Raw genomic sequence first — 288,358 nt, forward strand, 5'->3', positions numbered from 1 at the left:
AGTCAGCATGTCATCAGAGTTCAGCACTGTGAGCATCTGAACAACAACGTTAAAGGTTTTACCTTTTCTTTGGCTTTTTAAAAATATATATATATATATATTTTTTTTTTTTTGTGATGCCACAGAAAGACGAAAAGTTACAACCATAGAACCGTAACTGGAACACCCTGCGGCATACTGCTTAGACCAATATGACCCATACAGTTATTTTAATATCAAATAGACACACACATTCATTTTACCAAGCAGATGCTTAAATACACTTCTTATACAATACACACCAAGTGAAATCCAGCAGTACCAGTAAACAATGTTAATGACAGTATCACTCAATAAACACCTATCCTCGCAACTATTTATTGGGCGTCTTCAAAGAATGAGTATTTTTACTTTATTTTAGTTGTATTTAGTTTTATTACACTGTGATTAAGTTCTCTCTATATGAGTATTATAGTTGACAATGTTAGATATTACTCAAAATGCCATAAGGGTTTTAATTCACTTTATTTCCTGTGAAAATATTTTTTAAACAACTTGGAAGTCATTAATTGCCCATTTTCATGTATATATATATATATATATATTACAGTTTTAGTTAATTGCATGGCATTTTGTATTACATTTTAGGGGAAATAAAAGCAAACAACATATAAAAGATGATTGCAACATTAACACAAGGGAAGAGGAAGAACATTCTCACTACAGTATTTGAGATATTGTTATTTCAATTTGACAAAACAAGCAGGAGTTTGTGTATTTGGACACAGGGTATAAAAGGGAAATACATTTTGTACACTTCTACTGTACACTTCATCAGAACTCCAGGAAGTTGGTCACAATAGCAGCATTGTAGATCAGGTCTGAGATGTAGCCCATCGAGGTCGGTGGTGCCATTTGTGTGTGATGATGATGGTGGTGGTGGTGGTGAGGTCCTTGGCCCTGAGTTACTTCCCAGTATGTCGACTGAGAGTGAGAAGGAACGACTTGGTCGACAGAAATGTGGCCTCCGGCGCCGCCCCCGTAGATAGCCTGATGAGCCCCAGCCTGAGCCAGGCTCTGGGATTTGAAGTTCCTGAGGGACTGGTAGGAGTGATTAGACGCAGCACGGTGAGGTTGTCTGGTGATGGGATTTGAAAAAGAACCAGGAAGGAGAGACGGGACGGTTGATCCCATTTGCTGCCGCTGATGCCGCTCCTCTTCCCACAGTCGAGACTCTGAACACTTCGGGGAGCCAATGGTGGGCTGCTGGTGGATCGATGTGGAAGTGGATGGTGTAGTTTGGTTGCTGTAGAGCTGGATCCACTCAGAGTACAACGGTGGGATGTCGTCACAGGGCTGGTTTTGCTCCGGTCTGAATATGTCTGCCAAGGTGGTTTGGGCAGGAAAAGCTGAGGTCACCAGCCCAGACATAGGTTCTGAAAGTCCCCTATCTCCAAGAACATGTTTCATGGACTTGGGCATTCTCCCAGTCTTGATACTTCTGGCTCTTCGGTTTTGAAACCACACCTGTACAAACTTTTTAATGTCAGTCTCAATTGAATTACACTTCAACTCAATTTTATAACAACAATTGTGTGGGCCAGTCTGTTTGTTTTGTTTGGTTTCAGGAGAATCTCCAGGAAAGATTGCTCAACAAGCTCCTGTTATGTGGCTCACTTCCCAGGACAAATCGTGCGTAAGTTCTTTGGAAAACTTGCCACTCCGACTCCCTTGTCACAGCAGGCACTTTATTTTTTACAAATTATTGAAGCGTTGAAAATGGCCTGCTCTCTTTGATGAGGAGATGTTAATGGCTCAACGAACGTGCAGTTTTTTTGGTTTTCTTGAAAAGTTATGGTTTTGGAGATGCAAGGATTCTGCCTGACGCCAGCAATACATCGCCACTCGACGGACACTTCATCTTCACAATCCAATGAGATCCAATATAAGAACTATCAATGTTTTGCTTGAACAGATATAAAAATCTGAATTAGAACAGAGTTCGGCTTCTTTTAATTTAACTGTATGTTTGGTATTTCCACTTCCTCACCCTATATAAAACTGAAGTCTATATAAAGCTGAGGAAATGATGTTGGACATCATATTATTTCTTCCATCCATCCATCAATTTTCTATACCACTTGTCCTCATTAGGATCATGGGTGAGCTGGAGCCTATCCCAGTTGTGTTTGAGCGAGAGGTGGGGTACAGCCAGGTTTGGTTAGGCAAGCAACATTATGAACTCACATTCACACTTCTGGCCATACTATGGCTGCAAATAATCATTTTCATAATAGCTTAAACTGACTATTATTATTTTTTCCATAAATTGATTATCATTCAGTTACTGGTTTTGTCCGTAACATGTCAGAAATAGGGGGGAAAAAAATGGTGATCGATGTTTTCCAAAGTAAAAGCAGATGTTTGTGAATGTCCTGTTTTGATTAAACACAAACAATAATCAGTCTGCTTTCATGAAGGATTACAGAATTTTTACTGTTGAGAGGCTGCAATCAGAGGATTTGGACAATTTGATGTGAAACAATGCCGCTAAACGATTAAGCTATTATCAAAATAGATAGATGAATTTGATGATCGATGAGTTGTCGATTAATTGATTAATTATGACACATCTAATTGAAACAATATAAAATTTATAGCAATATTTTGTAAATTACTTAACTATTCACACATGCATGTTGTAATTAAAGAAAAAAATAATCGTCAAAACGCTGCCAATTTGAAATAATTAATTAGTAGCATGTTCATGTTAATTCAGCAGAAAAAGGATGTTTAATTTACCACTTAAAACTGTATTTTTTGTGAACTTAACATTTTTATACTGTTGAATATACATGGTGTTCTATAAGGGTGTTTCCATTTTTACCATATATTTTTACAGGAAAATTCTGGCAAGCCAGGTGCTAGATTATTTTTTTTTCCATATTATTTCAAAACTACGGAATGTATTTTTAGTGAACAGTATATTAAAAAAAATCATCTTTGCAGTGCCTGATCTAATATGAGCCAATACATGAGCTTAATCCCACTTAATTCCACCGTTACAAAGATAAAAATTCTGTTTTGATTGTATGATTTGGAGCTTTTAATGTTGCATTATGTAATTGTTATTGCAAGGTATTTCTAATAAAGTGCTCCTCTCATAGAAACTCGAACTGGATTTATCAGATTGTGCAGGTGTACCAAATACATGAAATGACGCTATATCGCCTATTTTGTGTACTCACAGACAGATTGTGCATAGATCATTTTTCATAGACTGTACATAATGCGAGGAGGGACCCCTGCTCAGCTCACCCACCTGTATCTTGCTCTCGGGCAGGTGTGTGTGCACGGCTAGCCTCTCTCTGAGGGTGATGTCTGGGTAGGGCGTCACAGCAAAGGCTTGCTCCAGCTCGGACAGCTGAGCTCGGCTAAAGATGGTCCGCTTCCTTTTTCTTGGACCCTCAGTGAGACAGGCTGCCCGGTCCGGCTCTGAGGAGGACAGGCCACTCTCATTGTGCACGTCTTTAGCGAAAGGGGAAAGAGGTTCATTAATCAATTGTAGTCATTTGTGAAAGTGGTATGAGATATGTAGGAATTTTGTTATTGTTGACAAGTGTAATTTTTAGGCGCTTTTACGAAATTGTAACGGAGGCTGATGGTCCCCTCCAATATTTATCATAACTTTCATATCAAACAATTTATTTACAGATGTTTTGGCTTACCTTTACAGTGTTCTTGTTCCCCAAATATCCCTTTCAAATCCACCACATCTGCCTGCTGGTTCTGCTTGACTAATGAGAAATCTGCATCCATGAACAAAGCCATTATCACCACACAAACACGCATTCACCCACTGATCCTTTGACAGTTGATGCATAGTTTGACAGAGTGAAGGGTAGACCACCTCTTATAGAGAGCACCCTCCCCCCACACAGGAAACTCAGGTATTAAAACGCCACCCACTTCAATCTCCAGTCACTGAGAGTCCAATCATGCTGTTTTGCAAGTCCCCTAATACAACCCCAATTCCAATGAAGTTGGGATGTTGTGTTAAACATAAATAAAAACAGAATACAATGATTTGCAAATCATGTTCAACCTATATTTAATTGAATACACTACAAAGACAAGATATTTAATGTTCAAACTGATAAACTTGATTGTTTTTAGCAAATAATCATTAACTTAGAATTTTATGGCTGCAACCCGTTCCAAAAAAGCTGGGACAGGTGGCAAAAAAGACTGAAATAGTCGAACAGTTTAAGGACAATGTTCCTTGTACAATTGCAAGGAATTTAGGGATTTCATCATCTACGGTCCATAATATCGTCAAAAGGTTCAGAGAATCTGGAGAAATCACTGCATGTAAGCGGCAAGGCCAAAACCAACATTGAATGCCCGTGACCTTCGATCCCTCAGGTGCCACTGCATCAAAAACCGACATCAATGCGTAAAGGATATCACCACAGGGGCTCAGGAACACTTCAGAAAACCAATGTCACTAAATACAGTTCGGCGCTACATCCGTAAGTGCAACTTGAAACTCTACTATGCAAAGCAAAAGCCATTTATCAACAACACCCAGAAACCCCGCCGGCTTCTCTGGGCTCGAGCTCATCTAAGATGGAGTGATGAAAAGTGGAAAAGTGTTCTGCGGTCCGACGAGTCCACATTTCAAATTGTTTTTGGAAATTGTGGACGTCGTGTCCTGCGGGCCAAAGAGGAAAAGAACCATCCGGACTGTTATGGACGCAAAGTTCAAATGCCAGCATCTGTGATGGTATGGGGCTGTGTTAGTGCCAATGGCATGGGTAACTTACAGATCTGTGAAGGCACCATTAATGCCGAAAGGTACATACAGGTTTTGGAGAAACATATGGAGAAACAAGCAACGTCTTTTTCATGGACGCCCCTGCTTATTTCAGCAAGACAATGCCAACGCACATTCTGCACGTGTTACAACAGCGTGGCTTCGTAGTAAAAGTCCAGACCTGTCTCAGTGGTAAACATGGCCCTGTCCCAGCTGTTTTGGAACGTGTTGTAGCCATAAAATCTTAAGTTAATGATTATTTGCTATAAACAATAAAGTGTACCAGTTTGAACATTAAATATCTTGTCTTTGTAGTGTCCATCCATCCATCCATTATCTGAGCCGCTTCTCCTCACTAGGGTCGCGGGCGTGCTGGAGCCTATCCCAGCTGTCATCGGGCAGGAGGCGGGGTACACCCTGAACTGGTTGCCAGCCAATCGCAGGGCACATAGAAACAAACAACCATTCGCACTCACAGTCATGCCTACGGGCAATTTAGAGTCTCCAATTAATGCATGTTTTTGGGATGTGGGAGGAAACCGGAGTGCCCGGAGAAAACCCACGCAGGCACGGGGAGAACATGCAAACTCCACACAGGCGGGGACGGGGATTGAACCCCGCACCTCAGAACTGTGAGGCTGACGCTCTAACCAGTCGGCCACCGTGCCGCGTCTTTGTAGTGTATTCAATTAAATATAGGTCTAACATAATTTGCAAATCAGTATTGTGTTTTTATTTACGTTTATCACAATGTTCCAACTTCATTGGAATTGGGGTTGTAGATGCACAACAGTCACTTCAGTCTTATTTACCATCATTCACCATACAACAATATGATTTTGGTGTAACATAATTGACATCGGAAGTTAAATTATGAAGATACATGTCAAAAAGATTGTTTGACTTAATAATAATAATCCCAACATTACACTGTTAAAGAAGTGTAATATCTTGTAACATCCATTTCTATACCACTTATCCTCATTGGGGTGCTGGAGCCTATATCCCAGCTGGCTTCAGGCAAGAGGGGGGGTACACCCTGGACAGGATGCCAGCCAATCACAGGGCACATACATTATAGACGAACAAGCATTCATTCTCCCATTCACACCTATGGACAATTTAGTTTTAACCTAACATACACGTTTTTGGAATGTGGGAGGAAACCAGAGTACCAAGAGAAAACCCAAGAAAGCGCAGGGAGAACATGCAAACGCCACACAAGGAAGGCCGGAGTCCAGATATGAACCCATGACCTCTGAACTGTGAGGTACACCGTTCCACCCTGTGATATTTTCAAATACTATTATTTTTTTGAACATTTTAACTTTTTCTAGTCACCTTTTGATGTGGGCCGTGTTTAATTTTTTTATTAGAATATACGGCAGGACGCAAATAGCCCCGGACTGGTTTTTGGACACCTCTGCCCTCCACCATCAGTGACAACTACTGTACGCACACACACCACACACACACATGCACCCACACACACACACACACACACACACGCACACAAACAGTCCTGGAACAATTATTAGACCACTCTTGTTTGTTCAATTTCATGTTCATTTTTAATGCCTGGTGTAACTAAAGGTACGTCTGTTTTGACAAATATAATGATGACAACAAAAATAGCTCCCAAAGTTTAATTTAAGAGCTGATATCAAGCCATTTCTCATCATTTTCTTGACAATAACCAAAATCACTCGGAATACATTTACGCTTAATCATGTCAAATAGGACATAAAGTACCTATATTATGGAATCAGCTTGTGTGTGTGTGTGTGTGTGTGTGTGTGTGTGCATGCATGCGTGCGTTTCAAATTGAATTCATTTCTTTTCAATTTTAGTGAACATGTTCACTACCTTTTCTGTGTGCTATCATGCGGCTGTAACAATTTCTACGTCTAATCTTAAATCTAATTTGTCACAGCTAATTTTTGGGAAAGTTGGACTTGATAAGAAGTAACATCTGAAAATGAAATTTAAGCATTTCTTACTATTCCAAAGACAGTTTTTTAAAAATTGATTACAACTCAATATCTCAGCATACAGTGTGAAAAAAATCTCATAATTCAGTCTCATTTTACAAAAATTCCATTTTGCATTCTCTATATCTTATTTGAATACATCTCATAATCAAGCATTCACAAATGATTGCCTACATTTCAGTTCTTCACCGATGCTGTGAATTGTATCTCCTCCGGTGCAGTGTTAAATGTTAACATACTCAACATGTGGGAATAATACAGGTTTTACAAGAAACAAATATGCTGCAAACCAAATATAATTCACAAACTTAAGAATGTGTTGTCGTCATTGAATTGAATGACTCGCATTGTCACTAACTAACCTGTATTATTTGTTAGCCGTCCAAAACGGGAAAGAATGTTCTCAAATTTACCACAAGAGGGCAGCACAGTCTCGAATTCTTTGACTTCTTTCCTCGACAGAGAGGAAATGCCTTAATGCTCAGTGGCAATGTGGCAGTGGAAAAGAGGGCTGGAAAAGGTCATGCCACCAATATGCGGTGAATATGGAGTGTCATTCAAACTTTCGCAGGTGGTTGTACAGGGACTGAACGTAGGTGAATACACACATTGGATCCGGTTTACGACCCATGATCATCATGTCGTCCACTTCAATGAGCCGGTCGCACCCAGCCTTCACTCTGGAGACAAATGCACAGAAATCCAGAGCATGAATAGGAGCTTTCTTTTGGTTAGGTGAAGGATAAAATAGATTATGATGTTGTGGTTGTTTCCTTCAAATTTACAAATTATTAACCTCAGTTGCGCCCATACTCATGTATGAGAAGACGCAAGATTGTTGTTGTTTTTTGTCTCAGTGTATTTCTTGAGGATATGACACTTGTTTGCTGAATGCCACTCACTCTGCAGTCCCAAAAGCCAGTTCAAAGTTGTGCTTTCGATTGACCGGTGACAACGATTCGTAGTCGAACTCGGTGGGAAAGAAGGAGTGGACCAAAGCGCAGAAAGCCATGCCATCGCTCCAACTGGATGAGAAGTTCTGGATGTCTATGTTCTACACAAAAAGGGAGATAAAGAAAGCTTGGTGAGGTTGTTGCGAGTATGTGCACATACGGGAAATAACTAAGAACTGAAAGCTTAAAAAGAGGTCAATGGAAGATAATAGAAGACAACAGTCATAAATGGTCAGAAAACTATCCCCACTTTCACATACATATGATGGATGTAACAGTTCTGCTGTACTTTAATCTTCATTTTTTTAATCGCTTTTCAAGCCTGCTGAACTTCAAAGTTGAAATTGTTTCTTCCTTTTTTTTTTTTGATGCCATTACAAAATGATACGAGGATACGAGATACGAGAGGAAACGTATGATACTACCAGAAGTGAAAATAATAACTGGCTGCTCTGTATGAACATTTACATTGGATGGATGAACTTATTTTTACTTAACTTAATTTAACTTTTTTTTTTTTTTTTTTTTTTAATGATGACAGTTTGAGCCTTCACCTATTTAATTCATTACACTATTTCTTATGGGAAAATTTGTTTTGAAATTTGGAAGCCAAGCACAGTCACACAATGAATTGTTAAATTTGTTATATTATAAAAATGTATTATAGAGTATTATATTTATTTCAGAGGTCATATATTATGACTGTTGGACTCACCTATTTAAGAAAGACCACATTTCAGCAATGATAAAGGAAAACCCCTTTCGTGTGTTAAAGTTCAACGAACAGTGCGCGTGACTTTTCACAGCGAATGTTCACTGGTTGCAGACATACTGTATCTCAAGTGTACATGATGTCTATGCGTGAGTGAAATGGAACATGTCAGGTCATCACATGAACAATAGAGAGTTTCCTCTTAGCCAGTAAGAGCCGTGGCGATGTCAAATTTCACTGTAACTAAAGGCACATGGAGCTGCTGGGTAGCAGTGCTCCAATGTGTCAAAACACTTAGCCATGACCTAATATGCCTCAAACTCCGTACACCCAGAAACACACGGATGCAAAAACAACACACATCCATCCAGAAGCACTTTTACTTCTATACAAGACAAGTTAATTTAGCACATTAACACCATGTTTATTGCGTTGCTGAACAGTTAAAACTCATACAGAAGATGGCCAGAGGTCATACTTACTGTATATAAACATTACAATTTTGCTTCTCATCTACAGTGCTAAAAATTGGATTTTGCTTGTTTCAAAGAAATTTGCAGATTTTGATTTTGGATTTTTTTTTACACATTAAAACATGAGACAAAGATAATGACATTCACACAAATATTTATATATTTTTTAAAATGTTGTAAAGTTTTACAAGTATGAAATCGTATTTCATATAATAGTAAAGTATTGCAAACCAGTCAAATGTCCTGCCTGTAATTCATATCTTGATTGTTGTAAGCGTTGAGGGACCCAAAAAGTTATTTTAGTCATTCATATATTTTGTAAACTACTTGGCCAATTAATCAGTTATCTGGAACTGTCATCAACCTCAAAAGATCCATATTTGTCGATACATAGTACCCTGGCAGCCAGTCCAGGGTATACCCTACCTCTCGCCTGAAATTATGATACCTATTGACAGTATATTACCTGGTAGCCTACGGTCTTAGAGCGACACCACTCAAGAAGGATTTGTTTGATGCTGCTTGCACTGGAAACGCCAAAACTTTGGGAGCGCTTCAGTTTGGGTTTGGACTCCACTAGTTTGGGGCAACTGTACAGGTAACAAGCCAACATTTGTGAGTACGCTTCCATCATTTTCATACAGCTTAATAGCTAAACACTATACAGGTAGATTACCTGTTACTGATGTCTGTGTCCAACTTCTCAAAGACTGGACGCCGAGCCTGAGCTCCAATGTTTCTTGGTAAAGTCTGTGACCTCACCAGCTCTCGCTTCCTTTCTCCTCCATACCCAAAGGATCTCTCTTTGCTTTCATCAGTGTCATGTCTGCAGGGGACACACAGTTTTACACTAACCAAACCTAAGCTTTAAATTAAAATGTTACCCCCATTCGAACAAACCTGTTGTGTTGTCTGTTATGTTGAGGTAACCCTGCATAAGTTACAGTTTTAGCAGAGGCCGAACCTGTCTTCTCTGCAAAGACAATCACATTCATTCAAAATCATTTGTGACTCTGGTCTCAGCGTGAATGTCTGTCTGCCTACAAAGCTCACCTTGAAGGCGTGATGTTCCCAGAGCTCTAATGGGTGTGGGGGTCCACGTCTTCACAGAAGATACTTGACAGCAAACCAAATGTTTAGTCTGGAGATTTAAAAAGTAGATACTTGGCTATGGTTGTCAGGGTTACCTGGTTGAAGTGGGGACTCTGCGCTTGGTTGCGGCTGGATGGTGCTGGCAGTTGACTGGCTGGGAGGGTAGGCCTCTGAGACCGGAGAGGAAGGAGAAGAAGTGGGGCTACTGGGAGAGTCTGGAGAAGTCTTGATTTCTGCTGTCTTGGTGGTTGCTGTGATGGGGAAGTGGGCCATCCGCATGGCAACTGAGGCTGTGTGCTCATGTGGGAAGTCCTTGGGAGGAGACATCTTTCCATGTATCAGCAAAGAATGTTCTGATTGGGGTGAAATAAACAGATCACTTAAAAAAAAATAATTATATATATATATCTGTATATATGTATACACAGATAGAAAGATTCTGGCAGCTTGTCCATGTATAGACACTTTCCAAAAAATTGGAATATCATGGAAAAGTTCATTTCTTTCCATTATTTCATTCAAAAAGTTAAACTTTAAAAGATCATAGATTCAGGGCCCACAATTTAAACAATTTCAAGTCTTTATTTGTTTATTTTTACATAATTTGGGCTTTCAGCTCATAAAACCAACAAAATCAGGAATTCCAAAAATTGGAATACTGTGAATACTCAGTTTTTGTCACAAAAAGAAAAAAGAAATTAGTGTCACATTAAATCAATCAAAATATGGTACTTTCAAAACAATATGTTAATCTTCAATTCATGGTTGGGAATACCTTTGCTTTAATCACTCCCTCGATGCGCCGTGGCATTGAGGCAATCAGCCTGTGGCATTGCCTGGGAGTTATGGAAGCCCAGATTTCCAAGATGCTTGCTGTCAGTTGTTCTTTGTTTTTGGGTCTGGTGCCCCTCATTTTCCTCTTGATAATACACCATAGATTCTCAGTGGGGTTTAGATCCGACGAGTTGGATGGCCAGTCGAGCACTGTGATGGCATGGGCATCAAATCGCGTTTTGGTGCTTCTGGGGGTACGGGCAGGGGCCAGGTCCTGCCGGAAGATGAAATCTTCTCCACATCTCCATACAGATCCCCAGCTTTTTTGGAACGTGTTGCAGCCATAAAATTCTACGTTAATGATTATTTGCTAAAAACAATCAAGTTCATCAGTTTGAACATTAAATATCTTGTCTTTGTAGTGTATTCAATTAAATATAGGTTGAACATGATTTGCAAATCATTGTATTCTGTTTTTATTTGTTTAACACAACGTCCCAACATCATTGGAATTGGGGTTGTACTTAAAATTGTTTAAATTGTGCACCCTGAATCTATAATCTATCAAAGTTTAACTTTTCAAATGGAATTATGGAAATAAATAAACTTTTCCATGATATTCTAATTTTTTGGAAAGGGTCTGTATTTAATTGAAAAAACATTGCTCAGACTAGTGACCAACTATTGACCTAGTTGAAAGGCGATCACTTGCACATTGTAAGGATGCAATGCTATGGCCTTCGATAGACTGAGTATATTATACAGTACATTTTAATGTTTAAAAGGAACTCTAGGCCCAGCCGAGGCGTAGAGGGGATCCAGTCTGGTGGACTCAGTATTGTATCTCTGCTTTTTGCAGATGGCTTCATCAAGCCGTGATCTCCAACTCTCACTGGAACGGTTCGGAGCCAAGTGTGAAGCAGCTGAGATGAGAATCCGCACCTCCAAATCTGAGACCATGATCCTCAGTCGGAAAAGGGTGGCCTTCCGTCTCCAGGTTGGGGATGAGATCCTGCCCCAAGTGGAGGAGTTCAAGTATCTTGGGGTCTTGTTCACTAGTGAGGGAAGAATGGAACGGGAGATCGACAGGCGGATTGGTGCAGCGTCTGCAGTGATGCGGACTTCGTGTCGGTCCGTTGTGGTAAAGAAGAAGCCAAAAGGCGAAGTTCTCAATTTTCCGGTCGATCTACGTTCCTACCCTCACCTATGGTCACGAGCTGTGGGTCGAGACCGAAAGAACAAGATCCCGGATACAAGCGGCCGAAATGAGTTTCCTCCGCAGGGTGTCCGGGCTCTCCCTTAGAGATAGGGTGAGAAGCTCGGTCATCCGGGAGGGGACCAGAGTCGTGCCGCTGCTCCTCCATATTGAGAGGAGCCAGATGAAGTGGCTGGGGCATCTGATTCGGATGCCTCCCGGACGCCTCCCTGGTGAGGTGTTCCGGGCACGTCCCATCAGAAGGAGACCCCGGAGACGACCCAGGACATGCTGGAGAGACTACTTTTCTCGGCTGGCCTAGGAACGCCTCTGGATCCCCCCGGAAGAGCTGGATGAAGTGGCTGGGGAGAGGGAAGTCTGAGTTTCCCTGCTAAAGCTAATGCACCCGCGATCCTACCTCAGATAAGCAGAAGATGGATGGATGGAAGGATTTCTTTGATTTCCAGCGGATTTGGAGGCATTGAAGTCGACTGACCCCTACGTACGTAACTATCACTTCTCATTTCATTTCTAATGAGTGGGAATTTGTTTCAAATGTTTTGCAGACGAGAGCCCCCTCCACAGAAGCCACACAGGGAGGGAGCAATTTCGCCAACTTGTTGACATGCAATAAATGAATGGCGTTTGATGAAGAAAGTACCGGTACTGGCTTGTCTCACAATGCCGCAAGCATGCTACTTCCTTTGGTAGTACTTGAACACCCTGCAAATAATAATAGTAACACCAATAAGTAAAAAAAAAAAATTTTTTAAGTATACATGCAGTTTACTTTTCAATACAGAGCTGTCATCATGTTTTAACTTTTGTACTCCATATGAATAAAAGTTATTGTGCATTTTTTATGACAATTTCTAAGAATAAATAAACTTAATTTAATTTTACTGGTACGTTACTTTTTCAGTGATTATACACAACTGCCATATTTTTTACTTTTACTTTACTCATAAATACAGATAAGTTACATGCAAATTTTTTATTTCAGATGTTTTATTGAAAATGTGAGGTCGTCGCCCCTCTCTCCCTCGGATAGGGTGGGACTGTTATAACGTTACATGTGCTCAAATATCTAGACTGTCTAACTATTGTTCTGCTGTGGTTTGCACCCCTATTCCCCTTGCCCACTCTGTCCCTCTGTCTGTCCCCTAAAGCCCTTTTCTGTCCAACTGCATTTTCAATAAACATCAGAATAATAATAAATAAATAAATAAGCAGAGGGAGCATTTTAAACTCTCCCGTTGCACAGCAAAACTGATCCAGCACAAAAGGCATACAGATCAACCATTCTGCAAGGCCACGCAGCTGAACAAGACAGGTTAAAAAAGAAAATAAATAAATGTGATGTGACATACGACATATTTTTACATGGCATAAAAAATAAACGCTTCCAAATGTACTCTGAATTATTTGTGTAATTTTACTGAATCGATATCAGAACGTTTTTTTAAATGAATATCAAATCGAATCGAATTGCAACCCTGAAGAGTTGATATTGAATCGAATCGCAACCTAAACAATTGAAATCGAATCAAATTGTGAGGTTTTTAACAACGCCCAGCCCTATCAAGGCCACTCATGTTCTTTCACACCAAACTCATCCAAACAAGTGCATGGGGCCACAGTCACGCTGAAACAGAAAATGGCCTTCCCCAAACGGTTCCCAGGAAGCACAGAATCGTCCAAAATGTAGGATGAAGAACTGAGATCCAAGGTGAAAAGGGGCACTATCCAATTAACTGTTGAGAGGATGTATCCATATCATACAGTATACCACAAAACCTTTAGATTACATCACTTTACCAGTCTAGTTCGTGCAATTGAACTGAAATAATCCCTGTAAAATAAGAAAATGAAAAAGAAAAAAAACAATTTTAACAGGAACAAAGTTGGTTGCCAAATTCGACAATATTTAGACCGATATTTCATCCATCCAATTTCCGTATCACTGATACTGATCAGGATTGCAGGGAGCCGCAGCCTATCCCGGGTGAAAGGCCAACTACAGCCTGGACTGGTCGCCAGTCAATCACAGGACACATACTGAATGGCGACAGACAAGCATTCATGTTTACACTGTCACTCAGTGGGAACTGAATTCATTTTGCCTGCATAGCAGTAAGCCAAATAGTGCTACACCATCAACGAATGAGACAGATATTTAGAAAAAGAAAATACTGTATCGCTCCCAAAGGTTTGTGGCGCTGATTTCTGTATTCTGAAAGCAGATAACATTTCCAAATATTTCATCATTATGAACCAATTATGAACCAGTAACAGTTTTTTTTTTTTTTTTTTTTTTTTTTTTAGCCTTTCTGGATGTAACCAAACATAGCAGAGAACTGACAGTGATGACATCACCGTGAAATCGTCTGGGATTCATCTGCCAGACTTGACAAATCTCCCCCAGAACCGCAGAAAACATTACTCAACTATTTTAACAGGCTAGCACTCAACATCCCCTCGTAAAGTGATACTTTGGAGTAAAATCAGGCCTTTTTTTTTTTAAAGAAAAAGCCTCTTTCACTTAACTGGCTTGACGTCACTTTTGTGTTTGAGCTTTGAGTTTGAGAACATGTTGTACTGGCGTGATGAGAAACACTTGTGGGTACCTGTTGACGCAGTGTGTCCGTTCTCTAGGCCCGCGTGAGTCGGAGCTGGGTCCACTTCTATTGGCTCCTCTCGCTCAATACTCTGAAACACACATGCAGTATAATACAGTTAACATGTTGTTTTTAAGGGAGTGTGGCATCATCTATGACTTTCATTGCAAACAAGGGACTGATGCCATTTGGACAGTCAGTAGTCCCTACATGTTGTCTAGCCTCCAGTCTGCCAGCGATATAATTGATGGATGAAATGTGGTGTGAATGGTGTGTGCATCATATTTGGATCATAAAAGTGTGTTACTACATTCACAGAAATAACGAAAAACACATCTCTTAATGAATTAATTATTCAATGCACTGTATTAGCCAGGCTCCTCGTTGGTAAGTGTCTATGTTTCAACCCAGGTGCGATAAAACGCTCTGTAATAAACACGCAACTTATAAACTGCCATAATACATCCAACCAAGGATGACTGATTTGTCAAACATGATTCTCTTTCAAATAAATACCATATCGAACAGCTAGGAGCTTTAGAGCACGTACCTCTACGTCAAAACTGTCACATGATTGTAAACTGCTTTGGCACTGTGGGGGTCAATGGAGAAACTGATAGCTGTGCACGTTTTTGCAAGGTTACACCATGTCAAAAATGATACAAGTGCAAAAGCCCTCCTAAAACGGTTTTCTCCAGGTACTCCGGTTTCCTCCCACATCCCGAAAACATGCATGGTGGGTTAATTGAAGACTCTGAATTGCCCCTAGGTGTGCATGTGAGTGGGGTGGGGGGCATCAGAGCGCAGTTCCTGTTGCTGACGGCCCCCTATGATGGCGCTTCTTCACTCCACTCTGTCCTCAGCCATGTCTCAATAGCTATGTTATCTATTTAATCATCTTTTTTATTGTAACAACTTACAGTATATTCACAGGTGCTGGGTGTCGCAGGGGCTCAGAGACTGCGGGTGGGTGGGAGTTTTGTGCTCGTGAAGCACTTTGTTGCTTTTTTTTTTTTTTTACATATGAAAGGTGCTTTACAAATAAAGGTTTGCTTGCTTGCTTGATTGATTGATTGCTAGTGGTACATGTGTTTTGTATGTTTGTGTGATGGCAGCTATGAGATGATACACCTGGAGTGACACAAGGGGTGAAAAAACAAGTACTCCTGAACAATTATGATTGTTTGAAAAGTTGCAGGGGACAGGATTATGCATTTTGTGTATTGCATGATGGGAAAATAGACACAGGCACATGGCTGTGAAGTGGAAACAGCTGACTATCAAGCAGGAGGAGGAAGACAAATTGTTGAATGTCTGTGCTGTGGGAAGGGGAGCTTCCCTAAAATCCAGTGTGGGTCAGAGGGGGGAAACATGATAGCTGTACTGCTCCAGTTCCTGTAAACTCTCTCCATTATCTCTACTGCTGATTTGCTGGCAGAACACTCTGCAACTCTTCACGTGGCACACACGACTGACAGGACACCTACAGTCATGCCACACCCATCACATTTATGCCAATATACTGCTCTCATGAGTACGGGAATTTTCGTGATTATATTACTAGATTTAGTATAAGTAATCTATTGGAGAAAAGGCAAACGCTATAAATAAACATTTATTCCTGTGGATGGTGTCCAACTTTAATTTCTCCCAAAATTACACATTAAAAGGTTTCGGAAAGAGTCTTTGTAGACCCTATCAATGAGTAATTGCTCATGTCAAGAAGTATGTTACAGGTTCCTCCAGAACTGCAGCCAATTGTTTGTCACTTTTGATTCTTTTCAGTCCTGCATTCAGATAATATTTGATCGTTTGAAATGACTTTATAATTCATCATCAAGTTTTTTTTTCTACCCATCATTCATTTTGCTCTTGGGACGACTGAAAAAGTTCTCAAATTACTAGATGATTGAATCTCTTTTGATTGACACGTAATACCCAACATTGGTTTGGTAATAGTTTAGGTTCACACGCAAAGGAAAATATTATTTTTTGATTTCAACTAGGCAAATTTAAAAAGCTCTCTTTTTCCGGCTGAATAATCATTCCCTTCTTTAGAGAAGAAAAAATAATAATGTAATAATAGCTCAAGAATAATAACATGTTAATAACAAATACTGAAGATGTCCACAATGTCAGCTAGACCACTGTTCGGCTATGTTTTGTTTCTTATTAGTTTAGCTGAATAATTACAGTTTTCTTATTATGCATGCTTTACAAATAATGGATCACTTGTCCTCTGTGTTGCTTATTTCAATTCATGAGGAACTTCCTTGAGTTTTGTTAACAATCCAAGTCTGCTTTGAGTAGGAATTGAATGACCAGTCATGTACCTCTTTACTGACACATGCAAGACTTTGGGAGTGTCTGCTTTCTGTTGATATGTAAGTGGCTAAAAGTAGAACCCCTCACATCAAGAAGGAACCAAAATAGACCAACGAAAGTTCTCTCCATGACCAACACTAACCCTACTGACAAGACATTTTAATGTTTTTGGTAGTCGGTTAGTAGATTGAAATGTATCCATAAAGGTAGGCTATATGAAATTGGCTATATGAAATTGGTATTTACCAGGTTTATGGCAATAAAGAATGTTCTACAACAGGAATTTTTTTTTTACTAGAAATGTACTTATGGTTTAAAAAGCCTCCAAGGATTTTAGTCAATATTCATATTGGACTCAGTGGAAACTAATGGCTTGTCACTTGTATTATCCTAATTCTGATCAGATAAAGATTTGTAAATTCTGATGTTTTCAACTACAGCTTTTTTAAACAACAATGAGTAAGTCTTGATACTAAACATATAATTCCCAGTATGTAATATACTGTATTCTGCAGACACTTTTAGTCCCAGTGTTCGCATGTATCAAACATAGGTATAGTGTTCTGTATTTAACTAGATTTATCCTTTTTAGAGTATCTCCAGTTTAGACAAAACATTTAGCAGACTGTTTGCAAAAGTCACAGTAGTGGCTGTTGCTACGGGATCACTTGCACTGGGAAGCCCTTCTGTTTAAACAGGCAGTATGAGGGTGGCTGGTGAGTGCCGCATCCTGTTTAGTCAGAGGATATTGTTTAGCTGTCACAGGTATCGCCATGGAGGCATGGGGGCCGGCAGTAGATGGGACAATGGGGGGCTGTTTGATGAGCAAAGCTACTTGTTGAAGGAAATATATAAATCAGAACTACAGATACATCAGTGGTAATCAACGTGTCATCCAACAAGGGTAATTCATCCATTCATTTTCTGTAGCGCTTGTCCTCATTAGGGATGTGGATGAGCTGAAACCTATGCCAGGTGACTTTGACTTTGGGGCGAGTGGCGGTTTTCACTCCTGGACTGGTTTCCAGCCAATTGCAGGGCAGATATAATAACAACTATTCGCACATTCACACATAAGGGAAATTTAGCATCTTAAATGAACATAGAGTGGAACCTCAATTTGACGGACCCCGATTTAACGGATATTGGAAGGAACGGATCGTCCGGACAGTACATGTATCTAAAATAGTTTCCAGTTGTCACTTAAACCGGCGTTGACAAAGTCTGTTACTTCCAGAATTGGTCACTCTTGTTTACTGGCGCTGTGGCGCTGTGGCGCACTATAGGCAGAGAATGGGACATACAGTACGTATTTCCGGGTCACTGATATATGACTAGATCCAACCAGATGTTCGTCCCGTGCCTATATGGCCATGTTTAATCTATTGTCGCATAGAGCTCTGCACAGAGAGAGCGCATGTGGCGGCGGTGTTTAAGCGGGATATGACACACAAGTATCTGGAGTCTGGAACATGCTACTTTTGGTACAGTACTTTAAATTTTTTTGGGTCAAGCTGTCCGTCTATGGCAATGGATTTGGAACTAGGAAGCACACTAATTCCTTGTGGCTCATAAAAAGCGACCTGCCTTGACTTGCTTATGAGTACATCAACAATGTCACCCACAGGCACACCAGCGTGGTAAGTTTGGATAAAATTCAAAACTTTTCAAACATTTTCAAGCTTTTTTATTTATTGACAATCACTTTGTACTGTACTGGCCGTTTTAGGCCGCAAAAAGTATAAAACAATAATTTTGTACTGAGCGTAAAATGGGTGCAGATGCCCACCAAAAAAAAAAAACTTTCAATATAACAGACAATCGGCAACAACAGAGTTTGTTGAATGTATGTTATTTAACATTCATGCCTATTTCACATTAATGGTTGATTTATGGCAATCTGTCATGATCAAACTGTGAGTGTAGAGTGTGTGTAATAAAGTGACCTCCCAGTCAATTCAACTGCATCGTCAGCTAAGCTCGAGAGGGCATTGCTTGTTAATAGTAAGTAACACCTGTACACACTTGCGCGCCGGCCGTCAGTGATCAACATGGGACATGTTATGCATGAGACGTTATTTCGGTAGTTTTATTTCGGTGTTCGGTCTAAAACCCCAGTGCATCACTGGAGAAAACCCACGCAAGGACGGTGAAAGCAGGCTCCTCAGAGGTAGGCCAATGCTGAGATTTGAAACCAGAACCTCAGAACTGTGAGGCAGTTGTACTTTACTAACAACTAGACCACTGTTCATGATTTTTCTTCTTCTTACGTTAGTATGTATGGAGGGATCCAACACTTTCAAACCACCTTTTTTAAAAAAATAAAAATAAATACATTAACACAACCTGCAATTTCTCATTCATGCAATTTCTCTCAAAAATCACTAGCAACACTGAGATGGAAAATATGCCCTAGATATATAAACTTGGAGCATAGCACACGGTGTATCTTGCCTGTAGATGTTTGTGTTGGTAATGGAGAAGCCCTCTTGCTGTGCACTCAAGAATTATCATTAGTGGTATTTCATATGTACTCTCGTACAGAATGTATTTTGATAGACTGTGGAGGATCATCCGGTGAGCATCAACTACCTGTCTCTTCATATTTAATAACAGACTTTAAGCTTCCTTTGTGATAGCGCTCATAGTTAGGACCGGCTCAGGCTTGTCGTGAATCATCTTTAAACTATGCTGGCATAGGTTTAGGCTGATGAGGGAATCCCCATGACGTAACAAGCTCTTCTTTCCTCCTGCCGTAACTATAGGTTCACATCAATATGCTGTTTATGAATGTTACCAACTTGTTTTGTGGGAGTCGCTCCTGCTTCGTGTTTTACATTGGCTTTATAAAGATAAGAATCAGAAACAGAATCAGAATCAGAATCATCTTTATTTGCCAAGTTATGTCCAAAAAACACACAAGGAATTTGTCTCCGGTAGTTGGAGCCACTCTAGTACGACAAGAGACAGTCAATTGACAGAGAACACTTTTGAGACATAAAGACATAAAGGTTTGCTAGTTATCTGGTAACGCCGGTACAAATTATTATTATTATTTTTTAACAATTGTGCAAAAAGATGCAGAGTCCTCTAGCACTTAGAGCAGTTCGAATGACTAATCTCGCAATAGTCCGGTGCAATGACCATTGTGCAAAGGGCGCCGAGACTTCAAGGAGTGTATGCGGTTTAAAGTGACGAGTAGTGCGATAATCTGGGACAATGTTGATTGTGCAAATGTTGCAGATACTCCTCAGTCCGTGTGCAAATGGAGCAGATGCTACTCTGGCATGAGTGGCCAGTATTGGTCAACAACAGATATGCAAATAGTGCAGCGTGGCGAGACTACTACAGTGAGTGCACGAGTAATATATAATTGGCCCCACAGAAATGTGACAACAAACTCAGACAAACAAATTGGCAGCATGTTGCAATGGGATTGTAGGTTAGGCAGCTGGACAGCGTGAGGGGCAGCTGTGGGGAAGGATCCCTCCTGAAGTCCACGATCATCTCTATAGTTTTGAGCGTGTTGAGCTCCAGGTTGTGTCGGTCGCACCACAGCTCCAGCCGCTCCGCTTCCTGTCGATATGCAGACTCGTCACCGTCCTTGATGAGGCCGATGACAGTGATGTCATCTGCAAACTTCAGGAGTTTGACAGCCGGGTGCGTTGAGGTGCAGTCGTTCGTGTAGAGAGAGAAGAGCAGCGGAGAGAGGACACAACCTTGGGGTGCCCCAGTGCTGATGCTGCGTGTGGATGAGGTGGTCTAAGGAAAGTGTTAGTAATGCAGTACTATAGTAGTACTGGCAATACCACTATCATACCACTGTTACTAGCAACATTCTCAGGATTAACCGCTGAAGATGGTCTGCCGCTCGTTTGCTTGCCATGGAGGTCACTCAATACAGGCTTTTGTTCTTCGCCTTTGATCCTGGACACCCACTTCTTAACTGTGCTGTAGCCCATTGTTGCGTGGCCATACACATTTTGCAACCTTTTGAAAATGTTTAGTGGTGGTACCCCTTCCAAACCTAGAAATTCAATCACAGCACTTTGCTTCTGACGGGCATCCAACAATGATGTAATTTCCACATTGCTGACAGAAAGAGGACAGGCTTAAACAAAACGGTTTTAAAATAAAGCTTCAAACATGTATTTAAACTACAAACCGTGAACATTTATCAAAACATTTTCAAATATTAGTAGGTTAAATTAAATTGGGCTCATTACATTTTGTCTGCAGCTTGTACTTTTATCATTATTATTATTATTTGTAGCAGGAATGTAAACTAAAAGACAGTATATCACTATTATGTCCTGATGCTACTTTTACCAATATCGGCTAGGGTGCATTTTCCTCACCACATCGTTTTTTGAGGAAGGTCGCTTTGCACTGAACGGTTCTGTTCAGAGTTTTATTTATCAGAGTTTAACCACACATCTGTCATCGAAGTGTTTGCATCTGTTTGAAGCGCCATCGTGCAGCCTTTCTTTTGTAAATTGGTGCTTCATGAATATAATGATGTGTAATTTAATGCTCTGAAAAACTGAAATTCTCCAAACAGTTCTTTATGGTGGTGAAACCGCTAGAAACCGCTTGTATTAACTTACCAATTGTTTGCTGTAGGCCAGTTGATGACATGTACAGAGCAAATTGTTCTGTCTTCTCAACTCCAGCGAACACGAAGAGTCCAACTTGCTGCGTTCATTTTCCACTTCAGTTCTCTTCACTAGTACACTGTATCGCCAACATATGGCAACAATAGAGCGTAACTCCCCTATCTAGGCTATCTTGGCAGTCCGCCTCCCTCCTTCCAGGCTCCACTCCTGTGATTCTAGGTTCCTGGCAGTGATGCAGAAGGCTAAGGGGGAGTCTGACATGCTAGGTGAGAGGTCAGGAAAGTATGACAAACGTGGACCCTTCTGAAAACGGGAAAATAAGGAGTGGCCTGCTTCAGTCATCTAGAAGCATTATCAAACACATAAAAAGCTTGTTTAGTTTTGTCGGGGTTGCCTCCAGGCATTATGAATGCCTTTGTTTTGTTTGAATGATGTCATTTTCCTATCCTCGTTGGCTTGATCACTTTTTCAATGCTTTTAGCCTGGCTTTTGACAATTATGTGTTTTTAATTTCGGGCAGCTATGGCCTAAAATGTACTAAGATGGTGGTTTCATAAATGTGTTAAGCACTGCACTTTCAAGAGATCCAAATCCTTTGTCTCTGTGTTTACATTTACATCTGGAACAACCCAAGTCAAAATCCAGGTAGGCAACTATACACACTGGCATGGGCACCATATGTGGGTTACGGGTGGAAAGTGATGATGATTCTAATCACCCATGACTGGCATGGGCCTTAAAAAAATGTGTATTTTCAATTTGTGGCATTGACGCAGAGGGCCTGCAAAGTGATTTCCACCCAACACCCTTACCCCACCACTGCCCCGACCCCCCACCCCACGGGATCCCACCCCACCACTCCCCCGACCCCCCACCCCACGGGATCCCAAACTCATGGTTACAGTACTACCTTGCAATGAATGACTGTGTGTATCTGTTGACTTACAGTGCAGAGATTCTTATCCACATTTGTGCACATGGCCTTGTTGACATCTGAGACTTTGTGTCGCGCTTGTCTGTCCTCATTAGCGTTGCAAATTAGCTGAAGCATCCTGAAATTGGCTTGCAACCAGTCTAGGGTAGGCTGGGACAGGCTCCTCTTCAGTCTTAATGAGGACAAGCTGTGTGTTTAAAATGGATGGATAGATGTGAGCTAAAGCGGATCTCAGCTGGCTTTGGGGGAGAGGACTGACTGCCAGTCAATCGCAGGGCATATATAGACAAACAATCATTCAGACTCCTATTCTATATAATATATAGTCTGATATCGACATTTGTGTGAAGATATTAAACAAAGTGAGGAAATCCATCCATCCATTTTCTGAGCCGCTTCTCCTCACTAGGGTCGCGGGCGTGCTGGAGCCTATCCCAGCTGTCATCGGGCAGGAGGCGGGGTACACCCTGAACTGGTTGCCAGCCAATCGCAGGGCACATATAAACAACAACCATTCACACTCACATTCACACCTACGGGCAATTTAGAGTTGTCAATTAACATGTTTTTGGGATGTGGGAGGAAACGGGGAGAACATGCAAACTCCACACAGACGGGGCCGGGGATTGAACCCGGGTCCTCAGAACTGTGAGGCTGACGCTCTAACCAGTCGGCCTCCGTGCCGCCCCATGGATTCTAATTGGCTCTTTAATCACATCAAGCAACTATCATGTAACAAGTGATTGTTTCCATTTTGCATAATTTCTGTGAGATCAAACTGCAGTACAGGACAATATTACACTGAGAAAGTATGCATGGAACATGAATGAACACGTTATTTACTCTATGTTTCCCTGAGAAGAGTTAAATGTCACATTCAGTTCCCAAGGACCCCAAAAAGTCCCTAACACAACAAAGTACAACCTTGCTTAGGTACCTATTCATTTTCAGCAGAGTTTATGCTCTTTTCCACAACATGTTTTTCGAAATCTTCATGCTTGCCAAAAAAAAACCACAGCAGGTTAAGATCAGTAATCAACACCTCTTGGAATTGTTTTCATGCTCGCTTTAAGTATACCGCCCCACCACAAAAACTGGGTCCTAATGGGGTGCCACGTGACTGAGATTAACTTCAGTCATTTTTTTCATGCACTCAGCTGCAGGGGACATTGTCGTTAGGACCACTGAGTATGCCGACATCACTGCCTGTATCACGTCACCCCTTAAGGCCAAACACATCAAAGTTGGACAAGTCACAAGGCTTATCAAATTCAATCATCAAAAATCAAAAATCTTTTTTTTCTTCCAGATATTTAGCACTAATGGATTGATTTTGGTTCGCACAGCAGTATGTTAGCAGCTTACTAACATGCAGGACTGAACTTAAAATCAGGAAGGGGGTGTGCAACATACGCTGCCTCTTGCCCAAAGTCAGCTGGGATAGGCTCCCGTGCACCTGAGACCCTAATTAGGACGAGCGGTTTAGAAAAGGGATGGATTATTTTTTTTATTTCCACTGATTATATTCAAATACTGTAAATGCACACATTGTTGCGTCAGTTTTCTCACAGTCATTGCCAGCTGACAGATTGACAGATGGAGTCCCTACTCTAGTCCTGCTCTCAAATAAGGTGAACGTTCATGTGGGTCAGCCTTCTGTTGAAACTTGTTGAAAAGGTCAGCCCCAGTCCCCCACCCCCACCCACCAATAGTGCTCACGCCAATAATTCAAAAGTGCACCACTCAGCAGAAAAAGAGTGAAATACACTCACCAGCCAAAATATTAGGTACACCTGTAAAATGAAAAAAGGACTGAGGAAAATCCGGCCTTTACATTCACACTGAGAAGCGCGCAGACCTCCGCGAAGGCTGAACAATCCTAACTAGGCTTGTCTGACTTGTTGCAGGGCGAAATACTGTTTCTTCGCAGACCTTGGCATGTTCGGCAGATTTATTCACGCAGGGGTATTATTAAACTTTAACAGAAGTTCTTTTTTTACAATTCTCCTTTCTTTACCTGAATGGGATTTAGGATATTGCTAAATGAATGACCTTTTTGTAAAGGCAGAATATCTGACAACCTAAGGCTGTGTCCAGCGAGTCAATAAGATGGAAATATTATTTCCTGATGCAGCTGACCACCTCGATATTGGATGTTCTCGAGCAGTAGTAGCACCAGAGGGCATTCAAGGTGTCCCACCAGCGGGTCGGTTATTAACTTGTTTCCACAGCGATGATGACGGGAACACAGTCTATTGTCTGGAAGTCATTAAGAGAGCCAAGGGTAGCCAGGGAGTAGCCGCATACCTCTGTTAAACCCCCCTGCATACACGTGCACATGCATGGACACGCACACACACACATCCACACTAGTCTCAGCTGTGCACTTCTTTCAATTTGATTCTAACTTTTCCCAATATCCATCCTCGTGTTCTTCTTATTGGTGTAATTTGATATGAATGGACAATCAAAATTGGCTGTATGTTTTTTTTCCCAGTCAAACACATTGGTGCATATATAGCTGCAAAAGAGAGTGAAGTTTGGATGCAGCGAATGCCAGAAAGAAGGGGGGAGGAGAGGCCTCAGAGACAGGATGGATGAGTTTTGGCCCAGGTCAGCAGTTACAGTATATGGGGAGTCTCCACACACAGTGTGTAAATGTCAGATCTCTTCTTTTATATATTGACCGCTCACTCTCTCCTCAGCAGTGGAACTCTTCCATGACTAAAACGCCCAGCGAGTGTTGATTCATTCAAAAAAAGTGACCTGTGGGATATAGTCTCCTGTAAGTCACCCAAAGCTGTTTGTTCTGATGGTAAAATACCTGACAGATGAGCAGAAAGAAGTTCATCCACAAAACCTATAGCATGATTGAACTGCAAGATGATCACACCTTGCTCGATAACATCCCTCCATCCATTATCCATTCTCCAAACCACTTGTCCTCATTATGGTCGCAGGTCGTTGCCTATCATTTGGTATGGTTAAATGAGAGACATGATTAAGGTATGTTGTTTTTACCCCACTTCCAGAGCAAGACACCTCAACACCTCAGCTCTGTACTATATGAATTTCCTTTTACAAGAAACAACCCACTGCGACCAATCCATGGTGTACCCCCCGTCATCTAAAATCCACTGGGATAGACTCCATCTTACCGGAGATCTCAATGACGACAAGGGTTAAAGAAAATGGATGGCTGGATCGAAGAAAGAACCCGACTTATCAAAATAAAAGACAAATTGTGTATTTGCAGCATCCATTTAATCTTTTCTTCGAAACGGCTGATTGGAATTGCAAAGGGTTTATCAACCATCGGAAGTGAGCCGTGAAAGCCATTCATCCATTTTCTTATCTGTTTGGGGTCACAGGTGAGCTGGAGCCTCGCCCGGCTGACTTTGGGTAAATGGCAGACGACACCCTGGACTGGTCATCCGTCAATCAAAACACACATATCCGACAAACAACTGTTTACATTCACACCTACAGTCACCGAACGGGAATTGATCACAAACTGGCAGCATGAAAGTTTGCCTTGTGAACCACTACACCAGTAATGAAATACTGTATATTTAAATTCAAATTCATTTAGAAATTAAATGTTTGACAAACAAATGATGTATATTAAATGATATATAGTGCTGATATATAGGCTACCATCTAATTGTTTTCTTTGTGCATGTTTGTGTGTCTTCAGAACAGAACATATTCAAAGCCTTGGTTTGATCAGATACTAACCGATCTGTATTGTCAAAAAAGGTGGGAGCACCTGGCATAGCCTACTGATTTATTTAAAATGCCTTTGTTTCCATTATTAAGTCCAAAGACCATGAACTGGTGACTCTGTGTCTGTACACATGTGCCAGAACCAAGTACAGAGTAATTCTCTTTCTACTGGGATCAGTACATTAAAGTTCAACGAACAAAATCAATCCATCTTCTTGACTGGATAAATACCAAACGAGTGTGTGCTGCATGCTTGTAGATAAGCATCAGGGGTAAGAGTTGTGTAATATTAGTGGAGCTAATGGTTAAGGGATGGTTCAAAACTGCCCCAAGCTCAACTTTTCCTTCTCCGCGTATCAGCTCTTATATAATATATATAATATATGTAATGCAGGTCTTGTACTGAGCCATAAATCAAGAGCATCTAAACACTATTCTGATTGAGACCAGTAGATAACCCTCTGACCTGGTGGGGAGGCTAATCTTGATTTTCCATCAGTTGGTTGATGTTCTGCTAAGGAAACCCTGTCCATTACATACACATATCCATCCATTATGTATAGCTTATCATTTGAAGGGTTACGAAGGGCTGCAGTCTATCCCAGCTGACATAACACGTGAAGGGGTGGGACATTATTAGCCGGAGTACCGTATACTACCCAAGTGCTGGACCACTACTGCATGAGAAAAGCTATTGATATACATCAATTCATCCATCCATCCATTTTCCGTCACACTTATCCTCACTAGGGTGGCAGGTATGCTGGAGTCTATCCCAGTTAACTGCAGGCGGGAGGCGGGGTACGCCCTGACACAGTTCGACAAATTCCATTTCAAATTAGCTGTGACAGACATCCGGGAACTGTAAGGAATAGCAATCGATCGGCGATACACAGATCTCGTCTTCGGCCAATCAGCGCCTTCGTTTTTTTACCATGTGACATAGGGACTCTCCGAAAAGTAAAATCTTCTAACCGGCGACAGTATTTTAATATACTGTAGCTGGTTACAAGATTTTACTTTTACTTTACTTTACTTTACTTTTCAAATTCAAATAGAAATGATTCAAATTCAGTTCCTGCTGGCACATATTGCAGCCCATAATGTGGGAGGTAACCGGAGTACCCGGAGAAAACCCACGCAGGCACGGAGAGAACATGCAAACTCCACACATTTGAACCCGGGTCCTCAGAACTGTGAGGCAGATGTGCTAATACACTATAATCAAAATCATATGATAACAGTGCTAAAAAATGTGAAGAGAACATTTGCGAAAGGATTTGGGCCAAATTTTAAAAGGATCGATCGTGCCATGACAACTATCGTGTACAGACTATTAACTTTTGTTGAAAATGTTACAACAGAACCAATCCATTTTATTAACCGGATAAAGAAAATATTCTAAATTGATTCATAGTGTTTTGGAAAAGAGCTTTTCGCAGACAGTTTATCTAATAATCTAATAGTTATTATGGGTGTAGCAACTCAAATATGTACTCAGCACATCATAAAAATTACAATATACACCGGTAAGAACTGAAAATATTGAATTGGTGCTCCCTTTGCAGCTACCAGTCTTCCAGGAAGACTTTCTACAGGATTCTGGCGTTTCGGTAGAAATGTTTGTTCATTGATCCCAAAACAACTTTTGTGAGGTCAGACAGCCTAAAAGAGGGTCAGATGGTTCAAAATATGTGTTCCACTTCATCCCAAAGGTATTTGATGAGGTTGAGGTCAGGTTTCTCTAGCTAGAGGGCTCAGGGGATCCCAAGGGTGACACCTACCCTACTGCATTAATAATTTAGAGATGTGTCTCCATACTTGTCCCTATGGGGTTGGTTGTTGATCAAATCTTTAACCTTCACAGACAGAAGTCAGACACATCGACAAACAGGCCTGTGCACATCACTTTGGCACAAAGACATTCACCTTGGATTGAAGATAAAGAATGCCTGCAGTCTGTGTGTAAAACTGTCAGTGTTTCAAGCCGAACAGACCTGTCTGAACAGCCATGTGAATTGCATGCACGTCATCCACAACACTGTCTTCCAGAAAGCAAGAGCGAGAGTGGCAATCATGTTGAGTTTTGACAAGGTGAATGAGAAAACCCCCAATAAAATGAATCATTCCAACGAGAGCAGTGAAGCACACTCCCATTGCAACTTTTGACCGACAGCAGGGGATCTCCTGCAGAGTCATGGAAACAAAGGTGGCCTTGTCTTGTTATGCTACGGCCACATGATTTCGCAGCAGATAAAATTCCTCTGATGTAGCCGACAAAGGCTACAGTCAGGCGTCAGTCAGGTAAAATTGAAATGAAATTTGCTTTTGCACCTACTTAACATGATAAATGACAACAATGAAATGTTGAGCATGTTTGTACTGGAAGTAGACAAATTGTGTAGTCTTTTGTTGGATCATTTTGGAAGATGTAGCTAAAACTGTGATGGCAAAACAGTTACACTCCATACAAAAAGATGATCAAAAAGGGCAAGGTGAATGATGAAACTAGAAAAGAAGACCATTGATACAAATAGTGACCTTTAGCTATAACTCCTGTATTAATAAAAATACTCACTTTATCCCAGGCAATATGGGTTATTCTCTACTGTCGCCAGACACACAATAGAGGACAGCACTTAGAACTATTAAATAAAACATCATGATCATCATGTTGCATTAAGCAGTGCTTCTCGTTTTTGTAATTTCAGACTCCTGAAATCAAAAATCCAAGTGAATTTCACAGCATCATCCTCTTTTTAAAATGTCTCGTCCTCAAATCTCTTCCTTTCAACTGTACTCAGTTTTCAATTCTACGTCCAGAGATTTCAGGATAGATTGGAGGTTTTGAAGTGCAAAATTCCAAATGATACACAATCCTGTTCTCTCTGAAAATGTCCCGCTTCGAGCCTTAGTTAATAAGTGTAAATAAGGAAGGACGATATATCAGCTTTCACAATAAACAGAGCAGACCTGAAATATATACTGTAGAACGTTCGTGGAAGGAAAAGAGGGGAAAGTCAGAAATACAATTGGTTCTGATTAGACTGTGATTGAAGCTGAGCAGATGAGATGAGTTTTGAGTTGAGATTTGAGTCTTGTAAGTAAAGTAAACAGAACAAGTAAAAAAAAATAAATAAAAAAAGTAAATGTGCTAACACATGAGACTTCCTGTTAGTGAATGAGCGAGTGTGCACCGTGATAACAGAGTTAGACGGAAGCTGTAAAGATAGAACTGTTTGGGAAAGGCAGACAAACGCAACATGACAATGAACCAGAAAACCACTAAAGACATTCTACAATTAAGTGTTCCTGAGTTGGAATCTGATCATGCCTACTGCCTTTAAGAAGGAAAAACAAGAGTCACACATTACTACCCACACAGACCACAGCAACAATACTTTCCAATAGTATCGCATACAGTATTTGACTCGAGATTGAAAAAGCACACGTCCATCTTAACCATAGCTCCCAGGAGCATGCATTGTCCCAAGATACAGTAGCCGTGAACGTCAAAGCATTGGAGCGCTGCTGTCCAACCTCATTGTAATTACTGGATTAGTGTAGCCGAGGGGGTATTGCTTGTTAAATTGTCATCCATATCTCATAGACCTGATTGTGTTCAAAAATGGCATGGCGCAATAACGCAATGGTTGCCACAGAGGGGCAATTCATACTCCTTGGAGATGGACGTGGAAGAATGTTGAGAAGCTAAACTAAAACAAAATGAAATCCAATTAAACTGCAGAAATCCAATTAAACTGCAGACATCCCAGAAGTCTCTGAACACATCATGTGGAGAAGAAGCTGCTCTAAAATTGACAAAAGTCTAGTTGTATTGTAAAGTGAGAAAAATATCATGAACGAGCCACGACTTTTTAAATGAACAAACTGGCAAAGCACTGGTGATAAATGTTGCAGAAGGAGGTCATGATAACTGCTCTTATCAAAATACTTAAACCATCTTTAAAAAGGCGGCACGGTGAACGACTGGTTAGCACATCTGCCTCACAGTTCTGAGGACCGGGGTTCAAATCCCGGCCCCGCCTGTGTGGAGTTTGCATGTTCTCCCCATGCCTGCGTGGGTTTTCTCCGGGCACTCCGGTTTCCCCCCACATCCCAAAAACATGCGTGGTAGGTTGATTGAGGACTCTAAATTGCCCTTCGGTGTGAATGTGGGTGCGAATGGTTGTTTGTTTCTATGTGTCCTGCGATTGGCTGGCGACCGGTTCAGAGTGTACCCCGCCTCCCGCCCGAAGATAGCTGGGACAGGCTCCAGCGGCCCGCGACCCTAGTGAGGATAAGCGGTAAAGAAAATGGATGGATGGATGGATCTTTAAAAGGTATTTAGAAAGTTAGGTATACTCAATTGTAAAGAGGTTGCTTGGGCATGCTGTACTCCCAAAGTCTGCTTCGTTTGACTCGTGTGAGCACTCCATAATGCACACAACGGTACACTTCCCAAGAGCTGGGCTTCAGCACGACATGAGAACATGCAGGCAGACACAACCTGAACATCTTGTATGAACAATGCGATCGTTTCTTCCAACAGTTGTTAATTATCAGCACCTTGCATCTCTGTATAGAACGAAACAGAACTGTGGTGAAGCATAATACGATACCAATGGGCCCGTGATATTACGCCCAAAATATGGTTCATATCCACCAATGTAATTTTCAGGTAGGGAAGTGCTCATTGCAACATATTTGATGGTTTTGACAGGAAGGTCTGGGGTGTTTGCCAGATAAAGTGTTAAAAGACGGACGACTGTTTGGTCACTTACATTGGTTTTGCTGGACACTGCAAATGTGGCTCGGCTGGAGAAGCGCCCAGTGGAGGGGCTGCTGCTCGACATGGGACCTGTCACGATGGCAGATACTCTTGAAGGGACCGGAGGACTACTGGAGTTGGGGGAAGAGGAGAACGTCGCAGGGCTGGATGCAGCGTTGACGGGAACGCTGTGGGCACTGTAGGTCTGTGTCTGGCTCCCAGGGGTGCAGGTCTGGATGACACTCTGAGTGAGAGCCTCAGCCTTCCCGTAGATCACCTCCTTGAGCTCCGAGTGATTGGTTTGGATGCCATTGAGGTGGTTCTTGCCGTTATGACTGCTCATCCCACTTAGAAGTTCCACTTGTTGGCTTAGAGCTTGCAGCTGAGTTCTGAGCTCTTGGTTCTCCTGCTGGAGTTGAGTCATGGCTCGTCCAAGAGTCCCGCTCAGGCTGGCTGCATCCTCCAGGCGATGTTCCATGCCTAACTTAAAGGCACTGATATCCATGTGGATCTCCCTGATGGCCTCCCTCAGAGTGCTCTCATGACGGGCCAGAGCCTCACACACCGTCTCCCCCTCTGGGCTGGAGGTGCGAGCACGACACAGGTCTCCCATATCGGCCAGGGTTGTTCCTTCCATTAGGTCAGCTGTCGCTTCTGGTGAGGATCTTTCAGTCTGGAGGTTAATGTGTATCTTCAATTTTTCAAGGGATTGGCTGGAGGGGAGGGGGCTGACGGACAGAAGGTGCAAGGTGAGGGATAGGGCCTAAGGTCTGATCTGGTTAATGTCTCCAACGGTGCTGCCCTGAGCTTCCTCTTTTCCAGAGAACTCTGTTCTTCAGGTGTGGATGAGTCTTCTGGAAGAGAACAAGAAATAAACAAGAAGATTTGACCTTTGACAAACAGTTCCAGCAGATTTAAGAAGCATGAGTAAGATTTGCATTATGGTCTTCCTTTCAAAGTATCATTAACTTACGACACAAAACCCCAACACACCATAGCGAACACGTTTCTTAGGGAGTCACATAAACCCTTCTTATGTTTCATAACTCCCATAAAACACACCGATGAGGTAATCCTCACTAACAGCTGCAGTGAACTTACCTCAGCCTCATTCTGTGTTACACATCACAGCTGTATGACAGTGTGTGTGTTTGAGTGTGTGCAAGCTCTGTACTGCCGGCTCTGGTTTGTTTAAACTCTCAGGCTGAGCGCTGCTTTTGTCTGGAGGAGGGAGCAGAAGGGGAGGGAAAAAGGAGGAGGAGGGTGGCGTCGGCGTGAGGAGACATGGAGGGTAGTAAATTTAGGGGAGTGGAGTGGGGCAGGCTGGTGGGGGGACTTTTATTGGCCTTGTATAAACTATCAGAAAGACTTTCCTCCATTACTCTGCACCTCTTTTTTCTTGTCATTGTCATATTCTTTTTTTGCATCTCCTCCTTTTATTTCACCGTCTTTAATGTGGAAAAGAAACCTGTCGCAGCTTTGTTGAGGTTTATAAAAAATAAAAAAAACTGACTCAGGATATGAATTAAGTTGTGTGTAATAATGTGAAATGATACAGGGAAAAAGCATTGAACATATGAAGAAAGGGAGGTGCAAAAAAGGCATGGGAAGTCAAGACAACACCTAAAATAAATCAATAATCAAATAGCAATCCAGCCCCTTGTCAGTGCAAATGAATATCAGCTGGTTCAGTCCTAATTGATGGCCTACTAAAAGGTCTCATTGCCAAGGTGTGAGTCAAGACACATACCATGATGGGTAAGAGCCCACGGAACCTTCAAGATTTGAAGACTGCTTGTGTGGATTAATGAGCCAAAATCACACCAGAGCGATGCATGCGACTAATTTCTCCATACAGGAGGCGTCTTGAAACTGTCATTGCAAACAAAGGCTTTTGTACAAAGTATTAAATAAATACCAGTTGGCATGTTCAATACTTTTTCCCTGTGTCATTTCACATTATTACACATAACTTAATTTCTGATCTTATTTGTTCTACTGGTGACGTGTTAAATACTTATTTCAGCCGCTGTGTGTGTGTGTGTGTGTGTATATATATATATATATATATATATGTTATATCATGATTCAGTATTTTTTTTATAAAGCTCAATATATATGGAATACACACACACACGCACACACACAGTATGTAGACAGTATATCGTCTCACAGGTGGGAAATTTGGCTCAGGCTCTTTACCCCTGGAACAGCCTTACAAAAGAAAAAAACAACATTATAAAAAAATAAATGAACAAAATGTAGAAAATTTAAATTACTACATGAAGTGATTACAAATGAGCTGCTCAAATATTTTCGCGCCAAAGTGGAAATTCTTGAACTAAGTGACTTTATTTCAAGATATCGGGTACTCGTGAAGGCTGTCAATACTACCCACTGATACTTAAGGCAAAAAAATAAATCTGACATCGAATAATTCCTTTTAGCCATGAGTTGGCGCTACACTATGGCGGTTTGGCACATGGGCGAATCATCATGTGCGTTGGGGTCGTTAAAACAATTCCTTAAATATGTCATTATATTGATTACTGTAATTCGACAATAACTGCATTTAAAGGGAAGTCCATGTGACTTTATATACGAATATATACACATCCATTTTCCGTGCGAATTTCAACCGCCATCCGTATCAGTTTATTTTAGTTAAATGGTCAGGACAAACTCCTTGCCCCTGCTGCTTGTATGTCTGCTTTCTGTCTGCTGTTCTGCCATCATTATCTATCCATCCACTTGCCCTAACAGTGTTTTGTTCAGATAAATAGTCCAACGAGAGTCAAGTGAGAAAAGCTTTTAGGGCAATGACAGTAAATGTATTACGGTGGGGTTAAGTGTTTGCTTAAAAGTACATTTACCTCACATTTCTATTTCATTACCTGTTCTTTTTCATGATAGTGTTTGATGTCAGGATGAGATAGATGGCCAGAGACCCGCCTCCTTGTAACTGGACCCCAACAAGGCCAACATTCCACACACCAGATAGCCATTGTGTGAGTGTGTGTGTGTGTATTTAAAGGAGTGTGTCTGAAACAGTAAGAGAGTTTTTGAGATGAGGAAAGAGTCTGGCAAACAGATTTACTGGAATATTCAACCCCCCTCCACTCTCTCCCTCTCTGAGCATGCAAGGCGGGGAGTGTGAGATACAAACAGCAACGAACCGGAGGAGTTCAGAGGTCTTCAAGTATTTGCTTCTTCAGTCATCAGGGGTTCTTTTTCCTACATGTGAGTCTCACACTTGACATACACTTGGAGTTTTACAACAATACTTAACTATATTAAAATGTACATGTGAATAAAAAAGCAAAGCCTGTGGCCAAAATGTACACGGGTGGTATACGTACATACGTTAGTGCCCCTCGCCAGCCGTTCAAACAGCCAAGCATCTTTTCAAATACTGTATCACTCCCACGTGCTGATTCTGTAGCAACTCACTTCTTCCAACTATTAATCTATCTTTTTAATAAATGTGATAAAGTTCAACATACTGTTTGTGCAGCATCAAACGTGTGTCCACATATGCAATGGCTCAATGTGCGGCGGGGGTGGCGGGCGGGGTCGCTTCGCGGACATGGAAGACGTTTTTCATCCTGCTCTTCTACCTCTTCTCCCATCTTGATCAAGCTTTTGGTGTGACGTCTCCGTACCTCAGCTGTATGTCACCGCCAAGCAGTGTCGGTAGAGAGATTCAGGTAGTTCCACACACATTGCCTTTTACTTCATAGGTTTTGATATTGATACTGGTCAAATGTTCATTTTAGTCTATACTGTGGTCTGCTAAGAAAATGGATGATCATACTTTGGACACCTTTTATTTAAATCATGCAAAGTTTTTTGACTCAGCCGCCTAAAAGAATCGGAATCAAGAATCGTGTGGAACCGGAATCGAAATGAGGAACCGGAATCGCTCAAATTCAAATGATGCCCAACCCTAATTGTCAAACATTTACAGAGCAGCAGTATGCCCACCCCCCAACTCAAGACTTTTTGAATGCAAATAATATTCTATGGTGGAGAAAACCGGCGAAAACCCACGCAGGCATGGGGAGAACATGCAAACTCCACACAGGCAAGGCCGAGATTTGAACCCCGGTCCTCAGAACTGAGAGGAAGATGCCCAAAGCCAGTCGTCCACCCTGCCGCCACGTCACTTGTAATGTACATGTGAAAAGTTGGATATAGGGATTAAACTGGAATTGCACCCTTGACCTGGAGTGTAAATCCAGCCTGACTGCAACATGAACCAAAAACAAGCACCTTCTGAATGTGACTGTGCACTGTACCACTAATGTGCACTCGAGTGACTAACAAGAATCTCCATAACAATCCTTGTTATCTATCACCATCTATCCACATTTTATTAAATCACAGCAATTCACCTTCTCTCAAACATTTGTCCGACCGCTTGTGTCATTGTAGTGCAGTTTTAGTTAGACTTCACACTCCTTGTGAGTGATGCTATGTCACAATTTAGTCATGTAGCATGTAGACCTAAACAACAATGATGTGAAACTGCGGGTTTGGTTGCATGCACCAAAACGCCCCCACAGTGACCTAATGTAAATTGCAAAGTATGTGACATTAAATTCAGCGTATCTTTATAAGAAACTACTTATACATCTACTAATTTAAAAAACGTGTTTCATTAAATACAATATGTACAGTAAGAGTTTTTGTTTCAAATGCATGAAAGTCATGCAAAGATGACCTGATACTCTTAAAGCACACTTCTGTGACTCATGCTGAGACTCCATTATGACTCACTGAGCTATCAAAATGAGTTTGAGTTTATTTGTAAAATGAAACTACACCTATCCCTTGAGGCGTTTAGATGAGGACTACTGAGGGCCCACTCTGAGAAGCCCTTCTTTCCAGTAACAGCGAGTCAGCAGGTACTATGAACGACCTGCATGAATCAGCATGGGATGAAATCATATCCCAGGCTGTCATCCCAAAAATGTCTCTTCCTGTCCAGTTAGAATTGTTGACTGTTTTGATAGAGCCTGAATATGATTCACTTGTCTTACAAAAACTCACTTTATGTTTTTTCTAACAGAATTACTGTAACTACAAAGAGAAGAGGTTAACTTTTAGTTCTCATTAAATTTTCAACCTCTAAAGGTGTGTGCTGACAATGCAGAAAATAACCTTGGCCTCTATTTTCGTGACTCGTGCAAGTCCAGCACCTGCGCTTGCGTAACTCTCCGAGGAGGCGGATTAGACCAGGTGTTTGTGATTGAGGAATGCTCAAAAAACAGGAACATCTTACAGGTTAACTGGAAACAGGTGAGTGTCACGATTGGGTATAAAAGCAGCATCCCCGAAAGGCTGAATTGTTAACAAGCAGTGATGGGACGAGGTTCATCATTTTGTGAACAACTGCATAAGCAAATAGTCTTAACAGTTTAAGAACAACGGTTCTCAGCGTACAATTGCAAGGAGTTGAGGGATTTCATCATCTACAGTCCATAATATCATCAAAAGATTCTGAGAATCCGGAGAAATCTCTGCATATAAGCGGCCAGACCAAAAACCAACATTGAATGCCCGTGACCTTCGATGCCTCAAGCGGCACTGCATTAAAAACCGGTATCATTGTGTAAAGAAATGCCACGTTGGTTCAGGAAGACTTCACAAAACCATTGTCAGGTGACACAGTTTGTTACTATATCTACAGATGTGTTTACGTTTTTAGACAATGTCCCAGCTTCTTTGGAATTGGAGTTTGTCTGTTTGTATGTTGTATGACTGAGTGAATCTCCTGTATCTGACTTGCATTGCATTCATGGAGAGGGTTAAAACACATGTCAGCTGCTGCTGTTTCCAAAAGGAAAACTACAGAATTCTTTTACCCCACATGACATCGCCAACCCATTCAACAGATGTGCTGACAATGTCATGGATTGGAACAACCAGTCTTATTTAGGATTTTATGTTTGCATTATGCACTGTTTACGTTGTTCGGTAGGAGTTAGCTGACATTTTTTCTAGACTTTACACGATGAGGATTTTTGGGGCTGAGTTTAAAAAAAAATGATAACCGATCACCGATCCGATCACAAGATGGAGCAATGTGTCTATTTAAATGACTTGTTCATTTACTGTATATACTTGGGTACTGTATACTGCGTATCTTCAAAAATATCTTGTCAGGTCATGTATTCTAATCAGTCAGGTCAAACCAACAGTACAACAATACAATAATGGGTGTTAATTTACTGGAATTAAATTACTTTATTGTAATGAAATGACTTCACACGCGCCGAAATTTTAAAGCATGATTCGACAGAACGCCGGTACAGCCGTTAGTGCTAGTATTAGCTTGCTAGGCTACGTTAGGTTTTGTTGCCTGCTTGCGAGCCGTATCGTATTAAAAGTATGTGAACATACCTCAAGTAATCCTTGAATGAAAGTCCTCTCCCGAGCACCGGTGACCACCAGCACACTTTTTTCCCCCATTTTGTTCTTATAATTCACATGACAGTGAGTAATGTACTCCGCCGCCATGGCCTGTATGCACGATCACCACGCAAGACCCCATTGCTGGAAAAAAAAACAACTTTTAAGCTCGTTTAAAGTTTGCTGCGCAACATTTGGACAAGCCAGTTAAATACTGGGAGAATATAGTCTGGACGGATGAGAGCTAAATTTAACTGTTTGCATGCCATAATGCACACCACGTTTGGAGGGAAAATGGCACTTCACATCACCCTAAAAACACCATACCAACAGTGAAGTTCGGAGGTGACAACATGATAGTGTTGGGGCTGCTTTTCAGAATCAGAATCATCTTTATTTGCCAAGTATGTCCAAAACACACAAGGAATTTGTCTCCGGTAGTTGGAGCCGCTCTAGTACAACAGACAGTCAATTTACAGAACACTTTGGAGACATAAAGACATTGACAAAAAACAACAACAAACAACAATTGTGCAAAAAGATGCAGAGTCCTCAGTTCGAATGGCTAATATCGCAATAGTCCGGTGCAATGACCATTGTGCAAAGGGCACTGAGACTTCAAGGAGTGTATGCGGTTTAAAGTGACGAGTACTGCGATAATCTGGGACAATGGTTGTGCAAATGTTACAGATACTCCTCAATCAGTGTGCAAATGGAGCAGATGCTACTCTGGCATGAGTGGCCACTATATGCAAATAGTGCAGCACGGCGAGACAGCTACAGTGAGTGCACGAGTAATACATAATACAGAAATGTGACAACGAACTCAAGTCAAAAAATTGCCAGCTTGTTGTAATGGAATTGTAAGTTAGCTGTTCAAGAAGTTGATTGCAAGAGGGAAGAAGCTGTTGGAATGTCTACTAGTTCTAGTTTGCATTGATCGGTAGCGCCTACCTGAGGGAAGGAGCTGGAAGAGCTGGTGACCAGGGTGGGGAGGGTCCGCAAATGGTACTGGTAAACTTCACATTACTGAAGGAAGGATGAATGGGCAAATGTACCGAGACATTCTTGACAAAAATCTGCTGCCATCTACGAGGATGATGAAAATGAAACGAGGATGAACTTTTCGTCAGGATAATAATCCAAAACATACTGCCAAGAAAACTCCCAATTGTTTTCAAAGACAAAAAAGTAACGCTGCTTCAATGGCCCAGCCAATCACCTGACCCAATCAAAAATCTATGGCAAGAACTGAAACTCAAGGTCAATAAAAGAAGCTCATGCAACCTTCAAGATTTGAAGACTGTTTGTGTGGAAGAATGGGCCAAAATCACACCAGAGCAATGCATGCGACCAGTTTCTCCATACAGGAGACATCTTAAAGCTGTCATTGCAAAAAAGGCTTTTGTACATTTCATTATAATAAATAATAATAATAAGGCCAAATAAAGGCCCGATTGGTTCAGCTGGACTTCAAGGGATGTGAAGCGAAAATGCGAGTGGAAGGACACTATTGCATATTGAAAAATGCCCACACACCGCCTCAACTCTTCTAAGGCTAAGCCATATGTTGAATTTACCCATTGCCTGCCGTGGCATACCTGCTTTATCATGTTTAATGTTGCGCCCATCATGGCAAACCTGTTTTATAAGGCTTAATATTGTGTGGCGTCACGGTGGATGACTGGTAAGAGCGTCTGCCTCACAGTCTGCTTACAGACCATAAACATTAAAAGGGGCTTGTCCCGCAGAGAAGAATGTACGTCATCACAATTAAACAGAGTGCAAGTATTTTTGTTCCTTCTATAAACACATGTAAACACACATGGATACACACTTACGACAAAAATTAAATGTCACGGGCAGATCTGTACAAGAGAAATAGTCTAAATACTGTTTGACAGCGGATCATGTCCGTTTTAATGATAGGGAAGAAAAAATACCCACTATTTCTTTTGTACAAGTTGTCTTCCATCCACACTTGACTGATTAGACACCTCTGTGTCATTCAGGGGTCACTGATTATGTATTTCTTAGATAATACACACTGAACAAAAAACAAAACATCCCTAGGTGTAAGCAACGAATGTGCCCCTCATCACAACCGAAAAGTGAGCCTGACACCAGAGTGATTGTTTATACCGCCGAAACTGAAACCAACTGCTGAATGACCTGTCATCTCAATGTATATCCATCCCAAGTACCACCTCCTCCAAAGTCAGTTGCGGTTTCCCCTTAAGTAGTAGTTTAACATCTGCTTTAAAATTACAGTGTACATAAAGGGGCTGAGCGTTCACCTTCAGTGTGTAGTTTTATTTCCAATGTGAGAAGTGCTGAGTGCACCTTGGAGAGATCAGAATATTTACTAAGAAGTCGTTAAAAATGTTTTGAGATGGAGTATTGGACCCTCATGATGGAGCTGGCAGGCATATCGTATGTAGCCTGCAATGGAGAAGTAAACCAAACTACAACCTCCACACACTACTAGAACAAAAATGAGAGCACAAATATACATAACAAATAGATGTACGTTACCTACCAGTTATTGGTTAGAAAAACTATTACAACTCTAGTGCAAGAGGAACACACTAAGGGTGTGAGGACTGTGGCGCGGCTCCACTGACATTGTGGAGGATCAGATTGCATATGTTGATGGTTAACACATAAGTTGTCACTGTGTCATTCACAACACTTCACAAAGTAGAATGTTGTAACCATGGATTCACTTCATACGCAGGACTTATTGCTTTTTCCTTCAGTGGATGCCAGCTCCTTGCAATTGAAGCCATGACACTTGCAAAGCCAATGTGTGTGTGTGTGCACCCATCTGTGTGTGATCTTGCCTTGCAGGGGAATGGCACTCGCTGGAGACATTTAAAACGGGACTGAGAAGTGTATACAAGAGAGAGAGTAAAAAGGCGCAAACACAAACAAGTACCATCAGTTTCCATGTAAACACAAGGAGAGCAATGTAGCTTGCAATGTCCATCCATTTTCAACACCACTTATCCTGGTTAGGGTCGAAAGGCGGACTGCACCCTGAACGGGTCGCCAGTCAGTCGCAGGGCACATATAGACACGGACAACCATTCGCACTCACATTCACACCGGCACTGAGTGGGAACTGAACCCACGCTACCCGCACCAAAATCAGGCGAGTGTACCACTACACCATCAGTGACTAGCTTGCAATGTGTTTTAATTAATTACAATAAGAGACGCCTACTTGGTCCAACTTTGACACAAAATGTTGTCCAGCATGTCAATCCATGTTACACATACAGGTACATAAATACATTGAAATATGGTGGAAAGATCCATTCATTTCAGTAATCATACATCATATAGATTCTTTAAACACTTTGGAAAACACTTTTCAGAGGGCAAATTCTTGCTTAACTTTCATTCATTCATTCATCTTCCGTTCCACTTATCCTCGCTAGGGCGGCGGGCGTGCTGGAGCCTATCCCAGCTATCTTCGGGCGAGAGGTGGGGTACACCCTGAATTGGTCGCCAGCCAATCGCAGGTCCCAATATAAACAAACAACCATTTGCACTCACATTCACACCTATAGGCAATTTAGAGTCTTCAATTAAACCTACCCTGCATTTTCTTGGGATGTGGGAGGAAACCGGAGTGCCCGGAGAAAACCCACGCAGGCACGGGGAGAACATGCACACTCCACACTGGCGGGGGCGGGATTTGAACCCCGGTCCTCAGAACTGTGAGGCGGATGTGCTAACCAGTCGGCATCGTGCTGCCTTCTTCCAAAATCATTTCCACTGTTTCTTGATTGTTTGTTAAGTAATATTCTAGTTTCAAGAGGTGGCAAATTTGGCTTTTTCGTTTCCTGGAAGCTATGTTCATATATTAAAAAGGAAAATCATTAAATATTTCACTCTGTGTGTGTCGTGCAGTGTTTCTCAAGCAGTTGTCCGTGGACTCCTAGTGGTCCTTGGTGCAATTGCAAGGGGTCAGTGAAAATCAAATATATTTTTAAAAAGATCCCATGACATTTATAGAAATAGGATTATTTCATTCAAATGTGACTAAGACCTTTATCTACCTAAACTACAGCGGGGACTTTAGTATATATTTATTGAGAGTTCATACTTGTTTGTTTTTGTTGTTTGGTTACACATGTCGAGAGGCTACTGCATGAAAATTCTGTTTTCTTACATATTTCTGACATCTATTACAAAAAAATGATGTTCTGTTACATATTTCTGAAATCTACTACATAAAAAAGTCTGTTTTGTTCAATAATATTCGGAAGATGCTGCATAACAATTCCATTCTGTTATATAGTTCTGAAAACTACGTCATAAAATAAATATAATGCTGTTGTGTTATGCCAAGAAACTACTGCATAAGTATGCTGTTTTGTTTTCAAAGTTACAAGTGATATTTGCATCAAAGAGTAATTAAAGGTCATAATACAATTTAAAATCCAGTTTCAGATGTTTCTATCAAATTGCACCCCTACCCCTCAGATCGGGGGAGGGTGGCATCATGGTCGATCAAAAATGCTTTAAGATGCTCACTGAGCTAAATTCTTGCAAGATTTTCTGATGTCACACATGCATGACATGCAAGATTCAAAATTGTCTTTTTCTTTCCCAGAGTGGTACATCGTGCGGTTCCACTGCAGCATTCTATGGAACAACCACAATGATTTAAATGGTACTATGTTGTGTTTGCAGCAATGACTGTCTGACCTCAGCTTACCAATGAACAGCTAAGCTGTTCCCATGTAAATATAACTACATGCAACATTTTCATCATGAGCTACTGCATTGCTATGCAATGACACAGCTCTGACACAAGTTTAACGGTCAGACTTAAATGTGTTGATTTGAAATAAATAAATCATATTTCTTTTTGACTCATTTTTTAGCTTAAAAACCCATCCAGAGGTGCTGGTTTGAATGAACTTATTGTCAGTCACGCCAGAAACTGTATGAGCTTTTTTGTGTGTCTTTTTTCAACATGAGCTCATTGTTGCTGTTTTTTTTCTTACTTTTTATTACTTGGAGAGATTTGCAACTTGACCTCACCAGAGAAATTGGCAGGAACACAAAGTGCGTAGGTTGAGGCCCGCCTGACAGCGCAGAACATGGATGGCAATTAGCTGCTTGGCTTTGCCAAACAAGCTTTTCTTCGGAATAACACCGGTGTTATTACAAATCTGTCACAACAGCTAAGAGAGGAGAGACAGACAAGTGAAGCGGTATCCTTAAAAGAGTGTTGGTTATTTAAAGATTTAAAGAGATGTGTTCTTCATGCCATTCAGACTCACAATCACATCTGGGGGCAATTTAGCGTCTTTGATTAACCTAGCAGACATGTTTTTGAAATGTGGGAGGAAGCTTGTCCAAATAACAGTACTTAATGTACAGTACAGTATGTAGCACTACTACAGTACTCACGGATACTCTTCCATTTTAAAAATTACCTAAACATACACTAAAGTCAATCAGCATATTGTAACTGGTACATTGTGTTAACTGTTTAGTACATCACCTATTAACTTACCAAACCGACTGGGTGGATATTTTGGCTGAATACAGATGAGGATTAGTTTTGAAGACCATACCAGACAGGCACAGTAAGCAGATGGAGGCAAAGCAGAGGAACATTAGTGGGGCTTAAAGTTCATTTCAACGTTAGCCCACCATCCTTCAACTAGAAACATTTTCATCATCAAAATTGTATCGCATACTCTCTGTATGACTGTTCCCTCTGTTTTTGACATAGACGTTTCTCAAGGGAAACAATGCCTTTGAGAATAATTACAACGCAGATAATTAGGCCCACTCTCAGATCCAACATCAGTGACCTCTAACCTAATGAATTTTCTTCTCTAAATGTAGAGGAATTCCCACAGGCACACTCCAGAACAGTGGAAGCATTTATTGCCAGAAAGAGAAGACCAACTCCATATTCTCTTCTATTTTCAATATTGTAGGAGTGGTTGGGTGTCCCAATAATAAATTACTAATACTAAACTTTTGAATGCACCTGTCAGCTCCTTGATAGAGAACAGCAAGTTGTGCATAAGTATTGAAACACTGAACAGCTGGATGTGCATTCAATGACTGTCTTCAGTCATATATAATTCTTCAGCACAAACAAACCACCTTCACAAGAAAACAACAAAAAATCCATTTAATAGTCACATACTGTCCATGATGACTACATATAAACAGATTTGGCCATGATCTGCAACGTCTATGCAGTTTCTTGGAAAAGCAAAAGCTGTTTGTCTTGGTGTTGCTTGTATGCCTTTACAAGTTGATCGATTAGTCGTTGCATCATTTGATATTTTCTTTCCCACTCTGCTCTGCCTTGTTTGTCTTTTCTGAACACTTGAGATCCCGCATGGGCTGCACACATTGTCCCCCAGCCCTGCATGGAGGCACTTGGTGCTGGCAACAGGCTAACACAAACATCTGCAACTGCTCATACTTACTCTTGTTTATTGCTGTGCTAAGGCTCACACCAGAAGGCAGTCAAGATGTTCTTATTTCCTGCTCCAAATCTGGTGTACGTTTTCTTAATTGTTGTTCTTTTTTCTGGAGCTCACCCCGTTAATCGTATCCCTCACAAATTAATACTTCTCGACTGGGACAGATGTGATTACTTTTTTTAATATTGCATTTTGCCACGGTGATACAATTTTTGTTCACACTTCTGACCTTTGTCTTGATATTGATCTTTTTTGTACTTAGTTATACAAAGGAAACATGTTTTTTAATTGGGAGCTTCACATTTTATATTGATTGATTGATTGATTGTATTTGTTTCACCTTGGGGATCATATACAGCCCCGTGGTCAGTTTTATTTTATTTTTTCTTTAGCCAATGGGGCAGTACTGATTAAGCCCTATGAACTCTGCCTATCTGATGTCTTTTGACTGGGAAAACAAACCAAAATAATTGTTTTCTCAAGTGAAAAAAAAACACATTGAAACCATATACCTTGAGTAAAGCAATAGTTTTGATTTAGAGCCATTGACACTCATGTTAAGTGACACTGGAATGGCTATTGCCAACCCCCTTCCTTGACAGCAACTATTAGGACACTCTATGAGAAAGTCATGTGTGGAAGCTTTTATTCATTATACAGCCTTGTGTTACTCTCCATTTCTATGACAGTATGTATTCCAAAGAGAGACCTGTCTACGACAGTATATTGCTTGTAGAAGGTATCCACAGTGCCGTGAAAGTTTTTGCCCCCTTCTCAAATTTTTTTTTTTTTTCACTCGTTTAATTTTAGTTTTTGCACATATAATCAAGATAATCAAACGAATGTAAATACCAGACAAAGATAACCCAAGTAAAGAATGAAATTCAGTTTTTAAATGGTGATTTTATTTATTAAGGGGGGAAAAAAACTATTCCAAGCTACCTGGCTCTGTGTGAAAAAGTAATGCCCCCCTAAACCTAATAACTGGTTGGACCACCCTAAGCAGCAATAACTGAAATCAAGCGTTTTCTTTAACTGGCAATGAGTCTTTCACATCTATCCAGCGATACAGTATGTCGGGCCACTCTTCCTTGCAGAATTATTTTAATTCAGCAAGACTGAAGAGTTTTTGAGCATGGACAGCCTTTTTAAGGTCATGCCACTGCATTTCAATCAGATTCAAGTCCGGACTTTGACTACTTTTTTTTTTTTTTAAACCATTCAGAAGTTGACTTGCTGGTGTATTTTGGATTGTTGTCCTGCTGTAGAACACAAGTGAGCTTCAGCTTGTGGTCACGAACTGATGGCCGAACCATCTCCTTCTGGATTGTCTGGTAAAGAGCAGAAGTCACGGTAACATCAATCACAGCAAGTTGTCCAGGTCCTAAGTAGGAGAGCAACCCCAGACCTTCATACTACCACCACCATGTTTGACTGTTGGTATGATGTTCTTTTTCTGAAATGTTGTGTAACATTTACACCAGATGTAACGAGACAAATCTTCCAAAAAGTGTAACGTTCATCTAGTCAGTCCTTAAAATATTCTCCCAAAAAGACTTGGGAATCATTCAAATGTTGTTGTTGTTTTTTTGCAAACGCAAGATGACCCTTTATGTTCTCTATACTGCAGTCAGCAATGGCTTTCGCCTTGGAACTCTGCCATGAACGCTGACCTTAACGGTGGCAAGGGAGGCCTGCAGTTCTTTAGATGTTGTCCTGGGTTCCTTTGTGACCGCCTGCATGAGTCGTCGCTGTGCACTCATTTTTGTAGGCCGGCCACTCCTGGGAAGGTTCACCACTGTAGCGTGTTTTCTCCATTTGCGGATAATGGCTTTCCCCGTGGTTTGCAGCAGTCCAAAAGCTTTAGAAATTGCTGTGTAACGCTTTGCAGACTAATAGATGTCAAATTTATTTATTTTTATTTTTGTATTTATCATCAACTTCTTTTGATCATAGCATTTTGCAGTCCAAAAGCTTTAGAAATTGCTGTGTAACGCTTTGCAGACTAATAGATGTCAAATTTATTTATTTTTATTTTTGTATTTATCATCAACTTCTTTTGATCATAGCATTTTGTTCCAGCTTTTTGAGAACTTTTGGCTGACTACATTTTGTCAGACATGTTTTTATTTTTTATTTCAGTGATTTCTTGATTTCACAGGTCTGGAGGTAATCAGGCTTGGGTGTGTTCAGTGAAAAATGAATTCAGCTTTCCAAAAAAAATTTGATTAGCCACAGTTAATTCATGATTTAAGAAGGGGTGGCAATTTTACTTTTTCCACACAGGGCCAGGTACTTTTGAATAGTTTTTTCCCCCCTTAATAAATAAAATCACAATTTGTTTTAAACACTGCATTTTATCTTTACTTGGGTTATTTTTGTCTGATATTTACATTTGTTTGATGATCTTGTACATTAAAGTGGGGAAACTATGCAAAAAGTACGAATTTGAGAGAATACTTTTTCATAGCACTGTAGATAATCACTGGAGGACAAATTATGTCGTGACAACGCTGATGTTTTATGAACACATCCAGCTAGGATGTGTGGACCCAATGGATTTTGTGCACTTGTCCGATAGTGGCACATGGCAGACTTGGTGTGTTTATTCAAACAAGTTAGAATTTTTTATGTTCCATTGGTATTACAACACACCAGTGACGTGCGGTGAGGTTCATGATTGGTGAGGCACTGACTACGTCATGTGACTGACAGTCACGTGACATCTGGAGCTCTATGAAGCTCAACTCAACACTGCCACATGCTGGTTGTAGCACCGTACATAACAGACTCCACTGTGCACTTTTAGTGGCTTTTCTGGTCGATAAGAAAGACTAAATGTCACACACTTTCATGAAATATATTAGACAGTCTGTTAAACGTCAGTAAGTGCAGTACATGTGTGATAAAACGTATATTATTGGCGATTTAATGAGGAAACACCAATGTCTCTTATTTGGACAAGCCACAGGCCAATCACAGCCTGCCTGAATGGATATGTGTGTGGTCTCTTGAAGCATCATGCGAGCGATGACTCAACGTGACTCGTAACTGCGCTTCCTTTGCATTTGAACAGGAAATATGAAAATTCAGCTATTTTGAAATCATTGAAATTATTGGATTGAAAAAGAAAATCACCGTAAAGCATTGACCATAGAACTAAAATTTAACAATTTAATGTAATCATAAGGTTTTTTTTTACTATTCACATGCAGTGGAAAGGAAAGACCAGCAGGGAGCAGTGAGGCTCTGCCTCACTTGCCTACCCTGACCGCACGTCACTGCAACACACCAACATAAAACATTCACATGGAAGAAAGCCAAAAGCTCTTAATCTAATAAAACGTACCCTTTCTGAACCATCATTATTGGGTATCAAGCTAATCAATCAAAACTGCCAGGGAGATATTTAGACCAAAAACATGCATTAATTGGAGACTCTAAATTGCCCATAGGTGTGAATGTGAGTGCGGATGGTTGTTTGTTTGTATGTGCCTTGCGATTGGCTGGCAACCAGTTCAGGGTGTACCCCGTCGCCTGCCCGATGACAGCTGGGATAGGCTCCAGCACGCCCTAGTGAGGAGAAGCGGCTCAGAAAATGGATGAATGGACTAAGGCCTACTAAACTATTGTATTTTGACTGATCTAAACTAAAGGATTAACTCCACAAGTTTGCGTTTCCTTTTTTTGTAGCCATAATCTCCCTCTGCAGCAACTTTTTTTTTTTTTTTTTTAATTACAATTGTAAAATGAGGGGAAAAAGATTTGCCTGCTTCTGGGTGTTCTTCTCGGTCCATGAGGTACAATCAGTATGGCTTTTTCTGCACAGACACGCAAACATAGACTGACATTAAAACAGTGTTTCTATTATTTTCACTTTATAACTCAGAATTATATTCAAAATCTAGGCTTACCTGCAATGAATACTTTCTAGCTGTGGAGGAAAAAAACATGAGTCCTTCAATATCTTTGAGCCCGCATACAGTGACTTAAGTTGATGTACCAGACAAGAAAATACTCACCTTGGTGAAGATATCTTAGCATAAAATACAGGACAGACAGCAGTATGACCACAATGCTGCAAACAGTGAGTGTGAACCAGCTGGTAGGTTCTAAGGGACAAAACAGATGCAAAACGATGTTCTTCTGCTGCCACTTTGTGGTAGCTAATTGAAGTGTAGTAGTACAAATTACAGTATGTGACTCACCTTCAACTATCAGAATGAAACTCTTCTTGATGGGCATTCGCAGAGACTGATGGGAGACCTTGCACGTAAACTGACGCCCTGATTGTCTGAGCGAAGCCTGGAGATAGAAGAAACCCGATAGCGAGAAGGTCTTGTCCATGTTGTTTTTGTGACTGGAGAGCAGGATATTGTCGAGCGCCTTCGGGAGAGGAGTGCCAACTCTCTGGCCGGAGGTTGCCGGGTCCTGCTCATACCATACTATGTGCACGTCCAGAGGGTAGTAGTTTTCTGCCTCACAAACCACCTTCTTCATCTCACCTTCTTGCAATGTAAGAGTGGGAGCAACATTGAGGGACACCTGGGGGGACTCTGAAAAAATACAACAGGAGTTAAATTATAATTATGCATAGATCTGAGTTCCTGCTTCTTCTTCTTTTCCTTTCGGCTTGTCCCTTTAGGGGTCGCCACAGCGCGTCATCCTTTTCCATGTAAGGCTATCTCCTGCATCTTCTTCTCGAACACCAACTGCCCTCATGTCTTCCCTCACGACATCCATCAACCTTCTCTTTGGTCTTCGTCTAGCTCTCTTGCCTGGCAGCTCCATCCTCATCATCCTTCTACCAATATACTCACTATTTCTCCTCTGGATGTGTCCGAACCATCGAAGTCTGCTCTCTCTAACTTTGTCTCCAAAACATGGAACCTTGGCTGTCCCTCTGATGAGCTCATTTCTAATTTTATCCAACCTGGTCACTCCGAGAGCGAACCTCAACATCTTCATTTCCGCCACCTCCAGCTCTACTTCCTGTTGTCTCTTCAGTGCCACTGTCTCTAATCCATACATCATGGCTGGCCTCACCACTGTTTTATAAACTTTGCCCTTCATCCTAGCAGAGACTATTCTGTCACATAACACACCTGACACCTTCCTCCACCCGTTCCAACCTGCTTGGACACATTTCTTCACTTCCTGACCACAGTCACCATTGCTCTGGACGGTTGACCCCTCCACCCTTGCTATCACTTTTCCCTGTAGCCTCACTCTTCCCCATCCACCCCTCTCATTCATGCACATATATTCTGTCTTACTTCGGCTAATCTTCATTCCTCTGCTTTCCGGTGCATGCCTCCATCTTTCTCACTGTTCCTCCACCTCCTCCCTGATTTCACTGCAGATCACAATGTCATCTGCAAACATCATGGTCCACGGGGATTCCAGTCTAACCTCATCTGTCAACCTATCCATCACCACTGCAAACAGGAAGGGGCTCAGGGCGGATCCCTGATGCAGTCCCACCTCCACCTTAAATTCGTCTGTCACACCTACAGCACACCTCACCGCTGTTCTGCTGCCGTCGTACATGTCCTGTATTATTCTAACATACTTCTCTGCCACTCCAGACTTGTGCATGCAGTGCCACAGTTCCTCTCCGGGTCATAGGCTTTCTCTAGATTTACAAAGACACAATGTAGCTCATTCTGACCTTCTCTGTACTTTTCCATCAACATCCTCAAGGCAAAATACCCGTTTCTTCACTTCCTGACCACACTCACCATTCCTCTGGACGGTTGACCCCAAGTATTTAAAGTCCTCCACCCTTGCTATCTCTTCTCCCTGTAGCCTCACTCTTCCCCCTCCACCCCTCTCATTCATGCACATATATTCTGTCTTACTTCGGCTAATCTTGGTCATGGTCCACGGGGATTCCAGTCTAACCTCATCTGTCAGCCTATCCATCACCACTGCAAACAGGAAGGGGCTCAGGGCTGATCCGTGATGCACTCCCACCTCCACCTTAAATTCGTCTGTCACACCTACAACACACCTCACCGCTGTTCTGCTGGCCTCTTACATGTCCTGTATTATTCTAACATACATCTCTGCCACTCCAGACCTCTGCATGCAGTACCACAGTTCCTCTCCGGGTCATAGGGTTTCTCTAGATTTACAAAGACACAATGTAGCTCATTCTGACCTTCTCTGTACTTTTCCATCAACATCCTCAAGGCAAATAATGCATCTGTGGTACTCTTTCTTGGCATGAAACCATACTGTTGCTCGCAAATTCTCACATCTGTCCTGATTCTAGCCTCCACTACTCTTTCCCATAACTTCATTGTGTGGCTCATCAACTTTATTCCTCTATAGTTCTCACAGCTCTGCACATCACCCTTGTTCTTAAAAATGGGCACCAGCACACTTTTCCTCCATTTCTCAGGCATCTTCTCACGCGCTAGAATTCTATTGAACAAGCTGGTCAAAACCTCCACAGCCACCTCTCCTAGATGCTTCCATACCTCCACAGGAATGTCATCAGGACCAACTGCCTTTCCATTTTTCATCCTCTTTAATGCCTTTCTAACTTCCCCCTTACTAATCATTGCCACTTCCTGGTCCACCACACTTGCCTCTTCTACTCTCCCTTTGCTCTCATTTTCCTCATTCATCAACTCCTTGAAGTATTTTTTCCATCTATCTAGCACACTACCGGCACCAGTCAACATATTTCCATCTCTATCCTTAATCACCCTAACCTGCTGCACATCCTTCCCATCTCTATCCCTCTGTCTGGCCAACCTGTATAGATCATTTTCTCCTTCTTTAGTGTCCAACCTGACATACGTCATCATATGCTTCTTGTTTGGCCTTTGCCACCTCTACCTTTGCCCTATGTCACATCTCAATGTATTCCTTTCGCCTCTCCTCGGTCCTCTCAGTGTCCCACTTCTTCTTTGCTAAGCTTTTACCTTGTATGATTTCCTGTATTGTGAGGTCCCATCACCAAGTCTCCTTCTCTCCTTTCCTGCCAGAAGATACACCAAGTACTCTCCTGCCTCTCGTGTCTCTCTGTTCACCTTGACTGTAGTGGTCCAGTCTTCTGGAAGCTCCTCCCATCCACCGAGAGCCTGTCTCACCTCTTCCCGTAAAGCTGCACAACACTCGTCCTGTCTCGCCTTCCACCACATGGTTCTCTGCTCTGCCTTTGTCTTCCTAATCTTCCTCCCCACCACCAGAGTCATCTTACACACCAGCATCCTATGCTGTCTAGCCACACACTCCCCTACGCAACCTTACAGTCGTTAACCTCCTTCAGATTACATTGTCTGCACAAGATGTAATCCACCTGCGTGCTTCTAGCTCCGCTCTTGTAGGTCACCCTATGTTCCTGCCTCTTCTAGAAAAAAGTGTTCACTACAGCCATTTGCATCCTTTTTACAAAGTCTACCACCATCTGTCCCTCCAAGTTCCTTTCCTGGATGCTGTACTTACCCATCACTTCTTCATCACCCCTATTTCCTTCACCAACATGTCCATTACAATCTGCACCAATCACAACTCTCTCTCTGTCTGGGATGCTCAGAACAACTTCGTCTAACTCCTTCCTGAATTTCTCTTTCACCGCTACGTCACATCCTACCTGTGGGGCATAGCCACTAATCACATTATATATAATACCCTCAATTTCAAGTTACAGCCTGATCACTCGATCTGATACTCTTTTCACCCCCAAGACATTCTTAGCCAACTCTTCTTTTAAAATAACCCCGACTCCATTTCTCTTCCCATCGACACCATGGTAAAATAATTTAAACCCTGCCCCTAAACTTCTAGCCTTACTGCCTTTCCACCTGGTCTCCTGGACACACAATATATCAACCTTTCTCCTAATCATCATGTCAACCAACTCCAGAGATTTTCCTGTCATAGTCCCAACATTCAAAGTCCCCACATTCAGTTCTGGGCTCTGTGCTTTCCTCTTCTGTTCCTGCCGAAGAACCCGCTTTCAGATCTGAGTTCCTGCTGAGGGTTACAAAACATTTATGACACAATTGTATTTTAAAACCATAAGATAGAATACATTTTCACACGGCACAAGAAGCAGAGTTAGCTGCCATACGTAGTGTTTCATTGGATTGTTATATACTGTATCTATGGCCTAGAAGTGTTTTTCGTACAAATAGTGACTGAAATTATGAATTTACTACTGCATAGTCATTGTATTTCATCAAACAAAGATGCATTATGGATCAAAACTATTCCAAATAATTGATACTGCATACTAAAACGATTTGAGAGTCCAAAAAACTGAATGCAGTCATTGGTATTTGATTGGTCCTCACCTTGAATTTGTAGCCTGATATCAAGGCTGGAAGACAGCGGAAATACCGCCACGAAGCACACGTATGTCCCTGCATGCTTGACTTCAGTGAAGGGGAGGATGTAAGAAAGGTCACCACCTGCTAGATTCCTCAGTTCAACTCCCCTTCCCTCACTTTTCCGAGAGTGGCTGGCATGACTGAAGAGATTGCGTCGTTCTCCATGGTACTGCTGGTACCACTGCACGCTCACGTTTGGTCTCTTGTGGTCAACAGCAAACTGGCAGTGGAGCTTTTTTTGGAAGCCCAGTCCTGATGTCATTGTTGGAGTTTGTGTTTTCATGATCACTGCAACTGTAAACGCAAATGTGACAAGACAAATGTAAGAGCACAGACTCCAACCAGACCAAAAGCTAGAAAGATAGATATTGGTCTTACTTCTTATAATTAATCAGAATCAGAATCCTCTTTATTTGCTAAGTAAGTCAAAAACACACAAGGAATGTCTCCGGTAGTTGGAGCCGCTCTTGTAGGACAATTGAGAATAAATACTTTTGAGACATAAAACTACGGAGAGTCACTTATCCTTTAGCAATTTAATGGCAAGAGGGAAAAAGATGTTGTAATGTCTGTAATGAGGCGCAGTCGTTCGTGTAGAGAGAGTAGAGCAGCGGAAAGAGGACACGTCTTTGGGGCGCCCCGGTGCTGCTGGTGCGTGTGAATGAGGTGGTGTCCCCCAGCTTCACCTGCTGTGTCCTGCCCATCAGGAAGCTGTAAATCCATTGGCGGATTGTGATTGTGGTTCATTGTGTTCCACTCCAGTTCTGCGATAATGAACACCCCAATGTAATCCACCACCATAGCAATCCCTAAGAGGAACCTCCACCCAAGACTATGAACGAGCTCCACCCAGAGGCTCTCACCTCCCACGTGATGAGAGCCATGGAGAGGATCGTTAAACAGCACATTCTCTCTCAGGCCAGTTCACAGCTTGATCTCCTTCAGTTTGCAAACCAGGCAGGCAGAGGTATCAACGGCATCAAATAAACATCATCCATAAAAACCTTCCCAACACCTTGGCCAGGCTTCTGTTTTCAGACTTTTCTGGATTCAACATACTGCAGCCCCACATTCTGGCAAAGTGGCTCCACCAGAACTTCACCCTGGAAGACCAGTTCATTCTATGGATCCTGGACTTCCTCACTCACAGCACGCAGAGGGCCCTATTTTCATGAACGGGGTAAATCCAGTGCGGCAGTCGGCACAACTGTGCGGTCGAGGTGGGTTAGACCACTGTTGGTAATTTTTTGGTTGAGCGTAGCCTGATGGATCTGCGGGTGGTCAGGTTGCGCCACTGTAGGAGTGTTTACAGCCGACTTAAGTCGCCGCCAGTCAAAGCGGATCCTCTCATTCCCTTTAAATGAGTCAGTCAGACACAGAGTCTCACATGGAGGATGACGAGCAATTACAGCGATCCGTGCATGAGTGGAACATTGTCAGTGCTCTAGCCATGGTGTTGCAAAAGACAATGTGAGTGGGTATACAGAATGAGTTGGTAATAACTGCTGGCGAACTAAATATGTCTGCTGAGCTCAGAATCTCTCTGCTTGTGTGTCCCGATCATATTCCCCAAAATCACTTTAGACCACTGGTTATACCTTGCGTCAGTATTTCGAACTGGTCAGAGGAGGCATAAATTTAGATCAACTTTCTGCCACCAAATTGGCACTCTGCCAAGTGCATCTCCAAGGACACAGCCTTGCTCCACTTGAACTCTCAGCTTGGTGCAGACTGGTCTGCCAAATTGGCAAACAAGCCTTGCATTTGCACAAAAATCAGGACCAACAAAAACCTGTCTGACCTCCTCACCACCTCTACAATGCCCCCACAGGGCTGTCTCCTCTCACCACTGCTCTTCTTCCTCTCAATCCTTAAAATCGAACTGTCACCTGGTTTGCTGACACCATTCTCCTGTCCCTCCTATTGCTCCTAGCGGAGCAAATCGGGCAGCCGTGGCCCAATGGTTAAGATCATCGCCTGCCGCCATGGGGGACCTAGGTTCAAGACCCCGACTGGACCATCCACCAACATCCCCCGGACTCACGGCTGTGGTGTCCTTGAGCAAGACACTGCTCCCCAGGCGCTTCAACTGCCCCCTGCTCCAGTGTGTTCCACTAACAAGTTTGTGTGTTCACTGTGATGGGTAAAATGCATGCATGTTCATGACAATAAAGGTGATTCTTCTTCTTCTTAGCAACATGATCCTGCACTGCAACAGTTTGTTGAATGGTGTTACAGTATCCGGCTTGCAGAAGGTGGAGATCCACTTTTGTCCCCTAGGCCACTCTCCTTAATTTTCAAATCGCTGACCTCAAGTCATACTGACTTCTATTTCCACCCTTCCTTATTTATTTGTGTATTTATGTTATGGCTCATGAGTATAAAAAAGTTTTCTTAATTTGGATTATGACAAATACAAAAATCTAAAATAAAATACATCATACTCACCAGAGATGTTGAGTAAAAAATTTATTAATGTGTGCAGAACACTACAGGTGTTTTGGTAGTCAAAGAGTTTTGCTTTAATCAACCAGTTTTGTTTTCCATAACCAGTCAGAGCACAGAAAAATATGGCTACAGAAACGGCTCACGAAGAGAATACACTGTTGGTTGTAATTTAGGCTGTAAATGTAGAAATCATGCTTGCCCTGACCATCCATAACTGCATTTAAACAAATAAATAAGTTGACACGGCAATTTTCCACCGTAACAGAGGTGGGAGGCCGCCTGTGTGCTAATGTATTCTGGGTTTAACACCTGAAATTGATTTGTCACCCTGTTGTGTTAACAGAAAATGTTGCTATCCAAACAAGGGCGGACTTTTTTTTTCAGTGGAGTGGCCTAAAATTCTGTAGCAGTGAAAATCAATCATCAACAAAGGTGGTGGGGTGATCAAACTTTTAGCACCTTGAAGAATGAAAACTGATGGTCAACGGGGAGGTGGGGGGTGGGGTGCTGAGCAAAATTTGAACAGAAATGTTTCGCAGAGGGGCGGCCACCCTTCAGTCTATGGCCACCCTGGCTCCGTCCCTGTATCCAATAAGTATTTTATAGGCTGCCAACGACATCGTCACGCATCAAATTATCTGACTGTGTGAAAGCGCAAACTGTTTCACTATCTATACAGAGTCTGTGTAAAGGGCAATAGCGGAAAAATGCTGGATCATTGTTTACAGCTATGATGTGTCAATTTTGCAGGGATTTTAAGTAAAATGATGTAGACTGTTACCTGAAGTAATGAGCATCTGTCCATCCTCAATCGCAGGCCAATTGCGAACGTCCTGCCGTCCGGAGGGTGGGGGCTCACATGGGTGTCTGAGGATTCCAGAGACAGTGAACAGATCTTTGGTGTGTGTCAGGGTGATGCTGAACCAAGAGTTGTACTCATGAGACTTCTGGCCCGGCCAGTTCACGTGGACGCCCTCTGTGTCGGATCTCTGAATGCGACAATCCACCTGATCCGCTTCCATGTCCTTCAAATAGCTCCACACGTTTGGTTTGGATTCTTGACAGAGACGACAATCACTGAGTCAAATATTTCTTCCGTGTGCATTACCTACATGCTAATTAAGGCCTTACCAATGACAAGGAAAGTGACGGCGTGAGGGTTAACAGGACTATCTCCCTGCTGACCAAATTGCAGAATGTCAGATCTTTGAAGGAGTTGAATGTCACGCGCACCTTCACTATTTACGTGCACAATATAGTCACTGAATGTACAGGGCAGCCATGACAGAGGGTTAGCATACTGGACACCTGCAAAAAAACAAACAAAAAAAACATCACAACATTCATCAGTTGGTGGAATATCATTTCAAAGGAAACAGCTTCAGCGCACTAGTAGAACAACTGTGTCTCTCTAGTAATGTTTTTTTGTACTTCTGTATGACATTTCTGTACACGAGTTGGACAACTACATGTTACTAGCGAGGCAAAACTGTATCTTGTTGATCTCTGCCTGATACTATTAGTACTACCAGTGAGGTGCTAGATGTTAAACTAGTGTAATTTTATAATTCACTAGTAGCATGCAGTTGTCCACTAGTGCACAATTCTCCCCTACAATGAACATGTAGTTGTCCCATTAGTATGCTGGAATTGTCCTACTAGTGAGGACAAAGAGAGCACTAGTACATGGACCTGAAGCTTCCCATAAAGCAGTTTTAACATGTATTCACAGCGCACTAGATATCGAATTCATGATCAAATGGCTTGAAACACAGTTCTGGTTCACTAGTAATGTAGTTTTCCTACGAGTATACCGTGGTGGAAGGCGCTAAGGAAGTAGGGGGGGGGACCCTTACTATAAGACTGCAGTTGTTGCTCTCACTGGTCCTCACTCGTACGACAACTTTGCAACAATTGCAGTGTGGCAAAACTGTGTACTAGTTGACGACTTCATGCTACTAGTATTACGAGTGACATTATAAAATTACACAAGTTAACATCTAGCGCTTCACTGGTAGTAATAGTAGCACACAGATTTTGCCTCACTAGTACAACATAGTAGAATGCACTTGAATGCCAGTTGTCCTACTAGTCTGCATGCACACGTCAAGAACTTGACACGGCAGTTGATATTAATACTATTACTAATACTAATAAGACAGTTGTTTTACTAGTAAATTGCCTTACAAGAGCATACTAGAGTATATGGACCTTAAAGTGGATATCAAGGATATCGTATAAATCGTGCATAAACGGCTTGCCATTGTAGTCGAGTGTAATTAGAAGACGTGACAGTCTTGTCTTGTAGCCTAGTCCTGTACATTTACTCACGAATTAGCAGGAAAATCTCTCGATATCGAGAAAAACTGTAAATGCTGACTGACTTACCGGCACATATTAATAAAAAGAAAGTTAATATCTTTAGCAAACACATGACTACACGAGACGTCTCTGACTTGCTTTCCCAGCACTAGGTATCGGTTTACTTTCACTTTCATTTTCAGGAGAAAAAAAACAACATCCAACGAAATCTACATGGTGGCTTTTTTTAAGTACATTCATTTGTGTGTAATATTCGATGGACATTAAAACCAAAATGGTACTAGTGCACGTTTCGTTTAGTATGAAAACATTGGGAGTGATCGCAAAATTGACTGAATCTGTTCTTCCGGGTATGTTGTCGTCTTGTAGTACTCAGAGAAGACGTAAAGTGGCGCTGTAGGAAAGTACCAGCACCTGGAATCGACTCTTGTCTGGATTCGTTGACCAGGGGCACGCTTGACATGTTGACCATCTGCGAGCTCTCTTCCAGTCTTCATATCCTGTTTGTTTGATGCTAAATAAACCAAAGTCAGTCCTGTTTTGACACGTTGTGGCTCCAGATTAAATACTGACCGAAGCCCTTTTTACATGACCATGGATAAAGGTAAAGTTGACGCCATTTAATCAATTGAAAAACAATACAAGAGCTTCATCTACACCCCTTCGACATCCTTTCATTGTGTTCACTGAATAATAGCCATAGGTGGTATAAGAACTCACAGTGTGCTTTAGTAGAAGTTCATATACTTGTGTAAAAAGGACTGGTAAAAGTCCTGATTCAACGCCTTAAAGGTTTAATAATTTGGGAAAAAATGAAGAAGAAACAACTTCTGCACAGAAAGTAGTTTCCCTCTTTTCTGAAGTCAGAGTATAGTGCTCGTACTGTCTGTCTGATATAATATTAACTGATATTAAAAAGCATTACCCTAGTGAGGATAAGAGGTTCAGAGAATGGATAGATTATGTATGAAGCATGATTACTTTGGAAATGTTGGTTTCAACGGGTTACCCTGTTGAAAATGTAAATGAATGAAAATAGAAGTATAACTATTTCAATTACGGCCTCAACGTAATATAACTAATAACGTTTGAGTGCATTTTGATTGCTTTTCTTAATGTTGAATTAATGCATCAACATGACCCTTAGATGTTTCCTCTTTAAAAAAAGTGGATTCAAACCAGGTAAACGTTTTAAAAATGTCAAACTAAAAGATTGCGCCACAAGGTTGAGGTGATATTTGGAAATATGTCACGTTTGAGACTACAGCAAAATGGCACATGACCAGAGGGAGCCAATCACATGTCACCTACTATAATTTAATCACACATTTTCTCCCAGTAATGTAATGGGTTAAAATTACATACATTTTGTAATTCAATTATGTAATCTCGTTAGATGTAATTCGTTACTCCCCGACACTGTATGTATTTGAAGACATTGATTTATCATTCATTTAAAAAATGAGCAGTTCATGTAAGAATCTGGGGAGTCTTTGAGTAGAGGGCTACTGATACTTGAATTATTGTCATTTTTTGCTTCAGACTGGGCCATTCTTCAAGGATCTTTCCTCCTGGCTGATAAGTTATGTCTGCCGTCCTCGCTGAGCTCACTTCAGAAATGTGACTGGGACAAGGTGGGCAAGCCAGTCTTGGCCACAGTGAGGGAAATCTGTGGCGAGGAGGATGTCGGTGGTCATCTCAAGAGCAAGGCCGCCTCCTGGAGGAAAAAGTTAGTTTGTGTTGTGTGGTTGAAGTTGTTGAGCAGGGAGAATAGAGAGGATGTGGAGGAGGTGTGGAGGGAGAGCACCTTTTTCCCTCTCCAGAGCCCCCTCCCAGAAGTCAATCACACCGTCCTGATGGAATTGCTCAAATCCTTGTCAGCTGCAGACATATTTGCTCATTTTCTACTGTGTCTTCCTCCGCGTCAGATGTGTTCTGAGCTGGAACGGTTGACGGAGCATGTGAAAAGCAACCCTGTGGGTGAGGATGATGTCCATTTCTTTCTTGAGTTATGGTGGCAACTGTGGAAAGGCAGATATGAGCAGTTTGGAGAGCAGCAAAACCTTGAAGTGTTGTTTGCTAACCAGGTTGCTCATCTTACTTCTCAGCCTGCTAGTTTGACTCATCAGGCTGCCAAGAGGCTGAAACTGGACTCATCAGCATTACCACACAACACGGGTGTCCTAGACATTCTCCTCCACACGCTCACAGATATGAAGGATGTCATATCCAAACCAGAGCACGGCTTATATGCGCTCTCTAATTGTCTCGATGCTCTTTACACAACTTTCCTCATCGATCATTCAGTCATCCTTCCAATCAAAGACAAGATTGTGTTCCTGTCCAAAGCCATGAGTGTCAGCGAGAACAGTGACAAGCTGAGTTCACAGCTAATACAGGAGGTTCAGCGAGACCTCCGTGCCTCTTTAACCCCATCCCAGTTTCAGCCTAGCAGATTGAGCCTTTATGAAGCCTTGAGGAGTGTGGCAGAGCTCACCCATTTCTGGCAAAGTCACGGCTTGCTGAAAGTGTGTAGCGGCCCTCCTTCCAGTTACACAGCTTTCAGACTACAGCAAAGTGTCCACAGAATGCTGGCGGCTCTGGAAGAAGCCGACATGACCGGAGAAGAAGAGTCTGAGAAGAATAACCTCCGAGGTTTACTTGCATCGCTGGCTTTCCCCACTGTAGAGAGCTCCTCAGAGTTGAGTATGAGGGTTGCCATGACCATCGTAAGTCACCGGCTGGAGGACTATCGCGACGTCACTGTGTTGTTTGCCAGCGAGAAGAGCTGGTCGGCCCATGAGGAGCGGTGGCTGGACTGCCTTGAAGAGAACAAAACGGCCTTCCAGCACTGTGACACGCTAATCCAACTGGCCTCCACCCTCACGAGTCAACTCCACAGCGAGAGCTTTGGCGTGAGCCAGGCCAGGAGGCTGCTCAAAGTTGTCACGGCCGTGTTCACTGCGCTCGCCTTGGAAGACAAGAATAAAGCTTTGGCTGCCATTCTGAGAATATCCAGTAAGGGCTTCTGTGGATGCTCGGGCTCCTCCGCTCTGATCGCCGGCTTTGAGCAAGAGCTCAACATGGCTTTCAACTGCATCATCCAGGGAGGAGGCAAAGCTCCAACGGCGGAGGGCAACCTCAGCACAGCAGTGTCTTTAGTCGCCAGAGTGGCCTTCCAGAACCCAGAGGCTACTTTGAGATCCTGCTGTCATTCTGCCATCTTTAATAAAGGGGCGTTCGCTCTCATGAGTAAGATCCTGCAGCAGTTGCCCGGCCTGGGAGGTGTTACAGAAAGCAAAAGCGACGGGAGAAGAAATCCAACACGTCTACTCTGCAGGTGTCTGCAGGAAATAATAAGCGTCAGATCACTCTCAGACAATGAAAAGGAACAGTTCCTTAAGTTTGTGGAGCTGATGATGGTGCCAGTCGCAACAGTTGAAGGGGAAAGAGAGAGCCTCCTGTCACCTCAGGAGCTTGTCAACACTTTTGTCCTGCCTAACCTAGCTCTCTCAGGTGAGTGTTGTCTGTCTATCCCTTTTCTATACCCTCATTTAGGGTCATGGCTTTGGGTGAATGGCGGGCGGGTGTACACCCTGGACTGGTTGCCAGCCAGTGGCAGGGCAGATATAGCCAAAACCCACACAAGCACAGGGAGAACATGCAAACTTTGTACAGGAAAGCCAGAGCCAAGAGTGTGTGTTCACTGTGGTGGGTAAAATACAGAGAACAAATTTTGTGTGCTTGCATGCATTGTTCATGACAATAAAGATGATGATTCTTCTAAGATTTGAACACTTAACCTCAGAACTGTGAGGCAGACACGCTAATCACAAATTCACCATGCTGCCTATGGGCTTATCTAATTCTGCCTATCAGTTCTTAATTTATAGTTCATTTAGAGTGCTCTAAAACACCTTTGTCAAACTTAATGTCTCGTCATATAATTTCATGTAGCCGGACAAAGCAAATTCATGTGCATCTACTTTGATTCTTGCTCAAACCAAGAGTACCAAAATTGTAAATTATCTACACTTTGAATAAAGTCAAGCTTTTGCAAGCATTCTTTCACGCAACCCCTTTTTTAAAATAAATTCAACAATAGTTGAACAAACTAATTTCCCTGGTGTCTGATTTCAAAACCAGTTATCCATCAATTTGTTTTGTGTATATATCGTAATATAATGAGGTGACTATACATTTGTTTGCATAGCCATATTCAATGCCTGTCATATATCGCTTTCTGACAACTTCTGAAGTCCTTTGCCACTTTCTTGTCGTTCCCAGTCAATTGATACCCCATCCACAAAAAATATTTCGAATTTTTAGCCCAGCTCATTTTGGGCTTACTGTAATATAATATACAAAATATGAAACCAAAATATGCTGGAGTCTATGGTTGCAGCAGCTTTCATTTTAAACTTCTACTTGTTTTATTTAATAATTATTAGTTTTTCCAGTTGTCCGATACTAAATGTCCAACTCTGCGTGTGTCTTTACATTCCCTCCAGGCAGCAACGTTGTTGATCTCAATCTAAGTCTGCAACTTCTCCACGCCGCCTTGTGTGTGGACGTCCAGCAAGAAGTAGCTTCCTCCTCAGCCCACTGGGTGCTGGAATGCTCTCCCTTTCCACTGCTCTACATCCTGGCTCAGTTTCATGACCAGGCCCTCAGGTTGAACACAAACAAAGACTGTAGTTTCAATTGAACATATTGACATTATGTACTGCACTGGGAGTCCTTGGTGTACGACTGAGTTCCGACATTATGGTGCAGACGTAAGCCAACTAAATGAAAAAAAGTAACATCAATACAAAAAGCATCTTAAAATACAGTACTGTACTTTGAGAGGTATAAATAGTAGATTAATAACATACAGGTGAGGGAGAAAAAAACCAAGTGATTAAATAAGTGCGCCAATTCCTACCTAATTTCTGTTTTAAAAAAAAAACATTTAAATTGAGTCTTATAAAATGGTCTATTTTTTGAGATAGTGAATTGTGGGGTTTTGTTAGCTATAAACTCTCATAATCAGAATGATTAAAAATATATATATATAGTTTAGTCTGTGTGTAGTGAATCTCTTTGAAATGAACTACCGAAATAATAAATCCACGATATTCTAATTTATTCTAATTCACCTATATAAATTTACATTTGAATACAATTCAAGAAAACATAGCAATAATAATATAAATAATAAAATACAGTTTTAAGTCAAATGCAGGAATTAACGAAAATGTATGCCTTTTATTATCTTATCAAGATTTAAAAAAAAAAAAAAAAAAAAAAGTTTTAGTTGCTTACCGACATGGACTGTCATGATTCAGTGACTGAAATCATGATCAGCTGACCTTTGTTTTATTTCTGCCCCATACTCTTGTCTTTTGCCAGGTGTTTGGAGCAACCACCCGAGGGTGCTGTACACCATTGGTCCATGGACACCAAAGAGCTGCTGGCATCGGTGCTGATCACACTGGCACAGGTGGTGGGCGTCCAGGTGGAAGCTGCCCCAAGTCGCTGGTCCAGAGCTCTCTTCTGGCTCCACGATAAGATGAAGGAACTGGACTGGACTGTTTACTTTCACCTGAAACCCGTGTGGGGTAGACACTTCAAAAACGAAGTTCCCACGTCTCTGTTGGCAGTGTGTCATCTTCCTGAGCAGGTGGGACTTCTTTTGGAAATTTCATGACAACGATGCTGTGTCAAGATAACACCCAATGAGCTGGGTTATTTCCTCTTCGGTTATACAGACAGCAATTTTCACCCCCCATTTTGCTTTAGTATTGGCTTTCATTCCACAAGCTTCTCACAATAGTTTGAATTTAATTGAATTTTGGCCCATTCCTGCTGACAAAACTGGCCAAGTTAGCCAAGTTTGACTTTCTTGCCTGCACATGCCTTTCCAGGTCTGCCCATAAATTTCAATAGGATTGAGATCAGTGCTTTGCGATGGCCACTCTAAAACTTTGACTTTGCCACCTTGTAACCAGTTTGGCAGTATGCTTCAGGTCATTGTCCATTTGGAAAACCCATTTGCGCCCAAACTTAAACTTCCTGACTGGTGTCTTGAGATTTTGCTTCAGCATTTCCACATAATGTTCTTTCCTCATGATGCCATCTATTTTGGAAAGTGCACCAGTCCCTCCTGTGCAAAAACAACCCCGCAATATCATGCTGCCATCCCCATATTTCAAAGCTGCGATGGTGTTCTCTGTTTTTTATACTTGCTTATAATTGTTTGAACAAATTAATGTGGCACCTTCAGGCATCTGGAAATTGAATCCAAGGATGAACCAGACTTGTGCCAGGCCACAATTTTCTTCCTGCAATCTTGGCTGATTTATTTTGAGTTTCCCAAGAATTACACAAAGAAGCAGTGGGTTTCAGGTGTATCTAGTTAAAATATAACATTAACTCAGATGTTGTCAATAAACCTAACAGAAGCTTCCAAATACATGACATCTGAGGTTTCCCATGAAGGCATAGTAATCTTAATGTACGTAAACTTCTGACTTTGAAGAAAGTAATGACAAATTGCCGAAAATAAATCCTTCTGCCATTTATCAAACAAATAATTTTAGTAATCCTAATTGACCTAAAACAGGAAAAGCTTAGTCTAATGGAACCTCACAGTACAGGGAATCATACAAGGAAAAAGGTTAGCTAAGAAGAAGTGATACACTGAGAGGACCTAGGAGAGGCGGAAGGAATACATTGAGATGCGAAATAGGGCAAAGGTAGAGGTGGGAAAGGCCAAACAAGAGGCATATGATGACATGTATGCCAGGTTGGACACTAAAGAAGGAGAAAAGGATCTATACGGGTTGGCCAGACAGAGGGATAGAGATGGGAAGGATGTGCAGCAGGTTAGGGTGATTAAGGATAGAGATGGAAATATGTTGACTGGTCCCAGTAGGGTGCTAGATAGATGGAAAGAATACTTCGAGGAGTTGATGAGTGAGGAAAATGAGAGAGAAGGGAGAGTAGAAGAGGCAAGTGTGGTGGACCATGAAGTGGCAATGATTAGTAAGGGAGAAGTTAGAAAGGCATTAAAGAGGATGAAAAATGGAAAGGCAGTTGGTCCTGATGACATTCCTGTGGAGGTATGGAAGCATCTAGGAGAGGTGGCTGTGGAGGTTTTGACCAGCTTGTTCAATAGAATTCTAGCGCGTGAGAAGATGCCTGAGAAATGGAGGGAAAGTGTGCTGGTGCCCATTTTTAAGAACAGGGGTGATGTGCAGAGCTGTGGGAACTATAGAACAATAAAGTTTATGAGCCACACAATGAAGTTATGGGAAAGAGTAGTGGAGACTAGACTCAGGACACAAGTGAGTATTTGTGAGCAACAGTATGGTTTCATGCCTAGAAAGAGTACCACAGATGCATTATTTGCCTTGAGGATGTTGATGGAAAAGTACAAAGAAGGTCAGAAGGAGCTACATTGTGTCTTTGTAGATCTAGAGAAAGCCTATGACCCAGAGAGGAACTGTTGTACTGCATCCGGAGGTCTGGAGTGGCAGAGAAGTATGTTAGAATAATACAGGGCAGCAGAACAGCGGTGAGGTGTGCTGTTGGTGTGACAGACGAATTTAAGGTGGAGGTGGGACTGCATTAGGGATCCGCCCTGAGCCCCTTCCTGTTTGCAGTGGTGATGGATAGGCTGACAGATGAGGTTAGACTAGAATCCCCGTGGACCATGATGTTTGCAGATGATATTGTGAGCTGCAGTGAAAGCAGGAAGCAGGTGGAGGAACACTTCGAAAGATGGAGGCATGCACTGGAAAGCAGAGGAATGAAGATTAGCCGAAGTAAGACACAATATATGTGCATGAATGAGAGGGGTGGAGGGGGAAGAGTGAGGCTACAGGGAGAAGTGATAGCAAGGGTGGAGGACTTTAAATACTTGGGGTCAACCGTCCAGAGCAATGGTGAGTGTGGTCAGGAAGTGAAGAAACGGGTCCAAGCAGGTTGGAACGGGTGGAGGAAGGTATCAGGTGTGTTATGTGACAGAAAAGTCTCTGCTAGGATGAAGGGCAAAGTTTATAAAACAGTTGTGAGGCCAGCCATGATGTACGGATTAGAGACAGGGGCACTGAAGAGACAACAGGAAGCAGAGCTGGAGGTGGCGGAAATGACCAGGTTGGATAAAATTAGAAATGAGCTCATCAGAGGGACAGCCACCGTTCGATGTTTTGGAAACAAAGTTAGAGAGAGCACACTTCGATGGTTTGGACACATCCAGAGGAGAAATAGTGAGTATATTGGTAGAAGGATGATGAGGATGGAGCTGCCAGGCAAGAGCGCTATAGGAAGACCAAAGAGAAGGTTGATGGATGTCGTGAGGGAAGACATGAGGGCAGTTGGTGTTTCGAGAGGAGGATGCAGGAGATAGGCTTACATGGAAAGGATGACGCGCTGTGGCGACCCCTAAAGGGATAAGCCGAAAGGAAAAGAAGATGATGATGCTACACTATTTCTTCTAAATGATCTTTGTCTCATGTGTTTGTCTTTACATCATCTTTAGGAATGGTCGGGTCTTAACCTTCCCCAGTACGGACCCGGCACAGGTCTTTTGGCGTGGATGGAGTGCTGCGCACTGTCAGAATCCCTCCAGTCTATCATGTTGTCTTGTCTGGCTCTGGACCAGCGTCAGTCTGAACACGTCAGCATGTTCAGTAAAGGCCTGCTGGTGGCGCTAACCCAGACCATGCCCTGGTGTTCCGTCCCCCAATGGAGCAGATTACTTGGAGCCTTGAAGGAGCTGATTACCTCAGGTCGCCTCCATGTGCCTTTCTCGCTGGAGTACGTGGAATTCCTGCCCCTCCTAGATCTGAGAAGGTTTTCCTATGAACTCTGCCTCTCAGTCCTCATGCTCAGAGTCCTGCAGCTGCTCTGTGGATCCAGCTGTTCTCACTGGTTGACAGGAGATGGCTGTGCCCACCTTGCAAGATTATATGCTCACACGGTGAGGGAGGTGATGAACTCGCTAAGAGCCAAGTTAGCCCTGCCCGCATCTGGCACTCTTACAGTCTCGCCCAATGTACATCCTGCACCACCAAAAGTTTCCGATGTATCTTGCAACTCATTTAAAGTTTCTAAAATGTCCCAAGACTCTTTGAAAGATCTTAAAGAAGGTGCACAAACTGTCGAGCAGGTTCCGAGTCAGGAGGTCCTTTTCGTTCTCAGTCAGATCTTCTGTCATGTTCAACACATCCAGGTAAGAAGCGTCAATGTCTTACTGTGATGTAACAAAATACTCAGATTTGATTATAAGGACAATAGATGACGAAATCCTAAATTTCTTGCAATCCTACATTGAGAAACATTCTTAAACTGTTGGGACTTGTTTGCTCCCGCAGTTGTTCACAAAGTGGTGAACCTCGCCACATCCTTGATTTGTGAACAACTGAGCCTTTTGGGGATGCTCGTCTTATAACCAATCATGAAACTCACCTGTTTCCAATTAACCTGTGAAATGTTCCAAACAGGCGATTTTTGAACATTCCTCAACTTTCCCAGTCTTTTGTTCCCCTGTCCCGGAATGTGTTTTTTTGGAACGTGTTGTAGGCATCAAATTCAGAATTTGAGAATATTTGAAAGAAAAAGAAAAATCTATGTCCATCAGTTTGAACAGATACAAATATCTTGTGTTTGTAGTGTATTCAATTGAATATAGGTGGAAAGGGATTTGCAAATCATTATTGTTTTTATTTACGTTCTACACAATGTCCCAACTTCATTTGAATTGGGGTTTGTAGAGTCACTACACACAATCACAATTGTAATGATTAAAGTGAAAACCCAAAATTCACTATCTCAAGAAATGTAAACATTATGTAAAACACCATAATTATTTGTAAGTTGAAATTTGCTAGGAATTTGCCTTCAGAAAAGTACTTTCCTGTTTTGTTAATGAATCTACATGAGTTTGAACTGAAATGAGCAGCACAAGTAGTTAAGCATGTCTGTCTCACAGTTCTGAAGGTTTAAATCTCAGCTCTGCTCTTCACATGTGGAGTTGCCCTGTTCTCCCTGTCCTTGCATGGGTTTTTCTAACATATAGAACATTTTACACTGCAGGGGTGTCAAACTCAAATTCACGGTGGGCCAAAATAAAAAAAATTGGGACAACGTCGCAGGCCAAACTCAATATTTAATGAAAAATCACTGCGATGTGCATGTTTCCCTTTTCTGCAGAAATGTAGCGTTAAAGTTTATCATATGACAACAAACTTAAATTGTGCTTAAACACTGAATCTGAAATAAACAAACTTAAATATTATAAACACGAGAAATAAAATTTGCAATAAAAGACGTCAGTGGTATGTTTGTTGTTCTTGACACCAAGATAATACCAAAGCAATATTCTTATATTAGACATGGTTTTGGACTTGGACTGAGCAAAAAGAAGAAAAAAAAGTTTCTTTTTTTTTTTTTTTTTTTTTTCCAGCGAAGGAAAGCCGCTAACAGCTGAATTTGTGAATGTTGACCGCTAATATACGGGAGTTCACTGTTCTTTACTGCGGCGATTTCCATGGTTTCTTGGTGAATTTTCCATGAACTGCGATAATAGTTTCATTTTGTTCTAAGGTGATGATGCCTGGAGGCCAGAGTGAACCTCTCTTCCTGTCCAGCCTGGAGATCCTCAGTCACTACCAGACCATCATGTCCGCTTTCCCCAAGAGCAGCACCCCCCTGGAGAATGAAAACACCAAGCACTTCTTCTACACCATTACAGACAACCTGGAGAACCAAGAGATGAAGTCTGTTCTACAGCAGAAGATAGCGCAACTCGTATTATCTCCTGCATGATGCCCTTGCCATTTTGATGTGAGTTTTGGGTGGCTTTCACATCGGGTGTTTTTTCGGTGTTTCATTGGGATGTATGAGCTAATTTAAGATGAAAGGGTGGGGAAAAAAAAAAGTATAACAAAAAATTCAAAACAAAGAATCCCATCACAATTGCATTCATTTTTATGAGTCATTTAGTGTAGTGCTTCCCAACCTTTAATAAGCCAAGTCACCCATTTGGCATTACCAAAATCTCATGGCACACCACCCAACAAAAATGTCACAAAAACTATGATTATTGAAATAATGCTGAAATGTGGGCCTGTTCAATTGAATACAAAGCTGATATACACGAAGGAAACCATGTCTGATTCTGTTGTATAAATGAAAACAGGTGGAACCAGTTTCTTTGTACAATTTGCCATCTAAAGGAAGAAAGTTTAAAGACCCTGTAAATTCAGGGATTTATTTCTAAATACATTATACATTTGAAGATAATTGCTGAAAATGTGTGCGTGTATGAGGTACTCTGTTATGGAGACATTGCGAGACACACACCTTCCCAGAAGCTCAACTTTTATCTCATCCATCCATATAATATTCTCCCAAAAATCTTGGGAATCATTGAGATGTGTTTTTGCAAAAGTAAGACGAACCTTTGTTCTTTTTGGTCAGCAGTGGTTTTCGCCTTTGAAGTCTGCCGTGGATGCCATTTTTGCCCAGTCGCTTCCTTATTGTTGTGTCATGAACACTGACCTCAACTGAGGCAAGGGAGGCCTGCAGTCCTTTGCAAGTTTTCCAGAGTTCCTTTGTGGCATCCTGGATGAGTCATTGCTGTTCTCTTGGGGTAATTTTTGTAAGCCGGACGCTCTTTGGGAAGGTTCACAACTGTTCCATAATTTCTACATTTGAGGTTAATGGCTCTCCCTCTGGCTCGCTGGAATCCTAAAGCTTCAGAAATGGCTTTGTAACCTTTCCAGACTGATAGATGTCAGTTACTTTATTTCTTGACTGTTCTTGAATTTGTTTGGATCGTGTCATTTTGTTGCAGCTGTTTTAGAGCTATTGTTCGACTTGATTTGTCAAACAGGTTCTGTGTAAGTAATTTGATTGAACAGGTCTGGAGGTAATCAGTGAAACTTAACCAAAAGTGGCGATTAGCCACAATTATTTGTAAACTAACAATGGGAGTAACTACGTTTTCCACACAGGGCCAGGTAACTGAATAGTTTTTTTCCCACCCTTAATAAATGAAATCACCATTTAAAACAGCATTTTAAGTTCACTTGGGTGATGATATTAAAGTGGGGAAATTATGCAAAAAAATAATTTGAAATGGGGGCAAATACTTTTTCACAGCATGTATATATATAATATATGGTCAAAGGGTGTCGAACGCCCCAATTTTTCCAACTTTTTTTCTTAAATTGCAATGTTTGCATTTCGGTTTCTCATTTTACTCTGAAATGAAACCACAAAATAAATGATTCAAGTTATGAAAGAAATCATGGAATCAAGCTACAAACAAATATATCTTCTAAACCTTTTTATTTGTAATGAATGATTTTTGGATCATTTCCCAGTGCACCCCTGATGATCTCTCACGGAAAAGTAGTGTGCCACGGCACCCTGTTTGGTAATCACTAATATAGTATATATTGTGAAACAATAGCGTTAAGTTTCATGAAATATGCATCAAAGTTTATTATCACACTGGTTTAATTCAAATGTCCTAGGTGCGTTACACACAAAGATGAAGTTTGACACCCGTGATCGAGAGCCATCAGATAATCGAGTCCGCTGCTGATTTTCTTTAGAAGGGAGAAATTGGACTCAAAAATTATCAAATTACCTTCATACGTGTACACCTTTTAGTTTACTTGGATTGGCATTGCTGTGTGCGTTTACAGCTAAGCTACGCTGCTCACAAAAAGTTCGAGCTATTCCGCTTTTGGTTGAAATTTAAGGTTGAACCTACAACACGCTATAATCCTTGCAAGTTAACTCATTTTGACTTTTGAATGCACATGCATTTCAGATTCATCCTGAAATTTCCTCCAAACACCCAATATCCCTAACGTTTTCAAAGTATGCACGTACTGTGGGTTAGATTTCTTTCTTATGTCTGAACACTCGCTGGGCTTTCTTCAGCTGGAGGTAAAACCAGTAGAGCTGAGGCAAAAAAACAGCCACGTTGCCAACGTTACAGTGCCAAGGCAGATGGGAGGGCACTTTGTGCAGCGGAATGCCAAAGTCATGCCCATACTTCCAGTACATGTATGGGAAAATGAAGATCCGACACATGACGAATGTCCCCAGAACTAAGATGCTGTTGATTCTGTGCAGCCTGGTGTTCTCGAGGCCCACCTGCATGCAAGAGACAGGAGAGGAGGCGTGAGAAGGTATTTAAACAATGACGATTTTCATTGGTTAAAGACGGCGGCTCTGGAGACGGGATAATGGTTGTTTTCAAAAACTTCCACTTGGGGTTGTGTTCACAATCTGCCAAATCTATTTTCAGTTCAGTGTTGTAACCAGTCCCAGTGTTGTTGGTGAGTCGCGTACCTGGACAATGATCTTTGAAATAGAGGCAAAAGCGACACTGAGCTCTGTGATGAACAAGCAGCCGATGAAGAAATCACCCAATCCCCTCCTGTAAAACTGAAAGACATACGAGGACAAAAGTTTTCTGAATCTGAACACAGTACAGTAATCCCTCGCTATATCACAGTTCACTTATTGCGGCTTTAGTGCATCGCAGATTATTATTTTTTTTTTTTTTTTTTTTTACAGGTCAATGTAGTGCAGTTACTCACCTGCACATCTTTAATACAGTTAGCTTTATTGGCTATATGATTTAAATGTGGCAACAATGACTCACACAAGGTCAATTGGATTCTTATTCTTAACAGAAAAAGAAACCATACTCAGTAATCTCAACTCATACATTTGGTAAGTCACTAAATTGCTTAAATTGCTAAGAACATAACCGGAAAGTCACAGTTGAAAACACAAGCCACAGTGTCAGTTTTATGAAATAAATTCACAAATACCAACGCTAGCCCGACAAAAAGCTAATGCACACTCGTATAACAATATTGACAAGTACAAATGCAAGTAAAGAGCAATGTTTAGCTTGATTTTCTACATCTGCTTTCCTATAATGCTTTTTTGCTAACTACATTGCCAGTTCCGTTAGTGTGAGGAAAGGTGCCAATGCTAGCACACCTGCCTCTAATAGGCATGTGTAAAGTGTGTGGATTGTGACCTCAAGTGGACAAATAAAATACCTGCATCTCTCTAAAGTATCACGTATTGGCATTGAATTGCACATACGGAACGTATACATTTCTATAATAAATAACTGGTCGTTAATTCACGGATTTCATTAATTGTGGGGGTTTTCTGGAATGTAACCCCGGCAATAAACGAGGGTTTACTGTATATATATATAAAGTGGCATGAGTGTTCAAAACTGACAAACCAATCAATCTCATGTTTCAACACACACTAAAATCTTACCACACCAATGGGTAAGAGAATACCAAGCACTGCCAGGTGATGGAGGACTGTCAACCAGTATCTGGAGAGGAAAGCCTTCAGTGTCATCAGAGAGTGCTTGTTGTACATGCTGTTCCCTCTGAGCCTGTGAGTATGGAAGTGGCTCATATACGAGGCATAGAGGTCGATGGCCGAATAGGGATATCCAAACAACAGAAACTCGTTGAGCATCCAGTGACTGCGTATGGTGAGAAGAATTTGGTAGAGTGATTATGAACATTGTCGGCCACATTGCCATTGTGGAGTTACAAGGACCAAAGCCAGTGTAAAAATCACATGGCTTTACATTACCTGTCTTTCATGACATTTTTGCACGATGTCACGGTGATGACTCCGGTCGCAGAAGCCAAGGAAGCGTGGATAACATCTATGAGCCTGAAAACAGCAACAATCACCGCCACAACCCCTCATTTAGAAAAACAAATCAAATATAAAATGTACCTATTGACAACGTACTGATTCAATTTCTTAGGGTCAGATTAAAGATGGCATTTCGATTGGTCACGAAATATAACGATGGCCAGAAAGGAAGTACCCTGAAGCTTCCACTTGTCTTCTACCACTACAGTACTACTACTATTTCTTTTTCCTTTCTATCGTCATGTAGTATGGATGCCTTGTAGCATTATTATTAAGCTACTCAAAAGGTCAATTCAGATTAGTTAAGATGTTAAAAAAATGGGTGTACTGTATGTGTTGTGCCCAGCATAAGTGGCTTTAAAAATAGAATTGAAGCCCAATTATGCCTGGCCTCTCTCCCGAAACACTGCCTTTAAATTAAGAGTACAAAAAAAAAAAAAAGTTTTAAACTGGAAAATTGAACTAAAAAACAAAAGCACTGAGTTACATTTTATTTTCTATGTGTCAAAGCCTAACGTACAATGTTTTGGCTCTATAATAGTAATGCAGCATTTTATTATCATCAGTGGTAGCAGTGAAGTACACAAACTTTGTGACTGTACTTAAGTCAATTTTTCAGGTATCTGTACTTCAACCTTTTACTTCCTATAGACCCTTTCCCAAAAAAATTGAATATGGAAAAGTTGATTTATTTCCATAAATCCATTCAAAAAGTCAAACTTTCATAGATGATAGATTCAGGGCCCACAATTTAAACAATTTCAAGTCTTTATTTGTTTATTTTTACATAATTTGGGCTTCCAGCTCATAAAACCCACAAAATGTGAATACTATGAAGAAATCACCATTTACTTCTCAGTTTTTGTCAAAAAAAAAAGAAAAAAAAGAATTTAGTGTCACATTAAATCAATCAAAATATGGAACTTTCAAAAACAATATGTTAATCTTCAATACTTGGTTGGGAATCCCTTTGCTTTAATCACTCCCTCGATGCGCCGTGGCATTGCCTGGGAGTTATGGAAGCCTACATTTCCAAGATGCTTCCTGTCAGTTGTTCTTTGTTTTTGGGTCTGGTGCCCCACATTTTCCTCTTGATAATACACCATAGATTCTCAGTGGGGTTTAGATCCGGCGAGTTGGCTGGCCAGTCAAGCACTGTGATGGCATGGGCATCAAACCAGGTTTTGGTGCTTCCGGCGGTATAGGCAGGGTTTTGCTGCTGGAAGATGAAATCTGCAGCTCCAAACAGATCCTCAGCAGAAGGAATCATGAAGTCCTCTAAAACATTCTGGTAGACTGCTGCGGTGACCTTAGATTTAAGAAAGCAGAGTTTACCAACACCTGCACTGGATATTGCACCCCAAATCATGACTGTCTGCAGATATTTCGCACTGGACCTCAAGCAACTTGGGTTCTGTTCTCCAAACCCTTGGACCTTGATTCCCAAATGAAAGGCACACATTACTCTCATCGGAAAATAGGAACATGGACCACTGGCCAACAGTCCAGTCCTTCTTCTCCTTGGCCCAGTTGAGACACTTCCTATGTTGGCTCAGGCTCAGACCCGAGGAACCCGACAGTTGTAGCCCATCTCCCGGATGAAGTCTGAATGTGGTGGGTTTTTTTTAAGCTGTGACTCCTGCCTCCTTCCACTCTTTCTGGATCTCTGCTAGATTCTTGAATCTTCTCTGTTTGATAATCCGCTGAAGCCCACGGTCATCTCTTTTCCTGGTGCATCTTCTGCTACATTTTGTCCTTCCACGAGACTTTCCATTGCTATGCTTGGACACAGCACTCTGTGAACAGCCAGCTGCCTTAGCTATGAACCTTTGTGGCTTACCCATCCTATGGAGGCTATCAATGATGGTCTTATGGCCAGTTGTCTAGCCTGCAGTCTTCCCCATATTGAACCCAACTGAGACAATTTAATGACACCTGGGGAAACCTGTGCAGGTGCTTTGAGTTTCGGAGATGATTAGTGTGTGACACTCAGATTAAAACATTAATGGGCTGCAAAATTTGGGCACATTTCTTCACAGTATTAAATTTTTTTGAATTCCCGATTTCGTGGATTTTATAAAATTGATGCTCAAATTATGTCTAAATATACAAATAAATACTTGAATACTTTTTGAATGGAATTATGGAAATAAACTTTTCCATGACATTAAAATTTTTGGGAAAGGGTCTGTATATGTAAAACCGAACGCAGTTCTTTTTTTTTACGTTAAGCATTTTTGTTACTCAATTCACAATGTTAGCCAAGCAGTGGGAACACATTGTTTTGATAAATGTCAAGCAGAGTTTTTATTTTATTTTTTTAAAACATACATTTAAAGTGATTTTTGTGCTTGTCAGTGTGAGCACTATGTAAGAGTAATGTTAGTTAATTAAAGGGAAAGTATTTTGTGTGCAGGTTTTTTTTTTTCCTGTTGCGCCAAGTATCACAATAGGTGTTGTTTTGACAACTGACAATAAAAATTTATTTTTACTTTTGTAGGTATGTTAATAAATCCAAAAACACTCGCTATTTTCTTTCCATTTCGCTGTGCCGGATTTCGGATACTTTAATTTAGCGACGGTCCACCAAAATTGAGTTTTCTCATTGTTTCGCGCAAGGTAATAAATGTTCTTTTTTGATTTCATTGTTGGGAAATCCCTTTACTCCTCGTTTTTGAAATGTTCATTTCGGTTGAGATTTTCCTCGATTTTGGTGTCGAAAATCACACGTTCATAGGATTTGAACATGATAGAAAACTTTATGGTTACGATTCACTATTATTATTGTTTTCTGTGAATTTTGAAGTAAATCTGACGATTCGCTTGCTCCAAGTTTGACCCGGAAAATGAGATAGCTCGAGCAGAAGCCATTTAAAAATCTGAAAATAGCCCGCTTAAACATCACATTTCAACTAATAAGACTAACATAAGAGTATTTTTCTACCAAAGAGTCAAGCTTTCGGTCACACATTTCCTCATGGTTTAGGTCATATATGTCAAACTCAGGCCCGGGGGCCAAATTTGGCCCACAATGTAATTATATTTAGCCCGCAAGACCATATCAAATGTGTATTAGAGCTGGCCCGCCAGCATATAGCACACTAATATTACAAATCCCAGAATGCTTTGCCCCTTCCCTTTCTGTTGTAGTCGTTAGCAACTATGCTACCAGTCTCCTTGAGCAAATTTACACTTGCCCTTCCCAAAAATGGCCAAAAGAAAGATGGAAAACGCTTCACTTCCAAGACAGGTGGGAGGCAGATTGTCTGTTCACTAAAGTAAAAGACAGACCTGTTTGTCGTGTGCGGAGCAAAGTGGCTGTAACAAAGAATATAACATAATTGAATTGTTTTTTTTAAGGCCCTTTATCAACTCTTAGGTCGGGACTGTTAATAGTTTGAAGTTTGGATTTTTATTGAAGGACATTCTTATTTTTTTTGGGTTGTTGGCCTTTGAAAAAAAGATCTACATCAAAAAGAAAGGCAGTTGGAGATATATAAATAGAAGATGGAGAGACATAAGAATTAATGTTATCTATTTAAATACAAAACAACAAATACCACTGTCTTTTATCGCAAATTTGATTTCTCGTGTTTATAATATTAAAGTGTGTTTATTCCAAATTCAGTGTTTAAGCAAAATGTAAGTTTGTCGTCATATGATAAACTTTAACGCTACATTTCTGCAGAGAAGGGAAACGTGCACATCGCAAACTCACAAACTAGGGCTCATTATTTCCTTCTAGCCAATGTTACCGTCTATTTTCATATACAGGCATTCTGAATATTGTTGGAACATAGCTAACCTTTGTTAGATAAATTTGACTTTTTTTATTGTCTTTTTTTTTACATATACTGAAGTAAAGACGTTGAATCAAAACGTTTACCACAGTTATTATTATTTTTTTAAATACAAAGTATCAGTACTTCTACTTAAGTACATTTTCCACCTCTGTTTATTGCAGGCAAGAAAGAAGCAATACCGTAACTGTGTCCTCGTTGAAGGTGGCGGGTGAGACAAATGAACTTGAAGTGACCAACCTTTCGCTGACAATCAATACGTCCGCGTCGCTCCAGCGTGTGAAAGTCCACCTGAGAACTTTGCGGAAGCCGAAGTAAAGTCCAACAAATGTCACGGTTCCACAAGCAAACGTTTTAAGCATGATGATCGTTGGCGTCGCCCTTAAAGCACAATAATGTATCACTCTAACAACAATAAACCTTACTATTGTACAACAGTACCGTTAAAGATGAACAGAGCGACGCACCGGATATGACGCACAGGAAAGGCGGGGGCAGGAATTTCTATCTATGTCGTGCTTTCACAATAAAGGTTGTCACAATAACATTAATACATACATATATAATCATATATATATACACATAAATAATAAGAAAATGCCGCAGCTAAGAAGCTGTGGCGCAAGCATCTAAAGCACTTGTTTACCATGAGTAAAGTAAAAAAAAGAATTTAAAAAAATGTCAGCGAGAGAAGGTTGCCCGGATGTTTGAGATTCGTTCACACGCTGGTGCGCGGCCTCATAACTACATTTTCGACTATATCACATGTGTAATATGTAGACAATTACGAAAAGTGTCTGTAAAAAAAACTCGCGGCTGGATTTGTTGTCACTACAAATGTATACGCAATAACAGCAATAATGGCGATAACGAGCCTACATTTCGCTTACCGTCGGTGTTAGTGACCATCTACAAATTACACATTCCAGGGTGAAAAATGTGTAACAAATCACCATATAGCAAATATATATATATTCCCCCCCCCCCCCCCCCCCATTCTGTTTAGTGTAGTAGTTGGCAATGGGCGTGCACTACTTACTACAAGTCAAACTTTGCTGATATCTTGCGTTATAGAGAAACTAGATGCAATTCATTGGCAAAAATATTCACCAAAATTCAACAAGTCAAAATATTCACTAAATCAATAAAAACTAATTTTTCCTCAGTCTGATTGCTGTGGTAGTGGAAACGGGAGTCCACTACTTACTACAGGTCCAACTTTTCTGATATCTTACATTTTGGTTAAACTGTGTGCAATTTATCATCCAAAATATTTACTAAAAATCAATAAAAAAGCGTTTTCTCATTCTGATTGGTGTAAGTAGTTGGCAAGGGGAGTCCACTACTTATTAAAAGGTCAAACTTTGCTGACGTCTTGCATTATAGAGAAACTGTGTGCAATTAATTGGCCAAAAAAATATTCACAAAAAAAAAAAAGCAATAAAAAGCCTCATTTGAGAAACTTCACATGCATTTCAAAGGAAAGCCAAGTTTCGCATATTTTTTCTTTAGAAGTTCAGATCTACTAGTTAGTACTATTCAGATTGGACTTCGGGTGAAGTACAAGCAAATATTTCACATCAAATGTCTTTTGCATTTCCTTAGGGTTGGCTTCACTTTCAAGATGTTCTTCATTAGGATGCGTTTCCTAAGACAGTGAGCCAATTTGATTTATTTTTAATTTTTGTTTTTGTTTACACAGAATCACAGCAATCATATATACTGCACATGCATTTTTATTCAACTCATTATAAAATTCTTACATTCCTTTTTTAGAAAAGTGCACTATGCTGGCTGTAACAGAAAGGCAAACTAACTGTGCCCAGGAAGATTTACAGTGATGTAATTTAGTTAATGTCTGAGTTGTAAACAGTATTTTCTTTTTAGAATAGCTGCACTGACATGGCAGTACCTTGTGCGTCTCAAACAACTCTGCGTTAAAACAGGTGATCTGTTTTGAGTTAATTTTCTTTCCCATGTCTATTGTACAGTCGCTTGGCTTTCTTCAGCAGGAGGTAAAACCAGTAGACCTGGGGCGTGAAGATAGTCAGGTTGCCCGCATTGCAGTGCCAAGGCAGATGGAAAGGTACGTTGCGCAGTGGAATGCCAACGTGCCGCCCGTACATCCAGTACATGAAGGGAAAAATCAAGATCCGACATGTGAAGAACGTCAAGAGGACTAATATGCCATTGATGCTGTGCAGCCTGGTGTTGTTAAGGCCCAGCTGGATCCAAGACAGGAGAAGAGGAGTCAGACAGGATATAAACAAAATTCAGTCATCTCACATAATAGTGTCATCAGCACAGGAAGCCTGTCGTAATTTAGTACATTGGCCATAAGATTAAACATTGAAGATGGAATTAAAACACTAAAAGTAAGAGATTAAAATAAGTAACAAAGAATGCACTTGGGATTTTTCGGGAGAGCCCAGACACCCAGCAGAAAAACTCGCTTGCATCTGTGATCTTGTTCTTTTGGTCACTACCCACACCTCCTGACCATAGGTGAGGGCGGGAAAAATTGCATTATTGGTGAACGAAGCCCAATGGTGGTGGTGTGTTGTGTACCTGGATGAGGATCTTTCCAACAGAGAGAAAAGGTGTGCTGAGTTCTGTGATGAAAAAGCAGCCGAAGAAGAAATCGCCCAGTCCTCTTCTGAAAAACTGGAAGAGACATACAATATGTAAAAAGTAGGATGTGTGTTACAAACAGACCAATTCTGTTTCACATGCCAAATTCTTACCAAAGCGATGGGCAGGAAAAACAGAACCAGTGCCAAGTGATGAAAGACAAGCAACCAGTCCTTGGAGAGGAAAGCCTTAATTGTTTTCCGAGAGTGGCTGTTGTACAGGCTGCTCTGACTTCTGAGCCTCTGAATATGGTAGTGGCTCAAGTACATGGCAAACAGGTCAGTGGTCATATAGGAAGCTCCAAACAATATAAACTCACTGACCAGCCAGTGACTGTGTGGGGAGAGAAGAATTTGTTAACAGTAGAATACAATAAACTATTGATAGACATCATTACAAGTGCAAAGTTACATATGAATATACTACAAATAAACGATATTTAATGTTCAAACAGATAAACATGTTTTTTTTTGCAAATATACACTCATTTTGAATTTTATGCTTACAACCCATTCCCCAAAAAACTGTTGACGGGCATGTTTACCATTGTGTTACATCACCTTTGCTTTTACTGACACTCAATAAGCATTTGGGAACTGAGGACACTAATTGTTGAAGCTTTGTCGGTGGAATTTTTTCCCATTCTTGCTTGATGTACAACGTCAGTTGCTCAACAGTCTGGGGTCTCAGTTGTCGTATTTTGCGCATCATAATGCCCCGCACATTTTCAATGGGTGACAGGTCTGGACCGCTGGCAGGCAAGTCTCCGACTCGCACTCTTTTACTACAAAGCCACGCTGTCGTAACACGTGAAGAATGTGGCTTGGTGTTGTCTTGCTGGAATAAGCAGTGACATACCTGAAAAAGGCATTGCTTGGATGGCAGCATATATTGCTCCAAAACCTGTAAATACCTTTCAGCATTAATGGTGCCTTCACAGATATGCAAATTAGCCATGTCAGAGGCAGTAACACACCGCCATACATATACACAGATGCTGGCTTTTGAACTTTGCACTGATAACAATCCGGATGGTCCTTTTCCTCTTTGGCCGAGAGGACAGGATGTCCATGATTTCCAAAAACAATTTAAAATGTGGACTTGTCAAACAACAGCACACTTTTCGTCAATCCATCTCAGATGAGCTCGGGCCCAGAGAAGCCGGTGGTGTTTCTGGGTGTTATTGATATATGGCTTTCGCTTTGCATAGTATAGTTTTAACTTGCATTTGTAGATGTAGTGAGAAACTGTGTAAACTGACAATGGTTTTCTGAAGTATTCTTCAGCCCATGTGGAGATATCATTTACACAATGATGACGGTTTTTAATGCAGTACTGCCCGAGGGATCGAAAGTCATCGGCATTCAATGTTGGTTTTCGGCCTTGCCGCGTAAAATGCAGAGATTTTTCCGGATTCTCTGAATTTTTGGATTATATTATGGACCGTAGATGATGAAATCGCTAAATTCCTTCCAATTGTACGTTGAGAAATGTTGTTCTTAAACTGTTGGACACGCAGTTGTTCACAAAGTGGTAAATGTCGGTCACCCCATCCTTGCTTGTGAACAAGTGAGCCTTTCGGGAATGCACCTTTTATACCCAAACATCAGATTCGCCTGCTTACAATTAACTTGTTCACCTGTGGAACGTTCCAACTGGGTGTTTTTGGAGTATTCCTCAACTTTCCCAGTCTTTTGTTGCCCCTGTCCCAGCTTTTTTGTAACGTGTTACAGGCATCAAATTCAAAATGAGAGAATATTTTCAAAAAAACAATAACTTTCATCAGTTTGGCCGTTAAATATCTTGCCTTTGTTGTACATTCAATTGAATATAGGTTGAAAAGGATTTGCAAATTATTGCATTCCGTTTTTATTTAGCCAATCTGCCTCATCGTTATGGGGTTCATTTGAATCTTATCTTTGCTCTTCCTGTGTGTTCACTCACATTCACACCTATGGGCAATTTAGTCCTGAATTAACCTAACTGGCATATTTGTGAAATGTTAGAAATATGCAAGCATGGGGAGAACATGTAAACCCAACACCGGAAGACTCAGAGCTGTGATTCAAATGTAAAACCTCAGTAGTGTAAAGCAGAGCTGCTAACCAGTAGATGTTGCCCACCGACCAGTTTATATTTTTGGAAAATCTGAAATAAAATGAAAATATTTTGGAACGTTACAGAAGTCAACACATCCTTTTTTGAATAATGAGTGCACTACTTTCTAAACCACAGAAGCAGGTTCAACCAGAACTTGTTTAACTTGAATACAAGGGAGGTTGTACCACTTTTTCGTTACATAGTATTCAGTAGAATCTGACTTTGTCATTTACTAAACTTGAATGCATTTGAAATTTAACATTGCATTTGTTTATATTTATAACCAATATATCCCTATTCTCTTTCTTATTGGAATCTTCACTTGCATTGTTCAATACCCAGGTACTATTAATTTCACATAGTCACACTATTTTTTACATCAACAGAAAATGTTTGGTTGAACTTCAAATTTGACTTTGGAGGTTCCACTGTTCCACTTATCTTATGACCTTAAATTACCTGTCAGTCATGACATTCTTGCAAGATGAAACCACTATTATTCCAGTTACGGTAGAAATGGTACCGTGAATGGCAGAAACAATCCTGGGAAGAAAACACAAACACACACACGTGGAAATGTAAATTATTATTATAAAAAAAAAAATGACAAGCCATTTTGACCTATGTCGATAACCGTCGCTCTCATAATCAATGAATCGATTTGAACTGTTAGTGTTACTGCTTGAACCTGACCCAGACAATAAGACGTCAAGTGGCACCTGCTTCAATGAAGTTGAAACAACGACCGACCTTTCACTGACGGTCACTACGTCTGCGTCGTCCCAGTGTGGAAATGTAAACTTGAGTATTTTCCCGAGCCCGTAGAAAAGGCCAGGAAACACCACGGCGCCACTCGCCAAGGCAGTAAACATGATGTTGTGCGCCCGCCGTGTCGCCCTACAGCACTTTACATGCCTGACGCGCAGGTACAAGGGAGGCTTCGGATCCAACCTTGAGCGGGTTTGGCCGTTGCGCCATTACGTCGGGGTCCGCCATATTGAATGTGGCAAATCCGCCCCCGTGAACGACAGTAACACAACTCCATGGAGCAAACTTCGTAAGGTGACAACCTTCAAACTGCACAGAGTCAATGCCTCTCGTTAACCTATTCACACAAGCACTATTATATTTGGGAAACCTCAAACAACATGTTTAATTTTTAATCTGATTATTTGAAATGTTAATTTAAATTTTTTATTTTTTTTTCCAATTACAGCGTTAAATATACTGGTACCTGTAAACACACAAGCAAACATTAGAAGAATATGAATTGTTTTTGTGCTTACCTACTGTATAGCCTAAACATATAAAGAGTAAATGTTTAAAATAATCAGATTAAATAATAATTTTTATTTATTTTATAAACGACATGTTTGTGTGTGTGTGTGTGCTGTTTCCCCAAATATAAATACACACACATAACGTATTTTGGAAACAGCTAAGCACAAAAAACAATGTATCCTATTTCACTTTTAATCTGATGATTGTAAATGTTTGCTCCCTATATGTAAATCCAAAACCAGTGTATGCTTTTTTTTTTTCTCTTTTCATGAGTTCTTAAAGTTACATGTATATGTGAGGGTTTCTGTGAGGATAAATATCGAAATATTAATATTAAATATTTAATCGGTGTCTATAATAAACTTATCCTGAAATGTAGAGCACAAATATTTGCATTTAACTGATTTTGAAGAATCATTATTTTATTTGGTCAGAAAACAAACAAACATATTTTTACATAGAAGATTCATTCATTTTCCATACCGCTTATCCTCACAAGGGTCGGGGGCATGCTGGAGCCTATCCCAGCTATCTTCGGGAGAGAGGCGGGGTACACCCTGAACTGGTCGGCAGCCAATCTCAGGGCACATATAAACAAACAACCATTTGCACTCACATTCACACCTACGGACAATTTAGAGTGCTAAATTAACCTACCATGCATGTTTTTGGAATGCGGGACACTTATTAATACGTCAAGTATAACTTTTGTTTCATGGAATGTAAATTGCATTCATTCACAGGCAAAGAGAATTAAGATGATGGATAATATCACAAAATTAAAAACGGATCTCTTCTTCATACAAGAAAGCCATTTGTGAAAATGTGAAGAAAAGTACCGACCCGCCTTAAATTTCAGTCAGTCCTTTTCAGCCAGCTATAACAGCAGACAAGGAGTCTCAATATTAACTCATAATAGACTACTTTTTACACTAAATAGCACAATAATTGACCCAGAAGGCTGAAACATAATTGTTCATTCAACTATATTTTATAAATCATACACATTAGTTAATGTATACGCCCCCAATATTGATGGTGCAACTTTTATTCACACAGTTTTTCACATTGCTCAAAACAGCACTTCCAAAATACATCCAATAATAATTGGCAATCATGCTCCAATTTCTCTCTGCCTCTAACTTGAATCAAACAGGGGTTCCTTCTCCAACCTGGGGCTTTAATACTTCTCTACTGAAAGTTCCAGTTTGATATATTTGTAAGGAAGGAATTGGGGGATGGCGGGTTCGAATCCCGGCCCCGCCTGTGTGGAGTTTGCATGTTCTCCCCGTGCCTGGGTGGGCACTTCGGTTTCCTCCCACGTCCCAAAAACATCCATGGTAGGTTGATTGAAGATTCTAAATTGCCCTTAGGTGTGAATGTGAGTGTGAATGGTTGTTTGTTTATATGTGCTCTGCGATTGGGAGGCGTCCAGTTCGGGTGTACCCCGCCTCTCGCCCGAAGATGGCTGGGATAGACTCCAGCATGCCCCACGACCCTACTGAGGAGAAGTTGTTTTTTTTTAAGTCGTCTTGTGTGGTCTTTTGCTATTTTCATTGAGTTTGTTTAGATTCCTGTTGATAGTGACAAATAATAAGTGAATGGTTCAATAACTGATTCTGTTATAGTTTTTACACTCATCATATCTAAATTTTCATGGTTAGTTGAACTTTTGTTTCCACAGCTTTTTACAATATTTATTTCATCCTTTTCTACTTTGTCAAGAAAATGCTATTGATAGAATTACATTGTATTTAATTCAATGCTCTATTACTGCTTTATTGCTTACAAGACAAACTCACGTATACAAAGAATTCATTAAATTCGTTAACCTCTTTGACATCATATATAGCTTTATTTTCCTTTACAAAGTATTCTGTCAGTGATGTATTTTTGCATTATTTTTAATTGCGCTATTTATTATTCCCCATGTAGCTTTTGTGTTGTCTTTATTCTTATTTAATAGTTCACTAGAATAATCGTTCTTTCGTTTTCTGATTACTGTCACAATTTATTTTTGTAATTTTTATGTCTTCAGCTTTTTTAGTTTGCAATTTTATGAAACACCTGTACAATTGATTTTTCTTTGCACAGGCATTTTTTTATTCCCTTAGTTATCAATGGTTTCTTTACGCTTTTATTTGTTTTTGTTTTTAATTTGCAGTGTTTATTATAGGATTTCATCAGTATTTTCATGAATGAATCATATGCCAAATTGACATCACATACTGTCTCCCAACAACTAAAAATGGCAATCACTGGAGACTGACTACCAGAAAAGCTGTTTCCCCACTGCTTTCTCAGACCTTTATTTTTTTTTAAACCTACTTAGTATCATGAGAAATGTTAACACCAATCAGAGTATCTTAAATCGGAATTAGACTTCTTTGTCTGGAGGCTGAGTTCCACGTGGGAATTCACAATAGCCTATTTACAAATATTCCATTGTACTCCATAGTAGCCACAGTCAATCAATCCCATCGGCCAAAAAAAAAAAAAAAAAAAAAAAAAACTCTCCAAGTCGATCGCTCCTCTGTGCCACATCCAAGATGGGAGGTGAGGTTGACGCACGAACCAACGCGCAAGGCCAGATCCATCTATTTAATATCTACGCGCTTTTTAAACGCGTTGCAATACTGAACTTCCGTGTTTCAATTTCTCGGCTCTTCTACTTCTCGTTATTGCGGTTTGCCATAGAAACGGAGTTGTGCATTACCGCCACCTCGTGAAATGCAATGTGGATTATTATTATCCTACATTGTGTTACTTTCAGCAGCTGCCAAGTAGCAGGAATATCACTTATCCACAGTACAAAAAAACAACATTATCTTAACCGAACCCATTACTTGGTAATATACGCCACACAAGTTACAGAATGATGTCATCAACATGAATCAATAGTTCAATATTATTCAAGTATTCAATAAACTTCAATATTAGTGTAGTTGAAGCCAGATTAAACGAGCAATTTAGTGCAGACTTGACATGCCAAACACTAAGTACAGAAACATGTAAACAAGCACACCTTTCTCAGTACACTTCTCTAAAGGCGCTTAACTGATAGATGGATGGATAACCCATTGTGGTCCATGAAGGCAACACCTGTGTGTGCGTGCGTGTATATTACTTTATTGGGCGCGCACACATACCATCGTAATTTTGACGCGAAGAGCGAGAAAAGGTGACAAGTTCACACGACTGTTCAAACTAGCAAAAGCTGCCGTTGAGGGCGGGGGTCACGAAGTTCTCACTTTTTATTGGAAATATCGAAGCTAAGTATTGTTAAATCATTCAGTGAGTCAGCCCTTATCGTATGACGATTTATTACCGCGCACTTCGGTATAATTAACCCACAATGCACCGCGCGCTTCACACGCCAGTAAAAAAAACAATCAAATGCACGTTTTACTAAGGAAAATAAAAATTAAGTGGCGTGAGTGAAATTGCACATTTCTTTGCACTTTTATGGTTCTTTACTGTCACGTGCGGCTGGTCACCAGGCATAAATTAGCACTTAGCGAGAAATACATATGGCTCCAGAGTAACTATTGCTGTTATGAAGAACTGGTCTGACTACTTGCGTGGGAAAAGTAACACGTTACTTTGCTCGTTACTCACAATGGCGGCATTTTGGAGTAACGCGTTACTTTGTAACTTCGTTATGCGGGTCGCATTACCGGCATCACTGCTGGCGAACCTTCAGAGTGACGTGGTCACGGGCCTTAAGAGTGTGTGCCATCTGGGTTAGATCCATTGTGATTTGACAGCAGTGCTAAATTTCATGTATGGCTGAAACATTCATTCATTCATGTTCCATACCTCTGATCCTCACTAGGGTCGTGGGCGTGCTGGAGCCTATCGCAGCGATCTTCGGGCATGAGGCGGGGGTACACCCTGAACTGGTCGCCAGCCAATCGCAGGGCACATACAAACAAACAACCATTTGCACTCACATTCACACCTACGGGCAATTTATAGTCTTCAATTAACCTAGCATGCATGCATTTTGGGATGTGGGAGGAAGAAAATCCACGCAGCCACTGGGAGAACATGCAAACTCCACACAGGAGGATTTGAACCCGGGTCCTCAGAACTGTGAAGCAGATGTGCTCACCAGTCGTACACCGTGTCGCCTGGATGAAACAGATTCAATAAAATGCTGAAAGCAATACTGTTTTGTGGAATTTTATTCATATATCCATAGACCATATTTACTCATTTTCTTTAATGCGACTGTCAAAAAGTGACTCATTACAATAACTTTTAGGCATAAATATCTCTCTCTCTTGAAATCTGGTAAATAAACCAAATGAAAAGTTATGGGTCAGCGTCAGCACCAATGAATAGTACATTCTTTATATTGCATCAGGATATAAAAATACATCGTTTTTTTTTTTTTTTGTCTTCTTTAAAAACATTCTTTCCTTGTTGTTCAACGGCATGAAACAGGAGAGGAAGCCTCATGACGACTGATGAGGACTTAACTGTTACTTTTATAAATATTAATGAATCCTTATCAGATGCAAGCCCATTCACTCATTCACAACGCGGAAACCATCGGTAGCAACAATGTAAGGGGTTAAAAAAAAAAAAACTCAATTAGCCATACAATGCTCACAGTGCCTTCGGCCTCACAGCCATGTTTAGAGGAAAAAAAGTGGCGATGATGCTGACAAAGACAAAAGAGCGTTTTGGTGCAGTAGAAGTGGCCGGTGGGCTGCGAGCGGCTCGTAATCGTGACCAGTCCTGTTACAATTACGCAATGATGACGGTTCTGCTGATGTCTAAAATGGCAGTCAAGACGATTAGACTAAGGTGATTTACCAACCTCAAATAACAAAAATGACAACAAAAATATTGAAAAGCAGAAAGGAGTCAAAAATCCTGCAAATCTTTTGAACGGTGTGAGGCAACCAAGAAAAAGTGAAGGCGCAGTCAGGAGTCGAGCTTGTGGTGCATAGAGACTTGGGAGATGGAGGTGCATGGGTTCCTCGGGTGAATGGGATTATTGCCCTGTGTCTGTCTAACACACAAATATACGCACACGCACACACACACACACACGCACACACACAGACACACACCTCTACCCTGCATGAAAATGTCAGCGAGAGTACAGACAAGGACGACGAAAGCTGGGCTGGTGACCACATTCTTGCGGATCCCTTTTCCCACCCTCTCTGCTGAGAGAAGCAGCCTCCATCCTGGCGGAGGCAAGCCTTCGTGCGCGTGTTGTCACACATTTTCCATCCGACCGTCTGTCGAGAGCAGTGCTGCCGTCGTCTGCGAGGCTTCACATGCGCGAGGAGGAAGCCAGCTCGTAGAACAAGACGTAGCCGTCGCTGCTGCGCACTTGGCTGGAGGACATTGGCGTTACTCTGGAGAGGGACAAGTATCACCGTTTATTGTGGCGTGGAGACTTAGATTATTGCAAATAGCTAACCTTGATCCAGATACAGACCCTTTCCAAAAGAATTGAATCACGGAAAAGTTTATTTTCATAATTCCATTCAAAAAGTTAAAATTTCATAGATTATAGCTTCAGGGCCCACAATTTTAAAAAATGCAAGTATTTATTTGTTTATTTTTACATAATTTGGGCTCCCACCTCATAAAACCCACAAAATCAGGAATTCAAAAAATTTGAATACTGTGAAGAAATGTGCCCAAATTTTGCAGGCCATAAATGTTTTAAACTGCGTGTCACACACTAATCAGCTACTAAACTCAAAGCACCTGCACAGGTTTCCCCAGGTGTCATTAAATTGTTTCAGTTTGGTTCAATTGTCTCAGTTGGGTTCAATATGGAGAAGACTGCAGATGAGACAACTAGCCAGAAGACCATCATTGATACCCTCCATTGGATGGGTAAGCCACAAAAGTTCATAGCTAAGGAGGCTGGCTGTTCACAGAGTGCTGTGTCCAAGCATATCAATGGAAAGTCTAGTGGAAGGACAAAATATAGCAGGAGAAGATGCACCAGGAAAAGAGCTAACCGTGGGCTTCAGCGGATTATCAACCAATACATTTATTCTACAACTGTCAGGTTCCTCGGGTCAAGCCACTTCTGAGTCTGAGCCAACGTAGCAAGCGTCTCAACTGGGCCAAGGAGTAGAAGGACTGGACTGTTGGTCAGTGGTCCAAGGTCCTCTTTTCCGATGAAAGTAGAGTGTGCCTTTCATTCGGGAATCAAGGTAAGGTTTTGGAGGAAGAACAGAACCCAAGCTGCTTGAGATCCAGTGCGAAACATCCACAGTCTGTCATGATTTGGGGTGCAATGTCCAGTGCGGGTGTTGGTAAACTTTGCTTTCTTAAATCCAAGGTCACCGCAACAGTCTACCAGAATCTTTTAGAGGACTTCATGATTCCTTTTGCTGAGGATCTGTTTGGAGATGCAGATTTCATCTTCCACCAGCAAAACCTGGTTTGATGCCCATGCCATCACAGTGTTTGACTGGCCAACCAACTCGCCAGATCTTAACCCCATTGAGAATCTGAAGGGTATCAGCAAGCGGAAATTGAGGGGCACCAGACTCAAAAACAAAGAAGAACTGACAGCAAGCAATCTGGGCTTCCATAACTCCCAGGCAATGTTTCATGAAGGGCTCTCTTTTAGTCCAAGGTCACTGTTCAAACGTACCTAGAGTCGTTGAAGGTGTACCACTCCCCAGATGTGGGGTTGCGACAGTAGGCTGTGTAGTGACCCCCCATTGTGGTGCCTGAGTGGTTGGACACAGCATACAGGTTGTACACTGCATTTACTAAAAGAGTACAAGAGTAAAAGGGTTAAAACAACAGCAGCAGCATTATGAGACAAAACAATGAAACATTATCATCCTTGAAATATTAGCTTCAAAGGATGTACACCTGTACAGTAGATATGTAGGGTATTTTGTTTGCAAACTTACTGCTGTTTTCGGAGGCAAACTCTCGCAAGTCAAGATCCTTCAGAGGGAAGTTGACAAAGGTTGACAGTTTGCTGGTTCTTCTTGCTTCCGAGAAGCGTTTGAGGTCTGCACAGCAAAGCGTCAAGGAGCAGGTTTTCTCTCTTTACCTTTTTAGAACACTTGTTTGCAACACCAATGCAAAACATTATCCAACTATAGATTGATCAGTCGTGGTGGCACTGGTGCTGAGTGATTAGATTTTAACATTTGATTGGAGTCCAATACACAGACATAAAATCGAAAAGTTCCTTTTTTAGTTACAGAAAAACTATGACTTGGCTTTCAACTGACTAACACATTTCAGCACATCATCCTGTCCTGTAGGTGTCCCTGTGGGTTTAAGTTCTCTGTAGAAGTTGGAAAATTTTGTCAAGGAGCAGTTATTGCTCGTGGTAGCAGAATAAACATTAAGTCACCAAGGACCTGGAAATCAGTCAGATGGAATTAGTGCTTGATATTTGCAGAATCCTTTGAAATAATCCAAATGAATTGTGTATGTATGCACTTGAATGTAGTAGCATCATAAGCTGCATTCCGCTTGGCCAGCCGGTACCCATCAGCTGCCTCAGGAGTCCCACAGGCAAAAAAGGCCCGAGAGGACTCCTCCTTCAGCTTGACGGCATCCCTCATTGTTGGTGTCCACCAACGGGTTCGGGGATTGCCGCCACGACAGGCACCAACTACCTTACGGCTACAGCTCCGGTCGGCCGCCTCAGCAATGGAGGTGGGGAACATGGTCTATGTCCCCCGCCGCCTCCGGAACATGACCCTTATGCTTGAACATGGTGTTCGTCATGGACAATCCGTGACCCCTACAGCCCCTCCCACAAGGGGTGAGTCCATGGGAAGGGGGAGCCATGGGTGCAGGCCCGGCCACCAGGCACTCGCCTACGAGCCCCACCTCCAGGCTGGCTCCAGAGGGGGGCCCCGGTGACTCGCGTCCGGGTAAGGGAAACCTCGATCCACTTATATTTTTCATCAAAGGAGTCTTTGAGACGTGCCTTGTCTGGTCCCTCACCTAGGACCCGTTTGCCATGGGTGACCCTACGAGGGGCGTGAAACCCCAGACAACTTAGCTCCTAGGATCATTGGGACACACAAACCCCTTCACCACGATAAGGTGACGGCTTCAGGAGGGGAACATTTAAGTTGTAAGTGTAATAAATGACAATTGCCAATTGACACTACTCAATAGACAAAGTCAGCATTGCACTCTTAAAAGCCTGAAGGTCTAATCAAAAAGTGTTAAAAGCAGAAAAGATACGCAGCACTAAGATCTTGGGGAACTTCTGTATTGTGAACTTCTTGGTGCATCTTCTTCTAGCTTTGCACTTGTAGCACGTCTGCGGAGAAAACCAAACAATGTAACCGAGTATTGGCATAGAAGGAATATTCATGAACGTGTTAGATGCTGTATACTGAAACATACTGGCTTCTCATCTCCATCGAGGACATCTTCTTTGGTGAAGAGCCGCATGCAGTCCATGAGGCTCACCTCACCGTAGCCCTTCTGAGCACACACACAGACACACAGATTCAGAGAGGAAAAAGAGAGTTTGTGTTAAGATGCGTTTTCAGATCTCATACATATATTACTTTCAAATTCAAACATCTCTTCTCCCATCACTTGTCTGGGGGGACCAGTCATCAAGTTTACTTTAGCCTGGAGGGTATATTGTTGGAGCTTTGGTGTCAAGCAGTAAAGTTATTCGGATGAGAAGTACCTTGCAAGCATTGTGAGATTATTAAGGTTAGCCATTCGATGATCAGGATGCGTTTATGGAGGAGGAAGGCGGGACACAAGATGGGAAAAAATATCCTTGCACTCATTCTGTGGTGTATTGAGTGTCCAAACCTTGGCAATAGGCAGGGACAGATCCCAGAAAGGGTCAAAGACAGTCGAGCAGAAACCACAGTGGCTACAAGTCAGAGAGCTCTTGAGCTGCCCAACAAACAAGTCTGAAAGACAAAACATTTTCAAACTCATCTGTTTTGGGACATTGGTGAATAAATCATTCTGTATTTAGTTCAACTCACCAACAATTTTACTGTCTTCTCTCTCCAGGTATTTACTCCACATCTTCTTCCTTTTCTCCTCATTCCTGATAATTGACAATGCAACGCAGTGTTACTGTCATACATACTGTAGAAGAAACACGCTGCAAGATTTTAACCCAACGGCAGTTAGTTTTATAAGTACAGTATTACATAATCATGCAGTCAAGTGCAATAGTTCTGTTACCTACAGTACACAACACAGGAAAATAAGTATTGGCCCTTTTTGTTTACATTTCCATTCCACTGAGTGACAATTCTGTGTTGATCAATCAATGAATATAATCCTGTTTATCTCCACCCTACACTAGCAAACCACATTGTACTACTGTGGCAGGCATCCTATAGAAAGGGTACTTAAAAGCTATTGATATTGTTGGGACCTTTACAACTTTTGACAATGCAAATGCATATATTGTACTGAATGCAGCATGAGGAAGTTGTTTTGATGACAGCAGAGGGAATTTACAGAGATTAACACTGACCCTTAAACAAGCAGTTAGATAACTTATAATAATATCCAGAAAGAATTGGGGCATTAATCTGATTTGAGCATTAACGCAGGCAGAGAAACTCACATAGTCTTAAATTACTGCTCTATGACATTTTTCGTCATCTCTTACAAATTCAAACATGTTTACATTTGACCTATTTTTTTTTTTTTTGATACAGCTATTTAGATTTTTTTATTATGGTTCTATGTTAATTTTATTCATTTCCTGATTGGTAGATACACATAGATAAAATGTGTTGAATATAATTGAATATAGGGGTGGGTAAAAATATATTCCTTAAATACCATGCAAACAATAATAGTAACCCTAAAAGGAAATGTCTAAGTATACGTGCATTTTACTTTTTCATTACAGAGCTTTCATCATGTTTTAACTCCATATGAAGAAATAAGGTACTACTGGGCATTTTTTTATTACAATTTCTAAGAGGAAATAAATCTAATTTAAGTTTACATATATTTTTTTCAGTTTATACACAACTGCCATATTTTTTTACTTTTGTACTCCATATACACAAATAATTTGCCGTATTTTCATGACCATAAGGTGCACCGTATTAAAAGGCGCAGTCTCAGTTACGGGGTCTACTTCTGTATTTAACACATACATAAGGCGCACCATATTATTGGGCACAGGCATGGTAAAACATACGCTAGCTTAAAACATACGGTAGCATGCATGTACGCTAAAAAAATGTTTTTAAAAAGGCAGCTGAGTTCGGTTGTATTTTATTGAAGTATTTAACAATGTACTCACGTTATCTTTTGATCAATCCTCATCCACAAATCCATCAAAGTCCTCATGTTCTGTATCCGAAATGAACAACTGGGCAAGTTCTCCAACAAACCCGCCGGGTTCCCCCTCGTCATTGTCAGAGTCAGTCTCGTTGCCGGGGGGGCTGTTCAGCAATGATGGCGGCTTTTGCGAAAGCTCGGACAAGTTCCTTCGTCAAGGATCCCGGAATGATGGCAAGCTCAGAGTTCATTTGCTGCACTTGGTTTTTCACAGCAGCTGTGAGATGAGCGCGCATGGAGTCACAGGTCAACAAGGACGGTGATGCGTGGAAAAAAACATCCGGTCTCTTTACGTACACCTCACTCAGCCACTCTATTCTCCATTTTCTCCTCGTCCATCCAGCCCTTTTGATTGGCCTTAACGATGACTTTGGCTGGAAACTTTTCTTTAGGCAGAGTCTTCCGCTTAAAAATCACCATATGTGGCAGTTTCTGTAACCATAACCATGGCAACCAAGCACAACAGTAAAAGCAGACTTCTCGTGCCTCGTTGTGCGTATCGCTACCGTGGTGGTCCCCCTTCTTCTATACAGTGTGGTTCACCGGTATGCCGAAAGTGAGCGGCACCTCGTCCATGTTGGTGATGTGGTTGGGCTGTATGTGTTTGTTGGCAATCTTTTTACTGCAGTAGGAGCGGGAGATGGCCAGCTTTTCCTTGTAATTGCTGCGCCACGTCAGTCCTTGCCCGGATGGACAGATGGCACCGTTTCATAAAACGAAAGCACCAAGAGGGACCTCCTTGAAAATGTTCGATTTTCATTTCTTCCGCAAGCGCTTTTCCTCTGCATGCAGCGTGTCGGCAGGAAATGCTCCCAGTCAGTCAAGCGGAGTGCTCATCACGCAACAATAGTTATATATATTTACTCGGTGCACATATAAGGCGCGCCGCATTATAAGGCGCCCCGTCCATTTGGGAGAAAATTTAAGACTTTTAAGTGCGCCTTATGGTCGTGAAAATACAGTAAGTAAATTCAAAGGACTCGTTTTATGTGCAAATTGCTATTTTTTTCGATGTTTTATTGATTTAAAAAAAATATGAAATATGAAATATTTTTACATGGCATGAAAAATATTTCAAACTTTAAAACAATGTACTCTTAATTATTTGTGTATTTTTAATTCTTACTGAATCGATATCAGAACATTTAAATCAATAACGAATTGAATTGAACTGCAAGCCTAAAGAATTGAAATCTAATCAAATCTGAAGGGTTGTAATTGAATATCATTTAACTTTTTTTTTTTAAAGCTCTTTAATAAGTCCTTTTTCCTGGTTGAGAGACAACATACAACATGCTTTACTCGCACAATACTTACGGCAGGTGATCAAAATCTTCGACAGTGCCTCTCGGCCTGACTGTGACTCTGTTGACCTCATTGTGCAGGCCGTCCAGCAGAAAGCGCAGAAACTCTTGAGCATCCTGTTGGCTGAGGAAGACAAGCTGATTCAATGCTATGACCCCTACTCACTGCTGGTATCAGTCAAACTAGCCTGCAGAAAAACAAAGGCAATAATTGGGGGGGGGAATAGAGGCTTACTTGTATCCCACAAATCTAGGAGCGTATCTCTGGATCTGTGTTTTGAATTCAGACGGACTGACAGCTTCACTGCTGGTTGACGACCACATGGTTTGTATCAGCTTGGCAAATTCTACCAACATAGACACAATAGTGAAATTTATTCTGCAATCTGTCATCAGTTACTTTGCAGAACGACGATGACACCAGAGATGCAAATCAAAGCCAGAGGTTAAGAGTGGAAACAAGTCAGGAGCTGTTTATGTTTGAGTTTATGTTCAGACAGTCTCTCACCTTCCATGAGGGCTGTGTTGGTACGGCTGTTGTTATTAAGGTCTCTGCGGTGCGAGTTGTGCAGGCAGTAGTCTCGCAGGCTGTGTGTGTTGCTGAGACACTGCAGGATACTATTCATGAAACACTACAAGGAAACCAAAACAAACGGTTGAATTTCCTTAATGTTGACCGATCCTGTGGTGATTTGCTTATACTGTAACTTCTTGTGCGTCAACCATGTTTTCAACAGCGTTTGTTTGTGTTCAATATTTTTTAATTTCTCTGAAATTTGTTTTTGGATTCTGATTTCCATGAAACTGGAGTGTGGTAGCGCATAGGTGAATTAGCAATGATGAGTCGCAAGATGGCGGCACGGTGGACGACTGGTTAGAGCGTCAGCCTCACAGTTCTGAGGATCGGGGTTCAATCCCCGGCCCCGCCTGTGTGGAGTTTGCATGTTCTACCCATGCCTGTGTGGGTTTTCTCCCGGCACTCCGGTTTCCTCCCACATCCCAAAAACATGAATTCATTGGAGAATCTAAATTGCCCGTAGGTGTAAATGTGAGCGCGAATGGTTGTTTGTTTGTATGTGCCCTGCGATTGGCTGGCAACCAGTTCGGGGTGTACCCTGCCTCCTGCCCGATGATAGCTGGGATAGGCTCCAGCACGCCCGCGACCCTAGAGAGGAGAAGCGGCTCAGAAAATGGATGGAGTCGCAAGATTTTTTTTTAAAGTTTACATGCTGAGTCCCCCCCCCCCCCCCCCCCCCGCAACTCCTCCACCCCCGGTTTATTTATTTATATATATATTTTTTAATTGACCTTATGCATAGAAACGCATTAAGTATTTCCAGCGGAAAGGTCAGATGGCCGAACAGTTTCGGTTGTCAATGTTACAAACTACTGGGACAACATCTGACTGAAAAATAACCTCTGTCATTAAATATGTCTTAACCAGCGTTGTGTAATAGGTAAAGTGCCGTGAAAAAGTATTGGCCAACCCTTCTTAAAGTCTTACATTTTTGCATAATTTCCACAATTTAACGTTTAAGATCATCAAACAAATTTAAATATCAGACATATATAACCCAAGCAAACTTAAAATGCTGCTTTTAAATGGTGATTTTATATATTCAAGAAAAAAAAAATTCGAAGCTACGCCTATGGCTATGGTAATGTCCCCCTAAACCTAATAACTGGTTGGGCCATCCTCAGCATCAACAACAGAAATAAAGCGTTTTCTATAACTGGCAATGAGTCTTTCACATCTCTGTTGAGATATTTTGGTCCACTCTTCCTTGCAGAATTGTTTGAATTCAGCCAAAATAGAGGCTTTTCGAGCATGAATGGCCTTTTTAAGGTCATCTCACTGCATTTCATTCGGATTTAAGTCTGGACTTTGACTAGGCCACTCCAAAACCTTCATTTTATTTTTTTTTAAGCCATTCAGAAGTTGACTTGCTGATGTGTTTTGGATCGTTATCGTGCTGCAGAACCCAAGTGCGGTTCAGCTTGAGGTCACAAACTGATGGCTGAACATTCTCCTTCAGGATTTTCTGTTTAAGAGCAGAATTCATGGTTCCATCAATCACAGCAAGTTTTCCAGGTACTGAAGGAGAGAAGCAGCCCAAGACCATCACATTCCCACCACCATGTTTGACTGTTGGTACGACGTTCTTCTGAAATGCTGTTCTACATTTACGCTAGATATAACGAGACACACACCTTCCAAAAAGCTCAACTTTCAACTCGTCAGTCCATATAATATTCTCCCGAAAGTCTTTGGAATCGTTCAGATGTTTTTTTTTTGTGAAAATAAGATGAGCCTTCATGTTCTTTTTGGTCAGCAGTGGGTTTTGCCTTGGAACTCTGCCATAGATGCCATTTTTGCCCAGTCTCTTCCTTATTGTTGTGTCATGAACACTGACCTTAACTGAGGCAAGGTGAGGTCTGCAGTTCTTCAGAAGTTGTCCTGACTCCCTTTGTGGCCTCCTGGATGAGTCATTGCTGTTCTCTTGGGGTAATCTTTATAGGCCGGCCACTCCTGGGATGGTTCACCACTGTTCATGTTTTCTCCATCTGAGGTTAATGGCTCTCCGGTTGGTTCGCTGGAATCCTAAAGCTTCAGAAAAGGCTTTTGTAATCCTTTCCAGACTGATCGAGGTCAATTATTTTATTCCGCGACTGATCTGGAATTTCTTTGGATCATGTCACTTTGTTGCAGCGTTGTTAGTTCTTTTGTCTAACTTGATTTTGTCGGGACAAATTCTGTTTAAGTGATTTCTTGATTGAACAGGTCTGGAGGTAATCAGACTTGGGTGTGAGCAGTGAAAATTAACCAAAAATTGTGATTAGCCACAGTTAATTCATGATTTAACTTAACCTCAACAAGTGAACTCACCACTTAAAAACAGCATTTTAAGTTCCTTTGAGTTATATTTGTCTGATATTTCTGTTTGATGATCTTAAAGTGGTGAAACTATGCAAAAATATAGAAATTTGAGAAGGGGTCCAGTATTTTTTCACGGCACTGTATAGTCAATTGTTTGGTGCTAGTACTTTGAGGTCTAACGTTTTTACTTGACAAAGATGAGGTGGTGGCTCCTCCAGCCAACACTGCGGTGTGTCGCTGTGTCCAGCGTCAACAACTTGGTTTTGAGTTTTAACACCTTTCCCATGTTGTCACTATATGTTTACATGCCGACCAGAAGTTAACATGCCACCTGACACTGAATACAGTTGTGCTGAATGCATAGACTCCATTTATTAATGCATAAATCTTAATGTTAAATAGTAGCTATATGCTAACGGACTGCATCTGTATTTCTGCGATTCCAAATAAGGAATGTTTGTAGAGGTCTGTGCGCTACTGGGTGTCATTCTAGTTTCTTTGTACAGTATTTACATTTTGCTCCATAAATTGGAGATTCACGAATTATGTGCACCAGCTGAAATTTACTCGTGAAGACAAAAGGGTTCCCAGGAAAATCTTGTAGTAGTCTACAGTGTACAACACTGCTGTAGACATGTACAAAGGAGATGTGCACTTTGGCAGGATCAAACCAGTATAAGAAAAAGAATGAGTGCTCCTTGGTCCAGAGTTCAGAAGGCTCTGATGAGCTAACGCCACACAAAGAGCAACACACAAATGGCATTTATTTTAAGAACTCTACCGAAGCCTGTTGCTTAGCAGGTACTCTTCCAGACCCCTCCCTCTGGGGTGGGCAGATCTCAACAAATATATAACATACTGTATAAAACACCAACTGCAAGTCTGTACAACTTTTCCCTTTACCATAGACAGATGCCAAATGATCTGAAAGTAGGAGCTGTACTCACAGTGTTTCCCAGGTTTTTCAGTCCCACCAGTCCCTGGGCACTTTTTGAGTTCTGGAAGACAAATGCAAATTACAATTTTATGAGCAAACCATTCAGGCAAATATAGGGGTTCAAAAAGTTTACGCGCATTGAAGTTTGTATTTTGGATAAACACTTAGGGAAAATAAATGTTTGAAAGATGACCCAGACATAGAGCTATGCGATTATTTTTTTCATATTATTGTGTGGTTCATATAAAATGTGTATTTTAGAAATAAATGGAGAAAACTGCCATTAATTTCATGTAATTTTAAGGAAAAATAGTGTATTGCGATATATATTTGGGATATAAAATTACCTGTATAGAGATATACATTTTTGTACATACTGCACAGCACATACATTATAGATTTGTTTTCAGTAATAATTTTGGGCACACAACATTGTATACAATTGGTAATTTTGATTCATGTTTGAAATGTTTTGAGTTTTGACAAAAAAAAGAAAACATTTTTTTTGCAATAGAACCATGAGTAAATATATATTCCATATCATAAGCAAGCAAATAAATTAACAAGGATGTGATAGTGAAATTTTGTATTTGACTAATGACGTGTCCTGTTATTGACTGGCGGCTAGTCCAAGGTGTGTAGACTGCCTTTCACCCAAAGCTGCAGGGATAGGATAAAGCTCCCCCCGACTGAACAGCATAAGTGGTATAGAAAATGGATTGCTGAATGTTGTGTTTGTCTAAGCAATGACAGACAAGTGAGTAACATGTTTGGAAAAGGGACTTGTTTTTATTTCAGAGCAGAGTTCCATTTTGTCGCTCAGATTGCAGAGCTCAGGTCAACAACTGAAGACAACATACAATCTCAATACCTTGAGAAACTTCTATCCAGTAACCTCAAATCATGCACATTTTCACATTGATTTAGGTTTCTTTTTAAGTGACCAAGCCACTGAGATGTGACAATTACCATGATTTCACAATGTTGACAGAATGCAAATTTTAAACTGTAGAGAATTTGTCACACTGCTGTTAAATTTCATTACGTAAGTACAATCGTTACATAATTGAAAAGCTAGAAGAGAATTAACACATAGTCAGGGGGTGGATAAGGAATGTACACTGTTCTAAGATGCAGAGCTAGTACTGTATTTTCACGACCATAAGGCGCACGTAAAAGTCTTAAATTTTCTCCAAAATGGACGCCCGGGGCGCCTTACAATGCAGCGCGCCTTATGTGTGCACAGAGTTCCAAAATCTATAAATCTTGTTGTGTGATGAGCGCTCCGCTTGACTGACTGGGAGCATTTCCTGCCGACACGCTGCATACAGAGGAAAAGCGGACGTGGCTGAGGACAGCATGCGGCCGTTAAAGGGGGAAGGGTGCGCGTGAAGGAGGACGCTAAAGGCACGCCCCCAGTAGGTATTTAGTGCCTGTATGTGCATTGTGCAAAGCAACATCGGTTTGTCTAAGGACCCCCGAATAGCCGAAAACACAGCTTTACTAAGACTAGGAGGCAGCGCCGGGCGAGTTACGCCACAATTTGTGAATGGATTGTGGATGCTTGTGATAACGTGTCTGCTTGCACTGTTGCTCGAGCTTTCGTAAAAGCCGGCATCATTTCTGAGGAGCCGCACGGCAAAGAGACTGACTCCAACAATGACGAGAGGGAACCTGGCGTGTTTGATGGAGAACTTGCCCAGCTGTTCATTTCGGATACAGAAGATGAGGACTTTGATGGATTTGTGAATGAGGATTGATCAAAAAAAATAATGTGAGTACATTGTTAAATACTTCAAGTACAACCGAACTCAGTTTTGCTCCCGCTGCCTTTTTAAAAACATTGTTGTATCGTGCATGCATGCTACCGTATGTTTTACCATGCTCGTGCCCAATAATACGGTGTGCCTTATGCATGTGTTAAGTACAGAAATAGACCCCGTAACTGAGACTGCGCCTTATGGTTGTGAAAATACGGTATATAAAAAAATTAAGCTTTGTATCCCTGGTCATCCCTTGAGTATAACAGTGCATGCGTTACTTTTCATTCAATCAGGTCTGTCTTTGGTTTGGTTCATCCTGTGTACTGTACATCCTGAATTATAACATCATTACTGTATCATAATAAACGTATAACAACCTGAAACAAAGACTGGCTCTCTCAAAACAATGTTTATCCCACCCACCAGGCCATTCGCAATATAAAACAATGTTCTTAAAGACACTACAATCAAGTAAGCATCAAGTTCTGAGCACAGATGTTTATGATGTATTTAAAGACTGATTGATGGCGTTAATAATGTTTTCATTAATACTGCTAGCTCATGCCTGATGTTGATGCATGAAGCATTTTCACCCAACATTTGTGTATCAAGCCTCATCAAAAGCGCTATCATGACAAGATGGATGGATGACTGACTCTCTGGATACCTCAAATTGTATTTCATAAGATGTAGTGCCCCATGCACGCACACACACACACACACCAAGAGTGATGCCATGGCTGGATTGTACCTCCTAGTCTACTTGCTATTGGCTGATCCTAAGCCTGGCTGACGTCACAGCTTTGAAAACAACATCCCAGCGCCGTATCTGTAGCAACGCTATTCTTATCTCTTCCTCCCCCCTCCAATAGGATGCAGCACTAGAGGACATTACAGTGAGAGTGCTGAGAGAGGAGTGAGCGTGTGTGTGTGACTGAGTGTATGTGATTTAAAAGCCCTCAATGAAAACAACTTCAAGCTTCATTGGCTTTAAACCAGGACTACAAAAATCAATATTTTCAGTTTGTGGTCACAACTTAAATTCTTATTTTGAGCAAGACATCAATTCTATTAACCTCAAATTTTAAGGACACCATTCAGAGTGTTTAAGTGGTATTTTATATTTCAACATCTCAGTGATGTACAGTGAGAAATACTGAAGCAGTTATATAAAGTTGTCATATGAACCGACTGTCACTGTTGTTTAAATTCTCCAGTTTTCACCACCCTAATTTAAGCAGCCTGTCAATTCATGTGATACGATATGACACAAAACAAAATGCAATTACACTTCAATATCCCTTTCCTAAGCACCGTGTCACAAAGGATTTGTACATGAATGTGAATTGCTGGCTCATGCTCTGATCCCAGCCAGTAGCATGACCATAATGACAGCTAATTCCGTTATGCAAATGCTGCTGTGATTCTCATACATAAGCAGTTTAAAGCAGCAATGGTGTTTGTGTGGGGGGTGGGGGGATTAAAGTGTGTGTGTGATGGATTAAAGTCAAGTATACACACTTTGGCAGGAGCAGTCAGCAGTCTTATCTCTGCTACAGTAGAGAATAAAAACATCCCCAGCATGCAAGTATGCAAATTTTTACTATTTGAAAATAATATGACCACTCAGCCAGCAGAGTGGACAACTGGTTAGCCCATCCGCCTCATTGTTCAAATCCCAGCCCCGCCTGTGTGGAGTTTTCATGTTCTCCCTGTGGCTGGGTGGGTTTTCTCCGGTTACTCCGTTTTCCTCCCACATCACACATCCCAAAAACGCGTGGTAGGTTGATTGAATTGACAATTGACTCTAAATTGCCCGTGGGTGTGAATGTATGTGTGAATTGACAATTGACTCTAAATTGCCCGTGGGTGTGAATGTATGTGTGAATGGTTGTTTGTGTCTGTGTGCCCTGCGATTGGCTGACGACCGGTTCAGGGTGCACCCCGCCTTCCGCCCGAAGATAGCTGGGATAGGCTCCAGCAGCCCGCGACCCTAGTGAGGATAAGCGGTCAAGAAAATGGATGGATGGATGACCACTCACATGATTAACATTTATTCTTACTGCTTGTGTGGGTTTACGCCAGGTGCTTGGGCTACCCATCACACATTCCCAAAACATGCTTCTTTCAACCGCTGTTTCGGTCACTCATTATGACTAATGTATCCTTACTGTACAATTAGTGATTGTGAGCATTGATGTTTTTTTTCATTAATCACTCATTCAATTTATGCATTCAGCAGGAGTATTTAACAATTTCAAGTGTAATATATATTCTATAGTCTCCTTGAAAGGAGGGACGCATGGACAGAAAAAGAAGGCAGAAATTAAGCAGTCACAAAAGGGATCATAAGACCTCACATTTCAGTAGTTCCATGTGAGCAGGCAGATATATACATAGTGTACACTAAAGAGGTGGCACAAAGGGAAACCTAGTATAAATGCTTCACTCATAAATGTCATAAAGCACCCTGGGGTACTGCTGAACGACTTTAGAAACACTGCTCCGTCTAGCCTAAAAGCACTGGTGACAGAAGGGCATTTCCAGGAATCAGGTTGAACTCCTTCCTTAAGCCTGAAATAAAGGACATACAAAATGCCCTTTTGCCAGGTACCCAACAAGGTAAGAATACAGAGTATCATCTGGCCAACCACTGTGCTCATTTAATTCAAGGATCAAGATCTTCTGGAGGGTCATTTTGGAGTGGGGGACATGAGTCAGAGCAAAGTCACAGCAAGCTGTTTTCACTCAGTCACATGCTTTTTACCGCCAAACTTTTTAATCAATTAATCTCTTCACGCTCCTGCTTGGCTAAAAATTCATTTTTTCATGCTTGTGCTAAACAAATAAAAACAGAATACAATGATTTGCAACTCATGTTCAACCTATATTTAATTGAATACACGACAGACGATATTTAACGATCAAACTGATCAACTTTATTTTTTTTCGCAAATAATCATTAACTTAGCATTTTATGGCTGCAACATGTTCCAAAAAACCTGGGACAGGGTCATGTTTACCACTGTGTTACATCACCTTTTCTTTTAACAATATTCAATAGACGTTTGGGAACTGAGGACACTAATTGTTGAAGCTTTGTAGGTGGAATTCTTTCCCATTCTTGCTTGATGTACAGCTTCAGCTGTTCAACAGTCCGGAGCCTCCGTTGTCGTATTTTACGCTTCATAATGCGCCACACATTTTCAATGGGAGACAGGACTGGACTGCAGGCAGGCCAGTCTAGTATCCGCACTCTTTTAACTACGAAGCCACGCTGTGGTAACGTGTGCAGAATGTGCTTTGGCATTGTCTTGCTGAAATAAGCAGGGGCGTCCATGAAAAGGACGTCGCTTGGATGGCAGCATGTTTCTCCAAAACCTGTATGTACCTTGCAGCATTAATGGTGCCTTCACAGATGTGTAAGTTACTCATGCCAGATGCTGGCTTTTGAACTTTGCATCCATAACTGTCCGGATGGTTCTTTTCCTCTTTGGCCCAGAGGACACGACGTCCACAATTTCAGAAAACAATTTGAAATGTGGACTCGTCGGACCACAGAACACTTTTCCACTTTGCATCAGTCCATCTTAGATGAGCTCGGGCCCAGAGAAGCCGGCGGCGTTTCTGGGTATTGTTGATGCAACTTGCAAATGGCTTTTGCTTTACATAGTAGAGTTTCAAGTTGCACTTACAGATGTAGCGCCGAACTGTATTTACTGACATTGGTTTTCTGAAGTGTTCCTGAACCCATGTGGTGATATCCTTTATACATTGATGTCGGTTTTTGATGCCGTGCCACCCGAGGGATCGAAGGTCACGGGCATTCAATGTTGGTTTTCGGCCTTGCCGCTTACATGCAGTGATTTCTCCAGATTCTCTAAACCTTTGATGATATTATGGACCGTAGATGATGAAGTCCCTAAATTCCTTGCAATTGTACGTTGAGGAACATTGTCCTGAAACTATTCGACTATTTTCTCACGCACTTGTTCACAAAGAGGTGAACCTCGGCCGAGCGTTGCTTGTGAATGACTGAGCAATTCAGGGAAGCTCCTTTTATACCCAAACATGGCACCCAACTGTTCCCAATTAGCCTGTTCACCTGTGGGATGTTCCAAACAGGTGTTTGATGAGCATTCCTCAACTTTCTCAGTCTTTTTTGCCAAATGTCCCAGCTTTTTTGGAACGTGTTGCAGCCATAAAATTCCAAGTTAATGATTACTTGCTAAAAAAAAGTTTATCAGTTTGAACATTAAATATATTGTCTTTGTAGTGTATTCAATTAAATATAGGTTGCACATGACTCTGTCCGTACAAAAGAGTGCAGATGTTAATAAGGTTGAACACAATTGTTGATAACATAAGTTATCCAGATACCTTATTTTTCGGACTATAAGTCGCAATTTTTTTAATCGTTTGGGGGTGCGACTTATACTCCGGAGCGATTTATATGTGAAATTATTAACATATTATTATATAATTTCACGTTATTTTCACAGTGACAACCGCAAGAGGGCGCTCTAGGCCTGCGTATCAGCACCTGCAACTGACAATGAGTCTGACGAAAGCGACGTAGGAGAGGACGCGGCGCATCGTCTGCCTCTGGAGTTGGCAGAGTTGTTTAGAAGGGACACTGAGGATGAAGATTTCATTGGATTTAGTGATTTGGAGTGACACTGATGGTTTGGTAAAGTTGTTAGCATGTTCTTTATGCTATAGTTATCTGAATAACTTAATATGTTACGTTAACATACCAGGCACGTACTCAGTTCGTTGTTTATGCGTCATGTAACGTTAGCAGCCCGTTGTTCTCCATTCTATTTTTATTTTAAATTGCCTTTCAAGATGAAATGTCTGTTCTTTGTGTTGGATTTTATCAAATACATTTCCCTCCAAAAATGTGACATATATGTGTCTTCCTTCTTTATTATGCATTTTTTGGCTGGTGCGACTTATAGTCCGGAAAATACGGTAATTAAACTATCCATCCATTTTCTAGAGGGGTTGTCTTCATAAGGATTGCAGGTTAGCTGGCGCCTATACAAACTGACTTAAGCAGAGGCAGGATACACCATTAACTGTTTGCCAGCCACACCCAGGCTAATTTAATCATCGTAATCTATTACTACTAATTAAATAATTCATGTATTTTGTGACATTGTTGAAAACCTCTGGAAATCACATCATACCATAAATCAGTTGTGCTAATTTAATAAAATAATTTAGCTAATACCAATTTCCTCTATAGGCAACAAAGTTTATCCTGATGCTGACAACTGTTCTCATAAAAGCATGATGACATGACAAAATAGAAACCTAGCCATTAGAGACCATTAACTTCCCTTGAAAAAGTTACAACAATAATAACTAATCGCTTGTTGCCAACTTGCAATATTGGCAAAACATTTGTAACCCAAAAGATTAAGGCACTGAAAGGTGACACATTCCCACCTCTCTGTTCTGTTTTTACATCTTGGCCTGTAAACTAAACTGCACGCTAACCGCAACAGAATGCCTCGGTCCACCTGGCAGTGCAGACCACCAATGGCAGGTTGGCCGGCAAACCAGCATGAGACAGAGCAACAGAACAGTCTGTTCTGACCTGCCTCTCTGTTTGGCATGGCATAATCAACAATCTCTCTCTTTCCCTCTGAGGCTGCTTATGTTGCTACTGTTAAGTCTCCGCTCCCATGTGCTTACAAGTAACAGTCACTGAATGTGCACGCGCGCGTGTGCAAGAGAAAGCAAGCGAATGCTTGCAAGAACTTTCGAGCACAGGTGTTATTTTTATTTTGCCCTCGAAAAACACAGAGAAATCAGTAATTATAATGTATTTGTTGTGCCAGTGTCGAAGAGTTCCAGCTCAGCTCACCGTCTCACACATTTACACTACATGCAAGCAAGTAGAGTAAGATCTTTTACCGAGAAGAATTCTGCCTCTCTTTATAGCCTCGGACGCTTGGAGTTGGTCCCCATTTCGTAGACTGCAGAAACACTCTTTTCTAGAATTCAATAACGTTCAGTTGACTCAACTGCGTTTAACCATTAAGAAATGCACTGGCTTCTCTTATTCTTGTGTTTTATGGTTGAAAAGATAACTATTTTAACATGCCTGTTAATTTTAACATTACTCTCCAGCCTGAATGAGTTTGCAATATACAGAATGTGTAAGCACAACATATGGTACTTTAACACATCATTAGTCTGGCATTGACATCCAAGAAACAAATAAAGTATATTCTTCTTGTGGAATGGCTCATCTTGTCACTCTAGGCTCACTGGCTTACAGTAAGTGTACATGGCAGTGTCATTATACATATGGACAAGCAGACCCCTTTGGAGTGACTGTACTGTAGTGCTGTACTAGAAAATAATTGATGCCCAGTAGAAACCGTATTTATTATAGAGTAGGCAGCCAGTTGTACATCCATATATATTATGGTGGATTGAAGAATATTACAATACTACATTACCATTAAAGCATATTTTCATGTAACTGTAATTAAGAGAGCACCTTGAGTATTAACAGAGATTATTCCACCGTGAGTCAGTCCTAATTAAAAGATAAACTACATGTGACATGACCTTCCAACGACAGGAAAGCCCTCCGGGGAAAGTCTAGGCTTTGAACTTCAGATGTTAGAATTTTACAGGGGTCAGTCAAAATATGAATTACACAACACCTTAAAATTAGTACATCTAGACAAACAACCATTCACACCCATGGACCATTTAGAATCTGTAATTAACCTAACGTGCAGGTTTTTAGAATGCGGGAGAAAGCTAGCTCACCCGGAGAAAACCCAGACAAGCACTGGGAGAACATGAAAACGCCCACACAGGAAGAAGAAAATCTAATTTAACTGAAAAATTGTCAAACACTCAAAAAGGGGTACATTTGAGTTTAACGAGTTTAATGCTTCAATAAGTCAAGCAAAACCTTGTTTAAATTCATCATCATGTGTTACATTATGTGATTTGCCAGCAAATTTCTCAACCCAGTGAGAATCTAAAGGAGGAACTCCACAAATGTATTTTGCTTTTCTTGTATTTTGTGATGCAAATGCAAATTAATTAAATATCAATTACATAGACAAGCAGTTGCTATCTTTAATCGCATTGCTGTGCAATCAGCTTCCTGTTCCCTCTCCATTACGTGTCTGCTCGGCGTCTTCAAAGGGTATGTTCTTTTATTATACAGAGGTAGACTTCTCTTTATACTTGTATGACAGTAAAGAATATTAAAATGTCACATAAAACATTGCCGGTACATTAAGTGTATATTTTATAATGGCGACAGTTGGAGCCTAGAATTAGGGACTTTAGGTTTTTGACATAGGAACAATTTGGAAGTCAACTAGAATGTTCACAGACTGTGTTTGACTGTGGAGGTTCCAATGTAAATTCAACCTCCCTGTTTTTCATGTACTGTTGGCAGGGGTACAGCCCCACACTACAAGTAAATGAATCCGAATTTTCAAGCCCAATGCTGTTTGAAGGATCCCTTGTCATGGTCTGTGTTTTGGTTTGGGTTGTGTTTAGTTTTGTTCCATGTTTTCCTGTGTTCCATGTTTGTCGTGTGCTTATTTAGTTATCGTGTCCACCTGCTCTCGTCCACCTTCTGCCTTGTGTCGACCAATTAGCTCTCGCCAGCCACTAGTGTCTTGTCTAGGTGTTCCTCGTTGTCTCGTCAACCTGTTTGTATTTAGTTCCCAGGTTTCTTTCAGTTCATTGCCATCGCAGTGCCACGTCTTAGTTACCAGTCATGTCTTGTTTCCAGTTTTAGGTTTGTTCAAGTGTTTCTTTGATTATCAGTTTTGGGACTTAGTTTAGTTTGCTTTTTCCATGTTCGCCCTTTTTTGGAGATTAAATATTATTATTTTTTTTCCTGCCTTCCCTCCCTGCACTTGGGTCCTCCACGTTTTTGCCTTGCCTTCCTCGCCTACGAAAACCCCAACCGTGACATCCCTTCCATTATTTCAACGTTTAATTCCAATCTCAAGTAATGCTTAGTTGTTGGATTAGATGAGTTTTTTTTTTTTTTAAACATATCAGTAGGTAAATATACAGAGATAAAACACAGAGTTAAATCTCAAGATTTTATCAATGTGTATCTAACACAGTACAATACAGTGTAGCGGTCTCCAGTGCTGGTGTCCCGTGAGGCTTGCTGCACATGTTCAGAGACAAACATACACTGTACACACCCTCATGTAGGTGCGTGCACACGTCTCAGATTGGCAACCTCACACACACGCCAGAGGGAGGACAGAGCACGTTTCCATGCCACGCTGGTTGTGGACAAGGTGAGGGAGGAGTGCAGGACATGAAGGCGTATGACAGGGTGGGGGGAGCAGGTAGACAGTGACAACAAAACATCAAGCATCCCAACCAAGCTGAAATTGCTGGCCAGCCCCAGAGTCCACTCTAATATGATCTCACATTACATAACGGAAGCTGGCACATGGCATTATCAACACAACGCTGCAGCTTGGGAACAGCAATTTTTCACCATTTGACAACACTGTTTTTAAATGGACCAACACATAGCTAACATTGCCCCACAAGGTACAATTTAATGCACCGCATAAGGTTAAATACAGTATTGGAGGTGAGGTGCTTGTAATTTTTCCACACACATAAACTCCCATAATCTTCAAGCCAAGGGTGCAAAAGAAATACCTTACTCTGGAAGTGACATATCACCGTGTCTCCAGACATATTAGTGTAGAATGACTACCACATAACATGACAAAACATGTCCCTGCCTCATCTCCTGAGAGTGCAATCCTTGGAGACCCAGTCACAAATATTTTCATGCAAATAGTTGTATGCCTATACAATATAACAATACACCACAGCATGAAAAACAAAAATCACTTTTTTGCTCGGTTTACTGTCTTTATGGCCAAAGCAAGGCAAGCAAAGAGCCCCACAGATAAGAGCAGCAGTAGTAGTGTAGCCTCTGATGAAGATTAAGCAGTTATGTAACCGGTGACCTGCTAGTGCGGGCCTGCTGCTTGTTCCTGGCAAAGTGGCGTCCGGCGGCTTAACAGGGCGGCTTACCTCTGCAAAGGATTCTCGCTTTAACCTTAATCTGAAACCATTCTCCAGAAAATACAGAACACCGTCCATTGCACACCAGCAATCTTTACAACGTGACATTTATGAATGACCAACGCCGTAAAGCACGTCTTGAATTGACCGCCACAAACACAACAGTGAAAGTGCGTGACTGCTCGTTAAGATCGTAAACCAGTCATTAACTAAGTGTCAAACATGGCACCTTGACACAACTACGGACATAAAACAAAAATTAAACGGTCGTATTTCAAATGGGGTTGAACTCCCGAGTGTTTCTCTTACCTTGGCTTGGTTAATGAGGAGCCCCACGAAAGCTGAGACCAGCACGGAGCCCGACATGCTGCCTTTTCTCCGCATCTCTTGCTTAAGAAAGGGGAACGCGGCTGCCGGTGGCTCCTCGGGAACGGTCACCGTGTACGTCTGCCTCATGCTCGGCATGCTGAGGGAAGAATGGAGTCGACGAGAACGCGCTCCCGCTCGTGAACTGTGCGGTGTGTCGTGACACGCTCTCTGTCATTCATTCGAACAGTAAAACACCGAATACCTACTAAACCCCCTCCTTACAATAATAGCACATAGTGAATTTAAACGGAGAAGGTGGGGGCGGGAGGAAACATACGTAATAGAAAATAATAATAATAATAATAATAATCCCGCTGTATCAGTGTCTATCTAAATGGAGTACTACATCTATGAATCTGAATCTCATTCCGTTTGACAGCACGCTCGGTCCAGCCCTTGAACCTCCACGAAACAAGGACTGCCCACGTCAGAGACCTGCTCCCTCCGCCCTCATACAAGGATTTGAGCTGGGGGGGGTCTTCCAAGAAGACCACGAGCCTGTCATGAATAATAATAATGGCAGACGCTTTGGCGATCAAATCGCACAAAAATGCTCTCGTAGTTGCCATTTAAATATGTATGAGAGCACTTCAGTTGTGTGTGTGAGAGGTAACAGTCATTCATGAACTTGAGGATCCCATTCATAGGCGTTCGAGCCCATTTTGGGGGCTGCACCCCTAAAATGAATCCTAGCAGGGGTGGACTGGCCACCCGGTGGGCCGATCCGGTCCGCTACGTTTAAAAAAAAATATGGATATTATGATTTTGATTCAATTCCTTTCAACTGGGCCTGCCAGCCACTCATCATTGGCTACAGAGAGCTGTAGCAGTGTCGCTAGCAGCCATCAACAAATATGTGTACTACTGGTCCATTGTTTGTCATTGTCAATAAATCATGAGCTGACAGGCTCAGATAGCCCTGACAGTGCTGTCAATCACTACATGGGCCAGGCTGGGACCGGACCTCACGGGCTTGACTTTGCTAACTAGCACCGGATACAACGATGGACAGAAAGACAAAACGCCTGTGTGGCGCAGATAAACAATGGACCAAAAAGCGCAAATCTCTTGAGGTTGAGGCTGCTAAGGCTTCAAAATTGACAGACCTATTTGGTGCAGCTACTGCTGCACTGGGAGACAACTGAGAAGACGGGGCCCGGGGGTCAGACTCGGCAGCCGGTGACAGGAGACGTGGCAAGTTAACGTTAGCCTGGGGCTGGTTATGCTACACATTTGAGACAGATCCAGAAACTAAGTAAAAATAAAACAAAAACATTGTTTTTACATTGGATGTGACATTAGCTGTAAAGTCAAACAGTAATTTTTTCATGCTATGCTTTGCAGTTACATACAATGGGGAAAAAATGAATTGTTTTGGATGTAAAGACTAAAGCATTAGTTTAGCCTGATGATTTCTATTTATTAAGGGTCTAATACCTGCAAAGTATAATGGCTGCACAGAAAAGGTTTATAAAGGTATCCATATTTTGATCTGTAGTAGAAGACAATGACTGTTAGGACAGAAGATAGATTGATTACTGTCAGAAAATATCCAATTTGAGACTTCAGTAAAAGTGCTCAGGATATTTTAAAGCTCTCAAAAATATGTTTTCTGTTAATTTGGTGCATTTATCCGATCCAAATTAAGTCTCATAATGGTTCATTCAAGTTGTTCTACAAGCGTGGCTCTTATCTTATATTCCACAGTCAGACATTGTAACATTGTGTTGTGTTCTGGCTATATACTGTATGGTGTTGATGGTTCATGAGATGGAAACTGCTTGATCATTGGTTAAACTAATACTCCACACATCTCCTTTCATTAGAGAAAATCAAGAGTCACCTGGGAAAAACCTCAAATGGAAAGGCTAATACACGTGTCAAACTCAAGTCCCAAGGCCCAGATCTGCAATAAATAATAACGTTGAGCTATGGTAAGCATGCTTTGCTACCAAAACCATTTTACTTGACCAATAGTTGAACAAACAATTATCCTTAACTTCTGATTTCAAAACTAGTAATCCATCAATTTGTTGTGTATATGTAATTAGGCTTTATACAATCAGGATTTTTGGGGCCAATCACAGAGTTTAAAAAAAAAGTTGGAGTAATGTGTCTATATAAATGACTTGTTCATTTACTGTATATACTTGTGTACTGTATATTGAGTATCTTCAAAAGTATTCTCTTGTCAGGTCATGTATTCTAATCAGTCAGATCAAACCAACATTACAACTTGCTGTAATTAAATTATTGTAATTAAATTACTTCACACACAACAAAACTTTAGAGCATGATTTGACAGAAAGTCGGCATCATGTTTTTCGTACAACTGTTAGTGCTTGCACTAGCTTGCTAGGCTACCTAACGTTATGTTGCCTGCTTGCGAGAGCTGTATCATCTTAAAAGAATGTGAACATACCTCAAGCAATCCTTGAATGAAAGTCCGCTCCCGAGCACCGGTTAACACCACGACACGTTTGTCCCCATTTTGTTCTTATAATACACACGGCGCGATCCATTGTTGCTGTTGTCGCCATGGTAACGAGTGTATCCGGTAGCGTTTGAGTTGACAAGATAAAGCCCAATGATCGTAAAAGACGGGATGCAGTGGTATCGGAATACAAGATTTTATTGCAGTATTCTGACATAGTCCTGTCGTGAAAGACCAAATTTGTCTTGTAGTCTGATCCATGCATAACGTGTGGTCTGTCCCACACCGCTGACATGTTAAAAAAAAAAAAAAAACTACGTCAAAGCTGCGTGACAAGGCTAAAAATAAACTAGCTTATTATATTATATTCTGTACACGATGGCAACGTGGAGTTTTTCAACTTTTGCGCAGCGTCATTGATCGGATCAGTGAATTATGACATTAAATCCGAACAGTCGAACAGCATAAAATCCTAATTATCAGCCGATACCGTCAAGCCGATCAGATCGGTGTAAAGTCTATATGCAAATATATGAGGAACCAATTAAACATTTATATTGTTTCAAAAATTAGTTTGACACCACTGGTCATGGATATATATAGAAATATGCTTGACATACAGTATTATGACAACTTGTTCAATCATTTTACATGTAAAGATTTATGCAATGAACTCAAGCCTAAATGTTGTGGGTGTGAGACTATTACTATTATATACTATGAAAACTATAACACATTGTTTCATAAGCAATTGATAATAGGAAACAGCAGAGAATTGAAAATAGTAATCATTTGCATGGATGTACCAAAGTTTTACAACTTCCATCCATCCATTTTCTGAGCCGCTTCTCCTCACTAGGGTCGCGGGCGCGCTGGAGCCAATCCCAGCTGTCATCAGGCAGGACGCGGGGTACACCCTGAACTGGTTGCCAGCCAATCGCAGGGCACACACAGACAAACAACCATTCGCACTCACATTCACACCTAAGGGCAATTTAGAGTCTCCAATTCATGCATGTTTTTGGGATGTGGGAGGAAACCGGAGTGCCCGGAGAAAACCCACGCAGCCACGGGGAGAACATGCAAACTCCACACAGGCGGGGCCGGGGATTGAACCCAGGTCCTCAGAACTGTAAGGCTGACGCTCTAACCAGTCGTCCACCGTGCCGCCAATTTTACAACTTCTTTAAAAAAAAAAATTGAAACTGCTTTTTTGGGGACACGACGTGAAGATTGAAGTAGTTTTGAGAATTTCAAATCTCACCTGAGAAATGTACTCAACCGGCTGAGAAAAACTCTAATTTCATGTTTTGTGCTGAAATAATGCATAACAGCTGCCCTGTACATGTTGAACACTGGCTATTTCTCTCAAATCTACCTAGAAATATGACTCTCCTTTGTAGTTTGCATGGACGGCATGGGTTAGCACATCTGCCTCACAGTTCTGAGGTTGTGGGTTCAAATCCGGGCTCGAGGCTTCCTGCCTACACTTTGCATGTTCTCCCCATGCCTGCGGGTGTTCTCTCTGGATACGCCAGTTTCCGCCCACATTCCCAAAACACGCATGCTAGGTTAAATAAGGACTCTGTAAGTACTGTGTGAAGGTGAGTGTGAATGGTTGTGTGTTTGTATGTGCCCTGTGATTGGCTGGGGACCAGTTCAGGGTGTCACCCCTAAACCTCTGATCCTTGAATCACCCCTGGTTTCCACCCAGTCTCAAAATGCAGACCTTTCACGTGTGAGGCAAATTTGATAACCACTACACGACGGAAACAATTTCATAGCTTCAGCCCTGTAACAGGTTTAGCAAATCACGTACAACAGCTTCCTGGTAAGCAAGACAGAGACGAAAAAGTTGTTTTGCGTGTTGTGTGAACATGATAACCACTACACCATGGAAACTGCTGTTACAGAGGTGTCCGTTACCAGGACCGGCAAAACATCTGGCCAGCTGGCAATGCAAATGCATTCAGAAGCAGTGACACCTGCTCCCCGTTTGGTCAAGCAGCAGGAGTGTATTCATTAGTATAGTGGATGGTATCTCCGCTTGTCACGCGGAAGACCGGCATTTGATTCCCTCACGGGGAGGCTTTTGTAAGCTTCACTGTTTGGTGGAGACGTTTTTCATGGCAAACAAAAAAACACAACAGGCATTTTTCCACCCAGGGATCTTGTGCGTGTGAGGCAAATCTGATAACCACGACACTATTGAAACTGATGCATCGCTTCAACCATTCAACGGGTCCGGCAAACCAGACAACAGCTCACTGAAAAGCAAGACGGAGCGAACCAGAGACCTGTGTGAGGCAAATGTGAAAACCACTACAATATGGAAATTGCTGTACAATTGTTTGTTACCAGGGCAAGCAAAACATCTGGCTCACTGGCATTTTCAATGCATTCACATAGACACCTGTAGCCTCATGTTCAAAGACTTGCGTGGATTTCCTTCTGAAACATGGCGTATGCTTAAATCCAGCAAATGTCGTACGCACAAAAATATCCAGATGTATGAATCTGTGCGTACGCATGAATCCAAGCACATTTCCTTCGTACATCCCAATCAACGTGGAAATGAGCGCACATGTTGGAGTAGCCGACTCCTGCCTGTCCATGCCCATATTTAAATATGCAAATCATATTTAAATGAACCCTGCACCTGAGATCCTGATCTCTGCATGATCAGAAAAAAAGGAATATGAGCAAGGTAATGAAGAAAAAAAATAAATTCTGAAAGTGAAGCTGCTCAATGAAGTGGAGGTGTGCAAGAAAATCCTCTTTGGCACGCTGTCCTCCGGCGTTAACAACACGTGAAAGAGGAACGAATGGGACAGCGTGTGTGCAATGCTGTGGGGTCAGAACCTGCGCGCACACACGCTGAACTAAAAAAAGTAGTGGTCAGACATTAAGGTGGACGTGAAGCGGAGGACAGCTGCCCACCGCCAAAGTGTGGACAAAACAGGCGGAAGAACCGGTGCGCAGGGCCTTCAGCCCGTTTGAGGACAGAGTCGCTGCGATCATGGGTGACGCTGCTCTCTCAGGGCTGGTGGCAGCACATGTGACTGACTCTGATCACCCCACAAGGTTAATACCATGTACAACCCCAATTCCAATGAAGTTGGGACGTTGTGTTAAACATAAATAACCGAATACAATGATTTGCAAATCATGTTCGACCTATATTTAATCGAATACACTACAAAGACAATATATTTAATGTTCAAACTGATTAACTTTATTGTTTTTAGCAAATAATCATTAACTTAGAATTTTATGGCTGCAACACGCTCCAAAAAAGCTGGGACAGGTGGCAAAAAAAACTGACAGTTGAGGAATGCTCTTCAAACACCTGTTTGGAACATCCCACAGGTGAACTGCCTAATTGGGAACAGGTGGGTGCCATGATTGGGTATAAAAGGAGCTTCCGTGAATTGCTCAGTCATTCACAAGCAAAGATGGGGCAAGGTTCACCTCTTTGTGAACAAGTGTGTGAGAAAATAGTCTAACAGTTTAAGGACAATGTTCTTCAATGTACAATTGCAAGGAATTTAGGGATTTCCTCATCTACGGACCATAATATCATCAAAAGGTTCAGAGAATCTGGAGAAATCACTGCATGTAAGCGGCAAGACCAAAAACCAACATTGAATGCCCGTGACCTTCGATCCCTCAGGCGGCACTGCATCAAAAACCGACATCAATGTGTAAAGGATATCACCACATGGGCTCAGGAACACTTCAGAAAACCAATGTCAGTGAATACAGTTCGGCGCTACATCGGTAAGTGCAACTTAAAACTCTACTATGCAAAGCAAAAGCCATTTATCAACCACACCCAGAAACGCCGCCGGCTTCTCTGGGCCCGAGCTCATCTAAGATGGACTGATGCAAAGTGGAAAAGTGTTCTGTGGTCCGATGAGTCCACATTTCAAATAGTTTTTGGAAATTGTGGACGTCGTGTCCTCTGGGCCAAAGAGGAAAAGAACCATCAGGACTGTTATGGACGCAAAGTTCAAAAGCCAGCGTCTGTGATGGTATGGGGCTGTGTTAGTGCCAATGGCATGGGTAACTTACACATCTGTGAAGGCATCATTAATGCTGAAAGGTGCATACAGGTTTTGGAGAAACACATGATGCCATCCAAGCAATGTCTTTTTCACGCCCCTGCTTATTTCAGCAAGACAATGCCAAACCACATTCTGCACGTATTACAACAGCGTGGCTTCGTAGTAAAAGAGTGCGGATACTAGACTGGCCTGCCTGCAGTCCAGACCTGTTTCCCATTGAAAATGTGTGGCGCATTATGAAGCGCAAAATACGACAACGGAGACCCTGGACTGTTGAACAGCTGAAGCTGTACATAAAGCAAGAATGGGAAATAATTCCACCTACAAAGCTTCAACAATTAGTGTCCTCAGTTCCCAAACGTTTATTGAATGTTCATCCATCCATCCATTTCAACACCGCTTATCCTGGTTAGGGTCGCGGGACGCTGGATCCTATCCCAGCTGACTTCGGGCGAAAGGCGGACTACACCCTGAACTGGTCGCCAGACAGTCGCAGGGCACATATAGACACGGACAACTATTCGCACTCACATTCACACCGTCACTGAGTGGGAACTGAACCCACGCTGCCTGCACCAAAGTCAGGCGAGTGTACCACTACACCATCAGTGACTTTATTGAATGTTGTTAAAAGAAAAGGTGATGTAACACAGTGGTAAACATGACCCTGTGCCAGCTGTTTTGGAACATGTTGCAGCCACAAAATTAAGTTAATGATTATTTGCTCAAAACAATAAAGTTTTTCAGTTTGAACATTGAATATCTTGTGTTTGTAGTGTATTCAATTAAATACAGGTTGAACATAATTTGCATATCATCGTATTCTGTTTTTATTTATGTTTAACACAACATCCAAACTTCATTGGAATTGGGGTTGTATTTTTATAAATCATAGCAAATGTGTTCATACAGTAACCTACACTCAGCCCTGTGAGATAAAGGTTCATGCGTAAATTTTGTATGTATGGTATTTCTAATAAATCTTTTGAAATCAAATAGAAGCACATCAGCATATCAAAGAAGATATAAAAAAAACTTTGACTCATTTTTGATTACTCAATCTATTATTTTAATACACAGAAGAGGACACGCACAGGAGAAGAGGGGTAAATTATGTAATTTTAACACATTTTACCTACTGGGGTCTTTAGCGCCCTCTGTCACGCGCACCCTTCCCCCTTTACGCCCGCATGCTGTCCTCAGTCACGTCCGCCTTCCTCTATATAGCGTGTCGGCAGGAAATGCTCCCAGTCAGTCAAGCGGAGCGCTCATTGAAGTCACACAACAAATTTACAGATTTTGGAACTCGGTCCACACATAAGGCGCGCCGCCTTATAAGGCGCCCCGCACCATTTTGGAGAAAATTTCAGACTTTTAAGTGTGTAAATACAGTACGTAAATTCAAAGGACTTTTTTTATCATTGCAGTCGCAGCCACGCGCTACATGTTCGGGGGATTCATCCACCGTTCCTGGCGTCTCCTCCGGCATCCCCAGGGTCTCCAATGCAATTACGCTCCAACAACCGGCTGCTGCTGTACCCGTGCAGACTGATAAAAAGAGTCCTTTGAATTTACCTAATTTGAACATGTACATTGGTTGCACGTGATTAAAATGTGTTAAAATGACATAATTTACCCCTCTTCTCCTAAAAAAAATACGTAATTTTAACACATTTTAATCATGTGTAACCAATGTACATGTTCAAATTAAGTAAATTCAAAAGACTCTTTATTTCAGTGCATGTGCTGGAGTCACAAGAAGCAATTATGAGGGCAATCGGTGGCATAAATGATCACCTTGATCAATTAATAGGTGTCCTCTCAAATATCAGCGATTCATTAAATACACTGGTTAAAAGGTGAATTCCGAGTCCTTGCATCTTTTACATTATTGAAATCAAATGTTGTCGGGCATTAATTGTTCATCAGTGCTAATTGTTCATGTGTCTCTGATGTGTAGATTTATTCTAGCAGTTTCTCAGCATCACCTCTAAGTCTCGCTAACGTGAGTACGCCAGCCATGAAGTTGGCGTGAGGCACCGCACATTTCCAGTCATTTCACTTTTGATACATCTGAAGTTTGCCGTAAAAAAGAACGTACGCCACGTTTTTGTGCGTATGCACCTTTTGTAGATGAGGCCCCTCCTCCCCAGTCGGTCATGGATCAAGGAAGTTGTCTTCTTTAGTATAGTGGACAGTATCTGGGGTTATGGGGTTTGATTTACCCGACAGAGAAGGCCCTATGGGGGGCACAAGTCAGTGCAAACTGTAGGCCGGTCCCAAGCCCGGATAAATGCAGAGGGTTGCGTCAGGAAGGGCATCCGGCTTAAAACCTTGCCAAACAAATATGAGCGTTCATCCAAAGAATTCCATACCGGATCGGTCGTGGCCCGGGTTAACAACGTCCGCCACCGGCGCCGTCAACCTGCAGGGCGCTGTTGGAAATTGAGCTACTGTGGGTCGAAGTCGAAGTCAAAGAAGAAGAGGTGGAAAGCGGGTTCTTCGGCAGAAAGAGAAGAGGAAAACACAGAGCCTAGAACTGAATGTGGGGACTTTGAATGTTGGGACTATGACAGGAAAATCCCGGGAGTTGGTTGACATGATGATTAGGAGAAAGGTTGATATATTGTGTGTCCAGGAGACCAGGTGGAAAGGCAGTAAGGCTAGAAGTTTAGGGGCAGGGTTTAAATTATTTTACCATGGTGTAGATGGGAAGAGAAATGGAGTCGGGGTTATTTTAAAAGAAGAGTTGGCTAAGAATGTCTTGGAGGTGAAAAGAGTATCAGATCGAGTGATGAGGCTGAAATTTGAAATTGAGGGTGTTATGTGTAATGTGATTAGTGGCTATGCCCCACAGGTAGGATGTGACCTAGAGGTGAAAGAGAAATTCTGGAAGGAGCTAGATGATGTAGTTCTGAGCATCCCAGACAGAGAGAGAGTCGTAATTGGTGCAGATTGTAATGGACATGTTGGTGAAGGTAATAAGGGTGATGAAGAAGTGATGGGTAAGTACGGTATCCAGGAAAGGAACTTGGAGGGACAGATGGTGGTAGACTTTGCAACAAGGATGCAAATGGCTGTAGTGAACACTTTTTTCCAGAAGAGGCACGAACATAGGGTGACCTACAAGAGCGGAGGTAGAAGCACACAGGTGGATTACATCTTGTGCAGACGATGTAATCTGAAGGAGGTTACCAACTGTAAGGTAGTGGTAGGGGAGAGTGTGGCTAGACAGCATAGGATGGTGGTGTGTAAGATGACTCTGGTGGTGGGGAGGAAAATTAGGAAGACAAAGGCAGAGAAGAGAACCATGTGGTGGAAGCTGAGACAGGACGAGTGTTGTGCAGCTTTTCGGGAAGAGGTGATACAGGCTCTCGGTGGACGGGAAGAGCTTCCAGAAGACTGGACCACTGCAGCCAAGGTGATCAGAGAAGCAGGCAGGAGAGTACTTGGTGTATCTTCTGGCAGGAAAGGAGAGAAGGAGACTTGGTGGTGGAACCTCACAGTACAGGAAATCATACAAGGAAAACGGTTAGCTAAGAAGAAGTGGGACACTGAGAGGACCGAGGAGAGGCGAAAGGAATACATTGAGATGCGACACAGGGCAAAGGTAGAGGTGGCAAAGGCAAAACAAGAGGCATATGATGACATGTATGGCAGGTTGGACACTAAAGAAGGAGAAAAGGATCTATACAGGCTGGCCAGACAGAGAGATAGAGATGGGAAGGATGTGCAGCAGGTTAGGGTGATTAAGGATAGAGATGGAAATATGTTGACTGGTGCCAGCAGTGTGCTAGGTAGATGGAAAGAATACTTCGAGGAGTTGATGAATGAGGAAAATGATAGAGAAGGGAGAGTAGAAGAGGCAAGTGTGGTGGACCAGGAAGTGGCAATGATTAGTAAGGGTTGGAAGTTAGAAAGGCATTAAAGAGAATGAAAAATGGAAAGGCAGTTGGTCCTGATGACATTCCTCTGGAGGTATGGAAGCATCTAGGAGAGGTGGCTGTGGAGTTTTTGACCAGCTTGTTCAATAGAATTCTAGTGCGTGAGAAGATGCCTGAGGAATGGAGGAAAAGTGTACTGGTGCCCATTTTTAAGAACAAAGGTGATGTGCAGAGCTGTGGCAACTATAGAGGAATAAAGTTGATGAGCCACACAATGAAGTTATGGGAAAGAGTAGTGGAGGCTAGACTACAGAGGCTAGAGAATGAGGGCCTCTTGACTGTGAGGCTGACATGCTAATCATTAGACCACTATGCTTCCCAGTGTGTAAGATAGTCAGGTCCTAGATATTGGGACATTGGCACAATACATCATTTTGGCTCTTAACACCACCACAATGCATTTGAAATTAAAGCAACAAGATATGCTTAAGACTGCAGGCTTTCAGCTTTAATTTGAGGGTATTTACATCCAAATCAAGTGAACAGTGTAGAAATGATGACAGTTTGTATATGTGCCTCCCACTTTTCATGTCAAAAGTAATGGGACAATTGGCTGCTAAGCTGTTCCATGGCCAGGTGCGCATGTATGGCTTCCAATGGAACTGGTTCCCTCATATTTATTGATAGTGTGATTGCTGACAAAGGCAGCAGGGTGAATTCTCAAGCATTTGGACCAACATTATCGACTCATAGTCAGCCAAATGCTTCAGAACTCAATGGACTGCGCTTCACAGCACAGACGGACGATGACCCGAAGCATAATGCGAAAGCAACAAAGGACTTTTTAAAGGCAAAAAAGTGGAATGGTATGCAATGGCAAAGTCAGTCACCTGACCCAAATCTGATTGAGCATGTATATCACTTGCTGAAGACAAAACAGAAGGCAAAGGAAAAAGGCTCCAAGAACAAGCAGGAACTGAAGACAGTTGCAGTGGAGGCCTGACAGAGCATCACCAGGGATGAAATCCAGTGTCTGGTGATGTCTATGCATTCTAGACTTCAGGCTATGACTGGAAAATAAATCAATATCAATATATATCGCAATAGACACGTGATATATACAGTATCAATAGAAGATACGTTTGTCAAAATGTTCGATAGAAAAAAAACAAAACGCATTCTGCCAGGCAACAAAGGGCTCATCCCATTTCTCTTTTTGTCATGTCGATGTCAGTATATGTAGAGATAGAAGCTAGGGAGAGAACTGAGATTTACCCTCAGCCTCTCGACCTATCACGGCCCAGCTAAGCATATTTGGTTACATCATGAAACTCACTCGCCCTTTACTAATGTAGAAATAACCTGTGGAGTAACTTCCACATTAGCGATTTAATGTTTCGCCATTGTGTCTACGAACTTCTTTAGAAACAAATAATAACACCGTGCACCGAAACGGGGAAGAAATGGGTGTGTGACAGTGCGAGAACAAATTGTTGACAAGAGAGGGAAGGCGGCACCGCGAAGCCCCACAAGCCGGTCGGCCCGGCGTTGCGAAGCGGAGATCCACTAGCGAGCGATCCTGGCCCGTGGGTCAGCGTTTGCTGGGGCGGAGAGCGGCGCGAACAACAAGACGCCTCTCGCCCAATCGATTGCGACACGACGCTCAGACCGGCATAGCGGCCACGCTGTAGCCTTGGGAGGGACTTGTTTCTGCATCTCTCCCAGCAGACGGATCATTAAGCCTTTTTTCTAACGGTACTTATTTGGAATAATTTTTAAAAAACAATCAATATTTATCAATAGACTGGTATGAAATACTTATATTGTGACACATCTTTCAGCCATATTACCCAGCCCTACTTCAGGCTTTAATTGACTGCTAAGGATTTGCAATCAAGTATTAAAAAGTGAAAGTTTGAGTTATGATTGTTAATTGGTCCTGTTACCTTTGGTCCCTTAAAAAGTGGGAGGCATATATACAAAGTGTTGTAATTCCTACACCGTTCATCTGATTTGCATTCACTGTAAATACCCTAAAAGCAGTTTTATGTCGCAGAAAAAAAGGGAAGAACATCAAGGTTAGGGTTAAGATTTGGGCTCGAATATCATTTTCTGTCTTCCAAAGGAGCCATTTTCAGGTACTCCAGCTTCCTCACGCAGTCCAAAAACATGTACAGTAAGTGAAGTTGATTAAGGAATTGTTGTCAGTCAGAAGATCCAGGTCGAATCTCGTTTGGATAACTGTGTGACGTTTCAATCTTGAGTGGGTTTGTGTGCATTCTGGGCATGACGATTTCCTCCAACATCCCAAAAAAAACATGGCTTCGGTTAATTGAAGACTCTAATTTGACCATAGTTGTGAATATACGCATGAACGGTTTGTCTATATGTGCCCTGCCATTAACTTGCAAACAGTCCATGAAGATGAGCGGTAAAGAAAATAGATGTTTGTCTGTCTTTGTGGCAGCCCTGAGATTGAGTGGTGATCAGTACATGCTGTACTTCACCTCTCACCTAAAGTCAGCTGGCATTGGCTCCAGCATCCTGTGACAGTGAACAGAACAAGCGGTATAAAAAGATTGTCACATGGGGGATCAGTCAGGAGTGTTACAATAAAACGGTCAGTGGTCAGTTCCCAGAATATGGTCTGAGAGATGCTCATGGTTTTCACAAGACCTGCTTGTTGTTAATATTTAAACAAATCTTTTACCAACCTCTAGAGCTGTTTGAAGGGGAAACATTATAGCCAGTAAAGAATACAGAAACACCTGATTACCCAATTCTGAAAAACAAAGCTTGAAACATGGTGGGTGAGCGAATTCCTATTACTTTGACATAACATTGTGACCGGGATTGCTCAAGATTACAAATATATTAGAAATTAAAATATTGGAGCATGCTGATTAGTTTAGTGTTTTATGGGTAATACAGATTTTGATTCAAGTTTTTAGTATAATTCTGTTTAGAAATATCCAGATTTGCAATCTGTTCTGAGACACTGGTTGGTCCAAATTTTCCATAGGGAATATTTTAAGTAAATTCATTTGTCCAGACTATAGAATAAAAATAAAAACAGAAACCAAGTTAAACTATTCACCGTTTCAAGGCTGTCAACATACACTAATGGTGAGGAAGCATGAAGGTGTTCACAGCGCAATACTCTCCCCTGGTGGCGTTTATAGGTATTGCTGGAATTGATCAATTGTGCTTTGTATCACAGTTCATTTCAAAGTATTATCTGCTTGTTGAAATTAATATGTGTGTGTACAGAGCAGGCAGACCCTTTTCTGTGTTGCACTTGCAGTAAATTCACTTTCCGGTTTTATGGATATCATTAAACTTGTTTTGCTTCCATATTTCTCCTGAAATTTGACTCCAAATTGCATCACTTTTGTGTGTTGACCCGTACTCGTATGTTTGTGAAAATAAACTAATGGTATTATTTACTCTCTCTCTCTCCCACTCTCCACCTCGGGGGGAAGTGGGTTGCCCTTGAAGAAGCTTGGGTCACAAATACAGAGCTTAAAGATGACGCCTACATACACAGCTCATCTGAGGTGAAATTTAGCTAATTGCATTGGGTCAGTAGAGGTCAGGTATCCATGGTTAAGAGGTCATTTGTCCCAATCCACTTACTGTATGTAGCCTCAAACAATAACTGCTGGTTTGGATACAATCAGATTGTTATAGGGAGGTCCACAATTCTCTTCGTGATAGCTTGGCTGATTTCTTTTGAGTTTCCCATGACGTTACAAAAAGAAACAGTGGGTTGCAGGTTTGCCTAGTTCCAATACATCCACAGGTGTGTCTCTAACGCAAATGTCGTTAATAAACTTATCAGAAGCATCTTGTTTAAAGGTGACATATTTTGCCAAACCAACTTTTTCTAGTATGTGGGATGTAACATTATCTCTATGGTCTCACAGTAAACCTGAAATATGAATTACAATCATCCACACAAAAATTGCCGGAAGAAATCATTGTCATTATTCTGGCATTTAGAAAATAAAAATAATTTTGGTAATCATAATTGACCGAAAACAGCACAGGTTTAGTCTGATTTCAGGTCAGACAGTGAGAAAGAAATAGCATAGGTGTCTTTTTATAGTGTATGTAAACATCTGGTTTGAACTATGGCTATGCAATATACAGTACACTGCACAGCTGTTGAGGCATAATATGTGAGTGCATCAGCATGAACAGTGGAGCATTTCAAGTCAGTGTGTGCAAGAACAGGGTGCTCTTACTGTAGAGTCCCTAGTGGGGGACATGGATACACCACTTGGCTCCCACGCGGACGAATTGTATGATCTGCTGCTGCCGCTGTTACAGATGCCCTCCTTGGTGGAGCTCCATGGGAGGGTCTCCTGAGTTGAGCTCCGTGCCAAGCCTGAGGAGTTAGTGCCATACGTGTTAGCCACCTCACTGGCCCGAGTGCGATAGCTCCTCTGGGCAGTGGAGGAGGAAGACGGGCTGGAGGAGGAGGAGGGGGAGATGTCATTGAGGCCCAGAGCAGCCAATTCCTTGGTTAAGTCACTCTGGGATGCTGATTTTCGTCGATTAAGCGACATTCTGGAGGCCACCGGTGAAGAGGAGAGGTAGCTGGACTGCACTGAGGGGGAAGAGTAGGAACTATATGTTGTGTAGGCTGACCCGCCACTAAGTCCAGAACCTGCATAGCTCTTGACAGGGGTTCGACTGAGGCTTTCACTGCGGCGGTTGCTGCTACTTCCAAGGATGTCCGTCCGTGGGATAACCCGGCCTCGGTCTGGGTCCAGGCAGGTGCTGTAGTTGCGGCTGCGCCCCGTGGTGCTGCTCAGATAGCTGGAAGAAGTGTAACCTGAGGAAGAGGTAGAAGAGGCAGGGGACTTGTAGGACAACCTGTTCCGCTCGCCGTAGGAGCTAAGGCTCGGGGTTAAGGGGGAGCTGTAGTGGCTGGTGTAGGACGGACCAGCATAGCGCTTGGCTGTGGAGGAGACGTGGGACATGCTGCTGGTGCTGCTGGGTTCTCAGCCACAGGAGAAGAGGGCCTGTGGAAAACTGCATTGACTGCAGCCACAGCAAAGAGACAAAACAAGCGTTAGTTCATCTGCTCCTCTTAAATACAAACACCACAGCAAATAAAATAACTAAATAACTACTACTACTTTAGCTTAACACATAATGGTGCAAATGTTTAAGAACAAAAAGTTGCCGAAATGACACTTACGCACATTGTTGTCATTGTAAAAAAGAACTGCCCACAGAAATGTCATTTCAACAGCACGTGGACGCTCGATCGGGGAGCCCGAGGGCGCCCCTCGCGTCACTGGTGTCGAACCCACCAAACGTGCACTACACCACTGACCGAGTCCGGCGCGGCTCCACACACATGCGACGACATGAGACCACAGCCGTCTCACCTTTTAAGACTTCATATTCCACAACTAAACTCGTCGTCCGTTTACTTACTACGGGCACCTTTAGTCATTCCGAATGCACAGTTACGGAAAAAAAAGAAGAAGAAAAAAAAGCCCAAGAATGGGCTGACGTAGTCATTTAGAGCAACAATACACCTACTTTGTCATTCGCGCAATGTAAAACTGTAATTTGGAGTAAAAGAGTCGCGTGCGGTGACGAGTGAAGGGCAATTTTCGGCTGGATGGAGACGAGTGTCCCAGACGCAAAGCAACTAAAGACAACGTTAAAACCATCATGGACGTGTTGATAATGGAAATAAAATAAGGTCACTGTCAACGGGACGAATTTTTACCCCACTAAAGATTCCGAGCGGTAATAAAAGCAAATTATTTTTTACCGGGCTTTCCCCGTTGCTCATTTAATCTTTTTTTGTCACTATAACGCCCATCCCATACTTAATCTTAATACAGTACCCCTGTACATCGTCCAGTTCTCAGTTTTTTTTTCAAATTTTTTTTTTTGGAAGTCGAGGTCCGGAATGTCAAGCATGAATTTATATTTCAGTTCCCAAAACGTCTCTATACAGTGTGCTTAAAAAAAAAATTAAACTGAAGATTCTACTGAGTAAGGCTCCACTATTTCTTGAAACTAGATTTGCCCAAATATAACCCATATAAAATTCGGAACTAATATGAATAACAAAACAACTTTAACCCTATTTCTCTTGATGCTTTCTTGTTTTAAAACACATGATTGACTCTGAACAAGTGAACATACTTGTACTTCTCACCGTATGGCTGCCTCATACACACAAATCCACTGCTGCACTCACAAACTTTCCCAAAATAAACGAATAAACGGCTTAGTCGTCATGTGGGAGGAGTTGCAAGGCATACGAGTGGTGTGTGGGTATATTCTGTGCGCATACATTTACGTCAGTAATGAAGACAATTTAATGTCAAGTAATAAAACAGTGGTGCCTTAAGATACAAGTCTAATTCATTCAGAGACCACGCTTGTAAGTCAAAACGCATCTCAAATCATCTTTCCCCGTTGAAATGAATGCAAATGCCACTGATCCACGCCAGCACCCCACCCAAAAACAGTCATATTTTGCGCTTCATAATGCACCACACATTTGCAATGGGAAACAAGTCTGGACTGATGGCAGGCCAGTCGACTACTCACTATATTTTACTACGAAGCCACACTGTTGGAACGTACAGAATGTAGCTTGGCATTCGTTTGCTGAAATAAGCATGGATGTTTGTCCCTGAAAAAGACTTTGCTTGGATGGCAGCATATGTTGCTCCAAAAACGGTATGTACCTTTCAGTAGTCATGGTGCCTTCACAGATGTGCAAGTTACCCAGACATACCATCACAGATGTTGGCTTTTGAACTATGCGCTGATAACAATACGGATGACATGATATCCATGATTTCCAAAAACAATTTTGAAATGTGGACTCGTCAGACCGCAGTTAACTTTTACACTTTGCATCTTTCCATATTTAGCATGTTATGGATTGGTATGTCCTCCCACAGCTTCCATGGTAGAGTCTGAAGTTTCTTAGAGGTGAGACCAGCTGAGCATGACTGTTGCAGTCCTGATCCAAGGAAGAGAGGCTCCATGTGCAGCAGTATTTGAATAAATTAAAGTGGTCTGGTGTTTCTGATGTGTGTTGCGTTCAGTGTGGGCGGCTCCTATTTCTTCTATATCTGCCTGTGCACGTCTTAGTGCTACATATCATTTTTTTGTGCTCTTGGCAGCCTGCCTACTCTCGGAGTACACCAACAGTACTTCTTTCCAGAGCAAGTCCCCCTTCTCATCAGTCTCCAGCTCTTTATCCCCCCCCCCCCCCCCCCCCCCCCCTCTTTGTTTGGCTTTCTCTTGGACCAAACGTTTATCAATAATTCAGAAATGGAGTTAGCAAGTAGGCGGCATTCTAGGGATAAGCCAACATTTACTGCTGGCGAAAAGGTCCAGGCAACAGTGGCCATTGTCTTGGGTACTGCTGAACAGGTTAATAACAACAGGAACTTGGCAACAGTGAACCAGTTTGCATTGAATTAGTGCGACGACCCAGTTTTCTGACAAGATTTTTGAAGGCAAACAAATTCAACATTCTTCAATGGTCAATATCTCAACCCAATAGAGAATGCTTTTCAGTTAAAGAAGACAAAAGTGAAGGCAGAATGACACACAAACAAGCAACCACTTAAGTTGTGCGGGTTTGGGTTGAGCATCTCCAAGGAGGAACCTCAAAATGTGGTGATGTTATAGACTCCACAATTCGGGCAGTCATTGAAAAGGAATTATATGTTATATTTGCAGTTGGGTCAAATGTCCAAATACTTTTGAGCCCCTTAAAATTGAAGTATTTTGCATAAAATGGTTGTAATTACTAAATGGCAAATCCTTTATTTTTGGCAAACTTGTGTACACTGTGGTGGTGGAGAAAAGGCTAAATCATAAAAGCATATATCATTGAGTTGTCATTATCCCAACATTTCAGAATCAGCTTTATTGGCCTAGACAAGAAATTTGTCTCCCGGAGTAGGAGCCGCTTGAGTACAAAAACAAACAGCCACTATGACAAAATACACATTTAAGACATAAAAAAAACAAGTATGGCAAGTCATTGAGCAATGAAAGTGTACCACTAGTGTGGTGTTGCAGATATAATGGCCTGTATAATCGAGCTAGAAACCAGCTGACTAAAGAAATTAACATTGCAAAGAGGATCTATACAGCAAAGTTGGAAAATAAGTTTAGCGCAAACGACTCTAAATCAGTCTGGCATGCATTCCAATCGCTGACTAATTACAAGCGACGATCCCCCCAAGCTGAGAACAATAGCACACTAGCCAACGACTCGAATATCTTCTACTGCAGATTTGAAAAGGACAGTTTCACACCACACACCCACCCGGCCGCACCCGCGACCACAATCACACCTCTGACCTCTGCGTTAACCATCCATGAACAGGATGTGAGACGCATCTTCAAACAACAAAAGATTAACAAAGCGGCAGGCCCGGACCACGTGTCCCCATCCTGCCTCAAAGTCTGCGCGGACCAGCTCGCTCCAGTCTTCACTCAGATCTTCAACAGATCTCTGGAAATGTGCGAAGTTCCATCCTGTTTCAAACGCTCCACCATCATTCCAGTCCCCAAGAAACCTGCAATCTCGGGTCTGAATGACTACAGGCCTGTCGCTTTGACATCTGTGGTCATGAAGTCCTTTGAACGTCTCGTGCTGGACCACCTCAAGAGTGTCACACGTCCCCTGCTGGACCCCCTGCAGTTTGCCTACCAAGCGAACAGATCTGCGGATGATGCAGTCAACATGGGACTGCACTTCATCCTAGAACACCTCGAGAGTGCAGGGACCTACGCGAGGATCCTGTTCGTGGACTTCAGGTCAGCGTTCAACACCATCATCCCTGAACTCCTTTCATCCAAGCTTCTCCAGCTCAGCGTCTCACCTGCCATCTGCCAGTGGATTTACAGCTTTCTGACGGGCAGGACACAGCAGGTCAGGCTGGGGGAGGCCACCTCATCCACACGCAGCATCAGCACTGGGGCGCCCCAAGGTTGTGTCCTCTCTCCGCTGCTCTTCTCTCTCTACACGAACGACTGCACCTCAGCGAACCCGACTGTCAAACTCCTGAAGTTTGCAGATGACACCACTGTCATCTGCCTCATCAAGGACGGTGACGAGTCCGCATATCGACAGGAAGCGAAGCGGCTGGAGCTGTGGTGCGGCCGACACAACCTGGAGCTGAACACGCTCAAGACTGTGGAGATGATCGTGGACTTCAGGAGGCATCCTTCGCCACAGCTGCCCCTCACGTTGTCCAGCTGCCTTGTGTCAACCGTCGAGACCTTCAAGTTCCTGGGAATTACAATCTCCCAGGACCTGAAGTGGGTGACCAACATCAACTCCGTCCTCAAAAAAGCCCAGCAGAGGATGTACTTCCTGCGGCTTCTGAGAAAGCAGGGCCTGCCACCGGAGCTGCTGAGACAGTTCTACACAGCGGTCATCGAATCAGTCCTGTGTTCTTCCATCACAGTCTGGTTTGGTGCTGCTACAAAAAAGGACAAACTCCGACTGCAACGGACAATCAAAACTGCTGAAAGGATTGTCGGTACCCCCTTACCCACCCTTGAGGACTTGCACGCTGCCAGAACTAAGACAAGGGCGTGCAAAATCCTCTCGGACCCTCCCCACCCCGGTCACCGGCTCTTCCAGCTCCTTCCCTCAGGTAGGCGCTACCGATCAATGCAAACTAGAACTAGTAGACATTCCAACAGCTTCTTCCCTCTTGCAATCAACTTCTTAAACACCTAACCTATAATTCCAGTACAACAAGCTGGCAATTTTTTGACTTGAGTTTGTTGTCACATTTCTGTGGGGCCAATTATGTATTACTCGTGCACTCGCTGTAGTTGTCTCGCCATGCTGCACTATTTGCATATACTGGCCACTCATGCCAGAGTAGCATCTGCCCCATTTGCACACTGATTGAGGAGTATCTGTAACATTTGCACAACCATTGTCCCAGATTATCGCACTACTCGTCACTTTAAACCGCATACACTACTTGAAGTCTCAGCGCCCTTTGCACAACGGTCATTGCACCGGACTATTGCGATATTAGTCATTCGAACTGCTCTAAGTGCTAGAGGACTCTGCATCTTTTTGCACAATTGTCAAGCGGCACGGTGGCCGACTGGTTAGAGCGTCAGCTTCACAGTTCTGATGCAGAGTCCTCAAGCAATTTAGAGCAATCCAAAGTGACTAATAGTGCAATGATCTGGTACTGTGACGATTGTGCAAATGGTGCAGAGTTCTCATTTGTATTTGTGGACCTAATCAAGGAGTTGACACTTTGATATTAAAATTAACTTGGTTTGTCCTGAAATGACAGAAAAATAGCATGTTAGTGAAAACAGCAACTTTCATGTTAATGTACATTGTGTTAGACAAAACGTCTGATCGTCTATATATGAAGACTACACTAATAGAGTATGTCCCCACACTCCTTGACTTCACCAACGTTACCTTTATCAGAACCTCAAAAGTTCAAGCAAAAATTGAAGTCAAATTGCTGAGAGTGAAGACAAAACAGAGAACACTATGGACACTATGGATTTCACTTTTGAAAGGAGATGTAGCCAAGGAAACGACAACAAACAGACACACTCTTTGGGTACTTTGGAATTGTCAGTCTCACCCTGACGTGGCACTAGTTGGTAGTTTCCATAACTACCATTGTATTTGTGTTTATGTTGACTTAAATGCAGTGTCAGGGCATATTACATTGCTAATTTACACCAACCCTGCTACTATTCAAGCTACAGTTTTGATACTCCCTGAAATGTTCAGGTTTTTTTCATGTTTAATCACAATGTTGCTGTAAATTACTATATTAATCGGCTAAAAATAAATGATGAAATGCAGTTCGAAATGTGGGCAAAAACTATAAATCCATTGTAAGAAAACTGTAAACCAACTGACAGCATTGGAGAAGGTTGTTTTGAGCAGGAGGCCACTGTGATTCCTTGGCAAAGAACAGAAGAGATGAGGTTTCATAGACTGAGAGGGCCTCTCAAAACCAGGAGCATTACTTTCACCACCACAAACTGAACAGCTTAAGAGTTGAGATGGTTAGCGCCAGTGCAGGGATGGGGCGTTTCTGTGTGGGAATAGCAAGTTCTCCATATGATTCTCTTCAGCTTCTCCCTCACAGATTTTATGTTAGTTGGGGAAGCTTATTTAATTTCCTATAGGTTTTGAGATATGTAAGGTAAGGATTTCAACATGACTTCAATATACTGTACCTGTATTACGACATACATGTATTGTGAAAAAAAAAAAACATATCAACAGTCACACTTCTCAAGTAAATTAATTTGGTCTTTTTGACTGCTAAAATAAGCATCTGTTGAATCAGACTTAGATGAGTAACATTGTCCTCCCAGATTTCCTGATGGCTCATACTGTACGTAAGCAGTAAATCTGTAGTACATGGGAAGATTGTTCACAACAAGTGACATACAAGGATACAAAAGGGAGCAACACCATAGAAGTAAACACCAATTACCAAATGAGGTTTACTTGGAGAAAATCTAAGGTTGTGGAAAGAGCTACTGTATTAGGCTGTGATAAAGAAAAGGTGGGGCAAGCCAATTAAATCAGGTGAAACTAATGACTAGACACCAAGACTCACATTGGAAAAATGTGAACATAAATCTAAACCAAGAAAAGTAGAACAATTTAACACAAAATCGCACTACAGTTGCTCTCACTGTAAGCCTCTTTTACAGGTACAGATCACATATCTGACCTATTACTGATAAAGCAGAACCGACAAAGTAAAATGCCCCAGTAGTCATATAATTTGGAATTCAAACATTAAGTTCAACCAACCAAGATGGGCATCTAAAGGACTCATTCCAAAAGTGTGTATTTCTGTATCTTTTTTTGTTTGTTTGTTTTGTGAGGACACTTGTGACCAGGGATGATGAGTGTGATGACAACTTTAGAACGGGAACTGGAATTTACTGCAACATAGGAAAGTATCTCGCTGCTCAGTACAATATGATCAATATAATCAATTAAATTACAATGCTTTATTAATTCCAGCAACACTGATACTGACAATCAGATGTCTTCAAAGGGTGAGCAGTATTACTATGGGCATTTATTTATTTATTTTACTATACAGTGGTTGCCTTGTCTTTTTACTTGTATTACAGGTACGAAAGTTCTAATGTTACTTAAAACTGCTTCATGATTCCGAGAGTTGAGCCTGCAACAATTCAAAAAAAAAAAAAAAAAAACAGACACAAATAAATACACACTTGCCAAGATAAATACATGATAAATAATATAATAATGATGAAAAAGCACATGGAGTTGATATGGGTTGAGTCTCTGAGCTGTGCGGGGTTCGGCTCTGACAAGCGTTTATATATACTCTGAAATGTGAGCAGATAGGACATTGCTGAGGCCACCCTGACGCCTCGCTTTGCCTGCTTTCAGTCATCAGCTGCAAACCGCTTCATTTTAATCTTGGCTTTGCTACTTGACAACTTGATCTCAAGAGCCACAGGTGGACCTGAACCAGCTATTCCCTGCAACAGTTTCAACACAATGCAGCATTTGTATTCAGCCCCACTCAAGTCTAGGATGTGCTGGTTATGAATTCAAGTACATCTAACTAAATGCAAACTAAGCGCCAATCCAAAGTCCATAAAAAAGGCCAACATGTTGATCAAACACTTATAAAAGCCTACTGCTTGTTGCATACATGAAGATATACCACCCATCCACCCATAATTGTATTCCATGCAGGGAACAGGAGCCTATGTCAACAAGATCCTCAGTCAATCACAGGGCTGACACTGACTATGTAGACACAACCACATAAGTTGAGTGAATTTCCATCGTTACGCTTCTCCATTTAATTAGAAATCTCTCCTTGCACCAATTTACATGTGTCAGCCCGACAAAGGAAAGTCGATCATGGTCTGTACCGCTTCATCCTCACAAGGGTCGCGGGCGTGCTGGAGCCTATCCAAGCTATCTTCAGGCGAAAGGCGGGGTACAACCCGAACTGGTCGCCACCCAATCGCAGGGCACATATAAACAAACAACCATTCGCGCACACATTCACACCTACGGGCAATTTATAGTCCTCAATCAACCTACCACGCATGTTTTTGGGATGTGGGAGGCAACCGAAGTCCCAGGAGAAAACCCACGCAGGCACGGGGAGAACATGCAAACTCCACACAGGCGGGGTCGGGATTTGAACTCCGGTCCTCAGAAATGTTAGGCAGATGTGCTAACCGTCCACCGTGCCGCCATAATTTGGAATTTACCAAATGTTTTCAGGGAAAATATGCCTCTCAAGTTGGACAACTTTGTATGGGATGCTCACCTCAGTGAACATCTAAGTAATAAATCTGTGCAAGTGTTGTGCTTTTTTTCTTTGGCATTTGCAGCATTTTCTGCAACACATCTTCCAAAAGAAAACATATCCTCAACAAGGGATGTAAAGAAAAAAGAATGTGAGATGAAAAGAGAAATAAAATACTGCAAATCATAGAGAAGTAAAAGGACAAATTCAAAGACTCACGTCACCTTATGTGGCGTGACTTCTAGTCAGAGTTAAGATAGAGTGCTCTATTCTCGTACACAGTGCAACTGCGGCGGAGTGCAAAAAATGCTGTATCTTGATTTCTGTGCAAGTGCAAAGCTCGCTGCGCGTGTTTGCCAATTTGGTTGTTTCAGCACAGGGCGGGTATGCCCTTGGAGATGTGACCGGAGGCGTGACAATTTGGTGGCAGAAAGTCCATCTAAACGTATGCCTGCTGATACCAGGTCGAACTCCTGGCGCAGCTGGTCTAATACGTTTTTAGTGAATTTGATTGCAGTACAGGCAGACAGAAAAAGGAGCTTGCGGACATGTATGGTGGATGTCAGATTCCATTCCATTTATAAATATGTGAACAGTGGGCATAAAACCATCTGATGTAGACATCAATCAATTAGACACGTTGTTATTATTATTATTATTATATTTTTAAATCATGCCACTGGCCGGCACGCAGCAATGAAGGAGGGGGATTGATACATGAGGTCCATGGACATATTTAAGTTGCTAGCGGTTATCACCAGGTCATTCTGTATTTAATAAGGCTACCCACTCACGTTGTCTGTTGCCACACCAGCCAAAAGTATTAACAATGGTCCAGTCACGCACGGACCATCCTCTTCCCAAGAGATGTCTCCATGTGAGACAGTCAATGCGCTGCATTTAAAGGGAATGAGAGGAACTTCTTTGACAGGCGGCGAATGAAGTTGATTGTGTACTTAAATATTCCGGTTTGCGTGAGTCTGCGAAATTATGAAAGCCCGGTCTAACCTGGCTCCACGCAGATTTACGACGCCCACCGCGCCGGATTCATGCATTTCACAAATGTTTTTTATTTTATTATTATTTTTACCAATACACTTACGGTTGAAACCAGATTTCTACATACAGTACACCATAGAAAACAAACTTTTTCCTCCCTGTCTGACATGAAATCAGATTAAAATGTTCCTCGTTTAGGTCTATTACCAAAATTATTTTGATTTTCCAAATGCCAGAATAATGAGAGAAGGATTTTTTACACAATTTGTCGTTACTTTCTTCAAAGTCAGAAGTCTACATGCTGTAAGATGATGTCATTTATTTGGAAGCTTCTGACACACCTGTGGATGCATTTGAAATTGGCCCACCTGAAACGCACCGTTTCTGTCATGATCTGTATTTTTGTGATTTACATGATATTTAGTTTAATGCAGCCCTATGGGGGGCACAAGCAGTGCAAACTGTAGGCCGGTCCCAAGCCTGTATAAATGCAGAGGGTTGCGTCAACAATGGCATCCGGCTAAAACCTTTCCAAACAAATATGAGTGTTCATCCATAGAATTCCATACTGGATCAGGCATGTACCGGGTTAACAGTATCCGCCACCGGCACCGTTAACCTGCAGGGCGTCGGTGGAAATTCAGCGACTGTGGATCGAAGATGAAGGAGGTGGAAAGCGGGTCCTTAGGCAGAAAGAGAAGAGGAAAGCACAGAGCCTAAAACTGAATGTGGGGACTCTGAATGTTGGGACTATGACAGGAAAATCTCAGGAGTTGGTTGACATGATGATTAGAAGAAAGGTTGATATATTGTGTGTCCAGGAGAGCAGGTGGAAAGGCAGTAAGGCTAGAAGTTTAGGGGCAGGGTTTAAATTATTTTACCATGGTGTAGATGGGAAGAGAAATGGAGTAGGGGTTATTTTAAAGGAAGAGTTAGCTAAGAATGTCTTGGAGATGAAAAGAGTATCAGATCAAGTGATGAGGCTGTTATGTACGGTGTGATTAGTGGCTATGCCCCACGGGTAGGATGTGACCTAGAGGTGAAAGAGAAATTCTGGCAGGAGCTAGATGAAGTAGTTCTGAGCATCCCAGACAGAGAGAGAGTCTTGATTGGTGCAGATTGCAATGGACATGTTGGTAAAGGAAACAGGGGTGATGAAGAAGTGATGGCTAAGTTTGGCATCCAGGAAAGGAACTTGGAGGGACAGATGGTGGTAGACTGCGCCAAAAGGATGGAAATGGCTGTAGTGAAGATTTTTTTCCCAGAAGAGGCAAGAACATAGGGTGACCTAGAAGAGTGGAGGTAGAAGCACGCAGGTGGATTACATCTTATGCAGACGATGTCGTCTGAAGGAGGTTACTGAGTGTAAGGTACTGGTAGGGGAGAGTGTGGCTAGACAGCATAGGATGCTGGTGTGTAAGATGACTCTGGTGGGGAGGAAGATTAAAAAGACAAAAGCAGAGCAGCGAACCATGTGGTGGAAGCTGAGAAAGGAAGAGTGTTGTGCGGCTTTTCGGGAAGAGGTGAGAGAGGCTCTCGGTGGACAGGAGGAGCTTCCAGAAGACAGGACCACTACAGCCAAGGTGATCAGAGAGACAGGCAGGAGAGTACTTGTTGTATCTTCTAGCAGGAAAGGGGAAAACGAGACTTGATGATGGAACCTCAAAGTACAGGAAATCATACAAGGAAAGAGGCTAGCTAAGAAGAAGTGGGACACTGAGAGGAGAGAGGAGAGGAGAAAATAATACATTGAGATGCAACGTAGGGCAAAGGTAGAGGTGGCAAAGGCCAAACAAGAGCCATATGATGACATGTATCATGGTTGGACACTAAAGAAGGAGAAAAAGATCTCTACAGGTTGCCCAGACAGAGGGATAGAGATGGGAAGGGTGTGCAGCAGGTTAGGAAGGATGTGCAGCAGGTTAGGGTGATTAAGGATAGAGATGGAAATGTGTTGACTGGTGCCAGAAGTGTGCTGGACAGATGGAAAGAATACTTTGAGGAGTTGATGAGTGAGGAAAATGAAAGAGAAGGAAAAAGGAGGCAAGTGTGGTGGACCAGGAAGTGACAATGATTAGTAAGGGGGAAGTTAGAAAGGCATTAAAGAGGATGAAAAATGGAAAGGCAGTTGGTCCTGATGACATTCCTGTGGAGGTATGGAAGCATCTAGGAGAGGTGGCTGAGGAGTTTTTGACCAGCTTGTTCAATAGAATTCTAGTGCGTGAGAAGATGCCTGAGGAATGGAGGAAAAGTGTGCAGAGCTGTGGGAACTACAGAGGAATAGAGGTGCCAATAAACATGCTGCCAATTTTGTCTGAGTTTGTTGTCACATTTCTGTGCCAATTATATACTACTCGTGCACTCACTGTAGTAGTCTCGCCACGCTGCACTATTTGCATATCTGTTGTTGACCAATACTGGCCACTCATGCCAGAGTAGCATCTGCCCCATTTCCACACTGACTGAGGAGTATCTGCAACATTTCCACAATCAACATTGTCCCAGATCGTCACTTTAAACTACATCCATTCCTTGAAGTCTCGGCACCCTTTGCACAATGGTCATTGCACCGGACTATTGCGAGATTAGTCATTCGAACTGCTCTATGTGCTATAGGACATCTTTTTGCACAATTGTAAAAAAATATATATAATAATTGTACCGGCATTACCAGATAACTAGCAACCCTTTATTGCTTAGTTATTGTTTTTCTCAATGTCTTTATGTCTCAAAAGTGTTCTCTGTCAATAGACTGTCTGTTGTCGTACTAGAGCGGCTCCAACTACCGGAGACAAATTCCTTGAGTGCTTTTTGGACATACTTGGCAAATAAAGATTATTCTGATTCTGGATAGGATTAGAAATGAGCTCATCAGAGGGACAGCCTAGGTGAGATGTTTTGGAGACAAAGTTAGAGAGAGCAGACTTCGATGGTTTGGACACGTCCACTCACATTCACAACTACGGGCAATTTCGAGTCTTCAATCAACCTACCATGCATGCTTTTGGGATGTGGGAAGAAACAGGAGTACCTGGAGAAAACCCACGCTGGCACTGGGAGAACATGTAAACTCCACACAGGCGGGGCTGGGATTTGAACCCCAGTCCTCAGAACTGTGAGGCAGCTGTGCTAACCAGTCGTACACGTGCCGCCTACTCCTGTACATAATTGTAAAAATTGATTACTCAGAAAATTATTACTTGTATCAGAATGCTTTAGTTAAAAATTCTGCAAAATCACACTGCCATGATATCTAATTTATTTTTGTTCTCTAATATAAGAATAGATAATAAAATATATATTGTTAATATAGTCAGGAATGCATAGTTGTCATTGTCCTTTCACCATCGTTCCTGTCACCCTGTGTTGCGTGTTTTTGTTTGCACATTAAGGACAAAAGTCCTGTTTTTGCTTTAATTCCTCATTTTGAAAAAGACCATTCAAGCAACACGTTTTCCCTCATGTTTTCGAGGTTGTAGGGTGAAAGCTGCAGCCGGCTACTGGTGTGGACTTAATGGGTGGCTACAATGGGAAAATGAAATAGGCAAATAGGCCGTCAGCAACATGAGGAAGAAAACGAAACAAAAACAAAAAAAAACCTATGAACTAGTTCACTTTTGGAATGGTGAATTTAGTTCAAAATTTTGAATAATGAATGAGTTCATTTTTGAAATGGTGAACTGAAGTTTGAACTAGTTGGCATAGAAAATGAACTTTCCCAACACTGGTGACAGTATATCAGTATTACATGTACTGTATCCAAGCATTCTATCCTAGTAAACTCAAACAACGAGTGTTAATGTTTAAAATTATGCATGTGACACAGTTACCTGCCGTAGCAGTTCCCATAGACTGCGAAGGCTCCTGGGGTACTTGCCCTGCTTTTGCTGACCCACAGTATCCACACTCACAAGCTGACACTGATCCCACCTGAGGAAACATAAGGACACATTGAATGTTGTACCATCCAACAAACAACAAGCCTGTGAGATAGCAACAGATCCAAAGTTTAGGCCAGGATTCCTCCCAGTGAACAAAACTACAGAACATACAGAATATTACACAGTGCCGTGAAAGTATTGGCCCCCTATATATTTGTATAGTTTCCCCACTTTTGCAATGCTCTACCAACTGTGGCTCAGTTTGTAGAACGGGTCGTCCAGTGACCAACGGGTCTGTCTGCATGTTGAAGTGTCTTTGGGCAAGACACTGAACCCGGATTTGCTCCCATTTGACCTGGCAGCGCCTTGCATGGCAGCAGCCACCCAATGGTGTGCGTGAATGTAAGCGCTAGATCAGTGCAGACCATTTACCATTTAAAGTATTAGATTATCAGACAAATATAACCCAAGGGCTCTTAAAATGCTGTTTTTAAATCATTTCATTCATTAGGGGAAAAAAATATTCAAAGTGATCTGCCCATGTGTGGAAAAAGTCATGGCTCCCTAAACCAATAACTGGTTGGGCCATCCTCAGCTGCAACAACTGAAATCAAGTGTTTTCTATAACTGGAAATGAGTCTTTCACATCTCTGTGGAGATATTTTGGCCCACTCTTCCTTGAAGAATTGTTTGAATTCAGCAAAAATGAGCATGAATGGCCTTTTTGAGGTCATGCCACTGCCTTTGAATCAGATTCAAGTCTGGACTTTGACTAAGCAACTTGAAAACCTTCATTTTTTTTTTTAAGCCATTCAGAAGTTGAAATGCTGGTGTTTTGGATCGTTATCCTGCTGCAGTATCCAAGTGCGCTTCAACTTGAGGTCACAATCTGATGGCTGAACATTCTCCTTCAGGATTTTCTGTTAAAGCGCAGAATTCATGGTTCCGTCAATAACAGCAAGTTGTCCAGGTCCTGGAGGAGAAAAGCAGCCCAAGACCATCATACTACCACCACCATGTTTCACTGTTGGTATGATGTACATTTACGCCAGATATAACAAGACACACACCTTCCAAAAAGCTCAACTTTCATCTTGTCAGATCATATAATATTCTTCCAAAAGTCTTGGGAATCATTCAGATGTTTTTTTTCCAAAAGTAAAATGAGCGTTTATGTTCTTTTTGGTCAGCAGTGATTTTCGCCTTGGAACTCTGCCATGGATGCCATTTTTGTCCAGTACCTTCTTTATTGTTGTGTCATGAACACTGACCTCAACTGAGGCAAGAGAGGCATGCAGTTCTTTAGAAGTTATCCTGAGTTCGTCTGTGGCCTCCTGGATGAGTCATCGCTGTTCTCTTGGGGTAATCTTTGTAGTCCGGCCACTCCTGGGAACGTTCATCACTATTCCATAATTTCTCCATTTTAGGTAAATTGCGCTCCCTTTGGTTCGCTGGAATCCTAAAGCTTTAGAAATGGCTTTTGTAACCCTTTCCAGACTGATAGATGTCGATTACATTATTTCTCGACTGTTTTGAAATTTCTATGGATTGTGTAATTTTGTTGCAGCTTTTTTAGATCTTTCATCCGACTTGATTTTGTCGGGACAGATTCTGTTTAAGTGATTTATTGATTGAACAGGTCGGGAGGTAATCAGGCTTGGGTGTGATCAGTGAACATTAACAAAAAATTGTGATTAGCCCCAATTAATTCATGATTTTAACAAGGGGGGTAATTACTTTTTCATAGAGGGCCAAGTAACTGAATATTTTTTTGGTCCTTATTAAATCAAATTACCATTTTAAAAAAGCATTATTTGTTTGATGATCTTAAACATTGAAGTGAGGAAACTATGCAAAAATATAAGAATTTGAGAAGGGGGCCAGTACTTTTTCATGGCACTGTAGATAAACTAATGACAAAGAACAAAAGAATTTCTTGCAGACAAAATTGATCAAAAAGCCAAGAAATTGTGGGCTAGCTTGATGATCCATATAATATCTTACAATAGCTTGTCTCTTAAGATTGACAAACCAAAAAAAAACAGATCCATCATTTTGGATCCCAACTCTAAGAAACCATCGTTTCAAACTTTAACAATTGAAAAGACACAAGGTTTCCATGTTTCTGTCGCTCATAACAGTCTCACGTGTATTTAGCTTGATGACGGACAATGTCCTTACGCCAAACTTGTATCATCGAACGATTATAGTGCTCAAGTAAAGATAACTATATTTGCACATATTTGCAGATTTAAATTTGATTTATAAAGTACTGCATGATTTGGCCCCAGCTCCTCTGGCTGAGTTCATCAGCCAAAGAAACAGCTCTGAGCGTGTCACTCGAGGCTCTGTCAGAGGTGACTGTCTCATTCCTCTGCGCAGGAGCACTTTCAGTAAGTCAGCCTGGTCAGTGAGGAGCGCTGGTGAGTGGAACTCAGTACCTAAGGAGGTTAAACTGCTTACAACATACAAGGCCTTCACACAAAAACTGAAAATGTGGCTAGTTAACACCTATAGCTGCCAACACTAAAAGACAAGTATGTTATGTTGTCTTTTTGTTATGATCAAAAAAATTATGGTTTTATTCTCTCTTAATAGTATAGTTTGATTATGTATCCTGTATTATATTGTCTTGTAGATGTATTTTACTGCTTTTTTACATCATGGCCAGGGGACTACAGATGAAAACTAGCCTTCTGGCTAATTCTGGCTTTTTTAACCATGTGTACCTCATGTGTTTTATGAAATTGCATTGTCCCCTTTCAAAAATAAACTGAACTGAACTCTGATTGGTTAACTCCATCTGGGAAAGCTTCATTATATTGCTACACATTATTTCAGGGGTTGCATTCCATCACTCCAACTAGAAATCATTTACTTTCACTATCCAGGAGCTGCATGAGCTGGCCCCTAGTTAGATGTTTCTAGTCAGGCTCGAAAAACCCCAAAACGTTTTGAAGATAATCTCTCAACATCTATCATTAGGAAGATGTAGCCAGCAGCTGAACAAAGCCGGCAGCTAAAACAATAACTATTTACATAACATAACATAACAAAACAAAAACATACAACAATCGTTAAGTTGCTTTATCCGGTCCTCACCCTTGTTGTTCTGAGCGGTCAGGCCAATGGACAGACAGTAAACGGTTGCTGCTTGGGAGGCAGTGGCCCCAGAGAGTGAGAGGATAGTATGAGCACAGCCACCCAGAATGCCACAGATCAAGTTACAGAGCTGGTAAATATAGCAGCCACCTATGACCTCCGCGGGTCACTCAACACTCAGAGGCATTCCAATTTGCTTTGAAAGAACCAGCATTACGCCTTGTACAAGTTATGCCATTCAAACTAATAAAGGTGCCCAGTCTGCAAAAACCAGCAGATTTTTCACAGTAGATAAAATTACATAAGAAAAAGCCAGCTCACATGGCAAGTCATCCCTGGATTGCGCCAGTAAATAATGCCATGGTACTGCAAATGGCGTAGCTACTGTATTTGCACTGGACTCAAACTTCACACCGCTAAGTAAAATGTTGATAACACAGACAAAACAGTGGACCCTCCAAAGTTGAGGACAATCTGTTCCGTGACTTCCAAGTCATTCTATTTAAAAAAAAAAACTGTTCGCGTTTGAAATAATCTCAAGTAAATCAATTTACCTCACGTGATGTTACGGGGTTAACGTGTCTGTCTGGCTGTCTATCCATCTACAGTATCTATGTAACAACAGAACAGAAGTCTACACACCCCTCTTCAAATACCAAGTTTTGAGATAAAAATAATAACTATTCCGAGATAAATTATTTAAAAAACCACCATTAATGTGACCTATATCCTGTACAACTGAAGCAAAACAAAAGAAATCTTGTAAAGATAAACAACTGATATAATGTGGTGTGTGCACACCCTCTTATAACTGGGATGTAGCGCTGTTCAGAATTAAACAATCACATTCAAACTGATGTTATATGGGACTCAGCACACCTCTGCCTACAATTTAAAAGTGCTTCTAATTAACCATGAAAAAGGTTCAGATGTTCTAGGAGACTTTCCTGACATCTTTTTGATTTCCAGTAGAAGCCTGAAGGTTTTGTTCTAACAATGACTGATATTTTGAACTGTTTATAATACCCTTCACCTTGATTAAGGCCCTCAATTCCAGCTGAAGACAAACAGCACCAAAGAATGATGCTGGTGACACAATGATGAGCAGTGTTGTGTTTGGATCTTTTGGATTTATGGCCCAAAAGTTTGTTTTTCTTCAAACCGTAACACATCTTTCGACATGCATTTGGGAGATTTCAAGTGTGATTCCACCCACCCCCCCCCCCCCGCCCCCCCACTCAAGCTATAATTTTCATTCGCAATAATGATACTATCGATAGACTGAAAGGTGACTGTAATATATTTGTGCCCTATTTAGTTGCATCTACTTGGGAAGATACAAAATATTACAAATAGCCTACCTCTTAATAAAATGCATTGCAGTTGTGACTGCACATTACATGCATCTTTGCACATGTGGGAGGACAAAACTAAGTAACACTGAAAAGGACAACCATTAACAACCTCAATCTCAACACCAAGTGTGGAAAAAAAAGTCTGAGGTCATTTTGTAATAATAACAATAATAACAAAATAGGAACATAGAAAAAGAATGTAGGGCAGGGGTGTCAAACTCATTTTTCGTCACGGGCCACATCGCAGTTATGACTTCCCTCGGAGGGCCGCTACGACTGTGGACCCATATAAATGAAAGATTACCTCATATACTGTAATTACAGTATACACAACACATTGATGAACAACCAGTTTTGAAATCAGAAGCCTATAAATACATGTTTGTCAACTATTACATTTTTTTTCTAAGGGGGATTGGTAAGAAACAAACAAAAATGCTTGCAAATATCTCAATGGTATTACACCAGAACACAATTAGCGATTTTGATTTGCTTTCGCGGGCCACATAAAATGATGTGGCGGGCCGGATCTGGCCCCGGTGGCCACCCGTTTGACACCTGTGATGTAGGTGAATCCCGAAGTGTTTTGACTGTTTTTTGACCGAGTATTTTCTTATCCGGGAGAAGAAATGACTTGTGTGGGAAAGGACAGAGGTGGCTCTGTGGTGGGCAGGCTCTGGGTAAGGTGTTATGTTACATGACAAAACAGAAACAAGATGGGACAACATACAGTTGCAGGGCTCGGGTACGTCAGCCACAAACGGTGACGGGTCACGGTGTGTAAACTCATAAACAATAATAATAATAATTAGCTATTAATGAGGCGGCTTAAGCTGGCGTTCACTTAAGCCACATCCTGTGAAACAATTGCGCAGCACCATCTTGCAAACAGTACAAGACGTAATTAAACTTGATTGGTGACCGAAAACTACATTTGTGCCGTACAAACAAACAAAAAACACAACAACAACAACAAGAAAACCGAAAGCAAACCGCTGTGGGATAGCTACAGCCACGCATTGTTTCGACGGTTTCTCCAACTTTTAAGACCTTTCTGCTATTAGTGGCGTTTCTCGGCCTTATTTCATGCAAACAATCCACGTTTATACGTGATGTCTGTCTGGGAGGATATGAATTCGTTTATCACTCGAACGACAACGTTTCCATGGTTTTGAGGACTGGGTTTGGACGCGGCGTGATGGTGAACCGTCTTTACTCACCCAGCAGCGGGGGCGGTGGGGGAGATGCGAACACGCCGCAGAACGCCTCCCCAAAGTAGCTCGCGAACGGGCTTGTGCTGCTTTCTTCGCCGTTACATGAGTTGCCGTGGACTCTGGTGTTTGACGGAAGACCGCAGTCCCGGGCGTTGACTCGAGACGATGCTGGAATCCAGTCGTTTCTTCTCTGCACTTCGAGTTTCAGCAGCCAAGTAGCGGTAGGGTCTCTTTAACCGTGACGTCATTCCGGCAGCATAGCTCAATTTTGATTGGTTAACACATATCCCAAATCGTCACGGGTCAAAATGGCGGACCGCCTCCGACTCCGTCGTCATGGCGATGAACGTAAACATCACAGGTTTCTTTCAAGAGGAAACATGCTGCGTTCAGGGATTCGAGGAAAGAAAGCGACTGAAATTCGTTACTCTGTACGGATTGTAAATATGTGTTTTTTTCGAATACATGGTGCAAGCCCCAGCCAAGATAATTTCCCCATGGATGATGAAAATTTAAGAATTTAAATTGTTTGGATATGTATCATCCAAAGGAATTATTGGGCATTTATAGAAACTGACAGCAATTAAAAGGAATACACTGGACACTTACAAAACAGAATGATTACACTAATTCACATTTTCACAGGTTCACATTTTTAACTTTATATTTAATGTTTTACAGTTTTACACAAGGAAACTGTACTGTATGAATCCTGAACAATCATTTCAATTTAGAAGAAAACAGAGAACAACATTCACTTTTGTATTTTTGAAAAATAGTCATATTCATTAAGTGACCACACACACACACACATATATATATATATATATATATATATATATATATATATATATATATATATATATATATCCATCCATCCATCCATCCATTTTCTGAGCCGTTTATCCTCACAAGGGTCGCGGGCGTGCTGGAGCCTATTCCAGCTAACATCGGGTAGGAGGCAGGGTACGCCCTGAACTGGTTGCCAGCCAATCGCAGGGCACATACAAACAAACAAGAATTCACACTCACATTCACACCTACGGGCAATTTAGAATCGTCAATTAACCTAGCATGCATGTGTTTGGGATGTGGGAGGAAACCAGAGTGCCCGGAGAAAACCCATGCAGGCACGGGGAGAACGTGCAAACTCCACACAGGCGGGGCCGGGGATTGAACCCCGGTCTTCAGAACTGTGAGGCTGACGCTCTAACCAGTCGTCCACCGTGGCTTAGTAGAAGCACCCTTTTGAGCTAATACAGCCATGAGTCTTTTTGGGAATCACACCTGGATTTGGGGACCGTCTGCCATTCCTCCTCGCAGATACGCTCGAGCTCTGTCAGGTTGGATGGTGAACGTTGGTGGGCAGCCATTTTCAGGGTCCCTCCAGAGATGCTCAATTGGGTTTAAGTCAGGGCTCTGGCTGGGGCATTCAAAAACAGTCACAGAGTAGTCCTCAAGCCACTCCTTCGTTATTTTAGTCGTGTGCTTAGGGTCATTGTCTTGTTGGAAGGTGAACCTTCGGCCCAGTCTGAGGTTCTGAGCACTCTGGAGAAGGTTTTTGTCCAGGATAACCCTGTACTTGGCCACATTCATCTTTCCTTTGATTGCAACCAGTCATCCTGTCCCTGCAGCTGAAAAACACCCCCATAGCATGATGCTGCCACCACGCTTCACTGTTGGGACTGTATTGGACAGGTGATGAGCATCCTGGTTTTCTCCACACATGCCACTTAGAATTAAGGCCAAAAAGTCCTATCTTGGTCTCATCAGACCAGAAAATCTTATTTCTCACCATCTTGGAGTCCTTCAGGTGTTTTTTTTTTTTAGCAAACTACATGCGGGCTTTCATGTGTCTTGCACTAAGGAGAGACTTCCGTTGGGCCACTCTGCCATAAAGCCCCGACTGGTGGAGGGCTGCAGTGATGGTTGACTTTCTAGAACTTTCTCCCATCTCCCGACTGCATCTCTGGAGCTTAGCCACAATGATCTTTGTGTTCTTCTTTACCTCTCTCACCAAGGCTCTTCTCCCCCGATTACCCAGTTTGGCCGGATGGCCAGATCAAGAAAGGGTTCTGGTTTTCCCAAACGTCTTCCATTTCAGGATTATGGAGGCCACTGTGCTCCGAGGAATTATGTGATGCAGAATTTTTGTAATCTTGCCCAGATCTGTGCCTTGTTTATTTTTGAAGGGTACACAACTCTCAAAGTGGTCATCATATTGTGCAAGCATCTTTTACTGAAACTAACAGTCTGTCAAGTATGATCAAGTCAGCAAAAAACTAAAAATAAAAAAAGTTAATGAAGACAGTTATCAGTTTCTCCTCATCTGGAGAGTAATCATTTTATTACGCAACATTTGAAAAAAACAACAACACAATATCAGTAGTAGTTTGTGATGTGTTGCTGACAATCAGGAGTTTCTATCAATTTGTTTCTTGTTGAACATGCCGATTTTTTTGTTTTGTTGACAAAAAGATTGGCAAATTAGGGTCCACCCTTGTATGATGGAATAAGGTGAACCAAAGATTGCTCCGACGACCCCCAAAGACTCTGGGGAAAGGAGCGATATGCATCTCGAAGAATAGTGTAGCAGCGGTCCCCGGTGCTCCAATCGATGTGCTGCTCGTATTTTGGAAGTTTCTGGTTGACTTCCACCCCGTTCAGGTCCCCGAGGACAACTGCGAGTGAATGTCTATATTTCCGTTCAAAATATGAAATTTGGTCAGCCAGAGATTGCAGAGCACAATTGACATGAGCCTGAGCTGGAACGTAAACACCAACAAGAATGAAAGAGGCAAAGCCCAGTGGGGAATAAAAGGGCTTACAGTCTATGAAGAAGGACTCCAGGTTGGGGCTGCTGTGTTTGCCGAGCACCGTGACATCCGCACACCAACCTTCGTTGACGTAGAAACAAATTCCGCCGCTTGTTGGCCTTCCCGTCGACGCTGGAAAGTGATCGGCTCTGTACACACGAAAGTCGGGCAGAAGAAGCTGCTCGTCGGGGGTACATTCGCTGAGGCCGGTGTCAGTGAAGCACAGAACAGCCGAGCGCGCAAATGTCCTGCGATTCCTTGCGAGGAGAAGCAGCTCGTCCATTTGATCGGGCAAGGAAAGTTTTGCCAGGTGCACGGAGGGAAGCGGAGTTCGGAATCCCTGCTGTCGGAGCTTTACCTGGACACCGGCACGTTTTCCCCTCGCCCTCCTCTTCCACGGCCCGGCGATCACGGCGGTTCCTCTGGTTCCAGCCTCCTTCCAACTTGGCGAGAAAGGCTGCCGAAGGTTAAGCAGTTCTTCCCTGCTGTAAGTGATACGCATTATGGAACCAAGGTAGTGCAGGAGGAGGAGGCCTGCTTCTTTGCCGGTGGCAACCTCACCTTTCAAGTCAAACTTCCCTTTCACTGTTTGGAGGAGAGAGTCCAAATTTAACCTCCTGCTGGGAGTGTTGGTCCTTTGTTCAAGCATTCTTCTGCTGATGGCTCGATTTCCATACTAATGCAGTCCTCGGCGTCGTTAACATGACGAGGGAGCGCAGTTGGAGTATCAGTGAGAAAGATGGAGTACCATTCCAAATGGATGCAAATACCAAATACAATATGCGCAACTTTGAAAGTATGACTTCGTGGGGAAGACGACTGTACATACGTGTGTGTGCGCGTGTGTACCCGTGTGTTTGGGTCAACTGTTGATTTGGTTTAAAACAAGACAGTAGTTACACATCTTTGAAACAGATCTTTGCAATTGTGATTTGTCAAAGGCCTATTCATTTGAAATTGGCCATAATCAAAGTTATTAAAAATAATCAATCATTTCTGAATGCGTGATGACAAGATGGCAACTACCAGTGTGGTCGCCTCGGTTACGCGCTCTCTAGTATTGTTTTTTGTTTTTGTTTTTCGTTCGTCTTTGGAGACATTACGTGACTCACTTACACAAGGGGAGACTTGCTAACCATCAAGGAGGCTACTCCGGACTTTCTATCACCAACTTTCGCAAATCTGCTCAGTTTTTTCCCCCAAGTTACTCACCGGAGCGGCGACCGCGGTCTTTGGCGCATGGAGGCGAAGGCGATGCCACAGAAGGAAGCTCTCTTGCCTGGCAGCTCCATTTTCATCATCCTTCTACCAATATACTCACTATTTCTCCTCTGGACGTGTCCAACCCATCAAAGTATGCTCTCTCTAACTTTGTCTCCAAAACATCGAACCTTGGCTGTCCCTCTGATGAGCTCATTTCTAATTTTATCCAAAAGGTCACTCCGAGAGCGAACCTCAACATCTTCATTTCCGCCACCTCCAACTCTGCTTCCTGTTGTCTCTTCAGTGCCACTGTCTCTAATCCATACATCATGGCTGGCCTCACCACTGTCTTATAAACTTTGCCCTTCATCCTAGCAGAGACTCTTCTGTCACATAACACACCTGACACCTTCCTCCACCCGTTCCAACCTGCTTGGACCCGTTTCTTCACTTCCTGACCACAGTCACCATTGCTCTGGACGGTTGACCCCAAGTATTTAAAGTCCTCCACCCTTGCTATCTCTTCTCCCTGTAGCCTCACTCTTCCCCCACCACCCCTCTCATTTATGCACATATATTCTGTCTTACTTCGGCTAATCTTCATTCCTCTTCTTTCCAGTGCATGCCTCCATCTTTCTAACTGTTCCTCCAGCTGCTCCCTGCTTTCACTGCAGATCAGCAGGACTGGGCTCGTCTGACCGCTGCTTAATTCACTTAATACCGACATACAGGCAAGAACTTAAATGCACGAAGCCTACTGTGAAAACAGTGAAAAAGTGGACCGATGAACCAAAGATGGAACTTCAAAGCTGTTTAGACTGCACAGACTGGAGTGTCTTTGAAAATTCAGCTGGCAGCCTGGATGAATATACGGACACTGTCACATCCTATATCAGTTTCTGTGAAGAGGTTTGTGTACCAACAAAGTCATTTCGCACATAACAACAAGTCGTGGTTCACTGCCAAACTTAAGCAACTTCGCCAAGCTAAGGAGGACGCATATCAAAGCGGGGAAGGGCCCTGTATAATCACACTAGAAACCAGCTGACTAAAGAAATTAACATTTCAAAGAGGAACTATGCAGCAAAGTTGGAAAAACAGTTTAGCGCTAACAACTCTAAATCAGTCTGGCGTGCATTCCAATCGCTGACAAATTACAAGCGACGATCCCCCCAAGCTGAGAACAATAGCACACTAGCCAACGACTTGAATACATGGTCTTCCAGCTCCTTCCCTCAGGTAGGCGCTACCGATCAATGCAAACTAGAACTAGCAGACATTCCAACAGCTTCTTCCCTCTTGCAATCAACTTCTTTAACAGCTAACCTACAATTCCATTGCAACATGGCGGCAATTTTTTGCCAATACTGGCCACTCATGCCAGAGTAGCATCTGCTCCATTTCCACACTGACTGAGGAGTATCTGAAACATTTGCACAATCAACATTGTCCCAGATTATCGTACTACTCGCTTGAAGTCTCTGTGCCCTTTGCACAATGGTCAATGCACCGGACTATTGCAATATTAGTCTTTCAAACTGCTCTAAGTGCTAGAGGACTCTGCATCTTTTTGCACAATGGTCTGTTTTCTGTCAATTGACTGTCTGTTGTCGTACTAGAGCGGCTCCAATTACCAGAGATAAATTCCTTGTGTGTTTTTTGGACATACTTGGCAAATAAAGATGATTCTGATGTAACATTTGTGTTTCAGTTGAAGAGCAATGTCAAAATCTGACAATACAATTTAACATTGCACATAAATACCAAGTTTGTATGATTATATATATATATATATATATATATATAATTTAGAAATAGCATTGTAGTTTGACGTACTAGATCGGTTCCTTTATTGCTTTCTCAAACCAGTCCTGATTTTAACATTGTTGTCTTCAAAACTAGAGACAATTCCTACACTGCCGGAGAGTGTAGTATTACTCTTACACTTCAAAAAATAAAGGCGCTTCAGAAGTTCTGAATTGCACTCCTGGTCCTATATAGCACACATGATTCCATGTTGCACAATGCAGTTCTTTATATATTGTCATTAATAGCCAATGAGTAATGGCAATGATAAGACCATTTGGTTCTCATTTGGTGCTATATAGAACCATCGGGTGCTAGATATTGTAGTAGCCAAAAGCGGTTCCCCTATGCGTACAAGCCAAAGAACTGCATTTCACTGCTTTGTCAAACCTTTTTTTGTATACTATGGAAGGGAATACCAATAAAGACAGTCGTGTCAGCTGGATACATGTATTATTATCTCGACATTTGTTACCCGATTCCCCTTCCAAATTCTGAGCTGATTAACAGTCCGACGACCTTAACCTCACCAACAAAGACAGGACAAGTGTGAGATTTTCATCATCAAAAACAACATCCACTATTTCTTCCAAGTTCATTTCTTTCAACTATTGCTCTGAGACAAGGTTTAAAATGAAATAATTGCTCCTCTCTCAAGATTCAGCGCAAGACAATATGGTCTCCGATACCACTGGCTGTGTAAAGACCAATTGAAGGTGAAAAGTGGCCCATTTTGTAGGTGACGTGTGCTGAATAAAACACTTTCAGTGTCGTTGCTATTTCAATGGCAATGTCTGCGCATAATCTGGATACTGTTCAAGTCATTGGAATTACTGTCGTCTGAAACACTCGAAGTGCTCATAACTAACTTGGCTCATGGAGAATTTAATTGAAGAGTAAACATCCATCAGATAAAAATGATGCCACGCTTAAACATTTTTGACCAAAATCTGTATTCCTCCTTTGCCTTAACTTTCATTTTATCCCTCATTCAAGTGGCTCACTGGCTCAGTTTACAGGGAAATAAATACTTGTCCTCTTTGTTATTAGTTTAAAGGCTTTGTTTAATATACCGTTGTGACCATGTAATAACTTAAACCTCAGTATACATGGGTGAGAATCTTTAATGTTACAGATAGTCATTTTCATTCAAGCATTCCAGGGTTGACCCTGTGCATGGTTACAGGAGAAAGACACAAACAAATAATATTACAGAGTTAATGAAGAAAAAAGAAAAAGAAAAAAAAAGGTTTACACAACAGGTAATACAAAACTTTATTCAGCAGACACAGTACTCAAACTTTCCTTGCAAACCAATAAACATGCGTGATGTAAAAGACATCCACCCAGCAAATATTTGTGCACTTCAGACTAACCTCTCATTGATTAACACACAACAACTTCACACTTGGGTCTACACTTAGATGTTGATGCAGCACTTACGTGTAGGACTCACTGTGCAGGAACAAGCAAGTGCTATGTCATTATACTTTAGCTTAATTAATTACATTTCCTGATATTCAAGTACAGCAGTGGTGTTATAAATAAATACTATGTAAGCTTAATAAGTTACTGTTTAAAGCAAGGATCATTGGATAATGTGGTGTATAAAACACTACCAAAAAAAAAAAAAATAATATACTTGGGTTGAACATAAAAAGATTAATACAATTATGAAAAATAAATGTCAGTGATGGGAAGTAACAAAGTACAAATACTTTGTTACCGTACTTAAGTAGATTTTTAAGGTATATGTACTTTACTTGAGTGTTTTGTCTGACGACTTTTTAGTTTTACTCACTCTATTTGAAAACAGATTGCTTTGTCAATATAGGCTTTACATTTTTTCAACCTCTGCAGATGACATGAAAAAAAATAAATAAATAAAAAAAAAAAGTCAACCATGATTAAGATTTTGATTGACTGCGATCTTGAAGACTTGGAAGGCTAAAAAAAACATGAACAGCAGCAACATGGACAAACGTAAAGCAGTTGGCGCATTAACAACGATGATGCAGCAGATTTGGAGAAGCAAGACCACATTCATTGCCTTATTTAAGAGAATAAAATAAATAATAATTTTTAAAAAAATCAATGAAAACATACAATTAGGGTGTATTTTTTCACTTTTTATCATTAGGGTGACTAGCATTTGTTTTGTCTTTTACAATATTAGCAAAGCTATGAGAACATGTCATATGGCATTAAGGCCGAAGCCAACAATATCTGTCTTAGTACCAGCAGTACAAGGAGCGTGCGTGCAGGTTTTTGTTTGTTTGTGCCAAGCTATCAAAACAGGTATGTATATAATTGACAGTAAAAATTAATTTTTACTTTTATACTGAAGTATATTTCAGAGTGTGTACTTTTTTTTATATGTACAAACCCCAATTCCAATGAAGATGGAACGTTGTGTAAAACGTCAATAAAAACAGAATATAATGATTCCCAAATGCTTTTCAACCTATATTCTATTGAACATACTACAAAAAGAATACATCTAATGTTGGAAATGATAAACTTTAATTTTTTTTAATTAATTAATTTATTTTTAGGTAATATTGACTCATTTTGAATTTGATGCCTGAAACACGTTCCAAAAAAGCTGGGACAGGGGCATGTTTACTTTGTTTAACCAGGTAGGGCCACTGAGAACAGCTTCTCATTTACAATGCCAACCATGTTAAGGTTCAGTGTCTTGCCCAAGGACGCGTAAATAGCAGACAGTCAGAGCTGGGACTTAAACTGCTAATTGTTTGGTCAGTGGATGACTGACTCGACCAACTGAGCCACAGGGCCATGACATGTTTACCACTGTGTTACATCACCTTTCCTTTTAACAAAAATCAATGTTTGGGAACTGAGGACACTAATTGTTGAAGCTTTGTCGGTGGAATTCTTTCCCATTCTTGCTCGATGTACAGCTTCAGCTGTTCAACAGTCCGGGGTCTACGCTGTCGTATTTTACGCTTCATAATGCGCCACACATTTTCAATGGGAGACAGGTCTTGACTGCAGGCAGGCCAGTCTAGTACCCGCACTCTTTTACTACAAAGCCACGCTGTTGTAACACGTGCAGAATGTGGTTTGCCATTGTCTTACTGAAATAAGCAGGGGCGTCCATGAAAAATATGTTACTTGGATGGCAGCATATGTTTCTCCAAAACCTGTATGTACCTTGCAGCATTAATGGTGCCTTCACAGATGTGTAAGTTACCCATGACATTGGCACTAACACAGCCCCATACATCACAGATGCTGGCTTTTGAACTTTGTGTCCATAACAGTCCGGATGGTTCTCTTCCTCATTGGCCCGGAGGACACGACGTCCACAATTTCCAAAAACAATTTGAAATGTGGACCACAGAACACTTTTCATCAGTCCATCTCAGATGAGCTCGGACCCAGAGAAGCCGGCGGCGTTCCTGTGTGTTGTTGATAAATGGCTTTTGCTTTGCATAGTAGAGTTTCAAGTTGCACTTACGGATGTAGCGCCGAACTGTATTTACTACCATTGGTTTTCTGAAGTGTTCCTGAGCCTATGTGGTGATATCCTTTACACATTGATGTCAATTTTTGATGCAGTGCCACCTGAGGGATCCCAAGTCACGGGCATTCAATGTTGGTTTTCGGCCTTGCCGCTTACATGCAGTGATTTCTCCAGATTCTCTGAACCTTTTGATGATATTATGGACCGTAGATGATGAAATCCCTAAATTCCTTGCAATTGTACGTTGAGGAACATTGTCCTTAAACTGTTCGATTATTTTCTCATGCACTTGTCCATAAAGAGGTGAACCTCACCCCATCTTTGCTTGGCAATGACTGAAGCTCCTTTTATACCCAATCATGGCACCCACCTGTTCCCAATTAGCCTGTTCACCTGTGGGATGTTCCAAACAGGTGTTTGATGAGCATTCCTCAACTTTCTCAGTCTTTCTTGCCACCTGTCCCAACTTTTTTGGAATGTGTTGCAGCCATAAAATTCAAAGTTAATGATTATTTGCTAAAAACAATTTATCAGTTTGAACATTAAATATCTTGTCTTTGCAGTGTATTCAATTAAATATAGGTTGACCATGATTTGAAAATCATTGTATTCTATTTTTATGTATGTTTAACACAACGTCCCAACTTCATTGGAATTGGGGTTGTATATAAAATTCTAAGTTAATGATTATTTGCTAAAATAATATAGGTTTATCAGTTTGAACATTAAATATCTTGTCTTTGTAGTGTATTCAATTAAATATAGGTTGAACATGATTTGCAAATCATTGTGTTCTGTTTTTATTTATGTTTAACACAACGTCCCAACTTCATTGGAATTGGGGTTGTATATGAAACTTTACAGGAATCATGTAAAAGATACACTCAGTGATTTATGAAGCCTTTAGTGGACAAACAAAATAACAGTTAGTGTCATGTTGCTAAATGCTTAAACATTTAATTTTTAATATTTGCATATTGATTGCTTTTTCAAAAACAAAGATGTGAAAACATTTTTTTTTTTTTTTTTTTTAGCTTATCAAAGATCACTGTGGATAATTCATAGACTACAGTGACTTGAGAAAGTATTCGTACCTATTGAACTATTTCACATTTTGCCAGCTTACAACCACAAATGTAATTTTTTAAAATTTAGATTTTATGTGATTGACCAACAAAGTAGAACACAATTGTAAAGTGGAATGGAAATGCTAGAGTTTAACATTTTAATCAAATAAAAAGGTGAAAAAATGTGGTGCGTTTGTATTCAACCCCCCTGCGTCAATATTTTGTAGAGCCACCTTTCGCTGCGATTAAGCTGCAAGGGTCTTGGGGTACTTCTCTCCTAGTTTTGCAAAGCTAGACAATGAAATTCTTGCCCGGTCTTTGAAAAATAACTCATGCTCAGCCACACTGGCTGTAGAGCATCTGTGAACAGCAATTTTCAAGTCTTGCCACAGACGTTCAATGTGATTTAGGTCTGGACTATGACTGGGCCATTCTAAGAGATGAATATTCTTTGATCAAAACCATTCTATTGTATCTATGGCTTTATTAGGGGCATTGTCTTGCTGGAAGGTCAATCTCCTTCCCAGTCTAAAGTCTTTTGCAGCCTCAAACAGGTTTTCTTACTGGATTGTCAAACTATATTTAGCTCCATCCATCTTCCCATTGACTGACCAGGTTACCAGTCCCTGCTGAAGAAAAGCATCCCCACAGCATTATGTTGTCACCACAATCTTTCACAGTGGTGATTGTGTGAGCAGTGTTACTTATCCGCCACACTTAGCAGTTTGCATTTAGGTAAAAAAAATTTAACTTTTGTCTCATCTGACAAGAGCACCTTCTGCCACGTTTGCGGTGTCCCCAAAATGGCTTGTGGCAAACTGCAAACACGACTTCTTATGGCGCTCTTTTAAGAATGGCTCTTTTCTTACCACTCTTCCATAAAGGCCAGGTTTGTGGACTGTATGACTTATAGTTGTCCTGTGGACATATTCTCCCACCTGAGCTGTGGATTTCTGCAGCTCCTCCAGAGTGACCATGGGTCTCTTGGCTGCTTCTCTGAGCAGTGCTCTCCTCACTCACTCTGTCAGTTAAAGTGGACGCCCATGTCATGGTAGGTTTGCAGTTGTGCCCTACTTTTTCAATTTTTGGATGATGGACTGAGATGTTCAAAGCTTCTGATATATATATTTTTTAATATACTTAACCCTGCTTTTAACGTCACCATAACTTTATCCCTGACCTGTCTGGGGGGTTCCTGGATCTTCATGATGCTGTTGCTCACTAATGTTCTGTAACAAACCACTGAGGCCTTCACAGAACATGTGTATTTATACTGAGAGTAAATTACACATGGGTGGACTCTATTTACTAATTAGGTGACTTCTGAAGGCAATAGATTGTACTGGTTTGTATTTAGGGTTATCAATGTACAGGGAGCTGAATACAAAAGCACACCACTCTTTTCAGGTGTTTACGTGCTTAACATTTTGAAAATCGTATAGCATTTTCATTGCACCTCACAATTATGTGCTACTTTATGTTGGTCTATCACATAAAATCTCAACAAGATGCATTCAAGTTTATGATGGTAAGGTCAGAACGTGAAAAAGCTCAAGGGGTATGAATACTTTTTCAAGGCACTGTAAAGGAAATGTACTATCTACAAACGGGATCCATCCATTTAAATTCTTATATATTTTTCCCCCTCATTCTTAACACAATTATGGCTCTAAAAAGGTCAAGTAGTTTTGGAGTATGATATAACATGGGTTTGTGCCATCTGCTTTAAATAAACACGACTGAAGAACAAAATGAATCTAGAAGATGTCTATGAAATGAAGATTACAAATGATGCCGTTCTCAACGCTTACTGGTTCCACTTAGCAGCACTGCCTCTTGATGGTCCGATGTAGCTTTCGCTACAATTGGCCAAGTGTTGTTGCTCACTTGTCGATGCAGTTATGGTGCATTCATGCAGAGATAAAGGTGCAGCAGTACCATCCCATCGGAAGCTTTGAACTGCCTGCCTGTTTTCCCTCTTGATCCGTCCTCCACTTGCTGCATCTCAGTGGATGCCATAAACTAAAGCTAATTACAGTAAAAGACCAGTGGCAACCCAGCAGCACACTGCGGTCCAGTGTTGAGACATCGGGATGAAGCTCATCTTCGTTTGACTCTTCATTTTATCACACAGGCTCTAGAGCTATGAGATATACATTTTATAATCGTTTTCCAAAGTCAGCTAACCAATCCACAACTAAGCCAATTAATCATTCGGTAAAGAAAATGACCAGCCAGCAGCCAGCGGTTCACTTCGTCTTGGGCACAACAAGAATCTCATCACCATCTTGGATATTGTAGGAGTGAAGTGCTCGCGTGTTGTACTTGAGTTCGTCCGGGCCAAAAGCGCTGTTTTTGTCGATATAATACAGCCTCATCCTGTTGGTAGACAGCTGCACCACTGACGTCAGCTGCTTCTTCAGCTCGGCCACTGTCTGGTCTAAACGGATGTTGAGCTGGAAAAATACACATTTTCCAAGCATTTTCGACAAACTGGCTTTTGAGGGATTATGCTTTGCTTTGATTTTTGTCAATATAGATGCTCCATAAAATTTAATCAAGGGGAAAATTGTACATGGTGCAATTAAGTGACAGACCTGTTCCACTTTTTCTTCACAGTGAACTTCAACTTGAGCATGGCAACGTGGTCGGAGGTCGATCTCGGCCAGAGGTTCCAACTTCCCATACTTGTTTACCAGACAATGGTATCTATGATAAAATATAAAACAATTAAACAAAAGTAAATTAAGGAATTGTTCACTTTTTTTGTTATGGCTTTCATTTGATTTACACTTATGGCATAGAATTTTTTTTTTCAAACAAATCTTTACTGTAATAATGACTTTACAACTGTGTTAGTATAGATTAGTGATATAGATTAAGTTCCATTCCGATTTGGTACAAATTCAGGTTATGTAAAAAGAAAAAAGAAAAAAAAAATCCCTGTAAAGACAAAAATGGCTGCAAGCTACATTGTAGACTTGTTCATCCAGCCGAAAACATTTTAGTACACAGTAAATATATTGCTCACATCGTCCACTGTTAGACGGTTCACTTACAGCTACATAAATCACCTGACTTGCATTCAAAGGTTAGGGATGTTCAATTTGGAGGAAATCTAAAGGGGTAAGCAGCAGATGGTCTAATCTCTCATTAGTATGCCTCTAATAAATGTACATTCTTAACTGCCACGCGTGTGGAAAACAAGTTAGCCATTAACCACTGTTAATATTGGGACTCAGAATGCAGAATTGTTCCAAAAAAGAAAGACAACAAGGCAGATAATAATGCAAACACAGAAGTTACTTCTTGCATGCAATCTGGAATACAGGCTTGCATGATATGCTGACACCTCCAGTCGAATGCGGAGGCGTCTTTTTTTTCCCTGATATTTTTGGTTGAATTACAACTTGTACAAAAATTGTTAAATTGCTAAAATGCCAATGTCAATCAAATTCCTACATTACTGCGTTGTATTTACAAAGGCATCTTGTAAAGGGTTAAATGATAGAATAAAGCACGTGTACTTAATGAAGAGGCTGATGAGTCTATAAATGAGATGAACATTTATATCTCAATAAATTAGAATATCGTAGAAAAGTTCATTTCAGTAGTCATACATTATATAGATTCATTAAACACTTGTAAAAATACTTTTCACGGGCAAATTTTTGCCTAACTTACACATAAAAAATTCATTTAATTGTTTCTTGACTGTTACGGAATACTCTAGTTTCGAGAGATGGTGAATTTGGGGTTTTCCTTTGCTGTAAGATATAATCATCAAAATTATACGTATATTAAAGAAATCATGAAATATTTCACACTGAGTGTGTGTAGTGCATCTCTATGAGTTGCACTTTTTGGAATTGAATTACCTAACTAAAGAAGGCTTTTAACACTATTCTAATTCATTGAGATGCACTTGTATAGGATATAGAGCCAGATTTTGTCATTGTCAATTTTCTATTGTATGCACAGGTAAGTAAAGCATCGGTCTGCAGGGAAGTTGCATACAGTACATACGTGTGAGGCAGCTCTTCCTCAGGACAGTGCAAGTAGTAACGGATAAAAAACCTCTCGGCATCTTCTCTCTCACTTTCAGATACAACACTGCCATTCAGCAGGGATATGGAGGGAAGTCTAAAGACACACACACACACACACACAATCATGATGGAGCTATCAGACAGATATTTGTGCTTATGACGTGAATATCAAATGCACTAAATGCATATGACAGATGTAGATACAGTATCCTAGGCATGCAGTGTAAAAAGAAACCAAAACCATCTCTGTACTGCATTTAATTTGAATGGGACTCACTGTGCTATCATCAAGCTGCGCCGCTCCACATTGGTGTACGTCTCCAGTAAGGGGATGCCTTGTAATCGCACTTCCTCCAGCTTGGGAAAGAAGTTCAGCTTCTCAATGTCTTCCCATTGATTAAGACCTAGTCAGATTTAAAGGAGACCTATTATTAAAAATCGACTTTTGAATGGCTTGTAGGTATACAAAGGGGTGGAAAATATCTAGGAAAATTCTGTTAAGTTTCCAGTAATAGATGGGGAATTTTGAAAAAGTATCATGTTCAGGCAATCAATATAAATATTTTGTTTTGTCATAAGTAGACCATCCATCCGCTTATTCGAGGTTGGGTTGCTTGGCAGCAGCTTAAGCAGGGAAGCCCAGACTTCCCTTTCCCAGCCACTTCATCCAGCTCTTCCGGGGGGAATCCCGAGGCGTTCCCAAGCCAGCCAAGATATGTAGTCTCTCTGGCGTGTCCTGGGTCGTCCCCGGGGCCTCCTCCCAGTGGGTTGTGCCTGGGACATCTCACCAGAGAGGCGTCCGGGAAGCATCTTAACCAATTGCCCGAGCCACCTCATATGGGCTGAACCGCTGCTATGAACTGCTGCCTCCACAAGTAAAAATGCTTATGTCTTGCTAGCCACTTGCTTTCACACAGTTGTCTCCCGCAAGTAAATCAGGCTCCTGCCTGTTCGATCACCTGGCTAGACCTCCCCCGGTCGTCATGGTAATGAAACACCATGGACTGGACACCAAATAGGCATTCACATCTATAGATACTTTAAAGTCTTCAGTTACCTAACGTACATTGTTTAGACTGTGGGGGGGAAAAAAGGGCATCCAATTATGATGTCATTTCCGAAATGACTGACAGGAGGAGGACAGGCTTGAACAAACATTTTTCTATTTTAAATAAACCAAACAAGTATTTAAAACTACAACCCATGAACATTTCTGATTTAAAAAAATATCTATTATTAGTCGATTAAATTAAATTGGTCTCTTTACTTTTTGACTGCCCCTCGTATAAAGAGACTTCATCCAGCAACCGCAATAATTAGAGCAAGTAAAGAGCCACTAACCTGAGTTGTGGAGGTTGATGCTGCGAAGATTGGGGAAGAGCCGTTGTAGGATATCCTTGTTGTCCTGTATTGACGCTAAGTTGTTGTTAGCCATGACCAAAGTGTCCAGGCTAGGAAACATGGATCCAAACTTGCGGACTTCGGCCCAGTCGTGTAGGCTGTTATCTGTGATGTGAAGCAGGCGGAGGCTGGGGCAGGCCACGCTGGTGGCTCGCACGCAACTGTACTCATTAAGGCACAGGAACAACTCTTCGAGCCTGCAAGACAACTTTGATCACTTCATTTGTTGGCGTCACCCGCCGTTACAGTGGTGATAACACAGCCATCCGTCACGTCAATACTGTACTAGCATTAGGCCATCCCTTACTCGGGTATCTCACGGGTGAGCAGCATCACAGTGTCCCAGGACACTTGGGTGTTGTTAAGGACGAGCCGTCGGACCCGAGAAAAGGCTTCAGCACACTGTGGCTCAAGGGTCATCCCTGCTAGCGGGTTGGAGCTCAGATTAAGGAAATCCAGATTGGGGATGTTTGACACAATTTTACTGATCTGAAAAGACGTAATGTTGATTTGAGATATGTTGTTGTGCGCTAATGAAGATAGGTGCCCAGAAAATAAACTTGAGTTGATGGGCTACTGGGAGCCATGTGCCATTATAACAAAGACAACACACACTGAAACACCCTTTCTTTGATCATTTCTGTATTACCTGGAAAAATTGAAAGTGAATAAATCAACAAACCCAGAGACAGCACCTCATGCCAGTCCTGCAGCTTGTTATGGGACAGGTCCAGCTCCATGACATGGGCACAGAAGGCAGCAATTTCACTCTGGTCTCCTGCCCTGCTGATTCCACATCCATTCAACACCAGCACACTGGGCAAGTTCAGACGGTCTGAAAGGGAAGTGGACAATAATTTTACGCCAAATCAGAGAAAACGTTTTATAGAGAGAAGAAAATCTAACACATTGCTAAGTTTTATCAAATAAAAATACGTTAATAATAGTTGGGTACCAAGCCATCTGCTTTTCGTTAGTGTTCTTGCTTATTCCTTCACATGGACAGCGTCCCAGAGCGGAATGGTGTTCAACCTCAGTGCTTCCACTGTATAAGTAACACATCGATCCATCCATTTTCTGAACCGCTTAACCTCACTAACATTGCGGGCGTGCTGGAGCTTATCCCGGCTATCTTCGGGCGAGAGGCGGGGTACACCCTGAACTGGTCGCCAGCAGGGCACATAGAAACAAACAACCATTCGCACTCACATTCACACCTACGGGCAATTTACAGAGTTTTCAATTAACCTACCATGCATGTTTTAGGGATGTGGGAGGAAACCAGAGTACCCGGAGAAAACCCGGGGAGAACATGCAAACGCCACAACAGGCGAGGCCGGGATTTGAACCCCAGTCCTCAGAACTGTGACCCAGATGTGCTAACCAGTCGGTCACCTTGCCGCCTGTATAAATAACCTGAATGTTACATGTCCAAAATAAAAGACATTCTTATTCTTTTTGAATACTTAACATGATCAGTCATTTAAAGTTTAATCTTGCTCATTTTTTCAGGAGTGAGCATCTAGATTTAAGACGTTCAGTGAGGATGCTAACTATTACAATCGTTAGTCTTCCTCCATTTATGCTTACACCATTATGCTATGACTGAGTTGTTTACAGTATTTCTCTTGGAATCACTTCAACCTGTAGGTATACATGTAGAGTCATTTGTTGCCACTACAGTTGCAATAATTAGTCTATTAATCAACTATAAAATTAATATACTGTACAGCTATTTTAATAATCAATTGTTTAGAGACCTTGTTTAATTTAAAGTTTCAACAGTAATATTTTCCGATTTCTGTAGTCCACCTTGAAAGCAGACTATCTTTGTGTTTAATCAAAATAAGACCATTGTAAACACCTGCTTTTACTTTGGAAAACAATGATCGCCATTTTTGTCCATACAGATCAAACCGGCAAAACAGAATCTGAATAAATTTATGTTCGTGCGTTTTTGGCAAACTTGAAATAATGTTCTCTTTTTGAATAAAGAGATACAAATGATTTTTTTTTTTTAATTCAATCAATAAAAAACAAAACAAAACAAAAAACGACAGATAAATCGGTTATGAAAACAATCGTTACTTGCAGCCCCTAGTTGGCACCCTTGCATGGTATGTTTTTAGAAAATAATTCCATTGAATTAAAAAAAAACGATCCATGATTTTCACTTTCCCATTGGTTAATTTTCTGTATTTTTAAAAAATTTATTTATTATTCCTTTGTCAGTTTTTAATTACTTCAGTGACCCTTGGGTTGGGTTTGTGTTTTCTTAATAAAAGGGTACCAACATTTTTGCCTGTGTATCTGTCATCAGAGGTGCAATTTCTCCTTTACCTTTCAGTCTGAAGCAGTTGAGCCAAAGCAAAAAACAAAAACAAAAACAAAAAAGAAACCAAAAATGCAGTAAGAGTTCTCGAGGCCAATTAGTAGCATCCTTTATAAACTAATGTCAATCCATTGTTACTGCAGTGCTGCTGGAGGGAATGAGTGGGCACTCATACTTGACCCAGTTGCCCTGTGTTGTGTTGAAACGTGCAAAAAGTGAGCCAACATTAAAGAGCCTTGGTTATACTAAATACAGTACATACTTTTCATACGCTCATCTTTTTTTTGTGTGTGTGCTTGGCAAAGGTTTTAAGACAAGAATCACTGACTTGATGTTTGTCGTTCATTTTTTCTCATTTACTCACAGCGAGCAAACGTTTTCGCAACTGGCATTTGTGGTATATTCGGTCATTACTCCCTCTCAATTTTCCATGTTGAGTCAGGATACAAAATAAGATTGAACAACACCTTTTGGAACCATCTTACATTAAACAGCCTCCGCAGAGCAAAAAGCAACCGCAGGCAAAAATGAACTAAGCCCACTGCCTACACTTTCATAATTACATCACTAGAGGTAAGAGTAATCATCATGCACAGAGCTATCAATTAGATATAAATGATCCACCTCACCTTTCATGGGGGAACCTTGGGGAGATGCAGTGGGCACCACCACTACCCCCATGCCAAGCCCTCGACGGCACGGAAAGTTCTCCGGACTGTACTTTTCATTGATCACCTCCACAAATGTTCGGCCATCCTTGCACACTGGTGGCTCCATTGTCTTCTGAACAGTCTCCCCTGTTTGACCAGGATTATAGCAATGACTCAACAGATAGATACTGGCTGGTCAGATTCCTCACTAATCACAATAGCTGGGTGAAACTGAAAATAATGTCTTTTCAGGGTGGATTATTGGTTTCCACTGCTTCCACACAGCATGAAGGTTTGGGTTGGGATCTGGGTTTGAATCTCATCATTGGCCTGTTCTATGTTCTCCCTGTGCCTTTGTGGGTTCTCTTGAGATACTCCAGCTTCCTGCCATGGTCTCAAAACATGACTCAGTGAAAACTCAAAATGGAAGTCGGTGTCAATGTGGGCGTGAATGATTGTCTTCATGCGTCAGCATTGTGAATGACTGGTAAGCAGCAAAGGGTGTAACTCACCCCAAGTCATCTGATATGGGCTCGTGCTACCTCTGTCGCCCTAAACTGGATAAGTGGTTTGGATAATGGAACGATCAATGGCTTATTACTGTACATGCATAAGCAAGGACAAGCTTTTAGAGGCACTGGCTGACATACTTCAGTTGAAAACAACTATCATCACGTCTGGCCTGTACTGCACTGTACAGTCCTATAAAATTTGCCATTTGAGAGCGTCATGTGACCAAACCCGGAAAACAGCTGACTTCTGTTTCAGCAACACTAACGAACATAACTACGGTTTAATTCAATGATTGTTGGAGCCCAAACTTGCTAAAATTGTGTTTTCTTAATGGTTGGTGTCTTCAGACAAATTTTAAATACATGTACATCATTTATTTATACAAATATGATTTATGTAAACACTAACAAAGCCTAAACATCAAATATTGTAATCTTCGTTGGTTCTGTGGTGACACCTTGTTAAAAAAAAAAAAAAAAAAGGCATTGTAGATGTTTAAAGTTCCTACGATTGTTTTGCTCTCCGCCATTCCTTGATTTTGGTTTATCTTGATCAGTGGTTCTCAACTGTTGTCACATAGGGACCTGTATTTTCTATTGTTCCTAAGTTCCAGCCCACTTCTATAGAAGTTAAGAACAATAAAGAAAATGTATTGTTAAAAAAAAAAAGCCTTTCAAAACAGATGTATATCATATTTTTAAACACAACCACACATTGCTTAGATGTTAGACCTACTGCACACTGAACAATGCGGCCGGATGTGACTGAACTGTACAATTAAGAATTACAGCGACTTACACCCGCACACCTGGTGATTGACCCTCACGCAAATACAAACTTGCTGCAACGGATCAGTCGTCCTGGGCCCTTTGCAGAAAAAAAGCCCCAAAGCATGATGTTTCCACCCCCATGCTTCACAGTAAGTATGGTGTTCTTTGGATGCAACTCAGCATTCTTTCTCCTCCAAACACGACAAGTTGAGTTTTTACCAAAAAGTTCTATTTTGGTTTCATCTGACCATATGACATTCTCCCAATCCTCTTCTGGATGATCCAAATGCTCTCCAGAAAACTTCAGATGGGCCTGGACATGTACTGGCGTAAGCAGGGTGGCACATTTGGCACTGCAGGATTTGAGTCCCTGGCGACAAATTGTGTTACTGATGGTAGCCTTTGTTACTTTGGTCCCAGTTCTCTGCAGGTCATTCACTAGGTCCCCCGTGTGTTTCTAGGGATTTTTGCTCACCATTCTTGTGATCATTTTGACCCCACGGGGTGAAGATTTTGCGTGGAGCCCCAGATCGAGGGAGATTATCAGTGGTCTTGTATGTCTTCCATTTTCTAATAATTGCTCACGCAGTTGATTTCTTCACACCAAGCTGCTTACCTATTGCAGATTGAGTCTTCCCAGCCTGGTGCAGGTCTAAAATTTTGTTTCTGGTGTCCTTTGACAGCTCTTTGGTCTTGGCCATAGTGGAGTTTGGAGTGTGACTGTTTGAGGTTGTGGACAGGTGTCTTTTATACTGATAACGAGTTCAAACAGGTGCCATTAATACAGGTAACGAGTGGAGGACAGAGGAGCCTCTTATAGAAGAAGTTACAGGTCTGTGAGAGCCAGAAATCTTGCTTATTTTCCACCATAATGTTCTAATAATTTCTTTAAAAATCAGACGATGTGATTTTCTGGATTTTTTTTCTCATTTTGTCTCTCATAGGTGAGGTATACCTATGATGAAAATTACAGGCCTCTCATCTTTTTAAGTGGGAGAACTTGCACAATTGGTGGCTGACTAAATCCTTTTTTTGCCCCAGTGTGTGTGTGTGTGTGTATGTGTATATATATATATATATATATATATATATATATACACATACACACACAATACACCCATGGCTAAAACATTGGCACGCCTGGGGTGATTGTATTGTCTATTATATGTATTTGTTTTAGAAAAAAAAAAAAAGTTGTCAATATTCCGGCATTTAGCAAATAGGAAATCTTAATTGACCTAAAACAGAAAACTTTTACTCTGATTTCTTGCTCGACAGTCAGGGGGTGGAAAGCAGTTCTTTCTTTTTATACAAAGCCATGACTGCATCTGCTGCTCCTGCTGTATGCACGTGGCCTTTTGGGGGCAGTGTGGTGTGATGCATGGAAGGAGCTGCATATTACAGTAAGCTTTCAAAAAAAAAAAAAAAAAAAAAGTAGAAGACCGCAATAAAACTGTATTAAACTCATTTTTCACAGATTAGGAAGAATATAGGCCCATGAGTATTGTTATATTGTCTGTCTGCATGTGTTACTACGGCGTTTGTGTGTAAATATTTGTTATTTGAAGGTAAATCCCTCCCGTGAGCTAATGCTAATGTTAGCTATTCCGTCAATAGGGGTTTCCCATTGGCTGATAGCATAAGATGGCGATTTCTAAAACAATGCGTGTCTTGTTTCCAAATATTCGATGAAATTCTTTTCGTTGTGCGTTTAGTTTTATAGTAAACTCCAACTGGGGTGTCAATGAGCAACTTAAAGCACGCTCAGGAAAGGCAGAAGTTCGGAGGACAAAGTTGCACTCGGGGCGCGACATCCCCATCCAAGTCTCTGTTAGAAGCATTAGGTCCAAAGCATGGGTCATCAAGTCACGTAGGACATAAGTCTTATTTGATAAGGATAGAGCATTTAGAAGACACATCTTGACTTTCAACTCCTCGGCTCGTTGGGTTGTGCTGGAGTCAAGTACGGCGGCTGAGAAATCTACTGAAATGCTCAGAACCACGGCAGAGTGTAGGAATTTGTACCACTGATTAAAGCAGATTTACCAGAGCTTCTTAAGAAGTTGAGCAGGTCATTGAAGGTTTTCTTGGTCAACTCTGACTGTTCAGATGCAATATAATTTATTCCCACATGAACTAATATTCTCTAAATGGAAGACAGCAGGGAGGGCAGCAGGCAGCCCACGTGAAGTGAGAGGGGGTAGCTGGGGGGAAATCATCCTGATCAAGGAGATCAAATCTGTTATCCAACTGGATGCTGAAGCCAGAAGGCGCCTGGCAGGAGCGCCTCCCTCTCCTGCTGTGACCAGAGGACTCATTGTACCGTTACATCCCAAGTCCAAATTGGGGTTCACATGTTTTACTACGTGTTTGCAATTCACCCATAATAGGCTTGCTGTCATATACTGCCCTGTAGTTCCATTATTGGTGCCGGGAGGGCGCTTTGCATCCTCTCTCTCTCCCCCCTCCCCTCTCTGTTTTCAGCACCTGTCTCCAATCAGCCTCATCACCACCGGTATATAAGCCTGCCTGTTCCAGGAAATCCTCGCCAAAGTATTGCAGTTACTTCCCACCGTACCACGGCCCATTTACCTCACGTAAGTCACTCTATTCATTGTTCCCCTTTTTATTTTTATTTTTTACTCCTGTCATTCCTGCCACCTGTCCACGCCACCGCCTGCCAACCCACCTAGGACCACCGCCAATACCTTTCCTCAATAAAATGTTCATTTCACATCTGCCTCCGCCTGCTCTTGGGTCCAGCTACCCCCCATACGTGACACTTCTGAGTCCCGACCCACCAGTTGAGAACCACTTCTCTCAATCATTACCGAAATGTTTGACAGATTAAGGTTGCAGTTCATAAATTATGCCAGTTGGATCTTACCTGAAGAAATGTTCCCTTCGATTTGACCTCTTTCACTGCTCAGTCTTTTTCTGCTACTGTCAAAGAAATCAACCAAGTAAATGATCATTCCTCCTATGGACACAGGTTTTTTTTGTCAATTTATCAGCATTCAAACTACACTGGTTAAAAAAAATTAAAGTCACCAAATCATCACTGTGCAATTGAGCCTCTCGGGATCCTTTTTGGCTCCTTCCTGGCCAGTTTTGCATTTTTGCTGGTGCCCTCAACTAGTGATAGCATTACAGCACATTAAATCCGGAAATCGGATATTTCAAACACAAGCTTTGATTTGTAATCATTTATCTAATTGAATAATTGGTTAGCTGATATATTGTAAATGCTATATTAAATACTACATTTAATTACAATTTCATAAGGAACCATAAAGTCGGCACACATTGGAAAACAGTGATTTTACAGCATTTTTTATTTTTTGTGTGTGCATGGAATGCACAACTCCTCAGTTGGGTGATAAAATATGGCGGCAGAAAGGAGCAAAGCGAGAATAAAAGTTGTCATTTCAGGGATATCGAGACAAATTCTCAAATTCTGTTATGGCCGAAGTAATATTAACTCTTTACATTTTACAGTAACTGACAAAGACGTTTTTCAAATTGCATAATTGCGACAATATGGCGCGTAGATTGCAGAATTGCCAGCTATTTGAATGAAGTCCGCTTTTGAAGCAGATCATCTCATATACACCATAACAACTCGTGCTATTACAGCCGCCAAAATAGGACGACATGCTAACTGCTGGACCATTACTGCTGAATACATAATGTTTTAAAGGCGAGTTTACGGCGAAATACTCCTTTTGACCCGGGCTGGCCGTAGCAGCTCGTTATACTCCGACATCCGAGACGTATGGCAACAACACCACTACCTCTAAGAAATGACGTCATTCTGAGAGGTCTTAATTGTTCAGGGTTGTGCTTTTACATACCTTTAACAACAAGCACTTTCAGCGTCCCTTGATGACGACATTCCAGCTGTCTTTGACTCGGCCCAGCATCCCGGAAGTGACGTCATTGGCCTCGTCACGGCTTGGCCCAGCGTGTTTTGTTTTGCGTCTTTTAAAGATAACCCAAATGCAGCAAATAGCAAAAGACGCACAAAGGCGTCTGAATGACATTCATTATTCATTTTATTTCCACCTGAAATAGACAATTAGGGGGGTGGGGCTAATGAAATCGTCAATATTTGTTACAGTATAGTATAACATTACAGTAAGTCAAGATGCAAACTGCCAAAATGACATGCAATGTTCCGATCGATTCGAATTTTGATTCTTGATTGCCTATTTCTGCATACTATTGTTGTGGTTATCTCTCCTGGTAACTCAATATAATTGAGAAAACGTCCAACCCATCTCATGCCATTTTCAAGTTAAGATTGCAGGTTATTGAACACAACGAAATTTAGATTTTGTGATTGTACTTCACGAGTTAAGGGGATTAAGGGTTAATTTGTTTCTTGGCGTCCCCCTGTGGACATTTTAGGCATGTGCATATTTTGAAACCATAATTACTGCATTGCCCAAACGCTACCAATCGAAAATTTTTTATTAGCCCTACCAGTCACATTGCACAATTAAAAAAAAAAAATTATCCCAAGAAAGCAAGCAAAATTGATGTAAACCTCAGGTTAAATATTTGAGTAATCAATTGTTGGTTGAATCCTGCCACATATTCATGGGAACCAGCCACCTCTATTAAATCATCCAATTAGGGCAAGGGTGTCAAACTCTTTGTCGCGGGCCACATCGCAGTTATGGTTCCACTCGGAGGGCCGGTCTGGCTGCATCATGTTATTACAGCCATTTTCTGAGCCCCTTCTCCTCACTAGGGTCCCGGGCGTGCTGGAGCCAATCCCAGCTATCATCCGGCAGGAGGTGGGGTACAATCGCTGGGCACATACAAACAAAACCATTCGCACTCACATTCACACCCACGTGGCAATTTAGAGACTTCAATTAACCTACCATGCATGTTTTTGGGATGTGGGAGGAAACAGGAGTGCCTGGAGAAAACCCACGCAGGCACAGGTAGAACATGCAAATTCCACACAGGCGGGGCCGGGGATTGAACCCCGGTCTCCAAACTGTGAGGCAGACGCTCTAAACAGTCTTCCACCGTGCTGCCATATTATTGCATATACACAAATTAATGGATAATACTTTTGAAATCAGAAGCCAGTAAAACTATTCAACAACAGTATGAGTCAATTTTATGTTAAGGGGGGGGTGGTTGGTAACAAAAAAAAAATGGTTGCAATCAACATTAAGTGAAGCAGATTTCCAATTTTGGTATTTTAGCAAGAAACAAAGTTGATGCACACTCTTGCGGGCCACATAAAATGACATGGCGGGCCGGATCTCGCCCCCGGGCCATCAGTTTGACATAATTGGGGGATTTGAAGCTAAATGTAAATTTACCTTCCAGTAAACATTCCAGAGTGGTCTGAAATGTCCGTTTAGTCCAGCTTTCATAATGTCCCATGGCATTTTTATTTTTTGAACTACTGCAATAGCTTTGAGCTACTCCGGAAGGTACAGCTAATTTAAAAAAACAATAAAAAAAAACCACCAGTTGCACTTTTAGATAGCTTTATTTCAGTTGTACTTCACAGCTAAAGATTTAAAGTTAAGACATTGTGGTTTTCATAGCTTTTAATCAAAGCAGACTCATTTAACAGCAAATCAGTGATTAACCCAACACTGGCTGTGCTTCAAGCTGCAAAAAAAAAAAAAAAAAAAAAGTCATCACTTTTGGGTAAACATTTGCACATTAATTTCGATGCATCTTTACTGATCTATGGACTTCACACTTTTGAGAAAATGAGTTTTATATAGTAAGTAAAGTTTGTTTTGTAAGAAATGCGGTCGGTTTCTGTTACCTGTTTTACAATCAAAATTGTAAGTCGTCTCAGCCTGGTCACCTAAGGAATAAAACAAAAAGGTTAAAAGCGCAGTAACCTAAAAGAGTCAAAGTCCAGGATGTGTAGAAAGGGAAGGCAGAGCCTCATCTGCATGTGAAAAAAGAAAGAAATGCAAGAAGAAAAAAAATTATATTAATTATATATTATAAAATTATATTCCATCTAAGTTCTCTGGTCTGTACCGACTAATCTAATAGCCATGATTTCATTTAAATAAATTCACGTCCTGTTAAAATACATGTGCAAGACTGGAAGTGCAACAGCGAGCCTCAACTCAGATTGTCCTCACATAAAGCAGAACTAGTCCTACAGCATTATCGATTTGTAAAATTACTGCACTGCTACAGAGGAGGCTCTTCCAAGTCTTGACTTTCAAGACACTTGTAATACGCATGCTTATTTTACATAGGCTAAATGCAGTTATTTTTTGTTACGCATTTAGTTCTGCTGATCACAAAACCGCAGATAAAGTGAGAGAGGGACAGGAGTCTGCCTCCACACGGTGGAAGGCAGTTTCAAAAGTCAACATTTCAGTACAGTTTATTTTAATGTCGCAGCAGCCATGATCATCACATCACTGAGTCAAACAATGCGTTTAACAGTCCAGCAGTGTGTGTGCGCAATAAAAAGCAGAGTCAAGCAGGTAGAGTACACAATGAAAGCTTTGTCAGACAGGACTAAGAAGAGAGTATGATTTACTTGGCTGGTAATAGTCATAGATCTTGACCACAGCTGGTTTCAGGTCCTGCACTGGGATTTCCTGTATCAGCTCCAGGCTGTGGTTTATTGCCATGTCCTTTGGTAGCTGTTAGAGAAAGGGAATATGAAATTTCAAAATTGGTTCAAGGAAAGAATTAAAAAAATAATCTGAAGCTCAACACTCATTCCTCACCTCCTCCAAATACACAAGCACGCTATCTTCCTTCTGTTCAACACGATCAACCAGGATAGCGCCTTTGAGCTGTGAGGTGGTGAGAGGTCAACAAATGGGGAAGGAAGAAAAGGATTTAAAAAAAAAAAAAAAAAAAAAAAAATTCAATGGCTATACTGCTATGCTAATTAATTACTCACTTTCTGGAAAGACTTTTGGTCTACTTGGAACCCAGACAGCAAATTGATTTCCAGGATCACCATGTTTGTACTGCTTTCCTTCCCACTGTATCTGTGGGAGAACCATTAAATTGAGGGGGGGGGAGAAAAAAAAAAAAAAGCATTAAAGCGGACCATAGTGCTGTTGCGTGAGCATCAAATACGAGACTGACCTCGCTATTACACTGTTTACATCCTATGATCTGCAAGTAAGCTTAAACATTCACAAAAAGTGTGCATTTAAAACTACAAAACAATTTGTTTTTTGGGAATGTGAAAAATATACTTTTGGCTTAATTTTATTTCCTGTATAAAATTGTATCGACCACCGCTCCCATGTTATTCACCGGGGTCTTGTTCGCTGTAGTCCCCCATTGCTATACACTGCACAGTTTATGACTGTCACATGGAGTGAATGTTCTTACAGCGATTTCAGCTTCAAGTTGAGTTTAGGTCTGCCAGATGGGCTGCTGCAGTTAGCCTCAGTCTGCACTGTGACACTGAGAGTAGTGACCTCAGTGGGTGTTGGGATGTTGTAGAGAAGAGTCAGCTGGGAGACAACCAGGTTAACTCAAAATCAACATTTGTTTACAAAACAAACATTTACTACCTGTGCACCCTGACAAGGCACAGAGGTCTTACATTTATTAAAGTCAATGTTTTCAGTTGTGCGTTTGATAGTTATAGTGATAGCGAGGGCTAACATGCAGATCTTTAAAAACTGCACACCACTAAAAGTAAAAAAAACCAAAAACCTAAATGCTCACTAAACAAAAGTATATTCAATATTCATGTACATTTCATATCAAATTTACTTGCAACTTAAGTACAGTAAAGGTCAGTTGGTTGTGACTACATTTCACTTAAACCAACAATTGGGTTTAAAGCAAGTACAAGACAGAAGTTTAGTGTAAACATAGAAAATTGCTGCACTGCTGTGACTGTCCACCCAGTAATCAAGAATACCATGATAAGTGTTCACTGACCTGCACTGAAGCACATGCAGACCCCTTCACCTCCACATTGTACTTCCCTTTAACATCCTTCAGCACCTCTTCCTGGTAGAGCAGTTTGTTATTCTGGTTGATGTCAAACATCTTCTGGCCACTGGGAGATGATACAGTCACTGTGCTGGAACCCGCTGGACTGAATACCAGAGTGGAGTAAAGAGACAGAGCCTGAAGGGCCACCACAGTGTCCTGCACACAAACATACAGTACCCATGTTTAAATGCATACAGTAGGTAAGTGATGAGTATGTAAAGATGCATGATATAAAACATCGAGGACAATTGTAATTTGTCACTTGCTGACATATTTAGGTAACCATCTGTTACAGATGTAACTGCTAGAAAAAGCATGCCCTGGTGGTCAGTGAAAATCTCTTCCATTTGCCCATGCTATAATATTTTTTTTTCTGAGTTATTTGCGTCACACAGCCATGCAATGAGTACATAGCCAAAGCATGTTGCAGAAACTCTGGAAAACACAGCAGGTGCTTCCTAGCCAACGCATAATTCCCTCTTAAGTTGTTTGTGTGCATACCTGAGTAGAAGCAAAGCCTCCATAATAGTTCTGTTGGGTCGTCAGCCATCTGACGATGCCGGAGGCATAACCCAGGTCTTCAACGGTCGGAGAGCTGCCAAGTTTGGCCAGGAGCACATAGGAGGTGATCTCCACAGACAGAGATTGTGAGGTCTCTGATGACTTCTGGGACCAGTGAATGAAACCATCTGAAAAAGAAAAGCCACACAACATAAGTTAGTTTGAGAAACTCTGGTTGCTGAAGATAACCCACCTTCTTGTATCTTAATGTTGTCCAAGTGCTGCAGAAGCTGAGCACGGGTCTCCTTATCTTCAGCCAAGGTAAAGACATAGGCCAGCAGAGCTGTTGTGTAAGTGTTGCTGCGGTCATTGATGGACTCCTTCAAGCAAGCCAGGCTCTGGGTCACCGTGGCATCCTGTCAGAGATTTATGGGGTGGGGGTGAGGTTAATGATACTTGGCTAATCTGGTCTCTATAGTTAAATGTTCCATTGACCTTTAAATTTGTTTGAACAGATTTTATCCTGAGAGTGAAAGAAAAAAAAAAGCGTTTTTTTTTTTTAGGACAACAAGAACCTGCACGTGGCATTGTTTTTAGCATTTTGAGTCCACTGATTGCCAAACCGTCCACTGAAATTTGGTACATTTTGAAATGCATTACTCCTACATACAGGACATTGGTGGAATTGCGAGTGGTATGGGTCATTGCATTTCCCCAATATCCAATCCCCCTCCATACCACGTTTCAATACACACCAGTGTAGTGCCAGCCGCACGGGTATGCTTGTGGAGGGAGAACCGTTAAAACCTTGCCAGGCTTTGATTGGTCAACAGATTTCTCTTCCCAAATTATTGTATGAGTATTCTGGAATTTAAATCATTAGGCTAAAAAGTTACATGTCTACTCACATTAACTGATCTACCCATCTCCAAAAAGGCAGCAGTGATGTAAGCGCTCAGAGTCACTTCATCAGAAACACCACCCTGGAGAGAGGAAACATCCGTTGTAGTCATTACTTCACAGACAACCTTCAGGAGATTAAATAAAATATTGACAACTCACACCTTTATTCCCTTATTAAAAAGTTTTCCAGAAATTTGGAAGCAACCATTTTCTTTTTGCTTGCTTTCCAGCCAAGTCGTGGAATCTTCAATATTGGAAGGGTCAATGTAAATAAAAGCCTTTGCTTTGGCAAATGATCTCATCACAAAAGCAGTCAACCTGAAGGGGAAAAAACAAACAAAAACAAGATCACTTAACATGCAGGGATATGTTGATCTTAAAATTCATTCAAATGTGCTATAGTGTGAAGTTGAAGAGTAATTAAACTCATTTAGTGCAAGTACACGTTACTGTACAATAAAGCATTGTTCATGTTCTCACCAAGTATTCTCCACACCAGTTCCAAAAGTGCTATATCCACCACTGGGATGCATGTAGTTAAGTTGTCTCTGGTAGCCTGTGTAATAAGAAAAACATGCTTATGGCCATCAGCACAGCTCTGAACAATTCATCATGTGATGACAAATTCAGGTTTGACATCACAATTGATACTGTGCGTGATTTGGCAGCGAATTTAATCAATTCAAAGCAAAAACAAAACGCTTCGAACGCAGTATGTAAAGCTTTACATTTTCATGTCATGCCTTGTGGATGTGCCATCGTGAGGTCCGTGGCAATGTCGCTCAACCTCCCATATATGCATGTTCTGTTGCTCTTGACCAGCGACCTATTTTCCTTTGATGCCCAAAGTCCCCTTTTGTCAATGTGTGTGAAAGCTTGTCTGTGGCCTTCAACAAAATTTAACAATTTACTGTACATGAATTGACCTTGCTACCCTTCATCACATAATCCACTGTAGACATGCCCTTGGCGAGTTGGCTCAAAGTTTGTAAAGACACTTAACATTTATTCATGCCACATGAGGGAGAGGTTTTCACTCAACATTATGCCATGGGTAAGTTTGTGTAACACTACATGTTTTATTAGGTTATTCAAGTCTCAATACATAAAAGCCAAGCACGCATAGCAGAATTTCATAATTTGATCACTATGCATGACTGTTATAGCGTTCAAGCTTATAATGAAACTTAGTGAGGCATGTAATTGCCCTTTTGTTCTTTTATAGAAGTTGGAGGATGAAGCTGACCATCTTACATCAACATTTTTGTGATTGAGTCATTGTACACGTTTTTGTGCAGGAAATGTTAGAATTCTTTAAAGGCAGGGTTAATTTTTTGTATTTATAAAGCGCAATGTGCCTGCAGTCTTATTGCTCTTGAAGTAGCGGCTGCACATTTTTCCCAGTTCATTTTCACCTATACAACTCATTGCACTATGTAAAGTATGTTTCTGGAAGGAGTTTCAAACTTGTTCCGTGTGCACACCGACTCCTCCAAAAGGTCTCTGCACACCCCTGATCCACAGTGTTGCAGTAAAGTAGTTAACCATTTCACTTCGTTTCAAGGCGGTAAATTAATACCACACACTTAAATCGATGATTGGTTTATGCCAATCTCTAATTGCCAGAGGGCAGTATTATGATTGGCAAAGGTCAAGAATCAGAAACAAAGCATCATGTCAGGCTTATCAAGTGTATTATTGACTCACCACTGGTCAGGAACTGGAGAGTCTTTTTCTCAATAGCTGGTGTCAGCTGCTGTGTGTCTTTGAGGTACTGCAGGATGTAAACGTTTGGGGTGAACAGCACCATGTTCTGCTCCCCACAGCCATAGGGCATCCTCAACAGGCCATCAATGTTCTTCAAAGCCCGGCCTAAAATGTCACCTGCATAAAAACATTGATTCCATTAAGATCGCAAATACGACTAATTGTTAAATAACTAAGTTTCCCCAAAAATTCATGGCAATTTTGGGAATAAAGAGGTTAGTGTATAATAGAAGTGTTTTGGAAAAAAAATATCCTATAGCACCTTCTACCCTGTGCCATTTAAAAAAAATAAAAAAAGGGCTTTGGGGGTCCCACTCCCTGTATGAACACTAGTCTTCCATCACATGAACAAACCTTAGCTAATGCCATTGTATTAGTACAGTACTATTTACAAAAAGCTTTAAATTGTGATAATTTCCCCATTTCCAAATGAAACCTGTTCTGCCCCTTTGAAACTAAAAAGGTACACAAACATTTGCTTTGTGAACAAAGCCTTGTATAAACATACTGCACGTTGCAAATACTCAGGTATAACAATAGTAATGTGAATTAATTACTATTGTGATAAAAGAAAAGCATTTACCCAGGACAGATAATAGACCACGTGCTGAGCCGTTAATCACATTCACAGGGAGCATTATTTCAGTTTCCTCCTTCAGACTGCCTCCTGTTGTGCAAATGGACAATTCAATTTAGAGATGGAATAAATCCAAAAAATACATTATGTTGGATTTAAACAAAATCTCAGCAATGTAAAAATACTGCAATTTTCATAACTCCCAACAACCATACATAAGTAACATTTCCCTTAACATACTGTACAGACTAAATCAATATACTCAACTCCAAAAGTATTGGCATAGTTAAGCCAATTCCTTTAATTTTGCAGACTTAAAACATCTCATTCCAGTTCAGCATTTATTTACATCTGCATTTGACAATTTAGAAGTAATTTGTAACTAAATGTACCAAATTTTTAGTCGAGCAAAAGTATTAGAACACCGACACTATGACAGACTAGGCTGAAAGACAAGACTTGCAAATTATTTCCAACTACAGTATTACCTGCATCGAGCGTCATTGAACAAAGCTCAAACTTTGGCACTATTTTGGGGAATGACGGCGTGGTTACTCCTTAAACTAGAATAATTAGTCTTGAAATTAAGGCATTAACTCTAGCTTGATTAAATGTAACTTGAAATTCTGTATAGGGTGTAAAAGGACATGTGGGCGGGAACTCAGTCACATGTCCCAATGAGTTTGCTCAGATGGAAAGTGGGTTGATTCAAGCAAAAGGTATTACCTTTTAAGTTGTGTATTAAATACAGATGTAGAAGCTGAAATGACCATGTCAAATTAATATTTTGAGTCAGTTTTCCAGAAAAAAAAAAAAACCTTTAGAGCAGAGTGTACATGAATTTCCCCCAAAATTGTTTGCCTGCTTCAGAATGGGAAGGACTTTTCTAACAGTAAATTTTAATAGTCTAAGGAGCTAGATCAAGGTCAAAAGTCAACTGACCTTTAGGGCAGAACAGCCAATTGTGAGTCTTTGTCATCTCTGTTCCCTCAGCCTAACAAGAAAGCAAATCAATTACCCATTGTTGACAATCTCGGGTTTGGAAGAAAAACAAAACTACTAACCTTCACAATGAGAAGTCGTGTGACCACATCGATACGACCTCTTTCTGGAACACTCACAATCTCATTATCACAAGCAGCATGGGACGGCACAGCTTCAGCAGCCACAGTCACATTGACAACCCCTAAAAAGGACCACCGATTGTGTATGAAAATGGTGGCATCAATCTATTCAAATTTAAGATTTTTCCAGTGAGGAGAAATCCTGTGTGTAATGAGAGACCTGCACCTAATGTTGAGGGGGCCATAGTCCATCTGAAGGTCTTGCGCTCATTGCCACATAGGCAGGTACTGTACTGGTCACCAGAAAGTGGGGTGAGGATATAATCCGAGGAATGAGTTGGATTCACACTGACCTGCCACCAGAAAGATTAACAAGTTGAATAATAAGAACAAACAACTGTTGACAGAAGACATTCATTGTTGAAAGAACAACTCCTCCTTGACCAGTCACATAATCATGACATCCCAATGATCCTAGGAGCCAAGTTGTCTGGGGCTATGTCCTTGGTAGCGTCAAGGCAAACAGGTCCTAGGCGAGACCAGACAGTAAGACCAACGCCCTCCTATGATACTGAAAAACTGCCCAATTTCCCTAGCCCAGGCAGAGGTCACCAGAGTCTCCCCCTTGAGCCAGGTGGCTCGACATCTGGTGAGAAGTCTGACCTCAGATTAAGGTAAAGGTGGTTAAGTATAGTTTTTGTCAGGAAGTGTGTACCAGCTCAGTTTAGGTTGCTGGGGCTTTTGAGCGGTCATGGCAGTTCGTCCATGTCTACATGTGCTGAGTGGAATTGCTTTCAACCCTGTCCTTAGAGAGTGCTCTGGGAGAATGGCGTACTGTAGGCCCAGGTACGGGCTGTTTGATTCCTGCACAACCAGTGTCAGATCGGCACTCCCGGCAGTAGGTCAGATTTGTTTCCAGTGACTGCAAGATCCACCATAGCTGCCCTTTGTGACCAATTATGTTCATAACCTTTACAGACAGAACTCTAGACAGTTGAGGGGGTCTGCTTTGGTTGGTTTAGTATTGCTTTCTGCTTTTCACAGATCTGGTATTGTTGATCTACAACTCACTGAGGCAGTTCGCAGTTGGCCTGATTATACTTTCTCCTGGCAGCACTGGATGATATGGCTGGGGAGCGTAAAGTCTGAGCCACTGCTTGGCCAGTGAAACCCAACACGCTAAGAGAAAGATCTACACTTGTGAATGGATATAAAAAAAAAAAAAAAAAAAATGAAAACATGACCATTTTTTACAAAATCAAAACCTGTTATTATAGTCTCAACAAATTTATAATGCAAACAAATAGTCTATGGGTTAAGTGAAGGTTATCATTACCATGATGCATTTGGACAGGAAGTTGAAGGTGGTGGCTTTCAGCTCAAAGTGTTCCCCACGTTTGATGGAGTAAGGAAGAGTGAGTTCTAGGAAGAAAGGCTGGAAGACTGTTAACTTTTGACGAGGGGCCAAGCCAAAACCCTGAGAGGACAGGCAGAAAGCCTCCGTCTCCCATGTGGTGATGGTGTCAGGAGCAGTTAGGGACACATCCATCATGCCAGAATTTCTGAATCAACAACGAAAAAGTTCAAATACATAAAAAGCCAACAGATGGATAAGTGCCTACATACCAAGTAAAAACTGCGATTCAAATGTCAAACCAAGTCTGAAACAGCAGCCATGATAAATTGTTGCTATCTGATGAAACTCGCGTTTTTCTATTAATCCGTACCTGAATGCAGTTAGGTTTGAGTTTCATAATTTTGTTTTCCAAATGCAATTTGTTTCTAGCACAGTTCAACGAAAGAAAAATTACTATGTACACGACGGTAGTCTGGGGGTAATTAAAAAAAAGTGGAACCTCTTCACAGACAATTTGTGAGTGTGTTTGCAAACAAAGCAATTTTCCCCATTAAAATGAACGGCAACAGAATTAATATGTTGCAGTACCAGGTCCCTTGCACCCCGCCCACCCACCACTTTCTTGGGTGCCATACTGAGGGCTAATTTAGAGCAAGAGAAACTAAAAGATGCACATTTGTCAGTAAAATACATGGCACACTGAACAAACGTTCAGCATGGATACTGTGTCTGTCCGCAGACTGAAGGACAGTTCCTGAACCAATATTCCACTGCAAATGTGAAATTAAGAAAAGGGCACTAAATGGGATATGGCAAAAAAAAAAAAAAGACTACAATTTCATAGACAATGGAAGCTGTGACTACATTTAAATAAAATAAAGTTAGGGCTGAACCTTGTTCTTTTCCTATACTGTATTATACAGAGTTCCAAGAGCCTGTTTTATAGACACCACCTAGTCCATTATGATTTTAAGTTGCTCTCATAGCCATATGGTACACAAGATTCTGCCATCTTATCACTTGTGACAAAGGCATACCCGACTTCCACCAGGTCCCACAGCCAAGTCTCTGGAAAGAAATTGCGGATTGTCTGAATTGGGGCGGCAGAGCCCATACCACCTCTCCTAATACCAAAAGCAGGAGGAGCTTCCATCGCATCTACGGTTTCATATCTTAAAGCAATACCTGGAAATGGAAAGCATTCCATCATTAGGGTACAGAATTGATGCTGGAAAATATTCAGTGTATATCACTCACCATAGGGACTGTGATGGTAGTCTCTTCCCAAATACTTCAGGCATGATGGCACTCTGATATACAAATTTGTTGCCATCTTTAGTCCATTACGCTAGGAAAACCAACAAAAGAGTAACTAAAAAGGATCACTTTTTGTACAGAAGTGTGATAAAAGTACCTGGAAAACAGTATAAGGATCATCGATGTTACGCCCAGGGTATGGCAAAATAGATCTTTTAGGTCTGACACGTAAACATTCCACTGGGTCTTCAACTTTGTATGGAATATGTGTTGCTTTGGTGACAGGCAGCAACCCAAATATCTGGTGGAAAAAGGATAGTTGAAGTTAAGAAATTACAAAGCGCCAAAGCCTATTTTACATCTTAAATGCAGCGAATGTTGCACAAGGTGCTTTTTAACTCTGCAGTAAGGGAAATCAGATAGGAGCCAAAAAGGGAGAGTGATGACACGACCAGGTGTAAGGGTGTTGTCATCAAAATCCATTCAGAGCATAAGATTAATTCTTGATGGCAATGATTTTAAAAACCTCAAGCTGACAGTGTAACTTGAACATTTCAGAAATCAAAACAAGTCATCTTAATTTCAAATATCTTTGCATTTCTCATGCGGCAAGGATTATGATTCTCAGCCTGCGAATTATTTAAAAAAAATGTTTGACACATTTGGAGATGTCAGGAAACTGTCCCATAGCATGTTAAATTGATGGACAGGATAGTTTTAAATTCACATTGGGGGTGTCACAGAATATACCGTAAAAGTAAACCTTAAAAGAGTAGCGCTTGTTTTGAAAACACTGCTACCATAGTGTAGCTTTTACAGCTGGCTTTGCTTTTTACATCAAAGATGCATATTTCCCTTTGCATGATTTTTACTCAGCCATTATGCACACTTCAGACTATTTTGATGCAACATGTCACTTTCAGTGTCACAAAATACTTTGAACGAGAGATTGTTGCTACATAACCGGCCGGGAGAAGAGTATCAAGTGAGAAACAAACTGTTTAAACAAGCACTGTTGCACCTTTGATAGAAAGTTGAATGCCTGCTGAGGGACTATCCCCCTTTCAGTGTCCTTTACACAGAACAGCATGGCCAAAATAAGGTGTATAACAAGGAGATATTAAATTGGGTTTTATGCAGCAGAAGTCCCCCCCCCCCCATATTTACCATAGAAACAAGTGTAGTTACCTTATCTGCATCTAAGGTTTTTCCGGGCTCTTTAATGAGGACACTCTGGTCAATAGCGCTCACACCACAAAGAGCGTTTGGCTGGCTCGTCACTTGCAAAGTGGTTTGTTCGCCTGGGACTGCTGAAGATGGACAAAACTCCAGAGACACCTGACACACACCAAAACAGTCTTTACCATCTGGACTTCATCCACTCAGCGTAATTAACACAAGTTCCCTTACTTTGTTACTGAAGCATTTCTCAGTGGTGTAGTGTGCACTGTTGGCAACCACTGTTGCACTTGGAAGCACAGCATATGCAACTATCTGGACCTCTGGTGCCATCTCTGGAGAAACTTTCAACTGGAAAGTCACCTCGCCCTCAGTCACTAAAAGAGCAATTTAGTTAAAGGGAATTTTATTGATTTGGTAAGAGCAAGTTAATGAATTAAGCAATTATGCCATTAGGCCAACAATAGGCTTCTCTGAACTCAGTGCAATGTCAGCACACCTGATTTATCTTCAACAGCAATCTGTTTAGCTCCTTGAAAAACGATGGCTCCTCTGGCTAGGACCTGGATTTAAGCGGATAAGGACAAGAATGACTGAGCCATTGATATACAAGTCGTACTGTAAATGTGGAGGAAAAAGCCCAATATTTGGGAGCCGGCAGTTTTACTTTGCATGCTGTGTGTTTTGGGCAGGACAGGCACAGAGACACTACAACATTACATAAAAATTATTTCCCTCCATTTGTATTCAGTTTTTAGCATCGTTTACTGCGGCAATTATGACCAGTTGGAATAAAACTGTACATCAATCCACGTGCGGTTAACCAGCGCAAATGAACCCACGAAACTGCTGCAATGCATCTGTAATTGACAAAAAAATAAATATTTCACTGCTAGTGTAGTTTCATCACCTCCCCCCCTCGCAATACTGTAATTACAAGGAAAATTCCCATAATCTTGAATAAAACATTTACTCTGCAGTTGCATAATAGCATGTCTTTTGAAGTCACATTACCAATGGTTTACACAAAAATTTAGTTACCCAACCTTTTGAGAGGTACTGGCTCCCAGGGCTAGGAATAGTGGCCACGGAGACCCAGGCTAGCTAGTATTCCATTAAATGAAGCTAACAAACTTTGTAATTTCTTTAAATCCAAGAACTCCACTGACCAGATACATAAGATCGGCAAACCCCTGAGACTCTCCAGCTACAGCATACTGGATGGTGATGTCTTCATCTTTGTCGCAAGGAATTGGCACATCCTTATTCTTCAACACAAGGTAGCTGGCAGTCTTTGTATCAAGAGAAGGTTTTTGAACCGGGGAAACTATGTGCTCTCCAGTCTTGTAGAATGGGATTCTATATCCGTAGTCCAGGTTTGGTGAGGCACTAACCTAATTTAGGTAAAACAGAACATACTGGTTAAGATATAATGGCATTATACATTTGTTTAGGCAATAGTAAGTTACTCAAAAATGTGGTCAAACTGACTAAAGGAACAGTGTGCTACCAAACAACTCCCGAGGTGTTATTGAGCAAGGTAACAAAGCAGATATCTTGCTGTGCACGAGTAGTCAAACAATATAAATAGCAATTGGATTACTATATGGCGCATCAGAAAGTTGGTTTGTCTGAAAAATTATCCTGCACATTGAAGCAAAGTTATTACCTAAACTCCTTAAATTGTAATGAATTGCATGCACAGCTCATGCTAAGAAGAGTGTTGAATGTCAATATGTGCTTTAGTTTTATGCCACAATGACACTTAAGAGCTGTGTGTATATATATATATATATAAATAATAGTATATATATATATATATATAAATAGTATATAATATAGGTAGCAGATTTGCCTTAATTTAAAAAAGAAAAAAAAAAAAAAAAAGGGCACATGGTCGCAATGCCATTGTCTCATGTCACTTACGAATAGGTGAATTTTCTCTGAATGGTGCGCAGTGCTTAGTGAGAATCGAGCAAAGCCCTCTAGGTCAGTTGTGAGGTTCTGTCGGAGACGTGCTGGCCAAATTTCACCCTCCAGCAGGTACAGGTCCATGTTACCAATAGGAGTATTGTTGTAGTGAACTGCTTTAACCTGTGGGATCACAACGTGCTCTTAAGATCATGGTCAGTAGCACAAGTTTGAAAACTCAGTGTGTTTTGCACATACCTTTCCCTCCAGTTTTGACGCTTCCTCATAAATCTTAGGCGTGTCCTCAAATGACAGCGTTCCAATTACATATACAATTTGTATTCCTTTGTGTTGAAAGTGAGAAATACCTGTCCAATGTTAAAGATTGTTTTTATTCAACCATGAATCAATATATCCCAACATGATTTTTTCTGTGCAAATTTCCATTCAAATTATTTAAAGAGGTAAATACTTGCCTGTGCCCTCTTCTTCCAGCTCAGCATTGACTTCCAGTACATCTTGTACTGCCTTTTGGTCAATTTTTGTGAAAGTGGATAACTTCATAATGAAGGTGACGCAGCCAGTCTTATTTGTCTATAGAGTACAATAAGAATAATTATAAGTCATGTTCCTTGATTAATTTGTACTGTGCTTTATGTTTATGATGATTTGTTAAAATACTTTGAGGGGGGGGGGGGGGAAGTAAATTTAAAGTTCATTGTTATGTACCAAATACGTGTTGACTCCGGTAAGTCTACTTTTAGAAAGACAGATTTTATGGCTTTGTTTCACTTTGTGCCCACAAATATGCAGACTAGTTTGAATTTGGGCAGAGAGACGGCACTGCTGTGCTCCACTTTTAATCATCAAATGTAATATATATGGTGGCATGGTGCACGACTGGTTAGAGCTTCAGCCTCACAGTTCTGAGGACCCGGGTTCAATCCCCGGCCCCGCCTGTGTGGAGTTTGCATGTTCTCCCCGTGCTTGCGTGAGTTTTCTCCGGGTACTCCGGTTTCCTCCCACATCCCGAAAACATGCATTAATTGGAGATTCTAAATTGCCCGTAGGTGTGAATGCGAGTGCGAATGGTTGTTTGTTTGTATGTGCCCTGCGATTGGCTGGCAACCAGTTCAGGGTGTACCCCGCCTCCTGCCCGATGATCGCTGGGATAGGCTCCAGCACGCCCACGACCCTAGTGAGATGCGGCTCAGAAAATGGATGGATATAAAAAAATTTTTTTTTTTTTAAATTCACAAACTTTTCCAGACTCATCTATTAATGAAATAGAGTTAGAATTTTTATCTACCACAGCCTCTCCAAATGTACTGCAAAGTTCTTAAAATGTCCGTGAACACCATATCCATTATTGCAGGGGTGAGGAAATTCAGGGAGATAAATAAAATTCTCAGGGAGAGAAATAAAAAGAAATGTAAACATACATTTTAAACTATTGTATATTTACTGCAATAGTGTGTGAATGAAGTCACATTAAGTATGACACAGGCAATATAATTGAATTAAAATGAATTATTGGGTAAAAATAAAGCTTGCAATTTGTTTCAGCTGTTGCCAAATTTACCTTTTTTGTATCCTCGTAGCATGGAGGAGAAACTACAGGGGCCTCGTCTGGGTTGTCAGTGGAATAAAGATACGACTGGATCGGTCGACACACCTTAAGTTTGGCACTACCAGGCACAGGCTGTCCATATGTGTACCTATCAATTTTAAAAGATCAAACCACTTAGTGTGTGTGGTTCATAAGCAGGCAGGCATTTTGTTAAAACAAATGTTGAAATCAGATTTCATGCCAGTAACAGTACTTACTTTGAACATACTTCAATGGTGAAGTCATCCTTTACAATAGTCACTGTGTCGGGTCCATTTATTTTCACATCAAATTTGGGCAAAACTAGAGACAAATCATGGTTGTTGGTACAGCATTTGTTCAGTCCAAATGAATCCAAACAAGGGCGCGAGAAAAGTTTTTTTTTTTTTAAATTTTTTTTTAAACATACCATATTTCTCAACCTTGAAGCTGTGATATATTCTTAATTCGTCAATTGACACAATAATTTGGTAGACTCCCTGCCGTGCCTCAGAGTTCAAGGAGTAAGACTGCTGCAATATTTTACTGCTGGATGTTTTGTTGAGCCACTGTCCAATTCGGGTGCTGCTAGGATTCTGTAACAGATGGGGACAAAGAGACAGTCCATATACTGTTGTGGTAAAATACAGTTCAACTAAAATTGAATTGCCCCAAGGTACTACAACTCAAAACTTGCCACATTTTCAGGACACTGCCTTATAAAAGTTGCACAACGCTGTTTCTAACCAATCTAATCATGGATGTTTTTTTTTTTGCATTAGAAGTTCAGTTAAGCAACCAAAATATTAACTTGCATGTTTCTTGGCTTTAAAGTGATATTTGTTCAAAAAGAGCCAGCCTCAACAAGGACAAAGCAATAAGACTGCTGCTTCACCAAGCACCTTATCACGTAAAGTTAAGGTAAATTTTCTTCAGGGGTCAACATTTTACAAACGGGTAACAAGTAAGGATACTAAAAATATGTGCAAAACAATCTGCAACACAGATCATTTGTCATGTTATAAAGAGAGATGCCTAGGGCACATCATTGTGACTCGTTAAGCAGCATATTCATTAGCAATATGGTTAAGACTTATTGCTCATTTTACTAATGGCAGTGGTTAACTTATACCACTTGCATGACAATTAAGGCGCTACAGTGATAGCACAGCTCAGAATTTGCCAACAAGATTACCAGCATTAGCTTCGAATAATGTTTGGCTAACTTAATGTGGTGGTGGTGGTGTATTTGTGTTTTGTTGATAATGTGCCACACCGCTACAATAATTGACAAGTGTATTTCAGTGGACTGGTCACAAAATGGTGCATGCAATGGAATTGCTCCAACATTTTTCCAAGCTTACCTGAATTTCAATGGTGTCGTACTACAAAAGAAAGAGATTGCATTAAGTTTGTTATCTTTGCATCAAACAAAGTACTGCACGTGTTCCTCAGAAACAAACGCAATATAGCCTCCAGTTTTTCCACAAGTACAGTATATGAAACAGCAATGGGAAGCCATGAAACAAGTGTTATGAAAATGCATATCAGAAAGTTAAATGGATGCACAAAGTGCACCATAAGCAATTTTAGTCTATCAGTATTAATAATTCTATTGGATGAGTTTATTCTGTCTTCCAATGATATGTAATAAAAATATCCTAATAGAACCAATGTTACTTAGGTAATACATTCATTAAATGCTTCTATGATTTAAAATCATGACTGTGAAGCCATATTCACAGTAATTTAGAATAATAATTCGATGAAAGCATCACTGTACTTCAAGTGTTCTGATTGCTAAGAAACATTTTGGAAGCTTGAAGGGTTTACTTGAGCCACTTTTGAAAACTACTGATGTCATGAGGAGGCCACGGATTCAAAGGCCAAGTCAATGAGCAGATTCATGCCGGCGGTCACATAACCCTTTTACAGCTTACCTCCAATGGCTAGTTTAGAACTTACCATTGTCAAACAAAAGTGTGGTTTTTAAACTGACAAGAAACTTGGGTCAAGCACTCACCATTTGAAAGACTGGTCTGAACTTTGTGTCCAGGGAAACAACTCTGAATTGCACTGTGGGAGGAGCATAACGAGATATCGTTAACCTTGATTTTGGACAATGCATGATCTGCTCAGTTACCAGTTTGTCCTGGGAGGTAGATGGGTTTGTCGGTTTGGATGAAAGTCGTCGGTTTGTACACTTTGATCATGACTTTTCTGACCTCTCTTGAATAAAATGTTGCACCTCGTACCTCCACAACCATATGCTGCACCTCATCATTGCTTTCAGGAACAGGGACCTGGATGAAAAAAAAAAAAAAAAATCATCCTGTTAAAACAAATTGACTCAGTCTGAATACTATATGGCCAACAAATTATAGTCTGGACAATGAATTGCATGGCAAAGCTAAATCTTTTATTTTTTTTTTTTTTTTTAAATTTGGACACTACAGTACTTAATAGCATTGTAATCAGTCATTTTGTGCTGTAAATACACTAGTATGAACAGTAACTCCACCCAAAAGGATATTTTAAAAAATATACTAAAATATAATTTTCCACAATTTCAAATAAACTAATTTACAAAAAGCTGAAAAAAATAGTTTTATTTCCAAGTCATTTACTTGGATTCCTGAGAAGTGTGTGGTTAAATGTTGTATTCGATGGCCTAATGAATGCGTTAAAGCACAATATGTACACTTTTTTTTTTCTTCTTAAAGCAGACCTTAAACTTGAGGCACTTATGAAAGTCTTTGCTGGATGCATCTTTGAATACGGTGATATTTTGCTCTTTAGAGTTCAAAAAGACAGTCATTGTCAGCGTCTCGTTGGGGTGCAGCAGGCTTGCACAGAAATGTGTTTCAGCTCCAGCATCCAGAACTGCAGGAATTCCCACCAGGTAACTTCTACAATCACAGAACCAGATAGACGGCACCTTATTTTATTTAAAATGCAGCCAATTGAAACATAATGTACGAGTCATTAGGATAAAAACTTACGGTCTTGCCTCTGTCCAACTCGCGCACATCCAGCTGAAGATGACACACCATGTCAACCTCCATGATTGATTTCTGACACCACCCATGATTGACTGAGAAGAGCCTCAGTGTCTGCATCTGCTAAATAGGCACTGATAACAAAAGATCCACCCCTGTGTTGCACACAAACAGATTGCAACCACCCCCTCCACCCACACACACACAAAATGGAGGGGGGGGGGGAGAGGGAGGAGGAGAATAAAAACAAAAATAAGCACCTCAAAGACTACCACTGATTAATGAATTGTTGATTATGCAAACTTAACATTGTTTCCAGCATTCATTTATTTACAGAATGTTCAAACAACAACAAATTTTGTAAAAGATGTGATTGTGCATGCTGGTGAGCTACTGCTGCTCCTTTTAAAAAGACAAAAACGTTTTGGGGCACTAAAGGCTAAATAAGCTCATTGATACCCATGTGTAACATTACAGTGCACAAAGATTTGAGCTAACCTGCTCAAACTAACATGGCTGCATATAACGAGTGCAGGCACAGATTTTAAAGTGATTAGGTTTGCAGTATCAGTCCATTTCAAAATATTGCATGAATAGCAATATTTGAAACTGCGACACAGCAGACTGGGGAAAATCGTTGCCTTTCACATGACTTTGAAGCAAGCAGCATTCTGGTACTTCCATCAAGGAAACATGATGTAACGACACTAGCCTACCACAATCTAAGAGATCCGATACGATGTGTTGGATCAAAACAATGCTTTCACACTATCTTCCAATGCCAGTTGTGTATAACTATAACTCATTATTTTGGTTGCCTACATGTCAAAATATTAGGAGGCTCTAATTGTTTTAATGTACCAATTTAAAAATTAAATAGGGGCTGTGGTTACATATAGTAAGAGAGCACATCTGGCACAGTCAAGTCATCCCAGTGAAAGTGCGTGTGTCCCCCCCACCCAAAATAAAACAAACATGCATGTTAGACTAAATTGTTCATAGGTGTGAATGGTTGTTTAAGTGCCCAGTAATTGACTGGCGTTTAGTACACTTTAACATTGACTGGAAAGTAACATTCTAGTTAAATATTTTGGTACAAGCTGGCACATTGTTCAGTTATAGCTTACTAAAATAATTCACAATTCAAAACAAAAAGTTTTTTCTCTTTTCCCCACCCTAGTTAAGACAAATGTTAAAATAACAATCCAAGGCCTTATCGCACAGCCATACAAAAGACCTCCCAGTGAGTGCTACCTCAGCGATCAGAGGGATCCTAGCCTGCCCCCCAAACTGAGATACCCCAGGACACAAACCAAGTGAGTATTTTGGCATATCACTGCACTAGAGTGAACAGTACACCATGAGAAAGTGAGATAATTGTAACGAACAACAATGACAAAACGTGCCGCACAAGCATGATACAGTAACTTGGCGATTACACAATCTGCTTGCCACCTATGGCATACAGCTTGTTTATGATTTTATGTTCTGGAACTGTACCAACCGCTTCAACTTGTTGGCGCATGTACTCTGATATTAGAGGACGCCAACCTTCAAACATTCTAGCCAAAACCAAAATTCTCTGATAACCTATCAACTGTACACCCTTTCCCCTTCAGAATCATGCAAAAGTGCCTCAAAACCGTTTACTGGTATATGAAAACCGTTGGTGGGGCACATATTCTTACTACAATTTTACAAAATAAAGTCGCACTGAATCACCATTCACTGAAATGTTGCCCTTTACTCAGCGTGGGATGTTTGAGTTTGCTGTGCAAATAGCTCCACCACAGACTGATGGGAAACCGAGGTTTTAATCAACTTTGTAACCGAGTTATCAAACAAGTGATTCAGGTTTAAACCAAAAACAGTACTATTGCATGAAGTTTGGAACAGTTAATACTGTACACCATGATATCCATTTGTCTGTTTTTCCTGAGTACTGCAGTAAAAATAAAAATAAAAAAAGTGGAAGCCCTAGGAGTAAATCAGCCATCACTAAAAGCAGTATGCCAAATAATTAAAACCAGATTAACTCTTCAATTCTACCTTATTAGAGTGGTACTAGTGGCAGTCTATTATGCAATAAGTCGACAGACAGCCGACTAAGGCCTGTTTGGCAACTTAAGAACAGGTCAAAAATTGTTTGCGCAGGTCATAATTGCAACATTCAGGACAAACACTTGCTCATCCAGTCTAATGAATTCAACCATGTCAAAGGTCACATGGAACAACAGCTTTGACAGGCTAATAGTAGTTTTGCTGAAAGATTTTAGGGTGTGCAAGTAAAATATTTTTAGTGTAAAGGTTGTGTAAACAGACTTTGCTTAAGATTTAACAAAATTAAGTTTAAAAAAAATGCGCTTTTGTCATTTAGAGTCAAGTAACTTGCAGCATAGCTAATTGTTAAATGTGCTTTCAAGAAGATTATTATTATTATTTTTTTAAATGTCCCCCCCCTCCCCACAAATTAGGGAAGGGGGGGTAGATTAGGTGATTTCAATCATTGACAGCTGTAAGCCTCTGAAGCCCTTTGAGACTTTGTTGCTTAAGGGCTGTATAAATAAACTTTACTAGTTTATATTCTTGAGAAGATTGGCATATCATTGTCAAAGTCTACAACAACCAGGAGGAGTGGTGTGCAAATGCCACAGGCAAACAACTCTTGCAAAAGCATTTTGTCACTGAGTGGGTGGGCTGCTGTTTGAGTCCAACATTCATGCACAGGGAAGATTGCCCAGAAAACGACACTGCGATGTTCCATCAGATTCTTTCAATGGATGAAACCCAGGTCAAGGAAGCAGAATAATATTTATTTAAAAAAATAAAAATAAAAAAGTTTAGTCTTGACACTTAAACTACTTCTCATCTCAACTAGTTCTGTGTATAAAAATAAAACTACCCACAGAATTAGCATCATTACACAGCACAAAGAGCAGCAAGGGGCTAGAACACCATCACTAAGAATCTTTATGAGAAGGAAACTGTTGCCATGCAAAAGTTAGTTGCCCTCCTTGCAAGATATCACAATTCAAGGATGAGCATGTGAAAGGAGCGAGTTCAGGAAACAACACTTCTTAGACACACTAAGAACATCAGCCAAAGATCACAACACACAAATGATGGAACTATAAGGCTGTATTTGTTTTGGGTACAGGATGCCTTTGGAACTGGAGGGTCAAGCTTCAAGCCTCACAACAAGCAAAAACAGCATTTCTAGCTTCCGGAGAGATGCTGGTCAGCGACCTGGAGTAAGGTGTGCTGCAAAAATGTACTGTATGCAGCAGAGCAAACTGAATTTCCCCTTGGTCATGAGTATAATGAACAAAATATACAATTCTATAAAAGGCATATTATATACAGTACATTTCAGCTTCTGTTTCACATGCTAATTAGTGTTGTGGTGGAATACCATTGTTGGCCCACAAGCTGGTGCTATCAAGCTTAAATTGGCACTCGTTTAACGTGCCGGAGAGCGACCCACGTTTTGAAACAGTTGCATAGGTTAAGTGGATGTTTGTTTTGTATATGACGCACTTTCAAAAATGAATAAAAGGAAATGGCCTGGCAAACTATAGCCCTCATACTGATACACCGAGTTCATAACGTGCATGTGTTCTCTCCATGACTGGCGATGCAATACAATTCATTGCACGTTTGACACAACAATACAAAATGGCACGAGCTGTTCGAAACACTTGTTTTCCCTCGAGTGGAAACCCAAACGCTGCAGCACTTTAGCCTTCTAAGTAACAATTAAACTTAAAAAACTTGACTTACCGGCTTTCAGGCTAGAGACTTGTCGTACCTGTAGCCAAATATATAAGGCAGGCTGCCATCGTTGAGTACTTCAATATGCTACAGGTGTAGGTCGTCACTTCAACCAAGACCAGCTGTTCTTTGATTAGAAACGGTTTTGCCAACTCCTCAGCAATTGGCTATTTCTGATCCAAACAAACTTGGTACATATGTATATTATGAAACTTTATTTACAAATTTGGGCATTGCTCTAACTTAAACTGAAGCACAAATCTTTCATAATATATACAGAAGTGTTTATTGCTTTTAACAACTGTTTGATTATGGCCAATTTCAAATAAATAGGCCTGTGACAAATCACAATTGTAAAGATTTGTTCACAAGATGTTTAACTCATTTTAAATCAGATAAACAGTGAGACGCGCGCACACACACACACACAGGCTATAGTTTAATATAAAAGTCTAATGTAGCTTAGGGCAGGGGCGTCAAACACATTTTTGTCGCGAGCCACTTTGTAGTTACGGTTTCCTGGCCTCAGAGGACAAGTATGAATAAATATCGCTTCATTTGATTGCATTATACACAACAAATTGATGGATAATTCATTTTGAAATCAGAAGTCAAGGATAGGCGGCACGGTGGCCGACTGGTTAGAGCGTCAGCCTCACAGTTCTGAGGTGCGGGGTTCAATCCCCGTCCCCGCCTGTGTGGAGTTTGCATGTTCTCCCCTGTGCCTGCGTGGGTTTTCTCCGGGCACTCCGGTTTCCTCCCACATCCCAAAAACATGCATTAATTGGAGACTCTAAATTGCCCGTAGGCATGACTGTGAGTGCGAATGGTTGTTAGTTTCTATGTGCCCTGCGATTGGGTGGCAACCAGTTCAGGGTGTACCCCGCCTCCTGCCCGATGACAGCTGGGATAGGCTCCAGCACGCCCGCGACCCTAGTGAGGAGAAGCGGCTCAGAAAATGGATGGATGGATGGATGGAAGTCAAGGATAATTGGTTGTTACTGTAAAAAAAAAAAAAAAATTGAAATATTTTAACATTATTTATTATATATGACGGTTTGAAATTTGAATCATGGCAGTGGATGCACATGATTTGTTTTTGCTGGCTACATAAAAAAAAATTGTGGTGGGCCGGATCTGGCGACCGGGCCTCAAGTTGACACCTGAGTTTGCAGTCTAAAAAACCCCCCACTCCTTTTCATATTTGTTAAAAGTCTGTATGACCTGACTGTAGAATATTATTAAAATTATCTTTTGAAAAATTACCCTTGTCTGGCTCCATCATAATGCCTCAAATTTAATTTTAAATGATAATTTTAGAACTGGGCACGGCGGAACAAGAATAGCCAATCAGAGAGTGTAGTGACAAGAGGCGTGACTGAATAGTCTGTAAATCATTTGCATACACCTACTGTGCACACGGAGCCTTGCGGGGAAGTACTACAACCTCACGCAAAAGAGACTAATATAGTTTCTTGGTCGGATTATTTAACTGGTCAGCAACATAAGTTAAAAAGAAGGAATTGGACAGGTCTCTCCTTCAAATAAAGGGTAAAGATACATAACGGAGGCATGTGTCCTATACGCGGGCTGCTGCATGGCCGAACTTTGAAAACCACCGCAGACGTCATGTCACGGTTCTCACCGAGTCATCAGGTAAGTTGATCACCTCTTGTAGTTTTAACTGATTGTACATTCCCAAAAATACAACATCAAACCGGAAGCATTTCTGAGGTGAACTCTGAGGCGGCCGTAGGCGAGTGGGAAGCAGGGGTCCCTGGTCCTTGCGTGGTCGACCGAGGTGCACTCCGAGGCGTCCAGGCATGATGCAGACAAACGAAGAAGAACAGACATCCTGTGCTGCTGTTCTACAGCTCAGGCAGCTGTGGCCCAATGGTTAAGATCATCGCCTGCCACCGTGCGGGACCTAGTTTCAAGATCCATCCACCAACATCTCACGGCTGTGGTGTCCTTGAGCAAGACACTGCTCCCCAGGCGCCTAAGCTACCCCCTGCTCCAGTGTGTTTCACTAACAACTGTGTGTGTGTGGTAAAATGCAGAGAACAAATTTCATGTGCATGCATGTTCATGACAATAAAGGTGATTGTTCTTCTTCTTTTTTGTTGTCCAAGTTTAGGGAGCTAGGGTGTTTTTTTGGGCAGAGATGTGAGGGGGCGGGCAGGGTAGGGGGCTGAAATGAGGCTACATTCAAATATTTCTGGTGAGGAGAAGCGGCTCAGAAAATGGATGGATGGATATTGATGTTATTATTTGTACTCTCTTTGTAGCACCGCGGGCCCTTGAGTACTGTGATTTCAAAACCTCTGTATGTGTTACGCATATTGAAGAATTGACAATAAAAAAACCTTGACCTTGACCTTGATTGATTTATTGGTTGATTGGATCTGACTACAAGACAATTTAGTTTTTTCCCGATTACACTACGTCAGACTACTGCCATCAAATCTTGCTGTATCTCGGGCAGACAGCGGAAACGCTACACGACAGCTATTCTGATAGCGCCGCATCCTGTCTTTTACGATCGGTAGGCTTTATCTTGTCAAAAATCACACACTGTCGGAGAGGCGGAACCATAAAACGTGTCACCGGTGAAGGCGACCGAATTCACCCGTTACCATGGCAACAACAACAACGATGGATCGCTCCAATGTTGTGTGTGTGTGTGTGGGGGGGGACAGAATGAGGACAAAAGTGTAGTGGTTACCACCGGTGCTCGGGAGAGGAGCTTCATTAAAGGATTGCTTGAGGTATGTTCATATACTTTTAATACGATACTGCTCGCAAGCAGGCAACAAAACGTTATGTAGCCTAGCAAGCTAGTGCTGGCACTAACGGTTGTACGTAAACATGCCAGCGTTCTGTCCAATCATGCTCTAAATCTTTGGTAAACATTGGTTTGTGCGCATGAATAAATGTTGACAAGACAAAGTATGTTGATAACAGCAAGCATGGGAGGCGATGTGCCAGTCACAATGCCCAATTCTATTGGTCAACGTTAAGGCGCGCTGTCAGACAGTTGTCGTTGAAACGTCACACTGCTGTCACACTATCAAACACACTAGACTTTTCATTTTGGCGTCATAGGGCTATCGTAGAGCCAAATCCTTGGTCGCGGATTATGTCACACTACAAGAAGTTTTGTTGTTCCCGACAAAATATGTCGGGCCCGATCTGGGCAATGCATGTGTTTACGTGCATTTGATTGGCTGTAATCTGCGACTGGAGATTAAAATTTTGAATTACAGCAAAACCAGTGGCCGAGTAATCAGCCACTCATGTAAACAGTTGCCAAACCCCACAGACTGTGTGAGAGTTCAGTTTGGTTTGGGTGGTTTGCTGGTAAGCTACTGTATAATAGCGATCAAAATTATGCCCCCCCCCAAAAAAAAATAATAAAATATTTCACTGTGCAGTGAATCTATATGATATAGGAGTTTCACTTTTTAAATTGAACTACTGAAGTAAATTTCAGTTTTCCATCCATTCATCCATTTCCTTCCGCTTATCCGGGGTCGGTTTTACCAGAGAAACCCAGACTTCCTTCTCCTTAGCCACTTTGTCCAGTTCTTCCATGGTATTTTTGTTGAGTAGCACCTGAATGAGTCAGCCCTGTTATTTACTGGGAATCAGTCCAGGGTGGACCCAACTAGATTTGTCAGAACATGCAAACTCCACACAGGCGAGGCCAATTTGAACCCGGGTCCTCAGAACTGTGAGGCAGATGTGCTAGCCAGTCGCTCACCGTGCCGCCCAGGTTAAAATAAGGTGCCTAAAATTTGAAATTGTCCTTTGTTTTTGTTTGTTTTTTGGGCAGCTTTTTACAATCAAAATCCATGCATTACTTTGATGCAAGCTGAACTTGGTGGAAACGTTTTTTTTCAAATTAAGAAAAACATGAAAAGGTCAATAATGGCTCGTAACGATTTATTCTTCTGGACATTGTATGGTCCCTCAAACAAGGAAACATACACGCGCTTGTGCAACATGTAGTTATGACAGCAAAAAACATAACATTGCTTTTTCTGGAACTAAATAATAAACTATTTGTGGTGTGTTTGTGTGAACACGTGTTGTGTGAAACTGCTGTTTTTTGATGCTGGGGGAAAAAAAACCCAATGACAGGTGACAGGTACAGTTAGGAATCAACAGCAACAGTATACAAATTCCAAATATTTCTCTTATTTGTATGCACGACTGTTATTGTGAGACAATCATCATTGTGAGACCAACTGCTATTGGGAGGAGGTGACTTGGTTAGAAAGGCTGACTGCTGCAGTTTGCCTTACATCCAAATGGTGGTGTTGGTGTACCATATTGCACTCTGTTGCAAAAACTGCAACATGGCAAAAAGAGTCTACACATCACCAGATCGTCTCTAGGTGTTGTCTGTCTTCTGTCTTGGTCGTGTTTCACAGGCCACAGCAGATATCGTGGCCAGTAATCTGATCCAGGCCACTGCAATTTTTCACAAGATCTTATCTGCCTAAATGTAAGCCATAAATGTAAAGAAAATAGTGCTACTGTGAAAAAAGAGGAAGCTTCTGATTTCCCTCGGGGCATTGAGTTCATCAATATGCCTGGAAATAATACAATGGCAAAACTTTAGAAAATACATTTGATTTAACGTATTTTTTTAAATCCAGACTACAGATTAGAAATTGCTCACACAAACACTTTGTGGTCATTATACTGATTGAGTTGATTTACAGTCCATTAGGACTGGAAAAAAATACCTTGGATAATTTGACTACAAAAAAAAAAAAAAAGGTTGACGCAAAATCTCTGCCTTGAAACTTTGGCACGTTATTTCCAAATGGAAATATCCTGCAGACGCATGCCACCCACTAGTGCAATGATGCGGCAAGTCTTAAGCAAAATGGAAGGCTTCATGAAAACACAATGTCAAAAGTTTGGGATCATTTCAAACTCAAAAATTAAGGCAAGCAAAGTCCTACTATAAGTCCTACTATCAAGCAGAGCTGGCGTACCACAGCAGCACGTCAACGACGATGTAAACAGAAAACATTCCCTTGTAATCTCCAGCTCTACAAGCGGCACTGACGCAAGGTAACATAATGTTTAACTTAGCAGCCCAGCTTTCCACAAGCCTTTTCCTGCCACTGGTTTCATGTTTTGACGCAGCGGCATAGAAACAAAGGCAAACAAATGATTACAAATGCAATTCACGGAATGTGTTCGTTGTGTTGCACTTGACTCTTGAAGGAGACAGTCGCTGCCAAGCTCTCCTGTTTCACTGTTGCTACTCCACTTATTCTTTCATTGGATATAAGGACAACTTTGATAATGAATAAAGTTATTGTTAGCACAGTTGTTTTACGGATTGCTGATACTTAATAATTCGCTAATTTGTTATTGATACTTAATAATTTGGTGCTAAAGCTTCCCTTCTGCTTGTATGAATCTTTTCAGGCAAGGTGCGATCATACTACCCGACGTTAGCGACTCTTGGCTAACTGCGATGGTCATTCTCAACGAGTTTTTTTATTGTACCCTCGGCATACGAGAGGCAGGCGCCCTGCAAGTTACGGAGGCAGGCAGACACACGGTTTCTCACTCCCCCCATAAAAGGTTTGTTCAGTCGCTTCGTGTGGCCCGGTACCAAATGGCCTCTGGTGTAGGCTGGTGTCAGTAGATATCATGTTCAGATGTGGACAATTGGAAATTGAAACTAATTTCTGTTAATATGCAAGAAAGTAACATACACAAGTGCACACACAGACACACACACATACACATATTACAAGGCAATTGGTCAGTATCAGATCTTTGTTATTATCTTTGTTATTTTATTTACTGGCTGAGAAAACAAATTGTCCCTCTTTGATATTGGTTCACTGCGGTGTGCCAATATCGCTTGCAGGAGCAGGTGGATGGACTTCATTGGCTGTAAGTAGCTTGTCCCTCCTTGTCCTCATCAGATGGTAACTGGGGTGGCTTGATGGTGTGCAGGGGGGTTAAAGTTGATGATCGTTGTGGTGTGTTTATCTGACCCACTCAATTTAAAACCAAATAGGCAAATTGTGACCATGGAGCAGCCAATCTGGAGTTAATGACTGGGCTTTGTTAAGCACTGGAACTCTTGTCAAGATCGGCCAGCACCAGACAGTGGTTGGGGTCACACGTCTTTGGAGACCCCGGGTGAGAGGGCTAATGAGTCCGTTTTGAACTAGGAGGAGCCAGCTAGTATAGGGGCTGCAACCATCCTTTTTCATTTTGAACTATCTGTATTTGTTCCTCCCATTACTATTCACTCCATCAGCTGCTACGATCTTGACACAAGCGGTTCTGCCTTATCCAGCCGTGGCATTGACGTCTCCTCTTCATGTTGACCTATTGCTTCCCATAACCTCTGACCTCCTTGGGTCAAGTCTGCAGCCGTCTGGACCGCCTTTATCGCCACCCTTCAGACAGTCCGGATGGATTAGCCTGACCCTCAGGATGTCGACAAGATTACATTGTTGTTTCAACAGAGGGACTCCATAAAAGGTCTCGTAGAGGCACCTATTTTTTTTGCAACTGAAATATTTATTCAATCAGCTTTCAATTAAGCATATCACAATAAATTAAAAACATCTCTTTTTTCAGATTGATTAAATATGGGAGCCAAATTCAGATGCAAAAGTATCATTCTCTGCGTGTTGCTCCAGGAACTCACTGTCCTTATTAAATCTAAATCAAGTTTTGATACAGTACATTGTGCCCTCATGATTTGCTGGTAAGAATCTGGGTTCAAAATTTTTTTGCGCCATGGACCAGTTTCACGTAAAGCCGTATTTTGACGGACAGGCATGGAAAACAAATGATTAATCTCTGGACATTCTGCCTTGATTTTAATCCAGGCTTGTCTTTTAATGCCAGATGCTTGTTCTCCATGTGCCGAAGCAGTTTTGAAACCTTTATTATCTCATTTGCAAGCTTGTCACCACCTACTCTGCTGAGTGGGCTTTGTGCGTGAGAATCACCTGTAGCGAATCATGTATTTTAAATTGGACTGCTGATATTGTCTCTGAATTTTCTTTTTCTTGGAAGTTGTAGACTCTTTTATCTCCTTTCGTTATCATTTGGCATTTTCCTCTTTTTGAAGAAACTTCTTTTTCTTACTTATTTTTTCTAGCTTGTGGGCTTTCTAGCTTGTGGGCTTAAATTCAGTCTCCCTGTGTGGCCCGGTATCAAATGGCCCATTGACCAGAACTGATCAGCAGCCTGGTGGTTGGGGACCACTGACTTGTACTACAGCTGCTCAGGCTCAAAAGGTTCTCAAAAGTGCCATCATGAACCCTGGCAAACAGCCTTCACACTTGATATGGTGATCATTTTGTCAACCTACACAAACTGACGTAGTGCATTTATTAATGAAATGCATCTAGTGTGGTTGCTTTGACATTTGGGTGCAATATTACATGACAGTCTAGACAAACCAATTGCATGCAACTTATTTCAATGGGTTTGACATGTACTGTATACTGTAAACCAACAATATGAGTAATTGGTTGGTCGTGGCGTGTCTGTGTGTTTATATGTCAGGTATGTTATTTTTCTTTATGCAAAGCAGTGTTTCCTCATTGCAATATATGATTGTTAGCACTGGTCTGAGTATTCCTGGTGCTACAGGGCAGAGACGAGGGAGAGCGGAGAGCGGATAGAGACAGCGCCTTGATCATGCAAACAAGGAAGGCTAGAACAGGAAAGGAAGTGAATGTTCATTACACAGTGTGTCTCTCAGTTGTGAGCATGCCCAGTAGAGCTCGTCTTGCAGCCAGAAATCCAGCCTCTAAATTTGAAGGGAGGCTGTGTATACTTTTGTTGCCGCTCACTCTCTCTCCTTTCCCTCACTCTCTACCTTCCCTCCCTTAAACTGTCCCCTCCTCCCTCTGTTGCGCTGTCCCTGTTATTTAAATTTTCTCCCGTAGTGCGTGGAGAGTTGTGTACTATGGCTTAGCGAGAGGATGTGCAACTTACCTAGTGGAAAACATAGCAATAAAAAAAAGTAAAGAAAGGAAAAGGAGAAGGATAAAGGAGAAGGCGGGGGGCATCAGAGACTTGACCTTAGGCACGTTTTTTCCCCCCTCCCCCTCACGCCCCCTTTTACCACTGGCTTTTACCTCAGACCAACTACAAGAGGCTGTCAGGAGGGACCTGGAGTTTGAAATCTGAGAAATGAAGCAAGATGAGGGTCTTACCGGCGCTGTCTTTGCTCTGCTTTCCAGGTCAGTACCAAGGAAATAACAAACAATCACTCATATCCATGACCTGCTTGTAATCCTTGTGAACTCCTTTCCCACTGGTAGTGCAAATACATGCTGAATATTATACAACAGACAGAATAATAGACTCTACTCTGTGTTCTCCCAGTCCACAGCATGCTAAAACCATTGTGTTTGCATGCATACACGTGTTCAGAGAGGACAAACTCACCAAATTTGAACCACGTGGATGTGATGCGGGAAAAACTCAGATGTGCAGTTCACTGGGTGATCACGTTGGGGATTACAACATTTTGCCTTTTCAGATAAGAGTTTGGTAATGTTGTCTTGTGTCGTTACCATAATATAGTTTAGGCTGTATAACTGTGTTCGTCATTTGGTTGTAATTACTTGATGTTAATTCGAAATATATTACATTTCAACAATATTCCTATGAAGTTAATAGTATTATATATTTACTGTATGTTAAATGGATATTATTAATAATGCACTTCGAGTTAATGACACTTCAGTCCTAATCCTAAATCTCCTAAATCCATTCATATTTGGTTAAGTCATTGTGAGTGTACCGTATTAATGTCTCTGATGGTTTAGCATAGATTAGCTGGGGACTGCATTATCACAAAGGTAGACTTTTGTTATTGAGGTCTCTACGTTGACCTAACAGCTCACCCGAACTTTGGTTGTCCTCTGTGAGAGGCACCCTTCAAAATTTAGTCTCAGTGGCTTTCCCAGCATCCCTTGCAACTGACAACTAGGTGACAGCATTGGCCTCCTGGGGACTCATTGTTGGCAGGTTTATTATTCCTTGGATTTGGAAGTGGGCCAAACTACCGAAAGGGAAACAAACAGTTAAGGCAGGATCGTATAAAAGGTCTTTGTAGCAGACCTCTGCCAAGGCCAAACAATAATGTCAGGTAGGCTAGATTCCTACTTCTGCGGTTAGCGCTTATTACAGAAGGCCAGGGTTTGGTGTTTTGTGTTTATGTTCTTATGGCTGTAGAGCACATTTAGTACATTACATTTGATGTCACATCCATGTAGTTTGTCCGAGTGGTATTGTCCAACAATTTCTGATGCAGATGTCGTACTGGTGCACACACCACAGCATTGATTACCTGACCTGTTCAGCAAATACACTGTAACAAGGTGTGAATCCTTTTCACCCAAATTTGTACTTCAGTGACTTCGTGACACACCATTAATGATACCTCACTTTTTAGTGTCAGGAAGGTTTGCTGTTGCTTTCATCATCGTTCTCCCTCACACTTATTGCGGCTGACCCTCCCCCACCCTGTATATTATGTGTGTTTATGTGTGTGTGCTGTGTGTGCGCGTTCCGTAACAGCCCTCTAATCAGAACAATGCTTTAAACTTCATAAAATTCAAAATATTGGGGCGATCGTTCTGATATTTGACGATTACTCAGAGTTTTGTGACATTAAGCTCCGTAAAGGTTTTTTTCCTGTAGTGAGCATATAAAGGAGTCACCAAGAGGTCTCCAATGAAATCGAACACGTCCGATTTCACCGCGACTCCTTGCCGACCCGGCTTGTGTCCAGGAGACGTCTCTGCAACCAGGAGAGACTCGAGTCACCATCAGGTCCCATACTAGTCTCTAGGCCAGTGAGTTAGGGGTCTAAAGCTTTACTTCTAGGACAAATGAGATACACTCCATCCATTTTGTTAAGTGTATTGTGCAGGCAGATTGAACAGCTGCTGCCTTCGCTATTCTCTCTCTGGCTTATGGACTTAATAAATCATAGTTTTTGGCCAAATTAGGTGAAATTGGATGATTTTCCGTGGCACCCGTAGTAATTTTTCACAGCACACTAAGTTGCCACGATACCATGGTTGGGAATTACTGATCTAATGGATTATCTGCACAAGCCAGTGCCAGTTTTCTTTTTTTCATTTGGTCTTACCTGTAAAATCATTTTCATATTTTGTTTCAAAATACATTAAATATGTTTGAAGATAAGTGATGGAAACGTGCAAAGACTGAGCACAATTTTGTCCTGAATTTTTGAGATATATATATCGTTAAACTCTTTTTCACCATCTCAGGGACCGAGGCCCGTGTACGCACTTGGGCTTCTGACATGAGTCCGTCTTCTCCCACTATATAAGTACCGAGCGCCTTCAGTGGCTATTTGGCACAATTGCCACTTTCGTTATCGATAATAACTTGGTTTATTTCTACCAATCAAGTTATGCCTACAACCCGTAAAAATGCATCTTCTCTCGGGGTTTTGGCAACGATTCAATTCGTATCACGAGTCGTGGTTGACGATTCAATTCAACGATGATATTGGTTCATTTCAAACGATACGCTCCGAAACGATTCAGTAGCTTGAAATCGATTCAAGCCAAAATTAGCCAAAAATCCAACAACTGTAACTGTGAATAAATATCAACGACACATCAAGGAATGTTAGCTGTTCAATAGACACAACGACAGTGAGCTTGTGGCTGTGTGAGCTGCACAGAGCCACAGACATGTACTTGATTGCCAGCATTCAGCGAACACGCCCAAACGGTCCTGCAGCTCAAGGGCGGGCTTTATTTTTCACAATTTGGAAGCGTTATTTTATATAATTGCCAATTTATTTAAATCTTTCAAATTTGGTCGTGTTAACAACACTCTTCTCTGTGGTGTGTTAAATTGAAAAGACATTTTGTGATTGCTTTACAGGGTCTTTAAGCTTTGTTGGGGAGTGGATACATTTTTGTGGACGCATGGACGTCCTTCCACACACACGTAAGACTATCACCATGAAAAATTATAATGCAAAAAAATATAACGCAAGGCATCATTTAAAAATGAATAATAATAATAATAAACACAAAAAGGCATTACACTTTTGCAGTACAGAGTATGAGCCAGCTCAAATGGCCTTGGATTGATTAATCTGGGGGTGAATAAAACAGCGCAGGACATAGTAGATGGATTTGTGCAACCATTTTATGCTTGCGGTTTAGAGGAGTGGAAGTGCAGTATGCAGAGACTGAAACATAGAAGTTCGAGTGTGTGGCGCGTGACAAACTCACTAGCAAACGGTGCAACTAGCGGGGCGGTGATGGCGGCTGAGTGTGCAAGGGGCGGTGGCGAGGCGGCAGGCGTTGTGGACGTCTTGGTCTTACTGCACAGCGGCACGCTGAGGAGGTGGATGCCGCAGGGCTCCATCTAATTACAAAGAATATATTCAGCGTAATGCTGAGCTGGATATTTAATCATTTGTTTTCATGTCTATGCTGGTCTGTAAAAATATGTCTTCACGTGAAACCGGTCTGTAAAGTCCGCTGCCCTAGAGAACTGCACATAATCTCCCGCCTTGCCGAAATAATGCTTATAAATAATAATCCAGTTTTGAAAAATTGTGTTATTCTACATGTGTTTACAGGACTTGTGGAGACTCACCATCAACGACATACATTGTCTTTGATGTTTCTGCTTAACATTATGAGTTGCTTTTTCCCATCGTACTTTTACAGAAAGGGAATGTCCCCATTGGGTCTGGTGAATCTTAGCAAGGCAAATGTAGAGTTCATTTCTAGTTCCTGGATTTCTTTCTGTAACAAGTATATGTCTCCTTTTAATTTCATATTTTCATAGACTGCTGTGTCCAGGAAGGCAGGGTCTTAGACAAAGCAATACACGTAAATCAAGAGTGAGTTAAGCATCGCTTGACAATCAATGGTTGCTTAAAACACCGTGACATTGTGCACGTTGGAATATAAAAATGTTTGTGGTACTGTTTGTGTTTCTTTTAGAATGAAAAACAAACAAACAAAAAAATAGATGTTTTTATAAGACTCTAACTTGCGCTGTTTACTCCAGACTAGGAACAAAGGGCTGTGATAGTTTGCCAAACCGGAAGAGAGTCAACTGTACTATCCGCGGATATGATGTCACGGCGCTACGTGGAAAGAGCCAGTTGTCCAGGTGTGAGTGTGAATGGTTGTCTGGCGCTGTGTGTCAGATCTGTGATTGAGTAATGATCTGTCTGCCCTAAGTCAGCTCGGATAGGCTCCAGGTGGTATGACAAATGGGTGGATGGGCATTTAAACTTGAGTTCATCTTTTCATAAGCGTCACTTCTCACTTTGTCAGGTGCACTGTTGTGAGATCTAATTTTCTTTTCTTAAAAAAAAAAAAAAAAAAAAAAAAAAGAAGAAGATTAATTATTAGGATCATTATTGAGCTTAGTGTGGAATTACATTCCTGGTATGTCTTCAAAATGAAAGACAATTTATTTTTGGAGCTGTCAGAGGCATCTGTTTGATTGTGCATGTCTACGTTGGTGCTGGCTACATTAGAACCAGTAGGATATAATTTATTTAAAACCCAGGTTTACTCCTCTCTTTCTGGTAGACATGTTTCCCAAGCATTCTTCCCTGGGTCCCACCAGTGAGAGCCAATCCAAGGCTCCATGATCCATCACGCAGCAGGCGGCCATGTTTTCTGAAAGGGCTGTGAAACTTTTACCTCCCTCGGCCTGCCAGCCTGAATGTCAGGCCCCCCCCCTCTTTTTTTTTTCTTATGTCCCCTTTCTGTGGTATTTCCCTTTCCAACATTGTGGTTGCATTGAAATAATTGGGCTGTATTCAGTGTGACCAGGTTCCCAAGTGCAACTTCTGAATGGAGATATCAAGTGTTGTGCCATGATTTCCCACTGCCCTCCCTTTCAGATTTTGTCCCTTTGCCACAGCCTGCCTCCCTGTGGTCGTGACAGGTCATCATCATGGCTCTATCTTCTCATTACAATGAAACTACAACCAGGGTACATTATCCACAGTGGGTCTCCTGGCCTGGAGCTCTGTCTATAGACTTTTATTTCCCTCTGTGTTGTCTTGGATCCCCAGTTCCAGCCTGTTCAACATGGCACACATTCAAAACGGCAACCTCAAGGGGTTTTTATTCATCTGGCAGAAGTCAATCACTGTTTTTCTCTGCTCTCTGCAGAGTTACAGCATTTAATGAGTGGGAGTACATAAACGGAAAGCTTATGGTTTGCTAGATGATGGAGAGGCTGTCTTTGTATTTCATCTGGAGGAGCCACACAAAGCTTCAAGTGAGTTATTTTTTTTCAACACAGGCAAAAGTGATTGAGATGTGAGAAACAGCACCACTGACTGTGGGACTCAAGGTTTTAGATTTAAAAGTGTGCTCTAGGGGTTAAGATAAAGAGGATTTTTGTTGCAGTATATGGAGATATAGTCATGTATTACAGTGATGAAAGTGATTTACATAGTTATGTATCTCTCTCACCTCCAGCTCTGTGCTTTATTTTAATGACTGCTCTGGATTATTCTCTCACACAAGATAGTGTGGGTGTTTTGGAGATGGCACTTGACAGTGTGGGAGGGCATCAGCGCGGACTAGAGGATGCACTGATGTGAAGCTGTATGATGGAGCCGTTGCAAAGGTCAGAGTCCATACTATGTATAAACTGTCATGAGTGTGTTTGGTTTACTAGTTGTACAGACGTCAGCAGTGATGTAAAGTTCTCTGGGGTGACCTCAACCAAAGTAAGAGAGATAGAGAGGTAAGGAGAGAGATCAGGTATTCATGCTCTGTCCCTCTGGCGTTCCCAACTTTTATTACAATTATTATTATTATTACATGACACTTGCTGAGGTCTATTTTGGTGGTTCTGCTTGCTTCCCTATTCCCTTAAATATGATCTCTCTGAAATTCCCAACAAAAATTAATACAGGCTTTGTTTGCTCTCATCAGTGATCATTGTAATTTTTGTATCGTAAGTTACTTTAACTTTGGTTTCATTTGAGTTAGACCAGTCATGTGCGGTAATTTTAATGGTAATTTTCAACACATTTTTTAAAATGTATATTCACATATGATATAATAAGAAGAATATATACATTTTTTTTATGAACCAGGGATGATTATTTAGATAATAAAATGTTGTTTAAATCCCAACAACAAATCACAGAAAATTGTGTTTGTCTTTTGTCATAAAGTGTCTTTGCCAAAACATTGTATGGATGTGGCAGAGTCGTATAGGTGTGGCTGGACTTCACTTGGATTTGCTTGACTGATTGTGTCTCATTTTTCTGAGAATAATCATAAACCCGAGCACCTCCACACCCGACCCATAACTTGTTCCTCCTTACACCTGCTCTCTTCTGGACCCCTTTACTCACATCTCTTGTCCTCTACATCACATCTGTCCTGGAAGTTTAAAAGTAACACCTGACCACCACTACTGGTACTTCTGTTTTGAAATAAAGTTACGTCATGTAATGTTATGTTGTTGCTATTCACGAATGACAGTTACTCTAACATATCTAAGGAAAGTGAGGCATTATGTTGCCATCAGTCACCGTCTTTCAGTGTGTGTTTTGCTGAATTCATTTTGCTATAATTGAACTTCACCAATCACCAATCATACGGAAACAGAATGGAGCGACAAAAAGAGAAAATAATACTGGGGCTTAAAACATCCATCCATTCCCTGTACCGCTTATCCTCACTAGGGTTGTGGGTGTGCTGGAGCCTATCCCGGCTGACTCTGACGTGATTGCCAGCCAATCGCAGGGCACATATAGACAACCATTCACACTCACATTCAGTCTTCAATTAACCTACTCTGCGTGTTTTTGGAATATAGGAGGAAACCAGAATACCCGGAGAAAACACACGCACAGGGAAAACATACAATCTCCACACAGGAAGCCTGGAGTCCGGATTTGAGCCCACGACCTATGAACTGTGAGGCGGATGTTCTAACCCGGGTGTGTCAAACTCATTTTTGTAGTGGGCCACATTGTTGGTACAGTTTCCCTCAGAGGGCTGTTAAGACCGTGAAACCGTATAAGGGTGTTTATTTGATTTTGGGCACTTTTTCTTTTTCATTTTTTCTCAAAAATAAAATGTCACAAAAACTATATATACCTACCTTACCTTAATTGTCATCTTTCTGTGTGTCAGAATCTGTTCATGTCCATATATATTGATTTAATATATATATTTTTTTATTTGGTCTTTTTGTCAGATACCCTAGAGAAATGTCATTACCGCGAGAGAATTAAAGATCAACGAACCCATGGCATCCATTTGTGAATGGATTGTGGATGCTTGGGCTAAAATGTCTGCTTGCACCGTTATTCGAGCTTTCGTAAAAGCCGGCATAATTTCTGAGCAGCCGCACGGCGACGAGACTGACTCCGACAATGACAAGAGGGAACCTGGCGTGTTTGATTGAGAACTTGCCCAGCTGTTCATTTCGGATACAGAAGATGAGGACTTTGATGGATTTTTGGATGAGGATTGATAAAAAAAATAACGTGAGTACATTGTTAAATACTTCAATAAAGTACAACCGAACTCAGTTTTGCTCCCGCTACCTTTTTAAAAACATTGTTTTAGCGTGCATGCATGCTACCGTATGTTTTAAGCTAGCGTATGTTTTACCATGCCTGCTCCCAATAATACGGTGTGCCTTATGTATGTTAAATACAGAAATAGACCCCGTAACTGAGACTGCACCTTTTAATACGGTGCGCCTTATCGTCGTGAAAATACGGTAAGTTTTCAAATCAGAAGTCAAGGATAATAGTTTGTTCAACTATTGTTCGTTCACATGACTGTAAAAAAAGGTTTAGTAACAAAACAAAACAAAATGCTTGCAATACCTCAACTTTATTATTTCTTATGTATTCCTATGTGAAATTATGGTACAGATTTTCGCAAGCATCATGGAAGTTGATGCAAATGATTTGCTTTCGCCGGCCACATAAAATGATTCACTTTTTGCAGTCAGATTTGCGCTGACAAAACCGCGAGTTCTTCATTCAATCGACAACAAACAGAGCTTCCAAAATTAGCAGTAACAGTTCCTCGTACTTAAAATGCACGAGTGAAGGCATAAGTAGCCATGTTGATCCTTTGAAACTGTCTGCCTGTCATATCCCCCCACCCCCAATACTGAGTGCTGTATATCCATCCATCCATTTTCTGAGCCGCTTCTCCTCACTAGGGTCGCGGGCGTGCTGGAGCCTATCCCAGCTGTCATCGGGCAGGAGGCGGGGTACACCCTGAACTGGTTGCCAGCCAATCGCAGGGCACATAGGAACAAACAACCATTTGCACTCACAGTCATGCCTACGGGCAATTTAGAGTCTCCAATTCAGGCATGTTTTTGGGATGTGGGAGGAAACCGGAGTGCCCGGAGAAAACCCACGCAGGCACGGGGAGAACATGCAAACTCCACACAGGCGGGGCCGGGGATTGAACCCGGGTCCTCAGAACTGTGAGGCTGACGCTCTAACCAGTCGTCCACCGTGCCGCCGAGTGCTGTATAGTTCATACAAATAAGAAGACACTGCTCATAGAATTACGTGCACATGCTTGCCTGATGCTGTTGTGCAGGCCAATGTCATGTCCTGCATTCTCCTCTCTAAAACCAACTGCCCTCATGTCTTCCCTCACAACATCCATCAACCTTCTCTTTGGTCTTCCTCTAGCTCTCTTGCCTGGCAGCTCCATCCTCATCATCCTTCTACCAATATACTCACTATTTCTCCTCTGGATGTGTCCGAACCATCGAAGTCTGCTCTCTCTAACTTTGTCTCCAAAACATAGTACCTTGGCTTTCCCTCTGATGAGCTAATTTCTAATTTTATCCAACCTGGTCACTCCGAGAGCGAACCTCAACATCTTCATTTCCGCCACCTCCAACTCTGCTTCCTGATGTCTCTTCAGTGCCACTCTCCCTAATCCGTACATCATGGCTGGCCTCACCACTGTTTCATAAACTTTGCCCTTCATCCTAGCAGAGACTCTTCTGTCACATAACACACCTGACACCTTCCTCCACCCGTTGCAACCTGCTTGGACCTGTTTCTTCACTTCCTTACCACACTCACTATTGCTCTGGACGGTTGACCCCAAGTATTTGAAGGCATCCACCCTTGCTATCTCGTCTCCCTGTAGCCTCACACTTCCCCCTCCACCTCTCTCATTCATGCACATATATTCTGTCTTACTTTGGCTAATCTTCATTTCTCTCCTTTCCAGTGCATGCTTCCACCTTTCTAACTGTTCCTCCACCTACTCCCTGCTTTCACTGCAGATCACAAGGTCATCTGCAAACATCATGGTTCACAGGGATTTCAGTCTAACCTCATCTGTCAGCCTATCCATCACCACTGCAAACAGGAAGGGACTCAGGGCTGATCCCTGATGCAGTCCTACCTCCAACTTAAATTCGTCTGTCACACCTACAGCACACTTCACCGCTGTTCTGCTGCCCTCGTACATGTTCTGTATTATTCTAACATATTTCTCTGCCACTCCAGACCTCCACATGCAGTAACACAGTTCCTCGCTTGGTACTCTGTCATAGGCTTTCTCTAGATCCACAAAGACACAATCTAGCTCCCTCTGACCAAGGCAAATGCATCTGTGGTACTCTTTCTAGGCATGAAACCATATTGTTGCTCGTAAATACTCACTTCTGTCCTGAGTCTAGCCTTCACTACTCTTTCCCATAAGACAAGAGCCATCTCTCCTGGATGCTTCCATACCTCCACAAGTATGTCATCAGGACCAACTTCCTTTCCATTTTCCATCCTCTTTAATGCCTTTCTAACTTCCCCCTTACTAATCATTGCCACTTCCTGGTCCACCACACTTGCCTCACCTACTCTTCCTTCTCATTTTCCTCATTCATCAATTCCTCAAAGTATTATTTCCATCTATCCAGCACACTATTGGCACCAGTTAACACATTTCTCTTTCCTTCATCAACCTAACCTACTGCACATCTTTCCCATCTTTATCCCTCTGTCTGGCCAACCTGTATAGATCCTTTTCTCCTTTTTTAGTGTCCAACCTGGCATACATGCCTTATTTGGCCTTTGCCACCTCTACCTTTGCCCTACATCGCATCTCAAAGTATTTTTTTCTCCTCTCCTCAGTCCTCTCAGTGTCCCACTTCTTCTTAGCTAACATCTGTCCTTATATGATTTCCTGTACTTTGAGGTTCCACCACCAAGTCCCCTTCTTCCCTTTCCTACCAGAAGATACACCAAGTACTCTCCGCCCTGTCTCTCTGATCACCTTGGCTCTAGTGGTCCAGTCTTCTGGAAGCTCCTCCTGTCCACCGAGAGCCTGTCTCACCTCTTCCCAGAAAGCTGCACAACACTCTTCCTTTCTCAGCTTCCACCAGGTTTGCTGCTCTGGTTTTGTCTTCTTGAGCTTCTACACCACCATCCTATGCTGTCTTGCCACACTCTCCCCTACCAGTACCTTACAGTCAGTAACCTCTTTCAGATGACATCGTCTGCATAAGATGTAATCCACCTGCGTGCCTCTACCTCCGCTCTTGTAGGTCACCCTATGTACCTGCCTCTTCTGGAAAAAAGTGTTCGCTACAGCCATTTCCATCCTTTTAGCAAAGACTACCACCATCCTACCTGTGGGGCATAGCCGCTAATGACATTATACATAACACCCTCAATTTAAAATTTCACCCTCATCACTCAATCTGATACTCTATTCACCTCCAAGACATTCTTAGGTAACTCTTCTTAGGTAACTCTTCTTTTAAAATAACCACTACTCCACTACTTCCCATCTACACCATGGTAAAATAATTTAAACCCTGCCCCTAAACTTCTAGCCTTACTGCTTTTCCACTTGCTCTCCTGTACACACAATATAGCAACCTTTTTCCTAATCATTATGTTAACCAACTCCCGAGATTTTCCTGTCATAGTCCAAACATTGAAAGTCCCCACATTCAATTCTAGGCTCTCTGCTTTCCTCTTCTCTTTCTGCCTAAGAACCCACTTTCCACCTCTCCTTCGTCTTCGACCCACAGTAGCTGAATTTCCACCGGCGCCCTGCAGGTTAAAGCCGCCAGGGACGGATGCTGTTAACCCCGGCCACGACCGATCCGGTATGGAATTCTTTAGATGAACGCTTATATTTGTTTGACAAAGTTTTAAGTCGGATGCCCTTCCTGATGCAACCCTCTGCATTTATCCGGTCTTGGGACCGGCCTACAGTTTGCACTGGCTTGTGCCCCCCATAGTGCTGCATTCTCATAATGACTGAATGATGAATTCAATTAATTCAGCGTTCAATATGTAAGGCATAGGACTTGGTAAACCAAAAAAAAAAAAAAAAACCTCAGGTTAGGTAGGAAAAAAATGCCTGTTTGAGGCAAACCTATCACACACTGTATTTAAAAGTCCCATATTTTGGCTGTTTAGACCTCCATAGTATAAAACTGTCAATTTCATTTAAAAAAACACCTTGGTTTTCTTATACGAGTGTCCAGAAAAGCCCCTCTGACAACTACTTCTGTTTGACCCAGTTTTGTATCAGCTTTGTCCATATTTGGCTAAGACCGCCCCCTTTCCTCTGATTGGTTGCCTCCAAGTAGAAGACCCACTTGTGAGAGGACACGTGTGGCTCGGGAGCGTAAAGGGAAGGTGCAGCTCTTCGCTAGTGGCGTAGATAAGCTTGAGAAATTCAAATGACCTGATTTCAGGCCTCTCTGGAACTCAAGAAAGTGTGGAGGATTTTAATTCCTATTTCACGTTTACTGAGGCACCATAGAGCCAATATAACATGCCAAATACTAGAAAAAGTTGGTTTGTGATTTTGACCTCATTTCTGATTACCCAGGTTAAATATGGTGCTAAAAATGTCTTGGCGATGATTGAAAGAAAGTAGAAAGAAGTAGGTTGTAATATATGTTTTAGTTGAATTTAGGTGGGCATGAAAAGTAATGAGTGATCTGAAAATTTGCCATTTCTGCCTCGACTCTCCCATTCCTGTCTGTCACCCTTTGCTGCTAGTTCCATTTTCAGGCCCATTCATATGGTAATAGAGGTCAGGAGATGAGGGGGTTCTCACGTTCAATGTGAAGCTTGGCTCTTTGTTTGGCCACGGCTCAAGCTGCCGCCACAGAGGCCAGAGGTGGGATTGAATTCAGCTGAAATCCCCTGTGTATCTGGTCTTGTTCTGGGCAGTGCACAGGGACTGGACTGGCCCTGATGGAGGACTGACACTGATCCAGGGCTGAAGGGGTAGCTGCACTTTTCAATTACCATTGGATTTGCACTTTTCTGCTATTTTGGATCAGTATTTATGGGCCATGTTCCTGTTCGCAGGTTTGAATGAAGTACGAAGTCTCTCACGCGAAGGATTTCTTACAAGCGGCATCATCTTTAAGCGGATATGTTATTGAACCTGTTTACTAGTGATCATTCACAAAGGAATTATGGCTTCATAATGTCGTAATACAGTGGAAACGGGCGATTTGTTCAGAGACTGAATTAATCCATTCCAAAGTCAAACTATGGCCATCGTGAAATCTTTCTTAACTGTACAGGCAGCAATTTTAAGAAGTGTAACCACTTTATATGAAAACCGAAAAACAATACATTGTGTGGCGGCATGGTGGGCGACTGGTTAACACATCTGCCTCACAGTTTTGAGGACCGGGGTACAAATCCCGGCCCCGCCTGTGTGGAGTTTGAATGTTCTCCCCGTGCCTGAGTGGGTTTTCTCCGGGCACTCCGGTTTCCTCCCACATCCCAAAAAACATGTGTGGTAGGTTGATTGAAGACTCTAAATTGCCCATAGGTGTGAATGTGAGCGCAAATGGTTGTTTGTTTCTCTGTGCCCTGCGATTGGCTGGCGACCAGTTCAGGGTGTACCCCGCCTCTCGCCCGAAGATAGCTGGGATAGACACTTGCACCCCCGCGACCCTTGTGAGGATAAAGCGGTTCAGACAATGGGTGGATGGAATACATTGTGTTACTCTAACATTGACAACACATGACAGATGTGTAGTTTATATCGAATTGCATGACAGCGGATGATGTGTCCTGCCTTTTAACATTCTTCTTAAATGTCATGCCAGTATAAAACACAATTAACATTAGCATATTAAAATTGTGTACTGACAACCGACTTTGAGTACTTGTGCTCAAGCTGAATGTTTCCAGCATAATAAAGTAACACAGCCCAGTTTCTTATATACGTTTTGTTTTCTTTTAAATATTGAAATCGACATCTGAATGCTGCACCGTTAGCCATTTTATAAGGTTTTTACAGTACTTACTTACAACAGTGTCAAATCAACATTTCTATTCATTGTGGTGCTGTTGAGTTACACAAGGTAAATGGGAGGCTTGCAGAAGAAGTAGGCCAGGTAATTCTTATCTTCAATTAGCATACAGCAGAACTGACTGGGATGTCACTCTTTAGCACTCAACCCAAAGTCAGGGTTTCATTAAAAAAAAGGGCAACATACATCTGTAATGCGAGAGTTTAATAAGACACACATTCAGCGAACTACGGGTAACATAAACACACATGATTAATGTTACGTTAATCCTTATCGTTCATGAACATTAAGAATTTACATCGACCTTGACTCTGGTGTGAGTGTGTGTGTGTGTGTGTGTGTGCGCGCGCATGTTTGTTGGGTGTCAGAGTACAGGTGGGCAGAGAACAGAAGAGGGAGCGGGTGCAGAGCGGGCAGAGAGTTCAGATTCCTGACAGCCTGATGAATAAAACTGTCTTTGAGTCGGCTAGTCCTGGCCCGCGGACCCCGCTCTGTGGAGGTCTTTGCTGGTGAGGCGGGTGCTGTAAATGTCCTGCAGGGAGGGAAGAGCGGTTCCACTGATCTTCTCAGCTGCCCTCACTATGTGGTGGAGAGTCTTGCGGCAGGATGCGGTGCAGGCTCCGTACCACACAGTGATGCAGTTGGTCAGGATGCTCTCTATGGTCCCTCTGTAGAAAGAGCACACGATGGGGGTCGGGGCTCTGGCTCTTCTCAGTTTGCGCAGGAAGTAGAGACACTGGTGATCTTTCTTGGCCAGTGATGAGGTGTTGCTGGTCCAGGAGACATCCTCGGTGATGTTCAGCGGAGCATGCTGCGAGTGCACTCTCCACAAGTCCACAACAATCTATAAATTCCTTGCAATTGTACGTTGAGGAACATTGTCCTTAAACTGTTCGACTATTTTCCCATGCACTTGTTCACAAAGAGGTGAACCTCACCCCATCTTTGCTTGTGAATGACTGAGCAATTCAGGGAAGCTCCTTTTATACCCAATCATGGCACCCACCTGTTCCCAATTAGCCTGTTCACCTGTGGGATGTTCCAAACAGGTGTTTGATGAGCATTCCTCAACTTTCTCAGTCTTTTTTGCCACCTCTCCCAGCTTTTTTGGAACGTGTTGCAGCCATAAAATTCTAAGTTAATGATTATTTGCTAAAATAATAAAGGTTTACCAGTTTGAACATGAAATATCTTTTCTTTGTAGTGTATTCAATTAAATATAGGTTGAATATGCTTTGCAAACCATTGTATTCTGTTTTTATTTATGTTTAACACAACGTCCCAACTTCATTGGAATTGGGGTTGTATATGCTTAAGCCTCGTGAGGAGGTGGCACCGCCGCCCAGCCGAAGGGATTACTGTTCCAGCCGGGCCACTTGTTCCGCGCGGTCGGTGTGGTATTCTCCAGAAGCAGTTTTGTATTTCTTTTTTAATTCACTTTATTTACAGCTCAGCACACAGACCCAACATGTCATCCAACTATCTACTTGTATAGCCACACTACTTTCGTCTTCATATCTTATCTTATCAAATACAAACATGCCTGAAATACGTGACATTTACGCTGTTTGACTGAAAGCACAAATGAGCATTCTGCATGTCAGGAAGCATAGTTCATGAACCTGACCAATATTTGTCCCAAAAATTTGCAAACCAATTTGTTGGTAAACTGAGGTCTCATTAAGAAGTTTCACCTTAATTGCTACATTTTTTTACTTCAATGGAGTTGTGGAGAGACTGAAGCTCACTCGTAACTCGTAAGTCATTGCTCACAAGTCAAGGTAAAAAAATTGGCCAAGCAACGGTGTGTATCTTGGAAAACTCACAAGTGAGGGCGCTCGTAAGTTGAGGTACCACTGTATTTCATTAGACTTTTATTTTTTTCCTTTTGCTAATTGACTGGGACCAATTGAATATTTTCATTGAATCAAAGTCAGGTGTGCACGGTTCATTTAGAACAGTCTCTTCAATTACAAATCTGATTTCTTGCCTGATTAAAGGGTTAAAACTTGAGAGCCTTGTCATTTGGGCTAAACTTGTAATGTTAACATGCCCACTTCCCAAGTTCACACCAGCGTGACCAGTGATTTATGCCATGTCCTGCATCCATCCATCCATTTTCTGTACCGCTTTTCCTCACTAGCGTCGCGGCCTATCCCAGCTATCTTCGGGGTGAGAGGCGGTGTACACCCTAAACGAGTCGCCAGCCAATTGTAGGGCACCTATAAACAAACAACCATTCGCACTCACATTCACACCTATGGGCAATTTAGAGTCTTCAATCAACCTACCACACAAACACAACCTGTTTTTGGAATGTGGGAGGAAACCGGAGTAACCGGAGAAAACACACACAGGCACGGGGAGAACATGCAAACTCCACACAGGCGGCGCCGGGATTTGAACCCCAGTCCTCTACTGTGAGGCAGATATGCTAACCAGTCGCCCACCGTTCCACCCATGTCCTGCAATCAAAGGCAATTATTTCATAATTATACTAACTCAATTTACATAGCTATGCTTTGTGATTCTTTTTAACCATGTCCAGACAAAATTAATCACATGTGAGATCACAAGCAGAGAGTAATTGTGCTATAGGAACCAGATACTGAAGGCATAAGTTGAGCAGTGACGGCCTTGCAGAGGAAACAGTGTCTTTTGAATAAAACCCATTTACCTTGACAAACTGTGAATGGATTTTCTTTACAAATCCATGCCTTCTCGAAAAAACAAAGTATTGGTGTCCTTCGGCATTTTTGACACAGAGTTGGTAACATCCACCCAAATCTAATAAATACAATTCAATCTAGAAGTGTTTTGTGATTCCCTTTAAACAACACCACAGTGGTTTCGAAATAGACCAATCAAGAGTGTAGACTTTCCGCTTTCATTTAAAGACCCTGTGAAGTTAATTTTGTTCCTCTATACATAATATATATGTTTGAAGATAATTGCTGAAAACATATGCAAAGACTGAAAAAAATGGAGAATTTTTGAATATATAGTATTAAACTATATTTCACCATTTCAGTTGTCCAGTTTTTTTGGGCGTGGCTAAAACCAAGCCCAGGTGCATACTTGGGCTTTCTGGCATGAGTCGGCCCTCACCCGCTATGTAAGTACTGAGCGCCATCATTCCATCATGGCTAGGTGGCGCAATTGTGAGTTACTTTTCTACCATTGACAGCCCTCCATAAAGAAGAGCATGTGGATGGCATTCACCGCAGACACCCGGGACCATAAACACTTACGTGCGTGCGTACACACACACACACACACACACACACACACACACACAAAATAGTCTTATTCTACTGCTGTCAAAAACGTCGGCAGGTAGAGCTACTGTATTTAGCTGTTTCTGTTTGCTGAATTGTGATGACTAACTTAGATGGCAATTGTCTTGTTAACTTTGGGAAAAAGTTGAATATGTGTCCTTAAATTTGTGTTGAAAATGAGATGTTTAAAAAGGCCATTTTCCGATTTTTCAGTGGCGGCATCTGCTCGAGCTATCTAATTTTCCGGGTCAAACTGAGAACAAGAGCATTGCATCGTCAGAACTTACTTCAAAAGAATACAAGAATAATAATGGCGAATCACTGACAGATACGTGTAGTTTTCAATGGTGTACGAATCCTATGCGCCTCTGATTTGACACAGGAACATTTTCATCTTTGTCAGAACCACAGAAAATCGCAACCGAATTGGAAAATTAAAAAACGAGGTGGCAAAGGGAGGTGGTCCGGTACCCTTGTCCCTCTCTTGGGGGCTGGTCAGTGTGCTTTGGTTGGGCTGGGGGACCACCCTGGTTCCTGGGGAGTGGGTGGAATCCCCCTGACTGGTTCCTCCACAGGTTGGGCTGGCTTGCTTTGCCACCCCTTGTGGGTGGAGCTCTACCTCGTACACCAGCTGACTAACATGTGTTTTTATTCATTAATATGTTCCATAGACACACTATAGACTTCGACTGCTTGTGCTGGGACTACTAACAATAACACAGTTTGTATTAGGACATCAACTCACAGGTTCTTACATGCGTTTAGATACTATAAACAGTGCTGGGAAAGTTCATTTTCTACGCGACTTAGTTAAAAGTTCAGTTCACCGTGACAACACTGAAGTAGTTCAGTTCAGAGATCATAATTCAAAATTTTGAACAAATTCACCATTCTAAAAATTAACGAATTCATATTTTTGGGGTTTGTTTTTTCAATATGTTACTGACGGGCTATTCCCCTGAAAATAGTGGCATATCATTTTCCCATTGTTGCCACCCATTCAGTCCACACGAGTCGCTGCAGCTTTCACCCTACAATCTGAAAAACATGAGGAAAAGATGGATGGCTGGATGATAGATCATCCTTTAGATAGATAGATAGATAGATAGATATGATCTGTGATAGATCATTATACATCATACGGATCATCCATCCATCATCATCATGGATGATAATGGAGGTCTGCTTACTGTTTTCATTTAGTAGCCAAGAGTTTCTTCTGCTCTTTGTGCGCCTCCTATTTATTTTTTAGTTTCATGATGGATGCTTCTCTACCGCGTATCCTCACTTGGGTTTATTTCAATATTTGATATTATTATACATTTTAAACACTTTGTTAGTGTTGCTGTAGCTTTATTGGGTGACCTTCTTCAGTCTCGGGCCACCTCGATAGATTTCTCACCTGACTTGTGCAGGCAGCATAGGTTGAAGTGGCACTAAGCAGGCCCAAAAAATGTCATGTAAATTCAACACGCCACAGAGAAGAGTAATGTTAACAACCCTGCCAAATTTGAATGGATAAAACAAATCGCTAAGTATATAAAATCAGTTTTCAAAACTTAAGTAATAAGGGTCACTTCTCAGCTCTCAGACGCTGTGGGCGTGTCGAATGGATGCGTCAAAAGGATCTAGATGTTTTAAGGCCTTACAAACATCCTGCACAGAAAATGGCACAAAATTGAAAGACTGGCCAGTATACACTGATACATCAGTTCTGGGTTTCACAGGTGTAGAGCGCGCTGAATCAAACAGTGATCCACAAGAAGCAAAATGCTTGTTAAAACAATTCATTAACTCCATTTTATTATGAATAGCAACAGAATCATTCAATACAAAAGGCAGTAAAGTCGGAGAGTTGTTGCTTACAGAAAAGTTAGATTAATACCAGTACAATATGTGCATGAGATGACATAAGGATATTAAGACTTCTTAAACCACACATACAGACCCTTTCCAAAAAATTGGAATATCATGTAAAAGTGGATTTATTTACATAATTCCATTCAAAAACTTTAACTTTCATGGATTATAGATTCAAGGCCCACAATTTAAAAAATTTCCAGCATTTATTTGCTTATTTTTACATAATTTTGGCTTCCAGCTCATAAAACCCACAAAATCAGGAATTCAAAAAATTGGAATACCGTGAAGCAATCACCATTTACTTCTCAGTTTTTGTAGAAAAAAAGAAAGAAATTAGGGTCATATTAAATCAATCAAAATATGGTACTTTCAAAATGATATGTTAATCCTCAATACTTGGTTGGGAATCGCTTTGCTTTAATCACTGCCTCGATGCACCGTGGCATTGAAGCAATCAGCCTGTGGCATTGCCATCCTATGGAGGGGCTCATTGGTGGTCTTCTGGCCAGTTGTCAAGTCTGCGTCTTCCCCATATTGAACCCCTCCATCCATCCATTTTCTGAGCTGCTTCTCCTCACTAGGATCGTGGGTATGCTGGAGCCTATCCCAGCTATCATCGGACAGGAGGAGGGGTACACCCTGAACTGGTTGCCAGCCAATCGCAGGGCACATATAAACAAACAACCATTTGCACTCACATTCACACCTACGGGCAATTTAGAGTTGTCAATTAACCTACCATGCATGTTTTTGGGATGTGGGAGGAAACTGGAGTGCCCGGAGAAAACCCACGCAGGCACGGGGAGAACATGCAAACTCCACACAGGCGGGGCCGGGGATTGAACCCAGGTCCTCAGAACTGTGAGGCAGACGCGCTAACCAGTCGTGCACCGTGCCGCCATATTGAACCCAACTGTGACAAATGAACAATTTAATTACACCTGGGTAAACCTGTGCAGGTGCTTTGAGTTTAGTAGATGATTCGTGTGTGGCACTCAGTTTAAAACATTTATAGCCTGCAATATTTGGGCCTATTTCTTCACAGTATTCTATTTTTTTTTTATTCCTGATTTTATGAGCTGGAAGCCCAAATTATACAAAAATGAACAAATAAATACTTTAAATTGTTTAAATTGTGGACTCTGAATCTATAATATATGAAAGTTTAACTTTTTCAATGGCATTATGGAAAGAAATAAACTTTTCCATGATATTCAATTTTTTTTTGCAAAGGGTCTGGATACACATATTTTCATCATCATTAAGATATTGACTAAATTATTGCCAAGACAACCTGAACTAAGATAAATAAGAAATGTAATTAGGACATGTTAATTATATCATGTAGCCTCCATCCATCCATTTTCAGGTTGGGGCATGTACAGACACACGCTATTCATTCATTCATAATAATTTAGGATAAGAGTCGGCCCTCAGACAGTAAAAGGTTGATTTCAAACTGATAACATTACCAATACAGGAATACAATACAGGAAACTTCTGGTCATGAATGGCGCCAATTTTGGACTGTCCAATGTGGCTAGCTAACACAAAGCTAGGGACGTCACGCCGTTACCAAACAAACTAACATTACCCAAATATGCATTTTCACCTAAATTATCACAAATAATTTACCATTATTCCACTCATGGTTTGGATATTTTTGCGAAATATCACCACTGATCGTGCTGGCTCTGCCAACAGACTCTTGTCTAGCTCAACCCGAAGGACCATCAAATAAGTCCGATATTTTCATTTGTGTTGCGGTTACTTCCTTGATGGATTATTGTTATTATTTTTTGAATCCGTCAAGTTTTCAGCACCACCTTTCCGTCTTGGGGATGTCTTTTTTTGTTTGTTTGTTTGTTTTACATCATATCACCGTGGCTCGCTATGTACAAGTTTGTACGAGAAGGAAAGAGTGATTGGCAGGTGACCGCCATGTCAGCTCAAGGAAATGGGTGGGACATACCCACTGAGACTATATTTGATTGGATCAGCGTAGGCAGTGCTCCGTGAACACAGGTACAGTTTAGCCTATCACAACCCCCAGCCGCACGACTCCCACCGCAAATGCCCACCCACCCCACCACCACCAATTCCTAGTGGACAAGAAAGCTCTTGGGCATTGCACTCGAGAAACACCCCCCCCCCGCCCCTCTTTATTTTTTTTTTAAAATCATGTCTGGCGGCGGATTTCCCCCGTACGTCAGCCCGCCCCGATTGTGTGAGTCAACGGCATGCTGTAGTTTCTTGGTTGAACCAGCAGATGGGGGAAGTTATTGTCTTCATTGGATACATAAAACAGTATCGAGATTTGAAACTGTGGGAGATCATTTCAGTCTATGAATACGTGTGTGTGCGTGTGTGTGCGCGCGCGCGCGCCCGTGTAATTTTAGTACATTAGATTCCTGTTATAAGCATGAATGAGAATAGATACAATGCAATTATCCAATTCCAATGTAGTTTTCAGCAGCATGAATTTACCATTCTGATTAATGTTTTTTTTTTTTTTTTTTTTTCTTACCGTGTGCCATTTTCTTGTTGGTCCAACACGTTTTCCCATGAAGATAATAGCCATGATTATTGCAAATATTTATAAAAAATATGATTAGGTAGATGCAGTTGTGTCGTTAGAGGGCTGAAACACCCCTTAAAATGTTCTTCAGGCCCCCCCCTAAATGATTTGACTGCTTAAAAAAAAAAATTCAAATCACCCAAATTTTTGAATAATCGGGGATAAACCACCACTTAACGTTTTTGGGGTTGGTTCCCCCCCAAAAAGAAAAAAAAAATCACAACGAAAAACAAAAAAATGTGAAAAAAAAAATCTGTAGATTCAAATCGCGAGTATGCGGGGGTCCACTGTAATTGAGACGCTAATTAGTAGTAGCATGGTATTATTTGCTGTTAGCTCAGCAACTGTTAGCTAACTGTTACTACCAGCAGTGATGAAGACTTACTTACTTACCTCTTGCCTCTTGAAAAACTTCCTTATTGAGGGCTGGCTATAATCAGCGTGAGGAAAAGAATGAAGGATGGACCTTCATTCTTTTCCTCACGCTGATTATAGCCAGCCCTCTCCTGGCTGTTTACATAATAATGAAGGAGGTTATAGAGTGAACGTTAGGCATGAATTCCCACCATGAAACAGGAGCCTGAGCTCTTCACTTATAGTTGTCATCAGTGGATAATAATAATAATAGACGAATAGTAATTACTCCTCCACCCATATTGAGCTGTAGGAATCAGGACCGATGAGTGTTGAGCTCAATAAGGGAGTATACTGCAAATCTGAGTCTAAAGGATTTCAATGAATAAAGCCATTTGAGATGCAGTCTAGGAATCCTATGGAACTCAATATGGATATGAAATATGAAACATTTCAGTCAAGGTGCATCATATAAGACTTATTTAAGTTGAAATTTTATTCAGGAGAGAAACGATTAGATAAATACAAGCCAAATAAACCATCCATCCATCCATTTCCTTAATCGCTTATTCCTCACTAGGGTCACGGCATGCTTGAGCCTATCCCAGCTGACTTCGGGCGAAAGGCGAACTACACCCTGAACTGGTCGCCAGTCAGTCACAGGGCAACACGGGCAACCATTTGCACTCACATTCACACAGTGGGAACCGAACCCACGCTACCTCCACCAAAGTCAGGCGAGTGTACCACTACACCGTCAGTGACCGCCAAATAAACCTGTCTGAGATATTTTAAAGACTACTTACTGCCTTACTTTATTATTTAATTTAAAGGTAATTGGGTAATATTTTTCTCCAGCTATTCTGATTTGCGCCCTGTGACCTGAAAAGTATTTGGGAGCAAACAGTTATTGTGTTGTGAGCCAGTCGTCATGAGCCTCTATATTGATCAATTAATAATGAAATGTGTTTCAACGTCCCTGCGATTGGCTGGCGACCAGTTCAGGGTGTGCCCCGCCTCCTGCCCGATGATAGCTGGGATGGGCTCCAGCACGGCCGCGACCCGAGTGAGGAGAAGCGGCTCAGAAAATGGATGGATGGATGGATGTTTCAATGTTTCTTGAAGTGGAAGAATTCACAGACTCGCAGTAATGCCAATCGAAAAAGACACACTTCAGCATCTGAGTCACAAAAGAGTGATGGACCAATTGTTTGCGTGTGAGTGGGTGATTGTTTTACTGTGTGTGTGTGTGCGTGCATGCAGCACACATCATTTTTGACATAGAAACAGTCTGCGTCCCCCACATCCATGTCACACTACCTTGTACAGCATAAGTGGGAAATGATTTCCTTCCCTGTGCGTCGTCCCCCTCGTAACCCCCCACTCCTCCCTTCCCGGCCCACACCACCCTCCCCTCTGCTACACAGTATAAACACAGTGTTCCAGAGGAATGTTGGACTCCCTGACCTTCATTGCAGTTCACTCGGTTCAGCCTGGCCGAGCTGTGCTCCGGCAGCAGCATTAAGCAAGCAGCAGACCCCTCCCACCTCCCCCCGCCCCCCTGCGCTTCCCCCTCCGCAGCCCCTTCGTCCCCGCTCCCTCTCTTCTTTCTCCTTTCACCACCTCCTCATTCTGCCTTTGCTCCTCTCCCCTCTTTTTCCTGTGACTATAACCCCGAAGAGTCACTGCCCACAAGCCCCTTTTTTAACTCCATCTTGTTCTGTCCATGATTCGTGAATCATTCCCATCATTTATTTCCCCTTTCAATATCCACGTGCAATTGCTTTCAGAGTCACGATTTCTATCTTGCTGACTGACTTGAGCAAAATGTGGGCAATGTGTGTAGCCTGAATCTGCGAAAGGCTGCAAATACACACCTCGCTATGAAGCCATTCTGTGCAATACCTTTTTCAGGCCACCTCTTTCCCCACAATTTATACTGCCTTACAGTGAGTTGAGCCCCACTAGTCCACCCGCACTGTTCTGCAGTTCCTAGAAACAGGATACAGCTAGAGGCTGTAATATCTCGGAGCTGCGACGTGACTGAGGGGTCCAAGTGCATCCGGCTGATCGGCGGTTCGATTACAAAGGTGTCAAGATGGCCAAAGCGAACTTGTTCTGCTTACAATCTGCCTGGCTGCTGTGCTTAAATTGTGCTTCAGTTTACTGGGTTTGCTGTCTGACTGAGATCATACATAAATGAAGCCAGTCACTGCAGGTCATGCAAAAAAGATGGCGTGTTTCAGGGGCAATTCTTGGATCCGAGGTTTAGGGGTGCTAAGATCCCGGTCAGCCAAGATAAATTTCACTGTTTTATACATTTTCCAGGCAATTTCATTCCCACATTTATAAAACAGAAGCGTCACAAGTCTGTTAAGGTTATTCAAATGTTGAACCACAGCAAAAGAGAAATGGATTGGATTTATAAAACAAACGTATTGTAACCCTACTAATTTCTGGGGGAAGACAACTCATTTTGATACAGCAGCACCTCTACATACACATTAACAATTTGTATTTTGTCTGGCGTAAACCAGTCCCCTATAGTGAGTAGTAAATATAGCAAAAATGGACCTTGGACCTATTTTTGGGACTTTTATATGCAATGCAATGCACAACATGTAAAATACGTTTACAGGAATTGAATTTTGTGAATGCTTTTAATACTAATAATAAAATCCCCTCTTTGCTCATCCCTCTGTGTGTCCTAATAGGAGTTATAATCTTCACAGGCATCCAATCAGTGAGCTTGTCAGTAGCATCTTGGCTTTAATATTAACACATACACATGACACAACAGCTAGCGTCTCTCATTCCAGTTCAAACAGAGGAGAGTTGTGCTGTCTCTGAACATCATTCACTAGCCAGGAAAAATGTCAACTAACTCATACCTCACGACATAAAGAGTGAGCTACGATTAAATGCAGCAAAATGAGGAATGCTGATGATAGTGTGTTGTTATTGAGTGGTACAAGTGAATAAATGTTGCTCATATATCCTTGTTCAAGCCAGGTAGTTACACCACGACTATATCACTGGAAGGCAGTGCGTTGCTCTGTGCTGACGGTGTGCTCGGAGCCCGTTCAGGGAGAGGTGGGAGGGATTGACGGAACAACGCACTTTGAGGCAAAGGGGATGCTGTATTTTCATTGTTCAAATATTGTTTCAACCAAGTACTGTATGGTTATACACTTTTCCAGCTTGTTAAAAAAATAAATATACCATTTTAAGGGTGTTGAGATTCAATTTAGGGGTGCTTGACCACCCCTCAAAATGGGCTATAAATGCTTATGGTGTGTTTGTATATGTGTAGAAGACCTGCCTGCCTGACAAGCTGAACACCAGGTTCTATCATCCTGTTTATTAATGAGAATTAACTTATCACTCAATTGACCTTTCGGAAACCATAAACCTGCATATGTGTTTCCAGGACAACCATTAGTGTGTAAAATCACTTTACTCCGATTGTACTGTACTTTTTTTGGACGTGTAGTCACACAGCGGATTTGTACAGTTTGGACATCAATTGAACCATGTAATGCCTATCATTGTTTGTGATTGCCCGCTGTTAACATTGCCTTTGCAAAAGTGACGCTGCCAGGGGCGGGGTGGCAATTGTGTATTTTGCGACAACTCCCAAACGGCCGGTCCATTCCAGGCCAACCTGGCCAAGCGTCTTGTTTTTTTGTTTGTTTGCTTTTACTTCCATTACACAAAGCCATCTTTTAACAAAACATAATTACAGACTGCTATTCAACAAATATAAGACGACTTATAGGGTAGCCTTATGTCAACAAAGCCGTGAATGAGGCCATCGGTCGCGTGCACACCAAGCCGAGTGTCCCGGCCGAAAGGCCTGAGTACCGGTATAGATTAGAACATGCATAGGCAGCAATGTGGTTATGATTCGTGACTTTGTGCGCGGTGCGACCAACGATTGTTGTGAAGCAGCAGACAAGCCCTAAGCGGGTCGTCTCGGCCCCCCTACCCCCACACCAGAAATGAACCCAAATCTGGAAAGCTGAGGGATCTTTTCAGTGTGGAGGAAGGATCCAGCAGCACGACTACAGGCAGGCACAGTGGGAAAATGGCAAAATATTAGACAAAAATATTTGTTCTGCAAATGATTTGGTAAAATCGTTAAATACTTTAGCCCTTATGTATTGCGAGCATCATTGATTCTCGTTGTTGCTCATCCTCACAAAATGATCAAGTCTCTGTGACCTGACTTTTTGATTTACACTTTAAGCAATGAAGGGATACTTACATATTATTTGATATGTGAACAAATGAGCGGGATAACTTTCATATATACGAAAGCTTAAATTCTCAAAAAGGGCGTGTGTGTGTGTGAGATTTATGGCATTTTCTTACATGGATTGCCTTTGTGTATTATTATTATTATTAGCATCAGGGGTGAAGGTCACTAGCAGAGGGGTTATTGAGGGACTGGGTGAGCCCATGGTGGCAGGGAGGAGTTGTTGCTGGTCTTGGAGAACGAGGGCCCAGTACGCAGTGTTCACTCATCAGTAATAACAGAGATGAAGCCTGTCCTCATCATCACTGTGGGGGGAAAAAACAGACACCGTTTCAATCCGAATGTACTCAATTTCACTTGGACCGTGTGGTCTTTAAGCACGTTGACGTCCGACTGAATTCATTGAACAGTTAACTCAAACTGAGGAAACAGATGCTCTGCCGCCCTCTGCTGGCAGTGGTGCAAATGTTGACTGCAGTCTACTGAATCAGAATCAGAATCATCATTATTTGCCAAGTATGTCCAAAAAACACACAAGGAATGGAGCTAAAAGTGCCCTGATAAAATACATATTTTTATATAATGTGGTCATTTGGATTTTGTTTGTTGAACATTACTGACCTAAGAGAGACAGTACAACTCGCAGGGAGAATGTGCCGTAGAGGGAAGAGGAATGAGGTAGGGAGAGCGAGAGAGGGAAGCAGATGGCTCGACATATAGCCTGCTAAATTATTCAGCTAGGCTGGAGTCTGGAGATAGATGGATGGATATGAGCTGGCAGTGAATGCTGCGAGGAAAGTGGCTCTAAAAACAGTGATTGCTTTTTAAAATGAAGAAATGTAATTGCATCAGGTCTGGGAAACAATTTTTGCAGAGGAATTAAACATCATGGATTAAATGAAATGAAAACTGGATGTGTGTACAAACCAAACACTAAATACTTACTGTATATTGTAACCTTCAATAGATTTGAGGAAAGTTTGGATTTTATTATAATGGCTACTGTGAAGTGGCATTTTTTATTTTATTATTATTATTTTTTTAAAGTGTGTTGCAAAGTTGCACAAATTCCAGTTTTTGTCATGTAAAAATCAGCTTAGATCAAATGTCCCAGATGTTTCTGAAACTTTGGCATAGGATCTTGAAAGAGAAGTAAATTAAAATTGAACAGTTGCTTAGAGGGGAACTAAAATAATTTGGATGATGTACTCATGAAACACTTTGAAGAATGCCGAGCACACACATTTTCCTCCTCAATTCAAATATAACATATTTGTGTGTGCAATCAACAGAGGTACTTAAATATTTGCATTGACACATACAGTATGTGCTTTGTTTCCACTGCAGTTCATATGTGCCCTCAGTAAATATTAACTCCGAATGTTCAATTTTTCCCTATTTGCTTTGTGCATCTTGTCCATGTGCATTGTACCTGAATATCTAGGACTATTCATAGATTCACACACACACTCTCCAGAGTGGATGGCTCCGGGGAAATAGAGCAGTGAGGAAGCTACGTGCCTTTGCCAAGCAAGGTCTGTCTGGTGCCATGGAAACCCGTGCAGATTACCCCATCCTCTCTCAGTAAGCAGGGAAAGTGAGGTGGACACATACACACGTGTACACGCGCACGCACACACACACACACACACACACACACACACGCAGACACTCAGAAATTTACATGTACTGTATGTGAAGTTTTACGTCTTCTAATATCTTTGGAAAAATCAGTTTAATGTGTGAAAAGTATATTTTCCCAGCATCTAAAATTGCACACGTAACATTTCTATGCTTGTAATTTTGCGAGTGAAGTCTCTTAATCGACATGTTAGGATGGCGGAGATAGTGAGAATGAAAAGTAAGACGGAGGGAGGGGGGTTGGTGAATGTGATGAATGTGAGAATGCTGCAAGGTTGAGGTGTGTAAGGAGACCAGAGACACACAGTAGAGCTAAATGAGTATGGAGGATATTTGGTTGGGGAGTTTTCAAAATTCTTGCTAGCAAACGAACAAATACTGTAGCTCATCACGCTAGAAATGCTTTGGATTTCCATACCCGAAAACAATAAAAATGCAAGACTCTTGACCAACAACATGTACTTACAATACAGTACTTTGCAAAAGTCCATAATTTATATACTGTATGTACATACAGTATTCAAAAAATAATAAGAATTAAACCTGCGTTATATACTGCGATGTGAAAAAATACAGGATAAAACCAGCACCCATTTCTCTTTTTTTCCCCCTTTATGTGGTTTGGGCAGTTTATAGTAGTTTTAGTAGAAAAGACATTATGCAAAAAAATTATACTGAGTCATTTGTGTGAAGTCCACAGTATTTAAATGCATGGTAGTATTGAATAGGTAACAGTCCAGACATGAAGACTTTTCATGCCCTGTTATACTCTCTTGTCATTGCCATATTCCTAACACTTATTTTTGAATCCGTTGTTTTAAACACACATTTTAACATAATATGCATTCATATTTCTATATTTGAGTGCAATAATTTAAATGACACACATTGTTGTGTACACCTGACGTTTGTCTCTCGCTCCCCACCCCTCCCTGTTTCCACAAACGTAATCTGTTGCGACACGCATTACTTTCATCCTGAAGCTCGAAACAGGAAACGCAGCTGGTGTACATTGTTTCCCGTGTCTTCATTCACAGTCATCATACAAGGAGATACGTATATAACAGTTTGGGCAGCTCTTATATTTATATTGTTTGTATATATCATGGGCACTAACACATCCCTAGACCATCAGAGATGCTGGCTTTTGAAGTATGCGCTGCTAACAATCCGGATGGTCCTTTTCCTCTAGCCTGGAGGACACAAAGTCCAAAATTTCTCAAAACAATTTGAAATGTGACCTCGTCAGACCACAGCACTTTTCCACTTTGCGGCAGTCCATCTCAGATGAGAAGCCGGTGGCGTTTCTGGGTGTTGGTGATATACGACTTTCGATTTGCATGGTAGAGTTTTAACTTGCATTTGTAGATGTAGCGACGAACTGTGTTAACTGACAATGGTTTTCCTGGGCCTGAGTGGCAATATCCTTTACACAATGATGCAGATTTTCAATGCAGTGCCACCTGAGGCATCCAAGGTTACGGGCATTCAATGTTGGTTTTCGGCCTTGCCACTGACGTGCAGAGATTTCTCCACATTCTCTGAATCTTTTGATGATATTATGCAGCAAAGATGATGAAATCTCAAAATTACTTGCAATTGTGCAATGAGAAACATTGTTCTTAAACTGTTGGACTATTTGCTCACCCAGCTCTTCACAAAATGGTGAACCTCGCACCATCCTTGCTTGTGAACAACTGAGCCTTTTGGGGATGCTCCTGTAATACCCGAATATGACCCTCACCTGTTTCCAATTAACCTGTTCACCTGTCGAATGGATGCACCAAAAGGAATCAAACATATTGAGGGGGTGAAAATTTATATGATGTAAAATCACATTAGGAGGCGCAACTTCAAAATTGAATGGTTACTGTGGACTATAATCATGAAAATAAGCACACAAGCCAACTTACCCTCGTTTTTGGTGACATAATGTCACAGCTGAACACGACACCTGAAGACAGCGGCACGGTAGGAGGAAGCCCAGGTAGTTAGACAGTCGGCACTGCCCCATTCACTAGTGTCAAGTTACCTACGAAGCCATGTTGTCACTGGTGAAAGTTTACAAAACTCTCTGTCGTCAAATGCGCACTGCAGAGACGGGTGATGGTGTTGATGTTGAGATCGCCATCTGCGTGTGTCTTCAAAAAGTCAATCCATCGCTTTTTTATTTCCTAATTTTTTGGGAGCTGAAATAACATCACGGAGCTGTTCTGTAAAATTGAGGCATCCAGCGAAGACGCATTTTCGGGGTGTAGGCATTGTGAGCTTGCTAACTGCACGCTGGCGTGGTAAAGATAGGCACAGCTAACTCACAACTGAGCTGCATAGCCAAACGAAGCAACATCACTTTGTCCTTATATCGTGGGGGAGGAAGAAAAGTAGAAAGTATACGGCCCAGCCCGTGTCTGTTTTAGCCCCGCTCACAAAATCTGAAAAATTCAAACGGTGAAAAAGATGCTTAAGCTACAACAGCTAATCGCAACAATTCAGCACTATATTGTTATAAGACTTTGCATGTTTTCAGCACTTATTTTCAAACATATTTCATGTATTTAGAAACAAAACACAGATATCTGCTAAGTGTCACTTTAAAAATCTTGTCTTTGAATGTAGGTTGAAAAGGATTTGTAAATCATTGTATTGAGTTTTTATTTAAGTTTTACACAACGTCCCAATGAAGTTGGGATTTGTAAATGCAGCAAAAGATGTTTGTCCACTTCTATGCACAGGCTACAGTATCGCAGGAGCGGTAAATGCGTGGATGATCAACGGTAATGACTGGATTTAAAAGAAGTTTTTTTTTTTTTTTTTTTTAAGTAAGAGATGAAGATAAAATGTCCCCAGCAGCAGGAAAATGAAAGGATATAGAGCGTGTGCAGATAAAGTATGAATGCACCTGAGGCCAGTAAAGAAAGTGTATAGCCCCTTATAGTGACTGAGGCACAGGCATCATCCACACTCACATCACAGACGCCAGTTTAAACTCAGGATGAACCCATCTCTCTCTCTCTTCTCCTCTCTGTGTCCTCATAAACCTTGACGGGCTTTAAAGCCAATTTACTATGACTGCTTCTAATCATAAAGCGGCTGAAATAAGTATTTAACACGTCACCATTTTTCTCAAATATATTTTCAAAGGTGCTATTGCCATAAACATTGCACCAGATGTTGGGAACAACCCAAGTAATCCATACATACAAAGAAAGTAGAACAAATAACCTCAGAATTTAAGTTGTGTGTAATAATAATGACACAGGCAAAAAATATTGAACACGCCAACAAGTATTTATTTAATACTTTGTACAAAAGCCTTTGTTTGCAATGATAGCTTTAAGACGCCTGCTGCATGGAGAAACTAGTCGCATGCATTGCTCTGGTTTGATTTCGGCCCATTCCTCCACACAAGCCGTCTTCAAGTCTTGAAGGTTCCGTGGGCTTCTTTTATGGACCTTGAGTTTCAGTTCTTCCCATAGCTTTTTAGTTGGATTCAAGTCAGGTGATTGTCTGGGCCATTCGAGCAGCTTTATTTTTTTTCTTTGAAACCAATTGAGAGTATGTTTTGGATCATTATCCTGCTGAAATGTCCACCCTCCTTTCATTTTCATCATCCTTGTAGATACTTTTGCCCATTCATCCTTCCTTCAATTAAGTTTACCAGTACCATTTGCTGAAAAGCAGCCCCACACCATCATGTTCCCACCTCAGAACTTCACTGTTGGTATGGTGTTTTTAGGGTGATGTGCAGTGCCATTTCTCCTCCAAACGTGGTGTGCATTATGGCTTCCAAACAGTTCACTTTTGCTCTCATCCGACCAGACTGTATTCTCCCTGTATTTAACTGGCTTTTCCAAATGTTGTTCAGCAAACTTTAAACGAGTTTTGACGTGCTTTTCTTTTCAGCAATGGGGTATTGAGTGAATGAGTGAGTGTGTCATGGTGAGCGTGAATACAGGCCGTGGCGGCGGAGAACATTACTCACTGTTTTCCTTGTGACAACAGTACCTGCCAATTCCATGTCTTTTTGAAGCTCTCCACTGGTGGTCCTTGGCTCTTGCACAACTCTTCTGATTATTCTTTGCAATCCTCTCTCAGAAATATTACAAGGAGCACCCGATCGAGGCAAATTTATGGTGGTATTATTGGCTTTCCACTTACGTATTATGGCCCCAACCATGCATTCAGAAGCTTAGATATGCGTCTTTAACCAATCCCATCGTTGTGTTTTTGCAACAGTTACTTTGCAATGGTCTTGAGCCAGCTCTTTGCTCTTACCCATCATGAGATGTGTCTTGACTCACAACTTGGCAATGAGACCTTTTTGTAGGCCATCAGTTAGGACTGAGCCATCTGATATTCATTTGCACTGACAAGGGGCTGGATTGCTATTTGACTGATAGATTTTAGGTGTTGTCTTGGCTTTCCATGCCCTTTTGCACCTCCCTTTCTTCATGTGTCCAATACTTTTCCCCTGTGTCATTTCACTTTTACACACAATTAAATTTCTGATCTTATTTGTTCTACTTTATTTGTATGTATGGATTACTTGTGTTGTTCCCAACATCTGGTGACATTTTCAGGTTAATAGCATCTTTGAAACTATATTTAGTGAGGAAAATGGTGACGTGTTAAATACTTATTTCATCTGCTGTATTAATTTCCATTTTTCATTCTTTTGTCTCATTTCTGCTGTCATTAACAACAGCGATATGATTGTAAAAAGGGCTCATTAATGCTCGCATAAACACGCATTTGAAAAGCTTTCTCAAGAGCCACCTATCATGTAGCTCACTGCCATGACCGCGATATCGTGAACAACTGTATCTACATTTGCTTACAAAATACAAGAACCATCACTTATATGCTGTGCTAGTATGATGTAGAGACTTATTATACAACCCAAATTCCAATGAAGTTGGGATGTTGTGTTAAACATAAATAAAAACAGACTACAATGATTTGCAAATCATGTTCAACCTATTTTTAATTGAATATTATGGCTGCAACACGTTCCAAAAAAGCTGGGTCAGGTGGAAAAAAAGACTGAGATAGTTGAGGAATGCTCATCAAACACCTGTTTGGAACATCCCACAGGTGAACAGGCTAATTGGGAACAGGTGGGTATAATAGGAGCTTCCCTGAATTGCTCAGTCATTCACAAGCAAAGATGGGGCGAGGTTCACCTCTTTGTGAACAAGTGCGTGAGAAAATCGTCGAACAGTTTAAGGACAATGTTCCTCAACGTACAATTGCAAGAAATTTAGGGATTTCATCATGTATGGTCCATAATATCATCAAAAGGTTCAGAGAATCTGGAGAAAACACTTCATGTAAGCGGCAAGGCCAAAAACCAACATTGAATGCCCGTGACCTTCGATCCATCAATGTGTAAAGGATATCACCACATGGGCTCAGGAACACTTCAGAAAACCAATGTCAGTAAATACAGTTTGGCGCTAAATCCGTAAGTGCAACTTGAAACTCTACTATGCAAAGCAAAAGCATTTATCAACAACACCCAGAAACGCCGTCGGCTTCTCTGGGCCCGAGCTCATCTAAGAATTGCAAAGTGCAAAAGTGTTCTGTGGTCTGACGAGTCCACATTTTACATTGTTTTTGGAAATTGTGGACGTCGTGTCCTCTGGGCCAAAGAGGAAAAGAACCATCCGGACTGTTATAGACGCAAAATTCAAAAGCCAGCATCTGTGATGGTATGGGGCTGTGTTAGTGCCAACGGCATGGGTAAGGCACCATTTATGCTGAAAGGTACATACAGGTTTTGGAGAAACATTTGCTGCCATCCAAGCAATGTCTTTTTTTTGCTTATTTCAGCAAGACAATGCCAAACCACATTCTGCACGTGTTGCAACAGCGTGGCTTCGTAGTAAAAGAGTGCAGGTACTAGACTGGCCTGCCTGCAGTCCAGACCTGTCTCCCATTGAAAATGTGTGGCGCATTATGAAACGTAAAATACGACAATGGAGACCCCGGACTGTTGAACAGCTGAAGCTGTACATCAAGCAAGAATGGGAAAGAATTCCACCTACAAAGATTCAACAATTCGTGTCCTCAGTTCCTAAATGTTTATTAAATGTTTTTAAAAGAAAAAGCTGGGACAGGGTCATGTTTACAGTAGTAAACCCTGTCCCAGCTAAGTTAATGATTATTTGCTAAAAACAATAAAGTTTGAACATTAAAGATCTTGTCTTTGTAGTGTATTCAATTAAATATAGGTTGAGCATGATTTGCGAATCATTGTATTCTGTTTTTATTTATGTTTAACACGTCCCAACTTCATTGGAATTGGGGTTGTACTGCATTTACATGATCTGTTGAAGGGTTGAAAGGTGCTTTCATCCTGCCATAAACACATTCATGCAGACGTGGAGCATACTGCACTGCGACGAGACCACTCAGGGCCTGCTCAAGGACAGCATATGGTAATGTGTAGAGAAGAATAACACTTTATTGCTCACACTATTGCGAACAATTCAACAAGCTTTAGTGTGTTTAAAGTACCATTAAAACACTCTTGTCCATCTGGCCTGCAAATGTCTCAGTGATATTTTGACTCAAACAATCAGAGTATTCAGACACCCTAATAATTGAACTATTTGGCCTCTGATTTCTGCCTCACAAAAGTAACATTTTCTAATTTCTGTAGTCCTCCATGAAAGCAGACTGATCACCTTTGTGATTTTGTATCAAAGTAAGACATTTTCAAACATCTACTTTGCAAACATCCACTTTCACTTTGGAAAACAATGATTGACATTACTGCCTATTTTCTGTTGTGGTATGTTAGGAGGCGGCACGGTGGATAACTGGTTTGCACATCTGCCTCACAGTTCTGAGGACCGGGGTTCAAATCCTGTCCCCGCCTGTGTGGAGTGTGCATTTTCTCCCCGTGCCTGCGTGGGTTTTCTCCGGGAACTCCGGTTTCCTCCCACACCCCAAAAACATGCATGGTAGGTTGATTGAAGACTCAATTGCCCGTAGGTGTGAATGTGAGTGTTTATGGTTGTTTGTTTATATGTGCGCTACAATTAGCTGGCGACCAGTTCAGGGTGTACCCCACCTCTCGCCCGACGATAGCTGGGAAAGGCTCCAGCACGCCCATGGTAGCATTTATTGTCAATATACAGTATGTGGAATATACAGCGAACAGAAATAACTTTTCCCAGAGGCCTCTGTCATAAATAACGATACCCCCCAAAAATGAATAAATAAAACATAAAACATCAAGACATCCAAGCTCTTTGTTGTATGAAGCGGTTATAGATCAGAGAGACAGCCTGGAGTCTGCCTTCTCCCGTCTTACATAGATGTTGCGATCACAGCGTGCATGACAGACCAATCCCGTAACTGAATCATAATCAATTTCCATCCATCCATCCATTTTCCCAACTGTTTATCCTCACTCGGGTCGAAGGTGTGCTGGAGTCTATCCCAGCTGACTGAGGGCTACACCCCAAACTGGACGCTAACCCTAATCCAATCGCAGGGCACATATAGACAAACAACCATTCACACTGACATTCACACCTACGGACAATTTGGAGTCTTCAATTATCCTACCATTCATGTTTTTGGAATGTGGGAGAAAACTGGAGTACCAGAGGAAACCCACCCAGGGACAGGGAGAACATGCAAACTCCACACTGGGATGCTGCATTTGAACCCAGGACCTCAGAACTTTGAGGCAAATGTGCTAAACAGTCGACCACCGTGCCGTCCATAATCATTTTATGGAAATAAATGATAGTTTAAAATCTATTGGGAAAAACTATCATTTATGTAGTATGAAAAAACTGTAATTGACATGAAGTTGAATGAGAAGCAGCCTCAAAGTGAGTACAGCATCACATAGTTTTGTGTGAAATTGCTTAATTGTTGTTTATGTAGTTTTGTTAATAACTAAATAATACCAAATAAACAACTGTAATCATTTAAAGACCCAGTAAACCGACTCAAAAATGTCTTTGACACACCGCAGAAAATAGTTTTTTTTAGAAGTCTGACAAATTTGGAAGAATAAAAAAATTATTCTGCAGGTATACATTTGTAGCGTATATTGGTTTTGGATACAACGTAATTTATTTAAGAAATAAATTCGTCGTTCCGGGTTAGTACGATTTACATTTTAACGTCACAATCAAACTATCTGTCTTGTGAAGGGCACCACGTCTCTTTTTTATACGTGTAAAATTTAGGAAAAGTGATGAAAAACCTCTTATCAGTCTCATTGTCTGAAGGTTGCTACATTTATGAAATACAAGTCCTCCATCACAGAGGCTTCTTGTTGTAACTAAAAAAAAAATACAAAACACAACAGGGAGTGAAATTTTATAGAATATTTAATGAAATCTACGAGGGATCTATAGGGAAACACAAATAGTTGTCTAACTACAAAAAGGAAACATGAATAATGGTGAAAGAAAGAAAAATAGGCGCACGAAAAAGGAAATAGGACATCGTGTGTTGCTGGGCTGAAATGAGTGTGAATAGGTTGCAGTGTGTTGAGCTAGTACAAAGTTGGGACTTGTTTGAAGCTAGTATTTCCACCAAAATTATTAGGCACTAATCTTGTACAGTTTGGCACCGATTGTTGTGGTACTCATGACCGTAGATCAGGTGCACCTGGGAATGGTCTTTCTCCACGCCTCTCAGGAGGAAAACGAAGCAGGTTTGGTTGAAGAAGAAGATTGCTCCCCCCCAAAAAAACAGGCGGAAAAAGGAAAAGGAGTTGTTCTTCATGCTTTCGTTGGGAGAACATGACCATCTCGCTTCCTGCCTTTTTCGTTGACCCGCTGGTGCATCAGAGACTTTACGCTAGGCTGGAAGTACGACTTGCACTTTTATCAGCAACTTCTCTGATCGCTTGGCAGTGAACAAGTAGAGGCTGGGAAGCCGAGTCTTCATCCCGGGCTTCGTGTTGGCCGAACTGCGTGTTCGAAGAGAGAAAATGGGAGGGGTGGCAGCATGGCTGAGCCATGCCTAGGTAGCCCACAGCGTGAGGAACCAAGAACGAGAAGAACCAAAAGCCAAGATGAGGCTCGAGTCAAAGGTTAAATACCCCGGGGGCGTGTCTAAGAGACAGAGAAAACTGAAGACCACGCCCATCAATTTGAATTTTAGTCTACAATTTAGCCATAAAAATGATGTAAAAATAATGTATTAATGTAAAATACTCCCAACCTTCTACTCTTACTTATTACGGTTAGGGTTTTTGAAGGAGAGGAAGGCAAGGCAAAAACGTGGAGGACCTAAGTGCAGGGAAGCAGGGAGGCAAGGCAGGAGTAGAGGAGTCTCAAAAAGTGGTATTTAATTTCCGAAAAAAGGCAAACAAGGGACATGGAAAAAGCAAACTAAACAAAGTCCCACAACTGATTATCAAAGTAACAAGGAAACACTTGAATAAACCTCAAACTAGAAACAAAACATGACTAGGGAAATAACTGAGCGACAACTGGCCACTATGATGTGGCACAGACAGAGACAATGACACCTGACAACGACAATGAACCCACAAGAAATGAAAGAAACCAGGGAAGTAAATACAAACAGATTGACGAGGCAACGAGGAACACTTGGACAAGACACGAGTGGCTGGAGGGAGCTGATGGGATCACACAAGGTAGGTTGATGAAAACAGGTGGACACAATAACTAAATAAGCACACAAGACATGAAAAACATGGAACACAGGAAAACATGAAACAAAACCAAACACAAACCAAACCAAAACATAGACCATGACATTACTCGTAGATCGAGCACATAGAATGGTTGTTTAAACTTTACTCTTGCTCGATCAACTGCTTATTGTTCAATCCAACATTTGTACTGTTTGGTTTCAAATCAAGACGAACAGCTCTCAGAGCCTTGCAGCTGGACCTGTAAAGCTGACACAATGACACATGCATCAAGTCATACATTTGGAATATCTCTGCAGAGTTCTTGAAATATAAAAACAGACATTTATCTTCAGTTAAAGAAACCCCGAATGGGAGTCCACACATTGCAGTAACTCTCAAACGCCAGCAGGTGTCGTCTGCGCTCCAGCAAGGTTCCCAGTGGTTGAGAGAGTCCAACTTTTTGGTCGCTCTGTCACTTCAAAAGAAGGAAAGGAGTGTTTGAAGACTGCAATCCAGATTTGACATGAAGCTGCTAATTTGTTTAAGATCTGGGTGAGATACCCAGGCGCCCTTTGGTGGCTGTTTCGCACAGCAGGACGGCTTGGAAGAATGTAGTCTATCAAGTTGTTGTTGGGGGGAGGGGATTGCAGTGACAACCGGGTTAGAGTCAGTACATAGTATAAAATTAGGTTCCAAAATCATTCCAAAAATTGAGCCTCTCTCTAGCTGCAGAGCTGTTAACCTAACTTAACCCTCAGCTGTCAATCAAATACATCTGTGGCTCACATGCAGCCACAAGGTGACTGTCACTGTGTCTATTAAACAGTTAACCTTCCCGGATGTGTTCCTGTCATGTGGATGCACACATAAAAACAACAAAAAAAAACCAAGTGAGGTGGTGACATTTGACGAGCCAATGCCGTACTGGCAAGCTCGTTGGCTTGTTAGCTTGCTAGCCAGTTTGTTTGTTAGCTGGCAAGCTAGCGTACATAATAAACAGCTATCTTTTCCCTAAAAGAGGGTCCCTGTCGTGAGCACCCGCACAGGGTGCGCCTGTGGCGAGTCGGACAGGCCCCAAAGCCGGTGCGCTGGACCGTGGGTGGCTTGCTAGACACTGACTGGCTGGCAGTTCGACGCTGTCTCGTTACACTATGCGCCCCATGTGGGTGCACAGCAGAGACTCTGTAGTCCAAATAACACAAAACACATAACACTTCAGGAAAGATGTATTTTTTGAGTGTAAACATAGCTTGATGGCTAACTGCATGCTCTAGTGGTACAAATGGACCAAGTTATTATCAGTAACGAAGGGGCAGTTGCACAGAATAGCCACTGCATGGAATAAAGGTGCTTGGTGTTTATCAAGTGGGGGAGGAACGACTCATGCTAGAGGCCTTCTTCCGTAATCTGGCCTTGTTTGAGCCCCGCCCCCAAAAAATCCATTCAACTAAGAAAGTGGGAAAAGACTTTAATGTGATATCGCAGCAATTTTTTTTTCTTTTTTCTTCTTCACCAACACACACATGTACATTGAGTGGGTCTTAAGACATGCATCTATGGAATCAGATTGAATATACGTCATGCATCCCTGCTAGTTTTGTACGTCTTAGATGCGGGAAGCTCATCAAACGAGATACCCTTGATTATTCAATTAATGGATTGAAGAATCGATAGAATAATCAATTCTAAAAATATTTGATAGTTGCAGCCCTAAATAAGTTAATAGTTACTCATTTACTTAAGTAAAAGCACTTTATAAATGTAAATAATGAAGTACAGTTTTATTAGGATCTTCTGTAGAATCATCTTTCGCGGTGAAAGAATCACGTTAATTCAGAAATGGCAAATTCCAAAAGTTCAATTGGGCCATTATACCTTAAAGCAGTGGTTCCCAACCCCAGGTCCGCGGACCGGTACCGGTCCGTGAGGCATTTGTTACCGGGCCGCATAGAAAGAATGACCAATTTATATAATTTCTGTTGTATTGCGTTTCATGTGTCAAATGCATTTTATTTAGAAAATTGACTGAATCTTCTCCGCCGCAACAGCTGTGCGTCTCAATTGACAATGCTGCAGCAGTTCCGTTTCCGCTCCCAGCCGACTAGCTAACGGTGGCCAAGCTCAAAGAAGCAATCATTTCATAAACTGGTTCAGTTCCTTACGTTCACTGAAAACAACCTACTTATGAAAACACCTACTTATGGGTTTATCTCAACAAGTAACTCTCACGCACCGAGTCCGCTCTGCATAATTCTGTATGTGGCGACAAGTTAGCCAACGACACGTGGAGCTCAAGCCCCCTGGACTAAAAAATAAGCCGTTGAAGTTTTTTTAAAGAAAAAGAGATCAACTGAATACCCTGCTACTATTTCCAACATCCTATCTTTGTGAAACAGGCTTTCATGCTGTGACAGTTACAAAGACAAAATTACAGAACAGACTGGACATAAGGAACAAGCCCAAGGCTCACACTGATTCTGCGTTATGGTGAGTTGTTGTATTTAACATTTGTTCCAGTTGTGTTCATTTATTTTTGCTGTGTGTGTGTGTGTATATATATATATATACACATTATGCTACACTTTGACAGACGGTCCGTGAGAAAAATGCCTACTCTAAACCAGTCCGTGGTGCAAAAAAGGTTAAGGAACACTGCCTTAAAAGTCCCGTGTTTTGGGAATGTAGACCTTCGTAGAGTGACGTAGTATAAAAGTGTCAATTTCATTTTAAAAAAACACCTTGGTTTTGTCATACGAGTATCCAGAAAAGGCCCCTCTGACAGCTACTTCTGTTAGACCCAGTTTTTTATCCGGTTTGTCCATATTTGGCTAAGACCGCCCCCTTTCCTCTGCACACCTATGCAGAAATGGGGGAATTCGAGTCAAATGACTTCACTCAAGTCGACTCAAGTTGCCAGTTTTATGACTTGCGACTTGCTTGCCAAATACTTCAGAATGACTTGACTTTAGACTTGGTAGCCAAGAGACTTGACTTTGAATTGAACTACATGACTTGACAAGTTATCTTGTTTAGAACTCCAGACAGGTGAGGCCGGGATTTAAACCCCGGTCCTCAGAACTGTGAGGGAGATGTGCTAACCACTCGACTACCGTGCCGCCTTGAAATGGGCATAATAAAGGTTATTTTATATAATAAATAAATATTATATTAATGTACTTTTGAATTATACAGTAGGTTCATTTTCTCAAGTGACATAGCAGAGGTGATGTACTAATTCGTTTCTTGATTCTCGTCCATGTATGGCTGTCCATGATTGTATATAACAGTATTTTTCTCGATATAGACATTCTAATTTGCCTGCTATTTTGCTCTTCAAAGTTGGCTCATCGCCGCTATAACGCGGTTCCAGCCAGACCAATCTGACCAGTGTACTGTACCACCTAATCACTTATTTGGGTGTTTTGCAACTTTATCTGCTAGCTTAACGATTAGCATGGTGTTCCCGTCTGTCTCGTCTTTTCCTCCAAATATTAGTATCTACCATCAGAATGTGAACATGTCGTCATGGAGTGCCCCAGTCACATTGTAGTCTTCGTCTATTCCTCAGTATTAGTAGCAGTAAACAATGGTACGGATGTTGAGGTTCCCGGTTTTATACTCGCTATTCAACACAGCAGCTGCACAGGCAGAGAGGCATCATTACCGTGAAGCAGGGCTTGTTAATAGGTTCACTACGTGGGGGGGCCTGTGGAGTCTACATAGGGCTGACGAGAGGGGAGAGGAGAGAATCGGCAGGAGGACGGTGCGAGGTCAAGACTTTAGGAAGGTGTTCTTATGTGGGTGGAGCTAGCTGTGCAGAAATGGACTGAGTACAGTGCAAGATGTTCCCCGCAACTTCACCGTTTTCTTCAATTTGTTTTGTTGCAATTATATCATTTCCTGTGATTTTATTTTTAGAATATTATTTTATTTTGTATTAGGAATAGTTCTAGGGTATATTTTGTAAAAGTAAAATTATGTGATATGCGGAGTACGCTGAGGTCACACCTGATATTTGCCACTTTGGCCACGTAAATATGTTTTTGTGAAAATAGCAAATATACTGTATATGCAATCATTGTAACATGGCTACCAGATACTTTAATTATGGCAAATTCTGTACTTACAAACAGTGTTGCATATACAAACACGCAAACAGTTCTTTACTTTCTGTAACAAAGTCATCTTTTTTCATGTAGTAATGAAGCATCATTAGGCTTTGCTATGAAGTTTGGGAATGACACCATTTATAGTTTGTTAAACCCTCGAATATTATTCATAAAACCTGAGTTAAATAAGCATCCATGAAAAGCTGTTTTTCATAATGTTCCCAAAAAGGGTTAAACAGAGGATTAAAAAAAATTACTTAAGCATAGAAACCATATTCTGAAAGAGAACTAGCCGACTGTAATTCTATTCATAACTGTTCATAAGTACTAGTTTCCTTCAGAGGAAAGGTTAGTCTTTGCAGTTTTGTCAGTATTTGCATAGCTGCTGTATTATTATTATTATTTTTTTTGCCCTTCTCAAGGTGATGCCATGTCTGTTTGCCATGTTCTGATTCTGCCACTGTAGTGAAGGCACGGTGAATTTTGGGTGTGGCCTGCAGACATTTCATCTCATGATTTGCAAGGAAAATGCAGCTGCGAGTGTGTGCCTGTGTGTGTGTGGTTGTGCGTGTGTGTGCATGTGTGTGGTTTTCCCGGGTGTCTGAAGGTCATGCCATCCCCATGCTCTGCTTCATGGAGGGCTGCCAATGCTGATGGCTGCTGCTGCTGGGCTGTGTGTCTGGCACATGCGAACCTACTACCCCCCTCCAAGCACCAACACCCCCATCCACTACAGGGCATTGATTAAGTGGAACAGCGCTACCTTACCTGCTGGAGCCAGCCAATACCAATATACCAGAGACTCCATTCAGCCAATACCAAAGCAGGAAGGTTTGGAGAGGCTGGAGACAAACCAGCAGCCACAAAAGTGTATTTCCCCCAGCCCCCTCTATTGAGACGAAAGTAAGATGGAGGAGGCGAGGGTGAATTTTGGTGGTTGAGAAATGTGGAGAAAACGAGGGAGAAAGAATAGAGATGAGGCACACATGAGAGAGGTGAAACGGACAATAGCAGTGAAGAAGAGAGAGATTGAAAAGGGAGAGACAGAAACAAATATGCTGAAAGGGAACAAAGCAGAAAAGATTTCCAGGGACATGCATTCTGAAAAGTATTCATACTGACACGCACACTAACACAAATCCTTAGCTTTTTCCCCGATTCTTTAATGAAGCTGTCAAGATGACAAATGAGGCAGTAAAATCAAATAACAGGACAAGTTAAGAAACTCACTTTTCATTCAATTCTGGACAAAAAAGAAGAGCAAGAGGAAGACATTTTCAATATTTTGGTTTCATATAGATAATTTAGGCGGCACGGTGGACGACTGGTTAGCCTCACAGTTCTGAGGACCCGGGTTCAATCCCCGGCCCCGCCTGTGTGGAGTTTGCATGTTCTCCCCGTGCCTGCGTGTGTTTTCTCCATGCACTCCGGTTTCCTCCCACATCCCAAAAACATGCATGAATTGGAGACTCTAATTTGCCCGTAGGTGTGACTGTGAGTGCGAATGGTTGTTTGTTTGTATGTGCCCTGCGATTGACTGGCAACCAGTTCAGGGTGTACCCCGCCTCCTGCCCGATGACAGCTGGGATAGGCTCCAGCACGCCCGCGACCCTAGTGAGGAGAAGCGGCTCAGAAAATGGATGGATGGATAGATAATTTAGGCGGCAGGGTGGACGACTGGTTAGGGCATCTTCCTCACAGTTCTGAGGACCGGGGTTCAAATCCCGGCCCCGCCTGTGTGGAGTTTGCATGTTCTCCCCGTGCCTGCGTGGGGTTTCTCCGGGCACTCCGGTTTCCTCCCACATCCCAAAAACATGCATGGTAGGTTGATTGAAAACTCTAAATTGCCCGTAGGTGTGAATGTATGCGTGAATGGTTGTTTGTTTATATGTGCCCTGCGATTGGCTGGCGACCAGTTCAGGGTGTACCCCGCCTCTTGCCCGAAGATAGCTGGGATAGGCTCCAGCACTCCCGTGACCCTTGTGAGGATAAAGCGGTACAGAAAATGGATGGATGGATAGATAATTTACATAAGTAGGCCACGGACCAGGAAATGTACAGTAATCTTTTTTGCTGTTATTTTTAAAATCCCAGTTTCCCCTTCAATGACATTTTAGTAAATGTCACAGACACAAACACACAAAACTCATACGTGACCCACAACTGAAATAAGATTTTAACTAACATAGATTCACACTATTGCACTGACGCTGACCAGAGATAGGCAGATCATTTGTGAAGTAAATCTTCATCGTTGAATTTGACATTCAATGGCGAGCTTCCAGAGACCTAACTATTTGCATACTAACAATAAAAGTAGATTGTACATAATTTTCCCCTTTGCCATTACGTAAGTTGTTGAGTTCATTATATACTTGTGTGAGCATTTATCTTAAAGAATGTGTGAGAGACGGAACGTGTTTGCAAACTAGGGTTGCACAAATTATTGTTGGAGCATCATCATCGCGATGTGTGCATGTGCAATGCGCACATCGCAAGGTCCTTCAATGTAGGAGGCAAAAGAACTCGGGTACCCAACATGCACTGCGTGCATCATTCCACCAATCACAGTCGTACTGTGAATAGTTTGACATACATTGCAAAACTTTCTCCAAATAAGAGGTTCTTGCTTCGAGTTGTTTATTTGTCACTCCCAGCCGTAGTTTACTGTAAAACTGTCACCTAAAATAAATAATTAAACTACAAATGTCCTCCACGTCGGCCGACTGGTTAGCACATCTGCCTCACAGTTCTGGGGACCAGGGTTCAAATCCTGGCCCCGCCTGTGTGGAGTTTGCATGTTCTCCCCATGCCTGGGTGGGTATTCTCCGGGCAATCCGGTTTCCTCCCACATCCCAAAAACATGAGTGGTAGGTTGATTGAGGACTCTAAATTGCCCGTAGATGTGAATGTGAATGGTTGTTTGTTTCTATGTGCCAGCGATTGGCTGGCAACCAGTTCAGGCTGTACCCCGCCTCCTATCCGATTATAGCTGGGATAGGCTCCAGCACGCCCACGACCCTAGTGAGGAGAAGCGGCTCAGAAAATGGATGGATGTCCGCCACCTAAGTGCTAGCATACGTACATTAATTCTGGACGAGCGCCGCCGGAGCAGGGACGGGTGGCGGCCGCTGGACGAGCGCCGCCGGAGCAAGGACGGGTGGCGGCCGCTGGACGAGCGCCGCCGGAGCAAGGACGGGTGGCGGCCGCTGGACGAGCGCCGCCGGAGCAAGGACGGGTGGCGGCCGCTGGACGAGCGCCGCCGGAGCAAGGACGGGTGGCGGCCGCTGGACGAGCGCCGCCGGAGCAAGGACGGGTGGCGGCCGCTGGACGAGCGCCGCCGGAGCAGGGTCGGGTGGCGGCCGCTGGACGAGCGCCGCCGGAGCAAGGACGGGTGGCGGCCGCTGGACGAGCGCCGCCGGAGCAAGGTCGGATGGCGGCCACTGGACGCGCGCCGCCGGAGCGTGGTCGGGTGGCGGCCGGTGGACGAGCGCCGCCGGAGCGTGGTCGGGTGGCGGCCGCTGGACGCGCGCCGCCGGAGCGTGGTCGGGTGGCGGCCGCTGGACGAGCGCCGCCGGAGCGTGGCCGGGTGGCGGCGGCCGCTGGACGAGCGCCGCCGGAGCAAGGATGGGTGGCGGCCGCTGGACGAGCGCCGCCGGTGCGAGAGCCTGGCGCAGCTGCCGAGGAGCCGGAACGGGAGCCTGGCGCAGCTTCCGATTAGCCGGAACGGGAGCTGCAGTCGCTTCCTCAGCCTGCCGCCATTGAGGTGTGGGAGTAGAGGGTACGGGAGTGGAAGAGTGCACAAGGTCTCGGGAAGGTGAACTAGGAAAAATGGCTGGTACTGAACATGGCTTGGGGGCAGGTTTGACTAGACGTGACTTAATTGGAGCCGTGGAACAACGTGTGGGAACAGGTGAAAAATCAAGTGATTTGTGAACAGGGGGGAAAAAACGAGGGGGCAAAATTTGACCTTTACTTGGGCGCCTCCGTTGGCCACCACGCGGCGGTCCCGGGTAGATGGCCAAACGGGTGCCCAAGAAAAGGTCAGAGGGAAAGGATTTGGACTCACTGGGGTTGGAAACGTGGAAACGTGACAAAAACCGACGAGGACGGGATAAACTAGGGAAGGAACCAGAAAAATCTAAATCTGTGTCAGTCAGAATCCGACAGGAGGTTAACTAAATCAGGGCCATCTTCACAATCAGAAAAATCTGAATCTAAAGAAACATGTGGATGTACAATAGTAGGGCATGGTGAATAACTAGGACAAGTGGGGGGACCCGAGGAAAAGGACAGAAAAGACTGAATGATAGGGCTTACTGGAGGAGGGTAGGTATGGATGGCAGGCTGAGGACGGTGGGAGGCAGTTTGGTGGCGTCCAGGGTGACGCCATGTTCTTCCCGCTGGGTCCTGTTCTGGTCGGTTCATTCTGTCATGAACATGGTTAGGGCGACGGCGAGGAACGCAAGGCAAGAACATGGTGGACCCAATTGCAGGGAAGCAGGGAGGCAAGGCAGGAGTGCGGGAATCTCAAAATAATAATATTTAATCACAATGATAAAACAACTGGCGACTATGACATGGCAAGACATGTGACAACGACAATGAACCGACAAGGACTGAAAGAACCCAGGGAACTAAATACAAACAAATTGACGAGACAACGAGGAACACCTGGACAAGACACGAGTGGCTGGAGAGAGCTGATTGGTCGACACAAAATAGACGAGAACAGGTGGACACAACAACCTAATGAGCACACGACAAACATGGAACACAGGAAAACATGGAACAAAACTAAACACAACCCAAACCAAAACACAGACCATGACAGATCCTGAATAATGTCCCTAACGGCCCCTCACACACACACACATATACACAAACACACACACACACACAAGCGCATGTGCACACATGTGCACGCACACACGCGCACACACACACACACACATGCATGCACACTCACACACATATCCACGCACACGTTGCGCCTCGAGATATGCATGTTTAGAATGAAATGCAGTGTTGCTTTGCTCCACTGAGACAACTCAGATGCAGATTTCCCGCAGCGACTTTCTGCTGTGTTTGGTATGATTTGCACTCTTGGTGTGTGTGTGTGTGTGTGTGTGTGTGTGTGTGTGTGTGTGTGTGCTTGTGCGTATATGTGTCTGTGTGTATTTGCAGCATTAGAACAAAGGATCCTTTGGTACAACGGACCCTGTAGCACTTCCATCTCCTCTACAATCATGTGCACTGCATGTTCTGTATGTTCACGTGTGGTTCCCACACGTTTCCTCTTTCAGTGTTGTTCAAGATTTCAGATTCACTTTACTGCCATTATGTCCCAGTGGAGTGTAGCTCTTACTCTAGGCTGGGTTGACCTTCAGTTTTGTGCTCTGTCAGACCTTCCTCACTTCTCTTCTGGTTATGATTTTGGGGACCTTAACTCGCAGGGTTACTCAAATCCAAATCTTAAAGGGCCTTAAAGATTTTTTTTCAATGAGTCAAAGGTCCATTTATTGAGGTCAATCAGAACACATAACATAATGGGCCTCATTTACTAACCGTGCATATGCACAGATTTGTGCTGAAATCATTCCTACACACAATTTGCAAATGAGTTGACTGTCCTTAATAATAACAAAAAGGACACTTCTCAGCACTTTACCCTCGTTCCATTCAAGCTTTTGTATAGTTGGATATGGGCATTTATATGTGTCCCTTGCTCGCCGTCTGCGTATGACTGACGTTTTCACGCAACGAGGAAGCGCGATCAGACCGCTCAAACTCCCTAGTTTTTTTTAAGGCTTCAGTATTCTTTGAATCCCTACGATAATCAGACTTATATATTTTTCTGTGTTTCTGCATCTGAAAGTGTGATGTAAATTGAGCTATTTGCACACACACACTGGTGTTAACGTGGTTAAATTGTGAAGTGCTCCGGTTATATATATGGCTCATATTTTCTTTCACTTCCATTTCTAATTTCATAAATTTTACCAACTACAAATGCCTGTTTGCTGTGTTATATTTATTCCTTAATATGTATGTGAACAACGTATGCAGTTTTTGTTCATTCTCGGTTCTTAAATTATTTTTGTATAGGTATCCGATATGTATGTTTTGTACAACCCACATTCTCTAACTTAACTTCGGAATTAATTAAAAATGATTTAACATGATTATTGAGTTACATGTTGTCTGTTTCTGTGTTTAGCAAGCTTTCTGATCATATCAACATTTTCAATATAGGATAAATATTAAGAAAGTTATTTAAGTTATTTATGCAGATTTGATTGTCGCGGGCCTGAGTCTGGCATATAGAATGAATTCGGATTCATTAACATACGCATGGTGGGGCGAAGAAAATTGACCGTGTCATGAATCTGACAGTGATTTTGCGTAGAGTATATGCTAAGTTTGTGCGCAGAGAACATCCATCCATCCATCCATTTTCAACACCGCTTATCCTGGTTAGGGTCGCGGGACGCTGGAGCCTATCCCTGCTGACTTCGGGCGAAAGGCGGACTACACCCTGAACTGGTCGCCAGTCAGTCACAGGGCACATTTTGACACGGACAACCATGCGCAGAGAACATTTCTACGCATTTATTAATACATGAGGCCCGACGTCATTTTCATTCAAAACAAAAACAAAAATACACACTAGAATAAAATGTACATAAATTAAAATAAACAGTTGAGTAGAACAAAACATGAATCCAAAACAATTATATCAGGAGGAGGTTAAGAATGCTTTTCTTTTTAAATATAAACACAAACAACCACAAGAAATAAGGACAAAAATATTTCTGTCGTATTTCTATCCACTTTTTTGTTAGCAACGAACATGAAATATGCCATTTTCATACAATTTAGCCTCCTACTGCTAGCAAAGTGTCAAAAATCGAACTGCTCTAAAAAATAAAAATGACAATTAAAAACTGCACTCGCAGCAATGAACCATGAGTCACCCAGTAACAGACTGCGCAGTGGAAGTATTCTCCTCTGTTGCTAGGTTAGGTAAATGGGGCTCGCTTCACGTCAGTTTGTCGATGAGAACACCACTGAAGGTCAGACGCATAGGAAGTATGGTAACAAAGTGACTAAAGCAGATACACTATATTGCCAAAAGTATTCACTCACCCTTCCAAATAATTGGAATCAGGTTTTGCTATCACTTCCACGGCCACAGGTGTATAAAATCAAGCACCTAGGCATGCAGACTGTTTTTACAAACATTTGTGAAAGAATGGATCGCTTTCAGGAGCTCAGTAAATTCCAGTGTGGAACTGTGATGAAATACCACCTTTGGAACAGGTCCAGTCGTGAAATGTCCTCGCTCCGAAATATTCCACAGTCGACTGTCAGCTGTGTTATAAGAACATGGAAGCGTTTGGGAATGACAGTAAATCAGCTGTGAAGTGGGAGGCCACGTAAAGTGACAGAGCAGGGTCAGCGGATGCTGACGCACATAGTGCGAAGAGGTCGCCAAATTTCTGCCAAGTCAATTGCTCCAGACCTCCAAACTTCATGTGGCGTTCAGATTAGCTCATGAACAGTCTCCAGAGAGCTTCATGGAATGGTTTTCCATGGCCGAGCAGCTGCATCCAAGCCATACATCACCAAGTGCAATGCAAAGCATCAGATGCAGTGGTGTAACGCACGCCACCACTGAACTCGAGAGCAGTGGAGACGTGTTCTCTGGAGTGACGAATCACTGGGTTTGGCGCTTGTCTGACTGCATTGTGCCAAGTGTAAAGTTTGGTGGAGGGGGGATTATGGTGTGGGGTTGTTTTTCAGGAGCTAGGCTGGGCCAAGTTCCAGTGAAAGAAACTCTGAATGCTTCAACATACCAAGAGATTTAGGGCAATTCCATGCTCCCAACATTGTGGGAACAGTTTGGAGCCGGCCCCTTCTTCCAACATTACTGTGCACCAGTGCATAAAGCAAGGTCCATGACATTGATGACGGAGTCTGGTGTGGACTAACTTGACTGACCTGCACAGTCCTGACCTCAACCCGATAGAACCCATTTGGGATGAATTAGAGAGGAGACTGAGAGCCAGGTCTTCTTGTCCAACATTATTGTGTGACCTCAGAAATGCGCTTCTTGAAGAATGGAATGGTCATAAATTTCCATAAACACACTCCTAAACCATGTGGACAACCTTCACAGAGGAGTCGAAGCTGTTATCGCTGCAAAGGGTCGGTCGACGTCATATTAAACCCTATGGATTAAGAATGGGATGTCACTTAAAGTTCATGTCAGTCAAGGCACGTGAGCAAATACTTTTGGCAATCTAGTGTATGTGGGTTTTTCTCTTTTACTCCATTTCATAGAATACAATTCCTCTCTGTTTGCACGCATATGTGTGTGTCATTTTGTAAGAGAGAAACAAAGCAAAGCAAATTTATTTATATAGCGCATTTCATACACAAGGTAAGTCAATGTGCTTTACATGATTAAAGGCATTTAAAAACAAAGAGAGAAAAAAAAAGCTTATAAACATTTAAAACAAAGAAAAATAAAATAAAAGTACAATTAGCCGGCACGGTGAATGACTGGTTTGCACGTCTGCCTCACAGTTCTGAGGACCTGGGTTCAAATCCCGGCCCCACCTGTGTGGAGTTTGGATGTTCTCCCCGTGCCTGGGTGGGTTTTCTCCGGGGACTCCGGTTTCCTCCCACATCCCAAAAACAAGCGTGGTAGGTTGATTGAAGACTCAAAATTCCCTGTAGGTGTGAATGTGAGTGCAAATGGTTGTTTGTTTCTATGTGCCCTGCGATTGGCTGGCGACCGATTCGGAGTGTACCCCGCCTCCCGCCCGAAGATAGCTGGGATGCCTCCAGCAGCCCGCGACCCTAGTCAGGATAAGCGGTAAAGAAAATGGATGGATGGATGGATAAAAGCACAATTAAAACCATAGAGTGCAAGAAATATAATTTAAAAGTGGAAATGCTCTAAAAAGACTTTTAAAAGAAAAGTTTTTAACCTGGACTTAAAAACATTCACGCTTGGGACTGACGTCACTTCTGTTGGCAACTTATTCCATTTGTGTGCAGCATAATGCTGCTTCACCATGTTGGCTTTGGACTCTGTGCACCACTATTTGACCTGAGTCTGTCAATCTCAGAGCCCTACTGGGTTTATATTCCTTTAGCATTTATTTCATGTATTCAGGACCTAAACCATTTAGTGATTTATAGACCAGTAGTAGAACTTTAAAATCTAATCTAAAGCTGACCTGGAGCCAGTGTAAAGACTTTAGAAATGGAGTAATATGCTCTGACCTCAGAATATGTCAGAACCCGAGCTGCAGCATTCCGAATGAGCTGCAGGTGTTTAATGCTCTTTTTGGGGAGTGCAGTCAGAAGACCATTACAATAGTCAAGTCTAGTTGAGATAAAAGCATGGATGAGCTTCTCCCGGTCTGCTTGGCAGATGCAAGCCTTCACTCTGGATATGTTCTTCATATGGTAGAAGGCAGTTTTAGTAATTGATTTGATATGACTGTTGAAAGTCAGGTCGGAATCTGTCAGAACACCAAGGTTTCGGACTTGGTCTTTGGTTTTTAAAGAGAGTGACGCCAGGTATTTACTAACAGCAATCCTCTTTTCTTTATTGCCAAAAACAATTATCTCAGTTTTGTTGTGGTTTAATTGAAGAAAATTTGGGCTCATCCAGATATTTAGCTGTTTCTCAATTGAACTGTAGTCATCTGGAGACACTGCTAGATATAACTGTGTGTCATCTGCATAGCTATGATAGTCAACATTAAAGTTCTGAGGAATTTGACCCAAGGGTAGCATATACAGGCTGAATAGGAGGGGTCCAAGAACTGACCCTTGAGGAACCCCATAGGTCATTGCCATGAATCAGAATCATCTTTATTTGCCAAGTATGTAAAAAACAGACAAGTAATTTGTCTCCGGTCATTGGAGCCGCTCTAGTATGACAACAGACAGTCAATCCCCTCCAAATCTGAGACCATGGTCCTCAATCGGAAAAGGGTGGAGTGCCCTCTCCAGGTCGGAGATGAGATCCTGCCCCAACTGGAGGAATTCAAGTATCTTGGGGTCTTGTTCACAAGTGAGGGAAGAATGGAACGGGAGATCGACAGGAGGATCGGTGCAGCGTCTGCAGTGATGTGGACTTTGTATTGGTCCCTTGTGGTGAAGAAGGAGCTAAGCCGAAAGGCAAAGCTCTCAATTTACCGGTCAATCTATGTTCCTACCCTCACCTAGGGTCACGAGCTGTGGGACGTGACCGAAAGAACAGGATGCCGGTTACAAGCGGCCGAAAAGAGTTTCCTCCGCAGGGTCTCCGGGCTCTCCCTTAGAGATAGGATGAGAAGCTCGGTCATCCGGGAGGGGCTCAGAGTAGAGCCGCTACTCCTCCACCTCGAGAGGAGTCAGATGAGGTGGCTTGGGTATTTGATTAGGATGCCTCCTGGACGCCTGCCTGGTGAGGTGTTCCGAGCACGTCCCACTGGGAGGAGACTCCGGGGAAGACCCAGGACACGCTGGAGAGACTATGTCTCCCGGCTGGCCTGGGAGTGCCTCGGGATCCCCCCGGAAGAGCTGGTTGAAGTAGCTGGGGAGAGGGAAGTCTGGGCTTCCCGATTAAAGTTACTGCCCCTGCGACTTGACCGCGGATAAGCGGAAGAAAATGGATGGATGGATGAAAGTACAAAAGTAATAAATGCATGTGACACTTAAATTATAGAGTTGAACATATCTTCCCTAACAATGAATGACTTTGAAGCCTTTTCTACAGGCTGTCTGTGTATCGTCATATACAAGTGCTTACCCAGCCAAAACACATCGGAAAAGAATAACAGTTCAGTGGCCACAAATAGTGCAGTCAGTGGGCTGGATGCGGTTTGAGGGTTAGGGTTAGCCTATCGAGACCTAGAGTAGTTGCGGCTAATGCTAAACCATGTTTTGCCTCTCTTGTACTGTCGTGAAGGCAACATTTTGATGTGATTTGAGCATGTGAATAATAATGTACTATTAGTTCAGTTGTTGTAGAGCTGAATGTATACTTTAACTACAATTACATGTGCATTTAAAACTCATGGTTTCTTGCTAATACTTTCCAAAGGCAATTGTTGTATGTCATTCTGTTGAATTTGAAGCACAATCTAGCTCATGAATGAACCAAATGTTTCTGTTACAAATCAACTAATTTTCTTTATATTATCCATGTGTACAGTATATGGCCCATGGGCAAAAATGTAATAAAAATGGTAGAAGGCAGCCTTCTTGTAAGGCTGAAAATCATGCAGCCCATTTCATGTTGAATTCAGTATTTTTCTACACAATGGAATAGCTATTTAGTCCTTAAAAGCACAGACTGTACAGTAGGGTATTACATATATTGTACACTTAGACATCAAAACAGAATATACAAACGCATGCAGTTTTTCCTTCTATGTAATGCCATCACTGTGTAACATGTTTTTGTTGTATCCAATTCCCACTGCCATATGTTATCTGAAGAATATCTGTCTCTGGCAGGCCACAGTAGCCTGCTGTTCTGAGGGCTTACCTCTCCTTGACCAAACAAAAACTGCCCTGACCAGCATGCACACACATATATGCATACACACGCACACACGCACACACACACACACACACACACACAAAGAATTAGACTTCATGATCAGGGTTTTCAGGAAGACACGGCCATGTTATTTTATGCTTTCAGTTTCCACGCATCATTCCTAACCCCTGCCCCTCTGCCAGTGTCAAAAACACAAGATTTTGGGTAAGCAGGGCTATTTGCCAAATATCTGATGTGTTGACCTCCACTGTATTTAGTGGGCGGAATTCTATTATGGAACTACAATTTATTCAAAGGCATTGGGACCAGTGTTGGGAACAATGTGTAGAAAAAGCAATTACAGTAACTATAGCATGATTGCATAGTACAAACTAGCATTCATGACCATAACAAACAAGTCATATGTGGTTATTAAAATTAGTTAAATTATTTCTCTGTATTATTTTTTTTAATTTATGGTGGCAGCACTTGTTATATACTTTTTGTGTAAATATCTGAATATGAAAAAACTGCAATTTTCATTCCAAAACTCGTGTCGTCTTCTTACACGAAACAGGAAATTGCCACCTTTCTGCTCTGAATGTTGCAAGGTCTACGGTTTGCATTTTGCTACCTCCTGGAGTAAATGAACTCCAACATGGCTGTCAGAGAACTGATCATGTAATCTCAGAACCCATCAGATTACTATGACATTGGCCTTGGTTAATCTCCAAGTATTGAGTTCGTAATCACACTTCACTGAACACGATTGGCAATATACTGTATAGCTGCTATTTTTGCCTGTGCGACTGTGAAGATTGTACCGAAACCAAACTGCAATCTTTTGTACTGTTAAAAAAAAAAAAAGTCCTCCACACTCATAGAATTTTCTTTCAACTGCTGTTGTGTATTCCGTTTGAAGTTCCTGTTTGACAGCTTCATTTGTGAAGTGTTTCAATTAGACAGAATATTTCTGCCATATCTCGACACTCAGACTGCCTCACTTGAACATAAAAGCCTGGACTTAAGGAAGTCATCACACCTCACCAGGGAAAGACTGACACACACATGCACATCCATACAAACACTAAAAATAGAGGCAAGCTCTCTTACAAACTCTGGTTAATGCTCCTTACCCAGACAGTTTCATTTGCATTCCTTTAATGTGTTTTTTCTCCTTTCTCTTCTTTTTTTCTCCTTTTCTCATCTTTTGAGAAAAAGCCTGGTTTTGTAGCAATTCTCTGGGAGGGTTGCGGTACATGCTAGGAGGGTTCTTGTTGTATCAGAAATCAGCGAAAGGAACACTGAAACGATTACAATAAACAATTGTAGTAAAAAGACATTTTGGGAATTGGAGCCATCCCCATAGGCACCTCTTTTTTAGATCTACAATACTCCCCATCTGGTTTGTGAGAGTGAATAGAAAAGAATTGAGTCTCTCGACTGTATCGGAAAGGCCATCTGGGCTGGGACACTCCCACCTCTTTGAGGTCACTCAACAGTCCAAACTGACCAGGCTACAGGCCTGGCCCATCTTAATGTATAAGCCGATTTCAGTAACAGCAATCGGGTTTAATAGTTAATTAAAGTTTTCTGAGATGTACTAATACAAACCCCAATTCCATTGAAGTTGGGACGTTGTGTAAAACATAAATAAAAACTGAAAACAATGATTTACAAATCATTTTCAACCTATATTCTATTGAATACATGACAAAGACCAGATATTTAATGTTCAAACTGATGAATGTTGTGTTTTGTGTGAATATTCTCTCATTTTGAATTTGATGCCTACAACATGTTACAAAAAAGCTGGGGGGACAGGAGCAACAAAAGACTGGGAAAGTTGAGGAATACAAAAAAAAAACACCTGCTTGGAACATTCCACAGATTAACAGGGTATAAATTAATTGGGTATAAAAGGAACGTCAACGGGGTCCTTGAGGGTGCATGGGAGTTTGCCCAACCAGTCTACAATGAAGTCCAAGGAAGTTGGGACATTGTGTTAAACATAAATAAAAAAAGAATACAATGATTTGCAAATCATGTTCAACCTATATTTAATTGAATACACTACAAAGACAAGACATTTCAAACTGATAAACTTTATTGTTTTTAGCAAATAATCATTAACTAAGGACAATGTTCCTCAACGTACAGTTGCAAGGAATTTTGGGATTTCATCATCTACGGTCCATAATATCATCCAAAGGTCCAGGTCCAGAGAATCTGGAGAAATCACTGCATGTAAGCGGCAAGGCCAAATCCAACATTGAATGCCCGTGACCTTCGATCCCTCAGACGGCACTGCATCAAAAACGGACATCAATGTGTAAAGGATATCACCACGTGGGCTCAGGAACACTTCAGAAAACCAATGTCAGTCAATACAGTTCGGCGCTACATCCGTAAGTGCAACTTGAAACTCTAGGGTTGGACTCCGCCAAGGCTGCCCTTTATCACTGATTCTGTTCATAACTTTTATGGACAGAATCTCTAGGCGCAGTCGAGGCGTAGAGGGGGTCCAGTTTGGTGGCCTCAGTATTGCATCTCTGCTTTTTGCAGACATTGTGGTTCTGTTGGCTTCATCAAGCCGTGATCTCCAACTTTCACGAGAGCGGTTCGCAGCCGAGTGTGAACTGGTTGGGATGAAAATCAGCACCTCCAAATCTGAGACCATGGTCCTCAGTCGGAAAAGGGTGGAGTGCCATCTCCGGGTCGGGGATGAGATCCTGCCCCAAGTGGAGAGTTCAAGTATTTTGGAGTCTTGTTCACGAGTGAGGGAAGAATGGAACGGGAGATCGACAGGCGGATCGGTGCAGCGTCTGCAGTGATGCAGACTTTGTATCGGTCTGTTGTGGTGAAGAAGGAGCTAAGCGGAAAGGCAAAGCTCACAATTTACCGGTCGATCTACATTCCTACGCTCACCTATGGTCAAGAGCTGTGGGTCGTGACTGAAAGAACAAGATCCCGGATTCAAGTGGCCGAAATGAGTTTCCTCCGCAGGGTGTCCGGGCTCTCCCTTAGAGATAGGGTGAGAATCTCGGTCATCTGGGAGGGGCTCAGAGTAAAGCCGCTACTCCTCCGCATTTAGAAGAGTCAGATGAGGTGGCTTGGGCATCTGATTAGGATGCCTCCTGGATGCCTCCCTGGTAATGTCCCAACTTTATTGGAATTGGGGTTTACCACCTTATGGTCACAGCTCCGGTCAGCCGCCTCAGCAATGGAGGTGCGGAACATGGTCCACTCGCACTCAATGTCCCTCACCTACCCCGGAACATGGGTGAAGTTCTGCCGGAGGTGGAAGTTGAAACTCCTTCTGACAGGGGATTCTGCCAGACGTTCCCAGCAGACCCTCAGAGTACGTTTGGGCCTGCCAGGTCAGACCAGCATCTTCCCTACCATCAAAGCCAACTCACCACCAGGTGGTGATCAGTTGACAGCTCCGCCCCTTTCTTCACCCGAGTGTCCAAGACATGCGGCCGGAGGTCCGATGACACAACCACGAAGTCGATCATTGAACTGCGACCTAGGGTGTCCTGGTATCAGGTGCACGTGTGGACACTGTTACGCTTGAACATGGTGTTCGTTATGGACAGAAGTCCAATAACAGAACACCACTCGGGTTATGATCCAGGGGGCCATTCCTCCCAATCACACCCTTCCAGGTCTCACTGTCATTGCCCACGTGAGCATTGAAGTCCCCCAGCAGAACGATGGAGTCCCCAGCGGGAGCGCTCTCCAGCACCCCCTCCAAGGACTCCAAAAAGGGTGGGTACTCTGAACTGCTGTTTGGAGCATAGGCACAAACAACAGTCAGGACCCGTCCCCCCCAACCGAAGGCGGAGGGAGGCTACCCTCTCGTCCATTGGGGTGAACCCCAATGTACAGGCGGCAAGCCAGGGGGCAATAAGTATACCCACACCTGCTCGGTGCCTCTCACCGTGGGCAATTCCAGAGTCGAAGAGAGTCCAACCCCTCTCAAGAGGACTGGTACCAGAGCCCAAGCCATGTGTGGAGGTGAGCCCAACTATATCTAGTCGGAACTTCTCAACCTCACACATCAGCTCGGGCTCCTTCCCTGCCAGAGAGGTGACATTCCATGTCCCTAGGGTCAGCTTCTGTAGCCGGGGATCGGATCGCCAAGGTCCCCGCCTTCGGCTACCCCCTAGCTCACACTACACCCGATCCCTAAGGCCCCTCCCACAGGTGGTGAGCCCATGGGAAGGTGTGCCCGGCTGGGCCCTATGGGTGCAGGCCCGGGCACCAGGCGCTCGCCTTCGAGCCCCATCTCCAGGCCTGGCTCCAGAGGGGGGCCCCGGTGACCCGCATCCGGGCAAAGGAAAACGTTTTCCTCTGTTTTCAATTATCATGGGGGTCTTTGGAGCTGCGCTTTGTCTTGTCCCTCACCTAGAACCTGTTTGCCATGGATGACCCTGCCAGGGGCATAAACCCCCAGACAACTTAGCTCCAAGGATCAACGATACGGTGACAGCTCAAGGAGGGGATCATATTATATTAATTGTATATAATTGTATATATACTGTAAATACGATACATCAACAGGGAAGTGATTAATAAGAGTTGGATTTTTTTTTTTTCCCAGTTGAGCTCAGCTGTACCAAAGGAGACCAATGAGCAATTTAGCAGCCAGTGTCAGGAAGCACTGCTCAGGCGGCGGAGGGACTGAAGTGAGAGACGTACTTGTACATATGCACTGAACTGTCCTGCCATGAATATCACTGGAAGTTCAATGCGCACTAGTACGATGAGTGATTAGTTTGCGCAAGGAACGACATATTGTGGAGCGAACGTACTCGAGTGATTTTAACCGTTCGTCCTCACAGTGAGCGACTGGTTAGCACATCTGCCGCACAGTTCTGCGGACCAGGATTCAAATCCTGGTGCCGCCTATATGGAGTTTGCATGTTTTCCTTGTGCCTGCGTGGATTTTCTCCAGGTACTCCGGTTTCCTCCCACATCCCAAAAACATTCATGGTAGATTGATTCTAGACTCTAAATTGCCCGTAGGTGTGAACGTGTGCGCGAATGGTTGTTTGTTTATATGTCCCCTGCGATTGGCTGGCGACCAGTTGAGGGTGTACCCCGCCTCTCGTCCGAAGATAGCTGGGATAGGCTCCAGCACGCCCGTGAGCCTTGTGAGGATAAAGCGGTACAGAAAATGTTCCTCACAGTGATAGCTTTCATTAGCATCCGTTTGTCCAAGCTAACGGCTAATGTTGAGTCAGTCACGCACATGAAAACATCCATCCATCCATTTTCTGAGCCGCTTCTCCTCACTAGGGTCGTGGGCGTGCTGGAGCCTATCCCAACTATAATCGGGCAGGAGGCGGTGTACAGCCTGAACTGGTTGCCAGCCAATCGCAGGTCACATATAAACAAACAACCATTCATACTCACATTTACATCTACGGGCAATTTAGAGTCCTCAATCAACCTACCACTCATGTTTTTGGGATGTGGGAGGAAACCGGAGTGCCCGGAGAAAACCCACGCAGGCACGGGGAGAACATGCAAACTCTACACAGGTGCCTCAGAACTGTGAGGCAGACGCTCTAACCAGTCGGTCACCGTGCCGCCCACATGAAAACAAGCACACATATTTAAAATAAATGTAAATTAATAATAAATGTATATATGTACACATACATATCATCCCCTATGTGTCTGTAATAGTATTATCAAAGTTTTTTGTTTAATAATAATAATAATAATAATAACAATACATTAAACCTATAGCGCTTCTCAAGACACTCAAAGACGCTTTACACCAATCAGATGACAGTAACAGTAAGGTGGGTGAGCAGGCGGCCCGGGTGCTTGTGTCAATGACGCTGTCCACCGCAGTGGACTGTGGATGTAGAGGAGATGCGGAAGGATATGTGCTGCAGCTGAGCTCGCCGCACTGATGTTCACGAGTCACGACCGAAGCCGGGTGTTCGAGCGCTCGCTGAGAGAGACATAGGTAGGTGATAGCTTAGTTTAAATGTTTTTTTGTTTTTGTTTTTTTTAATCCCTGCCTTTCCTAGTTTACAATACGTGACAACAACAACACACAGTCCTTCCGGTGAACGTGTTGAGTGAACATGAACCTCAGCACTGAATCATTAACTTAATGAGGATGCATTTGAATGATTCGGTGAAAGAATCTTTTGAACGAATCTATTTAATGACTGATTCTTGTGATTCAGTACACTCAATAGAACTGCCGTGTCCATCACTATACCTGTAACCAAATTCAGATTACTCAAAGGCTTCAAGCGGAAGATGTTCAACAAGCTTGAAGTGTAAATTGTGTGATGACCATAAAGCTTCTCAAACTAGCGTCAGGTACAAAAAAACTTCTTGAAAAGTGGCAGTGTTGCAATGCTGCTCCAATGCCATTGGCAAGAGAATCATATGCTTACAAAAACTATCTATCAATCTATCAATCTATCTATCTATCTATCTATCTATCTATCTATCTATCTATCTATCTATCTATCTATCTATCTGAAACATTCTCAAAATCACATTATACATTTAAAAAAATCTATTTAGCTTTGGGCGGTACGGTGGCCGACTGGTTAGAGCGTCAGCCTCACAGTTCTGAGGACCCGGGTTCAATCCCCGGCCCCGCCTGTGTGGAGTTTGCATGTTCTCCCCGTGCCTGCGTGGGTTTTCTCCGGGCACTCCGGTTTCCTCCCACATCCCAAAAACACGCATGAATTGGAGACTCTAAATTGCCCGTAGGCATGACTGTGAGTGTGGATGGTTGTTTGTTCCTATGTGCCCTGCAATTGGCTGGCAACCAGTTCAGGGTGTACCCCGCCTCCTGCCCGATGACAGCTGGGATAGGCTCCAGCACGCCCGCGACCCTAGTGAGGAGAAGCGGCTCAGAAAATGGATGGATGGATATTTAGCTTTGCTAAAGGACCATACAACCTGATATTTCTGCTAATCTCACTCTGTAAATAAATCTGTCACTACATTATTGTATACTTAGCAAAAAAATATATATATAAATCAAAACTGAAATTAGAAGTAAGTAAAAAAAAAAAAAAAAAAGATGTCAATATTTTGTCAGTCAAGACGATTGAAAGAAAGAAAATATAATTAAAATATTAAGAAGATATTAGCATTGTTCTGAGTTTTTCTGGTAATGTGTTTGTTTTGGTTGAGACACAAATGTTCTTGACAAAATCAAAATATTCCTGACATAATATCCAGATTGTTCCTGGGAGGTCTTGATAGGGAATGGCATGTCTGCAGTAGTAATATCACTTATACACAGCACGAAAGTGGATTAACTTAACTATACACATTACTTACTTACCTACAATACACTCCACAAAAGTTAGAATGACATCAACATCAGCCAAAAGCTTAAATATTAATGCTTTGCTTGAAGTTATATTAAATGAGCTACTTAGATTTGACATGCCTAATAAGCACTTAAACACAAATAAGCGCACCATTCTCGAGTACACTTCTCTACAGACTCTCAACAGACAGAAATATGACCACAATATATTCCACAAGTTGTGCTTAAAGTAGGTAATATGTGTGTAACAAACATCAGACAAAATGAACAGGAAGTGTCCATCACGTTGGCGACAGACAAAGCCGAAATAAAGTATAGAAACTGCAAAGCAGCGCAGCAGATGCACACAATATAGATTACAAAGTGAATAGTGTACTCACGGTTATTGAAAGACGCACACACACACTGCAGAGCTGTACAGATCCAATGTGGCCCTATAGTAATACAGACTGCATGAATACTCAACCCACAATGCATCACGGGCTTAACATGGCAGGGTAAATATTACAGCGGAAATAAACAAACAACAACAATCATAAACTTGAATATTTAGAACATTTCTACCACTTTTTACTGAGGAAACAGACAAAAATAATTCTTATTCTTGAAACCCTGACTGTGTGTTGTATGATATGGAATGGCCTCTCGCTCATGTTCCCTATAATGCAAGTTAGTTGGTGGCGAGCCAACTGTGTTATTTGCTGTTGCTCATTAAAGCTTCTTCTTCTGCAAGCTGCAAGTTTCAAGTTTTCAAGTCTGTGTTTATCATGTGCATCTCACAGTGATTTGAATAAACAATTTTAATTGGATTACTTGTCTGCAAATAGGAATGTGTTAGATTACTAGTTACTCAAAGAAGCAGTCACATTAGAGTAACGCCTTACTAAATAACACATTACTGGCCTCACTGCCCCTTGATTCCTTCACGAGACTGGAGTGTGTCAGGAATTCTAATCAGGCATGCCCAGAAGTTGTAGGGAGTGCATGCAAGCATGTGGAATCCATACACGCGACTGAGTCACATTATGAGTTATCTTGAGTAAAGTTGGATCAGCCTGTATCAAATTTTGAGTGTTATTCTGGATCCCGCCCTCAATTGTTTTATTGTTTTGGTTTGCATTGAGCGTTCTGATGGAAACTGTTAACTACGTTGTAATCAATAACAGTTTTCAACTGGGATATTTTATTCATCAAGCTCTTAAGTGTTCTGTTTATTTATTTTTTAGCAATGTACTTTACATTTACTTGAATTCATTAGTTTTTTTTTTACGTCCCTTCCTTGTTTCACGCATCAAGGCCAAGTCATGCCATTCAGACTGTCATTCTTATTGATAGGATATAGTAAATATGGCGAGGTGACACGATCTCTTCAATGAAAGGGTAACGAAATAATATCATTCTGTACATGACGAGTTTTGCAGCTGTGCTTGCACCACTGCCACAGGGTAAAAATAACCATTACGTGAGACTGCTGAACATGCGGGAACATGGGTACCTTTACAGCAGGAATCTGTGTCACTGTCATCACTGTCATCTGAAGTAAGTGTCAATAAATGCATCTCTGTCAGAGTTGCAAGGCGACAATGATGGACCGAGCTGTCAATGGCTCCTGCAGTGAAAAGCACGCCCGCTGGCTAGGTCTCACATAGACTGGTTGGAGCTTTAGACTGCACATCTTATTATTCAACATCTTCAGAGCCTCAGCAGAAAAAAAAAAAAACAAAACAAAACAAAATAACCACACACATAACATATTACTACAAAGGCCCACTGTTTCTGCTTTCCCACAGTGGAGCAGCACTTTTGTTTTAATTGGAAGAACATTTTAATGAGCATTACATGTGCAAGTCAGTATGACTGTGGAGCTCAGGAGTGTGGCAACACTGGTTAGTCCCGAGTCGCACACACCCCATAGGGGGAAGCTGCTGTGGTGACGCAGGCTGCCCTTGATTGTGCAAGCCTATATCAGTAGCTGTACGCTCGGTTTACAGCCATGCTGGGGTTTAAGGTCTCATTTCCCAATGGGGAGTGACAATTTAATGGCCTTGTTCAGAGGAGTAACTTTCCAGGAGTCAGGACACTGGAAGACACAGGAATTTTAGTATGCTTACTACCAATGCGGGCATTAAATGTTGCAGCTGAATTTCAGTACCATCCTCTCGACATTTTGTGTTTTTGCCTCTGGCCACTGTCTGTCAGCAGTCTGTCTGTCACCTTTGACTTTCCTTCTGTTTCTTACAAAAGTCATCCAAACTATACAAGCCCCCAGCCAGTGGAAGAATGCTAGGCACCATGCCAGCTAGCCAGGGCACCAGTTTGGTTGAACATCAGGAGCATTAAAGATATGTTATCCACCCAAGTGTATCTGCCTGGCTTAGAGCCGTGATCCCCTGTTCCTCCCACCCCTCATATGCTGTCCCTTGATTCCATTTGACCCTTCTTGCTTTTATCAGCACGATACCCAGACATCCAGTATACTGATTTAGGTCTCTTAAAATACATACACAAATAAATGACATGGGTGCTTGAAATAACTACTTTCTCATCTGCAGCCAAGCTACCCTGATAGTCAGGTCATAGTCTTTAAAGGGGCAGGGAGTGCAGAAAGCGGACCCCTATTAACTTCATTGTAGTTATTTAATAAAAGAAATCAAAATCAGTGTTAGGCCTTTTATTGTTGTTGTTTGTTGTTTTTTTGTTGCAATTTTGTACAATAATTCCTTTGATGCTTCAAACGATGCCATTTGTTTTGTGTTATAGTTAGCTGCACAACAGACCAAAGGTGCATTTCATGTTGGTTAAAAATATATCTGCTCCTGTTCCATCATTCGTTTTGCCCTCATTCTTTCCGCTCTAATATAGATTGCATTGCTTCAAGGATTATCCTTGATGACATTTTTGAAGTGTGACTCCTGAGGATGAGTTTGATATTGTGAGCTTTATATATTGGTTGTTCTTTGGGTCTGGCATGGCGGAAAAGTAGTGAGCACTGCTGCCTCGTAGTAAAAATGTCACGGCTTCAGTTCTGACTTGGTCCACTTGAAACACCTTAAGTGGGAGAAACACTAGGCATGGCAGTTTGGGTCGAGATTAGTTCATTGCTGATAATACAGTTTGCTGTACATCGAACTTGTGGCAAATTCAGGTTACCTGTCGTTAACTGCAAGTGTTTGCGCTTTCCTTTTTTTAGTCAATACAAGTATTGAAAATGCTGTGAAAAAGAATTTGATCCGCTAGCATAATAATGTTTCTGTAGGGCCCAATGGATGTGTTGTTGGTTTTGGGGCAGTTAAAAACTGAAATGGTGGCAGGTGTGTGTCGACTCCCATATGATATTTAGAATTTTTTTAATTTGATATTCATGCTCTGATTTAAAAAAAAAAAAACTCAGAAATTACAAGTTACTCTTTATTTGAGTAGTTTTTTTCACTGAGTACTTTCTTACTCGTACTCAAGTAAATATTTGGATGACTACTTTTTACTTAAGTCATATTATTCTAAAGTAACTCTTACTTGAGTACAATATTTGGCTTCTCTACCCACCTCTGATGACGCCATCGTATCTGTCTCGGTATAAAAATGTCTCATACATGACTGGTCACAGAGCTTCCAGGCAGTGGTGTTTTTTTTTGTTGTTGTTGTTGTTGTTTTTTTTTGTTTTTTTTTACCAGGTCCGAGTTGTTTAAAAGACCAGTGCGTCCACGTACATGACTCCTTGCTTTACCAGCTGCTCAGAAAGAAAGGACCGTGGGAATGTTTCAGCCAGCACAGTACGAGAACAGCGCGGAAGGTGGGAGGAGTCTGGAGATGGAAAAAAAAATTGTGTTTAACATGAAACATGTCTCCCTCCACTTAGACAAAGATAATACTAATATAAAAATGAAATAAGAACAATATGATATCTAATCTAATATATTGCAAGACAAATTGTTTTACCATAGACAATGTGTCAAAAGTTGTCAGTCGGTTCCACTTGTCCAGCTCAATTGTTGCGATTCAAAGCTTTCGATGAGATTCAGGTTTCTTTGGTATGCAGTAAATCTTTTAGTACAGCCAATAACGCAACATGACACTGCAATTATTATATTAACAAAAACAGCAACCCATTCATAAATGCTTCCATTATACTGTAATTTTTACACTGAAGCTTATTTCAGGATATATACCGTTACCGTGAAGGAATTCAATTTATACCGTGATATGAATTTTAGATCTTATCACCCAGCCCTAGTTCCAGCTCACCCATAAGCCTAGTGAGGATAAGTGGAATATAAAATGACTATATGGTTAATAATGCATACTTTTTAATAATATTTATGTTACTTTTTTCACGTACGTTTTTTTCAAATAAACATAAAATAAATCTCTCTTAATTGAACAATGGTGCAGAGATAATATATATATATATATATATATATAATTTATTAAAAGAACAAAATAGTGCAAAAGGTAAAGCATCAGTGTTGTGTGAAATATTCAATTAAATTCAATTGTATTCATATACTGTAGCACCAAATCACAACAGAAGGTGTCTCAGGGCACTTTACTCATTTAGCAGATCTAAATGTCATGAACAGAAAATGGCTTCCCCAGACATTTCCTACAAAATGCATAGAACTGTCCTGTAAGATAGGCCAACACCTTAATTCAGACTCAGTGATGTGTCTTAATGCCTTATAGCCGTGTCGGTATAAAATATATTTTCCAATATTTTAACCAGTGGAAGGCAGCAAAGCACTCACGAAATTAGGTGTGTCTACAAAAACAGCTTTTGAGACAATGAAATCTTGTCAAAAAGAAATATTACTAGCTGTAATGACCCAATAAGTGTCAGTCAAAATGACCAGTTGGATCAGAGCTTCACAAACTGTGGGGCAGTGTTTCCCAAACTTTATTGAGCCAAGACACCCATTTGACATGGGAAAAATCTTGCAACACGACACAAAACAAAAAGGTCACAAAAAGTATGAATACTGAAATAATGATGAACTCATCTCACTTTACTAACACATTGACTTACTCACTGTTTAATTGAACACAAATCTGATATATTCTAAATTTGATATACTACGTAAACAGACGATTTCGTGTGACAAAAACTATTCAGAATTGATAAGAAACAGGATTATTACAGGAGCTTCTACTTACTGTTTATACTCGGGGCAGCCATCTTTGAAAGCCAACTCAGGGGTAGTGAGAAATGTCCGACTTTCCGAATGGAACGCACCCCGGAAGTGACGTTTTTTTGGTGAAAAATACACTGAATGTTGACTTTGCAGCTGAAAGCTGGGTTGAATGTTGAATTTGCAGCGGAATATGTTGACATTTTGAAGCTGAAAAGTACATTGAATATTTTTATGGTAAAAAAAAAAAAAAAAACAACAAAAAAAAAACACTGTTAGTAATTCAGACTCAAAATCTGATTGTACAAACATACATCATAGATAGATACACAGGTTTTTTGTACTCTCTGATATCTAATGGAAAAACAATTAGTTGTTCTGCCTGTCACGCTACGTCACTGGCATTGATAGATGAACAAAAATACTGTAATTCATAAATTGTCATTTTTGGACAAAACAGGGCAAATTTCCCACGGCACCCCTAAGGATCTCCCGACCACATTACGCCGATCAACTGCCAAACGTCGGCATATGATATCATATTTAACGGCGAAGTCAAATTCAGCACCTGCAGACTATTTTTCAAGCTCCCGCGAGAGGCATTTTCGCTTCAAACATGCTGCATGGCAGCTTGGAGTTTGTCTGAAAGCCCACAACAATTGCTAGTATGGTTGCTGGGCAACGCTAACAACAGCTGGCTCACTCGCTTTCCTTTTGATGGCTCGACTGCTGGCTGTCCAAACATGCGTTCACTCATAAGCGCATTATTCTGATTAATTAACATTTATTGTACAGTATTTATTTAAAAGATAATACAAAAGATGAGCGGTGCTCACGTCTCACTAGCGATGCCTAACTTCCAGATCTGCTGTTGGGGTTAATTTCACATTTCACATCGTCCAAGGATAACTGGGAGAGGCTCCAGCGCGCCCGTGATCCTAGTGAGGATAAGCAGTACAGAAAATGGATGGATGGATTAGTATGGCAATCACATGTCTCAGGGAAACTCCCCTTGCCAGGTATTGAAGCTTCCCCCAGACATCAGTGAGTCACGCCGCATGGGCGGTTGCACCCATATTCGCCTGGTACGCAAGGGTGGGTGTCCCCTGAATAGGCAGACTTTTACCAGTAAATTGTGTTTTTCAAACATCCACAATCAACAGGTGTGATATAATGCTGCCACCTCGAATCGTGTCTAAGATAGACTTCTTGAACTTCATCTGTCCCTGATATGAACCCAAATTTTTCAGGGAGAAAAATTCATCTTGAACATTAGATTAAATGATCTGGGTAAACTTAAATGTCGTCAGCCATATTGCAAAAAGAGACATTTTGAAATGAAGGAGAGTCATTTGATTAGTTTTCAACTACGGTGGAAGGCCCCGTTTAGTGTGACTTAAACTATAAATATTGTTTATGCTTTGAAATTAAAATTTAAAGGACACATTTGTTTGATCGTGAGATTAAGTGATGATATACAGTCATCTTTTCTGCAAAATTCTGTGCCTTTCATTCAAAAATGTCACCCGATGACATCTCATTTTTATTTTAATGGTTCTAAATAATGTCTGGGAGAAGATTTCAGCTCTGCTAGCAATTGTCCTATAATGCACTGGGTCCAAATAACTATAAAAATCAAACATTGGAATTTGAATGCACCTTAAAATGTATACATTTTTGTTCAATACAAATATAGAAAACCTCATGCATAGTTTAGCAACAAATTTAGTCTGTAATCACAAGTCATGGAAACTAGTGACAACCAAAATATTAATACTATTGTTCAGTTTATGTTCAGAAATGATTTGGTGGGAAATAAATGTGTGTAATATGCATTTTAAGTGTAAAATTGCAATTTCTGTACAGATTTTCTGCCAAAATGAAAACAACAAATCCATTTAGCAAAGAAATTTGAAGTAGACACTCTTCGTTTGCTTCAGTGGGCCACAAAAAAGGATGTGGCGGGCTGAAACTGGCCCCCGGGCCTTAAGTTTGACAATGCATTAAGTTTATCAACATCTGGTCCAAAGTAAGCTGTTGCTGCAATTGCAGCCATCAGCAACAAAGATGTTCTTCTTGATATTTATCGACTAGTGGTTTCGTAGTTGGGTAATCAGTGCAAAAATAAATAAATGAAGAACAAAGATGATGCAAATCATGCAGAAATATATAAATTACTGCTGTATAAATTAGAAAATGAGTGAAAATCTCATTATAGGGATGTGCCTTCCATGTGAGACAGACATGCAGAGCAGAGCACCGGTAATGGCTCTCAGCTTTCAGTGCCAGTGCCAGCTGTGCCCGATCCAAGCCAGGCCAAGCAGGGTCAGATGAGGACACAAACAGAATGGGGGAGGGGTGGCAAGAAGGGAAAATGGAATAGGGGAGGAGGGAGTACCGGAGTAAGAAAAGAGGACAGTAGAAGGAAGAACGGTCGGGTATGCAAAGTGTTCTCGTAATACAGTACTGCTATATTTGCACCCTGTATTGTGCTGTGAAGTGCTGTGATGGAAAATGGAGAAAGTGTGATTATAACGCTAAACCGAGAAATTGAACTTACTGTAACATAAGAAAGGGTCTGGGTGCTTTGTACAAAATGAGCAATACAAGTAATTACTTTTGGATTACATACAATTTTACAGTCAATTTTACCAAGCAGATGTCATGTTGAACTTACAGTTGCTTTAACAGTGATATATACTTTTGAATATTCAGTGTTGCGGAGTAATACATGACATGTAAAGAGATTGTTATTTAATTACAAAATTTATGTAATTGGACAAAATTGGAACAGTTACTTTTTAAATTTCCATGATTACAATCTTAGTTACATTTGCAAAATAGCTGCAAAAGCTCAGATGTTTTGTTCATATCACTTCCTCCTTCTAAAGCCGACGCTTGTGATTGGCTCTCTCTGGTCATGTCCCATTCTGCTGTAGTCTCAAACATGACATATTTTTCCAAATATGACCTCAAAGTGTGGCGGCACAGTGGGCGACTGGTTAGCCCATCTGCCTCACAGTTCTGAGCACCCGGGTTCAAATCCGGCCTCGCCTGTGTGGACTTTGCATGTTCTCCCCGTGTTGCGTGGGTTTTCTCCGGGTACTCCGGTTTCCTCCCACATCCCAAAAACATGCGTGGTAAAAGCCACACACCTGTCTATATAAGACCTTACAGCTCACAGTGCATGTCAGAGCAAATGAGAATCATGAGCTCAAAGGAACTGCCTGAAGAGCTCAGAGACAGAATTGTGGCAAGACACAGATCTGGGCAAGGTTGCAAAAAAAAAAAATTCTGCTGCACTTAAGTTTCCTAAGAGTGCAGTGGCCTCCATAACCCTTAAATGGAAGACGTTTGGGACGACCAGAACCCTTCCTAGAGCTGGCCGTCCGGCCAAACTGAGTAATTGGGGGAGAAGAGCTTTGGTGAGAGAGGGAAAGAAGAACCCAAAGATCACTGTGGCAGTCGGGAGATGGGAGAAAGTTCTAGAAAGTCAACCATCACTGCATGCCTCCACCAGTCGGGGCTTTATGGCAGAGTGGTCCGACGGAAGCCTGTCCTCAGTGCCAGACATGAAAGGCCACACGGAGTTTGCTAAAAAAAATAATAATAATAACTTTTACTTTTTGCTTCATCCCAATTTCAATTTCAATGGATACAGGGTAAATATTTGGCCTTTACCTTTGCTAGATCACATTGATGAATTAAAGTGCTCATTTTTGTTTCTCTTTTAATAAAATGAAATTAAAAAAAAAAAAAAAAAGTCTGATAATCACAATATGAGAGGAAAAGTTCAACAAATATACAGATGGAAGCTCAATCCACTTTTTCGTAGCTCCTGATTTTGAATTACAACTTTATTAAAAATGTAGCCCATTCAGGTCAGCTAACATAAGACTCAAGCTGAACACATAACATAACCACTTCCATCCAGACAACAAATCAGTCCTAATCAACATCCTGTCATGATCTGTGTTTTTCTTGACCTTGTTTTCATTATATTTACGTTGTAGAATGTTTTTCATGTTCTCTTCTTTTCGCGTGCCCATATGCATGTGTTGTCTGCTCGTTAGGTTTTCATTTCCACCTGTTCTCATCACCCCCGTTCATTGTGTTACTCAATCGGCTCCGTCCAGCCATTCGTGTCTTGTCCAGGTGGGGCCCTTTATCTCGTCACTTTCTTCGTATTTATTTCCCTACTTTCTTTCAGTCTGTGTCAGTTCATTGTTGTGGTTGCTTTCGTCTTACATCACATCAAGTTTGACTGTGAAACCATATAACTGTCTATTCACCTCATCATACTATTACATACACACGACAAATTGATGGATACCTAGTTTTAAAATCAGAAGTCAAGGGTAATCGTAACAGAAAATGCTTGCAATAGCTCAACAATACTATTTATTATATATGAGAATTTGAGCAAGAATCAACTTCCAAAGTTGACACAGATGATTTGCTTTCGCGGGCCACATAAAATGAGTTGGCGGTGCCAGATCATCATCAGCAAAAGCATTTCTGTCATCCAAAATCAATTGCAAAGTCCTTTGAGCAGAGCATCCTTTGGCCATCTTGATCAATTGTCATGAGGAATCTCAATGGGAAAGTTATTTTTGTGTCCTGAAAGTAATTTGCGAAACAGATAGCATATGTGAAAAGGGTGTCGGTGGTTGATTTTTTTGCAACAATGTTACATGGACAATGTCAAAAACACACACAATTTCTACCCTTTTATTAGAGCATCCTGGCTGTGTGTGATGTCCCGCACAGAAAACGAGCTACGCTTTACAGAAATAAAGAAAACGAGTCCCACAGACCCTAACGTCATACAAGTTTCCAACTTTCCTTTGCTTTTCATAAATGTTTCGTGATGGCGACAGTGTGATTATTTTTGTATGGAAAAAAAAACAAGTTTTAAATTAGTCAACCAGCATCATTCAATTTAGAAGGGTGCACTGTCACAAGCAACAGCCCTTGGTTCCTTCCATCATTGTTGATATGATTGTGACTGTTTTTAAAGGTTCAGTTTGTTAAAACAAAAAGTCTGTGTTCTCAGTCTCCAAAACGCAGTTTATATATGTGTGTATATGGAATAAACGGTACGGAAAATGGATGGATGTATAAGGGTCATACTCTGCTAAATTTCCTTTAAAAGTCCATTATTTTTACTGATATGACTATTTGAATTATTGGTGCTTGTTATCATTCAAAGGGTAATAATTGGTTTTTTTTTTAAGCAAAACTTAGGAAAGCAATATTTTTCACAATTTAAATGCCAAAATGTCTTCACCGTTATTTGTCTCAAATGAAATTTTATGATTCGCAACATGTTTTCTGAATATGCTAATTTTGGGGTATGTAGGATTTTTTTTTCTCCTTTTACTTAATATGCCTTTTCATAAAAAAACAAACACAAATGCATCTTAGTGTCTTCAGATTTCCTTTTTTTATTTTGTTTTATTTGGGGGTACTTTTACAATTGGTCCTTCTATTTCACTCAAGTTGTCTTTACAATGAATGCCACTGCGGGGAGCCTCTTGATGTTGTTGCAACTTGCAATGCACCAGAGGAATCTGCGATCTGAAGTGCCAGGATGTGGCAGCCATTTTGCATTCACAAAAGTTCGGGGCAGACAGCAAAATGGATGGTGTTATTTTATGAATTTGTGAAAGTGTCAGAACAATTGCATGTCTTTACCATTATTATGACTATATAAAGACAAGAGTGTAATGGGTTTAATGAGTAATTGGGATCATTTATGCACTTGTATCTGCAGCGGGTGAAGGGCAACGCGTGTAAATTGTGCAACTCACATGGTTGATATGAAGCCTCTTATGTCTTTACCGTTGTGCACGTTTGTATTTACCATTATGCGTGAAGTGTATTTCACTGGGCCACCGCCATTTGTTCTGTCAATGGGTTCCATTAACAAAGCTGTGGCAAAATGTAAGCCATTATCATTCTTTAAATCTCGTTGCTCAGATCACGTTTGCACTATTATCGCCTAAAATTTTAAATCAGCAATGACTTTTTCAAAACAGGACTGTTTCACCATGCCAGACTTTACGCATAAAAAAAACAAAACCTTGGCAGCATGAAATGTTTTTGCAAAATTACATTCTTTTTTGAGTGTCTTCACTGTTATTCATCAAATTATATGAAAATGACACAGAAACAAAAAGCCAAAGTGAGTTTTTTTGTGTTTTTAGTTGAAAACTGATACCATGTTAACAACCCCCAATTTCCCAAATAAAGGGAACAATGTTAACACCAGGCACAAAACAAACCAATGTTTTATTTCTGTGGGTTCAGAATAATCTTGGCAGGATGAAAAGTCATGCACCAAATTACATTTCAACAGGAATATAAAATGCACTCATGTTTATGTTGATATGAGTGGGTTTAAGGGTTAGGAGGTCCCTCAAAAAAACAAAAAAACATAAAAAAAACAGACATGAAATAAATGCTTCTCCTACAAATGCTATGTCCACCTCAGTGAACCATTCCATTCCATCTCACTACATGAAGGGACTGGACATAAATAGTGAGGTTGTGAATAGCAAAATGCAGAAGTCACACTTGGATACAAGACTGTTTTCCATCCTGCTCAGAATAGTCTTTTAAAAAAAAAACTTGAGAGGAATGTAGGAATGCTATTCACTTTTGGAGCCATGGAATAGTCTACTCAGGTGAAGAAGAAAGACAAAGTCTTTTTACATTTCCGTTAAGTAAAAGTCAGCGTTGCTATGCCAAGTTGCGATCTCCAAGCCAATCAGTCATGACTGAAGACACAATCTTAGCTCTTTCTTTTCCCTCTGCAACAGCAAGATTCCCAAGACTGGGACAAATGAGATCACCGCTCAGTTTGATCTTTGTCAGGCATAGTGCTGAAAGTCTTTTCTGTTCAAGAAGTTAGTTTGCCAAGAAACAAATTAGTGACCGTACTATAATGTGCAGTACAGTAATCTTCTAGATATTTGGGTCCCATTGAAGATTAAAATTCATCATCAAAATTCATCAACACGCGTGCTTGCATTCAAAAACTGGTCAGGGTCATTGAAAGCCCTTTAATTCATGATCAAATCTAAATAAACTAACTAACTAATTTTATGGATCAAGATTATGTAATTTCATTCCAAAATGTATGTAATTGTAATCCATTAAATTACTAGGAAAAAATGCGAAATGAAATCATAAGTGCTTTCAGAAATGATTACTATTTTTGTTACATTTGAAAAATAGTCGCAAAAACCCTTTTTTTTTTTTTTTTTTTTTTAAATTTATTTTTATATCGCTTTCTCCGTGGAAAGCAGATGCTTGTGATTGGCTGTGTCTGGCTGGTCATGTACCATTCTGCTGTCATCTCAAACATGACATATTTTTCCAAATATGACCTCGAAGCACCACTTTGTGCTGCAATCTATTTATTTGTCAGAGATTTTGAAATGGATGGACTACTAGTTACACTTTTGAACAGAAAACGTTGACTTTTGAACAGTTTCATCTTTTGCTCAATTACTAAAATCTGCCAAATTAATGGAGCCATGCAAATATGTTCTGTCTACTTGGAGGTCTATCGCATGGTTGGTCCATGGAATGCCATCGTTTTATTTTAAATAGCCCATAGGGAAGATTAGGAGATACTTTTGTCTGACAGCCGAGACTGAATGGAGAGAGAGAAAAGAGAAAGTTAGAGAGTTTGAGAAAGAATGAGGCAGAGCAATTGAAACTGGGCGATGAAGAGCCACAGGGAGACGAGCTGAAAGAAAAGAGGTCTGAAGAGGGAGGGAGAGGTAAGCGATAGAGAGAAGCCAAATGTGTCTTGGGAAAGTTTTGGGGCTGAGGTGCATTGTGGGAGAGCAAAGAGGGAGTTAGGGGGGTCTGAGGTGTGGATTAATGCCAGTGATTGGAGGAGGGCTGCCGCAGCCGTGCGTGAGCAGAATACCCGAGATGGACGGAGGAATAGAAAAGAGGAGTAAAGATGAAAAAGGTAAATACAACAAACTTTATAAAAATACAATTTCGCTGGGAAGCAAATCTATCTCCCTGCTCCAATAACATTGCTGAAGAGTGTGTTGACGCACCAAACGCTCTGTCAAAATGTCCCCCCCCCCCCCCCCCCCGAGAAGAGAGGTAAAAATGAAATTAGATTTTATAATGAGCAACGCCACGTTAGACCAAAAACCGGCCCCCCTCCACCCTTTGTTCTGTCTTGTTTTTGTTGACCATGCAAAATAAATGTAGAAACTCTTGCTTTTGTGAAAAGATACTGTAAGTCAGATTTGCTTGAATTTATCTTCACATGAACTCTACCAGTCGATAAATTGTCCAGCAGTCACGAGCCATCGTTAAATGGGGATTCACTTTTAGTATGCTGTGTTCGGTCTGGATGTCACACTAGACTCAATATGGCAGAGCCAGGAACAAACCCGTAAATCTGAAAGAATTGGTTGTCAGGGAAAATAAAGCCTCCTCCTTAAGTCTGCTCCTGCAAAGTAAAGTAAAGCCATCTTTCATTTATTGTAGCAGAATTGTGAATTGTGACATGAGTGTAAAAATATGTTGTAACCCAGCAACAACAGGATTCCTGAGCTGATGTTATATTGAATAGGATGTACTATAGAAAATGAAAGAAAATGTCCCCCCCCCCCCCCCCCCCCCCCTCTCTTTTCAACGGTCTATAATGGAAAAAAAGGCAACAACGTTATAGAGAATAATCCAAACTGTCTTGGATATACAGGTATACATTTAACACTATATGGTTTATTATTTTATTTAATACTTCATTATCATTTTAATAAAACAACTTGTATTTACAGTATATAACGCCTTTCAAGGGAGCGAGGATGCTTGAGATGCAAAAAATATTGTGGTGGTCACCCGAGTGTCACCTGAATTGAAAAGAGGAAACAAGTCTTTACTCTCATTGTGAGGACATTGTGAAATTTTGCAGACAATCCTAGCTTCAAAGACACACACACACACACACACACACACACACACACACAAAAACAGAACACACCGTCAAATAAATAAATAAATAAAACTTCCAACTCCCCCAAAAAATCTGCTAACCTTCTCCTGAGCATTCCTGCGAACTAGCTTAATATATAAAATATTATGGCGTACTGCGATGTTTTGTGAAGTTGCTCAAGTGAAAACAGCTTTTAACACGAAGAAAACAATGTTTGGCTGAAACAAAGATTTGAAGAAACATTTTTTTTTTAAAGTTATAGTTCTGAAAAAATGCGAATAGTAAAATTTGCAAATTCTCAACAGCAATCTTTTTTCTTTTCTTTTTTTAAATTGCCAAGATGCTTAAATAATATTTATGATATGATGCTTTTATTTCAAAATTGTGGTAAGAATTAAATGACTTACTATTTTTCTCATTATTTTCAGATTTTCGGATCTTATCATTAACATGAAAGGCTGACACAATATCTCTGTTACCACTGTGATTGGCACTTCGAGGTTTAGCATTATAATATCATAAAATGTCATATTTTAAAAAATAGTTTATTAAACCCTGAAGACCTGACTACATTTACTCTAAATATACAAATTTGTGGTTGAGGATGTGATTATTAATATTGTACAATCAAAAGCTGTCCGCGCATAAAATCATTGAAACGTATTCAGACAGTAGAAATGTTTGAATTGTCATAGATTTCCATTTTTAATCCTATTTCGTCCTCCAAATGATAAGTTACAATACTGTAAGTATCATAATCATAGTACACATTACATCTGGGACTTGATTGGAGGTGTTTCAAATACCCCGTGACTGGTTATCTCAGTAGTGTATTTTGGCTCCTCGGAAGCATCCTATAGGACACAACTCATAGGCTGTCCTATTGAATGATAAATTATGCTATTTGGAGAGTGCCAGACAGTTTTGTACAGTGACAACAAACATGGAGTGCGTGTGCCTCACTAAATCAAGAGTCCGGCCTCCAAACGCATTTTGCTGTTTTCCGTCCAAGTAAAAATTGCTATTTGTTTTTGGTGCAGGGAATCTTTCCAAGAAATGTGTGTGCCCGTGCGTGTCCGTATGCGTGTGTGTGTGTGTATGTCAGTGCCAGTCAGTCTGCTTCGAGCTGTGTGGGACACTCTGGAAGAGGATAGGAAGAAGTCCAAGTGTGTATGTGAAAGAGAGGGGTGGGGTGTTTTTGGGAGGAGAAAGGCTGAGTGAGTAGTAGCTATACCTGGACTGGACTGTCTCGCTTGCATTTAAGTGGGTGTGTGTTGGTGGGGGGGTGGGGGGTGCAGTGTGAGTTGAGAGGAGGGGGGGAAATGGGGAGAGAGAAGATAGGAAGGAGGTGTTGGGGTGACAGGAGGACGGCTTCATGGCTGCTTTTTCCTTTCGCTGAATTTCCACACTCCCATTTGTCTTTTTTTTTTGCGTCATTCAGCTGTAAGTAAAGGAGATTGCAAAAGAATGAAGGACAGTTTCAGACAGACAAAGAAAGAAATTCAAGACGTCTATTTGAAGGGTTAGGCTTTTGGCATGTTGTGGGCAGATTGGCATTTGTTGCTTTTAGAATATAGTGGTGGGAATAGTATCTTTCTTATTTATAGTTACGCCATTTAGCGTATGCTGAACTTAGTTTGCAACAAAAAAGTATTTTTTTTCTGTTCTCATTATTTTCCCCTCCTTCTTCCCCCCTACGAGTCCCTCACTCTCTCCTTTGCTTTTTTTTCTTCGTCTCACTCCGTCCCCTCTCCCGAAGCTCCTTTCACTGTTTTTCTTTTTCTTTAGTGCATGTTTTTGTTTTCCAACGGGTCACTGTGGACATGACTGCATATACGTAGCCTACGCCAAGCGTCGAAGGCCCTGCCTTTAGAGAGAAAAGAAACCTTTGGAAGCCTAAGAGAGCCATAGAAGCAACGTGGGTAAGTCATCGTGCTTCTGATACGCTTCTAAGCTGTGTTTCCACTTTTTCCATCTGAATGCTTTCATTTATTTGACATTGTTTCCTGGAATTCTTGATATTTCCGCTGCGTTAACTACAGTAAAATGTGGCCTAAACTGACAGCTACCATTCTGTAAGCAGGCCATAATAGATTATACTCCGAAGATATTATGAAGTGATAACAGCATGCCACTTCCTCACCTCTCACTACTTCACCTTTGTTCAACCACCGCACCCTGAACACACGCGCACACACTCTGTTGCTGGGTAGATTTTGGTGGGCAGGTGTTGCGGGCTGCCCCTCTTCATGTACTTTCATAAACCTATTTGTACACAACTTAAAACACAAAGTCTTGCAATAGTGGCAGGGTTCTGTGGACCCCGCTGAACTCTTTTGTTCGGGCCAATCTCAAGGTGTCTTTCAGTCCGCTGGCAAAGACCCACTAACATACTTTCAGCAACTTGGCAACAGCTTCAATGTCAGACGTCTCATTTAAATTCAGGCGCAGGGAGGAGAAGGAGAAAGGAAACTTCAGACAGTATCCTCAAATTGAAACTGGACGGCTCACGGAGTGCTTCAAGTGTTACTTTGTTGCTTGGACTTGTGTTGGAGGAGAGATCAGTTGATGTTGCTTGATGTCTTCAAACCTGTGGGTTGTTGTAAATACAGGGAAAAAAAGGAAAGTTTAAAACTTAAAGAAGGAATGTGAATAGCTGGATTAAAAAAAAAGCTCTATTATTCATTTTCTTTGAAAAAATATCAGGGAAATAAAACCGCATCAGTATGCAAATATGTCATGCAGATTTAGAAAATAAATAAATGAAGTGAAATCACATCAAGACACAAAAATGAACAAGGGCAAGCAAACCTCCACATTCATTCCAGTTATACAATATTTCTTCTGCTCCTCATCAACGTTTTTGTCACTTATGTCTTATTTGAGCTCAGCCGCATGGCTCTTAAAAAATGCCACATAAACGTTTGCAGCAATCACTCACGCAACCACTCTCTCGTGGTCAGGAAAAGAAGTTTTTGAAAGAGAAAAAATTCCCAACTTGTTGCGCCAATGGACATTTTGAATTCCTGTGCTCGCAGCCCCAAACCCGTAGATCCGAACTTGTGTTAATTAACACCACAAGCTTGTATCTACAGGTCTGCGTCTGTGTAGCTTGAGCAGCCTGAGCAGCATCCTCTAAATAGCCACCACCACCTCCCTTCAAAATATTAACAACATGAACATTATCAGTATGAGAACCGGTCTCTTAATTTACTTCCTTCACGTTTACCTGATTTGATGACAATATCCATGCAGCCACCTGCTGATCTACTTTGTAATGTGTATGTACGGTACACCGCTGGCTTTTTGTTAAAATGACCCTTTCCACAGCAACCATTTTGGTATCGTATAACAGTAAACAATAGGACGGTTACAGTTAGTGGGATGACGAAAAGCATCCTCATTTCCTTCAACCACAAGGTTGGTGTCCCGCTCCGCTTGCTGCCAGGTTGAGGTAGTAGGTTGTATAGTTGAGAATGACACCATAGGCGATAACTGTACAACCTCCTAGCTTTCCCTGAGGCATGCACGACACCCTACATAGCTGGGCAATCATCAGTACCCGTGCAAACATACAAAAGATACATATCGCAAAGCCGAGGTATACTACTGCATGGTCAATATCAAGCCAGGCTTCCATTTTAAATGCTTATTATAAAAAAAAAAAAAACATATTGTGTCATTTCATCAACTCTAAATGCACGGATTTTGATTGTAATTTGCATTGTTGCAAAGCTGACACATTTACTCACTCCCACTCCATGGTAACATTTCATTATTGTATTTTGCTAAGTGAAACATTCATTTCAACGTGGAGGAAATGTGCGCTAATGTTGCTCTTTGCGGGATGACAAACATTTTGACAAAAGACTACAAAAGAAAAGGCATTTGCGAGTTGAAGCCAAATAAGGAAAAAAGGATTTTGAAGATGTAAATCAGTTCTTGAAAAACAAATGCAACTATGGATTTATTTATCAACAAAACAACCATTGATTACCAACAAAAAGAATCATTTCAAAACCCCGACACGCAATTCTATTAAGAAATCATGTCAAACCACAACAATAACAAAATGGGTTATAATTGTTCTGTTTATTGTTCTGTGAATATTGACCTTCATTTCAACAGTTCTTGGTTGGCCTTAAGTCACGTCCAGCTGATTAGAGGAGCAAAAATCTGACCTCTGTTGGTCAACTCAATAAAGTGTCCGGCATATTTGAAATCATTTCGAAGTGAACTTGTATTGGAAAGTGGAATCGCCTCCTTTCCTTGAATTACTGCTTATCTTGGTCTGTTGTAACTTGTAAAGCAGTAAGAGCGTTCCACATTAGTACATTACTCATATCAAAATCTTTATTGCGGGTTTTGAATGCACAAATTGTGTGTGGACTCTGTATGGCTGTACTTATATTTGTATGTATGGATTTCTATAATTTTTTTCAAGTATTTTTTTGCACTGGGATTTGCTGGCGACGAGGCCAGGTTGTACCCCGCCTCTTGCCCAAAGTCAGCCGGGATAGGCTTCAGCGCGCCTCTGACCCGAGTGCGGATAAACATTACAGAAAACGGATGGGTTTTTGGGTCTTTATCCTTCTGAGTTTTCAGCGCGATTCAAGTCAATTGACTTCCTTCCTTGACCCTTTTTGGGGTGAGGAACCATATTTGGCTTCCTGCAGATGTAGACAAATAATTGGAGGTCAATTTAACAATAACAATAAAACATGTTTTAAGTCACAAAAATGAACATGTTTTGCAATTCACTCAGTGATTTGGCTACAGGTGGAAATTGAATTTGAAACTCCAATTGAGTATCTTCTGTCATCTTTATCCTAGTTTCCTTAGCTATAGTCTAATGACCCCCACACCATTACGTCAATCAGAAGTGACACATGTCAATCAATCACTCAGGCCAACTGTTTTTTTTTCTCCAGATTCCCGGCCTGTGCCCCACTGCATGCATTTCCAGCCCGTATGCTTGTGTTATTATATCTCAGACCGCTGCAGTCCTGCTGTTGTGTGCGTGTTTGCATTCCTGCTGCTGTTTTGTCCAGTGTGTGGGATGTCGTGACAGAACTGGGTCTCCGCTGATGTGCTATTTGGCCTGCCCGACTGATCCCTGGCATCAGCAGCAGATAACAAATGCTTAGGCAGGGCTGAAATGAAATCGGTAAATCAATTGTGACTCGTCTTCAGTTACCTGAATGCAGCTGATGTGAGAATGTGTTACTGAACGGTTGCTGCTGCTTTTATATTAGTTAAGGATGAAAGATGAATTCGTGGAAATAAGAGAAAATAGGAGCAATCATTTACATTTTGCTGCAATTTCGCACAAAGTCAAACACATCTACAGTAAATGTAGAAGAGCACTCAGTAGTGAGAAGCCATCTTCCAAGGTTGAACAGGTAACTAAAGAATTGTGGAGTGTCGTACAGTATTCATGTTTGTGTTTCTGTCCACTAAGACCAGACAGACAGGACTCTGTCCGTTTAGAATTTGGTGCAGGGGGAATTGTTCCTTTTGTGACTCAAACAGCAAAAATAGTAAATACATTTCTCTATCTGAATTTACAACCAAATTCTTGCAAATTGAATTTCGACATCACTGGCTGTAGGAATCTAGATGCAATGCATCATAGAATACAAAATGTATGTGTGTTTGTGCATACGCAGGCATGTGTGACACTTCGTCTGTTTGCTGCAGGCTCTTACCATCAAAGCTGCTAATATTAGCATGTCACCCAAGACGTGCTCTATTTGGACACAAAGCAAGTGATAAATGAGAGAAGCTGTCTTCTCTCACTCTTCCGCTATCTGTCTCTATTTACCTGTGTGTGAGCAAGCGCACGCAAATATGTGTCAGCAGCCAGGGTGATTTTCAAACTGGGAACGTCAGTGAGTTTTAGCATGAGAGTGTAGGGGGCGTGCCATCGATTCAGATGCAATTTTCTGTACTTAAATGCAGCTGCCTGAAGAGGACAGCGCCCTATGTGGACCTCCGGTGAAGAGGCTTCAAGATGAGCTCGGATGCAGACACACCCAGTCGGTCAGGCAGCCAGGCAGGGAGGACGAGAAGAATAGAAAAAGGGCAGTGTGATCTCAGTGGCGTGCAAGTGGGGGGGGGGGCGAACATCCACCTGGGAGGGGGGGGGTCCAAATACCCCCTCCCCGCCCCCCACACACATCAGTTGACGATTGGTTTTCAAAGGGGGGTAACCCTTGTCTTCATGACTTTACCCCCCTCTGCTCCAAAGTCTCTCTTTGCCTCCGTCGCTGATTTAAGGCTACAGTTGGTTGCGTGTCGCTACTCTCCCTTTCTGCTCCATCTGTCCCTCCCCCATCCTCTCTCCTCTTTCTCTCCTTCCTCTCTTCATTTCCCTCTCTCCCTCTCTCTGTCTGTCTCTCTCTCTCTCTTCACACCAAAGCCTGGGGGAGCCAGTGGAGATTATATGTAGCCTCTATAAGCCAAAGCACATCATGTAGCAATGTTTCTGTGGCCCTCTCCCTCACTCTCTGAAGGGATAATGGGATTGATGTCGGCCCATGGAAGAACGGAAAGAAAGACGGAATGTAGGAAAGAAAGAAAAAGAAACAAATCGTGTTTGCAAAAGGGAGCAGGGGATTTCCTTCAAGGGTGCAAAACTGACAATGGTAAGGTGGGGAAAAAAACAAGTCAAGGTCCACCCCCTTCTCCTTCTCTCTCTCACCTTACCCCTTTCCCTCGCTCATCTGATAGGGAAGAAAGAGTGGGCCTCTAGCTGGAACTGATTACAGCTGTGGGGCAAATCAATGGATGATATTGCTTCTCCCTTTCTCTCGGTTTTTTAATGTTTCCTCTCTTTGCCAATAAATGTGAAGAGGAAAATTATGACGGGGGGATTCTAAAGACAAATACAGTACTAGGATGAAAAAGGGGAGGATTTGTCCAGGAGCTTTTTTTCCCCTGTCGTCTTTCTTTTCCACTTCTGATCGAAAAAAGAGAAAAAAACAAAACAATGAAAGAAAGCGATGAGGAAGAGCAAAATCCAAGCTGGACAAGAGATTTGTGTACTTGTGTTTATTGACGTGTGTGTGTGTGTCTGTCCAACCTGCCTTAAGACGTTCAAGTTCAGACACAAAATTAGGCGCTGGTGCAAGGAAGGTAAAAGTGTGTGTGTGTGTGTGTGTGTGTGTCCGCTCAGTGAGTGAGGCTGCATACTGGTATGCTTCACTGGCCCTGTGCACCCGCCCGGGCTGCAAGCGCTCATGCTGTTGCTTGATACTCAGCCATTCAAACTCCCCCTTCTCAACATCTTGCGCTTGTGTATCACTTCCATCTATTTTCCAGAAAGAGGAATTACATCGCCTAGTCTCCCTCTCTCCCTTTTCGTGTGTGAGGGAGAGAGCGAGAGAGAGAAAGGAGAGAGAGACAGAAAGCGAGAGAGAGAGAGAGAGAGAGAGAGAGAGAGAGAGGCACCACCGATAGCGGGAGGAGAGAGAGAGAGCGTACACATGGTTCATTCCGACTCGGTCTATCACCCATCTCTCTTTCTTGCTTCTGCCATCACTCTCTGACTGTGAGCAGTTTGCTTGAAACGATGGTTCTGCTTTTGGTGAAGTCATTATTACTCAAACAAAATCTTCTGTCGATGCTACCTGGAATCTCCTTGGTGTGCTGCTTTAACTTTAAATCTGAGCTTTCTCTCTTTGCCTGTTTTTCTTTCATCCTCTTCTGAGCAGGAAAGTGAGCTAGGAGACGAAAAAGCAGGAATCGCCCGTTTCAAAAGCAGGTGAGTGACTACGGGAGGAACACTCTTCCTCACCACTTCCATATCAGCTTCCCATCTGTTTCCTGTGCTTTAGAAGATTGTGGTTGCATGATGGAACCCTAGAGCTCTGTGATCTGGCTTGCCTGTGCTTAGCAGTGCATCAGAACCTCGCTGAAGAAGCGCTGATGGAGCATGCGTTGAAAGGTTTAGCAGCGGTGTTAAACATGCCAGGCAGATACTCTGCTATATTTGGGAGATTGTGCAATCCGATTTCGAGTTCTCACTTCCGGGAATCGTTTCAGGCTTTTGTCATCCACATCACTTAACATCGTTTGATTCCAATCTTATAGAATAAGTAGAAGATCTTTGGTATGCTGTTGCAGCAGCAGCAGACTCGGTACCTGATGGAAGGAGGCATTTTTAAAGTGCTGTATTGTTCAGCTGAGGAGGGGGAAGGGGAGGGACAGAGAGTGAAAGTGTTGGAAGGAGGGGGGGTAGTCAGGCCAATGGTGTGTCTGGCAGGCGGTTGTTGCACTTGCTACTGTATACGCTCACAATGTATACAGGGACAGCGAAGTTAGGAATCACTGGGCGTAATTTATCTGGATACAAAAATGTATGCGCCAGCGTAATTGGCAAAACTGCAAGCCTTTTATTGGCGCATGCGAGAGTCAGCATTGCTTCGCCACTCCGTCCTCTTTTGACTTCACAACTAGTTTCAGTTTGCTAACAAAGCGGGAGGACAGCGACAGTGTGAGGGGCTTAGAGGACGTGTAGTCCATGTGGAGATGTGTCTCTCTCCGTCCCTGAGACCCTAACTTGTGACGTTGTGCTTTCATGTCCACGGGTTAGGCTCTCGGGATCTGAGAGGGATTCGCGGCCGCCGCCATCACCTGCACGTCCCCTGCCTCTCTCCGAACAATGCCGTTCGACAATGGACGGCCAGTGGTGCTCGTTTCGTAACGGTTCCTAGTTTGGCTCCTTATGCAAAACTTTGGCTTTTGGTCTTATCAGGCTGCGGCACCTTGCACCGTCCGACATGAACTCCAGAGCAATTTAGTCAGCTGTGCTGGGGTGTGCTCGTGAAGGCCCTTGGTGGTGCTTTAAGACACAAAGTTGGTGGTTCGCTCAGAATGGGCCGCCGTGTGGAAAAGTTGGAAGGGATGATTCATTGAAACGGGTTTCTACGACGCAAGTTGTTTTTAACTTAGTCAGCCTTTGATTTGCTGGTACCTGTTCGGTCAATTCGAAAGAATCACTTAATATTGAAAAGTTTAATATCGTTTGCCAACGATGAATCTAATTTCCTTTGTTTAACCAAGTCAGGCAATTGAGAACAGTTTGTCTTTTACATTGACGACATGGAGGCAATTTAAGGTTCAGTGTCTTGCCCAAGGACACATCGACAGCAGACAGTCAGTCGGGATTCGAACTGCCAACCCTTCGGTGAGTTCGCTCTACCACCTGAGTCACAGTTGCCCCCAAATTTCATTCAACATGCATGAAATGTTGCAGTAACATTTAAGATGATAAATTAAATGTGATAAGTGACTGCTATATGCAGTCCCTTCCAAATCATAATAATATTGGAGTAATAATAACTTTCAGGCGCTTACAGTGATCCTCCTCTCTGTTCACTATTACAAAAGCACAGGCATTAGATACATTTCAAACTTTTGGAACAAAAGTTGCTTTGCTTATACTGATAAAGAAATGATTTAACAGCCGGTTAGCAACACGAGCTTCTGAAACCTAATGAACCACTTGTTACTGACTGTGGCTAGGTTGTGTAGTACCATTGCCTTTGCCACTGTGTGTGCGTTCACCTGCATGACTTGAGAGCAGCACAGTGTAATGTTGAGAGCGTGACCATGACAGCTCTGTACGTTATGTGCTTGACCTCAGTGAACCTTCTGCACCGTTAAAGATGACACAAATGAAACGATTGATACACGTCTCGGGAAATCGTTTTTGAAGCATTTCTTCATCGGCGTTTGCAATATTTTTCTTCGACCTTCACGATCGATTCATATTTATCTCTGATCTATCGCACCATAGCTATTTTAGCTCATTGACAATTGCTTAAACCTGTATGCAAGACAGAAATAGTGCTAAACATGATGGAGGAACTGTGTGACCATTCAGTTTAGATTTTTTGCTCTCACTTGCTGCAGCTTTTATTAATGTACATTTCACAATGTTTAAGTTCGGACATGATTGAATGCATTCCTGCATGACTCTGCAACATGGACTATGGCTAGTGTTTCAAATCCTTGTAACCCTGGAAATTCGTTTGGGGCATTTTCTGTATTGCTTTTGATTCGGGGCTTATTTGGCTCATCTTACCCCCTTTGGGAGAATTGCCTTGGCAATTAAGGTGTACTCAGCAGACACAATTATGTATATATGCATAATCTAATAAAACCCAATAGAAGAGCTGCCTGATTTGATTTTAATTGACAAAGTCAGCGATGCAGTATGTTTTTATATTTTGTTTGCGAGGATAAGCGGCTCAGATAATGGATGGATGGATTTATTACTTTAGTTAGGGTTGCTAGTATGCCATGATGCATACCACTGCAAAGAATATTCGATACAGTTCCTGTATTGGACTTTAGCAATGCAGATGTACCTAATGGTTTAGCCGGGGAGTGTATATGATGTGCCGACGTGATCCTACTTCAAAGTGGATTCCGAGAGAGATTTCTGTCCTGTTGTCAATTTAAAAAATATGGATTTTAACTTCAACCCCCACTGTGCTGCTAATCTGCTGCTTTAGCAATTCTCTTATGTAATGCTTTTGTAAGCCTAGTCTCTCCTTTTCCCACCAGCCCTCTGCATCCAAATCGTATTTTATCTGTTCAGCTTGGTGAACAAAAAATTACCTGAATTGACTTAGGGTGTCGCAGATAAACTCGGAGGGGTTTCAGGCTTGCTTCTCCATTGTTCTGCTCCTCCATACACACTGTCTGTACACTGTGCCCCCATGGCAGACAGAGGCAGACAGACTGAGGGAATAGTGGGCTTATACCCGCCAACAATAAGCTGCTTTATCAACCTAACGTTATCCTTGATTGAATTTTTCACAAAAGGGATACAAGCGTGTCATCTACTCCTGATTGCATGGAAATAATGCCGTATGCACCTGGGAAGCTGATTTCATGATCTGATCATGCATTTCAGACGGATTGAGTTAAAACGTGGATGAAATTGTTTATTCGTTGAAGGTGTTTAGATCAGTTTGGTATGATAGCATTCGTATTTTCCATTCGTATCACTTTTGGGGGGCAAACGTTCGTTTGGACATTAACCGCAATTCACATTGTTAGTTACCTAATACACTAAGTAATGAAGAAGAGCGTTACTGCTGAAGTCTCACATGGTTTGGAGCGCCAGGTTTCATTTGACTTTTGAGGCACATTTTCCAGAAAATGTTTGGTTTAACCCCATTATGCACCACTTTTGCCACTTTGGCAGTTCACTGTATTTTTGTTGAATTTCATTTATAGTTTCTCAATATTATGTTGATAACAACAGGTGCGCGAGTGTTTGCACATTAGAGTAAACATCCATCCATCCATTGTCCATAGCGCTTATCCTCACTTGGGTGGTGGGCGGGCTGGAGCCAATCCCAGCTGACTCTGGGCGAGAGGCGGGGTACACTCGGAACTGGTCGTCAGCCAATTGCAGGGCACATACAGACAAGCAATCATTTACACCTACGGGCAATGTAGAGTCTTCAGTTAACCTACCATGCATGTTTTGGGGATGTGGAGGAAACCAGATTACCCAGAGAAAGTCCACACAGGCACGGGGAGAACATGCAAACTCCATGCAGGAGAGAGCAGATTTGAACCTAGGTTCTCACAACTGTGAGGCGGATGTGCTCACCAGTCATGCACTGTGCCGCCATTAGACTAAACAATGATGAACGTGTAATATCAAAGATGAACATCTTTTTTTTACTGTAATAATTCAAATTTGTATGTCGCAATGAATTATGGGAACTGCGTGGCTTTTCCATCATCATGCTAGCGGCTACCAGCCCGAACGGAGCGTCTTTATTGTTGCCCAAGCTCTCTGGTTTCTCCTGCTCGGGGGTGGAATACTTATTGCAGGCTATTTAGCGCCGCCCCAGCTACCTACCAGCTACAGCCAATGTGGCTAAATACGATGACAAACCGCGGAGGTGAACGTGCACCTCATGTCCGTTGTCAACGCGGCATAAGTCCATAATCAGCGCCTCCATAACAGCGAATATACTCCACTTTTAGATAAGTACCACGATAACGCTAGACAGCTGCATAAACACAGGGACCGGAAGCCGGAAACCAATTAGTACGTCACCGCTGCTACGTCAGTTGAGAAAATGACCCTATAATTTAAAAGTACATGGATATAATAAATCTTTATAGTATAAGATAACCTTTATTAGTTCCACAATGGGGAAATGTGCATCATTTCAGCAGCAATAGTTTATGCAGGAAATACAAAAAGCGCATGCAAGAGAAGACATTTGGCTCCAAATGCATCCGCTACGGTGATGCAATAAATCCGTATTATAATCAAACCAGAACTATAATTTGTTAACGATTATGAGTATAGAGTAATGATTACGTTGGGATATTGAACTGTATGCGTTTTCTTTTTTTTTTTTACTCCTATAACATAATATACTGCAATAACTGTCCCGCGGTAATGTTCTTGCCATAATTTTAAAAGTCTGGAAATTCAGAGTGTTCTGGAAGTGAATTTCCATTGGTTGGCAGCTCTGCAGTCATAGCCATTAATGCTATTTTACTAATAATTGGCATGGTTTTATCATTAATAATTGGTTGGAATGATTTGTTTTTATATTTTAATTGCTTTAAAGTGCTTTGTGTTGTATTTTTTGGATGAAAAGCGCTTACAAATAAAGTTTGATTCATTGATCGATTGATAATATCCTTCGATGTTTCGGCTTTTGGCCTTTCCAGTTACGGTTTTCGGTTTCGGTCTCGAATATTCATTTTGGTGCATCACTAGTTATTTTGAGAAACTGCTACATCACAGCTGTCCGTGAAAGGTGATTAGGTAAATAGTTTTGGATTTTGGGGTGGCCAGCCGCTCTGTATCCTATTAGAATAGATCTGCTCATGCCCTGAGCAGATCTCCTTATTGAGAACAAAAACATTTTGCAATCTGTACTAAATTGACAATCTTCAAATCAGTGTTTACTTGAGGATAATTCATAATCATTAATGTGATATGTTCGCAAATCCGGCCTTGAGACAGAGCAGAAAGTGGAGGAAAGCATTTTTGGCTTCTGAAACTGAATTACCTTTATTCACGAGGCATTATGAAGTGAAATTTTGTTACTGTTTTTGTTGTAAATAGTTTCTTTGAATATCTAAAAACTATATAAAACCAATGTATTATTATTGGGAGTAGTTGTCAGGGGCGTCCCACCCATGGGGGATGTGGGTGTTGCAACCCGCTCAGTTTTTCAACACCCACACCCAATAGCTTTGTGGGCTGTTTCAAATGTTATTTTTTTGTATATGCAGGTGGGCCACTAAAAAATGAATGGTGGGCCTGGCTGTAGTTTGGACACCCGTGGTCTAAGGTTTTCCACCTTTAATGCTTTATAATAATAAAAAACTTTATTTTTGTTTTTTGTGTGTGTGTTTTTTTGGTGGATTTTGTACAACCCCAATTCCAATGAAGTTAGGACGTTGTATTAAAAATAAATAAAAACAGAATACAATGAGTTGTAAATCATGTTCAACCTATATTTAATTGAATACACTACAAAGACAAGATATTTGAAATTTGAAATGTGGACTCGTCGGACCACAGAAATCTTTTCCACTTTGCTTCAGGCCATCTTTGATAAGATCGGGCCCAGAGAAGCCGACGGCGTTTCTGGGTGTGGTTGATAAATGGCTTTTGCTTTGCATGGTAGAGTTTCAAATTGCACTTACGGATGTAGCGCCGAACTGTATTTACTGACATTGGTTTTCTGAAGTGTTCCTGAGTCCACGTGGTGATATCCTTTACACATTGATGTCGGTTTTTGATGCAGTGCTGCCTGAGGGATCAAAGGTCACGGGCATTCAATGTTGGTTTTCGGCCTTGCCGCTTACATGCAGTGATTTCCCCAGATTCTCTGAACCTTTTGACAATATTGTTTACCGTAGATGATGAAATCCCTAAATTCCTTGCAATTGTACGTTGAGGAACATTGTCCTTAAACTGTTCCACTGTTTTCTCACGTACTTGTTCACAAAGAGGTGAACTTCGCCCGAGCAATTCAGGGACGCTCCTTTTATACCCAATCATGGCACCCACCTGTTCCCAATTAGCTTGTTCACCTGTGGGATGTTCCAAACAGGTGTTTGATGAGCATTCCTCAACTTTCTCAGTCTTTTTTGCCACCTGTCCCAGCTTTTCTGGAACGTGTTGCAGCCATAAAATTCCAAGTTAATGATTATTTGCTAAAAACAATAACATTTATCAGTTTGAACATTAAATATCTTGTCTTTGTAGTCTATTCAATTAAATATAGTGGAACATGATTTGCAAATCATTGTGTTCTGTTCTTATTTATGTTTAACACAACGTCCCAACTTCATTGGAATTGGGGTTGTATATTCATAGGAACTCGGGGATGCTAAGGCCGCTTCCTTGCTGTATAAATGCTGGAAACATATTGTAATGTGTCAATGTTTCATGTGGCTGTTTTCTTACAATGAATTCAAGCCGTTATTATGACTGAACATATTGACACATCGTTACATTTGCAACGCCAGTCAACTGCCTGATATAATTCCTGTTAGGACGGATGTTTTAGTAAAGCACATGCCAGAAGGTTCTGTGAGCATCCATCCATGAACAGCAGGTGTATGAGTGGAAGGTGATACGGTCTGTCTGGGAGTAAGTCGCTGCTGTTATTCCCATTCTGTTTTGAGAAGCTGTTTCGTAAAATTATTCCGTTAGATTACATTTGAAGTTGAATAATTGATCAAGGGAAGCGACGTGGAGCGCAGTGACTACTGGCTGGGAATCTGTGTACGCTGTTGCTTTTTGAGTCACGTTTACAGTCACCACACTGCAGTTGATTTTTTATTTTTTTTGCCACACCCTTTGTCCTCAGAGCCTCATCTCTGCTGCAGACAAGAAGAAGCTACGTCATTAATAAGCAGCCCACGTTCTTCGACTTTTTGACATGGCTGTAAATGTTAGCAGCGCCCCCTTTGCGTGTGAATCGAGCACGTCTTCCGTTCACCATACCTACGCACATTGGGTGGAGCAACAAGATGGCGTCGTGCCTCCATGTCAAGTCTCCTTTACATGCCAATTTCTGCTACATAGGAAGCTTTAAGTCTGGATTTCATCCCACTCCTTTTTGAACATGCAAAACTTGTGTTAAGTGTTTCATTATTTATTGTTGATTGTTTTGTTTTCATCTTCAAAATCAACTTAAATTAATCCAACGTATCACACCCCTTGATAGTTGGACACGCTCACCTCATTCATTGTACTTTATAGAGATTAATGTCATCAATGATATGTCAACAAACAAAATATATTCACATCTGTGAACGTGCCTCAGCTTTAATTGTGTTGCTTTTGTGTTCATTCCCCACAACCACCACCACCAAAAAAGACCGCCGGGCTTGATGTCAAGGTAGCGTGGGTCCGTCTGTGGTGTTGTCCTTCATATCGTGTTTAATTTATTCACCTTGTTGGAAAATTGCTATTTTCACAGACACATGGCTAGGCATGTGGCATGGCATGACAAAGGTTAAAAAAAAATGTGTATGATGAATAGATAATGAATAGTATAGTATGAATAGAATAATAATCAACAGCTAATCGATTGTCAAATTAATCGATAACGATCTTGATAATCGATTAATCGTTTAGAGACCTTGTTTCACTTAAAATTGTCCAAATTTCAGCCTCTCAACAGTAAATATTGTCCGATTTGTGTAGTCCTCCATGAAAGCAGACTGATTAATCGAAAAATAATCGACAGATATATAATATCACAATCATTACTTGCAGCACTAATTGTAACTGCTCCGGCCTTCAATTGAAGGGGAACAACGGTATATTTGAAAATGATGATTGGAAGCTTTAATGTCATGTCTGATTAATAATGGTTTGAGTAACCAAAAACTAATTATTTTTTTCCTTTTCATCATTTTATTTTTATCTCCTTTCATGTATTATGCCATAAAATGTAATTTTTAAAAATGTTTTCTTCAAAAGGGCCACAGAGAAAGGAAACTGATGGTTAAAGAAACTGTAATTTCAATTACAGTACATGCTACACATCCGGCCACTTACGTTCTTTATTTTGATGCATCCTGTTTGTAGCACTTCACTTGTCTCCCAACCCGAGCTAACCATGCAGCTAAAATGTGAGCTTCTTCAAAAAGAGGGAAATGAGGTTGGCGAGTTTCAACAAAAAGAACAGCACATTTTGACAGAAAACACTTTACTAAGAGTCTTCATTCCACCTGGAGATTCCAGCATTGCAAGTCTGCTATGTAAACTGATATTTGTGGTGTTAAAGTTCCAACTAGCTTCTTTGGCAACAGTACACACAGCAGAATCCAGAGAGCGTAATTATGAAAAAGGGGAAAAAATGATTACTTGCAGATAGAGGAATTTCATTGGACAGAGATTAATATTTACAGGGAATATAAACAGTCTACACTCCTGTGCAAATGCTAGGTTTTCGTGGTAAGAAAAAAAAAATGAGACCAAGGTAAATAATTTCTAAACGTTTTCCACCTTTAATGTAATCTATTACCTGTACAACTCAATTGAAAAAAACCCAAAAAACATATTTTCGTGAGGGGAAGTAAAAATAAACTGAGGCAAATTCAACCTTGGTTTCATCAGACTGTAACGTATTTTCCGACATATGTAGGATCCAATGAAACCAAGGTTGAAGTTTTTGTTCTTAATTCCAAAAGGTATTTTTGGCCCAAACACAACACTGGTTATCACCCAAAGAACAGCATAACTACAGTGAAGCGTGGGGGTGGCCGCATCAGGCTTGAGGGCTGGTTTTCTCCAACTGTAACTGGCACCTGAGACAAGGTGGAAGGAATTATGAACAGTTCTAAATAGTAGTTCGTCTTAGCACAAAACCTTCAAGCTTGTGCTTGAAAGCAAAGAAACAGTTGAACTTTATTCAGGGTTAATCAGAGGCACTTTAAATGGTGGC

At 41.6% G+C, this 288,358-nt stretch overlaps 8 protein-coding genes and 3 long non-coding RNA genes across 31 annotated transcripts in view; 3 read left to right on the top strand and 8 right to left on the bottom strand.

Annotated features, from left to right (window-relative positions):
* Positions 1 to 209: 209 nt before the first annotated feature.
* On the bottom strand, positions 210 to 6,211 carry sebox (SEBOX homeobox). 2 transcript variants are annotated; one of them, XM_061781671.1, is made up of 3 exons: positions 3,708 to 6,211; positions 3,302 to 3,507; positions 210 to 1,506 (listed from the first exon to the last, which is right to left on the bottom strand). In XM_061781671.1, exons 1-3 carry the CDS (start codon positions 3,829 to 3,831, stop codon positions 814 to 816), a joined length of 1,023 nt encoding a protein of 340 aa, XP_061637655.1. In that variant the 5' UTR covers positions 3,832 to 6,211; the 3' UTR covers positions 210 to 813. The 2 variants fall into 2 exon arrangements, with proteins under 2 accessions (XP_061637655.1, XP_061637654.1); XM_061781670.1 differs by having other exon boundaries at positions 210 to 1,515.
* A 141-nt stretch (positions 6,212 to 6,352) lies between these two features.
* On the bottom strand, positions 6,353 to 33,892 carry smtnl (smoothelin, like). Of its 2 annotated transcripts, none has more exons than XM_061781669.1 (10): positions 33,870 to 33,892; positions 30,989 to 31,829; positions 14,613 to 14,694; positions 10,112 to 10,369; positions 9,978 to 10,040; positions 9,825 to 9,897; positions 9,601 to 9,750; positions 9,391 to 9,514; positions 7,689 to 7,840; positions 6,353 to 7,466 (listed from the first exon to the last, which is right to left on the bottom strand). In XM_061781669.1, exons 2-10 carry the CDS (start codon positions 31,610 to 31,612, stop codon positions 7,340 to 7,342), a joined length of 1,653 nt encoding a protein of 550 aa, XP_061637653.1. In that variant the 5' UTR covers positions 31,613 to 31,829; positions 33,870 to 33,892; the 3' UTR covers positions 6,353 to 7,339. The 2 variants fall into 2 exon arrangements, with proteins under 2 accessions (XP_061637653.1, XP_061637652.1); XM_061781668.1 differs by lacking the exon at positions 33,870 to 33,892 and adding an exon at positions 32,077 to 32,229.
* A 23,481-nt stretch (positions 33,893 to 57,373) lies between these two features.
* gemin4 (gem (nuclear organelle) associated protein 4) lies at positions 57,374 to 77,419 on the top strand. Of its 6 annotated transcripts, none has more exons than XR_009789686.1 (8): positions 57,378 to 57,578; positions 58,517 to 60,490; positions 61,486 to 61,648; positions 62,369 to 62,639; positions 65,502 to 66,194; positions 67,568 to 67,807; positions 70,115 to 70,170; positions 75,654 to 77,419. XR_009789686.1 is itself a non-coding variant. In XM_061781659.1 (7 exons), the coding sequence occupies exons 1-6, from the start codon at positions 57,563 to 57,565 to the stop codon at positions 67,787 to 67,789; spliced, it is 3,339 nt and encodes a 1,112-aa protein (XP_061637643.1). In that variant the 5' UTR covers positions 57,378 to 57,562; the 3' UTR covers positions 67,790 to 67,807; positions 75,654 to 77,419. The 6 variants fall into 6 exon arrangements, 3 of the variants coding, with proteins under 3 accessions (XP_061637643.1, XP_061637640.1, XP_061637641.1); XR_009789685.1 differs by lacking the exon at positions 75,654 to 77,419 and adding an exon at positions 70,290 to 70,422; XR_009789687.1 differs by lacking the exons at positions 65,502 to 66,194; positions 75,654 to 77,419 and adding an exon at positions 70,290 to 70,422 and having other exon boundaries at positions 57,374 to 57,578.
* On the bottom strand, positions 69,300 to 75,864 carry LOC133482073 (ceramide synthase-like). Its single transcript, XM_061781675.1, has 5 exons — positions 75,730 to 75,864; positions 71,621 to 71,704; positions 71,291 to 71,507; positions 70,334 to 70,429; positions 69,300 to 70,135 (listed from the first exon to the last, which is right to left on the bottom strand). The coding sequence occupies exons 1-5, from the start codon at positions 75,849 to 75,851 to the stop codon at positions 69,875 to 69,877; spliced, it is 780 nt and encodes a 259-aa protein (XP_061637659.1). The 5' UTR covers positions 75,852 to 75,864; the 3' UTR covers positions 69,300 to 69,874.
* On the bottom strand, positions 77,208 to 81,231 carry LOC133482072 (TLC domain-containing protein 3A-like). Of its 3 annotated transcripts, none has more exons than XM_061781672.1 (6): positions 80,971 to 81,231; positions 80,680 to 80,763; positions 80,227 to 80,268; positions 78,234 to 78,453; positions 78,058 to 78,153; positions 77,208 to 77,714 (listed from the first exon to the last, which is right to left on the bottom strand). In XM_061781672.1, the coding sequence occupies exons 1-6, from the start codon at positions 81,090 to 81,092 to the stop codon at positions 77,451 to 77,453; spliced, it is 828 nt and encodes a 275-aa protein (XP_061637656.1). In that variant the 5' UTR covers positions 81,093 to 81,231; the 3' UTR covers positions 77,208 to 77,450. The 3 variants fall into 3 exon arrangements, with proteins under 3 accessions (XP_061637656.1, XP_061637658.1, XP_061637657.1); XM_061781674.1 differs by having other exon boundaries at positions 80,940 to 81,078; XM_061781673.1 differs by lacking the exon at positions 80,227 to 80,268 and having other exon boundaries at positions 80,971 to 81,225.
* A 4,439-nt stretch (positions 81,232 to 85,670) lies between these two features.
* Positions 85,671 to 142,614, bottom strand: usp2a (ubiquitin specific peptidase 2a). Of its 8 annotated transcripts, XM_061781664.1 has the most exons (15): positions 142,400 to 142,612; positions 136,672 to 136,771; positions 123,460 to 123,557; positions 122,756 to 123,348; positions 96,942 to 96,992; positions 93,625 to 93,748; positions 93,352 to 93,463; positions 93,130 to 93,240; positions 90,486 to 90,550; positions 90,304 to 90,407; positions 89,878 to 89,958; positions 89,713 to 89,791; positions 88,410 to 88,514; positions 88,142 to 88,262; positions 85,671 to 86,879 (listed from the first exon to the last, which is right to left on the bottom strand). In XM_061781664.1, the coding sequence occupies exons 3-15, from the start codon at positions 123,494 to 123,496 to the stop codon at positions 86,795 to 86,797; spliced, it is 1,668 nt and encodes a 555-aa protein (XP_061637648.1). In that variant the 5' UTR covers positions 123,497 to 123,557; positions 136,672 to 136,771; positions 142,400 to 142,612; the 3' UTR covers positions 85,671 to 86,794. The 8 variants fall into 8 exon arrangements, with proteins under 8 accessions (XP_061637648.1, XP_061637647.1, XP_061637644.1 ...); XM_061781663.1 differs by having other exon boundaries at positions 89,878 to 89,955; positions 122,756 to 123,557; positions 142,400 to 142,614; XM_061781660.1 differs by having other exon boundaries at positions 122,756 to 123,557; positions 142,400 to 142,613.
* An 8,967-nt stretch (positions 142,615 to 151,581) lies between these two features.
* Positions 151,582 to 167,871, bottom strand: LOC133481751 (tubulin-specific chaperone cofactor E-like protein). Of its 4 annotated transcripts, none has more exons than XM_061780839.1 (10): positions 166,345 to 167,871; positions 165,378 to 165,430; positions 161,187 to 161,354; positions 158,921 to 159,060; positions 158,533 to 158,714; positions 158,166 to 158,422; positions 157,102 to 157,228; positions 156,802 to 156,918; positions 155,373 to 155,484; positions 151,582 to 155,231 (listed from the first exon to the last, which is right to left on the bottom strand). In XM_061780839.1, the coding sequence occupies exons 3-10, from the start codon at positions 161,332 to 161,334 to the stop codon at positions 155,025 to 155,027; spliced, it is 1,290 nt and encodes a 429-aa protein (XP_061636823.1). In that variant the 5' UTR covers positions 161,335 to 161,354; positions 165,378 to 165,430; positions 166,345 to 167,871; the 3' UTR covers positions 151,582 to 155,024. The 4 variants fall into 4 exon arrangements, with proteins under 4 accessions (XP_061636823.1, XP_061636822.1, XP_061636825.1 ...); XM_061780838.1 differs by having other exon boundaries at positions 165,378 to 165,433; XM_061780841.1 differs by lacking the exon at positions 161,187 to 161,354 and having other exon boundaries at positions 165,378 to 165,433.
* A 118-nt stretch (positions 167,872 to 167,989) lies between these two features.
* LOC133481750 (alpha-2-macroglobulin-like) lies at positions 167,990 to 185,749 on the bottom strand. Its single transcript, XM_061780837.1, has 36 exons — positions 185,577 to 185,749; positions 185,303 to 185,483; positions 184,718 to 184,877; positions 184,598 to 184,650; positions 183,939 to 183,959; positions 183,005 to 183,170; positions 182,814 to 182,898; positions 182,569 to 182,704; positions 181,463 to 181,580; positions 181,245 to 181,354; positions 181,002 to 181,169; positions 180,245 to 180,469; positions 179,575 to 179,638; positions 179,307 to 179,452; positions 179,085 to 179,234; positions 178,054 to 178,197; positions 177,897 to 177,987; positions 177,677 to 177,824; positions 176,619 to 176,844; positions 175,509 to 175,635; positions 175,283 to 175,404; positions 175,161 to 175,212; positions 174,225 to 174,308; positions 173,582 to 173,758; positions 172,355 to 172,430; positions 172,036 to 172,192; positions 171,880 to 171,954; positions 171,225 to 171,387; positions 170,972 to 171,159; positions 170,414 to 170,626; positions 169,853 to 169,977; positions 169,410 to 169,500; positions 169,231 to 169,299; positions 169,038 to 169,143; positions 168,297 to 168,338; positions 167,990 to 168,133 (listed from the first exon to the last, which is right to left on the bottom strand). The coding sequence occupies exons 1-36, from the start codon at positions 185,660 to 185,662 to the stop codon at positions 168,129 to 168,131; spliced, it is 4,350 nt and encodes a 1,449-aa protein (XP_061636821.1). The 5' UTR covers positions 185,663 to 185,749; the 3' UTR covers positions 167,990 to 168,128.
* An 11,537-nt stretch (positions 185,750 to 197,286) lies between these two features.
* LOC133481753 (uncharacterized) lies at positions 197,287 to 212,974 on the top strand. The gene is made up of 3 exons (XR_009789596.1): positions 197,287 to 197,593; positions 201,432 to 201,536; positions 204,225 to 212,974. It is a non-coding gene; the product is annotated as an uncharacterized LOC133481753 (long non-coding RNA).
* A 9,805-nt stretch (positions 212,975 to 222,779) lies between these two features.
* Positions 222,780 to 262,496, bottom strand: LOC133481755 (uncharacterized). 2 transcript variants are annotated; one of them, XR_009789598.1, is made up of 4 exons: positions 262,443 to 262,496; positions 260,838 to 261,095; positions 257,675 to 257,728; positions 222,780 to 223,337 (listed from the first exon to the last, which is right to left on the bottom strand). It is a non-coding gene; the product is annotated as an uncharacterized LOC133481755 (long non-coding RNA). The 2 variants fall into 2 exon arrangements; XR_009789599.1 differs by lacking the exon at positions 262,443 to 262,496 and adding an exon at positions 261,231 to 261,347.
* Positions 262,497 to 277,637: 15,141 nt separating this feature from the next.
* LOC133481752 (uncharacterized) overlaps positions 277,638 to 288,358 on the top strand; it is an 18,673-nt gene continuing 7,952 nt past the window's right edge. Inside the window, exons 1-2 of the long non-coding RNA XR_009789595.1 lie at positions 277,638 to 279,156; positions 286,271 to 288,358. The exon at positions 286,271 to 288,358 is cut by the window's right edge and continues 3,945 nt beyond it. This is a non-coding gene — a long non-coding RNA (uncharacterized LOC133481752). The remainder of the gene's footprint in view (positions 279,157 to 286,270) is intronic.

Source organism: Phyllopteryx taeniolatus, chromosome 8 (assembly GCF_024500385.1).
Source record: "Phyllopteryx taeniolatus isolate TA_2022b chromosome 8, UOR_Ptae_1.2, whole genome shotgun sequence".
NCBI lineage: Eukaryota > Metazoa > Chordata > Actinopteri > Syngnathiformes > Syngnathidae > Phyllopteryx > Phyllopteryx taeniolatus.

Coding starts and splice junctions, on each gene's coding strand:
- LOC133481751 (XM_061780839.1), bottom strand. CDS start 161,334: ATGGAGCCACCAGTGTGCAAGGATGGCCGAACATTTGTGGAGGTGATC. Junction 159,061..161,186: donor CCAAGGTTCCCCCATGAAAG/GTGAGGTGGATC, acceptor CTTCCCTTTCAG/ACCGTCTGAACTTGCCCAGT. Junction 158,715..158,920: donor AGCTGCAGGACTGGCATGAG/GTGCTGTCTCTG, acceptor ACGTCTTTTCAG/ATCAGTAAAATTGTGTCAAA.
- LOC133481750 (XM_061780837.1), bottom strand. CDS start 185,662: ATGGGTGGTGTCAGAAATCAATCATGGAGGTTGACATGGTGTGTCATC. Junction 169,501..169,852: donor AACTTGAAGCTGAAATCGCT/GTAAGAACATTC, acceptor GTTCTCCCACAG/ATACAGTGGGAAGGAAAGCA. Junction 169,144..169,230: donor TGCTTGTGTATTTGGAGGAG/GTGAGGAATGAG, acceptor TTTCTCTAACAG/CTACCAAAGGACATGGCAAT.
- sebox (XM_061781670.1), bottom strand. CDS start 3,831: ATGCGTGTTTGTGTGGTGATAATGGCTTTGTTCATGGATGCAGATTTC. Junction 3,508..3,707: donor GGAACAAGAACACTGTAAAG/GTAAGCCAAAAC, acceptor CTTTCGCTAAAG/ACGTGCACAATGAGAGTGGC. Junction 1,516..3,301: donor TGCCCGAGAGCAAGATACAG/GTGGGTGAGCTG, acceptor GACATTAAAAAG/TTTGTACAGGTGTGGTTTCA.
- smtnl (XM_061781669.1), bottom strand. CDS start 31,612: ATGGAAGGAACAACCCTGGCCGATATGGGAGACCTGTGTCGTGCTCGC. Junction 9,751..9,824: donor CATAACAGACAACACAACAG/GTTTGTTCGAAT, acceptor TGTCCCCTGCAG/ACATGACACTGATGAAAGCA. Junction 9,515..9,600: donor GACACAGACATCAGTAACAG/GTAATCTACCTG, acceptor TTACCTGTACAG/TTGCCCCAAACTAGTGGAGT.
- LOC133482072 (XM_061781672.1), bottom strand. CDS start 81,092: ATGTTTACTGCCTTGGCGAGTGGCGCCGTGGTGTTTCCTGGCCTTTTC. Junction 78,454..80,226: donor TCGGTGGGCAACATCTACTG/GTTAGCAGCTCT, acceptor CTCCCCACACAG/TCACTGGCTGGTCAGTGAGT. Junction 77,715..78,057: donor TTGGAAAGATCCTCATCCAG/GTACACAACACA, acceptor TCTTGGATCCAG/CTGGGCCTTAACAACACCAG.
- usp2a (XM_061781660.1), bottom strand. CDS start 123,496: ATGTCCCACGTCTCCTCCACAGCCAAGCGCTATGCTGGTCCGTCCTAC. Junction 96,993..122,755: donor CCCCCACTAGGGACTCTACA/GTAAGAGCACCC, acceptor TTTGTCTTCCAG/AACTCAAAAAGTGCCCAGGG. Junction 90,551..93,129: donor GAAGATTTTGATCACCTGCC/GTAAGTATTGTG, acceptor GTCAATTATCAG/GAATGAGGAGAAAAGGAAGA.
- LOC133482073 (XM_061781675.1), bottom strand. CDS start 75,851: ATGCTTAAAACGTTTGCTTGTGGAACCGTGACATTTGTTGGACTTTAC. Junction 71,705..75,729: donor GTATTGATTGTCAGCGAAAG/GTTGGTCACTTC, acceptor TGCTGTTTTCAG/GCTCATAGATGTTATCCACG. Junction 71,508..71,620: donor AAAAATGTCATGAAAGACAG/GTAATGTAAAGC, acceptor CACCATACGCAG/TCACTGGATGCTCAACGAGT.
- gemin4 (XM_061781659.1), top strand. Junction 61,649..62,368: donor TTTCATGACCAGGCCCTCAG/GTTGAACACAAA, acceptor GTCTTTTGCCAG/GTGTTTGGAGCAACCACCCG. Junction 66,195..67,567: donor GTCATGTTCAACACATCCAG/GTAAGAAGCGTC, acceptor TTTTGTTCTAAG/GTGATGATGCCTGGAGGCCA.